This window comes from Melopsittacus undulatus (genome assembly GCF_012275295.1).
Source record: "Melopsittacus undulatus isolate bMelUnd1 chromosome 25 unlocalized genomic scaffold, bMelUnd1.mat.Z SUPER_25_unloc_1, whole genome shotgun sequence".
NCBI classification, from domain to species: Eukaryota; Metazoa; Chordata; class Aves; order Psittaciformes; family Psittaculidae; genus Melopsittacus; species Melopsittacus undulatus.
The window spans coordinates 80,476-340,153 of record NW_022993936.1 but is presented as its reverse complement, the minus strand read 5'-3'; the positions used below and the strand labels follow the sequence as shown (position 1 = coordinate 340,153).

At 58.5% G+C, this 259,678-nt stretch overlaps 14 protein-coding genes and 2 long non-coding RNA genes across 24 annotated transcripts; 7 read left to right on the top strand and 9 right to left on the bottom strand.

Moving 5' to 3' along the window:
• Positions 1-2,983: 2,983 nt before the first annotated feature.
• On the bottom strand, positions 2,984-18,214 carry LOC117438086 (transferrin receptor protein 2-like). The gene is made up of 15 exons (XM_034073495.1): positions 18,091-18,214; positions 14,714-14,906; positions 14,119-14,253; positions 13,668-13,773; positions 13,000-13,122; positions 11,292-11,412; positions 7,838-8,011; positions 6,368-6,487; positions 5,907-5,989; positions 5,362-5,425; positions 4,686-4,753; positions 4,438-4,514; positions 3,961-4,045; positions 3,169-3,227; positions 2,984-2,993 (listed from the first exon to the last, which is right to left on the bottom strand). The coding sequence occupies exons 1-15, from the start codon at positions 18,212-18,214 to the stop codon at positions 2,984-2,986; spliced, it is 1,542 nt and encodes a 513-aa protein (XP_033929386.1).
• Positions 18,215-21,568: 3,354 nt separating this feature from the next.
• EPO (erythropoietin) lies at positions 21,569-30,682 on the bottom strand. Its single transcript, XM_034073494.1, is given in 6 exon segments — positions 21,569-21,707; positions 23,123-23,286; positions 24,516-24,626; positions 24,715-24,811; positions 24,813-24,843; positions 30,664-30,682. Coding segments are annotated over 6 exon segments (561 nt in total).
• A 2,320-nt stretch (positions 30,683-33,002) lies between these two features.
• On the top strand, positions 33,003-56,458 carry ACTL6B (actin like 6B). The gene is made up of 14 exons (XM_034073497.1): positions 33,003-33,037; positions 34,170-34,246; positions 35,344-35,509; positions 36,451-36,551; positions 37,990-38,087; positions 40,878-40,972; positions 41,751-41,857; positions 41,968-42,057; positions 44,922-44,983; positions 46,820-46,934; positions 49,081-49,161; positions 49,816-49,911; positions 51,521-51,607; positions 56,358-56,458. Exons 1-14 carry the CDS (start codon positions 33,013-33,015, stop codon positions 56,436-56,438), a joined length of 1,281 nt encoding a protein of 426 aa, XP_033929388.1. The 5' UTR covers positions 33,003-33,012; the 3' UTR covers positions 56,439-56,458.
• LOC117438089 (uncharacterized) lies at positions 35,085-56,608 on the bottom strand. Its single transcript, XR_004550639.1, has 8 exons — positions 56,585-56,608; positions 49,804-49,890; positions 44,903-44,990; positions 41,736-41,803; positions 37,978-38,061; positions 36,437-36,490; positions 35,306-35,397; positions 35,085-35,106 (listed from the first exon to the last, which is right to left on the bottom strand). It is a non-coding gene; the product is annotated as an uncharacterized lncRNA (long non-coding RNA).
• A 705-nt stretch (positions 56,609-57,313) lies between these two features.
• Positions 57,314-63,857, top strand: MEPCE (methylphosphate capping enzyme). Its single transcript, XM_034073515.1, has 4 exons — positions 57,314-58,872; positions 61,289-61,507; positions 62,980-63,106; positions 63,712-63,857. The coding sequence occupies exons 1-4, from the start codon at positions 57,355-57,357 to the stop codon at positions 63,762-63,764; spliced, it is 1,917 nt and encodes a 638-aa protein (XP_033929406.1). The 5' UTR covers positions 57,314-57,354; the 3' UTR covers positions 63,765-63,857.
• Positions 63,858-68,774: 4,917 nt separating this feature from the next.
• On the top strand, positions 68,775-77,159 carry LOC117438084 (proline-rich protein 2-like). The gene is given in 8 exon segments (XM_034073493.1): positions 68,775-68,820; positions 68,977-69,124; positions 72,490-72,701; positions 73,553-74,114; positions 74,116-74,314; positions 74,394-74,508; positions 75,102-75,240; positions 77,132-77,159. Coding segments are annotated over 8 exon segments (1,449 nt in total).
• A 2,828-nt stretch (positions 77,160-79,987) lies between these two features.
• Positions 79,988-87,921, bottom strand: LRCH4 (leucine rich repeats and calponin homology domain containing 4). The gene is made up of 7 exons (XM_034073492.1): positions 87,605-87,921; positions 86,803-86,914; positions 85,651-85,777; positions 84,056-84,161; positions 80,828-80,964; positions 80,144-80,217; positions 79,988-80,066 (listed from the first exon to the last, which is right to left on the bottom strand). The coding sequence occupies exons 1-7, from the start codon at positions 87,891-87,893 to the stop codon at positions 79,988-79,990; spliced, it is 924 nt and encodes a 307-aa protein (XP_033929383.1). The 5' UTR covers positions 87,894-87,921.
• Positions 87,922-90,082: 2,161 nt separating this feature from the next.
• Positions 90,083-100,692, bottom strand: PCOLCE (procollagen C-endopeptidase enhancer). Its single transcript, XM_034073504.1, is given in 10 exon segments — positions 90,083-90,287; positions 91,326-91,502; positions 92,749-92,894; positions 92,896-93,069; positions 93,697-93,833; positions 95,074-95,175; positions 95,177-95,199; positions 96,445-96,703; positions 98,758-98,866; positions 100,564-100,692. Coding segments are annotated over 10 exon segments (1,359 nt in total). The 5' UTR covers positions 100,650-100,692; the 3' UTR covers positions 90,083-90,141.
• A 1,048-nt stretch (positions 100,693-101,740) lies between these two features.
• On the bottom strand, positions 101,741-140,548 carry KIF1C (kinesin family member 1C). Of its 4 annotated transcripts, XM_034073510.1 has the most exons (22): positions 140,460-140,548; positions 138,026-138,138; positions 134,484-134,560; positions 132,408-132,587; positions 130,372-130,437; positions 128,663-128,844; positions 122,586-122,697; positions 121,650-121,727; positions 121,080-121,145; positions 120,879-120,954; positions 119,916-119,994; positions 116,794-116,942; positions 115,163-115,272; positions 114,345-114,424; positions 112,281-112,356; positions 110,710-110,789; positions 109,348-109,442; positions 107,989-108,072; positions 107,103-107,289; positions 106,653-106,701; positions 105,097-105,795; positions 101,741-102,129 (listed from the first exon to the last, which is right to left on the bottom strand). In XM_034073510.1, the coding sequence occupies exons 2-22, from the start codon at positions 138,129-138,131 to the stop codon at positions 101,764-101,766; spliced, it is 2,997 nt and encodes a 998-aa protein (XP_033929401.1). In that variant the 5' UTR covers positions 138,132-138,138; positions 140,460-140,548; the 3' UTR covers positions 101,741-101,763. The 4 variants fall into 4 exon arrangements, with proteins under 4 accessions (XP_033929401.1, XP_033929402.1, XP_033929403.1 ...); XM_034073513.1 differs by lacking the exons at positions 101,741-102,129; positions 107,103-107,289 and having other exon boundaries at positions 105,622-105,795; XM_034073511.1 differs by lacking the exons at positions 132,408-132,587; positions 134,484-134,560; positions 138,026-138,138; positions 140,460-140,548 and adding an exon at positions 131,371-131,467.
• Positions 140,549-142,023: 1,475 nt separating this feature from the next.
• Positions 142,024-154,296, top strand: SPAG7 (sperm associated antigen 7; the record flags this gene model as incomplete). The annotated part of the gene is made up of 7 exons (XM_034073505.1): positions 142,024-142,161; positions 148,348-148,415; positions 148,957-149,045; positions 149,851-149,935; positions 151,093-151,182; positions 151,914-152,070; positions 154,211-154,296. Coding segments are annotated over exons 1-7 (666 nt in total), but the record flags the coding sequence as incomplete, so codon positions are not given.
• A 3,611-nt stretch (positions 154,297-157,907) lies between these two features.
• On the top strand, positions 157,908-168,212 carry PFN1 (profilin 1). 3 transcript variants are annotated; one of them, XM_034073502.1, is made up of 4 exons: positions 157,909-158,116; positions 162,611-162,751; positions 164,506-164,560; positions 167,943-168,212. In XM_034073502.1, exons 1-4 carry the CDS (start codon positions 157,985-157,987, stop codon positions 168,038-168,040), a joined length of 426 nt encoding a protein of 141 aa, XP_033929393.1. In that variant the 5' UTR covers positions 157,909-157,984; the 3' UTR covers positions 168,041-168,212. The 3 variants fall into 3 exon arrangements, with proteins under 3 accessions (XP_033929394.1, XP_033929393.1, XP_033929392.1); XM_034073503.1 differs by lacking the exons at positions 164,506-164,560; positions 167,943-168,212 and adding an exon at positions 163,144-163,238 and having other exon boundaries at positions 157,908-158,116; XM_034073501.1 differs by lacking the exon at positions 164,506-164,560 and having other exon boundaries at positions 162,611-162,806.
• Positions 168,213-173,352: 5,140 nt separating this feature from the next.
• SLC25A11 (solute carrier family 25 member 11) lies at positions 173,353-192,268 on the top strand. Of its 3 annotated transcripts, none has more exons than XM_034073500.1 (9): positions 173,353-173,529; positions 178,089-178,241; positions 183,318-183,524; positions 185,376-185,466; positions 187,696-187,786; positions 188,291-188,390; positions 189,521-189,572; positions 190,926-191,110; positions 192,231-192,268. In XM_034073500.1, the coding sequence occupies exons 1-8, from the start codon at positions 173,465-173,467 to the stop codon at positions 191,079-191,081; spliced, it is 915 nt and encodes a 304-aa protein (XP_033929391.1). In that variant the 5' UTR covers positions 173,353-173,464; the 3' UTR covers positions 191,082-191,110; positions 192,231-192,268. The 3 variants fall into 3 exon arrangements, with proteins under 3 accessions (XP_033929391.1, XP_033929390.1, XP_033929389.1); XM_034073499.1 differs by lacking the exon at positions 192,231-192,268 and adding an exon at positions 191,564-191,617; XM_034073498.1 differs by lacking the exon at positions 192,231-192,268 and having other exon boundaries at positions 190,926-191,116.
• A 4,040-nt stretch (positions 192,269-196,308) lies between these two features.
• LOC117438082 (proteasome subunit beta type-6) lies at positions 196,309-208,319 on the bottom strand. The gene is made up of 6 exons (XM_034073491.1): positions 208,222-208,319; positions 204,670-204,737; positions 204,460-204,591; positions 202,132-202,261; positions 198,448-198,592; positions 196,309-196,445 (listed from the first exon to the last, which is right to left on the bottom strand). Exons 1-6 carry the CDS (start codon positions 208,267-208,269, stop codon positions 196,309-196,311), a joined length of 660 nt encoding a protein of 219 aa, XP_033929382.1. The 5' UTR covers positions 208,270-208,319.
• Positions 208,320-209,845: 1,526 nt separating this feature from the next.
• Positions 209,846-245,368, top strand: TAF6 (TATA-box binding protein associated factor 6). Its single transcript, XM_034073509.1, has 21 exons — positions 209,846-209,978; positions 210,096-210,203; positions 213,029-213,115; positions 214,024-214,177; positions 215,132-215,188; positions 217,446-217,565; positions 217,849-217,988; positions 219,182-219,259; positions 222,978-223,079; positions 225,372-225,554; positions 226,771-226,845; positions 228,416-228,541; positions 229,135-229,308; positions 230,206-230,400; positions 231,533-231,619; positions 239,215-239,419; positions 240,352-240,526; positions 242,255-242,454; positions 244,446-244,596; positions 244,688-244,870; positions 245,068-245,368. The coding sequence occupies exons 1-21, from the start codon at positions 209,928-209,930 to the stop codon at positions 245,366-245,368; spliced, it is 2,952 nt and encodes a 983-aa protein (XP_033929400.1). The 5' UTR covers positions 209,846-209,927.
• Positions 245,369-245,652: 284 nt separating this feature from the next.
• Positions 245,653-253,102, bottom strand: LOC117438094 (claudin-19-like). Of its 2 annotated transcripts, XM_034073506.1 has the most exons (5): positions 252,873-253,102; positions 251,773-251,893; positions 247,338-247,419; positions 246,423-246,530; positions 245,653-245,782 (listed from the first exon to the last, which is right to left on the bottom strand). In XM_034073506.1, exons 1-5 carry the CDS (start codon positions 253,095-253,097, stop codon positions 245,725-245,727), a joined length of 594 nt encoding a protein of 197 aa, XP_033929397.1. In that variant the 5' UTR covers positions 253,098-253,102; the 3' UTR covers positions 245,653-245,724. The 2 variants fall into 2 exon arrangements, with proteins under 2 accessions (XP_033929397.1, XP_033929398.1); XM_034073507.1 differs by lacking the exon at positions 247,338-247,419.
• Positions 253,103-255,485: 2,383 nt separating this feature from the next.
• Positions 255,486-258,703, bottom strand: LOC117438096 (uncharacterized). The gene is made up of 3 exons (XR_004550640.1): positions 258,625-258,703; positions 258,119-258,224; positions 255,486-255,614 (listed from the first exon to the last, which is right to left on the bottom strand). It is a non-coding gene; the product is annotated as an uncharacterized lncRNA (long non-coding RNA).
• Positions 258,704-259,678: the final 975 nt, after the last annotated feature.

Below are 259,678 nucleotides of genomic sequence, written 5' to 3'. Positions count from 1 at the left end.
TACCCCCATTACCCCATACCCCATGACCCCCATCACCCCCCATTACCACATTACCCCATTACCCCCATTACCCCCATACCCCATTACCCCCATTACCCCATTACCCCAGTACCCCAATGACCCCCCAGTACCCCATTGACCCCCATTACCCCCATTACCCATTACCCCCATTACCCCATTACCCCCATTACCCCCATCACCCCCATACCCCATTACCCCATTACCCCCATTACCCCATTACCCCATTACCCCATTACCCCCATTACCCCCATTACCCCCATTACCCCATCACCCCCATTACCCCATTACCCCATTACCCCCATTACCCCCATTACCCCATTACCCCATTACCCCCATTACCCCCATTACCCCATTACCCCCATTACCCCCATCACCCCCATTACCCCATCTACCCCATTACCCCCATTACCCCCATTACCCCATTACCCCCATTACCCCCATTACCCCCATTACCCCATTACCCCATTACCCCCATTACCCCCATTACCCCATTACCCCCATCACCCCCATTACCCCATTACCCCATTACCCCCATTACCCCCATTACCCCATTACCCCCATCACCCCCATTACCCCATTACCCCCATTACCCCCATTACCCCATTACCCCCATTACCCCATCACCCCCATTACCCCCATTACCCCATTACCCCCATTACCCCCATTACCCCATTACCCCATTACCCCATTACCCCATTACCCCCATTACCCCCATTACCCCATTACCCCCATTACCCCCATTACCCCATTACCCCCATTACCCCATTACCCCCATTACCCCCATCACCCCCATTACCCCATTACCCCATTACCCCCATTACCCCCATTACCCCATTACCCCATTACCCCCATTACCCCATTACCCCCATTACCCCCATCACCCCCATTACCCCATTACCCCATTACCCCCATTACCCCCATTACCCCATTACCCCCATTACCCCATTACCCCCATTACCCCCATTACCCCATTACCCCCATCACCCCCATTACCCCATTACCCCCATTACCCCCATTACCCCATTACCCCATTACCCCCATTACCCCATTACCCCCATTACCCCCATCACCCCCATTACCCCATTACCCCATTACCCCCATTACCCCCATTACCCCATTACCCCCATTACCCCATTACCCCATTACCCCATTACCCCATTACCCCATTACCCCCATTACCCCCATTACCCCATTACCCCCATTACCCCCATTACCCCATTACCCCCATTACCCCATTACCCCCATCACCCCCATTACCCCCATTACCCCCATTACCCCATTACCCCCATTACCCCATTACCCCATTACCCCCATTACCCCATTACCCCCATTACCCCATTACCCCATTACCCCCATTGACCCCATTACCCCATTACCCCCATTACCCCATTACCCCCATTACCCCATTACCCCATTACCCCCATTACCCCATTACCCCATTACCCCCATTACCCCATTACCCCCATTACCCCATTACCCCATTACCCCCATTACCCCATTACCCCCATTACCCCCATTACCCCATTACCCCCATTACCCCCATTACCCCATTACCCCATTACCCCCATTGACCCCATTACCCCATTACCCCCATTACCCCATTACCCCATTACCCCATTACCCCCATTACCCCATTACCCCCATTACCCCATTACCCCATTACCCCCATTACCCCATTACCCCATTACCCCCATTACCCCATTACCCCCATTACCCCATTACCCCATCACCCCCATTACCCCATCACCCCCATTGACCCCATTACCCCATTACCTCCAATGGCCTCATCCTCCTCAGCAGCTCATCCCCCAAGGCCCCAGGGTCCATAGGCAGCCTGGGGTCATGACCCAGGCGCAGCAGGAGCTGAGCCGCCACCGAGGTCACCGCTCGGGTCACTGCCGGCCAACGACCCCGTAACCGGAGCTGGAGCCGCGACACCGAGTCCTCCATGGTACCCAATGCGGAGCGCAGGCGGCCTATGGGGGACTATGGGGGGGATATAGGATATAGGGATGGATGGGGATGGATGGGGATGGATGGGGTGTATGGGGTGTATGGGGTGTATGGGGTGTATGGGGTATGGGGTGTATGGGGTATGGGGTATGGGGTGTATGGGGTATGGGGATGGATGGGGTATGGGGTGTATGGGGTGTATGGGGTATGGGGTGGATGGGGTATGGGGTGTATGGGGTATGGGGTATGGGGTGTATGGGGTGTATGGGGTATGGGATGGATGGGGTATGGGGTGTATGGGGTATGGGGTATGGGGTGTATGGGGTATGGGGTGTATGGGGTATGGGATGGATGGGGTATGGGGTGTATGGGGTGTATGGGGTGTATGGGGTGTATGGGGTGTATGGGGTATGGGGATGGATGGGGTATGGGGTGTATGGGGTGTATGGGGTATGGGGTGGATGGGGTATGGGGTGTATGGGGTATGGGGTATGGGGTGTATGGGGTGTATGGGGTATGGGATGGATGGGGTATGGGGTGTATGGGGTATGGGGTGTATGGGGTATGGGGTGTATGGGGTATGGGATGGATGGGGTATGGGGTGTATGGGGTATGGGGTGTATGGGGTATGGGGATTGCAGCCATGACACCGAGTCCTCCATGGTACCCAATGCGGAGCACAGGCGGCCTATGGGGGACTATGGGGGGGATATAGGATATAGGGATGTATAGGGATGGATGGGGATGTATGGGGTATGGGGTGTATGGGGTATGGGGTGTATGGGGTATGGGGTGTATGGGGTATGGGATGTATGGGGTGTATGTGGTATGGGATGTATGGGGTATGGGGTGTATGGGGTATGGGGTGGATGGGGTATGGGATGGATGGGGTATGGGGTGTATGGGGTGTATGGGGTATGGGGTGTATGGGGTATGGGGTGTATGGGGTATGGGGATTGCAGCCGCGACACCGAGTCCTCCATGGTACCCAATGCGGAGCGCAGGCGGCCTATGGGGGACTATGGGGGGGATATAGGATATGGGGATGTATAGGGATGTATAGGGATGTATGGGGTGTATGGGGTGTATGGGGTATGGGGTATATGGGGTGTATGGGGTATGGGGTGTATGGGGTATGGGGTGTATGGGGTATGGGGTGTATGGGGTATGGGGTGTATGGGGTATGGGGATTGCAGCCGCGACACCGAGTCCTCCATGGTACCCAATGCGGAGCGCAGGCGGCCTATGGGGGACTATGGGACACACAGGGGATATAGGGATGTATGGGGATGGATGGGGATGTATGGGGTATGGGGTGTATGGGGTATAGGGTATGGGATGAATGGGGTATGGGGATAGGGATGGATGGGGTATGGGGATAGGGATGGATGGGGTATGGGGATAGGGATGGATGGGGTATGGGTATAGGGATAGATGGGGTATGGGATGGATGGGGTATAGGGATAGGGATGGATGGGGTATGGGATGGATGGGGTATGGAGGTATAGTGTATGGGGACAGGGATTAAGGGTGTGTAGGGTATTGGGATGTGGATGTACGGGATATAGGACACGGGACACAGTGATATAGGATATGGGACACTGCTCTATGGGATATGGGAGCTGTTCCCATGGGTATGAACATGTTTCTATGGGATACATTCTATGGGATATCCATTCCCATGGATACAGGACATGTTCCATGGGATACAGGACATACTTCTATGGGATATGAACATGTTTCTATAGGATATGGGAGCTGTTTCTATGGGATACAGGAGCCATTCCCATTGGATATAGGATCTGTTTCTATGGGATATGAACACATTCCTATGGGATATAGGATATGGGACATGGTCCTATGGGATCTGTCCCTATGGGATCTGTTCCTATGGGATATGAACACATTCCTATGGGATATAGGATATGGGACATGTCTCTATGGGATGTGTCTCTATAGGGTCCCCACGTGCTGCCCCTCCCCCACCTCCACAAACCCGATCTCCATCGCAGGGACTCCAGCGGCTGCAGTGAATGGGAAGGCTCCACTCTGGGGGGGGAGGGGTCGGATCCTGCCCCGCCCCCAACACAGTCACGTGGGTCCTGACGTCACTGACCCCCTCCCCTCCGTACTGAGGGGGCGTGGTCTCCCCAAGCCCCTCCCCCTCACGCACACGTCACTCTCCCAGCCCCTCCCCTCCGCCCATAGGGGGCGTGGTCTCCCAAGCCCCGCCCCCTTAACCCACACGTCACACTCTCCAAGCCCCGCCCCTCCGCATGGAGGGGGGTGTGGTCTCCCTAAGCCCCGCCCCCTCACGCACACGTCACGATCCAAGCCCCTCCCGTCTGTCAGGAGGGGGCGTGGCCTCCACAAGCCCCGCCCCCTCACGCACACGTCACTCTCCCAACCCCGCCCCCCCACCCATAGGGGGCGTGGCCTTCACAAGCCCCGCCCCTCACGCACACGTCACTCTCCCAGCCCCGCCCCGGCCGGGTCACGTGCTCCAGGAGGCTCTTCCCCCCCTCATTGGGGCTCTCCACCTGCAATGGGGGGGGGGGGGGGGGGGGTGTCAGAGAGGCCCCTCCCCCCCCTCAGGCCCCGCCCCCCTCAGGCCCCGCCCCCCTCAGGCCCCGCCCCCCTCAGGCCCCGCCCCCTCTCAGGCCCCTCCCCTCTCAGGCCCCGCCCCCCCCCCCCCCAGGCCCCTCCCCCACCTGGCTGAGCGCACTCTCAATGAGGGTCACAAGGGTCGGGCTGGTTTTGGCTACCAGGCGGTCAGCACCTGGGGGGGCAATGGGGGTCAGTGGGGGTCAATGGGGTTCAATGGGGATCAATAGGGATCAATGGGGGTCAATAGGGATCAATGGGGTCAATGGGGTCAATGGGGCTCAATGGAGATCAATGGGGATCAATGGGAGTCAATGGGGATTAATGGGGATCAATGGAGATCTGTATGGATCAATGGTGGTCAATGGGGATCAATGGGGTCAATAGGGATCAATGGGATCAATAGGGATCAATGGGGGCCAATAGGGATCAATAGGGTTCAATGGGGATAAATAGGGATCAATGGGCATCAATGGGGATCAATGAGGATCAATAGGGATCAATGGGAGTCAATAGGGATCAATAGGGATCAATGGGGATCAATAGGGATCAATAGGTATCAATAGGGATCAATGGGAGTCAATAGGGATCAATAGGTATCAATAGGGATCAATGGGGGTCAACAGGGATCAGTGGGGATCAATGGGAATCAATGTGGGTCAATGGGGGTCAATGGGGATCACTAGGGATCAATGGGGGTCAATAGGAATCAATAGGGATCAATAGGGGTCAATAGGGATCAATGGGATCAATGGGGATCAATAGTGATCAATAGGGTCTCACCCAGCACCGCCTGGTCCAGGCTGATGTAAGCAGCAGCTTTGGTGTGCAGGAGGTTGGGGTACCCCTGGGGGGGGTCATGGGGGTTACGGGGGGGTCATGGGGGGGGTTATGGGGTGGGGGGGTTATGGGGGGGTTATGGGGTGGGGGGGTCATGGGGGGGTTATGGGGGGGTCATGGGGGGTTATGGGGTGGGGGGGGTCATGGGGGGGTTATGGGGTGAGGGTTATGGGGTGAGGGGGGTTATGGGGGGGTCATGGGGTGGGGGGGCTATGGGGTGGGGGTTATGAGGGGGGTTATGGGGTGGGGGGGGGCTATGGGGTGGGGGTTATGGGGTGGGGGGGTCATGGGGGGGTTATGGGGGGGTTATGGGGGGGGTTATGGGGTGGGGGTTATGGGGGGTTATGGGGTGGGGGGGTCAGGGGGGGGTTATGGGGTGGGGGCGTCATGGGGGGGGTTATAGGGTGGGGGTTATGGGGTGAGGGGGGGTTATGGGTTGGGGGGGTCATGGGGGGGGTCATGGGGGGGGTCATGGGGGGGGGTCTCACCTCGAGCCATTCAGTAGCCCCCAAGTGCCCGAATTCGCCCCCATCCCAACTGACGAAGAGCAGAGAGCGACGGAGCTGGAACCCTGGGGGCAGCCATGGGGTCAATGGGGCAGCCATGGGGTCAATGGGGCAGCCATGGGGTCAATGGGGCACCCATGGGGTGAATGGGGCATGGGGGACACCCATTGGGGTCAATGGGGTACCCATGGGGTCAATGGGGCAGCCATGGGGTGAATGGGGCACATATTGGGGTCAATGGGGCACCCATGGGGTCAATGGGGCACCCATTGGTGTCTATGGGGCATGGGGGCACTCATTGGGGTGAATGGAGCATGGGGGCACCAATTGGGGTCAATGGGGCATGGGGGCAACCATGGGGATCCCAATGGGGGGAACCACCTCAGAGCATCAAGCCCCGCCCATCCCCTCCTTGGCCCCGCCCCCTTGGCCCCGCCCCTCACCGTCCCGTCCAATGGCAGCGAAGAACCGCGCCAGCTCCAGCAGCAGAGCTGTGCCCACCCCTGACGCCGCCGCCCCGGGGCCCAGCGAATCACGTTGCGCCCCCACGATGACGTAACAGTCTGGGGGCGGGGCTACGTCAGCAAAGACACGCCCCCTGCCACAAACCACGCCCCCTCCTCTCTCTATGCAGGCGTGACTCCCATAGCCCGTTTGCCATCGCAGCCCCTTCCCATTGGCTCCGCCCTCTCCGTTGGCCCCGCCCCCTTTAGCTCCGTCCCCTTTAGCCCCGCCCCTCACCGGGCTCCGTTCATCATCCCTTACCATTGGCCACGCCCCCTTTAGCCACGCCCCTCACAGTGCTCCGCCCGCCACTGCAGCCCCTCCCCATTGGCCACTCTCTCGACCACGCCCCCTCCATTGACCCCGCCTTTTTAGCCCCGCCCCCTCCCTTAGCCCCGCCCCTCACCGGCCTCCGTTCCCCACCACACACCTCCCCATTGGCCCCGCCCTCGTCCCCGCCCCCATTGGCTCCGCCCTTTAGCCCCGCCCCCCCATCCCTTAGCCCCGCCCCTCACCGGGCTCTGTTCGCCACTGCACCCCCTCCCCATTGGCCCATTTCATTGGCTCCGCCCCCTTTAGCCCCGCCCCTCTTTAACCCCGCCCCTCACCGGGCTCCACCACCGCTCCTCCTCCCCATTGGCCCCGCCCCCTTTAGCCACGCCCCCTCCTTTAACCCCGCCCCTCATCGGGCTCCGTTCGCCACCGCAACCCCTCCCCATTGGTCACGCCCCCGCTATTGACTCCGCCCCTTTAGCCCCACGCCTCACTTAGCCCCGCCCTCTGAATTGACCCCGCCCCTTTAGCCCCGCCCCTCTTTAACCCCGCCCCTCACCGGGCTCCACCACCGCTCCTCCTCCCCATTGGCCCCGCCCCCTTTAGCCACGCCCCCTCCTTTAACCCCGCCCCTCATCGGGCTCCGTTCACCATCGCACCCCTCCCCATTGGCCCCGCCCTCGGCCCCGCCCCCTCCATTGGCTCCATCCCTTAAGCACCGCCCCCTCCCTTAGCCCCGCCCCTCACCTGGCTCCATTTGCCACTGCAACCCCTCCCCATTGGCCCCTCCCCTTTCATTGGCTCCGCCCCTTTAACCCCACCCCCTTAGCCCCGCCCCCTCTATTAACTCCGCCCCTTGGACCCCGCCTTCTCCCTTAGCCCCGCCCCTCACAGGGCTCCGTTCACCACCCCTCCCCATTGGCCCCGCCCTCGTCCCCGCCCCCTCCATTGGCTCGTCCTTTAAGCCCCGCCCCCTTTTAGTCCCGCCCCCCTTTAGCCCCGCCCCTCATCGGGCTCCGGTCACCACCACACCCTCCCATTGGCCCCTCCCCTTTAATTGGCTCCGCCCCCTTTGGCACCGCCCCATATTGACTCCGCCCCTTTAGCCCCTCCCCTCCCTTAGCCCCGCCCCTCACCGGGCTCCAGCCGCCCCTCGAGGACCCCAAAGACGCTGGTCAGGGTGCCCGGTTCAGTGCCTGCAGCCACACTGAGCCGGAGCCGCCGACCCCCCCCCCTCCTCCGGACGGTACCAAAGACCCCGGAGGGGGGGACCCCCCCAACGCGCAGGCGCACGGGGGCCACCCAGGACCCTGCAATGGGGGGGGGGGGTGAGCACCCCCATAGGACACAATGGGGGTGATGGGGGGGGTTAATGAGCACCCCCATAGGACACAATGGGGGTACCCAGGTTATGGGGGGGGTAATGAGCACCCCCATAGGACACAATGGGGGTACCCAGGTTATGGGGGGGGTAATGAGCACCCCCATAGGACACAATGGGGGTGATGGGGGGGGATTAATGAGCACCCCCATAGGACACAATGGGGGTACCCAGGTTATGGGGGGGGGTCAATGAGCACCCCCATAGGACACAATGGGGGTACCCAGGTTATGGGGGGGGGGTCAATGAGCACCCCCATAGGACACAATGGGGGTACCAGGTTATGGGGGGGGGTTAATGAGCACCCCCATAGGACACAATGGGTGTACCCAGGTTATGGGGGGGTTAATGAGCACCCCCATAGGACACAATGGGGGTACCCAGGTTATGGGGGGGTTAATGAGCACCCCCATAGGACACAATGGGGGTACCCAGGTTATGGGGGGGGTTAATGAGCACCCCATAGGACACAATGGGGGTGATGGGGGGGGGTTAATGAGCACCCCCATAGGACACAATGGGGGTGATGGGGGGGGGGTTAATGAGCACCCCCATAGGACACAATGGGGGTGATGGGGGGGGGTTAATGAGCACCCCATAGGACACAATGGGGGTGATGGGGGGGGGTTAATGAGCACCCCAATAGGACACAATGGGGGTGATGGGGGGGGGGTTAATGAGCACCCCCATAGAACACAATGGGGGGGTCATGAGCACCCCCATAGGACACAATGGGGGTGATGGGGGGGGGGTTAATGAGCACCCCCATAGGATATAATGGGGGTACCCATGTGATGGGGGGGGGTTAATGAGCACCCCCATAGGACACAATGGGGGTGATGGGGGGGGGGGGGGTTAATGAGCACCCCCATAGGACACAATGGGGGTACCCGGGGGGGGGTGTAATGAGCACCCCCCATAGGACACAATGGGGGTGATGGGGGGGGGGGTTAATGAGCACCCCCATAGGACACAATGGGGGTACCCAGGTTATGGGGGGGGGGTTAATGAGCACCCCCATAGGACACAATGGGGGTGATGGGGGGGGGTTAATGAGCACCCCCATAGAACACAATGGGGGTGATGGGGGGATCATGAGCACCCCCATAGGACACAATGGGGGTACCCAGGTTATGGGGGGGGGTTAATGAGCACCCCCATAGGACACAATGGGGGTACCCGAGGGGGGGGTTAATGAGCACCCCCATAGGACACAATGGGGGTACCCGGGGTTAATGAGCACCCCCATAGGACACAATGGGGGTACCCGGGGTTAATGAGCACCCCCATAGGACACAATGGGAGTACCCGAGGGGGGGGTTAATGAGCACCCCCATAGGACACAATGGGGGTACCCAGGTTATGGGGGGGGTAATGAGCACCCCCATAGGACACAATGGGGGTGATGGGGGGGGGGGTTATGAGCACCCCCATAGGACACAATGGGGGTGATGGGGGGGGGTTAATGAGCACCCCCATAGGACACAATGGGGGTACCCAGGTTATGGGGGGGGGTTAATGAGCACCCCCATAGGACACAATGGGGGTGATGGGGGGGGGTTAATGAGCACCCCCATAGGACACAATGGGGGTGATGGGGGTGGGGGTTAATGAGCACCCCCATAGGACACAATGGGGGTGATGGGGGGGTTAATGAGCACCCCTATAGGACACAATGGGGGTGATGGGGGGGGGTTAATGAGCACCCCCATAGGACACAATGGGGGTGATGGGGGGGGGTTAATGATCACCCCCATAGGACACAATGGGGGTGATGGGGGGGGGATCATGAGCACCCCCATAGGACACAATGGGGGTTCCCACGTTATGGGGGGGGTTAATGAGCACCCCCATAGGACACAATGGGGGTACCCGGAGGGGGGTTAATGAGCACCCCCATAGGACACAATGGGGGTGATGGGGGGGGGTTAATGAGCACCCCCATAGGACACAATGGGGGTGATGGGGGGGGTTAATGAGCACCCCCATAGGACACAATGGGGGTACCCGGGGGGGGGGTTAATGAGCACCCCCATAGAACACAATGGGGGTACCCAGGTTATGGGGGGGGGGGTAATGAGCACCCCCATAGGACACAATGGGGGTACCCAGGTTATGGGGGGGGGTTAATGAGCACCCCCATAGGACACAATGGGGGTACCCAGGTTATGGGGGGGGTTAATGAGCACCCCCATAGGACACAATGGGGGTACCCGAAAGGGGGGTTAATGAGCACCCCCATAGGATATAATGGGGGTACCCATGTGATGGGGGGGGGTTAATGAGCTCCCCCATAGGACACAATGGGGGTGATGGGGGGGGGTTAATGAGCACCCCCATAGGACACAATGGGGGTGATGGGGGGGGGTTAATGATCACCCCCATAGGACACAATGGGGGTACCCAGGTTATGGGGGGGCTCTCACCGTAGGAGCTGTGCTGCAGTGTTGGCACTTATGGGGTGCGCAGGGATCGGGGGGACCCCCGGGGGGGGCCCGGGGGGGGCTCGGCCGGTGAAGGAGGGGAACCCACGGCTATAGGGGTCCCCTGACCCCTCCTGCAGCTGGGGGTGGGTCAGAAATGGGGTGACCCCCCCCCCCTGCACCCCAATAGTGTGGATACCCCCATAGACACATAGCAAACCCAAACCCACCCATAGACCCCATTGACACCCAACCCCCCCCAAAATCCTCCCCCCCACTGACCCCCATTGACCCACAGCACCCCCTAACCCCTCCATAGCCCCCATTGACCCCCCATTGACCCCCCCACTGACCCCCAACCCCCCCCATTGACCCCCCAATGAGTCCCCCATTGAGTCCCCCCCATTGACACCCAACACCCCCCATCCCCCCCATTGACCCCCCATTCAGCCCCCCATTGACCCCCAAACCCCCCCATAGCTCCCACTGACCCCCCATTGACCCCCCCATTGACCCCCCCATTGACCCCCCCATTGACCCCCCCCCATTGACACCCCATAGACCCCCCGTTGACCCCCCCATTAACCCCCCATTGATCCCCACATTGACACCCCCATTGACCCCCCATTGATCCCCACATTGACCCCCCATAGACCCCCCGTTGAGCCCCCCATTGACCCCCCCATTCACACCCCATAGACCCCCCGTTGACCCCCCCATTGACCCCCCATTGACCCCCCCACTGACCCCCAACCCCCCCCATTGACCCCCCCCACCCCCCCCCACTCACATGCATGGTCACGGCCGTGTCCCCCCCCAGGCCGGGGTCCCCCCCAGGCCCCACAGTGTCCTGTGGGTCTGGGTACAGCAGCACCCCCAGAGCCCCTGCCCCTGCTGCTGCTGCCACCTGGGGGGGGGCAAGGGGGAGCCCTATAGCATCCTATGGGATCCCCTTATAGGTATCCCTATGGGGTACACCCTTGAGAACACACCCATAGGGACCCCACTATAGGTACCCCTATAGAGACACCCCTATAGGTACCCCATAGTGACTCCCCATAGGTAACCCTATAGGGTCCCCCCATAGGTACCCCCATAGGGACACCCCATAGCACCCCCATAGGCACCCCTATAGGGGCACCCCCATAGGGCTCCCCCCATAGACACCCCCGTAGGTACCCCAATAGGGACACCCCCATAGACTCCCCTATAGTGATCCCCCCATAGACACCCGCATAGACACCCCCATAGCCCCCCCCATGTCACACCCCCATAGGCACCCCATAGGAACCCTCCATAGGGATACTCCCATAGGAACACCCCTATAGGGACACCCCCATAGGGACACCCCCATAGTGACCCCCCATAGGCACCCCCATAGATACCCCTATAGGGCTCCCCCCACAGTGACCCCACAGTGCCCCCACAGTGCCCCCACAGTGCCCCCACAGTGACCCCGCAGTGACCCCACAGTGCCCCCATAGTGCCCCCACAGTGACCCCACAGTGACCCCATAGTGCCCCCACAGTGACCCCACAGTGACCCCCATAGTGCCCCCATAGTGCCCCCATAGTGACCCCACAGTGACCCCACAGTGACCCCATAGTGACCCCCATAGTGCCCCCATAGTGACTCCACAGTGACCCCGCAGTGACCCCGCAGTGACCCCACAGTGCCCCCATAGTGCCCCCACAGTGACCCCACAGTGACCCCATAGTGCCCCCACAGTGACACCAGTGACCCCACAGTGACCCCATAGTGACCCCACAGTGACCCCATAGTGCCCCCATAGTGCCCCCATAGTGACCCCACAGTGACCCCACAGTGACCCCATAGTGACCCCCATAGTGCCCCCATAGTGACTCCACAGTGACCCCGCAGTGACCCCGCAGTGACCCCACAGTGCCCCCATAGTGCCCCCACAGTGACCCCACAGTGACCCCATAGTGCCCCCACAGTGACACCAGTGACCCCACAGTGCCCCCACAGTGACCCCGCAGTGACCCCACAGTGCCCCCACAGTGACCCCACAGTGATCCCACAGTGACCCCATAGTGCCCCCATAGTGACCCCACAGTGACCCCACAGTGCCCCCACAGTGACCCCGCAGTGACCCCGCGGTGACCCCGCAGTGACCCCGCAGTGACCCCACAGTAACCCCACAGTGACCCCACAGTGACCCCACAGTGCCCCCACAGTGACCCCACAATGACCCCACAGTGCCCCCGCAGTGACCCCACAGTGACCCCGCAGTGACCCCGCAGTGACCCCACAGTGACCCCACAGTAACCCCCACAGTGACCCCACAGTGCCCCCACAGTGACCCCACAGTGACCCCACAGTGCCCCCATAGTAACCCCACAGTGACCCCACAGTGACCCCACAGTGACCCCACAGTGCCCCCATAGTAACCCCACATTGACCCCACAGTGACCCCACAGTGACCCCGCAGTGACCCCGCGGTGACCCCGCAGTGACCCCCCCCACGTGACACCTTGCCCGCGGGGTCTCCCCGTCCCGTCCTCAGCAGCAGCAGGTTCCCTCCAATGGAGACTCCCTGAGCCCTGAGCAGCTGCAGGTCCTGGGGGCGGCCATAGTGCCCATAGACCAGCCCACCCTGAGGGTCAGAGGTCACTGGGGTCAGGGGTCAGTGGGGGTTCAGAGGTCAGTGGGGGTTCAGAGGTCAGTGGGGGTTCAGAGGTCAGTGGGGGGTGAGGGGTCACTGGGGGTCAGAGGTAAGTGGTGGGGGACAGGGGTCAGCAGGGTGTGTGTGTGTCAGAGGTCAGGGGTCAGTGGAGGTTCAGAGGGCAGGGGTCAGTGGTGGGGGCAGATGTCAGGGGTCATTGGGGGATCAGAGGAAAGGGGTCAGTGGGGGGTCAGTGGACAAGGTTAGGGGAGAGGGGTCAGTGGGGGGTCAGAGGTCAGGGGTAAGTGGGGTCAGGGGTCAGTGGGTGGGGGATCAGAGGTCAGTGGGGGCTCAGGGGTCAGCAGGGGCTCAGAGGTCAGGTGTCATTGAGGGGGTCAGAGGACAGGGGTCAGTGGGGGATGGGGTTCAGGAGTCAGTGGGTGGTCAGAGGTCAGTGGGGGGGGTCAGAGATCGGACAGGGAGCACGGGGGAGTCAGGGGTCAGTGGGGGGTCAGGGGGTAGGGGTCAGGGGTCACCGTAGCGTTCCCGGACGCGCTCCATGCACAAAAGGCCTCAGGATCCAATCGAAGCCTTTGGAGCTCTCGGCCTTCAGCATCCACCCATTGGAGTGACACTGACCCCCTGAGGGTCACAGGTCAGGGGTCAGAGGTCAGGAACCCAAAACCCCACCAGGACCCCTCCCCATACCACCCCCCATGACCCCTGTGAACTTTGACCTGCTGTGAGCCCGCACCCTTTGACACCCCCCGTGACCTCTGACCCCTTCAGTTCTGTAACCTCATGACCCCTTAGAGCCCCTCCCCTCTTTCCCTCACCCTTTGACCCTGACCCCCCATGACCCCTGACCCCCATGACCCCTGTGACCCCAACCCATAACCCCACCAATAACCCTTGTAACCTCCTCCTGTGACCCCCCCAATGACCTCCACCACCTTTAACCCCCCCGATGCCCTTTGACCCCATTACCGTACGGGGAGGGGGAGGGGCTGTGGGCGGCTCCAGACCCGGTTTAGCCCCGCCCCCTCCATGGCCTCCAGCACTGACCCCGCCAGGCTCCGCCCCCTCTCTGACCCCGCCCCGTGCGGCCCCGCGCTGACCTCCCTGTGGGGTCACAGCGGGGTCACAGCAGGGTCACACTGGGGTCACAGTGTGGTCACACCGGGGTCACACAGGGGTCACACCGGGGTCATGCAAGGGTCACACCAGTCACACCCAGGTCACAACAGGGTCACAATGGGTTCACACCAGGTCACCTCGGGGTCACACCGGGGTCACGGTTGGGTCACATCGGGGTCACACAGGGGTCACACCAGGGTCATGCCAGAGTCACACCGGGTCACAACGGGGTCACATCGGGGTCACAATGGGGTCACAACGGGGTCACATCGGGGTCATATTGGGGTCACGGTTGGGTCACATCAGGGGCACACCAGGGTCACGCCGGGGTCACACAGGGGTCATACAGGGGTCACACCGGGGTCACACTGGGGTCACGGTTGGGTCACATTGGGGTCACACCGGGGTCACAGGTCACAATAGGGGTCAAGGGTCAGGCACTCACCTCACCCAAGCCTCAATGCGCTCGTCCTGCAGGTGTCTCTGCAGCAGCTCCCGCAGCCGGGGCCAAGGGGGCGGAGCCTCAGCGCTGGCCACGCCCCCAAGCCCCTCCCCCTCGGGGGCGGGGCCAGGAGGGGACAGCCCCGCCCACATCCCGGCCCGGCAGGGGGCGTGGCCAAGGGAGGCCACCAGGAGACCTGGGGGGGGGGGGCAGGGGGGGTAATGGGGGATAATGGGATACAATGGGGGCAATGGGGTGCAATGGGATACAATGGGTTGCAATAGGGTTCAATGGGGTACAATGAGGTGCAATGGGATGGAATGGGTTGCAATGGGGTGCAATAGGTTCCAATGGGGGCAATGGGAGCAATGGGATACAATGGGTTGCAATAGGGTTCAATGGGGTACAATGGGGTGCAATGGGATGGAATGGGTTGCAATGGGGTGCAATAGGTTCCAATGGGTGCAGTGGGGTGCAATAGGTTTCAATGGGTGCAGTGGGGTGCAATAGGTTTCAATGGGTGCAGTGGGGTGCAATAGGGTAAAATGGGAGCAATGGGGTGAGGGTGCAATGGGGTGCAATGGGACAAGTGGCATAATGGGGTGCAATGGGATGGAATGGGTTGCAATAGGTTTCAATGGGGTGCAGTGGGGTGCAATGGGTTGCAATAGCATTCAATGGGGGATAATAGGAGCAATGGGGTAAGGATGCAATGGGGTGCAATGGGACAAGGGGCATAATGGGGTGTAATGGGATGGAATGTGGTGCAATAGGTTCCAATGGGTTGCAGTGGGGTGCAATAGGATGCAGTGTGGTGCAATGGGGTGCAATGGGGTGAGGGTGCAATGGGATGCAATGGGACAAGGGGCATAATGGGGTGCAATGGGATGGAATGGGGTGCAATGGGTTGCAATAGGTTCCAATGGGTTGCAATGGGGTGCAATAGGACGCAATGGGTTACAGAGGGGTGAAATAGGATGCAATGGGGTGCAATAGGATTCAGTGGGGTACAGTGGGATGCAATGGGTTGCAGTATAGTTCAATGAGGTACAATGGGGTGCAATGGGATGCAATAGGTTGCAATGGGGTGCAATAGGTTCCAATGGGGTATAGTGGGGTGCAATAGGATGCAGTGGGGTGCAATGGGAGCAATGGGAGCAATGGGGTGAGGGTGCAATGGGAGCAATGGGGTGAGGGTGCAATGGAAGCAATGGGGTGCAATGAGGCAAGGGGCATAATGGGGTGTAATCGGATGGAATGGGGCGCAATAGGTTCCCATGGGGTGCAGTGGGGTGCAATAGGTTCTAGTGGGGTGCAGTGGGGTGCAATAGGATGTAATGGGTTGCAAAAGGGTCAATGGGGTACAATGGGAGCAATGGGGTGAGGATGCAAAGGGGTGTAGTTGGACAAGCGGCATAATGGGGTGCAATGGGATGGAATTGGGTGCAATAGGATGCAGTGGGGTGCAATGGGATACAATGGGTTGCAATAGGGTTCAATGGGGTACAATGGGCTGCAATGGGATGGAATGGGTTGCAATGGGGTGCAATAGGTTGCAATGGGTGCAGTGGGGTGCAATGGGAGCAATGGGAGCAATGGGGTGAGGGTGTAATGGGGTGCAATGGGACAAGGAGCATAATGGGGTGCAATGGGATGGAATGGGGTGCAATGGGGTGCAATAGGTTTCAACAGGGTACAGTGGGGTGCAATAGGTTCCAATGGGGTACAATGGGGTGCAATAGGATGCAATGGGGTGCAATAGGTTCCAATGGGGTGTAGTGGGATGCAATAGGATGCAGTGGGGTGCAATGGGATGCAATGGGTTGCAATAGGGTTCAATGGGGTACAATGGGGTGCAATGGGATGGAATGGGTTGCAATGGGGTGCAATAGGTTCCAATGGGGTGCAGTGGGGTGCAATGGGGTGTAATGGGAGCAATGGGTTGAGGGTGCAATGGGGTGCAATGGGACAAGGAGCATAATGCGGTGTAATGGGATGGAATGGGGTGCAATAGGTTCCAATGGGGTGCAGTGGGGTGCAATGGGTTGCAATAGCGTTCAATGGGGGATAATAGGAGCAATGGGGTAAGGATGCAATGGGGTGCAATGGGACAAGGGGCATAATGGGATGTAATGGGATGGAATGGGGTGCAATCGTTTCCAATGGGGTGCAGTGGGGTGCAATAGGATGCAGTGGGGTGCAGTGGAGTGCAATGGGAGCAATGGGGTGAGGGTGCAATGGCGTCCAATGGGGGTGCAATAGGTTCCAATGGGGTACAGTGGTGTGCAATGGGATGCAATGGGTTGCAATAGGGTTCAGTGGGGTACAGTGGGGTGGAATGGGATGGAATGGGTTGCAATGGGGTGCAATAGGTTCCAATGGGTGCAGTGGGGTGCAATAGGGTAAAATGGGAGCAATGGGGTGAGGGTGAAATGGGGTGCAATGGGACAAGGGGCATAATGGGGTGCAATGGGATGGAATGGGTTGCAATGGGGTGCAATAGGTTCCAATGGGGTACAGTGGGGTGCAATAGGATGCATTGGGGTGCAGTGGGGTGCAATGGGAGCAATGGGATGCAATCGGACAAGGGGCATAATGGGGTGTAATGGGATGGAATGGGGTGCAATAGGTTCCAATGGGGTGCAGTGGGGTGCAATAGGGTTCAATGGGGTGCAGTGGGGTGCAATGGGGTGAGGGTGCAATGGGGTGCAATGGGATAAAGGGAATAATGGAGTGCAATGGGTTGCAATAGGTTCCAATGGGTTGCAATGGGGTACAATAGGTTCCAATGGGGTGCAATAGGATTCAGTGGGGTACAGTGGGATGCAATGGGTTGCAGTATAGTTCAATGAGGTACAATGGGGTGCAATGGGATGGAATAGGTTGCAATGGGGTGCAATAGGTTCCAATGGGGTGCAGTGGGGTGCAATAGGATGCAGTGAATTGCAATAGGATGCAATGGGTTGCAATAGGGTCCAACGGGATACAATGGGGTGCAATAGGATGCAATGGTTTGCAGTGGGGTGCAATAGGATGCAGTGGGTTGCAATAGGGTTCAATGGGGTACAGTGGGGTGCAATAGGATGCAGTGGGTTGCAATAGGATGCAATGGGTTGCAATAGGGTCCAATGGGGTGCAATAGGATGCAATGGTTTGCAGTGGGGTGCAATAGGATGCAATGGGCTGTAATAGGGTTCAATGAGGTACAGTGGGGTGCAATAGGATGCAATGGGCTGTAATAAGGTTCAATGGGGTACAATGGGGTGCAATAAAATGCAATGGGTTACAATAGGGTTCAATGGGGTCCAATGGGGTCCAATAGGGTCCAATAGGGTCCAATGGGGTTCAATGGGGTTCAATGGGGTATAATGGGTCCCTACCTGCCAGGAAGGCAGAGGCAGAGCCCAGCGCCAACGTCACGAGTGGGTGGAGCCTGCGGCGGGGGCGTGGCCGGGGGCGTGGCCAGGGGCGTGGCCTGGGCAGCCTCACGATGGCCGCTCCCATCCCCCCCTCCCCTTCCTCTTCCTCATCCCATTGACGGGCATAGGACACTGCCCCTCCCCCCGGGGGCTGCGATGACGTCACGGGTTACGTCATCACCCCCGGGGGGGGGGGGGGGGAGGGGGGGGGATGGGGGGGTTCCCTTACCCGTCTATGGCAGCAGCGCCTCAGGACCTCCATTGATGTGGGGGGGGGTCTGGGGGGGGGGGGGGGTTGGGTTTGGGGTGAACTTTGACCCCAATCGTTCTCCCCCCCCCCCAACACCCTCCTGGTGCGGCCCCCCCCCCAATATCTACCCCCTTTAATCCCCCTTTGACCCCCCCAAACCCCCTCTTGCCCCCCCCGTATCCCCCCCCCTTAACCCCCATTGACCCCCCAACCCCTCCCTGCCCCCCCATATCTCCCCCCATTAATCCCCCTTTGACCCCCCCAACCCCCTCCTTCCCCCCCCCCCTTGACACCCCTCAAACCCCTCCTCCCCCCCCCACATATCTCCCCCTTTAATCCCCCTTTTAACCCCCCCAACCCCCTCTTGCCCCCCCCATATCCCCCCCTTTAATCTCCCTTTTCCACCCCATTCCCTCCTTCCCCCCATTTGACCCCCCCAACCGCCCCCTGCGCCCCCCATATCCCCCCCATTAATCCCCCATTGACCCCCCCAACCCCCACCTGCCCCCCCATATCCCCCCCCCTTTAACCCCCTTTGACCCCCCCAAACCCCTCCTGCCCTCCCCCATATCCCCCCCCACCCCTTTAACCCCCCATTGACCCCCCCAACCCCCTCCTGCCCCCCCCTTTGACACCCCCCAACCCCCTCCTGGTGCCCCCCGCCATATCCCCCCCCACCCCTTTAACACCTATTGACCCCTCCAACCCCCTCCTGGTGCCCCCCCCCCATATCCCCCCCCTTTAACCCCCCTTTTGCCCCCCCATCCCCCTCCTTCCCCCCCCCCTTTGAGCACCCCAACCCCCTCCTGCCCCCCCCATATCCCCCCCTTTACTCCCCCTTTTGCCCCCCCAACCCCCTCCTTCCCCCCCTTTGACCCCCCCAAAACCCCTCCTGCCCCCCCCCATATCCCCCCCTTTAACCCCCATTGACCCCCCCAAACCCCTCCTGCCCCCCCCCTCCCCATATCCCCCCCCCATTAATGCCTTATTGCCCCCCCCAACCCCCTCCTGGTGCCCCCCCCCCCCCACATATCCCCCCCCACCCCTTTAACCCCCATTGACCCCCCCTGCCCCCCCCCCCCATGCTCACCCCTCAGCGCTCACTCCCGTTCTGCCCCCAGTAGGCGTGAAAAGGGGGCGTGGTCAGGGGTTGGAGGGGGCGTGGTTTGTGTGGGAAGGGGCGTGGCCTCGGGTGGTGTGTGAATGAAGGGGGCGTGGCTTCGTAGGGAAGCGCTGATTGGTTAACCTTGGAGGGGGCGTGGCTTCATAGGGGTGAATGGTTGTACTTGGAGGGGGCGTGGCTTCAGAGGGAAGCGCTGATTGGTTAACCTTGGAGGGGGCGTGGCTTCGCTGCAGGCCCCGCCCCGGCGCCACCGGGTCTGGTTGCACCTTATCTGACCCCGGTCACTGACCACGTGGGGGGGGGGGGGGGGGGGGGATGTGGGGCGTACCAATGGTAATGGGGGGGAACCAAAGACAATGGGGGGTCCCAAAGGCAATGGGGGGGTCCTAAAGGCAATGGGGGTTACCAAAGGCAATGGGGGGTCCCATAGACAATGGGGGGTCCCAAAGACAATGGGGGGATCCCAAAGGCAATGGGGGGTACCAAAGGTAATGGGGGGGGTACCAAAGGCAATGGGGGGGGTACCAAAGGCAATGGGGGGGTCCTAAAGGCAATGGGGGGTACCAAAGGTAATGGGGGGGTCCCAAAGGCAATGGGGGGGTCCCAAAGGTAATGGGGGGTACCAAAGGTAATGGGGGGTTCCCATAGACAATGGGAGGTACCAAAGGCAATGGGAGGTACCAAAGCCAATGGTGGGGGTCCCATAGACAATGGGGGGTCCCAAAGACAATGGGGGGTACCAAAGGCAATGGGGGGGTACTAAAGGCAATGGGGGGGTACCAAAGGTAATGGGGGGGTCCCAAAGGCAATGGGGGGTACCAAAGGCAATAGGGGGGGTACCAAAGACAATGGGGGGTACCAAAGGCAATGGGGGGTACCAAAGGCAATGGGGGGGGGTCCAAAATCAATGGGTTGTACCAAAGACAATGGGGGGGTCCCAAAGGCAATTGGGGGTCCCATAGACAATGGGAGGTACCAAAGACAATGGGGGGGTCCCAAAGGCAATTGGGGGTCCCATAGACAATGGGAGGTACCAAAGGTAATGGGGGGGTCACAAAGGCAATGGGGGTTCCCAAAGGCAATGGGGGGGTACCAAAGGCAATGGGTTGTACCAAAGGTAATGGGGGGTTCCAAAGCCAATGGGGGGGGGGTATCAAAGGCAATGGTGGGTAACAAAGGCAATGGGGGGTACCAAAGGTAATGGGGGGGTCCCATAGACAATGGGAGGTACCAAAGGCAATGGGGGGGTCCCGGGACTCTACCAAAGGCAATGGGGGGGTCCCGGGACTGTACCAAAGGCAATGGGGGGGTCCAGGGGGGGTCCCAGTTGTTCTGAATGAGCCATAAGCACTGAATGAGCTCAGATAAATACAGTGTTAAGTTATGGGTCACACACACACGTCTGGGGGTGCTCAGACATGGCCGCCGAGGGGGCGGGGCCTCCCCTGAGTGACAGCTCCCGGAGCCAATGGGGAGGGAGGGGGCGGGGCTGTCAGTCACCTGCCGGCACGTGCAACGTGCCGGGGGGAGGAGCCATAGGGGATGATGGGGGGGGGGGGATGGGCAACTGCCTATAGGTGATTGGCTGCTGCCGGTCACCCCCCCGATGGTGATTGGCTGCTTTGTCCCACGTTGAAGGGTGATTGGCTGACGTCAGGCATGTGCTGACAGGTGATTGGCTGCTGTCATCACGTGCTGACAGCTGATTGGCTGCTGTCATCACGTGCTGACGAGTGATTGGCTGCAGTCATCACGTGCTGACAGCTGATTGGCTGCCATCAGGCATGTGCTGACAGCTGATTGGCTGCATCAGTCACATGCTGACAGCTGATTGGCTGCCGTCATCACGTGCTGACAGCTGATTGGCTGCCGTCTGCCTCCTCAGTGCCTGATTGGCTGCCATCATCACGTGCTGACAGGTGATTGGCTGCATCAGGCACATGCTGAGAGCTGATTGGCTGCCGTCATCACGTGCTGACAGCTGATTGGCTGCATCAGGCACATGCTGACAGGTGATTGGCTGCCGTCATCACGTGCTGACAGCTGATTGGCTGCCGCCTGCCACCTCAGTGCCTGATTGGCTGCCCACAGGCGTCCATGAGGAAGAGTCTGACCTTGCCATGGAGGAAGCTGCTGTGAACGGCCAAGAGCCTGTCCAGGCTCCGGACCTGCCATTGACGGGGGGGGGGAGGATGTGGGGGGGACCTGGGGGGGGGGAGACAATGGGGTCAGGGATAAACAGGACCCTATGACCCCCCCATAGCATTATATGGACTCTCCCATAACACATGGACCCCCCCCCCTATAGCAGACATGGATGCTCCCATAGCAGACATAGACCCCCCATAGCAGACATGGACCCTCCTATAGCACACATGGACCCCCCCATAGCACACATAGACCCCCCCATAGCAGACATAGACCCCCCATAGCACACATGGACACCCCCATAGCACACATGGACCCTCCCATAGCACACATGGACACCCCCATAGCACACATGGACCCTCCCATAGCAGACATGGACCCTCCCATAGTACACATGGACCCCCCCATAGCAGACATGGATGCTCCCATAGCACACATGGACCCCCCCATAGCAGACATGGACCCCCCATAGCACACATGGACCCCCCCATAGCACACATGGACTCTCCCAAAGCACACATAGACCCCCCCATAGCACACATGGACCCCCCATAGAACACATAGACCCCCCCATAACACACATGGACCCTCCCATAGCACACATGGACCCCCCCATAGCACACATAGACCCCCCCATAGCACACATGGACCCCCCCCCCCTAGGCCCCGCCCCCCCCATATCACACATGGTCTCTCCCTTGGCCCCGCCCCCCATATCACACGTGGTCTCTCCCATAGGCCCCGCCCCCCCATAGCACACATGGACCCCCCCATAGCACACATGGACCCTCCCATAGCACACATAGAGCCCCCCATATCACACATGGTCTCTCCCATAGGCCCCGCCCCCCCATAGCACACATAGACCCCCCCATAGCACACATGGACCCCCCCATAGCCCCGCCCCCCCCATAGCAGATATAGACCCCCCCATAGCACACATAGACCCCTCTATAGCACACATAGACCCCCCTATAGCACACATGGACACCCCCATAGCAGACATGGACCCTCCCATAGCACACATGGACCCCCCCATATCACACATGGTCTCTCCCATAGGCTCCGCCCCCCCATATCACACGTGGTCTCCCACAGGCCCCGCCCCCCATATCACACGTGGTCCCTCCCTTGGCCCCGCCCCCCCACATCACACGTGGTCTCTCCCCTAGGCCCCGCCCCCCCATAGCCCACATAGACCCCCCATAGCACACATGGACCCCCCCATATCACACGTGGTCTCTCCCATAGGCCCCTCCCCCATAGCACACATGGACCCCCCATATCACGTGGTCTCTCCCACAGGCCCCGCCCCCCCATAGCAGATATAGACCCCCCTAGGCCCCGCCCCCCCATATCACGTGGTCCCTCCTTGGCCCCGCCCCCCCCATAGCACACATGGACCCCCCATAGGCCCCGCCCCCCATATCACGTGGTCCCTCCTTGGCCCCGCCCCCCCGCCCCGCACCTGCGCAGTCATGTCCCGCAGCAGGCGCGCCAGGCTGCGCGCGCCGCTGTTGGCGCGCTCCAGCAGGGGGCGCATGCGCGCGTCCGCCGCCAGCAGCTCCCGCGCGCGCGCCGCCGCCGCCGCCAGCGAGGCCACGCCCCCGCGCACGTCACCGGCGCGCGCCGCCGCCTGCCCGGGGGTCACCGCGGGGTCACGGGGGGGGGAGGGGGAGGGGGAGGGGAACCCCCCCCATCAATCCCAGTTTATCCCAGTATATCCCATTGACCCCCATTGATCCCCATTGACCCCCATTGATCCCCATTGACCCCCATTGCTTTCCCAGTTCCACCCATTGACCCCCATTGATCCCCATTGCTTTCCCAGTTCCCCCCCATTGACCCCATTGCTTTCCCCATTGATCCCCATTGCTTCCCAGTTACCCCCATTGACCCCCATTGATTTCCCCAGTCCCCCCCATTGACCCCCATTGCTTTCCCAGTTACCCCCCATTGCTTTCCCAGTTTAACCCATTGACCCCCATTCCTTTCCCAGTTCCTTCCATTGACCCCCATTGCTTTCCCCAGTTCCCCCCATTGCTTTCCCCAGTTCCCCCCATTGACCCCCATTGCTTTCCCAGTTCCCCCCCATTGCTTTCCCAGTTCCCCCCCATTGACCCCCATTGCTTTCCCCATTGACCCCCATTGCTTTCCCAGTTCCCCCCATTGACCCCCATTGCTTTCCCTAGTCCCCCCATTGCTTTCCCCAGTCCCCCCATTGACCCCCATTGCTTTCCCAGTTCCCCCCATTGACCCCCATTGCTTTCCCCAGTCCCCCCATTGACCCCCATTGCTTTCCACAGTTCCCCCCATTGCTTTCCCAGTTTAACCCATTGACCCCAATTGCTTTCCCCATTACCCTCATTTTTCCCCATTTCCTCCATTATTTCCCCTAATTTTCCCATACTTCCCCTATTTGCCCTTTTTTCAGCTATTTTCCCCTATTTCCCCATATTTCCCTATATTTCTCCCTATTTCCTCCCATTTCCTGCTATTTCCATAATTTTCCGCTATTTTTCCCTATTTCCCCTATTTTTCCCTATTTTGCCCCATTTTCCCCCATATTTTCCCCATTTCCCCCTATTTTCCCTATTTCCCCCTATTTTTCCCTATTTCGCCCCATTTTCCCCCATATTTTTCCCCATTTCTCCCTATTTTCCCCATTTCCCCCCATTTTTCCCCTATTTTTCCCCATATCCGCCTTTTTTTCCCTATTTCCCCCCATTTTTTCCCATTTCCCCAATTTTTTCCCCCCATTTTCCACTATTTTTCCCTATTTCCCCATATTTTCCCCCATTTTTCGCTATTTTTCCCTATTTTCCCCTATTTCCCCCCATTTTTCCCTATTTCCCCCTATTTTACCCCATTTCCCCCCATCCCCATCACCTCCAGCCTCGGCCATTCATTGAAGTTCACTCCTGGGTATGGCACAGGCAGCGCCTCGGGCAGCTCACATCGGGGTCCACAACCAACCTGTGGGGGGGGGGGGGGGACATGGACCATACCACCCCCAGCACGGGGGTGTCCCCCCCCCCCCCCATTGCCCCTCCCCCCCCCTCACCAGCGCCTTCTCCATGTCCCGAGCCTCCAGAATGAACCATTCCAACACGCGGGGGTCGCAGAGGGGGGGGGGGCCCCTCGGGGTGCCCCAGGACCCCCAATAGCAGCAGCAGCAGCAGCGACCACAGCCCTGGGGGGGGGGGGGGGGGGGGGGGATCAACCCCATTGTTATGAATGGGCACCCCCCACTTATACCGAGACCCCCCCAAACAGGGACCCCCCCCACCGTGTACATGGGATCTCCCAAACAGCCCCCCCCCCCCATTGCAATGAATGGACCCAACCCTTGGGGTCCCCCCATGTGTGGGTGGTCCCCATACACCCCACACCCATGTCCCCCATTGCTATGAATGAAGCCAAGTTAGGGGTCCCCTCAATGGGTGCCCCCCCCTTGTACCCCCCCCTTGTACCCCCCAAAGCGACCCCCCAAACAATGACCCCCCCCCATATACATGGAACCTCCCATAGAGGCTTAAACCCATTGCAATGAATGAACCCAATTGGGGTCCCTGCACCACGTGGGTGCCCCCCCATTGCCATGAATGAACCCGGCTGCCCCCCCCCATAGGACCCCCCCCACCCCATATCCCCCCCATAGCCATGAATGAACCCAACCTTTGGGGTCCCTGCACCACGTGGGTGCCCCCCCATAGCCATGAATGAACCAAGGTCCCGAGACCCCCCAACCCCCATATCCCCCCCATTGCTATGAATGAACCCGTTTCCCCCCCCCCCCCATAGGACCACCCCCACCCCATATCCCCCCCCATTGCTATGAATGAACCCAATTGGGGTCCCTGCACCACGTGGGTCCCCCCCCATTGCCATGAATGAACCCGACTGCCCCCCCCCTCAGGACCCCCACATCCCCCATTGCTATGAATGAACCCAGACCCCCAGGTGCCCCCCCCCCTCAGGACCCCCCCCACCCCCATATCCCCCCATAGCCATGAATGAACCCGGTTGCCCCCCCCCCCCAGGACCCCCCCAACCCCCACATCCCCCATTGCTGTGAATGAACCCGGTGCGTCCCCCCCCCATAGGACCCACCCCACCCCATATCCCCCCCATAGCCATGAATGAACCAAGGTCCCGAGACCCCCACATCCCCCATTGCTATGAATGAACCCGGCTGCCCCCCCCCCCCATCGGACCCCCCATATCCCCCCCCCTATCCCTGAATGCGCTCACCCGCTCCCCTCCCCCTCCAGGACCCCCCCAAGCCCCATTGCAATGAATGAACCCGGTGTGTCCCCCCCCCCATAGGACCCCCATACCCCCCATTGCTATGAATGAACCCTGCTGCCCCCCCCCCCTGCAGGACCCTCCCCCCCCATATTCCCCCCATAGCCATGAATGAACCCAGACCCCCATATGCCCCCCCCCCCCATAGGACCCCCCCCACCCCATATCCCCCCATAGCCATGAATGAACCCGGTACCCCCCCCCCCCATAGCCATGAATGAACCCAACCTTTGGGGTCCCTGCACCACGTGGGTGCCCCCCCATTGCCATGAATGAACCCGGCTGCCCCCCCCCCCCAGGACCCCCACATCCCCCATTGCAATGAATGAACCCGGTGCCCCCCCCCCCCATAGGACCCCCCCAACCCCATATCCCCCCCATAGCCATGAATGAGCCCAACCCTTGGGGTCCCTGCACCACGTGGGTCCCCCCCCATTGCTATGAATGAACCCAATTGGGGTCCCTGCACCACGTGGGTGCCCCCCCATTGCCATGAATGAGCCAAGGTCCCGAGACCCCCCCGACCCCCATTGCTATGAATGAACCCAGACCCCCAGATGCCCCCCCCCCATAGGACCCCCCCCCACCCCATATCCCCCCATAGGACCCCCCACCCCATAGGACCCCCCCCCTATCCCTGAATGCGCTCACCCGCTGCCCCCATGGCTGCTGCTCATGGCACAGGGGGGGGGTCCCCCCGGCCCCGGTTAATGTTTGATCCGAGGGGCCTCGGGGCCGGAAGATCCCATTGGGGGGGGGTTGGGGGGGGGGAACCGGACGGGAACCCCCCCCCCCCCCCCCCCCCCCAGCGAGGAAAGGGCCGCGCTGGCCCCAGGCACGTCTGCACTGGCCACGGGCCACCGACGGCAACGGGGCCGGCGCCGGGCAGGCTGCGGGGGGGGGGGGGGGGAGGAATGGGGTGGGAATGGGATTGTGGGGATGGGAATGGGATGGGATAGGGATGGGATAGGGTTAGGATGGGGATGGGAATGGGGTTAACATGGGATGGGAATGGGATGGGAATGGGGCTAACATGGGAATGGGATAGGGATGGGAATGGGGCTAACATGGGAATGGGGACAGGGATGGGATATTGGGGAGTGAATGGGAATGGGATTGGGGTTAACATGGGAATGGGGATGGGATAGGGTTAGGATGGGAATGGGATGGAGCAGGGATGGGAATGGGATGGGAATGGGGTTAACATGGGAATGGGAATGGGATTGTGGGAATGGGATTGTGGGGATGGGAATGGGATGGGATAGGGTTAGGATGGGGATGGGAATGGGGTTATGGGGTGCGAATGGGGATGGGGTTAACATGGGAATGGGGACGGGGATGGGAATGGGATAGTGGGAATGGGATAGTGGGGAGTGAATGGGGATGGGATGGGAATGGGATGGGGACACGAGGACGGGGTTAACATGGGGATGGGGATGGGAATGGGAATGGGAAGGGGAATGGGGATATGGGGAGTGAATGGGGATGGGGTTAACATGGGAATGGGGATGGGAATGGGGATGGGATAGTGGGGAGTGAATGGGGATGGAGACAGGGATGGGGACACAGGGATGGGGTTAACATGGGAATGGGGTCACACATAAGGACATGGGGACACCAAGACAGGGATGGGGCCATAGGGATATGGGATGAGATGTGGGCAGACAGGGAATGGGATATGGGATATGGGGTAGGACCCATGTCAGGGAATGGGATATGGGGTAGGATATAGGGTAGGATATAGGGTAGGATATGGGGTAGGATATGGGGTAGGATATAGGGCAGGATATAGAGTAGGATATAGAGTAGGATATAGGGTAGGATATGGGGCAGCATATAGGGTAGGATATAGGGTAGGATATAGGGCAGGATATAGGGTAGGATATAGGGCAGGATATAGGGTAGGATATAGGGTAGGATATAGGGCAGGATATAGGGCATGTTATGGGGTAGGATATAGGGCAGGATATAGGGTAGGATATAGGGTAGGATATAGGGCAGGATATAGGGCAGGTTATGGGGTAGGATATAGGGCAGGATATAGGGTAGGATATAGGGTAGGATATAGGGCAGGATATAGGGCAGGTTATGGGGTAGGATATAGGGTAGGATATGGGGCAGGATATAGGGCAGGATATAGGGCAGGTTATGGGGCAGGCCCCACATCCATAGGCTGTGCATGAGCCCCACACCAGTCCCGGGGTGACCCGAGGACAGTGGCCCCAACCACACACGTGTATACGGGGGGGGGTGTCCATGCCCCCCCCCCCACCGGACGCACCCAAACAATAGGACCCGGGGGGGGGGGGATGGGGGGGGGGGGTGACCCCGGTGGGGACCCCCCGTTATGGGGCAGGGGGGGGAGGGGCAGGGGGGGGGTTGGGGCCATGCCAGGACCCTACGTGCGGATCCGCACAGAGGCTCCGGCCCCAGGCGCCAGAGGGGACAAAGGGCGGCGGGGGGGGCGGGGCCAGGACCCCCCCACACCGGGGGGGCAGTGGTGGCGTCCGGCCCTTCCCATCCCCCCCCATGGTGACGTGGGGGGTTTCCTGCCCCAAAGGTCACCAATGACGCGGAGGAAGTTGGGGGTCCCCCCCCTTGTAGCTAATAGATCCGCCCACCCATAGGCCCCGCCCCCTTTAGGCTCCGCCCACCTCATTGGACTCCGCCCCCTTTAAGCTCCGCCCACTCCGTTAGGCTCCGCCCCCAAAACGTCACCGCTGTCATTGGGTTTATTATGGGGTCCTTGTGTGTGTGCGGCCGAGTCCATTGGAGTCCATTGTGGGGGGGGCACTGAGGATGCTATGGGGTCCTTGGTGCCATGGGGGTGTCCCCATGGGGGTCATTGGTGCCATAGGGGTGTTCTTGGTGCCATGGGGTCCTGGGTGCCATAGGGGGCTCCTTATGTGTGTGTGTGGCAGAGTCCATTCGAGTCCATTGTGGGGGGGGGACTGAGGATGCTATGGGGGTGTCCCCATGGGGGGGTCCTTGTTGCCATGGGGGTGTCCTTGTGTGTGTATGCGGCCGAGTCCATTCGAGTCCATTGTAGGGGGGGCACTGAGGCTTTGGGGTGCCATAGGGGTGTTCCCATGGGGGTCCTTGTTGCCATGGTGTTGTGCCCATGGGGGGGTCCTGGGTGCCATGGGGGTCTCCTCATTGCCATGGGGGGGTCCTTCTTTGTGTGTGCGGACGAGTCCATTGTGGGGGGGGGGGACTGAGGATGCTATGGGGGTGTCCCCATGGGGGTGTCTCCATGAGGTGTCCTTGATGCTATGGGGGTGTCCCCATAGGGGGGGGTCTTCGGTGTTTCCATGGGGTGTCCTCATTGCCATGGGGGTTCCCCATGGGGGGGGTCCTTGATGCCATGGGGGGGTCCTTCTGTGTGTGTGCAGCCAAGTCCATTCGAGTCCATTGTGGGGGGGGGACTGAGGATGCTATGGGGGTGTCCCCATGGGGGTGTCCTTGGTGCTATGGGGTTGCCCATGGGGTCTCCTTGTTGCCTTGGGGATGTCCCCATGGGGGTGTCTCCATAGGGGTGTCCTTGGTACCATGGGGGTGTCCCCATTGGGGGTCTCCTCGTTGCCATGGGGGGTCCCCATGGGGGGGTCCTTCTGTGTGCGGCTGAGTCCATTCGAATCCATTGTGGGGGGGGACACTGAGGGTGCCATGGGGCGGTCCCCATGGGGGGGGTCCTCGGTGCCATGGGGGTGTTCCCATGGGGATGTCCTTGGTGCCATGGGGGTGTCCATGGGGTCTCCTTGTTGCCATAGGGGTGTCCTCATGGGGGGGTCCTTCTGTGTGTGTGCGGCCGAGTCCATTCGAGTCCATTGTAGGAGGGCACTGAGGGTACTATGGGGGTGTCCCCATTGGGGTCCTCGTTGTCATGGGGGTGTCCTCGTTGCCATAGGGGGGTCCTTGTGTCTGTATACGGCCGAGTCCATTGTAGGGGGGAGCACTGAGGATGCTATGGGGTCCTGGGTGCCACGGGGGTGTTTCCATGGGGTCTCCTCGTTGCCATGGGGGGGGTCCTTCTGTGTGTGTGCGGCAGAGTCCATTCGAGTCCATTGTGGGGGGGGGGGGCAATGAGGATGCTATGGGGTCCTTGGTGCTATAGGGATGTCCCCATGGGGGTCTCCTCATTGCCATGGGGGGATCCTTGTGTGTGTGCGGCCGAGTCCATTCGAGTCCATTGTGGGGGGGCACTGAGGGTGCCATGGGAGTGTCCATGGGGGGGTCCTTGTGTGTGTGTGTGGCCGAGTCCATTCGAGTCCATTGTAGGGGGGGACACTGAGGGTGCCATGGGAGTGTCCATGGGGGGGTCCTCGTTGCTATGGGGGTGTCTTCATGGGGGTGTCCTCGGTGCAATGGGGGGTGTCCCCATGGGGGGGTCATTGGTGTCATAGGAGTGTCCCCATGGGGGTGTCCTCGTTGCCATGGGGGTGTCCACATGGAGGGCTCCTTGGTGCCATGGGGGGGTCCTTGTCTGAGTGTGCGGCTGAGTCCATTCGAGTCCATTGTAGGGGGGGCACTGAGGATGCTATGGGGTCCTTGGTGCCATGAGGGGGTCCCCATGGGGGGGTCCTTCTGTGTGTGTGTGGCCGAGTCCATTCGAGTCCATTGGGGGGGGGGCACTGAGGATGCTATGGGGGTGTCCCCATGGGGGTGTCCTCATTGCCATGGGGGTGTCCTTCTGTGTGTATGCAGCCGAGTCCATTCAAGTCCATTGTAGGGGTGTCCCCATTGCCATAGAGATGCCCCCATAGGGTGTCCCCATTGCCATGGGGTCTCCCCCTCACCCCATAACCCCCCTCACGCACACGGCGCCTCCCTACACACCCGTATATGAATAGCCGAGTTATGCCTCCCCCTATGGGCCCCCCCCTCTTCCTCCTCCTCCTCCTCCTCCTTGCTCGGGGGGGGCCCCCCCCGTCTCCGTGGGGCGATGTGGGGCAGAGCCACGGACGAGGTGCTCGCATGGAGCCATAGGGCCCCGTGGGCCGCGGCCTGGAGCTGTAGGGCCAGGTTAATGGTGCGGGGCACGGCCAGGCCCAGCCCATGGAGGCGGAGCTCAGTTGTGGGGCGCCCCATAGCTGAGCCCCCCCCCGCCCCCAATAGACGTTGGCACCGTCGGAGCTGCGCGCGGAAGTCCGTCCGTGACGTCACGAAGACGTCAGCGATGGGGGCGGGGCCGGAGGAGGGGGGAGGGGGGAGGGAGGGGGGGTGGGGGGCGGGGCCACGGCGGCGGCGGCTGCGTGGTGGGGGGGGGGCGGAGATAAGGGGGGGGGAGGGGGGAGCCCCCCCCCCCCCCCCAGCCGGGGGGGATGTGGGTCCTGAGGACATCTATGGGGGGAGATATGGGGTCAGACACGTATAAGGGCCCCATAGACACATACAGGGTCTGGGTGACCCATAAGTAGTGTCCAGACCCATATTCCAGCCCCATAGATACCCCATAACCCCAGTCCTAAGCATCATAGACCCCATAGACACCCCATAGACACCCCCCAGCCCCATAGACACCCCATAGACCCCCCAGCCCCATAGACACCCCATAGATCCCCCCAGCCCCATGGATACCCCATAGATACCCCCAGCCCCATGGATACCCCATAGACCCCCCCAGCCCCATTGATACCCCACAGATCCCCCCAGCCCCATAGACACCCCATAACCCCCCCATAGACGCTCCATAGACCCCTTTAGAGTGCCCCAGCCCTATAGATACCCCATAACCCCCGTCCAAAGCCCCATAGAGCCCCATAGATCCCCACATTCCCCTATAGACACCCATAACCCGTGTCCCAAGCCCCATAGAGCCCCATAGATCCCCATAGAGACCCATAGATACCCATAGAGCCCCATAGATCCCCCCAGGCCACTATAGACACACATAACCCCTGTCCCAAGCCCCATAGGGCCCCATAGATCACCCCAGGCCCCTATAGACACACGTAACCCCTGTCCCAAACCCTATAGATCCCCATAGAGCCCCATAGAGCTGCCCAGGCCCCTATGGACATCCATAACCCCTGTCCCAACCCCATAGATCCCCCCAGGCTCCTATAGAACCCCATAACCCCTGCCCCAAGCCCCATAGAGCCCCATAGATCCCCATAGAGCCCCATAGACCCCCATAGAGCCCCATAGATCCCCCCAGGCCCCTATAGACACCCATAACCCCTGTCCAAAGCCCCATAGGGACCCATAGATCCCCCCAGGCTCCTATAGAACCCCATAACCCCTGCCCCAAACCCCATAGAGCCCCATAGAGCCCCATAGGCCCCCATAGACACCCACAGAGTCCCATAGATCCCCCCAGACCCCTATAGACACCCATAACCCCTGTCCCAAGCCCCATAGAGCCCCATAGATCCCATAGATCCCCATAGATCCCCCCAGGCCCCTATAGACACCCATAACCCCTGTCCCAAGCCCCATAGATCCCCATAGATCCCCATAGCGCCCCATAGAGCCCCATAGATCCCCATAGAGCCCCATAGAGCCCCATAGATCCCCATAGAACCCCATAGAGCCCCATAGAGCCCCATAGATCCCCATAGAACCCCATAGAGCCCCATAGAGCCCCATAGGTCCCCATAGGCCCCTATAGATCCCATAGATACCCACAGACCCCCCCCGCCCTCACCTCACCGCGTCCCGGCCGCCGCTTCACTTCCGCTTCCGGTCTCTTGGCCCCGCCCCCTCCCTCCGGACGCCTTCTCCCATTGGCCGCGCCGCTCTCCACGTGACCACGCTACAGCCTGACAACCACAACCTCCCGTTGCCATAGCGACAACGGCGCATGCGCACTCACCCCTCCCGTATCCATGGCGACCCCTATAGCCCCGCCCCCTCCAACCGGTTGCCATGGAGACCCCCCCCCCCATTCACCATTAAGCATTGTCCTCGGCCGCAGCCAATCACCGCTCGCGGAGCACGCCGGCCGCCCATTGGCCGAGCGCCGCTAACCCCGCCCACCGCGGGCTCCCATTGGCTGCTCACCGCTGGCCCCGCCCACCGCGGCCGCCGGGCGCTGTCCGGTGCTGAAGGCGCCATGAGCGGGGGGGTCTACGGCGGCGGTAGGGGGGGGACAGGGGGCGGGGGGGGCGGGGCCTGGGGAGGGGGCGGGGCCAAGGGGAGGGGGCGTGGTTTAAGGGGGGGAGGGGAGGTTATACGTGTTAACGGATTGGGGGGGGGGGGGGGGTTACCGGTATCACGTGATCCATCCCCCCCGATGAGCGGTTATAGGGGGCGGGGCCTAGGGAGGGGGCGGGGCCAAGGTTTAAGGGGTGGGGGGGCGTCCCCGTGTTAACGGATTGGAGGGGGGGGGTTACCGGTGTCATGTGATCCATCCCCCCCCCCCCCCCCCCCCCCCCATGAGCGGCGATAGGGGGCGTGGCCTAGGGAATGGGCGTGGCTTAGGGGGAGGGGGCGTGGTTTAATGGGGGGGGGTCCCCGTGTTACCGGATTGGGGACGGGGGGTGGGGGGGTTACCGGTGTCACGTGATCCCCCCCATGAGCGGCGGTAGGGGGCGTGGCCTCGGCAGGGGGTGGGGCCAAGAGGGAGGGGGCGTGGTTTAATGGGGGGGGGGTCCCGTGTTACCGGATGGGAGGGAGGGGGTTACCACATGATCACGTGATCCACCCCCCACCCCCCCCATGAGCGGGGGTAGGGGGCGTGGCCTCGGCGGGGGGCGGGGCCAGGAGGGAGGGGGCGTGGTCTAAAGGGGGGGGGGGATTACCGGTGTTACCGGATTGGGGGAGGGGGGGTTACCAGTGTCACGTGATCCATCCCACACCCCCCCAATTGAGCGGCGGTAGGGGGCGTGGCCTAGGCGAGGGGCGGGGCCAAGAGGGAGGGGGCGTGGTTTAATGGGGGGGTCCCGTGATACCTGATGGGGGGGGAGGGGGGGGTTGGGTTACCAGTGTCATGTGATCCATCATCCCCCCCCCCCCCAATAAGCTGCGGTAGAGGGCGTGGCCTAGGGGGCGTGGCCAAGAGGGAGGGGGCGTGGTTTAAAGAGGGGAGGGGGGGTCCCCGTGTTACCCGATGGGGGGGGGGGGGGGGGGGTTACTGGTGTCACGTGATCCATCCCCCCCCCCCATGAGAGGCTGTAAGGGGCGTGGCCTCGGAGGGGGCGTGGTCAAGAGGGAGGGGGCGTGGCCTAAAGGGGTGGGGTGGGTTACCGGTGTCACGTGATCCGTCCCCAGATGAGGTCGGCGCCCTCGTGTTTGACATTGGCTCCTTCTCGGTGCGCGCTGGGTACGCGGGGGAGGACTGCCCCAAGGTGGGTGTGGCCGCGGGGGGGGTCACGTGGGCTGGGGTCACGTGGCGTCGCGGCATCGCAGGACATCACGTGGCATCGTGTGGCATGACGTCATCGCATGGTATCACGTGTCATTATGTGTCATTATATCATCATGTCATCACATGCAATTACATCATCACATGTCATCACATCATCACGTGTCATCGCATGGCATCGCATGTCATCACGTGTCATCGGATGTCATCACATGTACCATCACTGCAGGTCATCACGTGTCATTATGTGTCATTACATCATAGCACGAGCGTCACATGGCATCACATGTCATCACGTGTCATTATGTCATCACATGGCATCACATGTAATCACATGTCATTACGTGATCGCATGGCATCATGGGTCATTAGGTCATCACGTGTCATTGCATCTCATCACATATCATAGTGTGTCATTACATCATCATATGTCATCATGTCATCACACATCATCACACGTCATCATGTGTCATCATGTATCATGTCATGATGTCATCATATGTCATCACATGTCATTACATCATCACATGTCATCACATGTCATCACGTGTCATCATGTGTCATCACGTGTCATTATGTCCTCATATGTCATCACATGTCATTACATCATCACATGTCATCATGTGTCACCACATGTGACCACATGTCCCTCATCACGTGTCATTACCTCATCACGTGACCCCCGTGCCATCATGGCCGCCCCCAGGCTGACTTCCCCACCAGCGTGGGGCTGCTGCCCCCCGAGGATGTCATTACATCATCACATGATCACGTGTCATTACCTCATCACGTGACCCCGTGTCCCTCATCACGTGTCATTACCTCACCACGTGACCCCGTGTCCTCATCACGTGACCCCGTGCCATCATGGCCGCCCCCAGGCTGACTTCCCCACCAGTGTGGGGCTGCTGCCCCCAGAGGATGTCATTACCTCATCATCACGTGTCCTTACCTCATCACGTGACCCTCATCACGTGTCATTACCTCATCACGTGACCACGTGTCCCTCATCACGTGTCATTACCTCATCACGTGTCATTACCTCATCACGTGACCCCGTGCCATCATGGCCGCCCCCAGGCTGACTTCCCCACCAGCGTGGGCCTGCTGCCCCCCGAGGACGTGGGGCTGGAGCTGGACGGGGACAAGGAGCAGAAGGGAGGGAAGGTTTATTACATTGACACCAACGCTCTGCACGTGGCCAGGGAGGGGATGGAGCTCATCTCACCGCTCAAGAACGGCATGAGTCAGTGCGGCACATAGGGCAATGCTATGGGGCTATGGGGCTGGGGGGAGATGCTGTGGGGCTGGGGGGAGACGCTATGGGGATGGGGGGAGATGCTATGGGGCTGGGGGGTACCCGATGGGAGATGCTATGGGGCTATGGGAAGATGCTGTGGGGCTGGGGGGTACACAGTGAGAGATGCTATGGGGCAACGCTATGGGGCTGGGGTTACTCAATGGGAGATGCTATGGGGCTGGGGGGAGATGCTATGGGGCTATGGGGAGATGCTATGGGGCTGGGGGTTAGCCAATGGGAGACACTATGGGGCTATGAGGACACACTATAGGGCTATGGGGACACGCTATGGGGCTATGGGGACACGCTATGGGGCTGGGGGGAGATGCTATGGGGCTGGGGGTTAGCCAATGGGAGATGCTATGGGGCTATGGGGAGACGCTATGGGGCTGGGGGGTACACAATGGGAGATGCTATGGGGCTGGGGGGCGAAGCTATGGGGCTATGGGGAGATGCTATGGGGCTGGGGAGAGATGCTGTGGGGCTATGGGGAGATGCTATGGGGCTATGGGGAGATGCTATGGGGATGGGGGGTACTCAATGGGAGATGCTATAGGGATGGGGGTTAACTGATAGGAGATGCTATGGGGCTGGGGGTTACTCAATGGGAGATGCTATGGGGCTATGGGGCAAAGCTATGGGGCTATGGGGAGATGCTATGGGGCTATGGGGCAAAGCTATGGGGCTATGGGGCAAAGCTATGGGGCTATGGGGAGATGCTATGGGGCTGGGGGGAGACACTATGGGGCTGTGGTTACTCAATGGGAGATGCTATGGGGCTGGGGGTTACTCAATGGGAGATGCTATGGGGCTATGGGGAGATGCTATGGGGCAGCACTCACCCTATGGAGGCCGCTATGGGTCTGGGCTCACCCCACGGCTCCCAGTCGAGGACTGGGATTGTTTCCAGGCCATCCTGGATCACACCTATGGGAAACATGTCAAGTCAGAGCCAGGACTGCACCCGGTGCTCATGTCTGAGGCCCCGGTAGGCACCCAGCCCCCCCCCCCCACGTGACCCATTGGGGACACCCCGACCCCCACGTGACCCATGGGGGTGTCATCCCCCCCCCGTGACCCATCGCGTTCCCCCCACGTGACCCATTGGGATCCCCCTCCCCCCATTGGGGTCCCTCCCTCCCCCGACGTGACACATTGGGGACCCCTCATGTGATCCATCGGGGTCCTCCCCTCCCCCCCACGTGACTCATCGGGGTCCCCCCCACATGACCCATGGGGTTCCCCCCACGTGACCCATTGGAGTCCCTCCCTCCCCCCACGTGTCTCATTGGGATCCCCCCACGTGACCAATTGGGGTCCCCCCATCGCCCACGTGACCCATGGGGGTCCGTCCAACCCCACCCCCACGTGTCCCATTGGGGTCTCCCCATCCCCCCACGTGTCTCATCGGGGTCCCCCCCACGTGACCCATTGATGTCCCCCTCTCCCCACGTGTCCAATTGGGGTCCCCCCACGTGTCCCATTGGGATCCCCCCCTCCCCCCACGTGACCCATCGGGGCCCCCTCACGTGACCCATTGGGGTCCCCCTCTCCCCCCACGTGTCCCATTGGGATCCCCCCTCCCCCCACGTGACCGATCGGGATCCCCCCACGTGACCCATGGTGTCCCCCCCCTCCCCCCACGTGTCCCATGGGGTTCCCCCCTCCCCAGCCCACGTGACCCATCGGGATCCACCCACGTGACCAACTGGGGTCCCCCATCCCCCCACGTGTCCCATTGGGGACCCCCCACGTGACCCATTGATGTTCCTCCCCCCCCCCATTCCCATCGGGGTCCCCCCACGTGACCCATCAAGGTCCCCCCATGTGACCCATTGGGGTCCATCCCTCCCCCCACGTGACCCATATGGGGCCCCCCCACGTGTCCCATCGGGGTCCCCCCCTCCCCCCACGTGTCCCATTGGGGTCTCCCCACGTGACCCATTGGGGTCCCCCCCTCCCCCCACGTGACCCATGGGGTTCCCCCCTCCCTCCCCCCACGTGTCCCTTTCGGGTCCCTCCCCTCCCCCCACGTGACTCATTGGTTTCCCCCCCGTGACCCATGGGGTTCCCCCCACGTGTCCTATCAGGTCCCCCCCTCCCCCCACGTGTCCCATGGGGCTCCCCCCACGTGACCCATCAGGATCCCCCCATGTGACCCATGGGGGTCCCTCCACATGACCCATCGGGGTGTTCCCCCCCTCTCCCCACGTGACCCATTGGGGTCCCCCCACGTGACCCATGGGGGTGTGTCCCCCCCCCCCCACATGTCCCATTGTGGTCCCCATGTGTCCCATTGGGGTCCTCTCACGTGACCCATTGGGGTCCACCCCCATCCCCCCACGTGACCCATTGGGATCCCCCCCATGTGACACATCGGCCCCCCCCCACATGACCCACGCGTGTCACATGACCCGCTCCCGCAGTGGAACACCCGCGCCAAGCGTGAGAAGCTGACGGAGCTGATGTTTGAGCACTACAACATCCCAGCGTTCTTCCTGTGCAAGACAGCGGTCCTGACAGCGTATCCTATAGATACCTATAGACACCTATAGACACCTATACATACACATATACACCTATACACACATACACACATCCCAGCGTTCTTCCTGTGCAAGACAGCGGTCCTGACGGCGTATCCTATAGACACCTATAGACACCATCATATACACCTATACATACACATATACACCTATACACACACACACATCCCAGCGTTCTTCCTGTGCAAGACAGCTGTGCTGACAGCGTATCCTATAGACACCTATAGACACCTATGGGATACAGTCATATACACCTATACATACACATATACACCTATACACACACACACATCCCAGCGTTCTTCCTGTGCAAGACAGCGGTCCTGACGGCGTATCCTATAGACACCTATAGACACCTATAGACACCTATAGACACCTATGGGATACAGCATCATATACACCTATACATACACACACACATCCCAGCGTTCTTCCTGTGCAAGACAGCGGTGCTGACGGCGTATCCTATAGACACCTATAGAGACACCATCATATACACCTATACATACACATATACACCTATACATACACATATACACCTATACATACACACACACATCCCAGCGTTCTTCCTGTGCAAGACAGCGGTCCTGACGGCGTATCCTATAGACACCTATAGACACCTATGGGATACAGTCATATACACCTATACATACACATATACACCTATACACATACACACATCCCAGCGTTCTTCCTGTGCAAGACAGCGGTGCTGACGGCGTATCCTATAGACACCTATAGACACCTATGGGATACAGTCATATACACCTATACATACACATATACACCTATACATACACACACATCCCAGCGTTCTTCCTGTGCAAGACAGCGGTCCTGACGGCGTATCCTATAGACACCTATAGATACAGTCATATACACCTATACATACACATATACACCTATACACATACACACATCCCAGCGTTCTTCCTGTGCAAGACAGCGGTCCTGACGGCGTATCCTATAGACACCTATAGGGACACCATCATACACACCTATACATACACATATACACACATACACACACACACATCCCAGCGTTCTTCCTGTGCAAGACAGCGGTCCTGACGGCGTATCCTATAGACACCTATAGAGACACCATCATATACACCTATACATACACATATACACCTATACACATACACACATCCCAGCGTTCTTCCTGTGCAAGACAGCGGTGCTGACGGCGTATCCTATAGACACCTATAGGGGATACAGTCAGATACACCTATACATACACATATACACCTATACACATACACACATCCCAGCGTTCTTCCTGTGCAAGACAGCTGTGCTCACAGCGTATCCTATAGACACCTATAGGGGATACAGCATCATATACACCTATACATACACATATACACCTATACACACACACACATCCCAGCGTTCTTCCTGTGCAAGACAGCTGTGCTGACGGCGTATCCTATAGACACCTATAGGGGATACAGCATCATATACACCTATACATACACACACACATCCCAGCGTTCTTCCTGTGCAAGACAGCTGTGCTGACAGCGTATCCTATAGACACCTATAGGGGATACAGCATCATATAGACACATATACACACACACACATCCCAGCGTTCTTCCTGTGCAAGACAGCGGTGCTGACAGCGTATCCTGTACTGTGATACAGTCAGACAGCCCATGGGTGACACCATCATACACACCCATGGGTGCTACAGTCAGACAGACACACACACAGCCGTGCTCACCGCGTATCCTACACACACCTGTGATACAGTCAGACAGACAGCCCCATAGGGACACCCATGGGTGCTACAGTCAGACACCCCTCGGCACCCCTGGGTGCTACTGGCACACACCCCTCATAGGGGTACCCATGGGTGCTACTGACACAGCCTCCCCAGCACCCATGGGTGCTACAGTCAGACACCCCCCCATGGGGGTACCCATGGGTGCTACCGGCACACACACCCCCCACACACACATGGGTGCTACAGTCACATCCCCTATTGGGACACCCATGGGTGCTACCAGCACACACACACACCCCCCCACACACATGGGTGCCATTGTCACACACACCCCCCAGCACCCATGGGTGCTACTGACACACACACGCCCCCCGCACACATGGGTGCTACCAGCACACACACCCCAGCACCCATGGGTGACACCTTCACATCCACCATGGGGGCACCCATGGGTGCCACCATCACACTCCCCATTGGTGCTCTATGGGGTGGGTGTTTGGGTGCATGGTTGGGTGCTCTATGGGGTGCTCTGTGGGGTGCCCTGTGGGGTATTTGGGTGCATGGTTGTGTGTTCCATGGGGTGCATGGTTGGGTGCTCTATGGGGTACTCTGGGGTGCCCTATGGGGTGTTTGGGTGCTCTGCGGGGTGCCCTTTGGGGTGTCTGAGCGCTCTATGGGGTGCTCTATGGGGTGTTTCGGTGCATGGTTGGGTGCTCCATGGGGTACATGGTTTGGTTCTCTATGGGGTGTTCTGTGGGATCCCCTATGGGGTGTCTGGGTGCTCTATGGTGTGTTGGGGTGCTCTATGGGGTGCCCTATGGGGTATTTGGGTGCAGTTGGGTGCTCTGTGGGGTGTTTGGGTGCTCTATAGGGTGTCTGGGTGCTCAGTGGGGTGCTCTATGGGGTATTTGGGCACTCTATCAGGCACTCTATGGGGCACTCTATGTGGTGTTCGGGTGCTCTATGGGATGCTCTATGGGGTATTTGGGTTCTCTATGGGTCTCCCCCCCCGTTACCCCCTTGACCCCCCCAGTTTCGCCAACGGCCGCAGTACTGGTCTGGTACTGGACAGTGGAGCCACCCACACCACAGCCATCCCAGTGCATGACGGATACATCCTACAGCAGGGTACGGGGGGGGCGTGGCCTGGGAGAGGGGGCGTGGCCATGGGCGTGGCCAGGGACGGGGGCGTGGCCGGGGGAGAGGGGGCGTGACCAGGGGAGAAGGGGCGTGGCCATGGGAGAGGGGGCGTGACCAGGGGGGTGGCCTGGGGGAGAGGGGGCGTGGTTTCGAGGGAGGGGGCGTGGCCAGGGGGAGAAGGGGCGTGGCCATGGAAGGGGCGTGGCCTCGGGGAGAGGGGGCGTGGTCTAGGGGAGAGGGGGCGTGGCCTCGGGGGAGGGAGTGTGGCCAGGGGAGAGGGGGCGTGGCCAGGGGCGGGGGCGTGGCCGGGGAGGAGGCGTGGCCTCGGGTAGGGGGCGTGGCCAGGGAGGAGGCGTGGCCAGGGGCATGGCAAGGGGGAGGGGGCGTGGCCAATGAGGGGGCGTGGCCTGGGGACAGGGGGGCGTGGCCATGGAAGAGGAGTGGCCAGGGGCAGGGGCGTGACCTGGGGAGAGGGGGCGTGGCCAGGAGGAGCAGACGTAGCCTAGGGGGAGGGGGCGTGGCCATGGACGGGGGCGTGGCCAGGGGGAGAGGGGGCGTGGCCTCGGGGAGGGGGCGTGGCCAGGGGAGATGGGGCGTGGCCTTGGGGGAGGGGGCATGTCCCGGGGAGGGGGGGCGTGGCCTCGGGAAGGGGGCGTGGCCTGGGGGAGAAGGGGCGTGGCCAGGGGAGGGGGCGTGGCCTCGGGGGAGGGGGCGTGTCCAGGGGCGTGTCCAGGGCCGCTCCTCGGCTCACCATTGGCTGCCTTAGGCATCGTCAAGTCCCCATTGGCTGGAGACTTCATCTCTATGCAGTGCCGGGAGCTGTTCCAGGAGATGAACATTGACATCGTCCCCCCCTATATGATAGCAGCCAAGGTAGGGGCGGGGCTAAGGGATGGACACGCCCCCCTTTGGTCGGCAGCCAATCAGGGAGGGGGATGCGCTAAGCCACGCCCCCTCCCTCATTTGCATGGCCCCGCCCACAGGAGGCGGTGCGGGAGGGGGCCCCCCCCAATTGGAAGAAGAAGGAGAAGCTGCCGCAGGTGTCCAAGTCATGGCACAACTTCACCTGCAATGTATGGGGATACCCTATAGATGGGGCCTTATGGGGGTATCCTATAGATGGGGCCTTATTGGGGTATCCTATAGATGGGGCCTTATGGGGGGCCCTATAGATGGGGGGGGTCCCCTATACCTGGGGTCCTTATGGGGATACCCTATAGATGGGGCCTTATGGGGGTACCCTATAGATGGGGCCTTATGGGGGGCCCTATAGATGGGGGGGGTCCCCTATACCTGGGGTTCTTATGGGGGGGTCCTATAGATGGGGTCTTATGGGGGGCCCTATAGATGGGGGGGGCCCCTATACCTGGGGTCCTTATGGTGGGGCCCTATATATGGGGTTCTTATTGGGGTACCCTATAGATGGGGCCTTATGGGGGGCTCTATAGATGGGGGGGGGTCCCCTATACCTGGGGTCCTTATGGGGATACCCTATAGATGGGGCCTTATGGGGGTATCCTATAGATGGGGCCTTATGGGGGGGCCGTATAGATGGGGCCTTATGGGGGGGCCCTATAGATGGGGGGGGGTCCCCTATACCTGGGGTCCTTATGGGGGTACCCTATAGATGGGGCCTTATGGGGCGGACCTATAGATGGGGTCATTATGGGGGGCCCTATAGATGGGGGGGGTCCCCTATACCTGGGGTCCTTATGGGGATACCCTATAGATGGGTCCTTATTGGGGTAACCTATAGATGGGGCCTTATGGGGGTTCCCTATAGATGGGGCATTATGGGGGTACCCTATAGATGGGGCCTTATTGGGGTACCCTATAGATAGGGGGGGTCCCCTATACCTGGGGTCCGTATGGGGGTACCCTATAGATGGGGCCTTATGGGGGTATCCTATAGATGGGGACTTATGGGGGGCCCTATAGATGGGGGGGGTCCCCTATAGCTGGGGTCCTTATGGGGATACCCTATAGATGGGGCCTTATGGGCGGCCCTATAGATGGGGCCTTATTGGGGTCCCGTATAGATGGGTCCTTATGGGGGTACCCTATAGATGGGGCCTTATGGGGGTATCCTATAGATGGGGGGGGTCCCCTATACCTGGGGTCATTATGGGGGTAACCTATAGATGGGGCCTTATGGGGGGCTCTATAGATGGGGGGGGGTCCCCTATACCTGGGGTCATTATGGGGATACCCTATAGATGGGGCCTTATGGGGGGCCCTATAGATGGGGGGGGTCCCCTATAGCTGGGGTCCTTATTGGGATACCCTATAGATGGGGTCATTATGGGGGGGCCCTATAGATGGGGGGGTCCCCTATACCTGCGGTCCTTATGGGGGTACCCTATAGATGGGGCTTTATGGGGGGGCCCTATAGATGGGGGGGGTCCCCTATACCTGGGGTCCTTATGGGGGGGCCCTATAGATGGGTCCTTATGGGGGTCCCCTATACCTGGGGTCCTTATGGGGGTCCCCTATAGATGGGGCTTATTGGGGTATCCTATAGATGGGGCTTTATGGGGGGCCCTATAGATGGGGGGGGGCCCCTATACCTGGGGTCCTTATGGGGGTACCCTATAGATGGGGTCATTATGGGGGGGCCCTATAGCTGGGGGGGTCCCCTATACCTGGGGTCATTATGGGGATACCCTATAGATGGGGCCTTATGGGGCGGACCTATAGATGGGGCCTTATGGGGGGCCCTATAGATGGGGTCTTATTGGGGAACCCTATAGATGGGGTCATTATGGGGGGCCCTATAGATGGGGCCTTATTGGGGTATCCTATAGATGGGGCCTTATGGGGGGCCCTATAGATGGGGGGGGTCCCCTATACCTTGGGTCCTTATGGTGGGGCCCTATAGATGGGGCCTTATGGGGGGCCCTATAGATGGGGGGGGGTCCCCTATACCTGGGGTCCTTATGGGGGGGCCCTATAGATGGGTCATTATTGGGGGTCCCATATACCTGGGTCCTTATTCGGGGGTCCTATAGATGGGGCCTTATTGGGGTACCCTATAGATGGGGCCTTATTGGGGTATCCTATAGATGGGGCCTTATGGGGGGGGCCCTATAGATGGGGGGGGTCCCCTATACCTGGGGTCCTTATGGGGGTACCCTATAGATGGGGGGGGGTCCCCTATACCTGGGGTCCTTATGGGGGTACCCTATAGATGGGTCCTTATGGGGGTCCCCTATACCTGGGTCCTTATTGGGGTCCCATATATATGGGGTCATTATGGGGGTACCCTATAGATGGGGCCTTATGGGGGGGCCCTATAGCTGGGGGGGGGTCCCCTATACCTGGGGTCCTTATGGGGGTACCCTATAGATGGGTCCTTATGGGGGTAGCCTATAGATGGGGCCTTATGGAGGGGCCCTATACATAGGTCCTTATTGGGGTATCCTATAGATGGGTTCTTACTGGGGGGGGCCCTATAGCTGTGTCCTTATTGGGGTTCCCTATACCTGGGTCCTTATTGGGGTCCCCTATAACTGGATCCTTATTGGGGTCTCCTATACCTGGTTCCTTATTGGGGTACCCTATAGATGGGGGTGTCCCCTATACCTGGGTCCTTATTGGGGTCCCCTATAGATGGGTCCTTATTGGGGGGTCCTATAGATGGGTCCTTATGGGGGGTCCCCTATACCTGGGTTGTCCCCTATAACTGGATCCTTATTGGGGTGTCCCATATACCTGAGTCCTTATGGGGGTCCCATATCTGGGTCCTTATTGGGGTCCCCTATAGCTCTGTCCTTATTGGGGGTCCCTATACCTGGTTCCTTATTGGGGGGTCCCATATACCTGGGTCCTTATTGGGGTCCCCTATACATGGTTCCTTATTAGGGGTCCCCTATACCTGTCTCCTTATGGGGTGTCCCCCCCCTGTTCCCTATGCCTCACCCCATATCCTGCCCCATAGGAGGTGATCCAGGACTTCCAAGCCTCAGTACTGCAGGTGTCAGACTCCCCCTATGATGAACAGTGAGTCCTATAGGGCACAATAGGGGGGGTTATAGGGGGGGGGTTTTGGGGTCCCCCCACCCCATAGCCCCCCATTATCACCCTGCCCCCCCCATAGCCCCCCATTATCACCCTGCCCCCCCCCATAGCCCCCCCCCATAGCCCCCCATTATCACCCTGCCCCCATAGCCCCCCATTATCACCCTGCCCCCCCCCATAGCCCCCCATTATTACCCTGCCCCCCCCATAGCCCCCCATTATCACCCTGCCCCCCCCATAGCCCCCCATTATCACCCTGCCCCCCCCCATAGCCCCCCATTATTACCCTGCCCCCCCCCATAGCCCCCCATTATCACCCTGCCCCCCCCCCATAGCCCCCCATTATCACCCTGCCCCCCCCCATAGCCCCCATTATCACCCTGCCCCCCCCCCATAGCCCCCCATTATCACCCTGCCCCCCCCCCATAGCCCCCCATTATCACCCCCCATAGCCCCCATTATCACCCTGCCCCCCCCCATAGCCCCCCATTATCACCCTGCCCCCCCCATAGCCCCCCATTATCACCCTGCCCCCCCCATTATCACCCTGCCCCCCCCATAGCCCCCCCCATAGCCCCCCATTATCACCCTGCCCCCCCCATAGCCCCCCATTATCACCCTGCCCCCCCATAGCCCCCCATTATCACCCTGCCCCCCCCATAGCCCCCCATTATTGCCCTGCCCCCCCCCCTAGCCCCCCATTATCACCCTGCCCCCCCCCATAGCCCCCCATTGTCGCCCTGTCCCCCCCATTATCGCCCTGCCCCCTCCCATAGCCCCCCATTATCGCCCTGCCCCCCCCCCATAGCCCCCCATTATCGCCCTGCCCCCCCCATAGCCCCCCATTATCACCCTGCCCCCCCCCATAGCCCCCCATTATTACCCTGCCCCCCCCATAGCCCCCCATTATTGCCCTGCCCCCACCCATAGCCCCCCATTATCACCCTGCCCCCCCCATTATCACCCTGCCCCCCCCATAGCCCCCCATTATCACCCTGCCCCCCCATAGCCCCCCATTATCACCCTGCCCCCCCCCATAGCCCCCCCCATAGCCCCCCCCATAGCCCCCCATTATCACCCTGCCCCCCCCCATAGCCCCCCATTATCACCCTGCCCCCCCCCATAGCCCCCCATTATCACCCTGCCCCCCCCCATAGCCCCCCATTATCACCCTGCCCCCCCCATAGCCCCCCATTATCACCCCCCATAGCCCCCCATTATCACCCTGCCCCCCCCATTATCACCCTGCCCCCCCCATAGCCCCCCCCATAGCCCCCCATTATCGCCCTGCCCCCCCCCATAGCCCCCCATTATCACCCCCCATAGCCCCCCATTATCACCCTGCCCCCCCCATAGCCCCCCATTATCACCCTGCCCCCCCCATAGCCCCCCATTATTACCCTGCCCCCCCCATAGCCCCCCATTATCACCCTGCCCCCCCCCATAGCCCCCCATTATCACCCTGCCCCCCCCCATTATCACCCTCCCCCCCCCCATAGCCCCCCATTATCACCCTGCCCCCCCCCATAGCCCCCCATTATCACCCTGCCCCCCCCCATAGCCCCCCATTATCCCCCCCCATAGCCCCCCATTATCACCCTGCCCCCCCCATAGCCCCCCCCATAGCCCCCCCCATAGCCCCCCATTATCGCCCTGCCCCCCCCCATAGCCCCCCCCATAGCCCCCCCCATAGCCCCCCCCATAGCCCCCCATTATCACCCTGCCCCCCCCATAGCCCCCCATTATCACCCTGCCCCCCCCCATAGCCCCCCCCCTAGCCCCCCCCATAGCCCCCCATTATCGCCCTGCCCCCCCCAGGGTGGCCGCTCAGATGCCCACAGTTCACTATGAGATGCCCAATGGCTACAACACTGACTATGGGGCAGAGAGACTGAGGATACCTGAGGGGCTGTTTGACCCCTCCAACGTCAAGGTTGGGGGTCAGGGGGTGTGGGGCAGGGGTTGGGGGTCCAAGGGGGTGTGGGGCAGGGGGTGTGGGGCAGGGGGTGTGGGGCAGGGGGTGTGGGGCAGGGGTTGGGGGTCCCAGCCCCACATTGACCCCCCCAATGTAAGGGTTGGGGGTCCAAGGGGGTGTGGGGCAGGGGTTGGGGGTCCCAGCCCCACATAGACCCCCCCAATGTCAAGGTTGGGGGTCAGGGGGGTGTGGGGCAGGGGATGTGGGGCAGGGGGTGTGGGGCAGGGGGTGTGGGGCAGGGGGTGTGGGGCAGGGGGTGTGGGGCAGGGGTTGGGGGTCAAGGGGGTGTGGGGCCGGGGGTGTGGGGCAGGGGTTGGGGGGCAGGGGGTGTGGGGCAGGGGGTGTGGGGCAGGGGGTGTGGGTCCCAGCCCCACATTAAGCCCCTAATGTCAATGTTGGGGGTCCCAGCCCCACATTGACCCCCCCAATGTCAAGGTTGGGGGTCCAAGGGGGTGTGGGGCAGGGGGTGTGGGGCAGGGGTTGGGGGTCCAAGGGGGTGTGGGGGCGGGGGTGTGGGGCAGGGGATGTGGGGCAGGGGGTGTGGGGCAGGGGTTGGGGGGCAGGGGATGTGGGGCAGGGGGTGTGGGGCAGGGGGTGTGGGGCAGGAGATGTGGGGCAGGGGGTGTGGGGCAGGGGATGTGGGGCAGGAGGTGTGGGGCAGGGGTTGGGGGTCCCAGCCCCACATTGACCCCCCTAATGTCAAGGTTGGGGGTCCAAGGGGGTGTGGGGCAGGGGGTGGGGGGCAGGGGGTGTGGGGCAGGGGGATGTGGGGCAGGGGGTGTGGGGCAGGGGGTGTGGGGCAGAGGGTGTGGGGCAGGGGATGTGGGGCAGGGGATGTGGGGCAGGGGGTGTGGGGCAGGGGGTGTGGGGCAGGGGTTGGGGGGCAGGGGGTGTGGGGCAGGGGGTGTGGGGCAGGGGATGTGGGGCAGGGGGTGTGGGGCAGGAGGTGTGGGGCAGAGGGTGTGGGGCAGGGAGTGTGGGGCAGGGGATGTGGGGCAGGGGGTGTGGGGCCCAGCCCCACATTGACCCCATAGCATCAAGGTTGGGGGTCCAGGGGGTGTGGGGCAGGGGGTGTGGGGCAGGGGTTGGGGGTCAGGGGGGTGTGGGGCAGGGGGTGTGGGGCAGGGGATGTGGGGCAGGGGGTGTGGGGCAGGGGATGTGGGGCAGGGGGTGTGGGGCAGGGGATGTGGGGCAGGGGATGTGGGGCAGGGGTTGGGGGGCAGGGGATGTGGGGCAGGGGGTGTGGGGCAGGGGATGTGGGGCAGGAGGTGTGGGGCAGGGGATGTGGGGCAGGGGGTGTGGGGCAGGGGGGTGTGGGGCAGGGGGTGTGGGGCAGGGGGTGTGGGGCAGGGGATGTGGGGCAGGGGTTGGGGGGCAGGAGGTGTGGGGCAGGGGGTGTGGGGCAGGGGGTGTGGGGCAGGGGTTGGGGGTCCAAGGGGGTGTGGGGCAGGGGATGTGGGGCAGGAGGTGTGGGGCAGGGGGTGTGGGGCAGGGGTTGGGGGTCCCAGCCCCACATTGACCCCCCAGTGTTAAGGTTGGGGGTCCAAGGGGATGTGGGGCAGGGGTTGGGGGGCAGGGGGTGTGGGGCAGGGGGTGTGGGGCAGGGTTGGGGGTCTCAGCCCCACATTGACCCCCCTAATGTCAAGGTTGGGGGTCCTGGGGGGGGTGGTTGTGGGGCCCAGCCCCACATTGACCCCCTAATGTCAAGGTTGGGGGTCCAAGGGGGTGTGGGGCAGGGGTTGTGGGTCCCAGCCCCACATTGACCCCCCTAATGTCAAGGTTGGGGATCCAAGGGGGTGTGGGGCAATGGGTTTGGGGCAGGGGTTGGGGGTCCCAGCCCCACATTGAGCCCCCTAATGTCAAGGTTGGGGGTCCAAGGGGATGTGGGGCAGGGGGTGTGGGGCAGGGGTTGTGGGTCCCAGCCCCACATTGACACCCCCAAGGTCAAGGTTGTGGGTCCCAGCCCCACATTGACCCCCCCAATGTAAGGGTTGGGGGTCCAAGGGGATGTGGGGCAGGGGTTGGGGGGCAGGGGGTGTGGGGCAGGGGGTGTGGGGCAGGGGTTGTGGGTCCCAGCCCCACATTGACCCCCCATCACCCCCAGGGTCTATCGGGTAACACGATGCTGGGTGTGGGGCACGTGGTGACCACCAGCATTGGGATGTGTGACATTGACATCAGGCCGGTGAGTGCTATGGGGAGAGGCTATGGGGCAGGATGGGGGTGCAGTGACCCCCCCCCTGCCCCACACATTGTCCTGCCCCACACATTGTGTGTACCCTGCCCCACACATTGTCCTGCCCCACACATTGTCCCTACCCTGCCCCACACATTGTCTATACCCTGCCCCACACATTGTCCATACCCTGCCCCACACATTGTCCGTACCCTGCCCCATAGGGAGCAGCTATGGGGCAGGATGGGGGTGCAGTGACCCCCCCCGCCCCACACATTGTGTGTACCCTGCCCCACACATTGTCCATACCCTGCCCCACACATTGTCCGTACCCTGCCCCACACATTGTCCTGCCCCACACATTGTCCTGCCCCACACATTGTCCTGCCCCACACATTGTCCGTCCCCTGCCCCACACATTGTCCGTACCCTGCCCCACATTGTCCGTCCCCTGCCCCACACATTGTCCTGCCCCACACATTGTCCATACCCTGCCCCACACATTGTCCGTACCCTGCCCCACACATTGTCCGTATCCTGCCCCACACATCGTCCGTACCCTGCCCCACACATTGTCCATACCCTGCCCCACACATTGTCCGTACCCTGCCCCACACATTGTCCGTACCCTGCCCCACACGTTGTCCCTACCCTGCCCCATAGGGTCTCTATGGCAGCGTCATTGTCACCGGGGGGAACACTCTGCTCCAAGGCTTCACCGACCGCCTCAACCGGGAGCTGTCCCAGAAGACGCCTCCAGTGAGGACCATGTGTGGGGCTGGCCCCATAGCTCCCTGTGTGTGGGATCTATGGGGCTGCCCCATAGCTCCCTGTGTGTGGGATCTATGGGGCTGCCCCATAGCCCCCTGTGTGTGGGATCTATGGGGCTGCCCCATAGCCCCCTATGGGTGGGATCTATGGGGCTGCCCCATAGCCCCCTTTGGGTGGGATCTATGGGGCTGCCCCATAGCCCCCTTTGGGTGGGATCTATGGGGCTGGCCCCATAGCTCCCTATGGGTGGGATCTATGGGGCTGCCCCATAGCCCCCTTTGGGTGGGATCTATGGGGCTGCCCCATAGCTCCCTTTGTGTGGGGTCTATGGGGCTGCCCCATAGCCCCCTTTGGGTGGGATCTATGGGGCTGCCCCATAGCCCCCTTTGGGTGGGATCTATGGGGCTGCCCCATAGCCCCCTGTGTGTGGGATCTATGGGGCTGCCCCATAGCCCCCTGTTTGTGGGATCTATGGGGCTGCCCCATAGCCCCCTGTTTGTGGGATCTATGGGGCTGCCCCATAGCCCCCTTTGGGTGGGATCTATGGGGCTCCCCATAGCCCCCGTTGTGTGGGATCTATGGGGCTGCCCCATAGCCCCCTGTGTGTGGGATCTATGGGGCTGCCCCATAGCCCCCTGTGTGTGGGATCTATGGGGCTGCCCCATAGACCCCTGTGTGTGGGATCTATGGGGCTGCCCCATAGACCCCTTTGTGTGGGATCTATGGGGCTGCCCCATAGCCCCCTTTGGGTGGGATCTATGGGGCTGCCCCATAGCCCCCTTTGGGTGGGATCTATGGGGCTGCCCCATAGCCCCCTGGGTGTGGGATCTATGGGGCTGCCCCATAGCCCCCTTTGGGTGGGATCTATGGGGCTGCCCCGTAGCCCCCTTTGGGTGGGATCTATGGGGCTGCCCCATAGCCCCCTGTGTGTGGGATCTATGGGGCTGCCCCATAGCCCCCTGTGTGTGGGATCTACGGGGCTGCCCCATAGCCCCCTGTGTGTGGGATCTATGGGGCTGCCCCATAGCCCCCTTTGGGTGGGATGTATGGGGCTGCCCTATAGCCCCCTTTGTGTGGGATCTATGGGGCTGGCCCCATAGCACCCTGTGTGTGGGATCTATGGGGCTGCCCCATAGCGCCCTGTGGGTGGGATCTATGGGGCTGCCCCATAGCGCCCTGTGGGTGGGATCTATGGGGCTGCCCCATAGCCCCCTTTGGGTGGGATCTATGGGGCTGCCCCATAGCCCCCTATGGGTGGGATCTATGGGGCTGCCCCATAGCCCCCTTTGGGTGGGATCTATGGGGGTGCCCCATAGCCCCCTATGGGTGTGATCTATGGGGCTGCCCCATAGCCCCCTGTGTGTGGGATCTATGGGGCTGGCCCCATAGCTCCCTTTGGGTGGGATCTATGGGGCTGCCCCATAGCCCCCTTTGGGTGGGATCTATGGGGCCGGCCCCATAGCCCCCTGTGTGTGGAATCTATGGGGCTGCCCCATAGCCCCCTTTGGGTGGGATCTATGGGGCCGGCCCCATAGCCCCCTGTGTGTGGAATCTATGGGGCTGCCCCATAGCCTATAACCCCATTCACACCCCATAGAGCATGCGCCTGAAGCTGATCGCCAGCAACAGCACCATGGAGAGACGCTTCAGCCCATGGATTGGGGGCTCCATCCTGGCCTCGCTGGTGGGTGCTATGGGGGGTGTGGGTCCCAGCCCCATAACCTGCCCCAGAACCAACTGCCCCCTGTGGGTCCCAGCCCCATGACCGGACCCATAACCAGCCCCATAACCTGCCCCACAACCAGCCCCATAACCAGCCCCATAACCCATTGTCCCACATAGGGCACATTCCAGCAGAGGGGGTCCCACTGTGGGTCTCAGCTCCATAACCAGCCCCATAATCAACCCCCTTCTGTGGGTCCCAGCCCCATAACCCCCCATTGTTCCCCATAGGGCACATTCCAGCAGTGGGGGGGTCCCACTATGGGTCCCAGCCCCATAACCAGCCCCACAACCAGCCCCATAACCAGCCCCATAACCACCCCCATCTGTGGGTCCCAGCCCCATAACCTGCCCCATAACCTGCCCCATAACCCCCCCCCCGCTGTGTATCCCAGCCCCATAACCGGCCCCATAACCACCCCCCGCTATGGGTCCCAGCCCCATAACCAGCCCCATAACCAGCCCCATAACCACCCCCATCTGTGGGTCCCAGCCCCATAACCACCCCCCCGCTATGGGTCCAGCCCCATAACCAGCCCCATAACCAGGCCCATAACCAGCCCCACAACCAGCCCCATAACCAGCCCCATAACCAAACCCCATCTGTGGGTCCCAGCCCCATAACTTGTCCCATAACCAGCCCCATAAACACCCCCTCGCTATGGGTCCCAGCCCCATAACCAGCCCCATAACCAGCCCCATAACCTGCCCCATAACCCCCCATTGTTCCCCATAGGGCACATTCCAGCAGTGGGGGGGTCCCGCTATGGGTCCCAGCCCCATAACCTGCCCCATAACCTGCCCCATAACCACCCCCATCCGTGGGTCTCAGCCCCATAACCAGCCCCATAACCCCCCATCGTCCCCCCATAGGGCACGTTCTAGCAGGGGGAGGTCCCGCTGTGGGTCCCAGCCCCATAACCTGCCCCATAACCCCCCCATTGTTCCCCATAGGGCACGTTCCAGCAGGGGGGTCCCAGCCCCATAACCAACCCCCTGCTATGGGTCCCAGCCCCATAACCAGCCCCACAACCAGCCCCATAACCAGCCCCACAACCAGCCCCATAACCAGCCCCACAACCAACCCCATAACCAGCCCCATTGTCCCCCATAGGGCACATTCCAGCAGAGGGGGTCCCGCTATGGGTCCCAGCCCCATAACCAGCCCCATAACCTGCCCCATAACCCATTGTCCCCATAGGGCACATTCCAGCAGGGGCGGGGTCCCAGCCCCATAACCAGCCCCATAACCCCCCCCCCTTTGTGTATCCCAGCCCCATAACCAGCCCCATAACCAGCCCCATAACCTGCCCCATAACCTGCCCCATAACCAGCCCCATAACCTGCCCCATAACCACCCCCATCTATGGGTCCCAGCCCCATAACCACCCCCTCGCTATGGGTCCCAGCCCCATAACCTGCCCCACAACCAGCCCCATAACCTGCCCCACAACCAGCCCCATAACCAGCCCCATAACCTGCCCCATAACCAGCCCCATAACCACCCCCTGCTATGGGTCCCAGCCCCATAACCAGCCCCATAACCAGCCCCATAACCAGCCCCATCTATGGGTCCAGCCCCATAACCAGCCCCATAACCAGCCCCACAACCAGCCCCATAACCAGCCCCATAACCAGCCCCATAACCAGCCCCACAACCAGCCCCATAACCAGCCCCATAACCAGCCCCACAACCAGCCCCATAACCAGCCCCATAACCAGCCCCATAACCAGCCCCATAACCACCCCCATCTATGGGTCCAGCCCCATAACCAGCCCCATAACCACCCCCATCTATGGGTCCAGCCCCATAACCTGCCCCATAACCAGCCCCATAACCAGCCCCATAACCAGCCCCATAACCTGCCCCATAACCAGCCCCATAACCACCCCCCCTCTGTGTGTCCCAGCCCCATAACCAGCCCCATAACCAGCCCCATAACCTGCCCCATAACCAGCCCCATAACCAGCCCCATAATCTGCCCCATAACCAGCCCCTTAACCAGCCCCATAACCAGCCCCATAACCAGCCCCACAACCAGCCCCATAACCAGCCCCATAACCAGCCCCTTAACCAGCCCCATAACCAGCCCCATAACCAGCCCCATAACCAGCCCCACAACCAGCCCCATAACCACCCCCCGCTATGGGTCTCAGCCCCATAACCAGCCCCATAACCAGCCCCATAACCAGCCCCATAACCAACCCCTTTCTGTGTATCCCAGCCCCATAACCAGCCCCATCTATGGGTCCAGAACCATAACCAGCCCCATAACCAGCCCCATCTATGGGTCCCAGCCCCATAACCTGCCCCATAACCAGCCCCATAACCACCCCCCGCTATGGGTCTCAGCCCCATAACCTGCCCCATAACCAGCCCCATAACCAGCCCCATAACCAGCCCCACAACCAGCCCCATCTATGGGTCCCAGCCCCATAACCTGCCCCATAACCTGCCCCATAACCAGCCCCATAACCAGCCCCATCTGTGGGTCCCAGCCCCATAACCTGCCCCATAACCTGCCCCATAACCAGCCCCATAACCTGCCCCATAACCAGCCCCATAACCAGCCCCACAACCAGCCCCATCTATGGGTCCCAGCCCCATAACCTGCCCCATAACCTGCCCCATAACCAGCCCCATAACCAGCCCCATAACCAGCCCCATCTGTGGGTCCCAGCCCCATAACCTGCCCCATAACCTGCCCCATAACCAGCCCCATAACCTGCCCCATAACCAGCCCCATAACCAGCCCCACAACCAGCCCCATCTATGGGTCCCAGCCCCATAACCTGCCCCATAACCAGCCCCATAACCTGCCCCATAACCAGCCCCATAACCAGCCCCATAACCAGCCCCATAACCACCCCCATCTATGGGTCCCAGCCCCATAACCAGCCCCACAACCAGCCCCATCTATGGGTCCCAGCCCCACAACCAGCCCCATCTATGGGTCCCGGCCCCATAACCAGCCCCATAACCAGCCCCATAACCAGCCCCATCTATGGGTCCCAGCCCCACAACCAGCCCCATAACCTGCCCCATAACCTGCCCCATAACCAGCCCCATAACCAGCCCCATAACCAGCCCCACAACCAGCCCCACAACCAGCCCCATAACCAGCCCCACAACCAGCCCCATAACCAGCCCCATAACCAGCCCCCGCTATGGGTCCAGCCCCATAACCAGTCCCATAACCAGCCCCATAACCAGTCCCATAACCAGCCCCATAACCGGCCCCCGCTATGGGTCCAGCCCCATAACCAGTCCCATAACCAGCCCCATAACCAGTCCCATAACCAGCCCCATAACCGGCCCCCGCTATGGGTCCAGCCCCATAACCTGCCCCATAACCTGCCCCATAACCAGCCCCATAACCACCCCCATCTATGGGTCCCAGCCCCATAACCAGCCCCATAACCAGCCCCATAACCAGCCCCATCTATGGGTCCAGCCCCATAACCAGCCCCATAACCAGCCCCATAACCACCCCCTCGCTATGGGTCCCAGCCCCATAACCAGCCCCATAACCAGCCCCATAACCAGCCCCATAACCAGCCCCATAACCACCCTCCGCTATGGGTCCCAGCCCCATAACCAGCCCCATAACCACCCCCATCTGTGGGTCCTAGCCCCATAACCAGCCCCACAACCAGCCCCACAACCAGCCCCATAACCAGCCCCACAACCAGCCCCATAACCAGCCCCATAACCAGCCCCATAACCACTCCCCCGCTATGGGTCCAGCCCCATAACCAGCCCCATAACCACCCCCTCGCTATGGGTCCAGCCCCACAACCAGCCCCATCTATGGGTCCAGCCCCATAACCTGCCCCATAACCAGCCCCATAACCAGCCCCATAACCAGCCCCATAACCAGCCCCATCTGTGGGTCCCAGCCCCATAACCAGCCCCATAACCAGCCCCATCTATGGGTCCCAGCCCCATAACCAGCCCCATAACCAGCCCCATAACCAGCCCCATCTATGGGTCCAGCCCCACAACCAGCCCCATAACCAGCTCCATAACCACCCCCCGCTATGGGTCCAGCCCCATAACCAGCCCCACAACCAGCCCCATAACCAGCCCCATAACCTGCCCCATAACCAGCCCCATAACCAGCCCCATAACCTGCCCCATAACCACCCCCATCTATGGGTCCTGCCCCATAACCAGCCCCATAACCTGCCCCATAACCACCCCCATCTATGGGTCCAGCCCCACAACCAGCCCCATAACCAGCCCCATAACCAGCCCCATAACCTGCCCCATAACCAGCCCCATAACCAGCCCCATAACCAGCCCCATCTATGGGTCCCAGCCCCATAACCAGCCCCATAACCAGCCCCATAACCACCCCCCTGCTATGGGTCCAGCCCCATAACCAGCCCCATAACCAGCCCCATCTATGGGTCCCAGCCCCATAACCAGCCCCATAACCAGCCCCATAACCACCCCCCGCTATGGGTCCCAGCCCCATAACCTGCCCCATAACCAGCCCCATAACCTGCCCCATAACCAGCCCCATAACCACCCCCCTGCTATGGGTCCAGCCCCATAACCAGCCCCATAACCAGCCCCATCTATGGGTCCCAGCCCCATAACCAGCCCCATAACCAGCCCCATCTATGGGTCCCAGCCCCATAACCAGCCCCATAACCACCCCCATCTATGGGTCCCAGCCCCATAACCTGCCCCATTGATCCCATAGGGCACATTCCAGCAGATGTGGATCTCGAAGCAGGAGTATGAGGAGGGAGGGAAACAATGTGTGGAGCGCAAGTGCCCCTGACCCCCCATTGACCCCCATTGACCCCCCCTTGACCCCCAATAAACGGCTCCGAGCTCAGATCGAGGCTGTGTGCACACGGGGGGGGGAGGGGTGAACGTTTTGATGACGTCATTTGGGGGTTTTTAACCAAATTGAGGGTTTTTTACCTCAAAAACGCGTCGAGGACAGAGCTCCACCTCAGCGCGTTCCCGCGCGGCGCACTGCGCATGCGCGACTGTGGCACAGGGCGCGCTGCGCATGCGTAAAGCCCCTCCCGTGTGGGCCATGAGGACCCCTCCGCACCCCCCCCATAGGTGTCTATCTCGTGCCTGATCCGATCTCCCGTTATGTGTCCCCGGTTTCCCGTCCCCGTTGGTGCCACCGAAGCCCCTCCCCCCCCCCGGTTGGCACCGGAGCTTCCCCTCCCCCCCCCCGGTCCCCACCGGGGCTTCCCCGTCCCTTCCTCCGCCTTCCGGAGGCCCCATTACTTTTGCGCCATCACTCAGGCACTCACATAGCCACCCCACCTGCCCCAAGCCCCCTCGGGCCTCCGCGCTCTGATTGGCTACACCCCTCAATTGCCCCCCTCCTATTGGCTACGAGCAGCCTCCCCCTCCCTCTCGGTAGGCGTGGCCACGCCAAGCCCCGCCCCTTTGATTCTTCGCCGCCGCTCAGGCACTCACATAGCCACCCCACCTCCGCCAAGCCCCCTCGGGCCTCCGCGCTCTGATTGGCTACACCCCTCGATTGCCTCCCTCCTATTGGCTGCGAGCAGCCTCCCCCTCCCACTCGGTGGGCGTGGCCACGCCAAGCCCCGCCCACCGCCTATATAAACGCCTCCGGGCCGCCGCGCCGCTGCCATCGCGGGCGGGAGGTGGCGGACGCTACAGCTCCGTCCTCGCCGCTCCCCTCATAGGCCCCCCCCCCCTCACCGCGCATGCGCGGAGCCTCCATCGCGCAGCGCGCATGCGCTATGTCCACCGAGCCGCCTGAGGCCTTCCTGGTCCCTCCGCCGCCTGCGGCCTCCTCCGGTACCACCGGAGCCCGACCGGAACCGGAAGAGGAACCGGGGGAAGAACCGGCCGACCCCCCCCGACCCCGGAACGGCTTCCGGTCGTCGGGTGGGGGGGGGGGAGGAGGAAGCCATAAGCGACGGAGCAGCTCCGGTGCTAAGGGCCCGGCCTGGAAGCGGCGGCGGCGGCCGCCGGGCCCCGAGTGTTGTCCGGTGCTCCCGTCCGAGTTCCTGCTCGGGGGCAACATCTTCGACCCGTTGAACCTCAATAGTCTCCTGGACGAGGACGTGAGTCGGGCGTTGAACGCGAGGACCCCGCAGAGTTCCCCGTTACCGGCCCGAGGACGGGACCCGGTGGAGATCCTGGTGCCCAGGGACATCACCGACCCCCTGAGCCTCAATGCGCCCGGGGACGGGCTCCGGTTGGTGAAGGCATCGAGGAGGAGGCATCGGCATCGGGGGCAGCAACGGAACAACACGACCGGTAATACAACCGGTAATACAACCGGTAATACAACCGGTAGCAACGGGGAGACCGGTAATAGCAACGCAACCGGTAACAGCGGGACCGGTAATAACAGTGGGATCGGTAACAACGCGACCGGGAACAACAGCAGGACCGGTAGGAGCAGAGCGACCGGTAACAAGGCAACCGGTAGTAACAGCGCAACCGGTAACAGCGGGACCGGTAAGAACAGAGCAACCGGTAACAACGTGACCGATAATAACAACAGCGGAACCGGTAATAACACAACCGGTAACGGAGGAACCGGTAACGGAGGAACCGGTAACAACAACGGAACCGACGATAACACCACAACCGGCTTCAATGACACCTCCTGCCCGCACACCCCCCCTACAACCACCGCACCCCCATCGTCCTCCGCCTGTCCCGGTACCGGTTCCGCTACCGGTTCCGCTACCGGTAGACACCGTAAACGCCGACGGACTTGCAGCAGGTCAGAGGGGCCTCGTCCGCCCCCCCCGGTCCGGAGACAGGCGCAGCGCTTCCAATACGGCAACTACAGCAAGTACTACGGGTACCGGAACCCCGACTGTGAGGACGGGAGGCTCCGAGCCATGCGGCCCGAGTGGTTCACGGGCAAGGAGGTGTTGGATGTGGGGTGTAACGTGGGGCACCTGACGCTCAGCATCGCCAAGCGCTGGGGACCGGCTCGGGTTGTAGGGCTGGACATTGACGGGGCCTTGATCCGCTCGGCGAGGCAGAATATACGGCACTATATGTCCGAGGAGCTGAGGAATGGGGCGACAAGCGGAGCTACAACCGGAGCTACAACCGGAGGTGGAGGAACAACAGGCGGAGGGGGGAGGAAGGGGTTCCCCGCAGCGCTGCTCGCCAGCCGCGGCCCCATTGCTGCCCCTGTGCTGCCCCCCGATGGGCCTGGGGCGGCTGGCTTCCCGCATAATGTGGTGTTTGTGACGGTGGGTAATGGGGTTGGGGGGGGATGGGGGTAAATGGGGTGTAAATGGGGTTGGGGGGGGTTGTAAAGGGGTTGGGGGTCTGTTTAGGGGGGTTGTGAAGGGGTTGGGGGCAGATGTAAAGGGGTTGGGGTGTTGTAAAGGGATTGGGGGGTGTTTAGGGGGGGTTGTAATGGGGTTGGGGGGGTTGTAGGGGGTTGGGGGGGTGTAAGGGGGTTGGGGGGGTTGTAAAGGGGTTTGGGGGTGTTTGGGGGGGTTGTAAACGGGTTGCAATGGGGTTGGGGGGGATGTAGAGGGGTTGGGGTGTTGTAAAGGGGTTGGGGGTCTCTTTAGGGGGGTTGTAAAGGGGTTGGGGGCAGATGTAAAGGGGTTGGGGTGTTGTAAAGGGATTGGGGGGTGTTTAGGGGGGGGTGTAAAGGGGTTTAGGGGGATGTAAAGGTGTTGGGGGTCTGTTTAGGGGGTTTTTTAATGGGGTTGGGGGGGTTGTAGGGGGTTTGGGGGGTGTAAAGGGGTTCGGGGGGGTTGTAAAGGGGTTGGGAGCCTCTTTAGGGGGGGTGTATAAGGGGTTGGGGGGGTGTAAAGGGGCTGGGGGTCTGTTTAGAGATGGTTGTAAAGGGGTTGGGGGATTGGTAGGGATGTAAAGGGGTTTGGGGGGGGTGTAAAGGGGGTGGGGGGGTTTAGGGGAGGTTGTAAAGGGGTTTGAGGGGTGTTTAGGGGGTTCTAAAGGGGTTGGGGGTCTGTTTAGGGGGGATGTAGAGGGGTTGGGGGGGTGTTTAGGGGGTTTGGAATGGGGTTGGGGACGTTGGGGGGTTCTAAAGGTGTTGGGGGGGATGTAAAGGGGTTGTGGGTCTGTTAAGGGGGGTTGTAAAGGGGCTTCGGGGGGGGATGGGTTGGGGGGGTGTTTAGGGGGGCTTATAATGGGGTTGGGGGGCAATAAGTGGGGTCATTGAGGCCTGTGGGGAAGGTTATATATAGGGAGGCAGTGGGGATTGGGGTTATGTGCACACAAACAGGGTTTTGTGCTGAATCCAATGGATTTTGGTCCAGTTTGATCAGGGTGACACCATTAACCCCATTAACCCCATTGACCCCCTATCTCCCCATAGGGTAACTACATCCCAGAGCACAAGGAGGTGATGGGGATTGGGGTTATGTGCACACAAAGCAGAGTTTTTGGGTTGAATCCAATGGATTTTGGTCCAGTTTGATCAGGGTGACACCATTAACCCCATTGAACACCCCCATTAAACACTCCCATTAACCCCATTACCCCCTTTACCCCATAGGGTAACTCCGTCCCGCAGCACGAGGAGGCCGTGGGGATTGGGGTTATATGGACATAAACAGGGTTTTGGGTTGAATACAATGGTTTTTGGTCCAGTTTGCTCAGGGTTATGGCTTAAAGGGGTTGTGTGTAACCCCATTAACCCCATTAAACACCCCCATTAAACCCCATCTCCCCCTTTACCCCATAGGGTAACTATGTCTTGGAGCATGAGCAGGTGATGGGGATTGGGTTTATGTATGGTTTTTGGGTTGAATCCAATGGATTTTGGTCCAGTTTGATCAGGGTGACACCATTAACCCCATTACCCCCATTACCCCATCACCCCCATTACCCCATTACCCCATTACCCCCATTACCCCCCATTACCCCCATTACCCCATTACCCCCATTGACCCCATTACCCCCATTACCCCCATTACCCCATTACCCCCATTACCCCCATTAACCCCATTACCCCATTACCCCCATTACCCCATTACCCATTACCCCATTACCCCATTACCCCATTACCCCCATTACCCCATTACCCCCATTACCCCATTACCCCCATTAACCCCATTACCCCCATTAACCCCATTACCCCCATTGACCCCATAGGCTAACTACGTCCCCCAGCACGATGAGGCTGTCACCGCCCAGCGCCCTGAGTTCGATGTTGTTCTCTGCCTGTCGCTCACCCCATTACCCCCATTACCCCCATTACCCCCATTACCCCCATTACCCCCATTACCCCCATTACCCCATTACCCCATTACCCCCATTACCCCCATTAACCCCATTACCCCCATAGGCTAACTACGTCCCCCAGCACGAGGAGGCTGTAGCCGCCCAGCGCCCTGAGTTCGATGTTGTTCTCTGCCTGTCGCTCACCCCATTACCCCATTACCCCATTACCCCCATTAACCCCATTACCCCCATTAACCCCATTACCCCATTACCCCCATTACCCCCATTACCCCCATAGGCTAACTACGTCCCCCAGCACGATGAGGCTGTAGCCGCCCAGCGCCCTGAGTTCGATGTTGTTCTCTGCCTGTCGCTCACCCCATTACCCCCATTAAACCCCATTAAACACCCCATTAACCCCATTAAACCCCATTAAACACCCTATTACCCCCATTACCCCCATAGGCTAACTACGTCCCCCAGCACGATGAGGCTGTCACCGCCCAGCGCCCTGAGTTTGATGTTGTTCTCTGCCTGTCCCTGACCAAGTGGGTACAACTGAACTGGGGGGACGAGGGTCTCAAGCGCCTGTTCCGCCGCCTGTACCGACACCTGCGCCCGGGGGGGCTCCTGCTGCTGGAGCCACAGCCATGGGGGTCCTACCGCAAGCGCAAGGGGCTGACGGTGAGCTGTGGGGTCCTATGGGGAGGGGGTCCCATGTGTTCCTATGGGGAGGGGGTTTATATGGGGATGGGGTCCTATGTGTTCCTATGGGGATGGGGTCGTATGTATCCTTATGGGGATGGGGTCCCATGTGTCCCTATACCATAGGGTTTATATGGGGATGGGGTTGTTGGGGGGCTCAGTTTGGTCCATGCATCCCTATGGGGATGGGGTCCTATGTGTCCCTATGGGGAGGGGGTCCCCATGTGTTCCTATGGGGATGGGGTCCCTATGTACCCATGTCCCATAGGGGGGTGTGGGGATGGGTCCCATGTGTCCCTATGGGGATGGGGTCCTATGTGTTCCTATGGGGAGGGGGTCACATGTGTTCCTATGGGGAGGGGGTCACATGTGTTCCTATGGGGATGGGGTCCCTATGTACCCATGTCCCATAGGGGGGTGTGGGGTGTCCTATGTGTTCCTATGGGATTGGGGTCCTATGTGTTCCCATGGGGATGGGGTCCCCATGTGTTCCTATGGGGATGGGGTCCTGTGTGTTCCTATGGGGAGGGGGTCACATGCATCCCTATGGGGATGGGGTCCTATGTGTCCCTATGGGGATGGGGTCCTATGTGTTCCTATGGGGAGGGGGTCACATGTGTTCCTATGGGGATGGGGTCCTATGTGTCCCTATACCATAGGGGGGTGTGGGGATGGGGTCCTATGTGTTCCTATGGGGATGGGGTCCCTATGTACCCATATCCCATAGGGGGGTGTGGGGATGGGGTCCCCAATGCATCCCTATACCGTAGGGTTTATATGGGGATGGGGTCCCATGCGTCCCTATGGGGATGGGGTTGTTGGGGGGCTCAGTTTGGTCCATCCATCCCCACCCCATAGTGTTCATGTGGGTCTGGGTTCATTGCTATGGGGCTGCCATTGACCCACACATCCCACCCCATAGGGGGGTTAGGTTCATTGCTATGGGGCTGACATTGACCCACACATCCCACCCCATAGGGTTCATATGGGTCTGTGTTCATTGCTATGGGGCTGACACTGCCCCACACATCCCATAGGGTTTATATGGGTCTGGGTTCATTGCTATGGGGCTGACACTGCCCCACACATCCCATAGGGTTTATATGGGTCTGGGTTCATTGCTATGGGGCTGACACTGCCCCACACATCCCATAGGGTTTATATGGGTCTGGGTTCATTGCTATGGGGCTGACACTGCCCCACACATCCCATAGGGTTTATATGGGGCTGAGTTAATTGCTATGGGGCTCCCATTGACCCACACATCCCATAGGGTTTATATAGGGCTGGGTTCATTGCTATGGGGCTGACACTGCCCCACACATCCCATAGGGTTTATATGGGTCTGGGTTCATTGCTATGGGGCTCCCATTGACCCACCCCATAGTGTTCATATGGGTCTGGGTTCATTGCTATGGGGCTGACACTGCCCCACACATCCTGCCCCATAGGAAACCACGTTCCGGAACTACCACCGCATCCGCCTGCGCCCGGAGCAGTTCCCGTCCTACCTGACCTCCCCCGAAGTGGGGTTCGACAGCTACGAGCTGCTGGGGACCCCCCAACACGCGGCCAAAGGTGGGGCAAGCTATGGGGCCAGCCCCATAAGTACATCTATGGGGCAGGGCTATGGGGTCAGCCCCATAAGTGCATCTATGGGGCAGGGTTATGGGGTCAGCCCCATAAGTACATCTATGGGGCAGGGCTATGGGGTCAGCCCCATAAGTACATCTATGGGGCAGGGCTATGGGGTCAGCCCCATAAGTACATCTATGGGGCAGGGTTATGGGGTCAGCCCCATAAGTACATCTATGGGGCAGGGTTATGGGGTCAGCCCCGTAAGTACATCTATGGGGCAGGGTTATGGGGTCAGCCCCATAAGTACATCTATGGGGTGCAATGGGGTCAGCCCCATAAGTACATCTATGGGGTGCAATGGGGCCAGCCCCATAAGTACATCTATGGGGTGCAATGGGGTCAGCCCCATAAGTACATCTATGGGGTGCAATGGGGCCAGCCCCATAAGTACATCTATGGGGTTGGGTTATGGGGCACGATGGGGTCAGCCCCATAAGTACATCTATGGGGCAGGGTTATGGGGTCAGCCCCATAAGTGCATCTATGGGGCAGGGTTATGGGGCCAGCCCCATAAGTCCATCCTGACCCCCCCTTTCTCCCCACAGGTTTCCAGCGCCCCATATATCTCTTCCATAAGGGTCAAGGCAATTCCCACTGAGCCCCCCCCATTGACCCACAAGTGTGGGGGGATCCGACGCCACCAACGGGGGGGGGTTTGCCCCTCCCCCCCCCCCCACGAAGATGCCAAATGGGGGAGTCCAACCCCCCCCTCCCCCCCCTCGGATTTGGGCTGTCACAACCCCCCCACCCCCCCCCCCCCCCGCGGGTGTTTGCGGTGGTTTGGTCTGTGCTGGGGGGGGGGATGGGAATAAAGGAGGTGATTGGTCAGTGTGGGGTCACGTGGTTTGGTCCAGTGTTACCTATGGGGGGGGCGGAATATGTCACGTGGTTTGGTCCAGCCCATGTCACCTATGGGTGGGGGGGGGGGATAGGTCACGTGTTTTGGTCCAGCCCATGTCACCTATGGGAGGGGATGTCACGTGACAGTTTCCATGTCGCCATTGAGATGAATGCAACCCCCCCCCCCCCCGCAGCATCACAATGGTACATCCCCGTTACCATAGCGACCCATTGGCGATGACCACTGTGCATGCTCGGAAGCGCAAAGCATTCTGGGACCTGTAGTTCTCATCCTCGGTCCCCATCAATCCCCCCCCCCCAATGGACTCACCCAGAGCTTCAAAACGAGGCTTTATTGTGGGGGGGGGGAGGGGTGTATAGGGGGGGGGGGGGGGGAAGGGGGGGGGGAGGGGCAGGGGGTGACCCCCCCTCAGCCCCCCCCCCACTGCTGCAGCTTCCGGTACATGACGAAGGCAGCTCCGGGGGGGCGGGGGAGGGGCCGGGGGGGGGCGATGGGGGAGGGGGGGGGCAGCCAAGGCTCCTCCTCCCCCCCCCTTGGGGTGGCAATGGTAGGACCCGGAACCTGTGGGGGGGGGGAGGGAGAGACCAATACAGTGATGGGGGGGGGGAATAGGGGGGGATGGGGGTGGAGGGGGGGGGGGTCTCACCTTATGGGGTGTGCTATGGGGCAGAGCCCCCCTCCTGGGCCCCACGGGGGGGGGGCACGGAGAGGCTGATGAGGCCACGATAGAGGCGGTGGGAGGGGGGGACGTTCATGGCTGAGAAATGGGGTGAAAAGAGCAGATTTGGGGTAAAATGGGAACAAAAACAAGCACAAACCAACCCCCACCCCTCCCAAACCCCGCCCCTTTTAAGCCCCTCTCCCACTAAGCCCCTCCCCCTCCAAGCCCCACCCCAAACCCCTCCTCCCGAAGCCCCTCCCCCTTTAAGCCCCTCCCCCTTGAAGCCACGACACCCTCTAAGCCCCTCCAACCCCCAACCCAATCACCTCCCCCTTAAGCCTCTCCCACCCCAAGCCCCTCCCACTTTAAGCCCCACCCCTTCAAACCCCCTCGCCATCTAAGCCTCGCCCCCCTCCAAGCCCCACCCCCAATCTCCTCCCCTTAAGCCCCTCCCATTCCAAGCCCCGCCCCTCTGAGCCCCTCCCCTTCCAAGCCCCTCCCCCTTTAAGCCCCGACCTCCTCTAAGCCCCACTCCCAATCACCCCCCACTTAAGCCCCTCCCATTCCAATCCCCTCCCCTATAAGCCCCTCCCATCACAAGCCCCTCCCTTCTAAGCCCCGCCCCTTTAAGCCCCTCCCCTTCAAGCCCCGCCCCTCACCTTCCCCTTCAAGCTCCGCCTCCAATCCCTCCCCACTTAAGCCCCTCCCCTTTAAGTTCCGCCCCCTCCAAGCCCCTCCCCAATCACCTCCCCCTTAAGCCCCTCCCAATACAAGCCCCGCCCCTCACCTCCTCTCCAAGCCCCTCCCCCTTTAAGCCCCGCCCCCTCACCTCCCCTCCAATCCCAATCCCCTATAAGCCCCTCCCTATTAAGCCCCTCCTATTTAAGCCCCTCCCATCCCAAGCCCCTCCCCCTTTAAGCACCGCTCCCCCTCTAAGCCCCTCCCATTCGGAGCTCCTCCCCTCTAAGCCCCGCCCCTCACCTCCCCCTCCAATCCCCACCCCCAATCCCCTCCCCCTCTTAGCCCCTCCCCCTCCAAGCCCCTCCCATTTGAGCCCCGCCCCTCACCTCCCCCCGCCGCCCCCCCCACCGCGCAGCGCGCAGCGAACGAGGTCCCCAGCAGCTCCGCGCATGCGCGGGGGGCGTCGAACGGCTCCGGCCCCTCCCGCGCATGCGCGGCCGCCCTCATGGAGCTGTTCCGGACGGGGGTCGCCAATGGGCCCCCCCCCCGCTCAGCATCATGGTCCGGTCCGGCCTCCACCACTGCGAACCGCACCTGGGGGGGGGTCACGTGAAGGGGGAGGTCACGTGAAGGGGGAGGTCACGTGAAGGGGGAGGTCACGTGAAGGGGGAGCCCCCCCCCCCCCCCCCCACGTTAAGGGGTCAATGGTACGGTCCGGACCTGCCGGGAGCCCCCATCACGTGACCCCCCCCTCCGTAGGATCCCCTCCGGTAGCGCAGGCTCCGTTGGCTTCATCGCGGCCGTTGGACACGCCCCTTCCGGTCTAAGCCACGCCCCTTTAACGTGCCCTTTCCAATATGGCTGCCTCCAGGAACACGCTATCAAAGATGGCGGCTCCCAGGCGTCACCGTTCCAAGATGGCGGCGGACACGGTCCCTCCTCAAGATGGCGGCGCCCCTGTGACCTTCCCAAGATGGCGGCCGAGGGAGCCCACACCCAAGATGGCGGCCGCTCCACTGCCCCTTCCCAAGATGGCGGCCAACGGAGCCCACACCCAAGATGGCGGCGCTCACAGAGCCACGTGTTCGAATCCCGGCTCCTCCTTTTCATTACCCCTCCCCCCTAATTAGCATTAATTAACATTAGCCCCTCCCCCCTGCAGCGCAACCCGCGCTTTATTTAAAACAGGGGGCGGGGCCTCGGTCACGTGGGGATGTATTGAACCCACCCCCCCTCAGCACCCCATAGACCCCTATGGGCCATCCTATAGCAACTTATAGCACCTTATAGCACCCTATGGCAGCTTATGGCATCCTATGGCACCCTATGGCACCCTATAGCACCTTAAACCACTCTATAGCAACCTATAGCACCCTATGGCACACTATATCACACTATAGCACCCAATGGCACCCTATAGCACCTTATAGCACCCTATAGCAGCACCCTATAGCACCCTATAGCACCCTATAACACCCTATACCACCTTATAGCACCCTATGGCACCCTATGGTACCCTATAGCAGCTTATAGCACCTTATAGCACCCTATAGCACCCTACGGTACCCTATAGCACGCTATAACACCCTATAGCACTCTATAGTACCTTATAGCACCCTATAGCACCTTATAGCACCCTATAGCACCCTATAGTATGTTATAGCACCGTATAGCACCCTATGGCATCCTATAGCACCCTATAGCACTCTATAGTAACTTATAGCACCTTATAGCACCCTATAGTACTCTATAGTACCTTATAGCACCCTATGGCACCCTATAGCACCCTATGGCACTCTATACCACCTTATAGCACCCTATAGCACCCCATTGCCCCCCCCATTCATCCCCTTAAGCCCCGCCCCTTTGCTCCCATGAGGCCACGCCCACATTTCATCATCCTCCAATCCCCATCGAGCCTCCAATGAATGGGAGGGGGCGTGGCCAACACTGACCCCGCCCACTCCGTCTTAGCCCCGCCCCTCACCTGCACCGGTCCCCATAGAACCGGAAGAGGCGGAACCGGAAGTTGAGCATCCGGTCACATGACCGCGGACGCTTCCCCGAGGCCTACAGGAACACGACTGGCCACAACCGGAAGTCCCCCCCTCTTTTATACCGTGACGTACGTGGTGGGCGTGGCCACGCGTTGACGTCACCACGCACACCCCTCACGCCGCGACTCCCCCCCGCCGCCAGGGGGCAGCGCCACTTCCGGCCCTGCGCGCGCCTACCCGGAAGTGCGTCATCACCATGGAGCGGCGGGAGGCGGGAGCGGCCGGTAGGGAGAGGATGGGGGAGGGGGGGGGGGGTCCCGGTGCCCCCCGTGACCCCCGGATGACCCCGGATTGACCCCTGATGACCCCCGGTTGACCCCGGTGTGCGCAGGCGCATAGGCACCACCATGGGCCGACGCCCCCCGTGAGCCCCCCCCGCGTAGGCCTCGTTGTGGGGGTGGGGGTGGGGGGGGGGAGGGGAGGGAGGTTCGGACGCCCCCTCCCCCCCCCCCTGCCCCTCCCCCCTCCGCTGAGGAGACCCCAGAGGAGCCGAGAGGAAGGTAGCGGGAGGGGAGGGAGGGGGAGAGAGGGGGGAGGGGGGATAGAGGGGGGGGATGGAGGGGGGAGGGGAGGGGGATGTGGGGGGGGATAAAGGGGGGAGGGGGAGATAGATGGGGGGGTAAAGGGGGGAGGGGGGGGATGGGGGGGAGGGGATGGAGGTTATAGAGGGGGGGTACAGAGGGGATAGAGGGGGGGATGGGGGGGGATAAAGGGGGGAGGGGGGGATAGAGGGTGGGATAGAGGGGATGGGGGGGAGGGCATGGGGGGGATGGGATAGAGGGGGGGGTTGGGGGGTGTCATAGAGGGGGGGTATAGAGGAGGGGGGAGGGGATGGGGGGATGGGGGGGTATGGGATAGAGGGGGGGGATAGAGGGGAGGGGGGGGGGAGGATAGAGGGGGGGGATGGGGGTAATAGAGATGGGGGATAGAGGGGATAGAGGGGGGGATGGGGGGAGGGGATTGGGGGGGAGGGGGGGGGGGATGGGGGGCTTAGAGGGGGGATGGAGGGGGTAGAGGGGGGCTTATAGATGGGATGGGGGGGGATAGAGAGGGGGGGGATGGGGGGTTGGAGGATGGAGAGGGGGCAGGGGATAGAGAGGGGGGATGGAGGGGGGGATGGGGGGTGATAGAGGAGGGGGATGGAGGTTATAGAGGGGGGGTACAGTGGGGATAGAGGGGGGGCATTGAGGGGATGGGGGGTTAGAAGGGGGAGGGGGGGTTGGAGGGGGGGTAAAGAGGGGATAGAGGGAGGGGATGGGGGGGAGAGGGGGGAATAGAGGGGATGGGGGGATGGGATAAAGAGGGATATGGGGGGGATAGAGGGGGGATGGGAGGTAGAGGGGGGGGATGGAGGGGATGGAGGAGATAGAGGGGATAGAGGAGGGGCATGGGGGTATAGAGGGGGGGATATGGAGGGGATGGGGGGGGAGGGGATAGAGGTGGGATGGGTGTCATAGAGAGGGGGTATAGAGGCTATAGACTGACCCCTCCTACTGTTCCCCCCCCCGCTGTTCCCCCCCCCCTCTGTTCCCCCCCCCGCAGCCATGAGCGCCCCCCCCGCGGTCGGAGCTGGCGGCCGCGGCCGCCGCGTTCCTGCGGCTGGGGGAGGAGCGACCCCCAGCGGCCGTGAGCCTCCTGCAGCGCAAGGGGAGGCAGGAGTGGAGACCCCCCCCCCGCGAGGAGGAGCCCAGGAAGGGGTCGGTGCAGCCCATAATAACCCTCATTGTACCCCATAATAACCCCTATTGCATCCCATGATAACCCCTCCATGCATCCCATAATAATCCCCCATTGTACCCCATAATAATCCCCTTATCCATCCCATAATAACCACCCTTGGACCCCATAATCCCCTTATCCATCCCATAATAACCCCCATTGCAGCCCATAGTAACCACCCTTGCATCCCATAATAACCGCTCCATGCATCCCATAATAACCAACCCTTCGACCCCATAATCCCCTTATCCATCCCATAATAACCCCCCTTGTACCCCATAGTAGCCCCCTCATCCATCCCATAATAACCACCCTTGTACCCCATAATAACCCCCTCATCCATCCCATAATAACCACCCTTGGACCCTATAATCCCCTTATCCATCCCATAATAACCCCCCCTTGCAGCCCATAGTAACCACCATTGCATCCCATAATAACTGCTCCATGCATCCCATAATAACCCTCTATTGTACCCCAGAATAGCCCCTTATCCATCCCATAATAACCACCCTTGGACCCCATAATCCCCTCATCCATCCCATAATAACCAAACCTTGGACCCCATAATAGCCCCCTCATCCATCCCATAATAACCAACCCTTGGACCCCATAATAGCCCCCTCATCCATCCCATAATAACCACCCTTGAACCCCATACCCCCCTTATCCATCCCATAATAACCCCCCCTTGCAGCCCATAATAAGCCCCCCATGCATCCCATAATAATCCCCCATTGTACCCCATAATAGCCCCCTCATCCATCCCATAATAACCAACCCTTGGACCCCATAATGCCCTTATCCATCCCATAATAACCCACCCTTGCAGCCCATAATAGTCCCCTCATCCATCCCATAATAACCCTTCCTTGTACCTCATAATAATCCCCTTATCCATCCCATAATAACCCCCCTTGCAGCCCATAGTAACCACCCTTGCATCCCATAATAACCGCTCCCTGCATCCCATAATAACCAATCCTTGGACCCCATAATAACCCCCATTGCAGCCCATAACCCACTCTTGCATCCCATAATACCCCCTCCATGCATCCCATAATAGCCCCCTCATCCATCCCATAATAACCAACCCTTGGACTCCATAATAGCCCCCTCATCCATCCCATAATAACCAATCCTTGGACCCCATAATCCCCTCATCCATCCCATAATAACCAATCCTTGGACCCCATAATCCCCTCATCCATCCCATAATAACCAACCCTTGGACCCCATAATAGTCCCCTCATCCATCCCATAATAACCCCCCCTTGCAGCCCATAATAGCGCCCTTATCCATCCCATAATAACCAACCCTTGGACCCCATAATAACTCCCATTGCAGCCCATAACGCACTCTTGCATCCCATAATACCCCCTCCATGCATCCCATAATAGCCCCCTCATCCATCCCATAATAACCAACCCTTGGACCCCATAATAGTCCCTTCATCCATCCCATAATAACCTCCCCTTGCAGCCTATAGTAACTCCCCTTGGATCCCATAATAACCGCTCCATGCATCCCACAGTAACCCCTCTTGCATCCCATAATAACCTTGCCTTGCAGCCCATAATAACTCCCCCATGCATCCCATACTAACCGTCCTTGCATCCCATAATAACCCCCCTTGCAGACCATAATAAGTCCCCTTGCAGCCCATAATAACCCCTCTTGCATCCCATAATAACCCCCTCTTACAACCCTTAATCACCCCCATTGCATCCCATAATAACTGCTCCATGCACCCCATAATAACCCCCCTTTGCAGTCCATAATAACCACCCTTGCATCCCATAATAACTGCTCCATGCATCCCATAGTAACCCCTCTTGCACCCCATAGCCCCCCCATGCATCCTATAATAACCCCCCTTGTACCCCATAATAACTCTCCCTTGTACACTATAGTAACCCCCCCTTGTACCCCATAATAATCCCTCCTTGCAGACCATAGTAACCCCTCTTGCACCCCATATAACCCCCCCATGCATCCCATAATAACTCTCCCTTGTATCCCATAGTAGCCCCCCCTCGCACCCCATAATAATCTCTCCTTGTATCCCACAATAACCCCCTTTCTGCACCCCATAACAGGCCCCCATTGCAGCCCTTAATAACCCCCCATCCATCCCATAGTAAGCCCCCCTTGCACCCCATAGTAACTGCCTATTGCACTCCATAGTAACCCCTTCTTGTACCCCATAGTAACCCCCAGTTGCACCCCATAATATCCAACCTTTGCATCCCATAGTAGTCTCCCGTTGCACCCCATAATAACTCCCCCATTGCACCCGATAGTAACCCCCCCTTACACCCCATAATAACCCCCCCATTACACCCCATAATAACCCTCCCATGCACCCCATAATACCCCCCCATTGCACCTCATAATAAACCCCTAATGCACCCCATAATAATCCCTTTTCTCCACCCCATAATAGCACCCCCCTTGCACCACATAATAACCCCCATTGCACCCCATAATAATCCCCCCCATGCACCCCATAACAACCCCCCCTTGCACCCCATAATATCCAACCCTTGCATCCCATAATAGCCTCCCGTTGCACCCCATAGTAACCCCCCCATGGACCCCATAGTAGCCCCCCCCTTGCACCCCATAATAACCCTCCCATGCACCCCATAATAATTCTCTTTCTGCACCCCATAATAGTACTCCTTTGCACCTCATAATAACCCCCTCATGCACCCCATAAGACCCCCCCATTGCACCCCATAGTAACCTCCCCATTGCACCCCATAATAACCCCCCCTTACACCCCATAATAACCCCCCTTACACCCCATAGTAACCCCCCCATGGACCCCATAGTAGCCCCCCCATGCACCCCATAATAACCCCCATTCCACCCCATAACAACCCCCATTCACCCCATAATAACCCCCTTTACACCCCATACCACCCCCCCCATTCACCCCATAATAACCCCCTTTACACCCCATAACAACCCCCCCATTGCACCCCATAATAACCCCCCCTTGCACCCCATAATAACCCCCTAATGCACCCCATAATAACCCCCTTTGTGCACCCCATAATAACCCCCCCCTTACACCCCATAACAACCCCCCCATTGCACCCCATAGTAACCCCCCCATTCACCCCATAATAACCCACCATGCACCCCATAATAACCCCCATTGCACCCCATAATAGTCTCCAATTGCATCCCATAAGCCCCCCATTCACCCCATACCAACCCCCCCATTGCACCCCATAACCCACCCCAGCCCATTGCTTCTAACGCCTGGGCCGGACCCTACCATTACCAGACCGGGGGGGGGTCCGACCCTAACCCCCCTCTGTCCTCCCCCAGCCCTACCAAGGCCCGAGAGGGGGGGGGCTCCCTCCGCCGCCCCCTGCGTGTGGGGTTCCTGACGCTGCCTGCCCCCCAAGAACGGGGTCCCCGTCCCTGCACCCCAGGCATGGCCCCACGCTCCCTGTCCTGCCACGCTGTGGGGCTGCCCCATAGCCCCCGCTCCGGACCCCCCGACGCCCGATGGGAGGCGCCACCGGCCAAGAGGGGGGGTGAGTGGGGGGGTATGGGGGTAATGGGGGTATATGGGGGGTAATGGGGGGTAATGGGGGCAATGGGGGCAATGGGGGTAATGGGGTAATGGGGTTAATGGGGTAATGGGGGTAATGGGGTAATGGGGGTAATGGGGTATGGGGGGCAATGGAGGGGTATTGCGGGGTAATGGGGATCAATGGGGGGTAATGGGGCTCGATGGGGGGTATGGGGGGAAAGGGGGGTAATGGGGGGCAATGGGGGGCAGTGGGGGGTAATGGGGGGTAATGGGGGGTAATGGGGGGCTATGGGGGTAATGGGGGTAATGGGCAATGGGGGTAATGGGGGGTAATGGGGGGCAGTGGGGGGTAATGGGGGGTAATGGGCAATGGGGGTAATGGGGGGCTATGGGGGTAATGGGGGTAATGGGCAATGGGGGTAATGGGGGGTAATGGGGGTAATGGGGGGTAATGGGGGCAATGGGGGGTAATGGGGATCAATGGGGGTAATGGGGGGCAATGGGGGGTAATGGGCAATGGGGGGTAATGGGGGGGTATGGGGGGTTAATGGGGGGGTATGGGGGGTAATGGGGGGCAATGGGGGGGTATGGGGATCAATGGGGGGTAATGGGGATCAATGGGTGGGTATGGGGGGGTAATGGGGGGTAATGGGGGTAATGGGGGGCAATGGGGGGTAATGGGGGTCACTGGGGGGTAATGGGGATCAATGGGGGTAAAGAGGATCAATGGGGGAGTAATGGGGGGTAATGGGGAGCAATGGGGGCCTCAATGGGGGGTAATGGGGCTCTATAGGGGTATATGGGGGGGGGTGATGGGTTCTGACCCCCCCATTACCCCCCATATCAATGCAGGAGCCCCACGTGGGGGCTGCGTGCGTCAGACCCCCCCCCTGAAGCCCTCCCGGAGCCCCCAGACCCGTCTCTCTGCCCCCCCCGCCCCCCCCAGCACCTCGGATGGGGGAGGGGGGGGCCCGGAGGGGGAGGAGCCTGTGTACATAGAGATGGTGGGGGACGCGCGGAGGGGCGTGGCCGGGGGCGTGGCCAAGAGGGGAGCCCCGCCCCCTGCCCCGCCCCCTCCCCCCGAGGAGCCCGAGGCCATCTATGAGGAGATGAGCTGCCCCCTCCCCCCGGCGGAGGACGGAGGCCACGCCCCCTTCGCTCGCCCCGCCCCTTTGCATGGACACGCCCCCTTCGGAGGCCACGCCCCTTTCTCTGGCCACGCCCCCATCCCCCCTCCCTTCCCCAACCTCCTCACGCCCCGCCCCCCGCTGCTGGCCACGCCCCCCGAGGGCTCGCGCCTGCCCCTCCCCCGCCGCGAGGCCCCGCCCCCGGCCCGCGCGCGCAGCCACTCCACGCCCCTCCCGCCCCCGCCCCCCTCCTCCTCCCTCCACCAATCAGCGGCCGGCAGGGAGCGCGGGGGGGCGGGGCTAAGCTCCTTGCCCCTCCCACCGGCCCCGCCCACCGCCGCCGAGGCCCCGCCCCACCCCAAGCGCCCTCCGGCCTATGAGAGCCTGCGAGGGGGCGTGGCCTCGGCTAGCCCCGCCCCCCGCGAGGATGACCCCGCCCCTCGGCGCGCAGGCTCCGCCCCCAACCGGCGTGGGAAGGAACCAGACCGTGAGTGGGGGGGGGGTCAAGGGATGGGGGGGGCGGGGTTAATGGTGGGCGGGGCTGACCTTTGACCTTGTTTCCATAGGGACGGCGGAGCCCCCCCCCCTCGGGGATCCCGGTGCGGGCAGAGGGGTCACGTGGGGGTCGCGGGGGTCACCCCCTCCCCTGCCAGACCTTCCCTGCCTGCGGGAGACTGACAGGTGGGGGCAGGGATATGGGGGGGGGAGGGGGTGGTACCATTAATGGGGGGGGGGGTCTCACATCCCATTGACCTCCTTATATCTGGGGGGGGGGCATGTGGTTGATACCATTAATGGGGGGGGGGTCACATTGCACTGAACCCCCCCCTTTTATCTAAGGGGGGTTGATACCATTAATGGGGGGGGGGTCTGACATCACATTGACCCCCCCTTTTATATGGGGGGGGGGAGGGGGTTGATACCATTAATGGGGGGGGGGGGTCACATCCCACTAACTCCCCCCTCCCCTTTTATGTTGGGGGGGGTGATACCATTAATGGGGGGGGGTCACATCCCATTGACACCCCCCCCTTTTATCTGGGGGGGGGGCACGGGGTTGATACCATTAATGGGTGGGGGGGGTCTCACATCCCACTGACACCCCCCCCCGCTTTTATCTGGGGGGGAGGGGTATGGGGTTGATACCATTAATGGGGGGGGTCACATCCCACTGACCCCCCCCATTTTATATGGGGGGGGAGGGGGTTAATACCATTAATGGTGGGGGGGGATCACATCCCACTGACCCCCCCCCTTTTATCCCCCCCCCACAGACTCCCCCCTCGGTCACCGCTTGGGCCGCTCCGCCTCCACTTCCGGTGTGCGCCACGCGGGGGCCCCCCCCTTCCCTCGCCCCCCCCACCCAGCGGCTGTTCCATCCTCCCTCCCCCCCCCCCCCCCCACCTTGCGGCTGTTCCCCCCTCCGGCCTCCCCCCCCCCATCCGCTGTTCCCCCCTCCTCCCTCCCCCCCCCCCACCCTTCGGCTGTTCCCCCCTCCGGCCTCCCCCCCCCATCGGCTGTTCCCCCCTCCGCCCTCCCCCCCCCATCCTGCGGCTGTTCCCCCCTCCTCCCTCCCCCCCCCCATCGGCTGTTCCCCCCTCCTCCCTCCCCCCCCCACCCTGCGGCTGTTCCCCCCTCCGGCCTCCCCCCCCCCATCGGCTGTTCCCCCCTCCGGCCTCCCCCCCCCCCACCCTTCGGCTGTTCCCCCCTCCGGCCTCCCCCCCCCCCCGCCCCGCGATGGTCGCCTCCAAGAGGTCATCGACCGGAAACGCTGCGTCTGCACCGAGATCAAGGCGCGGGGGGGGCGCGGGGGGGGGGGCGGGGCCAAGCACGACCCCTCCCCCACCCCCCCCGCCTGGCGCGAGGGGAGGACCCCCCCTCCCCCCCCCCCCTCCCCCCACCCCCTCCCCCTCCCCCCCCCGGGACCCCCCCCACCCGCAGACCCCATGCGGTGCTTTGGGACACGGCCATATGACCCCTCCCCCCCCCCCCCATCCCCCAACCCACGTGGGTGCCTGGAGCATCTCTGACCCCTCCCCCACACCCCAAATACCCCCCAATGGGGGGGGGGGGGGGTAAAAAGGGGGGGGATGGGGGCAAAAAGGGGGGGGGGGACACGCGGCTGGGCCGGGTTGGGGGGGGGGGGGGGGGGTATTTATGGTACATTCACCCCCCCCCCGTTAATACAATGGGGGGGGCAGCTGTTAATGGGGGGGGATGTGGGGTGCACCCCCCCCCCCAAAGGGTAAATGGGGTGTCCCATAATAGGAGTCAATGGGGGGGGGATAGAGCACCCCAATAGGGGGTGTAGCCCCCGATGTGGGGGGGTCGACCCCTAACTAAGGGGTATGAACCCCCCCCCATAGGGGGGGTCCAACCCCCCCCAAAGGACTATGGGGTGGGGGGGGCATAAAGGGGGGTAGAGCCCCCCAATAAAGGGGGGGGGGTCACCCCCTAAATGGGGGGGGTGCAGTAACCGCTTTGCATATGTATTTATGGGGGGGTCATTGGGGGGTATTTATGGGGGTGCATCCATTGTGGAGCGGGGGGGGGGGGGGGGCAGCAATGGGGGGGCCGCAGTGCGGCCTTTGGGGGGGGGGATGGGGGGTTTTGGGGTGACCCCCCCCCTCTCAATGGGGGGGTATAGGGGAGGGGGGGATGGGCCCCCCCCCCCCCCCCCTTTGTGCCTCGTTGTGTGCCCCCCCCCCCCCAAACCAGAATTGCCTTTGACCCCATGGGGGGGACCCCGAATTTGGGGGGGGGGATGGGGGGGGGGGGGTCCTTTTGTAACGTGGTTCTGTGCACTATTAAAGGAGATGGACGAGACCATGTGAGGGGATGGGGGGGGGACCCCAAAAGTGACCCCCCCAAAGTGGGACCCCCCCATAAAGGGCTCCTGGGTTGGGGGTGAGGGCGAATTGGGGTGAAAATCACTCAAAATGGGACTTTCTTTACCGTATTTGGGGTGAAAACGTTTAAATTAAGGGGTTTTTATGGGGGGGGGACCCCAAAAATGGTATCGGCCGATCCCAACCCCCCTTAGGGCGATTTGAGGTGAAAACACCCAAAAACGAGCAATTTTGGAGCATTTTGGGGTGAAAACCGATCAATTGGGGGGTTTTCAGCCCCCAAACCTCATCCTCGTGACGATGGTTAAGAAATAGAAGTGAATTTGGGTGAAAATCGCCCAAAATCGGGTTGGTTTGGTCCATTTTGGGCCCGGGGAGGGGGGTGAGGCCTCTCTGAGGGGGGGGCAGCATTGAAGTGAATGGGGTGACCCCCAACCCCCTTCCCCTCCCCCCAGGGTGAGGAATAACACTGAAATTGAGTGAAAATGACCCAAAATGAACCGATTTTGGGGTATTTAACGTTAAAACCTTACCACGGGGGGGCTGAGGGGAGGGAGCTGCCTCAGTGCGCATGCGCGGGAGGAGGGAGGGGCCTACAAGGGGAGCAGTGGGCGGGGTTACGCACCTTACGTCGTCACGTACCTTACGTGGTTGCGTGGTGGGCGGGGCCAAGCGGAAGAGGGCGTGGTTTGTGCCGGGAGGGCAACGGATGCTGATTGGCTGCAGGTGAGGAGGGGGCGGGGCTCTGGATGGGGGCGTGGCCTGGAGGCGTCGCACCCCAATGCGTTATAATGGGGTTTTGGGGTTAAAAACGTGAGTTTTGGGGTGAAAACAACGAATTTGGGGTGAAATCCTCTTATTTTGGGGTTTCAAACCCTTGATTTTGGTGCCATATCCCAATTCTTGCACTAAACACCCTATTTTTGGTGTTAAAACCCATGATTTTGGGTTCAAACCCCTGATTTTGGTGCCATATCCGATTTTTGGGGTGAAAACCCCTGGTTTTGGGTTCAAACTCCTGTTTTTGATGCCACATCCCCAATTCTTGCACCAAACCCCCTATTTTTGGTGATAAAAACCCTGATTTTGGGTCCTGGCAGCTCCTTTGGGCATCAAGCATCCGGGATCACGTTCCTATCACAGACCTATCGCGATATCTTAATATATGCTGCCATTAACAAAGATGGCGGCCGCCGTGCTCCGTACGGCAGCAATGGGGGCCGCCATTAACAAAGATGGCGACCGCCGTATGGCAATGGTTACTGCCCATAACAAAGATGGCGGCGTCCGCTTCACCCCCTCAACCAATCAGCGTCGAGGCCTCGCTGTGGGCGTGGCTTCGCTGACGCACAGAGGGGAGGGGCCAAACTTGGGCTCATCCAACTCCTCCTATGGGGGGGGGGGTTTAATGGGAGGTGTCAATGAGACCTCATATTGGGGGGGGTCAATGCCACTTTTTGGGTACAGAAAGGGCAAAAACGGGTAAAAAGAGCAGCAAATGGGGGGGGATGGGCAGAATTTGCCCCTCCCCCATTAAGAGCAAGGTCTTTCCCCCCCCTCCCCCCCCCCATATTCACACAGAACCTCCATGTTTATTATAATAGATAACAAATATAATTTATTGATACTCTCAATAAAATCTTATTTAAAATAACTCATTAGAATAATTATAATAATTAATTAGCATAATTATAATAATTAATTAGCATAATAACCATTATAATAATTAGCATAATTAAGGGGGGGTGCAATTGAGCCCCCCCCCCCCATCCCTGCCTTAGTTCCCCCCATTAAGGCACATATGGAGCAAGGCAACGAGTATGGGTCTATGGGGGGGGGGTCCCCATAGGTGGGGTCCCATAGTTGGGGGGGGGGGGTCCCCATAGGTGGGGGGGGTCCCCATGTGGGTGCCCCCCCCCTCAGTACCCAAATAGTGCTTGGTACCCAGTATAGACCAGTCCCATAAGGAGGCCATAGAAGAGGGCGAAGCCAACGAGGAGCTCGGGGGGGAGGGGCTGTGCCTGGGGGGGGGGGGGAAATGAGGAGGGGGGGGCAGAACCCATCCCCATACCCATAACACACCCCGGGGGGGGGGGGGGGGGGCAAAAGGGAGGGGCAAAAAGGGGGAGGGGCAAAAAGGGAGGGGCAAAAGGGAGGGGCATAAAGGGGGGGCAAAAGGGGCAAAAAGGGGGGGGCAAAAGGGGGGGCAAGAAGGGGGAGGGGCAAAAAGGGGGAGGGGCAAAAGGGGGAGGGGCAAAAGGGGGGCAAAAAGGGGGGGGCAAAAAGGGGGAGGGGCAAAAAGGGAGGGGCAAAAAGGGGGGGCAAAAAGGGGGAGGGGCAAAAAGGGGGGGCAAAAGGAGGGGCAAAAAGGGGGGGCAAAAGGGGGAGGGGGCAAAAAAGGGGGGGTGGGTAAAAAGGGGGGGGGGTCCCTTTAATCCACCCCCCCCATAATGGGTTTGGGGGGGGCACAAATGGGGACCCCCCCAATGCCTTTACCTGCTGCTTTTGAGCCATGAACTGCCCTTCAATGGGGTCCGGGGGGGCTGTGGGGGGGCAATGGGGTCACAAAGGGGGTGATGGGGGGGGGCAAAAGGGGGGGGGGCAAAAGGGGGGGGGGCATTTGGGGGTTACCATGTCTGGAAGCACGGGGGGGTTTGGATGGAGCCTGTATTGGAGGGGGGGGGTAATTAATGAATATGTTAATGAGGGTTAATTAGCATAATGAGGGGGGGGATGGTACTCACCGGGGGGGGGCTGGGATGGGGGGGGGGGGTCTGGGGGGGCTCTGCAAACTCATCTGTGGACTGAACCATTGCACAAGGGGGGGGAGGTCAGGGTGGGGGGCAACTAATTACCCCCCTATGACCCCAATAACCCCCCCAGCACCCCACTGACCCCCCCCCACCCCATTGCCCCCCTATCACCCCATTGACCCCCCCCACCCCATTGACCCCCCCACCCCATTGACCCCCCCCACCCATTGCCCCCCCATCACCCCATTAACCCCCCCACCCCATTGCCCCCCCCACCCCATTGCCCCCCCATCACCCCATTGACCCCCCCCCCACCCCATTGCCCCCCCCCATAACCCACCTCATTCCCCGACCACCTCTTGCAGCCACTGTCCACACTATGGAACCCGGAGTCCATCCCATTGTGCTGCCGGGGGGGGGGGGTCAGGTCCTCTATGGGGCTGCTATGGGGCAGGGACCAATGAGGACCCCAAACCATGGGGGGGTCAGGTCCTCTATGGGGCTGCTATGGGGCAGGGACCAATGAGGACCCCAAACCATGGGGGGGGGTCAGCTCCTCTATGGGGCTGCTATGGGGCAGGGACCAATGAGGACCCCAAACCATGGGGGGGGGGGGGTCAGGTCCTCTATGGGGCTGCTATGGGGCAGGGACCAATGAGGACCCCAAACCATGGGGGGGGGGGGGGAGGGGTGACCCCAGTTGACCCCATTTACCCTGTGGGGGGAGGGGTCCGGGTGGCAGCAGCCTCAAGGTACTTGAAGATGTGAACTTTGCCCTTTAAGCAGAGCTAAATGGGGGGGGGGTATGGGGTCAGATGGGGGGTCATGGGGGGGTCATGGGGGGGGTTATGGGGTCAGATGGGGGGTCATGGGGGGATTATGGGGGGTCATGGGGGGGTCATGGGGGGGTCATGGGGGGGTTATGGGGTGTGATGGGGAGGTCATGGGGGGGGTTATGGGGTCAGATGGGGGGGTCATGGGGGGATTATGGGGGGTCATGGGGGGGTCATGGGGGGGTTATGGGGTGTGATGGGGGGTCATCGGGGGGTCATGGGGGGGGTTATGGGGTGTGATGGGGGGTCATGGGGGGGTCATGGGGGGTTATGGGGTGTGATGGGGGTATGATGTGGGGGTCATGGGGGGGTCATGGGGGGGTTATGGGGTGTAATGGGGTGTGATGGGGGTATTATGTGGGGGTCATGGGGGGGTCATGGGGGGGTCATGGGGTGTGATGTGGGGTCATGAGGGGGGTCATGAGGGGGGTCATGGGGTGTGATGGGGGGTCATGGGGGGGGTTATGTGGTCTGATGGGAGGGTCATGGGGGGGTCATGGGGGGGTCACGGGGGGGTCATGGGGGGGTCACGTGGGGGTGATGTGTGTGCCCCCCCCTTGCTGACCTGCGCGGGGGGGCTGTGCAGGGGGTTGTGTTGGCTCCTCAGGCTCTGCAGGTGCCTCAGGTGTCGGTAGCAGCAGGGGATGGAACTGACCTGGTTACATGAGAAGTCCAGGAGGACAAGGGGCAGCTGCGACAGCTCTGGGGGCAGAGAGAGGAATGGGGGGGGGACATAGGGATCAATGGGGGTCCTCATAGGGATCAATGGGGTGGGGGGGGCTCCATAGAGATCAATGGGGTGGGGGGGTCACCATAGGGATCAATGGGGTGGGGGGGGCATAGAGAGCAATGGGGGGGGCACCATAGGGATCAATGGGGGGGGGGGGGCACATAGAGATCAATGGGGTGGGGAGATACCCATTGAGATCAATGGGGTGGGGGATTCCTCATAGGGATCAATGCGGGGGGCACATGGGGATCAATGGGGTGGGGGGGCTTCATAGGGATCAATGGGGTGGGGGGGGCTCCATAGGGATCAATGGGGTGGGGGGGGCTCCATAGAGATCAATGGGGTGGGGGGGTCACCATAGGGATCAATGGGGTGGGGATCAATGGGGTGGGGGGTCACCATAGGGATCAATGGGGGGGGGTTCCTCATAGGGATCAATGGGGGGGGGTCACCATAGCGATTAATGGGTGGGGGTGTCACCATAAGGATCAATGGGGTGGGGGGGTCACCATAGAGATCAATGGGGGGGCACATGGGGATCAATGGGGGGGGGCTCCATAGGGATCAATGGGGTGGGGGATTCCTCATAGGGATCAATGCGGGGGGCACATGGGGATCAATGGGGTGGGGGGGGCTTCATAGGGATCAATGGGGTGGGGGGGGCTCCATAGGGATCAATGGGGTGGGGGGGGCTCCATAGAGATCAATGGGGTGGGGGGGTCACCATAGGGATCAATGGGGTGGGGATCAATGGGGTGGGGGGTCACCATAGGGATCAATGGGGGGGGGTTCCTCATAGGGATCAATGGGGGGGGGTCACCATAGCGATTAATGGGGTGGGGGTGTCACCATAAGGATCAATGGGGTGGGGGGGTCACCATAGAGATCAATGGGGGGGCACATGGGGATCAATGGGGGGGGGTCACCACAGGGATCAATGTGGTTGGGGACACATAGAGATCAGTTGGGTGGGGGCGTCACCATAGAGATCAATGGGGTGGGGGGATACCCATAGGGATCAATGGGGTGGGGGGGCACATAGAGATCAATGGGGTGGGGGGGTCACCATAGGGATCAATGGGGTGGGGGGGGGCTCCATAGGGATTAATGGGGGGGGCACTATAGAGATCAATGGGGTGGGGGTCACCATAAGGATCAATGGGGTGGGGGCACATAGAGATCAATGGGGTGGGGGGGCACTCACATATAGATCGATAGGGTGGGGGGGGCTCCATAGAGATCAATGGGGTGGGGGGGTCACCATAGAGAGCAATGGGGGGACACATAGAAATCAATGAGGTGGGGGGGGTTCCTCATAGGGATCAATGGGGGGGGGGCCCATAGAGATTAATGGGGTGGGGGTTCCTCATAGGGATCAATGGGGTGGAGAGTTCTCCATAAAGATCAGTGGGGTGGGGGGATACCCATAAGGATCAATGGGGTGGGGGTCACCATAGGGATCAATGGGGTGGGGGGGTCACCATAGGGATCAATGGGATGGAGAGTTCTCCATAAAGATCAATGGGGTGGGGGGATGGCCATAGAGATCAATGGGGTGGGGGGGTCGCCATAAAGATCAATGGGGTGGGGGGATACCCATTGAGATCAATGGGGGGGGTCACCATAGAGATCAATGGGGTGTGAGGGCTCCATAGAGATCAATAGGGGGGGCACATGGGGATCAATGGGGTGGCTGGGGCTCCATAGGGATCAACGGGGTGGGGTCACCATAGAGATCAATGGGGGGGCATAGGGATCAATGGGGTGGGTGTGTCACCATAGAGATCAATGGGGTGGGGGGATGGCCATAGAGATCAAGGGGGGTGTGTCACCATAAAGATCAATGGGTTGGGGGGGTCACCATAAAGATCAGTGGGATGGGGGGTCACCATAGGGATCAATGGGGGGGGCACATGGGGATCAATGGGGGGGGGCACATGGGGATCAATGGGGGGGGGGGTCACCACAGGGATCAATGTGGTTGGGGACACATAGAGATCAGTGGGGTGGGGAGGGGCACATAGGGATCAATGGGGTGGGGGGGTCACCATAGGGATCAATGGAGTGGGGGGCACATAGAGATCAATGGGGTGGGGAGGTACCCATAGGGATCAATGGGGTGGGGGGGTCACTATAGAGATCAATGGGGGGGGGTTTCCCATAAAGATCAATGGTGTGGGGCTTCCCATAAGGATCAATGGGGTGTGGGGCTCCCCATACAGATCAATGGGGTGGGGGGTTCCACATAAACATCAATGGGATGGAGAGTTCTCCATAAAGATCCAAGGGGTGGGGATCACACAGAAATCAATGGGGTGGGGGAGTACCCATAGAGATCAATGGGGGGGAGCACATAGAGATCAATGGGGTGGGGGCTTCTTCATAGGGATCAATGGGTGGGGGTCACCATAGGGATCAATGGGGTGGGGGGGGCTCCATAGAGATCAATGGGGTGGGGGGGTCACCATAGGGATCAATGGGGTGGCAGGCACATAGGGATCAATCGGTGGGGGAGTCACCATAGAGACCAATGGGGTGGGGGGGTACCCATAGGGACCAGTGTGGTGTGGATCTCCCTATAATGATCAATGGGGTGTGTGGCTCCCCCGTAAGGATCCATGCGATGTGTGGCTCCCCATAGGGATCAATGGGGTGTGTGCCCCCCCATAAGGATCAATGGGGTGTGAAGCTCCCCATAAGAATCAATAGGATGTAGGCCCCCCCATAAGGATCAATGGGATGTGTGCCCCCCCATAGGATCAATGGGGCTCCCCATAAGGATCAATGGGGTGTGTGGCTCCCCATAGGGATCAATGGGGTGTGGAGCTCCCCATAGGATCAATGGGGCTCCCCATAGGGATCCATGGGGTGTGTGCCCCCCCATAAGGATCAATTGGGTGTGGGCCCCCCCATAAGGATCCATGCGATGTGTGCCCCCAATAGGGATCAATGGGGCTCCCCATAAGGATCAATGGGGTGTGTGCCCCCCCATAAGATCAATGGGGCTCCCCATAGAACCCATATGTTGTGTCCCCCCCCATAGCACCCATGTGTCTCACTGACCCATAGGCAGCTCCGTGAGCTGGTTCCTCCGCAGGTTCAGGTCCCTCAGCTCCCGCAGCTGCCCCAGCCCCGATGGCAGCACCCGCAGCACATTACAGCTCACATCCTATGGGGCAATGGGGGGTGATGTGGGTCACACCATGTGGGTCACACCATGGGGGGTGTGTGGGTCACACCATGTGGGTCACACCATGTGGGGTGTGTGGGTCACACCATGTGGGGTGTGTGGGTCACACCATGGGGGGTGTGTGGGTCACACCATGGGGGGTGTGTGGGTCACACCATGGGGGGTGATGTGGGTCACACCATGTGGGGTGTGTGTTGGTCACACCATGGGGGGTGTGTGGGTCACACCATGTGGGTCACACCATGGTGGGTGTGTGGGTCACACCATGGGGGGTGTGTGGGTCACACCATGTGGGGTGTATGGGGGGGTCCTGTGTGGGTCACACCATAGGGTGTATGGGGGGGTCCTGGGGGTGTGTGGGTCACACCATGGGGGGTGATGTGGGTCACACCATGTGGGGTGTGTGGGTCACACCATGTGTGGGGTGATGTGGGTCACACCATGTGTGGGGTGTGTGGGTCACACCATGGGGGGTGTGTGGGTCACACCATGTGGGGTGTGTGGGTCACAGCATGGGGGGTGTGTGGGTCACACCATGTGGGGTGTGTGGGGGGGTCCTGGGGGTGTGTGGGTCACACCATGTGGGGTGTATGGGGGGGTCCTGTGTGGGTCACACCATGTGTGGGGTGTATGGGGGGGTCCTGGGGGTGTGTGGGTCACACCATGTGGGGTGTATGGGTCACACCATGGGGGGTGATGTGGGTCACACCATGTGGGGTGTGTGGGTCACACCATGGGGGGTGTATGGGTCACACCATGTGGGGTGTGTGGGTCACACCATGTGGGGTGTGTGGGGGGGTCCTGGGGGTGTGTGGGTCACACCATGGGGTGTATGGGGGGGTCCTGGGGGTGTGTGGGTCACACCATGTGGGGTGTATGGGGGGGTCCTGGGGGTGATGTGGGTCACACCATGGGGGGTGTGTGGGTCACACCATGGGGTGCATGGGGGGGTCCTGGGGGTGATGTGGGTCACACCATGGGGGGTGTATGGGGGGGTCCTGGGGGTGATGTGGGTCACACCATGTGGGGTGTATGGGGGGGGTCCTGTGTGAGTCACACCATGGGGTGTATGGGGGGGTCCTGGGGGTGTGTGGGTCACACCATGTGTGGGGTGATGTGGGTCACACCATGGGGTGTATGGGGGGGTCCTGGGGGTGTGTGGGTCACACCATGTGGGGTGTATGGGGGGGTCCTGGGGGTGATGTGGGTCACACCATGGGGTGTATGGGGGAGTCCTGGGGGTGTGTGGGTCACACCATGTGGGGTGTATGGGGGAGTCCTGGGGGTGTGTGGGTCACACCATGGGGTGTATGGGGGGGTGTGTGGGTCACACCATGGGGTGTATGGGGGGGTCCTGTGTGGGTCACACCATGGGGTGTATGTGGGTCACACCATGGGGTTTATGGGGGGGTCCTGGGGGTGTGTGGGTCACACCATGTGGGGTGTATGGGGGGTGTTTGGGGCTCACCAGTTGCCGCAGGGTCCCCATAGAGCTGATGGTGTCTGGCAGGTGGGTCAGGCGGTTGGTGCTGGCATTGAGGCTGTGCAGGGGCAGGAGGCAGAGGGAGGGGGGCAGGGAGCTCAGCTGGTTGCGGCTGTATGGGGGGGATGGGGGACAATGGGGTTAATGGGGGTGAATGGGGGTGAATGGGGGGTTATTGGGGGGGTAATAGGGCTGGTTAATGGGGGTTAATGGGGGGTGAATGGGGGTGAATGGGGGGGAATGGGGGGGGAATGGGGGGGGAATGGGGGGAAATGGGGGGGAATGGGGGGAATGGGGGGAATGGGGGGAATGGGGGGAATGGGGGTTAATGGGGGGTGAATGGGGGTTAATGGGGGTTAATGGGGGGTAATGGGGGTAATGGGGTGAATGGGGGTGAATGGGGGGAATGGGGTGAATGGGGGTGAATGGGGGTGAATGGGGGTGAATGGGGGTGAATGGGGGGAATGGGGGGAATGGGGGGAATGGGGGGAATGGGGGGGAATGGGGTGAATGGGGGTGAATGGGGGTGAATGGGGGTGAATGGGGGAATGGGGGGGAATGGGGGGGAATGGGGGGGGGAATGGGGGGGAATGGGGGGGAATGGGGGGGAATGGGGAGGTTAATGGGGGGGTTAATGGGAGTGGTTAATGGGAGTGGTTAATGGGGGGGTTAATGGGGGCTAATGGAGGGGTTAATGGGGGTAATGGGGGTTAATGGGGGGGTTAATTGGGGGGTAATGGGGGTGAATGGGGGTTAATGGGGGTGGATAAAGAGGGTTAATGGGGGTTAATGGGGGGATTAACAGGGGGATTAATGGGGGTTAATGAAGGTTAATGGGGAGGTTAATGGGGAGGTTAATGGGGAGGTTAATGGGGAGGTTAATGGGGAGGTTAATGGGGAGGTTAATGGGGAGGTTAATGGGGGTGGCTAATGGGGGGGTTAATGGGGGGGTTAATGGGGGGGTTAATGGGGGGGTTAATGGGCGAGATTAATAGGATTTAATGGGGGTTTAATGGGGGTTAATAGCGATTAATGAAGAGATTAATAGGGGCTAATGGGGGGGTTAATGGTGGGTTATATGGGGGGGTTAATGGGGTTTAATGGAGATGGGGGGCAGGGGTGGTTGTGGGGCAGGACCTGATGTCCAGGTGTGTCAGGGCCTGCAGGTTGGCTATGGTCGGGGGGATGCTGCGCAGGCAGTTGTGGTGCAGGATCAGCCCCTCCAGAGCCGGCAGCTGACAGGCAGCGGCTGGAACCTCACACAGCAGGTTATGGGATAGGTCTGTGGGATGGGAATGGGATGGGATCAATGGGATGGGGATGGGATGGGGATGGGGATGGGGATGGGGATGGGATGGGGATGGGATGGGGATGGGGATGGGGATGGGATGGGGATGGGATGGGGATGGGATGGGGATGGGATGGGGATGGGGATGGGATGGGGATGGGATGGGGATGGGGATGGGATGGGGATGGGGATGGGATGGGGATGGGATGGGGATGGGATGGGGATGGGATGGGGATGGGATGGGGATGGGATGGGGATGGGATGGGGATGGGGATGGGGATGGGATGGGGATGGGGATGGGATGGGGATGGGATGGGGATGGGATGGGGATGGGATGGGGATGGGATGGGGATGGGATGGGGATGGGATGGGGATGGGAATGGGAAGGGAATGGGAAGGGAACGGGAAGGGAATGGGAATGGGATGGGAATAGGGATGAGGACCCCAGGGGAAGGAACCAGAGCAACCGGCCCACCCGGCCCTGCACCCCCTGGGGCAACCGGAAGCCCCAGAGCGATCCCCGAGGCATGGGCCGGGCCTGGATCATCCCAATGGGTGTATATGGAAACCCCATAGGAACCATAGGGAGGGGGACACAGAGGTTGTAACCGGACCCCCCCCCCCGCCGGTACCGGATGGTTTAGCCCTCACCGGCCTCCGTCGTGTCGCTGAGGTCCCAGCGCTGAGCCACGTCCGAAGGGAAGGAGCGGAGCCGGCGACCGGACAGGACGAGGGTCCCGGAGGCCGCGGCCTCCTCCAGGGCTCGGTCGGTACCGGAGACGGAGACGGAGCCGAAGCCGGAGACGGAGCCGGAGGCTCCGGCTCCGGCTTCGGCTCCGGTTCCGGCTCCACTGGCTCCGGTTCCGGCTCCGGAGGCTCCGGTTCCGGTGTAGGCCGCACTAGGCCCCGGCTCCGGTTGGGCCTGGGCCGCGGCCGCCATGGGCGGAGAGCTCCGCACTCTGCGGCCGCCGCTGCGCGACTGCGGAAGCGGAAGCTGAGGGGCAGGGGAGGTGGAGTCTGAAGGGGGCGGGGCTTGGAGGGAGCCAATGGGAGAGGGGGATTGGGGAGGGGGCGGGGTTTAATGGTAAACATGGGTGTGAGGGGAGGGGGGGTGAGCGGTGGGAGCCAATCAGAGCGTGGGAGGGAGGGGCTTCACTCCACCAATCAGGAGGGAGAAGAGGTGGTCGCCTAGCAACGGACCCCAGTGGCAGCCAATCACGGCGTGGGAGGGGAGGGGCAGCACTCCACCAATCAAGAGGGAGAAGAGGTGGTCGCCTAGCAACGGAACCCCTGTGGCAGCCAATCACAGCGTGGGAGGGGAGGGGCATTGCTCATCCAATCAAATGGGAGAAGAGGTGGTCGCCTAGCAACTGACCCCCGTGGCAGCCAATCACAGCGTGGGAGGAGAGGGGTGGGGCATCAATCCACCAATCAGGAGGGAGACTAGGTGGTCGCCTAGCAACGGACCCCTGGTGGCAGCCAATCACAGCGTGGGAGGGGAGGGGCTTCATTCCACCAATCAAGAGGGAGAATAGGTGGTCGCATAGCAACGGGCTCCTGGTCGCAGCCAATCACAGCGTGGAAGGGGAGGGGCTGATGACCGGTGGTAGCCAATCAGAGCGTGGGAGGGGAGGGGCATCAATCCACCAATCAAGAGGAAGAAGACATGGTTGCCTAGCAACGGAAGCCCGGTGGTAGCCAATCACAGCGGGGAAGGGGAGGGGCTGGTGACTGGTGGCAGCCAATCACGGCGTTGGATGGGAGGGGCTTCACTCCACCAATCAAGAGGGACGAGAGGTGGTCGCCTAGCAACGGAAGCCCGGTGGTAGCCAATCACAGCGGGGAAGGGGAGGGGCTGGTGATTGGTGGTAGCCAATCACAACCTGGGAGGGGAGGGGCTTCAATCCACCAATCAGGAGGGAGAATAGGTGGTCCCCTAGCAACGGACCCCCTCTGGCAGCCAATCACAGAGTGGAAGGGGAGGGGCTGATGGCCGGTGGCAGCCAATCACAACCTGGGTGGGGAGGGGCTTCATTCCACCAATCAAGAAGGACAGGAGTTGGTCGCCTAGCAACGGACCCCCGGTGGCAGCCAATCACAGCGTGCAAGGGGAGGGGCTGACGACCGATGGCAGCCAATCACTGCGTGAGAGGGGAGGGGCTTCATTCCACCAATCAGGAGGGAGAAGAGCTGGTCGCCTAGCAACGAAGGCAAAGGAATAGGAGGGGGCGGGACCAACGCATGTGATTGGTGGGCAATCGGCCAATCACGTTGTGAGAGGCGCAGGAAGGCGGGGCCGAGATGCCACCTCCTTTGTGATTGGCTACTTCTGGGCAAGCCCCGCCTCCTATAGACCACGCCCCTTTCCCACTGTGTCCCCGCCCCCTTCCCTCAATAGGACCCCATCAATGGGAGGCCACGCCTCCACCCACTAGCCCCGCCCCCTTGGCCGCTCTTAAAGGGGCCGCTCCCATTAAACCCAATGGAGGGGGGGGGACGGACCCGTCCATGTGGCACCGGGGGGGGGTCAGAGGGTGTGTGTGCACCTTTAATGGCATGAATGGGGGGGGGGGGGATGGACTGTTCCATGTGCCATAGGGACGGGGGGGGTCAGAGGCTGTGTGTGCACCTTTAATGGCATGAATGGGGGGGGGGGATGGACTGTTCCATGTGCCATAGGGACGGGGGGGGGGTCAGAGGTTGTGTGTGCCTCTTTAATGGCATGAATGGAGGGGGGGGGAACGGACTGTTCCATGTGCCATAGGGACGGGGGGGGTCAGAGGCTGTGTGTGCACCTTTAATGGCATGAATGGGGGGGGGGAACGGACTGTTCCATGTGCCATAGGGACGGGGGGGGTCAGAGGCTGTGTGTGCACCTTTAATGGCATGAATGGGGGGGGGGAACGGACTGTTCCATGTGCCATAGGGACGGGGGGGGGTCAGAGGTTGTGTGTGCACCTTTAATGGCATGAATGGGGGGGGGATGGACTGTTCCATGTGCCATAGGGACGGGGGGGGTCAGGGTCTGTGTGCGCACCTTTAATGGCATGAATGGGGGGGGGGGAACGGACTGTTCCATGTGCCATAGGGACGGGGGGGGGGGTCAGAGGTTGTGTGTGCACCTTTAATGGCATGAATGGGGGGGGGGGGAACGGACTGTTCCATGTGCCATAGGGACGGGGGGGGGGTCAGGCTCGGCCCCTGCACCCCCTCTTGCTGAGGTTGGTCAGGACCTGGAGCTGCTGTTGGGGCCGGAATGGGACCACGAAGGCATCGGGGGGGAGCAGAGCCCCTCCCCCCTCCCCCATACGGCCCATTAGGATGTAACTGGAGCCTGGAAGAGAGGGGGGGGGGTCAGAATGGGGGGGGGGCGGGGGGGGTGGATGGGGGAGGGGTCAGGATGGGGGAGGGGTCAGAATGGGGAGGGGTCAGGATGGGATGGGGGAGGGGTCAGGGTGGGGATGGGGGAGGTGTCAGGAGGGGGATGGGGGAGGGGTCAGGATGGGGGAGGGGTCAGGATGGGGGAGTGGTCAGGATGGGGGAGGGGTCAGGATGGGATGGGGGAGGGGTCAGGATGGGGATGGGGGAGGGGTCAGGATGGGGATGGGGGAGGGGTCAGGAGGGGCATGGGGGAGGGGTCAGGATGGGGATGGGGGAGGGGTCAGGATGGGGGAGGAGTCAGGATGGGATGGGGGAGGGGTCAGGATGGGGGAGGGGTCAGGATGGGATGGGGGAGGGGTCAGGGTCAGGATGGGGGAGGGGTCAGGAGGGGGATGGGGGAGGGGTCAGGAGGGGGATGGGGGAGGGGTCAGGAGGGGGATGGGGGAGGGGTCAGGATGGGGAGGGGGAGGGGTCAGGATGGGGGAGGGGTCAGGAGGGGGATGGGGGAGGGGTCAGGATGGGGATGGGGAAGGGGTCAGGATGGGGGAAGGGTCAGGAGGGGGATGGGGGAGGGGTCAGGATGGGGGAGGGGTCAGGATGGGGGAGGGGTCAGGATGGGGGAGGGGTCAGGATGGGGGATGGGGGAGGGGTCAGGATGGGATGGGGGAGGGGTCAGGATGCGGATGGGGGAGGGGTCAGGATGGGGGAGGGGTCAGGATGGGATGGGGGAGGGGTCAGGATGGGGATGGGGGAGGGGTCAAGATGGGGATGGGGGAGGGGTCAGGATGGGGGAGGGGTCAGGAGGGGAGGTCAGGATGGGGATGGGGGAGGGGTCAGGATGGGGGAGGGGTCAGGATGGGATGGGGGAGGGGTCAGGATGGGGGAGGGGTCAGGATGGGGGAGGGGTCAGGATGGGGGAGGGGTCAGGATGGGGGAGGGGTCAGGATGGGGTTATGGGGGTCACGTGTCCCCCCCCATGCCCCTCCCCCACCTTTCTTGAGGCTGGGGCAGAGCCTGCAGGGCAGGAGCATGCGCATTGAGGTCCCTTTGGACGGGGGGGGCACCCCCAGAGCCCCCCCCCCTTTATAGAGGCCCAGGATGGAGATGAGGACCCAGCCTTGGTCCGGGGGGGGGCCCCGAGTGAGGGACTTCACTGTGCCCGTCAGCACTGCAGGCACACACAGAGACACCTATTAGCTCAGTGGGGGGGGGCAGCCACATAGACCACACTTGGGGGTCACCCCATAGGCATCCATAGGTGCCCCCATAGGGGTCCCCATAGGCATCCATAGGGGTCCCCCCATCGCTTTCCATATGGGTCCCCCCCATAGGCATCCATAGGCGTCCCCCCCATAGGCACCCATAGGGGTCTCCCCATCACCCCCCATAGGGGTCCCTCCCATAGGCATCCATAGGGGTCCCCCCATCGCCCCCCTAGGGGTCCCCCCCATAGGCATCCATAGGGGTCTCCATGGGCATCCATAGGGGTCCCCCCTTAAGCATCCATAAGGGTCTCCCCCATAGGCCTCCATGGGGGTCCCCCCATAGCCCCCCATGTGGGTCCCCCCCATAGGCATCTATAGCGGTCCCCCCATCGCCCCCTATAGGGTTCCCCCATTGCCCCCCATAGGCCCCATAGGGGTCCCCCCATCACCCCCCATATGGGTCACTCCCATAGGCCCCATAGGGCCCGCCCCATCACCCCCCATAGGGGTCCCCCCATAGGCATCCATAGGGGTCCCCCATAGCCCCCCATGTGGGTCCCCCCCATAGGCATCCATAGGGGTCCACCCATAGCCCCCCATATGGGTCCCCCCATAGGCATCCATAGGGGTGCCCCCACAGACATCCATAGGGGTCCCCATAGGCATCCATAGGGGTCCTCCCATAGCCCCCCATGTGGGTCCCCCCCATACGCATCCATAGGGGTCCCCATAGACCTCCATAGGAGACCCCCATCGCCCCCCATAGGTGTCCCCTTCCGCCCCCCATATGGGTCCCCCCATAGGCCCCCATACGGGTCCCCCCATAGGCCCCCATACGGGTCCCCCCCATTGCCCCCCATAGTGTCCCCCCCATAGGCCTTCATAGGGGTCCCCCTATCGTCCCCCATAGGGGTCCCCCATAGGCATCCATAGGGGCCCCCCCCCATAGGCCCCATAGGGCTCCCCCATCACCCCCCATAGGGCCCCCCCCATCACCCCCCATAGTGGTCCCCCCCATAGGCCCCATAGGGCCCCCTCCATCGTCCCCCATAGGGGTCCCCCATAGGGGTCCCCCCCATAGGCCTTCATAGGGGTCCCCCCATAGGCATCCATAAGTGTCCCCATCGCCCCCCATAGGGGTCCCCATATGCCCCCACAGGCCCCCCCATAGGCCCCATAGTGTCCCCCCCACCCTATAGGGTCACTCACCGAAGTCGCTGGCACAGAAGCTGCTCTGCAGCGACCCCGTGCGGCGGCAGCGCTCGGGGCAGGCAATGGGGCTGGTACCCTCTATAGGGCCAGTGCCCCCTATAGGGCCAGTGCCCTCTATGGGGCCGGGGGTCGCTATGGGGCCAGGGGTCGCTATGGGGGCCGGGGGTCGCTATGGGGCCGGGGGTCACTATGGGGCCGGGGGTCGCTATGGGGCCGGGGGGGCTCCGATGGACATAGGAAGCAGTGAATCCATCAGCTGTGACACTGAGATCAGACACGAACTGGACAAGGAGCTCAGGACCTGAGGAGATAATGGGGCTGGGGGGGAGGGGGGGTTAGGGGGGGGTTAGGATGGGGTCAGGATGGAGGTGGGGGGGTGAGGAGGGGGATGGGGGGGTCAGGATGGGGGATGGAGGGGTCAGGAAGGGGTCAAGAAGGGGTCAGGATGGGGATGGGGGGGTCAGGATGGGGGTGGGGGGGTCAGGAGGGGGATATGGGAGCAGGATAGGGTCAGGATGGGGTCAGGTGGGGTCAGGATGGGGTCAGGGGGGGTCAGGACGGGGTCAGGATGGGGGATGGAGGGGTCAGGAGGGGTCGGGACAGGGTCAGGACAGGGTCAGATTGGGTCAGCACGGGGTCAGGAAGGGGTCAGGAAGGGGTTAGGATGGGGTCAGGACGGGGTCAGGAATGGGTCAGGACGGGGTCAGTATGGGTTCAGGATGGGGATGGGGGGGTCAGAAAGGGGTCATGGTGGGGTCACGTTGGGGTCAGGAAGGGGTCAGGATGAGGTCAGGACGGGTTCAGGTTTGGGTCAGGATGGGGTCAGGATGAGGTCAGGATGAGGTCAGGAAGGGGCCAGGACGGGGTCAGGACGGGGTCAGGATAGGGTCAGGATGAGGTCAGTTTGGGGTCAGTTTGGGGTCAGTTTGGGGTCAGGGGTCTCACCCAGGGGTCTCCTCCCCACAGAACCTGCCCACCCTGCGGGTGGCATCAGATCGACCCCCATCAAACACAGACACGTGATCATATCTGCAGTGAGCATCCGGCTCCACATCCAGCTTCCTGAAGCTCAGCTCCACCACCTGCACCCCCCCATTGACACCCACAGTGGTACAGCCCATAGAGACCCATTGACACACATAGATCCCATTGACACACATAGATCCCATTGACACCCATAGATCCCATTGACACACATAGAGACCCATTGACACACATAGATCCCATTGACACACATAGAGCCCTATTGACACCCATAGCTCCACATCCAGCTTCCCGAAGCTGAGCTCCACCACCTGCACCCCCCCATTGACAATGGTACAGCCCATAGAGACCCATAGACACACATAGAGCCCATTGACACACATAGATCCCCATTGACACACATAGATCCCCATTGACACACATAGATCCCATTGACACCCATAGATCCCATTGACACCCATAGATCCCATTGACACACATAGATCCCATTGACACACATAGATCCCATTGACACACATAGCTCCACATCCAGCTTCCTGAAGCTCAGCTCCACCACCTGCACCCCCCCATGGACACCCACAGTGGTACAGCCCATAGAGACCCATTGACATCCATAGAGCCCATTGACACACATAGAGCCCCATTGACACCCATAGCACCACATTGACACCCATTGCCTCCCATTGACACCCATAGCCCCCATTAACCCCGTAGCCCCCCCTAGCCCTCATTGACACCCATACACCCCCATTAACCCCATAGCCCCCACTGACACCCATTGCTTCCCATTAACCCCATAGCCCCCCATTAACCCCATACCCCCCCATTAACCCCATAGCTCCCCATTAACCCCATACCCCCCATTAACCCCATAGCCCCCCATTAACCCCATACCCCCCCAATAACCCCTTAGCCCCCATTGACACCCATTGCCTCCTATTGACACCCATAGCCCCCCATTAACCCCATAGCTCCCCATTGACACCCATTGCCTACCATTGACACCCATAGCCCCCCATTAACCCCATAGCTCCCCATTGACACCCATTGCCTACCATTGACACCCATAGCCCCCCATTAAACCCATAGCTCCCCATTAACCCCCACAGCTCCCCATTAACCCCATACCCCCCCATTAACCCCATAGCTCCCCATTAACTCCCGTAGCCCCCCATTAACCCCATAGCTCCCCATTAACTCCCGTAGCCCCCCATAAACCCCATAGCCCCCATTAACCCCATAGCCCCCATTAACCCCATACCCCCCCATTAACCCCATAGCCTCCCATTAACCCCATAGCCCCCATTGACCCCCATCACCCCCCCCCGCCATACTGACCTTGCCGGGGGGGGCCCGGATGTACCACGTGCAGCTGACCCCGGGGGGGTAATTGTGCTCAGGCCAATTGGGGGAGCTCAGGGTCCCCTGGGGCTGCTCCAGGACCCCCCCCACACAACTGATGCTCTATGGGAGGAACCATATGGGGTTGGGGGGGGACAAACCACATCCCATCCCCCCCCCTTTATCCCACACTGGGACACCCAACCCCCCCCCCCCCAATGATTCCTTATGGGGGGGGGTACAAACCACATCCGATCCCCCCCCCATTTACCCTGCAATGAGACCCCCCAAACCCCCCCCCTCATTGATTATCTATGGGGGGGAACCATTGCTCCCCATTACCCCCATTACCCCCATTACCCCCATTACCCCATCACCCCCATTACCCCCATTACCCCATTACCCCATTACCCCATCACCCCCATTACCCCCATTACCCCCATTACCCCCATTACCCCATTACCCCATCACCCCCATCACCCCCATTACCCCCATTACCCCATTACCCCCATTACCCCATTACCCCATTACCCCATCACCCCCATTACCCCCATTACCCCATTACCCCATTACCCCATTACCCCCATTACCCCATTACCCCCATTACCCCATTACCCCCATTACCCCCATTACCCCATTACCCCCATTACCCCCATTACCCCCATTACCCCCATTACCCCATTACCCCATTACCCCCATTACCCCATTACCCCCATTACCCCATTACCCCATTACCCCCATTACCCCCATCACCCCCATTGACCCCATTACCCCCATTACCCCATTACCCCCATTACCCCATTACCCCCATTACCCCATTACCCCCATTACCCCCATTACCCCATTACCCCCATTACCCCCATCACCCCCATTACCCCCATTACCCCATTACCCCATTACCCCATTACCCCCATTACCCCATTACCCCCATTACCCCCATTACCCCATTACCCCCATTACCCCATTACCCCCATTACCCCCATTAACCCCATTACCCCCCATTACCCCATTACCCCCATTACCCCCATCACCCCATTACCCCCATTACCCCATTACCCCATTACCCCATTACCCCCATTACCCCCATTACCCCATTACCCCCATTACCCCATTACCCCCATTACCCCCATTAACCCCATTAACCCCATTACCCCCATTACCCCATTACCCCCATTACCCCCATCACCCCCATTACCCCCATTACCCCATTACCCCATTACCCCATTACCCCCATTACCCCATTACCCCCATTACCCCCATTACCCCATTACCCCCATTACCCCCATTACCCCATTACCCCCATTACCCCATTACCCCCATTACCCCCATTAACCCCATTAACCCCATTACCCCATACCCCATCATTACCATGCCCCACAGCAGGTCCTGCACTGTACCAGGCCAGAAACCCCCTCCCATTGGTGGCCCCATCGCTCTCCATCCGCACCAGTATCCGGTTACTGGGAGCCCGGAGGGGGCCGGGCCGGAAGGTACCACAGTACCGGCCCAGCAGGGGGGGGTCCGGGCCCGACCCCCCCCACACTGACACCACATCGAACCGGCAGCGGAGGTCAGGCTCAAGGTCAAAGACACGGAAGGAGAGGGATGCTGATTGGTTCTCGGGGACCTATGGGGTCAATGGGGTCAATGGGGTAATGGGGTAATGGGGGTAATGGGGTAATGGGGGTAATGGGGGTAATGGGGTAATGGGGGTAATGGGGTAATGGGGTAATGGGGTAATGGGGGTAATGGGGGTAATGGGGGTAATGGGGTAATGGGGGTAATGGGGGTAATGGGGTAATGGGGGTAATGGGGGTAATGGGGGTAATGGGGGTAATGGTTGTAATGGGGGTGATGGGGGTAATGGGGGTAATGGGGTAATGGGGTAATGGGGGTAATGGGGGTAATGGGGTAATGGGGGTAATGGGGGTAATGGGGGTAATGGGGTTAATGGGGTAATGGGGTAATGGGGGTAATGGGGGTAATGGGGTAATGGGGTAATGGGGGTAATGGGGGTAATGGGGTAATGGGGTAATGGGGTAATGGGGTAATGGGGGTAATGGGGTAATGGGGTAATGGGGTAATGGGGTAATGGGGTAATGGGGGTAATGGGGGTAATGGTTGTAATGGGGGTGATGGGGTAATGGGGGTAATGGGGGTAATGGGGTAATGGGGGTAATGGGGGTAATGGGGTAATGGGGTAATGGGGTAATGGGGGGTAATGGGGGTAATGGGGGTAATGGGGTAATGGGGGTAATGGGGGTAATGGGGTAATGGGGTAATGGGGGGTAATGGGGGTAATGGGGTAATGGGGTAATGGGGTAATGGGGTAATGGGGGTAATGGGGTAATGGGGTAATGGGGTAATGGGTTAATGGGGTAATGGGGGTAATGGGGGTAATGGTTGTAATGGGGGTGATGGGGTAATGGGGGTAATGGGGGTAATGGGGTAATGGGGTAATGGGGGTAATGGGGTAATGGGGTAATGGGGTAATGGGGGTAATGGGGGTAATGGGGGTAATGGGGTAATGGGGGTAATGGGGGTGATGGGGTAATGGGGGTGATGGGGGTGATGGGGTAATGGGGGTACCGGTGTTACCGGTGTTACTGGTGTTACTGGTGTTACTGGTGTTACTGGTGTCACTGGTGTCACTGGTGTCACTGGTGTTACTGGTGTTACTGGTGTTACTGGTGTTACTGGTTGTACTGGTGTTACTGGTTATACTGGTGTTACTGGTGTTACTGGTGTTACTGGTGTTACTGGTTATACTGGTGTTACTGGTGTTACTGGGGTTACTGGTGTTACTGGTTGTACTGGTGTTACTGGTGTCACTGGTGTTACTGGTTATACTGGTGTTACTGGTGTTACTGGTTGTACTGGTGTTACTGGTGTTACTGGTTGTACTGGTGTTACTGGTGTTACTGGTGTTACTGGTTATACTGGTGTGTTACTGGTGTTACTGGTGTTACTGGTGTGTTACTGGTGTTACTGGTTATACTGGTGTTACTGGTGTTACTGGTGTCACTGGTGTTACTGGTGTTACTGGTGTTACTGGTGTTACTGGTGTTACTGGTGTCACTGGTGTTACTGGTTATACTGGTGTTACTGGTGTTACTGGTGTTACTGGTTGTACTGGTGTTACTGGTGTTACTAGTGTTACTGGTTGTACTGGTGTTACTGGTGTTACTGGTGTTACTGGTGTTACTGGTGTTACTGGTTGTACTGGTGTTACCGGTGTTACCGGTGTTACTGGTGTTACTGGTGTTACTGGTGTCACTGGTGTTACTGGTGTTACTGGTGTTACTGGTGTTACTGGTGTTACTGGTGTTACTGGTGTTACTGGTGTCACTAGCTGGTGTTACTGGTGTTACTGGTTGTACTGGTGTTACTGGTGTTACTGGTGTTACTGGTGTTACTGGTGTTACTGGTTATACTGGTGTTACTGGTGTTACTGGTGTTACTGGTTGTACTGGTGTTACTGGTGTTACTGGTGTCACTAACTGGTGTTACTGGTGTGTTACTGGTGTTACTGGTGTTACTGGTGTTACTGGTGTTACTGGTGTTACTGGTGTTACTGGTGTGTTACTGGTGTTACTGGTGTTACTGGTTGTACTGGTGTTACTGGTGTTACTGGTGTTACTGGTGTTACTGGTGTTACTGGTGTTACTGGTCTGTCCTTACCGTGATGCTCCAGGTGCAGTTGGTGTTTGGGGGGTAGGGTCTGGGGAAACCTTCGCTGGCCACGTAACCGGATTCACCTCTGAGCTCCCCCCCGCACGGGAACACGGGTCTGGGGGGACCGGGGACTGGTTAATGGGGGGGTAACTGGTTACCAGTTAATGAGGGGGGTAACCTGTAAATGGTTAACGGGGGGGGGGAACCGGTTAACGGGGGGATGGGGAGGGATGAGGGGGGTAACCAGTTACCGGTTAATGGGGGGGGTAACTGGTTACCGGTTAACAGGGGGGGGAACTGGTTACTGGTTAACGGGGGGGTAACTGGTTAATGGTTAATGGGCGGGGTAACCGGTTACCGGTTAACGGGGGGGGGGAACCGGTTAACGGGGGGACTGGGAGGGATGGGGATGGGGTAACTGGTTACCGGTTAATGGAGGGGGTAACCGGATACCGGGGGGGGTAACTGGTTAACGGGGGGGGGGTAACCGGTTACTGGGATGACAGGGAGGGATGGGGATGGGGTAACCGGTTACCGGTTAACGGGGGGGGGAACCAGCTACCGGGGGGGGTAACTGGTTAACCGGGGGGGGGTAACCGGTTACTGGGATGATGGGGAGGGATGGGGTAACCGGTTAACGGGGGGGGGGGGGGGGGGGTAACTGGTTACCGGTTAACGGGGGGGGTAACCAGTTACTGGGTGGGGGAGGGATGGGGATGGGGTAACCGGTTACTGGTTAACGGGGGGGATAACTGGTTACCAGTTAATGAGGGGGGTAACTGGTTACCGGGGGGGGGGGTAACCAGTTAATGAGGGGGATGGGGAGGGATGGGGATGGGGTAACCGGTTACTGGGGAGCAATGGGGTAACTGGTTACCGGTTAACGGGGTGGGGTAACCGGTTACCGGTTAACGGGGGGGGGGGTAACTGGTTAACGGGGGGGCACGGGGAGGGATGGGGATGGGGTAACCGGTTACCGGAGGGATGGGGGGGGGGGGTAACCAGTTACCAGGGGTAAGGGGGAGTCCCCGTTATGGGGGTAACCAGTTACCGGATGGATGGGGATGGGGTAACCGGTTACTGGGATAAGGGGGGTTCCCATTATGGGGTATCCGGTTACCGGTGGGTCCCGTTATGGGGTATCCGGTTACCGGTGGGTCCCGTTATGGGGTATCCGGTTACCGGACGGTTCCGTTATGGGGTATCCGGTTACCGGGGGGGTCCCGTTATGGGGTAACCGGTTACCAGACGGTCCCGTTATGGGGTATCCGGTACCGGGGGGGTCCCGTTATGGGGTAACCGGTTACCAGACGGTCCCGTTATGGGGTATCCGGTTACCGGGGGTCCCGTTATGGGGTTACCGGTTACCGGAGGTCCCGTTATGGGGTATCCGGTTACCGGGGGTCCCGTTATGGGGTATCCGGTTACCGGATGGTCCCGTTATGGGGTTACCGGTTACCGGGGGGGGTCCCGTTATGGGGTTACCGGTTACCGGGGGGGGTCCCGTTATGGGGTATCCGGTTACCGGGGGGGTCCCGTTATGGGGTATCCGGTTACCGGACGGTCCCGTTATGGGGTATCCGGTTACCGTGGGGGTCCCATTATGGGGTATCCGGTTACCGGGGGGGGTCCCGTTATGGGGTATCCGGTTACCAGGGGTCCCGTTATGGGGTATCCGGTTACCGGGGGGGGTCCCGTTTTGGGGTATCCGGTTACCGGTAGGGTCCCGTTATGGGGTATCCGGTTACCGGAGGGTCCCGTTATGGGGTATCCGGTTACCGGGGGGGGTCCCGTTATGGGGTATCCCATTACCTGGTGCCGTTGGGGGTCGGGTTCTGCCCCATTGCCCCCCATAGGCCGCTGAGCAGCAACGGGAGCAGCACCGGGACCGGCCCCATGGCGGCGAATGGGGACCGGAGAGAGGCCACGGGGGCAAAAGGGGCGGGGACAACGGAGGACACGCCCACAATGGGCGGGGGGTGAATGGGGGCGTGGGAAAGGGGGCGGGGCTTAGCTTCCTATTCACTTTAATGGGAAGGGGGCGGAGCTTCGGTGCCCTATTCACTTTAATGGAGAAGGGGGCGGGGCTTCGCTGCCCTATTCACTTTAATGGGAAGGGGGCGGAGCTTCGGTGCCCTATTCACTTTAATGGGAAGGGGGCGGGGCTTCGGTGCCCTATTCACTTTAATGGGAAGGGGGCGGGGCTTCGCTCTCTATTCACTTTAATGGAAAGGGGGCGGGGCTTCAACAAGCCACGTTCACCTCTACGTCCTCAATGGCGAAGGAGGCGTGGCCACGAGGGGGCGGAGTTAACTCAAGCCACGCCCCCTTTAATGTCATATAAGGGAGAAAAGGATGCAGTCTTCCCCCCCCAAAGTGGGCGGAGCTTGGGGGGGGGGGGGGGCCGAGCTTCGAGGGGGGTGTCATCAAGCCACGCCCCCTTTAATGCCATATAAGGGAGAAAGGAGGGGGATTTACCTCCCCCCCTCCCCAAGGGGGCGGAGCCTCCGGGGGGCGTGGATCTCGACGGGGGTGGGTGTCATCAAGCTACGCCCCCTTTGACGCCATATAAGGGAGAAAGGGGTGGGGTCTTCCTCCTCCCCCCCACCAAGGGGGCGGAGCCTCAGGAGGGGGCGTGGCTACCGGGGTGTGTGTCCTCAAGCCACGCCCCCATTGATTGCCATATAAGGGAGAAAGGGGTGGGCTCTTCCTCCCCCCACCCACAAAGTGGGTGGAGCCGGGGGGGGGGGGGTCAGCAAACCACGCCCCCTTTAATGCCATATAAGGGAGAAGGGATCTTCCTCCCCCCCCCCCCTCCAAGTGGGCGGAGCCTCGGGGGGGCGTGGCCATCGTGTGGCTCTCTACTGGGGGGGTCATTAATGAGCTTTACCTCTTTAATTAAGGGTCACCCTTTAATGAGCGGCTCCCCCATTGGCTCCGCCCCCTTTAGCCCCTCCCACCCCATTGGCTCCGCCCCCCATAGGCCCCGCCCCCTTTTGGCCCCGCCCCCCTTTAAGCATGGGGACCCCGTGACTTGATGTCCGGCGCCGATCGCCTCCTGCGCATGCGCGGGGGGGTCCTCCAGCCTAGGGGGCGCCCGTCGGTCGGAGGAGGGGGCGTGGCCTCGGCGGCGATGGGCGTGGCCTCGGTGAATGGGGGCGTGGTCACGTCGGTGGGCGTGGTCACGTCGGGGGGCGTGGCCCGGTGCTGGGGGTGGCTCTTGAATGGGAAGCGCAGGGGGGCGGGGCCTTGGAGGGGGCGGGGCCTCAGGCTGCGCAGGCGCCCTCGGCGGATGGAGGGGTCACGTGGGGTGAGCGGGGACAGGCGAGGGGGGGGCGGGGAGGGGGCGGGGTCAGCGTCGGTGTCGTCATCATCGGCCTGTGGGGGCAATGGGAGGTTAGGGGTCACTGTGGGGCAGGATATGGGGCACAGAGGGGCTATGGGGTGTGGGGCAGCTTTTGGTCAGCCCATGGGGCACAGGTTGGTTATGGGGCACTGTGGGTCCAGCCGTGGGGCACAGGGGGGTTATGGGGTGCGGGGGCTGTGGGTCTGGCCATGGGGTGCTGTGGGTCAGGATATGGGGCACAGGTTGGTTATGGGTCACTGTGGGGCAGGATGTGGGGCACAGGGGGGTTATGGGGCAGAGGTTGGTTATGGGGCACAGTGGGTCAGGCTATGGGTCGCTATGGGTCACGCCATGGGGCACAGGTTGGTTATGGGTCGCTATGGGTCAGGTCATGGGGTGCTGTGGGGCACAGGGGGGCTATGGGGTGTGGGGCAGCTGTGGGATGCTGTGGGTCTGGCCATGGGGAACAGGGGGGTTATGGGGCACAGGTTGGTTATGGGGCACAGGGGGTTATGGGTCGCTGTGGGTCAGGTTATGGGTCACTATGGGTCTGTCCGTGGGGCACAGGTTGGTTATGGGGTACTGTGGGTCAGGATGTGGGTCAGGATGTGGGGCACTGGGGGGCTATGGGGCACTGTGGGTCCAGGCGTGGGGCACAGGGTGGTTATGGGTCACTGTGGGGCAGGATGTGGGGCAGGATGTGGGGCAGAGGGGGCTTATGGGGTGCGGGATCTGTGGGGCAGGCTATGGGGCACAGGTTGGTTATGGGGCACAGGTTGGTTATGGGGTGCTGTGGGTCAGGATGTGGGGTACATGGGGGTTATGGGGTGCGGGATCTGTGGGTCAGGATGTGGGGCACAGGTTGGTTATGGGGTACATGGGGGTTATGGGGTGCGGGATCTGTGGGTCAGGTTATGGGGCACTGGGTGGTTATGGGGCACAGGGAGGTTATGGGGTGCTGTGGGTCAGAATGTGGGGCGCTATGGGTCTGTCCATGGGTTGCTGTGGGTCCATCTGTGGGGCACAGGGTGGTTATGGGTCGCTGTGGGTCAGGCTATAGGGCACAGGTTGGTTATGGGTCGATGTGGGGCACAGAGGGGTAATGGGGTGCAGGATCTGTGGGTCAGGTTATGGGGCACAGGGGGGTTATGGGGTGTGGGTCTGGCCATGGGGCACAGGTTGGTTATGGGTCACAGGTTGGTTATGAGGCACAGGTTGGTTATGGGTCGCTCTGGATCAGGCTATGGGTCACAGGTTGGTTATGGGTCTCTGTGGGTCAGTCTATGGGTCTCTATGGGTCAGTCTATGGGTCTCTATGGGTCTCTATGCGTCTCTATGGGTCAGTCTATGGGTCTCTATGGGTCAGTCTATGGGTCGCTATGGGTCAGTCTATGGGTCTCTGTGGGTCAGTCTATGGGTCTCTATGGGTCAGTCTATGGGTCGCTATGGGTCAGTCTATGGGTCTCTGTGGGTCAGTCTATGGGTCTCTATGGGTCTCTGTGGGTCAGGTTATGGGTCTCTATGGGTCAGTCTATGGGTCGCTATGGGTCAGTCTATGGGTCTCTATGGGTCTCTATGGGTCAGGTTATGGGTCTCTATGGGTCAGTCTATGGGTCGCTATGGGTCAGTCTATGGGTCTCTATGGGTCAGTCTATGGGTCTCTATGGGTCAGTCTATGGGTCTCTGTGGGTCAGTCTATGGGTCGAGGTGGGTCAGGTTATGGGGCACAGGTTGGTTATGGATCTCTGTGGGTCTCTATGGGTCGCTATGGGTCAGTCTATGGGTCTCTATGTGTCTCTATGTGTCTCTATGGGTCTCTATGGGTCTCTATGTGTCTCTATGGTCTCTATGTGTCTCTATGTGTCTCTATGTGTCTCTATGTGTCTCTATGTGTCTCTATGTGTCTCTATGTGTCTCTATGGTCTCTATGTGTCTCTATGGTCTCTATGGGTCTCTATGTGTCTCTATGGTCTCTATGTGTCTCTATGTGTCTCGATGGGTCTCTATGGGTCTCTATGTGTCTCTATGGGTGTCTATGTGTCTCTATGGTCTCTATGTGTCTCTATGGGTCTCTATGGGTCTCTATGTGTCTCTGTGTCTCTATGGGTCTCTATGGGTCTCTATGTGTCTCTATGGGTGTCTATGTGTCTCTATGGTCTCTATGTGTCTCTATGTGTCTCTATGGTCTCTATGTGTCTCTATGTGTCTCTATGGTCTCTATGTGTCTCTATGTGTCTCTATGTGTCTCTATGGTCTCTATGTGTCTCTATGTGTCTCTATGGTCTCTATGTGTCTCTATGTGTCTCTATGTGTCTCTATGTGTCTCTATGGTCTCTATGTGTCTCTATGTGTCTCTATGGTCTCTATGTGTCTCTATGTGTCTCTATGTGTCTCTATGGTCTCTATGTGTCTCTATGTGTCTCTATGGTCTCTATGGGTCTCTATGTGTCTCTATGTGTCTCTATGTGTCTCTATGGTCTCTATGGGTCTCTATGTGTCTCTATGTGTCTCTATGTGTCTCTATGGTCTCTATGTGTCTCTATGTGTCTCTATGGGTCTCTATGTGTCTCTATGTGTCTCTATGTGTCTCTATGTGTCTCTATGTGTCTCTATGTGTCTCTATGTATCTCTATGTGTCTCTATGTGTCTCTATGTGTCTCTATGGGTCTCTATGTGTCTCTATGTGTCTCTATGTGTCTCTATGTGTCTCTATGTGTCTCTATGTGTCTCTATGTGTCTCTATGGTCTCTATGTGTCTCTATGTGTCTCTATGGTCTCTATGGGTCTCTATGTGTCTCTATGTGTCTCTATGTGTCTCTATGGTCTCTATGGGTCTCTATGTGTCTCTATGTGTCTCTATGTGTCTCTATGGTCTCTATGTGTCTCTATGTGTCTCTATGTGTCTCTATGTGTCTCTATGGTCTCTATGTGTCTCTATGTGTCTCTATGTGTCTCTATGTGTCTCTATGTGTCTCTATGGGTCTCTATGGGTCACTCACCATATGGGGCAGGGCTCTCTCCATGCGCCCCACTCTCTCCCTCAGCTGCTGCAGCTGCTGCTCCTCTGACCTGCTCTGGCGCCTGACGTCCCATAGCAGCCCCGTGAGCCGCTGCAGGTGAGCGCGGAGGCCTGCTACCTGTGTACCGGTCACACCAGTAACACCAGTACCAGTAACACCAGTGACACTGGTACCAGTTACACCAGTAACACCAGTAACACCAGGAACACCAGGAACACCAGTAACAATGGTACTGGTAACACCAGTACCAGTAACACCAGTAACACCAGTACCGGTAGCACCATTAACACCAGTAACACCAGTAACACTAGTAATACTAGTAACACCGATACCACTGATACCACCAGTACCACCAGTAAACCCAGTAACACCAGTACCACTGGTACCACCAGTAACATGAGTAACACCAGTACCACCAGTACCACTGGCAACACTAGTACCACCAGTACCAACACTGGCACCGGTATAACCAGTACCACTGACACCACCGGTACCACCAGTAACACCGGTACTGGTGCCACCAGTAACACCAGTACCACCAGTACCGGTACTGGTACCATCCTCGGGGTGCCCCCGGCTCCGGGGGGGGTCAGGGGTCACCGCTCGGCGCTGTGGGATCTGGTACACCCGGAGGGGCTCCCGGCGCCTCCCGGAGCGACGGGGGGAGGGGGGGATGGGCTGGGGGGGACAGAGACAGTGAGGACCCCATAGGCTATATCCTATATATACATGTATCCCATATCCATATCCTATAGCCATATATCCCATACACTATATCCCATATTCTTATATCCCATATCACACATCCCATATCCTATATCCCATATCACACATCCTACATCCGTACCCTATATCTATATATCCATATATCCCATACCCTATATCCCATATTCATATATCCCATATCACACATCCCATATCCTATATCCCATATCCCATATCACACATCCTACATCCATACTCTATATCCATATATCCATATATCCCATACCCTATATCCCACATCACACATCCCGTATCATATATCCCACATCCCATATCCTGTATCTCATATCCCATACCCCATATCCCACATATGTCATATTCCACATTCTATATCCCATGCTCTATATTCCATATTCACACATCCCATATCCCATATCACACATCCCATATCCTATATCCCATATCCAATATCACACATCCCATATTCTATTTCCCACCTCCCATATCTTATATCCCATATCCCACATCACACATTCCATATCCTATATCCCACATCCCATATCTTATACACCATATCCCATAACCTGTATCTCGTACTGCATATCCCATATCTGATATGCCATACCCCATATCCCACATCCTATATGTCATATTCCACATTCTATATCCCATACCCTATATCCCATATTCACAAATCCCAGACCCCACATTACACATCCCATATCTCATATACCATACCCCATATCCCACACCTCATATTCCACATCCTATATCCCATACCCCATATCCCATATTCTCATATCCCATATCCCATATCCCACCTCCCTCACCTCTCTCTGCTCCTCAGCTGCCTCCTGCCGGTTCTCGGGGTCCTGCAGCCTGTGGGGAACATACATGGGGTGACCCCCACATAGCCCCATTACCCCATTAACCCCATTAACCCCATTACCCCATCACCCCCATTACCCCCATTACCCCATTACCCCCATCATCCCCATTACCCCCATTACCCCCATTAACCCCATTACCCCCATTAACCCCATTACCCCCATTACCCCATTACCCCCATTACCCCCATTACCCCCATTAACCCCATTACCCCCATTACCCCCATTACCCCATTAACCCCATTACCCCCATTAACCCCATTAACCCCACTGACCCCACTGACCCCATTGACCCCATTGACCCCATTACCCCATTACCCCCATTACCCCATTGACCCCATTGACCCCATTGACCCCATTGACCCCATTGACCCCATTGACCCCATATCTCACCCCGTTCCCCCCCCCGGTCGCACATCAATCCCCTGTAGCTCCAGTAGCTCCCGTTGGGCCTGGCTCCAGTCTGGGGGGTCCTCGGGAGGGGTCACGGGGGGGTCACGGGGCTGACCCCGCAGGCGCCTGACCTGCTCCGGGTGTGTGAACCGGAACACGTGGGACTGACCCAGCACCAGGCGGCTCCCTGGGGGTAATGGGGTCAATGGGGTTAATGGGGGTAATGGGGGTAATGGGGTAATGGGGTAATGGGGTAATGGGGTAATGAGGAATATGGGGGTAATGGGGGTGATGGGGGTAATGGGGGTAATGGGGGTAATGGGGTAATGGGGTAATGGGGGTAATGGGGTAATGGGGGTAATGGGGGTAATGGGGGTAATGGGGTAATGGGGTAATGGGGTAATGGGGTAATGGGGGTAATGGGGGTAATGGGGTAATGGGGTAATGGGGGTAATGGGGGTAATGGGGGTAATGGGGTAATGGGGGTAATGGGGTAATGGGGGTAATGGGGGTAATGGGGTAATGGGGGTAATGGGGGTAATGGGGTAATGGGGTTAATGGGGGTAATGGGGTAATGGGGGTAATGGGGGTAATGGGGTTAATGGGGTAATGGGGATAATGGGGTTAATGGGGGTAATGGGGGTAATGGGGTAATGGGGGTAATGGGGGTAATGGGGTAATGGAGGTAATGGGGGGGTGCGGATTTGGGGTCACTTGCATGGATCTGGGTGGGTTTTGGGTTGTTTTTTGGGTGGTTTTGGGGTATTTTGGGGTGTTTTGGGGTGTTTTCGGGTTGTTTTGGGGTGTTTTTGGGGTGTTTTTGGGGTGTTTTAAGGTGTTTTTTGGGTGTTTTTGGGGTGTTTTTGGGGTGTTTTGGGGTCCCTACCCGACTGTAGCTCCAGCGGCTCCGTCACCCGCTGCCCATTGACATAGACCTCAGCTCCCTCACACGGCTCCAGTGTCACCACCACTGATGGGGATGGGGGGACACAAATGGGGTTCAGGGCACTGAGAATGGGGGACCCCAAAACCACCCCAAACCCCCTTAAATCCACCCCAAGTACCCCCAAAACACCCCCAAAACCACCTCAAAACCACCCGAAAACACACCAAAACCCCCCCAAATCACCGCTAAAACACCCCAAAATGCCCCAAATTCACCCCAGACACCCCAAAATCCACCCTAACCCCCCTAAATCCACCCCAACCCCCCCAAATCCACCCCAAACTACCCCAAAACCACTAAACCACCCCAAAACCACCCCAATGCCCCCTAAAACACCCCAAAACCACCACTAAACCACCCCAAAACCAGCCCAAAACACCCCAAATCCACTCCAAAACCAACCCAAAACCACCAGAAACCCCCCAAAACCACCCCAAGTCACCCCTAAAACACCCCAAAACCACCCCAAAACACCCCCAAATACACCCCCAAAACACCCCAAACACCACCCCTAAAACACCCCCAAAACACCCCAAAACCACCACAAACCCCCCCAAAACACCCCAAATCACCCTTAAAACACCCCAAAACCCCCCCCCACCCCCCCAAATCCACCCTAACACCCCCAAATCCACTCCAACCCCCCCAAATCGACCCCAAACCCCCCAAAACCACCCCAAATCACCCCAAAACACCCCAAATCACCCCTAAAACACCCCAAAACACCCCAAAAACCACCCCCAAAACACCCCCAAAACACCCCAAAACACCCCAAAACCACCCAAAATCACCCCAAAAACACCCCAAAAGACCCCAAATCACCCTTAAAACACCCCAAAACCCCCCCCCCAAATCCACCCCAACACCCCCAAATCCACACCAAATCCAACCCAAAACCACCCCCAAACACCCCAAATCACCCCTAAAACACCCCAAATCCACCCCAAACCCCCCCAAATCGACCCCAAATCCACCCCAAACCCCCTTAAATCCACCCCAAACCCCCCCAAATCCAACCCAAATACCCCCAAATCCACCTCAAAACCACCCCATAACACACCAAAACCACCCCAAAACACCCCAAAAGACCCCAAATCACCCCTAAAACAACCCAAAACCACCCCCAAAATACCCCAAAACCCCCCCAAATCCACCCATCCCCCCCAAAACCCCATATCCCCCATACCCCCCATACCTTGGGGTGGCTACAGCACCTGCTCCCATAGCAGCATTGGGGGGGCACAGAGAGGGGTTATGGGGTGCAAAGGGGTTTGGGGTACCCCAAAAGGGGGGTCCTACCTTCCCCTATAGGGCCGGGCTGGCTGCGGAACAGGCAATGCTGATCCTCTATATGGGGTCCTGAGAGCTTAATGTCCACGTCCACGCGACCCACTCTATGGGGTGGGGAAGGAGTTGGGGTCCTATAGGGTTTGGGGTCCCTATAGGGGTTGGGGTCCCTATAGGGTTTGGGGTCTCTATAGGGTTTGGGGTCCCTATAGGGTTTGGGGTCCATATAGGGGTCTGGGGTCCCCATAGGGGTTTGGGGTACCTATAGGGTTTGGGGTCCCTATAGGGTTTGGGGTACCTATAGGGGTTTGGGGTCTCTATAGGGTTTGGGGTCTCTATAGGGTCTGGGGTACCTATAGGGTTTGGGGGCTCTATAGGGTTTGGGGTCCCTATAATGTTTTGGGGTCTCTATAGGGTTAGGGGTCCCTGTAGGGGTCTGGGGTCCCTATAGGGTTTGGGGTCCCTATAGGGTCTGGGGTACCTATCAGGTTTGGGGTCGCTATAGGGGTTTGCAGTCCCTATAAGGGTCTGGGGTCCCTATAGGGGTTTGGGGTCCCCATAGGGTTTGGGGTCCCATAGGTGTCTGGGGTCCCTATAAGGCTTGGGGTCCCTATAGGGTTTGGGGTCTCTATAGGGCTTGGGGTACCTATAGGGTTTGGGGTCTCTATAGGGGTTTGGGGGCTCTATAGGGTTTGGGGTCCCTATAGGGGTTTGGGGGCCCTATAGGGTTTGGGGTCCCCATAGGGTTTGGGGTCTCTATAGGGTTTGGGGTCCCTATAGGGTTTGGGGTCTCTATAGGGTTTGGGGTACCTATAGGGTTTGGGGTCCCCATAGGGGCTTGGGGGTCCTATAGGGGTTTGGGGTCTCTATAGGGCTTTGGAGTATCTATAGGGCTTGGGGTCCCTATAGGGGTTTGGGGTCCCCATAGGGTTTGGGGTCCCCATAGGGGTCTGGGGTCCCTATAGGGTTTGGAGTCCCTATAGGGTTTGGGATCCCTATAGGGGTTTGGTGTCCCCATAGGGGATTGGGGTCCCCATAGGGGTTTGGGGTCCCTATAGGGCTTGGGGTCCCTATAGTGTTTGGGGTCCCTATAGGGTTTGGGGTCTCTATAGGGGTTTGGGATCCCTATAGGGTTTTGGTGTCCCTATAGGGTTTTGGGGTCCCCATAGGGGTTTGGGGTCCCTATAGGGTTTGGGGTCCCTATAGGGGTTTGCAGTCCCTATAAGGGTCTGGGGTCCCTATAGGTTTTGGGGTCCCCATAGGGGTTTGGGATTCCCATAGGGGTTTGGGGTCCCTATAGAGCTTAGGGTCCCTATAGAGCTTAGGGTCTCTATAGGGTTTCGGATCCCTATAGGGTTTGGGGTTCCCACTCACCTGGTGACCCCATCCTTGATGTGGTACAGGAGACACTCGGACATCAGTGGGTCCTCATTGAGGTTCACCAAGTGTGGGGTCTGTATAGGGGGGGACACCCCATAAGTGAGCACTTGGGGGTCACAATGGGGGTGTCCCCATAGGGGGGGGGAACCCCATAAGTGAGCACTTGGGGGTCACAATGGGGGTGTCCCCATAGAGGGGGGGGACACCCCATAAGTGAGCACTTGGGGGTCACAATGGGGCTGTCCCCATAGGGGGGGGGGACCCCATAAGTGAGCACTTGGGGGTCACAATGGGGGTGTCCCCATGGGGGGGGGAACCCCATAAGTGAGCACTTGGGGGTCACAATGGGGGTGTCCCCATGGGGGGGGGGACCCCATAAGTGAGCACTTGGGGGTCACGGGGGGGGTGTCCCCATAGAGGGGGGGACCCCATAAGTGAGCACTTGGGGGTCACAATGGGGGTGTCCCCATAGAGGGGGGAACCCCATAAGTGAGCACTTGGGGGTCACAATGGGGGTGTCCCCATAGAGGGGGGGGAACCCCATAAGTGAGCACTTGGGGGTCACAATGGGGGTGTCCCCATAGAGGGGGGGAACCCCATAAGTGAGCACTTGGGGGTCACAATGGGGGTGTCCCCATAGGGGGGGGACCCCATAAGTGAGCACTTGGGGGTCACAATGGGGGTGTCCCCATAGAGGGGGGGGACCCCATAAGTGAGCACTTGGGGGTCACAATGGGGGTGTCCCCATAGACGGGGGGGGACCCCATAAGTGAGCACTTGGGGGTCACAATGGGGGTGTCCCCATAGGGGGGGGAACCCCATAAGTGAGCACTTGGGGGTCACAATGGGGGTGTCCCCATAGGGGGGGACCCCATAAGTGAGCACTTGGGGGTCACGGGGGGGGGTGTCCCCATAGAGGGGGGGAACCCCATAAGTGAGCACTTGGGGGTCACAATGGGGGTGTCCCCATAGAGGGGGGGTGCCCCATAAGTGAGCACTTGGGGGTCACAATGGGGGTGTCCCCATAGAGGTTGGGGAACCCCATAAGTGAGCACTTGGGGGTCACAATGGGGGTGTCCCCATAGAGGGGGGGGAACCCCATAAGTGAGCACTTGGGGGTCACGGGGGGGGTGTCCCCATAGAGGGGAACCCCATAAGTGAGCACTTGGGGGTCACAATGGGGGTGTCCCCATGGGGGGGGACCCCATAAGTGAGCACTTGGGGGTCACAATGGGGGTGTCCCCATAGAGGGGGGGGAACCCCATAAGTGAGCACTTGGGGGTCACGGGGGGGGTGTCCCCATGGGGGCGGACCCCATAAGTGAGCACTTGGGGGTCACAATGGGGGTGTCCCCATAGAGGGGGGGGAACCCCATAAGTGAGCACTTGGGGGTCACAATGGGGGTGTCCCCATAGGGGGGGAACCCCATAAGTGAGCACTTGGGGGTCACAATAGGGGTGACCCCATAGAGGGGGGGGGACCCCATAAGTGAGCACTTGGGGGTCACAATGGGGGTGTCCCCATAGGGGGGGGGTTTTGGGGGTGTCCCCCCCCCATGGACTCACCTTTTTGGGGGTGAAGACCCCCATGGTGCCCCCGTCCTCACGTAGAGCGACCCCCATCTCGGACAGCAGAGCCTCCCTATGGGTAATGGGGTAATGGGGTAATGGGGTAATGGAGTAATGGGGTAATGGGGGTAATGGGGGTAATGGGGGTAATGGGGTAATGGGGGTAATGGGGGTAATGGGGGTAATGGGGGTAATGGGGGTAATGGGGTAATGGGGGTAATGGGGGTAATGGGGGTAATGGGGTAATGGGGTAATGGGGGTAATGGGGGTGATGGGGTAATGGGGGTAATGGGGGTAATGGGGGTAATGGGGGTAATGGGGGTAATGGGGTAATGGGGGTAATGGGGGTGATGGGGTAATGGGGGTGATGGGGGTGATGGGGTAATGGGGGTAATGGGGTAATGGGGTAATGGGGTGATGGGGTAATGGGGTAATGGGGTAATGGGGTAATGGGGGTAATGGGGTGATGGGGGTAATGGGGGTAATGGGGTAATGGGGGTAATGGGGGTAATGGGGTGATGGGGTAATGGGGGTAATGGGGGTAATGGGGGTAATGGGGGTGATGGGGTAATGGGGGTAATGGGGGTAATGGGGTAATGGGGGTAATGGGGGTGATGGGGTAATGGGGGTAATGGGGTAATGGGGGTAATGGGGGTAATGGGGTGATGGGGTAATGGGGGTAATGGGGGTAATGGGGGTAATGGGGGTGATGGGGTAATGGGGGTAATGGGGGTAATGGGGTAATGGGGGTAATGGGGTAATGGGGGTAATGGGGTAATGGGGTAATGGGGGTAATGGGGTAATGGGGTAATGGGGATGATGGGGGGCAGTGTAGGGGGGATTGGGGGTCCCATGGGGTGGATTTGGGATGCAATTGATGGGGTTAGGGGTGTTTTTGGGGGTGTTCTGGTGTGGTTTTGGGGTGTTTTTGGGGTGATTAGGGGTATTTTAGGGGTGATTTGGGGGGTTTAAGGATGATTTGGGGTGTTTTGGGGGTTATTTAGGGTGTTTTAGGGGTGTTTTTTGGGTTTTTTTTGGGCTGTTTTGGGTGTTTTGGGGTGATTTGGGGTGTTTTACGGCTGTTTTGTGGTGTTTTAGGAATGATTTGGTGTGGTTTTGGGGTGTTTTGTGGTGTTTTTGGGGTGTTTTGGGGGGTTTTAGGTGTGATTTTGGGTGTTTTAGGGGTGCTTTTGAGCTGTTTTAGGGTGTTCTTGCATGTTTTAGTGGTATTTTGGGGTGTTTAAGGGCTGATTTTGGGTGTTTTTGGGGTGTTTCACAGTGATTTTTGGTGTTTTCAGTGTGTTTGGGCTGTTTAGGTGTGTTTTTGGGCTGTTTTGGGCTGGTTTAGGTGTGTTTTAGGTGTGTTTTGTGGTGTTTTAGGGCTGTTGAGGGGTGATTTGGTATGTTTTCAGTGTGTTTTTAGGTGATTTTGGCTGTTTTCGGGTGTTTTTGGGCTGTTTTGGGCTGTTTTCAGGTGTTTTCGGGTGTTTTAGGGCTGTTTTGGGGTGGTTTTGGGCTGTTTTTGGGTGTTTTGGGGCTGTTTTTCAGGTGTTTTTGGGCTGTTTTGGGCTGACTTTGGGTGTTTTGGGATGTTTTTGGGCTGTTTTCAGGTGTTTTCGGGTGTTTTGGGCTGTTTTCGGTGTGTTTTCGGGTGTTTTTGGCCTGTTTTCAGGTGTTTTTGGGCTGTTTGGGGGTGTTTTTTTGGGCTGTTTTCAGGTGTTTTTGGGCTGTTTTCAGGTGTTTTTGGGCTGTTTTCAGGTGTTTTCAGGTGTTTTCAGGTGTTTTTGGGCTGTTTTCAGGTGTTTTTGGGCTGTTTTGGGCTGTTTTCAGGTGTTTTTGGGCTGTTTTCGGGTGTTTTTGGGCTGTTTTCAGGTGTTTTCAGGTGTTTTTGGGCTGTTTTCAGGTGTTTTTGGGTGTTTTCAGGTGTTTTTGGGCCGTTTTCAGGTGTTTTTGGGCCGTTTTCAGGTGTTTTTTGGGGTGTTTTCAGGTGTTTTTGGGCTGTTTTTGGGGTGTTTTTTGCTGTTTTCAGGTGTTTTCAGGTGTTTTCAGGTGTTTTCCCACCTCTCCATCCTCAGAGCCTCCGTCCGCTGCAGTTTCTGCTCCCAGGTCTCATTCAGCTCTGCCATGATCCTCTCGGACTCCTGGGGGGACCCACAATGGGAACGGGTTTGGGGTCAGTTTGGGTCATTTTGGGTTCTTTTGGGGTGATTTTGGGTGTGTTTGGGGTGATTTTTGGGTTATTTTGGGGTGATATTGGGTTGTTTTGGGTTGATTTTGGGTCATTTTGGGTTATTTTCGGGTGATTTTGGGTTATTTTGGGGTGATTTTGGGGTATTTTGGGTTATTTTGGAATGATTTTGGGTTATTTTGGGTGATTTTGGATCCTTCTGGGGTGATTTTGGGTGTTTTTGGCGTGATTTTGGGTTATTTTGGGGTGATTTCAGGTGTTTTGGGGTGATTTTGGGGCATTTTGGGTGATTTTGCGTCATTTTGGGGTGATTTTGGATGTTTTTGGGGTGATTTTGGCGTCATTTTGGGTTATTTTGGGTCATTTGGGGGTGATTTTGGGTCATTTTGGGGTGATTTTCGGTGTTTTCGGGTGATTTTGGGTCTTTTTGGGTTGTTTGGGGTTATTTTGGGGCGTTTTGGGTTATTTTGGGTGATTTTGGGTGATTCTGGGGTGATTTTGGGTCATTTTGGGGTGATTGTGGGTTATTTTGGGGTGATTTCGGGTGTTTTGGGGTGATTTTGGGGCATTTTGCGCCATTTTGGGTGATTTGGGGTCATTTTCTGGCGATTTTGGGTGATTTCGGGTGTTTTGGGGTGTTTTTGGGGTGGTTTTGGGTGATTTTGGGGTGATTTCGTGTGTTTCCCATCACCTGCAGCCTCTCCATTGCCTCCGCAGCACTGAGGGGGGGCAGCAGCTCCGTGGCCCCATTGACGGCAGTGGGAGGGGGGGGCTCGGCAGGGGGGGGGTCATTGGGCGGCTCTGGGGGGGGGAAATGGGGGTTAAAGGGGGGGGGCAGAACCCCCCCGGTGACCCCAAAACCCCCCCTCTGTGCCCCCCCACCCCCCCCCCAATGCCCCCCCCTTGATACCCCACCCTGTGCCCCCCAACCCCCCCCCTTCGTACCCCCCAACTCCCCCCACAGTACCCCCCACATTCCCACAAACCCCCCCCCAATGCCCCCCCCATTGGTACCCCCCGAAGCCCCTCCCCCCCCAATGCCTCCCCCCCCCGATACCCCCAACCCCCACCCCCCAAAACCCTCACCCCCCGGACCCCCCCCCTTTAGTACCCCCAAACCCCCCCCTGGTGCCCCCCCGACCCCCCTCCCGATGGCCCCAAATCCCCCCCCAAAACCCTCCCCCCCCGATGCCCCCCCAGTGCCCCCCAAATCCCCCCCCCCCCGGTGACCCCAAACCCCCCCCTTGGTACCCCCCAACCCCCCCCATGGCCCCAAAACCCCCCCCAAACCCACCCCCCCAATGGCCCAAACCCCCCTCCCTACTGCTCCCCTTTGTGCCCCCCCCAACCCCCACCCTTGGTACCCCCCAAGCCCCACCCCCCCCGGTGCCCTCCCCCATTGGTACCCCCCGAAGCCCCTCCCCCCCCCATGCCTCCCCCCCCAAGCCCCCCAACCCCCCCCCCCAAAACCCTCCCCCCCCGGGCCCCCCCCCTTTGGTACACCCCAAACCTCCCCCCCGATGCCCCCAACCCACCCCCAAACTCCTCCGCCCCCAATACCCCCCCCCTTGGTACCCCCCAAACTCCTCCCGCCCCCAAACCCCTCCCCTAGGTACCCCCCAAGACCCTCCCCCTGGTGCCCTCCCCCCCCCCTTTTGTACCCCCCAAGCCCCTCTTCCCACCCCCCCCATTGGTACCCCCCAAGCCCCACCCCCCCCGTGCCCCCCAACCCCCCTTCTTGTGCCCCCCCACCCCCCCCATGGCCCCAAACCCCCCCCAACCCCTCCCCCCCGATTACCCCCCCAGTGCCCCCCAAATCCTCCCCCCAATACCCCCCAACCCCCCCCATTGATACCCCCCAAACCCCCCCCCAAACCCCTCCCCCCCCCGATGCCCCCAAATCCCCCCCCCCGGTGACCCCAAACCCCTCCTTGGTACCCCCCAACCCCCCCCAATGCCCCAAACCCCCCTCCCAACCCCCCCCTTTGGTCCCCCCCCAAACCCCCCCTTTGTGCCCCCCCAACCCCCCCCCCCCAAACCCCCCCCCCTTTTGTACCCCCCAAGCCCCGCCCCCCTACCCCCCCCATTGGTCCCCTCAAGCCCCACCCCCCCATGGTGCCCCCCCCCTTGGTACCCCCCAACCCCCCACCAATGCCCCCCAAACCCCCCCCTTGGTACCCCCTAAACCCCCCCCGATGCCCCCCCCCCCCCAGTGCCCCCCAACCCCCCCCCCCAAACCCCTCCCCCAAACTCCTCCCCCCCCCAACCCCCCCCCCATTGGTCCCCCCCAAGCCCCTCCCCCCGTTTCCCCCCCCCCCTCACCATGGTCTGGCCCGGCGAGCGGCGGCGCATGCGCACGCAGCAGTTCCCGCAGCCGCGCCACCTCCCTCCGCAGCTCCCGGATCAGCCTCGCGTTGGGGTCCTCGTTCACCACCGCGTGACACCGGATGTGACGTGTGCGGTCCGCGTACCTGCGGGGGGGGGGGGGAGGGAGAGGGAACAGCCGAGGGAGGGACAGGGAATGAGCGTAAATGGACCCAAAATAGCACAAAACGGACCCAAAAAACAGGCCAAAACCAGCAAAAAACAGCCAAAAAGAGCCCAAAACAGCAAAAAACAGCCCAAAATACCCCAAAATAGCACAAAACGGACCCAAAATAACACTAAAAGAGGCCAAAATACCCTAAAACAGACCCAAAAGAGCCCCAAAACTGCCCAAAACAGTACAGAACAGCCCAAAACAGCCACAAAACGGCCAAAACAGCCCCGAAAAAGCCCCAAAATAGCCCAAAACCAACCCAAAACTGCCCAAAATAGCCCAAAAGAGCCAAAACCAGCCCTAAACCAGCCCAAAACAGCACAAAACAACACAAAACAGCCCCAAAACAGCCCAAAATACCCCAAAACGGACCCAAACTACCCCAAAATAGCGCAAAACAGCCCAAAACGGGCCCAAAATAACCCTAAAACAGACCCAAAACAGACCCAAAATAGCCCAAAACAGACCCAAAACAGACCCAAAAACAGACCCAAAACAGCCCTAAACAGCCCTAAACAGCCCAAAATCAGCCCCGAAACAGCCCAAAACAGCCCAAAATAACCCTAAACCAGCCAAAAAAAGCCCCAAATACCCCAAAATAGCCCAAAACAGCCCAAAACTGACCCAAAATAACCCTAAAACCAGCCCCAAAATAGCCCAAAACAGACCCAAAACAGCCACAAAATAGCCCAAACCAGACCCAAAACAGCCCTAAACAGCCCAAAACAGACCCAAAATCAGCCCCAAAACAGCCCAAAATAGCCCAAATTAACCCTAAAACAGCCAAAAAAAGGCCCAAATACCCCAAAATAGCCCAAAACAGCCCAAAACGGACCCAAAATAACACTAAAAGAGCCCCAAAACAGACCCAAAACAGCCACAAAATAGCCCAAAACAGACCCAAAACAACCCAAAATACCCTAAAACAGCCCCAAAACTGCCCTAAATCAGCCCTAAAACAGCCCAAAACAGCCCCAAAACAACCCTAAAACAACCCTAAAACAGCCAAAAAAGCCCAAAATACCCCAAAATAGCCCAAAACAGCCCCAAAATAACCCTAAAACAGCCCCAAAACTGCCCCAGACGGCCCCAAAACAGCCCCAAAACAGCCCAAAACAGCCCTAAATACCCCAAAACACCCCTAAAACACAATATCAGCCCCTAAAACCCCTAGGACACTTTAAAACACACCCAAAACACCCAAAACCACCCCAAAAATACCCCCCAAACAGCCCTACATACCCGCAGACCCCGAACACATCCCTAAACACCCCCAAACCAGTATGTAACACCCCAAACCAGTATGTAACACCCCAAAACCAGTATGTAACACCCCAAACCAGTATGTAACACCCCAAAACCAGTATGTAACACCCCAAACCAGTATGTAACACCCCAAAACCAGTATATAACACCCCCAAACCAGTATGTAACACCCCAAACCAGTATGTAACACCCCCAAACCAGTATGTAACACCCCAAAACCAGTATGTAACACCCAAAACCAGTATGTAACACCCCCAAACCAGTATGTAACACCCCATAACCAGTATGTAACACCCCAAAACCAGTATGTAACACCCCAAACCAGTATGTAACACCCCAAAACCAGTATGTAACACCCCAAAACCAGTATATAACACCCCCAAAACCAGTATGTAACACCCCAAAACCAGTATGTAACACCCCCAAAACCAGTATGTAACACCCCAAAACCAGTATGTAACACCCCCAAAACCAGTATGTAACACCCCAAAACCAGTATATAACACCCCAAAACCAGTATGTAACACCCCAAACCAGTATGTAACACCCCAAACCAGTATGTAACACCCCCAAACCAGTATGTAACACCCCAAAACCAGTATGTAACACCCCAAACCAGTATGTAACACCCCAAAACCAGTATGTAACACCCCCAAACCAGTATGTAACACCCCAAACCAGTATGTAACACCCCAAAACCAGTATAAAACACCCCAAAACCAGTATGTAACACCCCAAACCAGTATGTAACACCCCAAAACCAGTATGTAACACCCCCAAAACCAGTATGTAACACCCCCAAAACCAGTATGTAACACCCCAAAACCAGTATGTAACACCCCCAAACCAGTATGTAACACCCCAAAACCAGTATGTAACACCCCAAAACCAGTATATAACACCCCAAACCAGTATGTAACACCCCAAAACCAGTATGTAACACCCCAAACCAGTATGTAACACTCCAAAACCAGTATGTAACACCCCAAAACCAGTATGTAACACCCCAAACCAGTATGTAACACTCCAAAACCAGTATGTAACACCCCAAAACCAGCATGTAACACCCCAAAACCAGTATGTAACACCCAAAACCAGTATGTAACACCCCAAAACCAGTATATAACACCCCAAAACCAGTATGTAACACCCAAAACCAGTATGTAACACCCCAAACCAGTATGTAACACCCCCAAACCAGTATGTAACACCCCCAAACCAGTATGTAACACCCCAAAACCAGTATATAACACCCCAAAACCAGTATGTAACACCCCAAAACCAGTATGTAACACCCAAAACCAGTATGTAACACCCCCAAACCAGTATGTAACACCCCAAAACCAGTATGTAACACCCCAAACCAGTATGTAACACCCCAAACCAGTATGTAACACCCCCAAACCAGTATGTAACACCCCAAAACCAGTATGTAACACCCCAAAACCAGTATGTAACACCCCAAACCAGTATATAACACCCCAAACCAGTATGTAACACCCCCAAACCAGTATATAACACCCCAAAACCAGTATGTAACACCCCCAAACCAGTATGTAACACCCCAAAACCAGTATGTAACACCCCAAACCAGTATGTAACACCCCAAACCAGTATGTAACACCCCAACCCCACTCACCTTAGGGTGCTCAGGGTCTCCTCATAGTTGATATCAGCAGGACTCAGTGCAGCAATCATAGCAGTGCGGGAATTGCCTCCTATGGGGCAATAAGGACCCCCCCATATGTTAAATACCCCCATTAAATACCCCCCCCAACACCTTAAATACCCCCAACACCTTAAATACCCCCCCTAACACCTTAAATACCCCCAACACCTTAAATACCCCCCCAACACCATAAATACCCCCCCAAACACCTTAAATACCCCCAACACCTTAAATACCCCCTCAACACCTTAAATACCCCCCAACACCTTAAATACCCCTCAACACCTTAAATACCCCCCCAACACCTTAAATACCCCCAACACCTTAAATACCCCCCAACACCTTAAATACCCCCAACACCTTAAATACCCCCCAACACCTTAAATACACCACCCAACACCTTAAATACCCCCCAACACCTTAAATACCCCTCCCAACACCTTAAATACCCCCCAACACCTTAAATACCCCCCCATACATTAAATACCCCCCAAACACCTTAAATACCCCAACACCTTAAATACCCCCCCCAACACCTTAAATACCCCCAACACCTTAAATACCCCCCAACACCTTAAATACCCCCCAAACCTTAAATACCCCCCAACACCTTAAATACCCCCCCAAAACCCTAAATACCCCCCCAACACCTTAAATACCCCCCAACACCTTAAATACCCCCCCAACACCTTAAATACCCCCAACACCTTAACTACCCCCCAACACCTTAAATACCCCCAACACCTTAAATACCCCCCAAATACCTTAAATACCCCCAACACCTTAAATACCCCCCCATACATTAAATACCCCCCTCAACACCTTAAATACCCCCCAAACCTTAAATACCCCCCAACACCTTAAATACCCCCCAACACCTTAAATACCCCCCAACACCTTAAATACCCCCCCAACACCTTAACTACCCCTCACCCAGGTTCTCCTTCAGTAGCCAGGTCAACACCGAGTCCCTATATGGGATGAAATCCGGTTTCTTCCTCTTGTTTTGCTATGGGATAAAGCAATGGGATTGAAAAGGGTGTTCCTATAAGTGGGGGTGTTGTGGGGCTGACGGGGGTACCCCCATTGAGTACAATGGGGGGATATGGGGGTACCCCCCCCCCCCAAACTCACCGCCTCGGCCAGGGCAGAGATGACTTTACCCAATGTGGTCAGGGACTTGTTGATGTTGGCCCCTTCCTGTTGGGGTGTATGGGGTAGGTTTGGGGGTACATGGGGGGTATATGGGGGGTACATGGGGGGTACATAGGGGGGTATATGGGGGGTACATGGGGGGTACATAGGGGGGTATATGGGGGGTACATAGGGGGGTACATAGGGGGGTACATGGGGGGGTACATAGGGGGGTACATAGGGGGGTACATGGGGGGGTATATAGGGGGGTACATGGGGGGTACATAGGGGGGTACATAGGGGGGTACATGGGGGGTACATGGGGGGTACATAGGGGGGTACATGGGGGGTACATAGGGGGGTACATAGGGGGGTACATAGGGGGGTATATGGGGGGTACATAGGGGGGTACATAGGGGGGTACATGGGGGGTACATAGGGGGGTACATGGGGGGTACATAGGGGGGTATATGGGGGGTACATAGGGGGGTACATAGGGGGGTACATGGGGGGTACATAGGGGGGTACATGGGGGGTACCCCCCCATTGACACCCCCCCTATGGTGTCACCTTGAGGCGCAGCCCTGAGGTCCCAGCGTGGTCGGCTCGTTCGCTGCCTGCAAGGTCCACCAGGCTGATGCGGCTGACCTGGGGATGGGGTAATGGGGGGTTTGGGGGGTATTTTGGGGTGTAGTTGGGGTATTTGGGGTGTAGTTGGGGGTATTTAGGGGTATTTGGGGGTATTTTGGGGTGTAGTTGGGGGTATTTGGGGTTCTGTTTGGGTGTAATTTGGGCTGGATTTTGGGGTGGATTTGGGGGTATTTTGGGGTGTAGTTGGGGGTATTTGGGGGGGGTGTAGTTGGGGTATTTGGGGTGTAGTTGGGGGTATTTTGGGGTGTAGTTGGGGTATTTTGGGTGTAGTTGGGGGTGTTTGGGGTGTATTTGGGGTATTTTGGTGTGTAGTTGGGGGTACTTTGGGTGTATTTGGGGGTATTTGGGTGTAGTTGGGGGTATTTGGGGTGTATTTATGGGTATTTTGGGTGTATTTAGGGGTATTTTGGGTGTAGTTGGGGGTATTTTGGGTTCTGTTTGGGTGTACTATGGAGTGTATTGGTGTGTATTTGGGGTGTGCTTTGGGGCACATTGTTGCCTGTTTGGGGTGTGTTTTGGGGGTCATTGGTGCCTGTTCTGGCTGTGTTTTGGCTGTGTTTTGGGGCTTATTGGTGCCTGTTTGGGGTATGTTTTAGCTGTGTTTTGGGGCGCATTGGTCCCTGTTTGGGGTGTGTTTCGCCTGTGTTCTGCCTGTGTTTCGGCTGTGTTTTGGGGTTCATTGGTGCCTGTTCTGGCTGTGTTTTGGGGTGCATTGGTCCCTGTTCCAGCTGTGTTCTAGCTGTGTTTTGGCTGTGTTCTGGCTGTGTTTTGGGGTTCATTGGTGCCTGTTCTGCCTGTGTTTCGGCTGTGTTTCGGCTGTATTTCAGTGTTCATTGCTGCCTGTCTGTCACTCACCTTCTCACTGCACAACTGGCTGAGCGGATCCCTCCTCCTCTGGCTCAGCACTATGCTCAGCACCGCATGGGACCGGCTACTGGATGCATTCATGGCCGTGGCCGCCACCGTACTGGGACCATACCAATACAACGGGGGGGGGTTAATGGGTCCATATGGGGGTTAACTGGTCCATATGGGGGGGTTAACTGGTCCATATGGGGGGTTAACTGGTCCATATGGGGGGGTTAACTGGTCCATATGGGGGGTTAACTGGTCCATATGGGGGGTTAACTGGTCCATATGGGGGGTTAATGGATCCATATGGGGGGGGGTTAACTGGTCCATATGGGGGGGTTAATGGATCCATATGGGTGGTTAACTGGTCCATATGGGGGGGTTAACTGGTCCATATGGGGGGTTAACTGGTCCATATGGGGGGGTTAACTGGTCCATATGGGGGGGTTAACTGGTCCATATGGGGGGTTAACTGGTCCATATGGGGGGGGGTTAATGGGTCCCTATGGGGGGTTAACTGGTCCATATGGGGGGGGGGTTAACTGGTCCATGGGGGGGGGGTTAACTGGTCCATATGGGGGGGTTAACTGGTCCATATTGGGGGGGGGGGTTAATGGGTCCATATGGGAGGGTTAACTGGTCCATATGGGGGTGTTAACTGGTCCATATGGGGGGGGTTAACTGGTCCATATGGGGGGGGTTAACTGGTCCATATGGGGGGGTTAACTGGTCCATATGGGGGGGGGTTAACTGGTCCATATGGGGGGGGGTTAACTGGTCCATATGGGGGGGGGGGTTAACTGATCCATATGGTGGGTTAACTGGTCCATATGGGGGGTTAACTGGTCCATATGGGGGGGTTAATGGATCCATATGGGGGGGTTAACTGGTCCATATGGGGGGGGTTAATGGGTCCATATGGGGGGGGTTAACTGGTCCATAGGGGGGGGGGGGTTAACTGGTCCATATGGGGGGTTAACTGGTCCATATGGGGGGTTAACTGGTCCATACTGGGGGGTTAACTGGGCCATATGGGGGGTTAACTGGTCCATATGGGGGGTTAATGGGTCCATATGGGTGGGTTAACTGGTCCATATGGGGGGTTAACTGGTCCATATAGGGGGGGTTAACTGGTCCATATGGGGGGGTTAATGGGTCCATATGGGGGGGTTAAGTGGTCCATATGGGGGGGTTAACTGGTCCATATGGGGGGGTTAACTGGTCCATATGGGGGGGTTAATGGGTCTATATGGGGGGTTAACTGTTCCATATGGGGGGGGGGTTAACTGGTCCATATGGGGGGTTAATGGGTCCATATGGGGGGGTTAAGTGGTCCATATGGGGGGGTTAACTGGTCCATATGGGGGGGGTTAACTGGTCCATATGGGGGGGGTTAATGGGTCCATATGGGGGGGTTAACTGGTCCATATGGGGGGTTAACTGGTCCATATGGGGGGGGTTAACTGGTCTATATGGGGGGTTAACTGGTCCATATGGGGGGTTAACTGGTCCATACTGGGGGGTTAACTGGTCCATATGGGGGGGGTTAATGGATCCATATGGGGGGGTTAACTGGTCCATATTGGGGGGGGTTAACTGGTCCATATGGGGGGGTTAACTGGTCCATATGGGGGGTTAACTGGTCCATATGGGGGGGGGGTTAACTGGTCCATATGGGGGGGTTAACTGGTCCATATGGGGGGTTAACTGGTCCATATGGGGGGGTTAACTGGTCCATATGGGGGGGGTTAACTGGTCCATATGGGGGGGGTTAACTGGTCCATATGGGGGGGTTAACTGGTCCATATGGGGGGGTTAACTGGTCCATATGGGGGGGTTAACTGGTCCATATGAGGGGGTTAACTGGTCCATATGGGGGGTTAACTGGTCCACATGGGGGGGTTAACTGGTCCATATGGGGGGTTAACTGGTCCATACTGGGGGGGTTAACTGGTCCATATAGGGGGGGTTAACTGGTCCATATGGGGGGGGGGTTAACTGGTCCATATGGGGGGTTAACTGGTCCATACTGGGGGGGTTAACTGGTCCATATGGGGGGTTAACTGGTCCATATGGGGGGTTAACTAGTCCATACTGGGGGGGGTTAACTGGTCCATATGGGGGGTTAACTGGTCCATATGGGGGGGTTAACTGGTCCATATGGGGGGGGGTTAACTGGTCCATATGGGGGGTTAACTGGTCCATATGGGGGGTTAACTGGTCCATATGGGGGGGGTTAATGGGTCCATATGGGGGGGTTAACTGGTCCATATGGGGGGTTAACTAGTCCATATGGGGGGGTTAACTGGTCCATGAGGGGGGGTTAACTGGTCCATATGGGGGGGTTAACTGGTCCATATGGGGGGGGGTTAATGGGTCCATATGGGGGGGTTAACTGGTCCATATGGGGGGTTAACTGGTCCATATGGGGGGGTTAACTGGTCCATATGGGGGGGTTAACTGGTCCATAGGGGGGGGTTAATGGGTCCATATGGGGGGGTTAACTGGTCCATATGGGGGGTTAACTGGTCCATACTGGGGGGGTTAACTGGTCCATATGGGGGGGTTAACTGGTCCATATGGGGGGGTTAACTGGTCCATATGGGGGGGGTTAACTGGTCCATATGGGGGGTTAACTGGTCCATATGGGGAGGGGGTTAACTGGTCCATATGGGGAGGGGGTTAACTGGTCCATATGGGGGGGGTTAACTGGTCCATATGGGGGGGTTAATGGGTCCATATTGGGGGGGGTTAATGGGTCCATATGGGGGGGTTAACTGGTCCATATGGGGGAGTTAACTGGTCCATATGGGGGGTTTAACTGGTCCATACTGGGGGGTTAACTGGTCCATATGGGGGGTTAACTGGTCCATATGGGGGGTTAACTGGTCCATACTGGGGGGTTAACTGGTCCATATGGGGGTTAACTGGTCCATATGGGGGGTTAACTGGTCCATATGGGGGGGTTAACTGGTCCATATGGGGGGGGTTAACTGGTCCATATGGGGGGTTAACTGGTCTATATGGGGGGTTAACTGGTCCATATGGGGGGGTTAACTGGTCCATATGGGGGGGGGGTTAATGGGTCCATATGGGGGGGTTAAGTGGTCCATATGGGGGTTAACTGGTCCATATGGGGGGTGTTAACTGGTCCATATGGGGGGGGTTAATGGGTCCATATGGGGGGTTAACTGGTCCATATGGGAGGGTTAATGGGTCCATATGGTGGGGTTAACTGGTCCATGGGGGGGGGGGTTAACTGGTCCATGGGGGGGGTTAACTGGTCCATATGGGGGGGGTTAACTGGTCCATATGGGGGGGTTAATGGATCCATATGGGGGGGTTAACTGGTCCATATGGGGGGTTAATGGGTCCATATGGGGGGGTTAATGGGTCCATATGGGGGGGTTAACTGGTCCATATGGGGGGGGTTAACTGGTCCATATGGGGGAGTTAACTGGTCCATACTGGGGGGTTAACTGGTCCATATGGGGGGGGGTTAACTGGTCCATATGGGGGGGTTAACTGGTCCATATGGGGGGGTTAACTGGTCCATATGGGGGGTTAACTGGTCCATATGGGGGGGGGTTAACTGGTCCATATGGGGGGTTAACTGGTCCATATGGGGGGGTTAACTGGTCCATACGGGGGGGTTAACTGGTCCATATGGGGGGGGGTTAACTGGTCCATATGGGGGGGTTAACTGGTCCATATGGGGGGGTTAACTGGTCCATATGGGGGGTTAACTGGTCCATATGGGGGGGGGTTAACTGGTCCATATGGGGGGTTAACTGGTCCATATGGGGGGGTTAACTGGTCCATACGGGGGGGTTAACTGGTCCATATGGGGGGTTAACTGGTCCATATGGGGGGGTTAATGGGTCCATATGGGGGGGTTAATGGATCCATATGTGGGGTTAACTGGTCCATATGGGGGGGGGTTAATGGGTCCATATGGGGGGTTAACTGGTCCATATGGGGGGGTTAATGGGTCCATATGTGGGGTTAACTGGTCCATATGGGGGGGTTAACTGGTCCATATGGGGGGTTAACTGGTCCATATGGGGGGGGTTATTGGGTCCATATGGGGGGGTTAACTGGTCCATATGGGGGGTTAACTGGTCCATATGGGGGGTTAACTGGTCCATATGGGGGGGGTTAACTGGTCCATATGGGGAGGTTAACTGGTCCATATGGGGGGTTAACTGGTCCATGGGGGGGGGTTAACTGGTCCATATGTGGGTGTTAATGGGTCCATATGGGGGGTTAACTGGTCCATACTGGGGGGGTTAACTGGTCCATGGGGGGGGGTTAACTGGTCCATATGGGGGGGTTAATGGGTCCATATGGGGGGTTAACTGGTCCATATGGGGGGTTAACTGGTCCATATGGGGGGGGTTAACTGGTCCATATGGGGGGTTAATGGGTCCATATGGGGGGTTAACTGGTCCATATAGGGGGGGGTTAATGGGTCCATATGGGGGGTTAACTGGTCCATATGGGGGGAGTTAACTGGTCCATATGGGGGGGTTAATGGATCCATATGGGGGGTTAACTGGTCCATATGGGGGGTTAATGGGTCCATATGGGGGGGGTTAACTGGTCCATATGGGGGGGGGGGTTAATGGGTCCATATGGGGGGGTTAACTGGTCCATATGGGGGGGGTTAACTGGTCCATATGGGGGGTTAACTGGTCCATATGGGGGGGGGGTAATGGGTCCATATGGGGGGTTAATGGATCCATATGGGGGGTTAACTGGTCCATATGGGGGGGTTAATGGATCCATATGGGGGGGTTAACTGGTCCATATGGGGGGGTTAACTGGTCTATATGGGGGGGTTAATGGAACCATATGGGGGGTTAACTGGTCCATATGGGGGGTTAACTGGTCCATATGGGGGGGGGGTTAACTGGTCCATATGGGGGGGTTAACTGGTCCATATGGGGGGTTAACTGGTCCATATGGGGTGGTTAATGGGTCCATATGGGGGGGTTAACTGGTCCATATGGGGGGGTTAACTGGGCCATATGGGGGGGGTTAACTGGTCCATATGGGGGGGTTAACTGGGCCATATGGGGGGAGTTAACTGGTCTATATGGGGGGTTAACTGGTCCATATGGGGGGGGGTTAACTGGTCCATATGGGGGGGTTAACTGGTCTATATGGGGGGGTTAACTGGTCCATATGGGGGGTTAACTGGTCCATATGGGGGGGGGGGGTTAATGGGTCCATATGGGGGGTTAACTGGTCCATATGGGGGGGTAATGGGTCCATATGGGGGGTTAACTGGTCCATATGGGAGGGTTAATGGGTCCATATGGGGGGGTTAACTGGTCCATATTGGGGCGTTAATGGGTCCATATGGGGGGGTTAATGGGTCCATATGGGGGGTTAACTGGTCCATATTGGGGGTTAGCTGGTCCATATGGGGGGGTTAATGGGTCCATATGGGGGGGTTAACTGGTCCATATGGCGGGTTAACTGGTCCATATGGGGGGGTTAACTGGTCCATATGGGGGGGTTAACTGGTCCATATGGGGGGGGTTAACTGGTCCATATGGGGGGATTAACTGGTCCATATGGGGGGTTAACTGGTCCATATGGGGGGGTTAATGGGTCCATATGGGGGGGTTAACTGGTCCATATGGGGGGTTAACTGGTCCATATGGGGGGGTTAATGGGTCCATATGGGGAGTTAACTGGTCCATATGGGGGGGTTAATGGGTCCATATGGGGGGGTTAACTGGTCCATATGGGGGGGGTTAACTGGTCCATATGGGGTGTTAACTGGTCCATATGGGAGGGGTTAACTGGTCCATATGGGGGGGTTAACTGGTCCATATTGGGGGGTTAACTGGTCCATATGGGGGAGTTAACTGGTCCATATGGGGGGGGGTTAACTGGTCCATATGGGGGGGGTTAACTGGTCCATATGGGGGGGGTTAACTGGTCCATATGGGGGGTTAACTGGTCCATATGGGGGGTTAACTGGTCCATACTGGGGGGGTTAACTGGTCTATATGGGGGGTTAACTGGTCCATACTGGGGGGGGGGGTGTCCCCCTCCCCCCCCCTCACCGAGCCTTGTTGCCGCTGTCCAATAGCTCGGCGATGTCGCCGAGTGACGTCACAGCCAATCGCGATAGGTCTTGTACGTAGGGCCCCAGCAGGGGGTGCTCGCGCACGCGCAGTCCCCCCCCCCGGCCCCTAGGGGTCAGCAGGTCACGGACGCGCTCGCAATAGATCTCCATGTAACTGACCTGGGGGGGGTCAAATGGGGTCAACCAATGGGGGGGGGGGGGATGGGGGACACCAAAGGTCATAATGGGGGGGGGGTCAAATGGGGTCAACCAATGGGGGGGGGGGGATGGGGGACACCAAAGGTCATAATGGGGGGGGGGTCAAATGGGGTCAACCAATGGGGGGGGGGGGGGATACCAATTGGGGGGGGGGGGGCAAGATGGGGTAACCCAATGGGGGAGGGGGGGGGTCAAATGGGGGACACCAAAGGTCATAATGGGGGGGGGATGGGGTAAACCAATGGGGGGGGGACACCAATGGGGGGGGGGGTTAAATGGGGTAACCCAATGGGGGGGAATGGGGTAAACCAATGGGGGGGGGGGAAAATGGGGGACACCAAAGCTCCTAATGGGGGGGGCAAAATGGGGACCCTAAGCCCTCAATGGAGGGGGGTCAAATGGGGTACCCCAAAACCCATAATGGGGGGGCAAAATGGGGTACCCCAATGCCCTCAATGGGGGGGGCCCCAGACGGGGTACCCCAATTGGGGGGGCAAGATGGGGTACATCAATGGGGGGAGGGCAAGATGGGGGACCCTAAAGCCGTCAATGGGGGGGGGCAAAATGGGGTACACCAATGGGGGGGGAAATGGGATAACCCAATGGGGGGGGGAATGGGGGACCCCAAAGCTCATAATGGGGGGGGGAAATGGGGCAGCCCAATGGGGGGGGGAAATGGGGTACTCTAATGGGGGGGGGGCAAATGGGGTAAGCCAATGGGGGGGGGGAAATGGGGCAGCCCAATGGGGGGGAATGGGGGACACCAATGGGGGGGAAATGGGGGACACCAAAGCTCATAATGGGGTACCCCAAAGCCCTTAATGGGGGGGGGGAAATGGGGTACACCAATGAGGGGGGGGCAAGATGGGGTCCTCCAAAGCCCTTAATGGGAGGGGCAAAATGGGGTAACCCAATGGGGGGGGCAAATGGGGGACACCAATGGGTGGGGAATGGGGTAAACCAATGGGGGGGGGGGGTCAAATGGGGTCCCCCAAAGCTCCTAATGGGGTACCCGAAAGCCCTCAATGGGGGGGGGGGAAATGGGGCAGCCCAATGGGGGTCAAATGGGGTAAACCAATGGGGGGGGGAATGGGGGACACCAGAGCTTCCAATGGGGGGAGGGGGAAGATGGGATACCCCAAAGCCCTTAATGGTGGGGGGCAAAATGGGGTAACCTAATGGGGGGGGGGAAATGGGGGACACCAATGGGGGGGGGGTCAAATGGGGGACCCCAAAGCTCATAATGGGGGGGGGCAAAATGGGGTAAACCAATGGGGGGGGGGGGGGGGCAAGATAGGATACCCCAAAGCCCTTAATGGGGGGGGCAAGATGGGGTAACCCAATGGGGGGGGTCAAGATGGGGGACCCCAAAGCCCCCAATGGGGGAGGCAAAAGAGGCAGCCCAATGGGGGGGGAATGGGGTAAACCAATGGGGGGGGGTCTATAACATATAGGGGACCCCCAACCACCCCATAGGGTCTCACTCACCTCCACCGAGAAGGACACCTCAGAGGATCCTTCCTTTGCCACACGGGCGAAGAGATCCTCACACAGCTGTGGGGGGAGGGATGGGGGGTCCTGAACCCCAAACACACCCATAGACCCCATAGCTGCCCCATAGCTGCCCCATAGCTGCCCCATAGCTGCCCCATAGACCCCATAGCTGCCCCATAGCTGCCCCATAGACCCCATAGCTGCCCCATAGACCCCATAGCTGCCCCATAGACCCCATAGCTGCCCCATAGCTGCCCCATAGCACCTGTGGGATGAGCCCCATAGCTGCCCCATAGCACCTGTGGGATGAGGCCTCGCTGTCCTGGCTCCGCTGTCCCCATCATGGTGTAGGATTTGCCAGCCCCAGTCTGCCCATAGCTGCCCCATAGCTGCCCCATAGCTGCCCCATAGCTGCCCCATAGCTGCCCAATAGACCCCATAGCTGCCCCATACACCCCATAACCACCCCACAGCCCCCATAGCCCCCATAGCCCCCATAGACCCCATAGCCCCCATAGACCCTATAGACCCTATAGACACCATAGACCCCATAGCCGCCCCATAGCTGCCCCCATAGACCCCATAGCCGCCCCCTAACCCCCATAGACCCCATAGCACCCATAGCCCCATAGCCCCCATAGACCCCATAGACCCCATAGCACCCATAGCCCCCATAGCCCCATAGCCCCCATAGACCCCATAGACCCCATAGCCCCCATAGCACCCATAGCCCCCATAGCCCCATAGACCCCATAGCCCCATAGACGCCATAGACCCCACAGCCCCCATAGACCCCACAGACCCCATAGCCGCCCCCATAGACCCCATAACCCCCCCATAGACCCCATAGACCCTATAGACCCCATAGCCCCCATAGCTGCCCCATAGCCCCCATAGCTGCCCCATAGCTGCCCCATAGCCCCATAGCCCCCATAGCCGCTCCCATAGACCCCATAGCTGCCCCATAGCTGCCCCATAGCTGCCCCATAGCACCTGTGGGATGAGGCCTCGCTGTCCTGGCTCCGCTGTCCCCATCATGGTGTAGGATTTGCCGGCCCCAGTCTGCCCATAGCTGCCCCATAGCTGCCCCATAGCCCCCACAGCTGCCCCATAGCTGCCCCATAGACCCCATAGCTGCCCCATAGACCCCATAGCTGCCCCATAGCTGCCCCATAGCACCTGTGGGATGAGCCCCATAGCTGCCCCATAGCCCCATAGCTGCCCCATAGCCACCCCATAGACCCCATAGCTGCCCCATAGCCGCCCCATAGACCCCATAGCTGCCCCATAGCTGCCCCATAGCACCTGTGGGATGAGGCCTCGCTGTCCTGGCTCCGCTGTCCCCATCATGGTGTAGGATTTGCCAGCCCCAGTCTGCCCATAGCTGCCCCATAGCTGCCATAGCTGCCCCATAGCCCCATAGACCCCATAGAACCCATAGACCCCATAGACCCCATAGCCGCTCCCATAGACCCCATAGCTGCCCTATAGACCCATAAGCCCCCCATAGACCCCATAGCTGCCCCATAGCTGCCCCATAGCCCCCATAGCTGCCCCATAGCTGCCCCATAGCTGCCCCATAGCTGCCCCATAGCACCTGTGGGATGAGCCCCATAGCTGCCCCATAGCCCCCATAGCTGCCCCATAGCCCCATAGCTGCCCCATAGACCCCATAGACCCCATAGCTGCCCCATAGCTGCCCCATAGCTGCCCCATAGTTGCTCCATAGCTGCCCCATAGCCCCCATAGACCCCATAGCCCCCATAGACCCCATAGCTGCCCCATAGCCCCATAGCACCTGTGGGATGAGCCCCATAGCTGCCCCATAGCTGCCCCATAGCTGCCCCATAGCTGCCCCATAGCCCCATAGCACCTGTGGGATGAGGCCTCGCTGTCCTGGCTCCGCTGTCCCCATCATGGTGTAGGACTTGCCAGCCCCAGTCTGCCCATAGCTGCCCCATAGCTGCCCCATAGACCCCATAGCTGCCCCATAGCTGCCCCATAGCTGCCCCATAGCTGCCCCATAGCACCTGTGGGATGAGGCCTCGCTGTCCTGGCTCTGCTGTCCCCATCATGGTGTAGGACTTGCCAGCCCCAGTCTGCCCATAGGCCAGGACACAGACGTTGTAGCCATGGAAAGCCTGGAGCAGGAGCTCAGCTCCGATGGACTCGTACACCCGGAGCTGGGAGGCGAAGTGGGGGTCGGACTCCTGGGGGGGGAGGGGAAACAGACCCAAAACAGGGTGAAATAGACCCAAAACAGCGTTAAAATGGGGTGAAATTGACCCAAAACAGGGTGAAATTGACCCAAAACAGGGTGAAAATGGGGTAAAATAGACCCAAAACACGGTTAAAATGGGATAAAATAGACCCAAAACAGGGTGAAAATGGGGTGAATAGACCCAAAACAGGGTTAAAATGGGGTGAATAGACCCAAAACAGGGTGAAATTGACCCAAAACAGGGTGAAAATGGGGTGAAATAGACCCAAAACAGGGTGAAATTGACCCAAAACAGGGTGAAATTGACCCAAAACAGCGTTAAAATGGGGTGAAATAGACCCAAAACAGCGTTAAAATGGGGTAAAATAGACCCAAAACAGGGTGAAATTGACCCAAAACAGCGTTAAAATGGGGTGAAATAGACCCAAAACAGTGTTAAAATGGGGTGAAATATAGACCCAAAACAGGGTGAAATAGACCCAAAACAGGGTTAAAATGGGGTGAAATAGACCCAAAACAGGGTGAAATTGACCCAAAACAGGGTGAAAATGGGGTGAAATTGACCCAAAACAGCATTAAAATGGGGTGAAATAGACCCAAAACAGGGTGAAATAGACCCAAAACAGGGTGAAAATGGGGTGAAATAGACCCAAAACAGTGTTAAAATGGGGTGAAATAGACCCAAAACAGGGTTAAATTGGGGTGAAATAGACCCAAAACAGGGTGAAATAGACCCAAAACAGGGTTAAAATGGGGTGAAATTGACCCAAAACAGGGTGAAAATGGGTGAAATTGACCCAAAACAGGGTTAAAATGGGGTGAAATTGACCCAAAACAGGGTGAAAATGGGTGAAATTGACCCAAAACAGGGTTAAAATGGGTGAAATTGACCCAAAACAGCACTAAAACAGGGTCAAAACAGCCCCAAAACAGCACCAAAACAGCCCCATTTTACCCCAAACCAGCCCCAAACCAGCCCCAAACAGCCCCAAACCAGCCCCGTTTTACCCCAAACCAGCCCCAAACCAGCCCCAAACCAGCCCTGTTTTACCCCAAACCAGCCCTAAAACAGCCCTGTTTTACCCCAAACCAGCCCCAAACCAGCCCCAAACCAGCCCCGTTTTACCCCAAACCAGCCCCAAACCAGCCCCGTTTTACCCCAAACCAGCCCCAAACCAGCCCCAAACCAGCCCCAAACCAGCCCCAAACCAGCCCCAAACCAGCCCCGTTTTACCCCAAACCAGCCCCAAACCAGCCCTGTTTGACCCCAAACCAGCCCCAAACCAGCCCCAAACCAGCCCCGTTTTACCCCAAACCAGCCCCAAACCAGCCCCAAAACGGCCCCAAACCAGCCCCAAACCAGCCCCAAACCAGCCCTGTTTTACCCCAAACCAGCCCCAAACCAGCCCCAAACCAGCCCTGTTTTACCCCAAACCAGCCCCAAACCAGCCCCAAACCAGCCCCAAACCAGCCCCGTTTTACCCCAAACCAGCCCCAAACCAGCCCTGTTTTACCCCAAACCAGCCCCAAACCAGCCCCAAACAGCCCCAAAGCAGCCCCAAACCAGCCCCAAACCAGCCCCAAACCAGCCCCAAACCAGCCCCAAACAGCCCCAAACCAGCCCCAAACCAGCCCCGTTTTACCCCAAACCAGCCCCGTTTTACCCCAAACCAGCCCCGTTTTACCCCAAACCAGCCCCAAACAGCCCCAAAGCAGCCCCAAAGCAGCCCCAAACCAGCCCCAAACCAGCCCCAAACCAGCCCCAAACCAGCCCCATTTTACCCCAAAGCAGCCCCAAACCGGCCCCAAACCAGCCCTGTTTTACCCCAAACCAGCCCCAAACCAGCCCCAAAACGGCCCCATTTTACCCCAAACCAGTACCCACCGATGTGTGGGACCAGAAGGAGTGGTCGAAGGTGAAGCTCTTGGTGCTGTCATTGGGGAGCTTGGGGTTGGTGATGCCTGGGGGGGGATATGGGGTGAGGGGAAGGGGGGATGAGGGTACATGGGGATATGGGATATGGGGATATGGGATATGGGGATATGGGATATGGGGATATGGGATATGGGGATGTGGGATATGGGGATATGGGATATGGGGATATGGGATATGAGATATGGGGATATGGGATATGGGGATATGGGATATGGGGATATGGGATATGGGGATATGGGATATGGGGATATGGGATATGGGGATGTGGGATATGGGGATATGGGATATGGGGATATGGGGATATGGGATATGGGGATATGGGATATGGGGATATGGGATATGAGATATGGGGATATGGGATATGGGGATGTGGGATATGGGATATGGGGATATGGGATATGGGGATGTGGGATATGGGGATATGGGATATGGGGATATGGGGATATGGGATATGGGATATGGGGATGTGGGATATGGGATATGGGGATATGGGATATGGGGATGTGGGATATGGGGATATGGGATATGGGATATGGGGTAAGGGGATGGGGGTATGGGGGGCACATGGGGTTATGGGACATGGGGATGTGGGGATGGGGATATGGAGGGGATATGGGGGTATGGGAAATGGGGATATGGGATATGGGGATGTGGGATATGGGGATGTGGGGATATGGGATATGGGGTGAGGGGATGGGGGTATGGGGAGGACATAGGGATGTGGGGATATGGGGGAAACATGGGGTAAGGGGGTGGGGGTATGGGGGGACATGGGGTTATAGGATATGAGGATATAGGATATGGGGGGGACATAGGGATATGGGGATGTGGGATATGGGGATGTGGGATATGGGGATGTGGGGATATGGAAGGACATGGGTATGTGGGGATATGGGGGGATATGGGGATATAGGACATGGGGATATGGGACATGGGGATGTGGGGATATGAGGGGGACATGGGGATATGGGACATTGGGATGTGGGGATATGGGGATATGGGGGTGACATGGGGATATGGGACATGGGATAAGGGGATGGGGATATGTGGGGTACACAGGGATATGGGGGACATTGGGATGTGGGATATGGGGATATGGGACATGGGGACATGGGATATGGGGATATGGGGGGGACATGGGGATATGGGACATGGGGATATGGGACATGGGGATATGGGATATGGGGATATGGGGGGGACATGGGGTAAGGGGATAGGGTTATGGAGGTACACAAGGATATGGGGGGGACATTGGGATATAGGACGTGGGGATGTGGGGATATGGGATATGGGGGGGACATTGGGATGTGGATATGGGATATGGGGGCACACATGTGTACGGGACACGGGGGGGTCACACGAGGACACGGGGGGGTCACAGTGATCCCGGTTGGTCACATGTCCCCCGTTCCCCTCCCCCCCCTTGTTGTGATCCCAGTGCTATCTTTAGCATGGAGGCAGCTGCTGATCCAGGCTGGGGGCCAAGGAATGGGATGGGAATGGGATGGGAATGGGAATGGGATGGGATGGGAATGGGGATGGGGATGGGATGGGAATGGGAATGGGGATGGGAATGGGAATGGGATGGGATGGGAATGGGGATGGGGATGGGATGGGAATGGGAATGGGGATGGGAATGGGAATGGGAATGGGGATGGGAATGGGATGGGATGGGGATGGGGATGGGATGGGGATGGGATGGGATGGGATGGGAATGGGAATGGGAATGGGGATGGGGATGGGAATGGGGATGGGAATGGGGATGGGGATGGGGATGGGAATGGGGATGGGGATGGGGATGGGAATGGGATGGGAATGGGGATGGGAATGGGGATGGGAATGGGAATGGGGATGGGGATGGGAATGGGAATGGGAATGGGGATGGGGATGGGGATGGGAATGGGGATGGGAATGGGGATGGGATGGGGATGGGAATGGGATGGGGATGGGATGGGAATGGGAATGGGGATGGGGATGGGAATGGGGATGGGAATGGGAATGGGGATGGGAATGGGGATGGGGATGGGGATGGGAATGGGAATGGGGATGGGGATGGGATGGGAATGGGAATGGGGATGGGAATGGGAATGGGATGGGATGGGGATGGGAATGGGAATGGGGATGGGAATGGGAATGGGATGGGGATGGGGATGGGGATGGGGATGGGATGGGGATGGGAATGGGATGGGGATGGGATGGGAATGGGATGGGGATGGGGATGGGGATGGGGATGGGGATGGGATGGGGATGGGAATGGGGATGGGGATGGGGATGGGAATGGGATGGGGATGGGGATGGGGATGGGGATGGGAATGGGGATGGAATGGGGATGGGATGGGGATGGGGATGGGAATGGGAATGGGATGGGATGGGAATGGGAATGGGAATGGGGATGGGAATGGGAATGGGAATGGGAATGGGAATGGGAATGGGAATGGTGATGGGAATGGGAATGGGAATGGGGATGGGAATGGGATGGGAATGGGAATGGGAATGGGGATGGGGATGGGAATGGGAATGGGATGGGAATGGGGATGGGAATGGGGATGGGGATGGGGATGGGGATGGGGATGGGGATGGGATGGGGATGGGGATGGGGATGGGGATGGGATGGGGATGGGGATGGGGATGGGGATGGGGATGGGGATGGGAATGGGAATGGGAATGGGAATGGGGATGGGGATGGGGATGGGATGGGATGGGATGGGATGGGGATGGGGATGGGATGGGGATGGGAATGGGAATGGGGATGGGGATGGGATGGGGATGGGGATGGGAATGGGAATGGGATGGGGATGGGGATGGGGATGGGAATGGGGATGGGATGGGATGGGATGGGATGGGATGGGGATGGGGATGGGAATGGGGATGGGAATGGGATGGGGATGGGGATGGGAATGGGAATGGGGATGGGAATGGGGATGGGGATGGGGATGGGGATGGGGATGGGGATGGGATGGGGATGGGAATGGGAATGGGGATGGGAATGGGAATGGGAATGGGGATGGGGATGGGGATGGGGATGGGATGGGGATGGGGATGGGGATGGGATGGGGATGGGAATGGGGATGGGAATGGGGATGGGGATGGGGATGGGATGGGGATGGGGATGGGGATGGGGATGGGAATGGGATGGGGATGGGAATGGGAATGGGAATGGGGATGGGGATGGGGATGGGAATGGGAATGGGAATGGGAATGGGAATGGGGATGGGAATGGGAATGGGATGGGGATGGGAATGGGGATGGGGATGGGAATGGGAATGGGGATGGGGGGGAATGGGGGGGAATGGGAATGGGGATGGGGATGGGAATGGGGATGGGAATGGGGGGGAATGGGAATGGGAGGGAATGGGAATGGGAATGGGTAATGGGAGAGAATGGGGGGGAATGGGGTGGGAATGGGAATGGGAGGGAATGGTTGGGAATGGGGGGGAATGGTTGGGAATGGGGTGTGTGGGAATGGGGGGATGGGATTGGGTGTCACTCACAGGTGGTGTTCCCACACATCTGCACCACACACTTGGACTGTTGTTGTGTCTCGCGGGTGTTGAAGGGACGGACACGGACGGCAACAGTCACTGAGGCGCCTGACATGGTCACCCTGGGATACAGGGATACAGGGATATGGGATATGGGATATAGGGATACAGGGATACAGGATACAGGGATACAGGATACAGGGATACAGGATACAGGATACAGGATACAGGATACAGGATACAGGATACAGGGATACAGGGATACAGGATACAGGGATACAGGATACAGGATACAGGGATACAGGATACAGGATACAGGATACAGGATACAGGATACAGGATACAGGATACAGGGATACAGGGATACAGGATACAGGATACAGGGATACAGGATACAGGATACAGGATACAGGATACAGGGATACAGGATACAGGATACAGGATACAGGATACAGGATACAGGGATACAGGATACAGGATACAGGGATACAGGATACAAGGATACAGGGATACAGGATACAGGATACAGGGATACAGGATACAGGATACAGGATACAGGATACAGGGATACAGGGATACAGGATACAGGGATACAGGATACAGGATACAGGATACAGGATACAGGGATACAGGATACAGGATACAGGGATACAGGATACAGGGATACAGGGATACAGGATACAGGGATACAGGATACAGGATACAGGGATACAGGATACAGGATACAGGATACAGGGATACAGGGATACAGGATACAGGGATACAGGATACAGGATACAGGATACAGGATACAGGGATACAGGATACAGGGATACAGGATACAGGATACAGGGATACAGGATACAGGATACAGGATACAGGGATACAGGGATACAGGATACAGGATACAGGATACAGGATACAGGATACAGGGATACAGGGATACAGGATACAGGATACAGGGATACAGGGATACAGGATACAGGGATACAGGATACAGGGATACAGGATACAGGGATACAGGATACAGGATACAGGATACAGGATACAGGGATACAGGATACAGGATACAGGATACAGGATACAGGATACAGGGATACAGGATACAGGATACAGGATACAGGATACAGGGATACAGGATACAGGATACAGGGATACAGGGATACAGGATACAGGATACAGGATACAGGATACAGGATACAGGATACAGGGATACAGGGATACAGGGATACAGGATACAGGATACAGGATACAGGATACAGGATACAGGGATACAGGATACAGGATACAGGGATACAGGATACAGGATACAGGATACAGGATACAGGGATATAGGGACACAAGGATACAGGGATACACACATGGACACATGGATCCCATCCGGATCCATGTATCCAACCCCCCCCACCTTTACCCTATAACTAACCCTATAAATAACCCTATAAATAACCCTGGCGTGAGGCCGGGACATGGGACGAGCTGGAAACGGGAATTCCGCCCCCCCCATAGGGTCTATGGGGTGCAATGGGAGGCAATGGGTGTCAATGGGGGGCAATGGGGGCAATGGGGGGCAATGGGGGGCAATGGGGGCAATGGGGGGCAATGGGGGTAATGGGGGGCAATGGGGGCAATGGGGGGCAATGGGGGCAATGGGGGCAATGGGAGGCAATGGGGGCAATGGGGGCAATGGGGGGCAATGGGAGGCAATGGGTGTCAATGGGGGGCAATGGGTGTCAATGGGAGGCAATGGGGGCAATGGGGGCAATGGGGGGCAATGGGGGGCAATGGGGGGCAATGGTGCCAATGGGGGGCAATGGGGGGCAATGAGGGGCAATGGGGGCAATGGGGATCAATGGGGGGCAATGGGGGGCAATGGGGGCAATGGGGGGCAATGAGGGGCAATGGGGGCAATGGGGATCAATGGGGGGCAATGGGGGGCAATGGGGGGCAATGGGAGGCAATGGGGATCAATGGGGGGCAATGGGAGGCAATGGGGGGCAATGGAAGGCAATGGGGGCAATGGGAGGTAATGGGGCGCAATGGGGGGCAATGGGGGGCAATGGGGGCAATGGGGATCAATGGGTGTCAATGGGGGTCAATGGGGGGCAATGGGGGCAATGGGGGGCAATGGGGGGCAATGGGGGTCAATGGGGATCAATGGGGGCAATGGGGGCAATGGGGGGCAATGGGGGCAATGGGGGACAATGGGGGGCAATGGGGGGCAATGGGGGTCAATGGTGGCAATGGGAGGCAATGGGGGGCAATGGGAGGCAATGGGGGTCAATGGGGGGCAATGGGGGGTAATGGGTGTCAATGGGGCGCAATGGGGGTCAATGGGGGTCAATGGGGATCAATGGGGTTCAATGGGGTCCGAGGGATGGGGCCGGGCCCAAAGTGGGGTTCGGGACCCCCAAACCCAGACCCATGGATCCCATTGGAGCCCAGTTATGGGGCAGACACTGACCTGTCCTATGGGGCCGCATGTCCCTGCCCCACAGGGGGTGATCCGGGTCCTAATCCGGGTCCTAATCCGGGTCCTAATCCGGGTCCTGAGCCTGAGCTTGATCCGGGTCCTGATCCCGGCCCATAGGATAAGGCATAGTCCAGGCCAGGCCTGGGGGCGGGGCTTGGAGGAGGGGGCGTGGCCTGAGGGAGGGGGCGGGGCCGAGAGGCCGTGACGTAAGGGGGGGGGGGGAGGGAGTGGGGACGGCCCTGAAGTTTTACATCAGTTTTTCCTTATTTTCCTGTTTTTCCCTCATTTTCCATCAATTTTCCCTAATTTTCAATCACTTTTACCTCATTTTTACTGTTTTTCCCTCATTTCCCATCATTTTTCCCTCATTTTCCATCAATTTTCTCTCAGTTTTCCCTCAGTTTTCCTTCATTTTCCATCACTTTTCCCTTATTTTCCTTGTTTTTCCCTCATTTTTACCTCATTTTCCCTCATTTTTCCACATTTTCCATCACTTTTCCCTCAGTTTTCCTGTTTTTTCTTCAATTTTCCCTCATTTTCCCCTCATTTTCCATCACTTTCCCCTCAGTTTTCCCTCACTTTTCCCTTATTTTCCTTGTTTTTCCCTCATTTTTCCCTCATTTTCCATCATTTTCCCTCATTTTTCCCGTTTTCCTCTCAGTTTCCCCTCATTTTTCCACATTTTCCATCATTTTCCCTCAATTTTCCATCACTTTTCCCTCAGTTTTCCTGTTTTCCCCTCATTTATCCCTCATTTTCCATCAATTTTCCCTCATTTTCAATCACTTTTACCTCATTTCCCGTTTTCCTCTCAGTTTTCCCTCATTTTTCCACATTTTCCGTCACTTTTCCCTCATTTTCCTTCACTTTTCCTTGATATCTCCTCTTTTTCCCTCACTTTCCTGTCAGTTTTCATCATTTTTCCCTCATTTTACCCTCAATTTCCCACATTTTCCATCACTTTTCCCTCAGTTTTCCTGTTTTTCCCTCAGTTTTCCCTCATTTTTCCCTCATTTTCCATCATTTTCCCTCATTTTTCCCGTTTTCCTCTCAGTCTTCCCTCATTTTTCCACATTTTTCCTCAGTTTTCCCTCATTTTCCTTCATTTTCCCTCATTTTCCATCAATTTTCCCTCAGTTTTCCTGTTTTTCCTTCATTTTCCATCATTTTTCCCTCATTTTACGTCACTTTTCCCTCAATTTTTCCTCATTTTCCTTCGCTTTTCCCTCATTTTTCCCCTTTTCCTCTCAGTTTTCCCTCAATTTTCCCTCATTTTCCATTACTTTTCCCTCATTTTCCCTCATTTTCCATCACTTTTCCCTCATTATTCCCGTTTACTCCTCACTTTTCCCTCACGTTTCCACTCCTGTAACCGGTAACTCCTAGAACCGGATCCACTCCCATCCGGAGGCTCCGTCCCCTTTAATCCCCCCCCCTCCCCTCCGCGCCCTTATAAAGACCAAGCCCCGCCCCCCTCTGCGTACGCGCTGACGCAATCCCTCCGGCCCCGCCCCCGCTGCGTACGTGCTGACGCAATCCCCAGGCCCCTCCCCACGCAGCGTACGTGCTGACGCCATCCCGCAGGCCCCGCCCCGTCCCAAGATGGCGGATCTGGACCTGCTCGGGTCCATCCTCAGCTCCATGGAGAGGCCTCCGGCGGCGGCGGATGCGGAAGCCAGGAGGAGGGCAAAGGGTAACCGGAAACCGGAACCGGAAATGGGGGGGGGGGTGGTACCGGAAAAGGGGGAGGGAACCGGTAACCGGAGGAGGGCAAAGGGTAACCGGAAACCGGAACCGGAAACGGGGGGTGGTACCGGAAACGGTGGGGGTACCGGTAACCGGAGGAGGGCAAAGGGTAACCGGAACCGGAAACGGGGGAACCGGAAACGGGGGGAGGGGAACCGGTAACCGGGGTAACCGGAGGAGGGCAAAGGGTAACCGGAACCGGAAACCGGAACCGCAGGGAGGGGAACCGGAAACCGGGAGGGGTATCGGTAACCGGAGGAGGGCAAAGGGTAACCGGAAACCGGAACCGGAAACGGGGGAACCGGAAACCGGGGGGAGGGGAACCGGTAACCGGGGTAACCGGAGGAGGGCAAAGGGTAACCGGAAACCGGAACCGGAAACCGGAACGGGGGGGGGGGAGGGGAACCGGTAACCGGGGTAACCGGAGGAGGGCAAAGGGTAACCGGAAACCGGAACCGGCAACCGGGGGGGGGAGGGAACCGGTAACCGGAGGAGGGCAAAGGGTAACCGGAAACCGGAACCGGAAATGGGGGGTGGTACCGGAAACCGAGGGTGGGAACCGGTAAGCAGGAGGAGGAGGGCAAAGGGTAACCGGAAACCGGAACCGGGGGGGGGGTGTAACCGGAAACAGGGGGGGTACCGGTAACCGGGGAGGGCAAAGGGTAACCGGAAACCGGAACCGGGGGGGGGCACCCGGGGGGGGGGGGGGGCTGGAGCGCTCTGATTGGTCAGAGTGAGCCGCTCCTGGCCACGCCCCCTCTGAGTCTGATTGGCTGCTGTGTGTCACTGGCCACGCCCCCACCTCTGGTCTGTGGACGCCATGAGGCTCTGCAGGCCACGCCCCCTCGTGATCTGATTGGCTGAGCGGGCTCATTGGCCACACCCCCCGCGCTGTGACTGACACGTGACTCCGCCCACTGCCTTTATTATAAGGCTTTATTATAGGGTTGGGGTAACCCCCATTGACCCTATGGACCTGCCCTATAGCAATGGGGCCCTATGGGGGGGTCTGAGCCCCATAGTGTGGGTCACTTGTGGGTCTGAGCCCCATTGTTGGGGGTCACTTGTGGGTCTGAGCCCCATTGTTGGGGGTCACTTGTGGGTCTGAGCCCCATAGTGTGGGTCACTTGTGGGTCTGAGCCCCATAGTGTGGGTCACTTGTGGGTCTGAGCCCCATTGTTGTGGGTCACTTGTGGGTCTGAGCCCCATTGTTGGGGTCACTTGTGGGCCTGAGCCCCATTGTGTGGGTCTGAGCCCCATAGTGTGGGTCACTTGTGGGTCTGAGCCCCATTGTGTGGGTCACTTGTGGGTCTGGGCCCCATAGTGTGGGTCACTTGTGGGTCTGAGCCCCATTGTGTGGGTCACTTGTGGGTCTGAGCCCCATTGTTGGGGTCACTTGTGGGTCTGAGCCCCATTGTGTGGGTCACTTGTGGGTCTGAGCCCCATTGTTGGGGGTCACTTGTGGGTCTGAGCCCCATTGTTGGGGGGTCACTTGTGGGTCTGAGCCCCATTGTTGTGGGTCTGAGCCCCATTGTTGGGGTCACTTGTGGGTCTGAGCCCCATTGTGTGGGTCACTTGTGGGTCTGAGCCCCATTGTTGGGGGTCACTTGTGGGTCTGAGCCCCATAGTGTGGGTCACTTGTGGGTCTGAGCCCCATTGTTGGGGGTCACTTGTGGGTCTGAGCTCCATTGTTGGGGGTCACTTATGGGTCTGAGCCCCATTGTTGGGGGTCACTTGTGGGTCTGAGCCCCATTGTGTGGGTCACTTGTGGGTCTGAGCTCCATTGTGTGGGTCACTTGTGGGTCTGAGCCCCATTGTGTGGGTCACTTGTGGGTCTGAGCCCCATTGTTGGGGTCACTTGTGGGTCTGAGCCCCATTGTTGGGGGTCACTTGTGGGTCTGAGCCCTAACTTGTGGGTCTGAGCCCCATAGTGTGGGTCACTTGTGGGTCTGAGCCCCATTGTGGGGGTCACTTGTGGGTCTGAGCCCCATAGTGTGGGTCACTTGTGGGTCTGAGCCCCATAGTGTGGGTCACTTGTGGGTCTGAGCCCCATTGTGTGGGTCACTTGTGGGTCTGAGCCCCATAGTGTGGGTCACTTGTGGGTCTGAGCCCCATAGTGTGGGTCACTTGTGGGTCTGAGCCCCATTGTTGGGGTCACTTGTGGGTCTGAGCCCCATTGTTGGGGTCACTTGTGGGTCTGAGCCCCATAGTGTGGGTCACTTATGGGTCTGAGCCCCATTGTATGGGTCACTTGTGGGTCTGAGCCCCATAGTGTGGGTCACTTGTGGGTCTGAGCCCCATTGTTGGGGTCACTTGTGGGTCTGAGCCCCATTGTTGGGGTCACTTGTGGGTCTGAGCCCCATAGTGTGGGTCACTTATGGGTCTGAGCCCCATTGTATGGGTCACTTGTGGGTCTGAGCCCCATAGTGTGGGTCACTTGTGGGTCTGAGCCCCATTGTTGGGGGTCACTTGTGGGTCTGAGCCCCATTGTTGGGGTCACTTGTGGGTCTGAGCCCCATAGTGTGGGTCACTTGTGGGTCTGAGCCCCATTGTTGGGGGTCACTTGTGGGTCTGAGCCCCATTTTGTTGGTCACTTGTGGGTCTGAGCCCCATTGTTGGGGGTCACTTGTGGGTCTCAGCCCCATTGTTGGGGGTCACTTGTGGGTCTGAGCTCTATTGTGTGGGTCACTTGTGGGTCTGAGCCCCATTGTGTGGGTCACTTGTGGGTCTGAGCCCCATTGTGTGGGTCACTTGTGGGTCTGAGCCCCATTGTGTGGGTCACTTGTGGGTCTGAGCCCCATTGTTGGGGGTCACTTATGGGTCTGAGCCCCATTGTTGGGGTCACTTGTGGGTCTGAGCCCCATTGTGTGGGTCACTTGTGGGTCTGAGCCCCATAGTTGGGGGTCACTTGTGGGTCTGAGCCCCATTGTGTGGGTCACTTGTGGGTCTGCGCCCCATTGTTGGGGGTCACTTGTGGGTCTGAGCCCCATAGTGTGGGTCACTTGTGGGTCTGAGCCCCATAGTGTGGGTCACTTGTGGGTCTGAGCCCCATTGTGTGGGTCACTTGTGGGTCTGAGCCCCATTGTGTGGGTCACTTGTGGGTCTGAGCCCCATAGTGTGGGTCACTTGTGGGTCTGAGCCCCATTGTTGGGGGTCACTTGTGGGTCTGAGCCCTCACTTGTGGTTCTGAGCCCCATTGTTGGGGGTCACTTGTGGGTCTGAGCCCCATAGTGTGGGTCACTTGTGGGTCTGAGCCCCATTGTTGGGGGTCACTTGTGGGTCTGAGCCCCATTGTGTGGGTCACTTGTGGGTCTGAGCCCCATTGTTGGGGGTCACTTGTGGGTCTGAGCCCCATTGTGTGGGTCACTTGTGGGTCTGAGCCCCATTGTTGGGGGTCACTTGTGGGTCTGAGCCCCATTGTGTGGGTCACTTGTGGGTCTGAGCCCCATTGTGTGGGTCACTTGTGGGTCTGAGCCCCATTGTTGGGGTCACTTGTGGGTCTGAGCCCCATAGTGTGGGTCTGAGCCCCATTGTTGGGAGTCACTTGTGGGTCTGAGCCCCATTGTGTGGGTCACTTGTGGGTCTGAGCCCCATAGTGTGGGTCTGAGCCCCATTGTTGGGGGTCACTTGTGGGTCTGAGCCCCATTGTGTGGGTCACTTGTGGGTCTGAGCCCTCACTTGTGGGTCTGAGCCCCATTGTGTGGGTCACTTATGGGTCTGAGCCCCATTGATGGGGGTCACTTGTGGGTCTGAGCCCCATAGTGTGGGTCACTTGTGGGTCTGAGCCCCATTGTTGGGGGTCACTTGTGGGTCTGAGCCCCATAGTGTGGGTCACTTGTGGGTCTGAGCCCCATAGTGTGGGTCACTTGTGGGTCTGAGCCCCATTGTTGGGGGTCACTTGTGGGTCTGAGCCCCATTGTGTGGGTCACTTGTGGGTCTGAGCCCCATTGTTGGGGTCACTTGTGGGTCTGAGCCCCATTGTGTGGGTCACTTGTGGGTCTGAGCCCCATTGTTGGGGGTCACTTGTGGGTCTGAGCCCCATTGTGTGGGTCTGAGCCCCATTGTGTGGGTCACTTGTGGGTCTGAGCCCCATTGTGTGGGTCACTTGTGGGTCTGAGCCCCATTGTTGGGGTCAGTTGTGGGTCTGAGCCCCATTGTTGGGGTCACTTATGGGTCTGAGCCCCATAGTGTGGGTCACTTGTGGGTCTGAGCCCCATAGTGTGGGTCACTTGTGGGTCTGAGCCCCATTGTGTGGGTCACTTGTGGGTCTGAGCCCCATTGTGGGGGTCACTTGTGGGTCTGAGCCCCATTGTGTGGGTCACTTGTGGGTCTGAGCCCCATAGCGTGGGTCACTTGTGGGTCTGAGCCCCATAGTGTGGGTCACTTGTGGGTCTGAGCCCCATAGTGTGGGTCACTTGTGGGTCTGAGCCCCATTGTGTGGGTCACTTGTGGGTCTGAGCCCTATTGTGTGGGTCTGAGCCCCATTGTTGGGGTCACTTATGGGTCTGAGCCCCATTGTGTGGGTCACTTGTGGGTCTGAGCCCCATAGTGTGGGTCACTTGTGGGTCTGAGCCCCATTGTGTGGGTCACTTGTGGGTCTGAGCCCCATTGTTGGGGGTCACTTGTGGGTCTGAGCCCCATTGTGTGGGTCACTTATGGGTCTGAGCCCCATTGTGTGGGTCACTTATGGGTCTGAGCCCCATTGTGTGGGTCACTTGTGGGTCTGAGCCCCATTGTGGGGGTCACTTGTGGGTCTGAGCCCCATTGTGTGGGTCACTTGTGGGTCTGAGCCCCATTGTGTGGGTCACTTGTGGGTCTGAGCCCCATTGTGTGGGTCTGAGCCCCATTGTTGGGGGTCACTTGTGGGTCTGAGCCCCATTGTGTGGGTCACTTATGGGTCTGAGCCCCATTGTTGGGGTCACTTGTGGGTCTGAGCCCCATTGTTGGGGTCACTTGTGGGTCTGAGCCCCATTGTGTGGGTCACTTGTGGGTCTGAGCCCCATAGTGTGGGTCACTTGTGGGTCTCAGCCCCATTGTTGGGGTTCACTTATGGGTCTGAGCCCCATTGTTGGGGGTCACTTGTGGGTCTGAGCCCTCACTTGTGTGTCTGAGCCCCATTGTGTGGGTCACTTGTGGGTCTGAGCCCCATTGTGTGGGTCACTTGTGGGTCTGAGCCCCATTGTGTGGGTCACTTGTGGGTCTGAGCCCCATAGTTGGGGGTCACTTGTGGGTCTGAGCCCCATAGTGTGGGTCACTTGTGGGTCTGAGCCCCATTGTTGGGGTCACTTGTGGGTCTGAGCCCCATTGTGTGGGTCACTTGTGGGTCTGAGCCCCATTGTGTGGGTCACTTGTGGGTCTGAGCCCCATTGTTGGGGTCACTTGTGGGTCTGAGCCCCATAGTGTGGGTCACTTGTGGGTCTGAGCCCCATAGTGTGGGTCACTTGTGGGTCTGAGCCCCATTGTTGTGGGTCACTTGTGGGTCTGAGCCCCATTGTTGGGGTCACTTGTGGGTCTGAGCCCTCACTTGTGGGTCTGAGCCCCATTGTTGGGGGTCACTTGTGGGTCTGAGCCCCATAGTGTGGGTCACTTGTGGGTCTGAGCCCCATAGTGTGGGTCACTTGTGGGTCTGAGCCCCATAGTGTGGGTCTGAGCCCCATTGTTGGGGGTCACTTATGGGTCTGAGCCCCATTGTGTGGGTCTGAGCCCCATTGTTGGGGGTCACTTGTGGGTCTGAGCCCCATTGTGTGGGTCACTTGTGGGTCTGAGCCTTCACTTATGGGTCTGAGCCCCATTGTTGGGGGTCACTTGTGGGTCTGAGCCCCATTGTTGGGGGTCACTTGTGGGTCTGAGCCCCATTGTTGGGGTCACTTGTGGGTCTGAGCCCCATTGTGTGGGTCACTTGTGGGTCTGAGCCTTCACTTATGGGTCTGAGCCCCATTGTGGGGTCACTTGTGGGTCTGAGCCCCATTGTTGTGGTCACTTGTGGGTCTGAGCCCCATTGTGGGGTCACTTGTGGGTCTGAGCCCCATTGTTGGGGGTCACTTGTGGGTCTGAGCCCCATAGTGTGGGTCACTTGTGGGTCTGAGCCCCATAGTGTGGGTCACTTGTGGGTCTCAGCCCCATATCCCCCTAGAGGAAGCCGCTCGCATGAAGAAGCTGCAGGAACAGGACAAGAGGCAGAAAGTGGAGTTCAGGAAGAGGGTATGTGGGGCTGGGGGGGGGGTTGGGGTCACTTGTGGGGCTGGGGGGGGGGTGGGGTCACTTGTGGGGCGGGGGGGGGGGGGGGTCACTTGGGGGGCTGGGGGGGGGTTGGGGTCACTTGTGGGGCTGGGGGGGGGTTGGGGTCACTTGTGGGGCTGGGGGGGGGGGTTGGGGTCACTTGTGGGGCTGGGGGGGGGTTGGGGTCACTTGTGGGGCTGGGGGGGGTTGGGGTCACTTGTGGGGCTGGGGGGGGTTGGGGTCACTTGTGGGGCTGGGGGGGGGGTGGGGTCACTTGTGGGGCTGGGGGGGGGTTGGGGTCACTTGTGGGGCTGGGGGGGGGGTTGGGGTCACTTGTGGGGCTGGGGGGGGGTTGGGGTCACTTGTGGGGCTGGGGGCGGTTGGGGTCACTTGTGGGGCTGGGGGGGGGTTGGGGTCACTTGTGGGGCTGGGGGGGGTTGGGGTCACTTGTGGGGCTGGGGGGGGGGGGGTTGGGGTCACTTGTGGGGCTGGAGCCCCCCTCACTTGTGGGGCTGCCCCATAGATGGAGCAGGAGGTGTCCCAGTTCATCCAGGCCACTGGGGAGCCCAGACGCAGGTTCCAGCCTATGAGCAAGATAGAGAGGAGCATCTTGTAAGGGGGAGATGTGGGGCACAGTGGGGGGATATGGGGGGCACAATGGGGGCATATGGGGGGGGATATGGGGAGATGTGGGGCACTATGGGGTATGGGGGGACAATGGGGGCATATGGGGGGGACACAATGGGGGTATGTGGGGCACAATGGGGGGGGCAATGGGGAGATGTGGGGCACTATGGGGGGGGGCACAATGGGGGGGGCACAATGGGGGTATATGGGGGGGACAATGGGGAGATGTGGGGCACAATGGGGGTATATAGGGGGCAGAATGGGGGGGACAATGGGGGCATATGTGGGGCACAATGGGAGCATATGGGGGGGGCAATGGGGAGATGTGGGGCACAATGCGGGCATATGGGGCACAATGGGGACATGGGGGGGCACAATGGGGAGATGTGGGGCACAATGGGGGCATATGGGGCACAATGGGGGAGACAATGGGGATATGTGGGGCACAATGGGGAGATATGGGGCACAATGGGGGCATATGGGGGGCACAATGGGGGCATATGGGGCACAATGGGGATATGGGGGGGGACAATGGGGGCATATGGGGGGGAGGCAATGGGGAGATGTGGGGCACAATGGGGGCATATGGGGATATGGGGGGACAATGGGGATATGGGGGGGGCACAATGGGGATATGGGGCTATGGGGGGGCACAATGGGGAGGACAATGGGGGCATATGGGGGGGGACATGGGGAGATGTGGGTCACAGTGGGGATATGGGGGGGACAATGGGGCTATGGGGGTGATGGGAGGCAGTCAGGTGACCTGGATGCTGTCACGTGACCCCAGGCACGACGTGGCAGAGGTCGCAGGTCTCACGTCCTTCTCCTTCGGGGACGATGAGGAGAACAGATACGTCATGGTGTTCAAGAAGGTCAGGGGGCGGGGCTGACCCCGGGAGGGGCGGGGCTTGATCTCAGGGGGGGCGTGGTCTGTACGTGAGGGGGCGTGGTTTCACCCAGGGGGCGGAGCTTCACGCATGGGGGTGGGGTTTATCCAAAGGGGATATGGTTGCCACACAAGGGGGCGTGGTTTGCAATGAAGGGGGCGTGGTCTCCCAAGGGGGCGTGGCTTTTTCCTAAGGGGACATGGGTTTACCCCAAGGGGGCGTGGTTTCGCAAGGGGGCGTGGTCTCCATAAGGGGACATGGTTTCCCCATAAGGGGCATGGTTTTTTCACAAGGGGGCGTGGCTTACTCATAAGGGGCGTGGTCCTACCAAGGGGGCGTGGTTTGTCGGGGGGCGTGGTCCCCCCATGGGTGGGGTGTGGTTTCCCATCTAAGGGGGCGTGGTCTGCCCTAAGAGGCGTGTCTTCATCTAAAGGGGCGTGGTCATTCCAAGGGGCGTGGCTTCCCAAAGGGGGCGTGGATCTCCCCATAAGGGGCGTGGTTTTCCTAATAGGGCGTGTTCTTCCCAAGGGGACATTGTCTCCTTTGAGGGGGCGTGGTTTTCCCTCAAGGGGGCGTGGTTTAGCCATAAGGGGGCGTGGTCTCCTCAAGGGGGGGGTGGTTTCCCCCATAAGGGGCGTGGTCTCCCCAATGGGGGGGGCATGGTTACCCCATAAGGGACATAATTCCCCCAAGGGGGCGTGGTTTCCCATAAGGGGCGTGGTTTGTCCATTAGGTGGGCGTGGTTCCCCAAGGGGGCGTGTCTTCCCAAAGGGGGCGTGGTTTCTCCATGAGGGCGTGGCTCCCATAAGGGGGCGTGGCTTTCCCGTAAGGGGCGTGGTCTCCCCATAAGGGGCGTGGTTTTACCTCAAGGGGGCGGGGTTTATCCATAAGGGGGCGTGGTCTAAGGGGGGGCGTGGTTTCCCCCAATGGAACATGGTTTCCCCATAAGGGGAGTGGTTCCCCCAATGGGGGCGTGGTTTACATAAGGGGGCGTGGTCTCCCCATAGGAGACCATGTTCCACCAATGGGGTGGCATGGTTTCCTCCAAAGGGGGCGTGGTCCCCCAATAGGGGCGTGGTCTCCGCAAGGGGGCGTGGTTTCACCCCAAGGGGGCGTGGCTAACCCTCCCCTCCCCCCCCCAGGAGTTCGCCCCCTCGGACGAGGAGCTCGAGGCCTACAGGAGGGGGGAGGAGTGGGACCCGGCACGGGCTGAGGAGAGGAGGAGACTGAGGGTGGGAGGGGCTTGGGAATGGGCGGGGCTTATGGGGTGGGAGGGGCTTGGGGGGAGGGGCTAATGAGTGGGGGCGGGGCTTGGGGTGGGAGGGGCTAGAGGGGTAGGAGAGGCTTATGGGTGGGAGGAGCTTGGGAGATGGGAGGGGCTTGTGGTGGGCGGGGCTTAGGGTGGGAGGGGCTTGGGGGTGAAAGGGTATGGGGGAGGGAGGGGCTTATGGGTGGGCAGTGGTTAGAGGGTGGGAGGGGCATAAGGGGTTGGGATTGGCTTAAGGGGTGGGAGGGGCTTATGGGATGGGCGGGGCTTAGGAGGTGGGAGGGGCTTGTGGCTGGGAGGGGTTATGGGGGTGGGAGGGGCTTAATGTGGGAGGGGTTTAGGGGTGGGAGGGACTTATAGGGTGGGAGGGGCTTAGGGGGTAAGGCGGACTGAGAGTGGGCGGGGCTTTGGGTGGGCGGGGCTTGGGGTGGGAGGGGCTTATGGTTGGGAGGTACTTAGGTGGTGGGAGGGGCTTAGAGGAGGGATGGGCTTGGAGTGGGAGGGGCTTAGGGGTTAGGCGGGGATTGGGGTGGGAGTGCCTTAGGAAGTGGGAGGGGCTTAGGGGGTGGGAGGGGCTTAATTATGGGCGGGGCCTATGTGGTGGGAGGGGCTTATGGGTGGGAGGGGCCAATAGGAGGTGCTCAAAGGGGCGTGGCTTAAACACCCCCCCCCCCATCTCTGCCCCCCGTCCAATAGGAGCTCGCGGCCCAGCAGGAGGAGGAGGAGCCTGACCTTGGCCCCGCCCCCCCGGGCCCCCCCAGCGACTACAAGGACAAATACAGGCACCTGATTGGCTGCGAGGCTGCCAAAGCCGCCGCCCGCACCATGGAGGCCAATAAGGCTTATGGATGTGGTGAGGGGCGGGGCCAGCGCTGGCCAATGGGAGCGAGGGGGGCGGGGCCAGAGCTGGCCAATGGGAGCGCAGGGGGCGGGGCCAGCGCTGGCTAATGGGAGCGCAGGGGGCGGGGCCAGCGCTGGCCAATGGGAGCGCAGGGGGCGGGGCTTGGGGGTCCCTTATATGGGTTATTGGGGGTGCCCTATGGGGGTCTATGGGGTCCCCTATATGGGATATGGGTGTAAGTGGGATGCCCTATGGGGGGTCCCAATTGGGGGGGGTTATGGGGGGGCTATGGGGTCCCCTATATGGGGTATGGGTGTAAGTGGGGTGACCTATAGGGGGTCCCTATGGGGGGGCTATGGGGTCCCCTATATGGGATATGGGTGTAAGTGGGGTGCCCTATAGGGGGTCCCAATTGGGGGGCTATGGGGGGGCTATGGGGTCTAATATAAGGGGTTTGGGGGCAATGGGGTCTCCTATATGGGGCAATGGGTTCCGCTATGGGGGGGCTATGGGGTCCTCTATATGGGCTATGGGTGTAAGTGGGGTGCCATATGGGGGGTCCCTATGGGGGGCTATGGGGTCCCCTATATGGGATATGGGTGTAAGTGGGGTGCCCTATGGGGGGCCTATGGGGTCCCCTATATGGGATATGGGTGTAAGTGGGGTGCCCTATGGGGGGCTATGGGGGGGCTATGGGGTCCCCTATATGGGATATGGGTGTAAGTGGGGTGCTCTATAGGGGGTCCCTATTGGGGGCTATGGGGGGCTATGGGGTCCAATATAAGGGGGTTGGGGGCACTGGGGTCTCCCATATGGGGCACTGGGTTCCGCTATGGGGGGAGCTGTGGGGCACTGGGGACCCCTTAATGGGGTCTGGGGGGTACAAGGGTCCCAGTAAGGGGAACTGGGAGGTGTGGGGGGCACTGGAACCATGGGGGGCACACAGAGAATGGGGATATAGGATGGGGCCATTGGGGTTCCCTATGGGGGTGTGGGGATGGGGGTCCCCAATAGCCTTCTATGGGGATGTGGGTCCCCATAGCTCCCTATGAGGATGTGGGTCCCCAGAGCCCCTATGGGGGCTGGGGATCCCCATAGCCTCCTATGGGGGTGTGGGTCCCCATAGCTCCCTATGGGGATGTGGGGCTGGGGATCCCCATAGCCCCCTATAGGGATGTAGGTCCCATAGCCCTTATGGGGATGGGGGTCTCCATAGCCCCCTATGGGGATGTGGGTCCCATAGTCCCCTATGGGGGGTGTGTCCCCATAGCCCCCTATGGGGATGTGGGGCTGCCCTATGGGGCGCTATGGGGCTGCCCTATAGGGCGCTATGGGGTGCCCTATAGGGTGCTATGGGGCTGCCCTATGGGGTTCTATGGGGCTGCCCTATGGGGTGCTATGGGGCTGCCCTATAGGGTGCTATGGGGCTGCCCTATGGGGCGCTATGGGGCTGCCCTATGGGATGCTATGGGGTGCGCTATGGGGGATGTGGGGCTGCCCTATGGGGATGTGGGTCCCATAGCCCCCTATGGGGATGTGGGGCTGCCCTATAGGGATGTGGGCCCCATAGCCCCCTATGGGTATGTGGGTCCCATACCCCCTATGGGGTTCTATGGGCTGCTCTATGGGGCGCTATGGGCTGCCCTATGGGGTGCTATGGGGTGCCCTATAGGGTGCTATGGGGTGCGCTATGGGGTGCTATGGGGCTGCCCTATAGGGTGCTATGGGGTGCTATGGGGATCTATGGGGCTGCTTTATGGGGTGCTATGGGGTGCCCTATGGGGTGCTATGGGGCTGCCCTATGGGGGATGTGGGGCTGCCCTATAGGGTGCTCTATGGGGTGCCCTATGGTGTTCTATGGGGCGCTATGGGATTCTATGGGGCTGCCTTATAGGGTGCTATGGGGCTGCCCTATGGGGCGCTATGGGGCTGCCTCTAGGGTGCTATGGGGTGCTCTATGGGGATGTGGGGCAGCCCTATGGGGAGCTATGGGGCAGCCCTATAGGGATGTGGGTCCCCATAGCTCCCTATGGGGGATGTGGGTCCCATAGCCCCCTATGGGGCTTGGGATCCTCAAAGCCCCCTATAGGGCGCTATGGGGCAGCCCTATAGGTTGCTATGGGTCTCACTATGTGTCCTGCCCCTCCCCCAGTGCCCGTGGCCAACAAGAGGGACACTCGCTCCATTGAGGAAGCCATGAACGAGATCAGGGCCAAGAAGAGGCTGCGGAGGGGGGAGGGGGAGGGGGGGGGGGCGGGGGGGGCCCCCCTGTGAGGGGGGAGGGGTTAAAGGTCACGTGTGTGCGTCCCCCCCCCCCCCCGTTGTGGGGTGAGCCCAATAATAGTGAATGGGGTTTGGGCTGTTCCATTGTGGTTAATGGGGGGGGGGGGGGGATGATCCTATGGGGCACATATGGGATGTACCATGTGGGGCAGGGGGGTTCCTATGGGGCACATAGGGGGTTCTATGGGGCACAGAGGGGGTTCCTATGGGGCACATAGGGGATGTACCATGTGGGACAGGGGGTCCTATGGGGCACATAGGGGATGTACTATGTGGGGCAGGGGGTTCTATGGGGCACATAGGGGGATGTACCATGTGGGGCAGGGAGGTCCTATGGGGCATATGGGGGGTTCCTATGGGGCACATAGGGGGTTCCTATGGGGCACATAGGGGGTTCCTATGGGGCACATAGGGGATGTACCATGTGGGGCAGGGGGTTCCTATGGGGCACATAGGGGATGTACCATGTGGGGCAGGGGGGGTCATATGGGGCACATAGGGGGTTCCTATGGGGCACATATGGGATGTACCATGTGGGGCAGGGGGGTCCTATAGGGCACATACGGGGTTCCTATGGGACACATATGGGGTTCCTATGGGGCACATGGGATGTACCATGTGGGATAGGGGGGGTCCTATGGGGCACATGGGATGTACCATGTGGGGCAGGGGGGTTCCTATGGGGCACATAGGGGATGTACCATGTGGGGCAGGGGGTTCCTATGGGGCACATAGGGGGATCCTATGGGGCACATAGGGGATGTACCATGTGGGGCAGGGGGGGTTCTATGGGGCACATATAAGGTTCCTATGGGGCACATAGGGGATGTACCATGTGGGGCAGGGGGGTTCCTATGGGGCACATAGGGGGTTCCTATGGGGCACATATAGGGATGTACCATGTGGGGCAGGGGGGTTCCTATGGGGCACATAGGGGATGTACCATGTGGGGCAGGGGGTTCCTATGGGGCCCATAGGGGGTTCTATGGGGCACATAGGGGAATGTACCATGTGGGGCAGGGGGGTTCCTATGGGGCACATAGGGGGTTCCTATAGGGCACATAAGGGGATGTACCATGTGGGGCAGGGGGTTCCTATGGGGCACATGAGGGGTTTCTATGGGGCACATGGGATGTACCATGTGGGGCAGGGGGTTCCTATGGGGCACATAGGGGGTTCCTATGGGGCACATACCGGATGTACCATGTGGGGCAGGGGGTTCCTATGGGGCACATACCGGATGTACCATGTGGGGCAGGGGGTTCCTATGGGGCACATATAAGGTTCCTATGGGGCACATATGGGGTTCTATGAGGCACATAGGGGGTTCCTATGGGGCACATAGGGGGATGTACCATGTGGGACATGGGGGTTCCTAAGGGGCACATAGGGGGTTCCTATAGGGCACATACGGGATGTACCATGTGGGGCAGGGGGTTCCTATGGGGCACATGGGATGTACCATGTGGGACAGGGGGGTTCCTATGGGGCACATATAAGGTTCCTATGGGGCACATGGGGGATGTACCATGTGGGGGAGGGGGGGTCCTATAGGGCACATAGGGGGTTCCTATGGGGCACATATGGGGTTCTATGGGGCACATAGGGGGATGTACCATGTGGGGCAGGGGGTTCCTATGGGGCACATGGGATGTACCATGTGGGGCAGGGGGTTTCCTATGGGGCACAAAGGGGGTTCTATGGGGCACATAGGGGGTTCCTATGGGGCACATATGGGATGTACCATGTGGGGCAGGGGGGGTTCAGCTCTATGGGGCACATGGGGGGGGTCTCCCCCATTGTGCCCTATGGGGGGGGATCGATCCCATAGAGCCCTATGGGGAGAGCTCAGCCCCATAGGGCCCCATGGAGGGGGAGGGGCTGCGGCTCTGACCACTTCCCCCCATAGGAAAAGGGATGGGGGAGGGGCAGGAAGTGAAACCGCCGCCCCTCCCCCACCGCGAGACACAGACCCACATCCTGCCCCATAGACCTGCCCCATAGACCTGCCCCATAGACCCACATCCAGCCCCATAGACCAGCCCCATAGACCCACATCCAGCCCCATAGACCCACATCCTGCCCCATAGACCTGCCCCATAGACCCACATTCAGCCCCATAGACCTGCCCCATAGACCAGCCCCATAGACCCACATTCAGCCCCATAGACCCACATCCAGCCCCATAGACCTGCCCCATAGACCTGCCCCATAGACCCACATTGAGCCCCATAGACCTGCCCCATAGACCCACATCCAGCCCCATAGACCTGCCCCATAGACCAGCCCCATAGACCCACATTCAGCCCCATAGACCCACATCCAGCCCCATAGACCCACATTGAGCCCCATAGACCCACATCCTGCCCCATAGACCTGCCCCATAGACCCACATCCTGCCCCATAGACCTGCCCCATAGACCCACATCCAGCCCCATAGACCCACATCCAGCCCCATAGACCAGCCCCATAGACCCATATGCAGCCCCATAGACCAGCCCCATAGACCCATATCCAGCCCCATAGACCAGCCCCATAGACCAGCCCCATTGACCCAAATCCAGCCCCATAGACCTGCCCCATAGACCCACATCCAGCCCCATAGACCAGCCCCATAGACCCACATCCAGCCCCATAGACCAGCCCCATAGACCCACATCCAGCCCCATAGACCAGCCCCATAGACCCGCCCCATAGACCCACATCCAGCCCCATAGACCAGCCCCATAGCCCTGCCCCATAGACCTGCCCCATAGACCCACATCCAGCCCCATAGACCCACATTCAGCCCCATAGACCTGCCCCATAGACCAGCCCCATAGACCCACATTCAGCCCCATAGACCCACATCCAGCCCCATAGACCCACATTCAGCCCCATAGATCCGCCCCATAGACCCACATCCATCCCCATAGACCTGCCCCATAGACCCACATTCAGCCCCATAGACCTGCCCCATAGACCCACATCCAGCCCCATAGACCCACATCCAGCCCCATAGACCCACATTCAGCCCCATAGACCTGCCCTATAAACCCACATTCAGCCCCATAGACCCACATTCAGCCCCATAGACCTGCCCCATAGACCCACATCCAGCCCCATAGACCCACATTCAGCCCCATAGACCCACATTCAGCCCCATAGACCCGCCCCATAGACCCACATCCAGCCCCATAGACCTGCCCCATAGACCCACATCCTGCCCCATAGACCTGCCCCATAGACCCACATTCAGCCCCATATCCCCCCCCACAATAGGTTCATTCAGGGTGTGGTAGCTGCGGTCACATGACCTGAGCTCTCGCGATAACACCGCCGCGCTCCCCCCCTCCCTTTCCCTATTGGCCCCTCCCCTTCCCCAAGCCCCGCCCCCTTTAAGCCCCTCCCATTGACTCCGCCCCCATTGGCCCCGCCCCCTCTTGGCCCCGCCCCCCATTGGCCCCGCCCCCTCCAGGCCCCGCCCCCTCTCTCCCCTATGAAAGCCGCCGCGCGCTCCCCTCTCTCCCCGCTCCTCCACCCCTCCCCCCGCGCATGCGCACCGCTCCCCCCCATTAGCCCCTCCCACCTCCTTAAGCCACGCCCCCTCCTCCCTCAAGCCCCGCCCCTTACGTACGTACGTACCGGTCACGCCGCCGCCGCCATGAGCGGGTGGGCCCCGTACGTGGACACGTTGCTGGCGGACGGCACGTGCCAGGACGCAGCTATCGTCGGTTATCGCGATACTCCCGCGGTCTGGGCCGCGGCCCCCGGCAAGACCTTCGCCAACATCACGGTAACGGGGCCGGTATCGCGATACTTGGGGGGGGGGGGGGGGAATGGGACCTCCCCCATTGACCCCCATTAACCCCCTAAATGGAACCTTCCTCCCCCCCATTAACCCCCTAAATGGAACCTTCCCTCCCCCCCATAACCCCCCTAAATGGAACCTTCCCTCCCCCCCATAACCCCCCTAAATGGAACCTTCCCCCCCCCATTAACCCCCTAAATGGAACCTTCCCCCCCCCCCATTAACCCCCTAAATGGAACCTTCCCCTCCCCCCATTAACCCCCTAAATGGAACCTCCCTCCCCCCCATTAACACCCTCAATGGAACCTTCCCCCCCCCATTAACCCCCTAAATGGAACCTTCCCCCCCCCCCCCCCATTAACCCCCTAAATGGAACCTTCCCCTCCCCCCCATTAACACCCTAAATGGAACCTTCCCCCCCCCCCATTAACCCCCTAAATGGAACCTTCCCCCCCATTAACCCCCTAAATGGAACCTTCCCCCCCCATATAGTACCTCAGGCTCCGCCCCCTTCCCCCCGTTGGCCCCGCCCCTTTCCGGTTGGCTCCGCCCCCTCCCCCTTGGCCCCGCCCCCTTCCCCATTGGCCCCGCCCACCTTGGAGGGGGAGGGACATAAAAGGCAGAAGAACGCGGGAGATGCCAACGTGGAGGGGACACGCCCATGAGGAAGTGGGGGGGGGAGGGGACTAAAGAGCCTCCCTGGCCCTATAGGGTTGTATGGGGACCCTATGGACACCCCTATATGGGGTGATGGTATCGTCCGGGGGTCCATAGGGTCCTAAAGAGCCCCCTCCCCATAGGGTTATAGGGGATGGGAAGGGAGGACCCCTATGGACACCCCTCTATGGGGTGATGGTATCGGCCAGGGGTCTATAGGGTCTTAAAGAGCCCCCTTCCCCATAGGGTTATAGGGGATGGGAAGGGAGGACCCCTATGGACACCCCTCTATGGGGTGATGGTATCATCCAGGGGTCTATAGGGTCCTATACACCCCCCCCGGACCTATAGGGTTGTATGGGGGGACCCCTATGGACATCCCTATGTGGGTTAATGGTATCGTCCAGGGGTCCATAGGGTCCTAAAGCAGTTCCCCATAGGGTTATAGGGGATGGGAAGGGGGGGACCCCTATGGACACCCCTCTATGGGGTAATGGGATGAGCCAGGAGTCCGCATGGTCCTAAAGAGCCCCCCGGCCCTATAGGGTTATAGGGGGGACCCCTATGGACACCCCTCTATAGGGTGATGGTATCGTCCAGGGGGTCCATAGGGTCCTATACACCCCCCCGGACCTATAGGGTTGTATGGTGGGACCCCTATGGACACCCCTCTATGGGGTAATGGTATCATCCAGGGGTCCATAGGATCCTAAAGAGCCCCCCTCCCCATAGGGTTGTAGGGGGATGGGAAAGGGGGACCCCTATGGACACCCCTCTATGCGGTAATGGGATGAGCCAGGAGTCTGCATGGTCCTAAAGACCCCACCCGACCGTATAGGGTTATAGGGGGCCCCTATGGACACCCCTGTGTGGGGGAATGGTATAACCCAGGGGTCCGCATGGTCCTGAAGCAGTTCCCCATAGGGTTATAGGGGATGGGAAGGGAGGACCCCTATGGACACCCCTCTATGGGGTAATGGAATGAGCCAGGAGTCCACATGGTCCTAAAGACCCCCCCGGCCCTATAGGGTTATAGGGAAGACCCCTATGGACAACCCTATATATGGTAATGGGATGAGCCAGGGGTCCGCATGGTCCTAAAGAGCCCCCCCTCCCATAGGGTTATAGGGGATGGGAAGGGAGGACCCCTATGGACACCCCTCTATGGGGGAATGGGATGAGCCAGGGGTCCATAGGGTCCTAAAGACCCCCCCGACCACATAGGGTTGTAGGGAGGGACCCCTATGTACACCCCTCTATAGGGTAATGGTATCGTCCAGGGGTCCGCATGGTCCTAAAGACCCCCCCCCTCCGGCCCTATAGGGTTATAAGGAGGACCCCTATGGACACCCCTATATAGGGTAATGGGATGAGCCAGGGGTCCATAGGGTCCTGAAGCAGTCCCCCTCCCATAGGGTTATAGGGGATGGGAAGGGAGGACCCCTATGGACACCCCTCTGTGGGGTAATGGTATCGTCCAGGGGTCCATAGGGTCCTATACACCCCCCCCGGCCCTATAGGGTTATATGGGGACCCCTATGGACACCCCTATATGGGGTAATGGTATCATCCAGGGGTCCGCATGGTCCTAAAGACCCCCCCGACCACATATGGTTATAGGGAGGACCCCTATGGACACCCCTCTATAGGGCAATGGGATGAGCCAGGAGTCCACATGGTCCTAAAGACCTCCCCCGACCCCATAGGGTTATAGGGCATGGGAAAGGGGGGGACCCCTATGGACACCCCTCTATGGGGTAATGGTATAACCCAGTGGTCCGCATGGTCCTGAAGCAGTTCCCCATAGGGTTGTAGGGGACCCCTATGGACACCCCTCTATGGGGTAATGGGATAACCCAGGAGTCCATAGGGTCCTGAAGCACTCCCCCAGTAATGGGTTTATGGGCGGTTATGGGGGCTGGGAGTGGGGGGACCCCTATGGACACCCCTCTATAGGGTAATGGTATCATCCAGGGCTCCATAGGGTCCTAAAGCCCCCCCCCATTAAATAGTCCTATACCTGCCCTGCCTTGGACATGGGGGGGTCCCAAACCCCCTTCCCATGCAGTATATAGGGGACACTATAGACCCCCCTATATCCCTCAATGGTATGACCCACACTTCCCATGGGGTGTGGGGGGAGACCCCATTGCCCCCCCCCCCCCCCCCATTGCCTATTGGTATGGTCCATGTGTCCACAGGGTCCTAAAGCCCCCCCTGTAACGGCTATAGGATGGGGTATCCCCTATCCCCCCCCCCCATGTTACCCTATGGGACCCCCCCATTGGTGGGGGGGGGGAGGGGGGGGAGGAGACCCCATGGAAAGGGTGAAAATGAGGCGAAAAAGGAGGATTTTGGTGCAAAAGGAAGTAAAAATGTGCGGAATGTGCCACTTCCCTGTGGGGGAGGGGAGGCCAATGGGGCTTCCTGTGGGGGAGGGGAAGCTCAACCCCCCCCTCCCCCTCCCCCTCCCCCCCCCCATTTCCGGGTCCCCGGATGGTTTAACCCCCCCCCGGATGTGGGGGAGGGGGAGGAAGTGGGGGGGGGGAGGGGAAGGTTCCATATAGGGGGTTAATGGGGGAGGGGAAGGTTCCATTTAGGGGGTTAATGGGGGGGGAGGGGGAGGTTCCATTTAGGGGGTTAATGGGGGGGGAGGGGGAGGTTCCATTTAGGGGGTTAATGGGGGAGGGGAAGGTTCCATTTAGGGGGTTAATGGGGGGGGGAAGGTTCCATTTAGGGGGTTAATGGGGGAGGGGGAGGTTCCATTTAGGGGGTTAATGGGGGGGGAAGGTTCCATTTAGGGGGTTAATGGGGGGGGGGGAAGGTTCCATTTAGGGGGTTAATGGGGGGGAAGGTTCCATTTAGGAGGTTAATGGGGGGGGGGAGGTTCCATTTAGGGGGTTAATGGGGGGGGGGGAAGGTTCCATTTAGGAGGTTAATGGGGGGGGGGAGGTTCCATTTAGAGGGTTAATGGGGGGGAGGGGGAGGTTCCATTTAGGGGGTTAATGGGGGGGGGGAAGGTTCCATTTAGGGGGTTAATGGGGGGGAAGGTTCCATTTAGGGGGTTAATGGGGGGGAAGGTTCCATTTAGGGGGTTAATGGGGGGGAAGGTTCCATTGAGGGGGTTAATGGGGGGTGTCCATGGGGGGGTTATGGGGTGATCCATGGGAGGGTTATGGGGTGATCCATGGGGAGGGGTTATGGGATGATGTGGGGCCCATGGGGGGTGGTTATGGGGTGATCCAATGGGGGCCCATGGAGTGACCCAAGTGTCCATGGGGGGGGGGGGGGGGGGGGGTTCAGGTTCATGTACCCTGGCCCCCCCCATAGCTCACTGTGGGGGCTCTGGGATGACCCATTGCTGTCCATGGGGGGGGGTCAGGTTCATGTACCCCCCATAGGTTACTATGGGGTTCTCTGGGCTGACCCATTGCTGTCCATGGGGGGGGGTCTAGGTTCATGTTCCCAGTCTCCCCCATAGGTTACTATTGGGGGGTTCTGGGCTGATCCATTGCTGTCCATGGGGGAGCTATCTAGGTGTATATACCCAGTCCCCCCCATAGGTTACTATGGGGTTCTCTGGACTGACCCATTCCTGTCTATGGGGGGGTCAGGTTCATGTACCCAGTCTCTCCCATAGGTTACTATGGGTGGTTCAGGACTCCATTGTTGTCTATGGGGGCTCTGGACTGATCCATTGCTGTCCATGGGGGTGGGTCAGGTTGATGTCCCCCCCATAGCTCTCTATGGGTGGTTCAGGACTCCATTGTTGTCTATGGGGGCTCTGGACTGATCCATTGCTCTCTATGGGGGTGTCCATAGGCAGCCGAGGTGCAGGCGCTGGTGAGCCCCGAGCGAGGCCCCCTGCTGGTGTCAGGCCTCACCCTGGGGGGGTTGCGCTGTTCCGTCATCCGGGACTCGCTGCTGGTGGAGGGGGAGCACAGCATGGACCTGCGCAGCAAGGGGGGGGCTCCTGGAACAGCCACCGTCAACATCACTGCCGCCATCACCAACAAGAGTGAGTCATATAGAGACATATAGAGACCTATAGAGCCCTATGGGAGCCCTGTCACCCTATAGCACCCCATAGTACCCTATAGGAGACCCGTTACCCCATAGAGCCCTATGGGACCATCCTCACCCCATAGAGACCTATAGTGCCCTATAGGAGCCCCATTACCCCATAGAGACCTATAGTGCCCTATAGGAGCCCCGTCACCCCATAGCACCCTATGGGAGCCCCATTGCCCCATAGCACCCCATAGAGCCCTATAGGAGCCCCCTGACCCCATAGCACCCCATAGTACCCTATAGGAGCCCCGTCACCCCATAGAGCCCTATAGGAGCACAGCAAGGGGGGGGCTCCTGGAACAGCCACCGTCAACATCACTGCTGCCATCACCAACAAGAGTGAGTCATATAGAGACATATAGAACCCTATGGGAGCCCCCTGACCCCATAGCACCCTATAGGAGCCCTGTCACCCCATAGAGACCTATGGGAGCCACATTACCCCATAGCACCCCATAGTACCCTATAGAAGCCCCATTACCCCATAGCACCCCATAGTACCCTATAGGAGCCCCCTCACCCCTCAGCATCCCATAGTGCCCTATAGGAGCCCCATTACCCCATAGTGCCCTATAGGAGCCACATTACCCCATAGCACCCCATAGTACCCTATAGGAGCCCCCTCACCCCTTAGCACCCCATAGTGCCCTATAGGAGCCACATTACACCATAGCACCCCTATGGGAGCCCCATCACCCCATAGAGCCCTATGGGAGCACAGCAAGGGGGGGGCTCCTGGAACAGCCACCGTCAACATCACTGCTGCCATCACCAACAAGAGTGAGTCATGTATAGTATCCTATGGGAGACCTATAGAGACCTATAGAACCCTATGGGAGCCCCTTCACCCCATAGAGATCTATGGGAGCATCCTCATCCTATAGAGACCTATGGGAGCCACATTACCCCATAAAGTCTTATGGGAGCCCTGTCACCCTATGGGAGCCCAATCACCCCATAGAGCCCTTATGGGAGCCACATTACACCATAGAGCCCCTATAGGAGCCCTGTCACCCTATAGTATCCTATGGGAGCCCCTGACCTGATAGAGCCCTATGGGAGCCACATTACCCCATAGAGCCCTATGGCAGCCCCATCACCCCATAGCAACCCTATAGGAGCCCCGTCACCCCATAGAGCCCCTATGGGAGCCCCCGCACTCTATGGGAGCCTAATCACCTCATAGAGCCCTATAGGAGCCCTATTACATCATAGAGCCCCTATAGGAGCCACATTGCCCCATAGTGCCCTATAGGAGCCCCATTACCACATAGCACCCTATGGGAGCCCCCTCACACCATAGCGCCCCATAGTACCCTATGGGAGCCACATTACCCCATAGAGACCTATGGGACCATCCTCACCCCATAGTACCCTATAGGAGCCCCGTCACCCCATAGCACCCGATGGGAGCCCCCTAACCCCATAGCACCCCATAGTGCCCTATAGGAGCCCCATTACCCCATAGCACCCCATAGTGCCCTATAGGAGCCCCATTACCCCTTAGCACCCCATAGTGCCCTATAGGAGCCACATTACCCCATAGCACCCCATAGTACCCTATAGGAGCCCCCTCACCCCTTAGCACCCCATAGTGCCCTATAGGAGCCACATTAACCCATAGAGCCCTATGGGAGCACAGCAAGGGGGGGGCTCCTGGAACAGCCACCGTCAACATCACTGCCGCCATCACCAACAAGAGTGAGTCATATAGAGACATATAGAGACCTATAGCATCCTATGGGAGCCCTATTACACCATAGTGCCCTATAGGAGCCCCATTACCCCATAGAGACCTATAGTACTCTATAGGAGCCCCATTACCCCATAGAGACCTATAGTACTCTATAGGAGCCCCATTACCCCATAGAGACCTATAGTGCCCTATAGGAGCCCCATTACCCCATAGAGACCTATAGTGCCCTATAGGAGCCCCATTACCCCATAGAGACCTATAGTGCCCTATAGGAGCCCCATTACCCCATAGAGACCTATAGTGCCCTATAGGAGCCCCATTACCCCATAGAGACCTATAGTGCCCTATGGGAGCCCTATTACCCCATAGAGACCTATAGTGCCCTATAGGAGCCCCATTACCCCATAGAGACCTATGGGAGCCCCATTGCCCCATAGCACCCCATAGAGCCCTATGGGAGCCCCCTGACCCCATAGAGACCTATGGGAGCATCCTCACCCCATAGAGATCTATGGGAGCCACATTACCCCATAGTGCCCTATAGGAGCCACATTACCCCATAGAACCCTATGGGAGCCCCCTGACCCCATAGCACCCCATAGTGCCCTATAGGAGCCCCCTTACCACATAGCGCCCCATAGTGCCCTATAGGAGCCCCATTACACCATAGCACCCTATAGGATCTTGCTGTTCCCGGGTTGTGTCCCTATGTGACCCCCCCTTCACCTCATGTCACCCTGTGCATCCCTATAGGACCCTATGGGATCCCTATTGTGACCCTATGGGACCCCTATAGGACCCTATGGGATCCCTATTGTGACCCTATGAGACCCCTATTGTGACCCTATGGGACCCCTATTGTGACCCTATAGGACCCCTATTGTGACCCTATGAGACCCCTATTGTGACCCTATGGGACCCCTATAGTGACCCTATGGGACCCTATTGTGACCCTATGGGACCCCCTCCTGTCCCCCCTCCCCCCCTTATGTGCCCCTATGGAACCTCCCATCCCCCCCCTTTGCCCCCTATGGACTGCCCCATAGCCCCCAATGCAACCCCATAGCCCCCAATGTAACCCCATAGCCCCAATGTAACCCCATAGCCCCCAATGTAACCCCATAGCCCCATAGCCCCCAATGCAACCCCATAGCCCCCAATGTAACCCCATAGCCCCCAATGCAACCCCATAGCCCCCAATGTAACCCCATAGCCCCATAGCCCCCAATGTAACCCCATAGCCCCCAATGCAACCCCATAGCCCCCAATGCAACCCCATAGCCCCCAATGCAACCCCATAGCCCCCAATGTAACCCCATAGCCCCCAATGTAACCCCATAGCCCCATAGCCCCCAATGCAACCCCATAGCCCCATAGCCCCCAATGCAACCCCATAGCCCCCAATGTAGCCCCATAGCCCCCAATGTAGCCCCATAGCCCCCAATGTAACCCCATAGCCCCCAATGTAACCCCATAGCCCCCAATGTAACCCCATAGCCCCCAATGTAACCCCATAGCCCCCAATGTAACCCCATAGCCCCAATGTAACCCCATAGCCCCCAATGCAGCCCCATAGCCTCTCTATCCCCTCCTGACCCCCAAGTGCCCCATAACCTCCACCCCCCCCTATATCCTCTATACTTGGGGGTCTCTCAACCCTATGGGGGGGGGGATATGTGGGGCTGGCTATGGGGGGGGGATATGTGGGGCTGGCTATGGGGGGGGGGGGAATATGTGGGGCTGGCTATAGGGGATGGCATATATGGGGCTGTCTATGGGGTGGGATATATGGGGCCGGCTATGGGGGGGATGGGATATATGGGGCCGTCTATGGGGGAGGGATATGTGGGGCTGTCTATGGGGGGGGGGATATATGGGGCCGTCTATAGGGTGGGATATATGGGGCCGTCTATGGGGGGGATATGTGGGGCTGTCTATGGGGGGGGGGGATATATGGGGCTGTCTATGGGGGGATGGGATATGTGGGGCCGGCTATGGGGCAGCCCCACTGATCCCCCCCCATATCCTCTACACTTGGGGGTCTCTCACCCCTATGGGGGGGGGGAGGATATGTGGGGCCGTCTATGGGGGGGATGGGATATGTGGGGCTGGCTATGGGGGGATGGGATATATGGGGCCATCTATGGGGTGGGATATATGGGTCCGTCTATGGGGGGGGGATATATGGGGCCGGCTATGGGGGGGGGATATGTGGGGCTGGCTATGGGGGGTGGGATATATGGGGCTGGCTATAGGGGATGGGATATATGGGTCCGTCTATGGGGGGGGGATATATGGGGCTGGCTATAGGGGATGGGATATATGGGGCCGTCTATGGGGGGGGGATATATGGGGCTGGCTATGGGGTGGGATATATGGGGCTGGCTATGGGGATGGGATATATGGGGCTGGCTATGGGGGGATGGGATATGTGGGGCCGTCTATGGGGGGGGGATATGTGGGGCCGTCTATGGGGTGGGATATGTGGGGGGGTGGATATATGGGTCAGTCTATGGGGGGGGGGGATATGTGGGGCTGGCTATGGGGGATGGGATATGTGGGGCTGGCTATGGGGGGATGGGATATGTGGGGCTGTCTATGGGGGGATGGGATATATGGGGCCGGCTATGGGGATGGAATATGTGGGGCCGTCTATAGGGGGTGGATATGTGGGGCCGTCTATAGGGGGGGATATGTGGGGCCGTCTATGGGGGGGATATATGGGGCTGTCTATGGGGGAGGGGATATATGGGGCTGTCTATGGGGGGATGGGGTATGTGGGGCTGTCTATGGGGGGATGGGATATGTGGGTCTGTCTATGGGGAGGGGATATATGGGGCTGTCTATGGGGGGATGGGATATGTGGGGCTGGCTATGGGGGGGGGGGATATATGGGGCCATCTATAGGGAGGGGATATATGGGGCCGGCTATAGGGGGGATATATGGGGCTGGCTATGGGGATGGGATATATGGGGCCGTCTATGGGGGGGATATGTGGGGCTGGCTATGGGGGGGGGATATGTGGGTCCGTCTATGGGGTGGGATATATGGGGCCATCTATGGGGGATGGGGTATATGGGGCCGGCTATGGGGGGTGGATATATGGGGCCGTCTATGGGGCAGCCCCACTGATTCCCCCCCCCCCCTCCCCTAATTCCCTATATACTGTGGGGTCTCTCAGCCCTATGTAGGGGGGGGTTATATGGGGCTGGCTATGGGGTGGATATGTGGGGGGTGGGATATATGGGGCAGTCTATGGGGGGGGGGGATATGTGGGGCTGGCTATAGGGGATGGGATATATGGGTCCGTCTATGGGGCCGTCTATAGGGGGGGTATATATGGGTCAGTCTATGGGGCAGCCCCACTGACCCCTCCCCCCCCCCAGCCATAGTCTTGGCCATGGGCAAGGAGGGTGTCCATGGAGGCTGCGTCAACAAGAAGTGCTATGACCTGGCCAATCACCTGCGGCGCTCCCAGTACTGACCTCTGACCCCCACGTGACCCCTCTGCCCCACAAGTGACCCCTCTGCCCCACAAGTGACCCCTCCCCCCCCCGGGACCACCAGGACCTATGGGACCGAATCCAGCCCCATTGCTTTGTATTACACACACCCAACCCCCCCCCGCTGCGGGCAGCAATAAAGCCTCGTGGGGAGATGGTGTGGGGCTGATGTGGGGCTGATGTGGGGCAGGGCTATGGGGCAGGGTGTGGGGTGGGATGTGTGGGGCAGGGCTGGGGGGTAGGATGTGTGTGTGGGGCTGGATGTGGGGCTGGGCTATGGGGTGGGATGTGTGGGGCTGGATGTGTGGGGCTGGATGTGGGGCAGGATGTGGGGCAGGGATGTGGGGTGGGATGTGTGGGGCTGGATGTGTGGGGCTGATGTGTGGGGTGGGATGTGTGGGGCTGATGTGTGGGGTGGGATGTGTGGGGCTGATGTGGGGCTGATGTGGGGCAGGGCTGGGGGGTGGGGAGCTGATGTGGGGCTGATGTGGGGCAGGGCTATGGGGTGGGATGTGTGGGGCAGGATGTGGGGCTGGATGTGTGGGGCTGATGTGGGGCTGATGTGGGGCTGGATGTGGGGTGGGATGTGTGGGGCTGGATGTGGGGCACAATGTGTGGGGCAGGGCTGTGGGGGGGCTGCTATGGGGCAGTATGTGTGGGGTAGGATGTGTGGGGCAGGATGTGTGGGGTGGGATGTGTGGGGCTGGATGTGGGGCAGGGCTATGGGGCTGGATGTGTGGGGTAGGATGTGTGGGGTGGGATGTGTGGGGCTGGATGTGTGGGGCAGGGCTGTGGGGTGGGGGGCTGATGTGGGGTGGGATGTGGGGCTGGATGTGTGGGGCTGGATGTGTGGGGCAGGATGTGTGGGGCTGGATGTGTGGGGCTGGATGTGTGGGGCTGGATGTGTGGGGTGGGATGTGGGGCTGGGCTATGGGGTGGGATGTGTGGGGCAGGGCTATGGGGTGGGGAGCTGATGTGGGGCAGGATGTGTGGGGTAGGATGTGTGGGGCTGGATGTGGGGCAGGATGTGTGGGGCTGGATGTGTGGGGCTGGATGTGGGGTGGGATGTGTGGGGCTGGATGTGTGGGGCAGGGCTGGGGGGTGGGATGTGTGGGGCTGGATGTGTGGGGCAGGATGTGTGGGGCTGGATGTGGGGCAGGGCTATGGGGTGGGGAGCTGCTATGGGGCAGGATGTGTGGGGCTGGGCTATGGGGTGGGATGTGTGGGGCTGGATGTGTGGGGCAGGATGTGTGGGGCAGGGCTGGGGGGGGGAGCTGCTGTGGGGCAGGATGTGTGGGGCTGGATGTGGGGCAGGGCTATGGGGTGGGGAGCTGCTATGGGGCAGGATGTGTGGGGTGGGGAGCTGCTATGGGGCAGGATGTGTGGGGCTGGGCTATGGGGTGGGATGTGTGGGGCTGGATGTGTGGGGCAGGATGTGTGGGGCAGGGCTGGGGGGGGGGGCTGCTGTGGGGCAGGATGTGTGGGGCTGGATGTGGGGCAGGGCTATGGGGTGGGGAGCCGCTGTGGGGTAGGATGTGTGGGGCTGGATGTGGGGCAGGGCTATGGGGCGGGATGTGTGGGGCAAGATGTGTGGGGCGGGATGTGTGGGGCAAGATGTGTGGGGTGGGATGTGTGGGGCAGGGCTGGGGGGTAGGAGGTGTGGGGCTGGATGTGTGGGGCTGGATGTGTGGGGCTGATGTGGGGCAGGGCTATGGGGTGGGATGTGTGGGGCTGGATGTGTGGGGCAGGGTGTGTGGGGTGGGATGTGTGGGGCTGGATGTGGGGCAGGGCTATGGGGTGGGATGTGTGGGGCAGGGCTGGGGGGTAGGAGGTGTGGGGCAGGGCTATGGGGTGGGATGTGTGGGGTGGGATGTGTGGGGCAGGATGTGTGGGGTGGGATGTGTGGGGTGGGATGTGTGGGGTGGGATGTGTGGGGCAGGGCTTGCGGGGTGGGGAGCGGCTGTGGGGCAGGATGTGTGGGGTGGGGAGTTGATGTGGGGCTGGATGTGTGGGGCAGGGCTGTGGGGTAGGAGGTGTGGGGCACAATGTGTGGGGCAGGGCTGTGGGTTAGATGTATGGGGCAGGGCTATGGGGTGAGGAGCGGCCGGGTCCAAGGTGCTTCACCACACCCGGGGGGTGCAAAGTCCGCTATGGGGCAGGGCTGCAGCCTCCCAACCCCCCCCAGCTGCATGAGGCCCTTGTTGGGGGGGGGATGGACACTTATGGGGCTGCCCCACTGCGCTATGGGGCAGGAAGTGTGGGGGGGGGATGGACACTTATGGGGCTGCCCCACTGCGCTATGGGGCAGGAAGTGGGATGGACACTTATGGGGCTGCCCCACAGCGCTATGGGGCAGGAAGTGGGGGGGGGGATGGACACTTATGGGGCTGCCCCACTGCGCTATGGGGCAGGAAGTGGGATGGACACTTATGGGGCTGCCCCACTGCGCTATGGGGCAGGAAGTGTGTGTGTGTGGGGGGATGGACACTTATGGGGCTGCCCCACTGCGCTATGGGGCAGGAAGTGGGATGGACACTTATGGGGCTGCCCCACTGCGCTATGGGGCAGGAAGTGGGGGGGGATGGACACTTATGGGGCTGCCCCACTGCGCTATGGGGCAGGAAGTGGGGGGGGATGTGGGGCAGGCCCCATAGCTCAGGCCGGTTATGGGGCGGAAGCGGCTCCGGCTCCGCTGAGGCCTTATAAGGGCAATGAGAAGGACGAGACGTTTCCTTCCCCCCCCCTCTGCTATGGGGCGGATGTGGGGGAGGGGCTGGAACGGGGGTGTGGGGCTGACATGGGGGTGCTATGGGGCTGGGGGGGGGGAGCTGTGGGGGTGGCACTTATGGGGCTGGAGCTTATGGGGCTGGGGGGGGGGGGGAGCTGTGGGGCTGCTATGGGGCTGGCTGCACTTATGGGGCTGGCTCTTATGGGGCTGGGACTTATGGGGCTGGCTGCACTTATGGGGCTGACACTTATGGGGCTGGCACTTATGGGGCTGACACTTACGGGGCTAACACTTATGGGGCTGACACTTATGGGGCTGGCACTTATGGGGCTAACACTTATGGGGCTGACACTTATGGGGCTGGCACTTATGGGGCTGACACTTACGGGGCTGACACTTATGGGGCTGACACTTATGGGGCTAGACACACTTATGGGGCTGGCACTTATGGGGCTAGCCACAGTTATGGGGCTGGCACTTATGGGGCTGACACACTTATGGGGCTGGCCGCACTTATGGGGCTGACACTTATGGAGCTGACACTTATGGGGCTGACACTTATGGGGCTGGCACTTATGGGGCTGGCACTTATGGGGCTGACACTTATGGGGCTGGCACTTATGGGGCTGTCACTTATGGGGCTAACACTTATGGAGCTGGCACTTATGGGGCTGGCGCTTATGGGGCTAGACACACTTACGGGGCTGACACTTATGGGGCTAGACACATACGGGGCTAGACACACTTATGGGGCTGACACTTATGGAGCTGGCACTTATGGGGCTAACACTTATGGGGCTAACACTTATGGGGCTGACACTTATGGGGCTAACACTTATGGGGCTGGCACTTATGGGGCTGGCACTTATGGGGCTGGCGCTTATGGGGCTGGCACTTATGGAGCTGGCACTTATGGGGCTGACACTTATGGGGCTGGCTGCACTTATGGGGCTGGCGCTTATGGGGCTGACACTTATGGGGCTGACACTTATGGGGCTGGCACTTATGGGGCTAACACTTATGGGGCTGGCACTTATGGGGCTAGACACACTTATGGGGCTGGCTGCACTTATGGGGCTAACACTTATGGGGCTCACACTTATGGGGCTGACACTTATGGAGCTGACACTTATGGGCTGGCACTTATGGGGCTGACACTTATGGGGCTAGACACACTTATGGGGCTAGACACACTTATGGGGCTGGCACTTATGGGGCTAGACACACTTATGGGGCTGGCGCTTATGGGGCTGACACTTATGGGGCTGACACTTATGGGGCTGGTGCTTATGGGGCTGGCACTTATGGGGCTGACACTTATGGGGCTGGCACTTATGGGGCTAACACATACGGGGCTAACACTTATGGGGCTGACACTTATGGGGCTGACACTTATGGGGCTGGCACTTATGGGGCTGACACATATGGGGCTGACACTTATGGGGCTGACACATATGGGGCTGACACTTATGGGGCTGGGGGAGCTATGGGGCCATGGGGGACGGATGTGGGAGGAAGGGCCTGGAAACGGAGCTGTGGGGCCGAGTGGGGTGAGATATGGGGCTGACACTTATGGGGCTGACACTTATGGGGCTAACACTTATGGGGCTGACACTTATGGGGCTGACACATATGGGGCTGACACTTATGGGGCTGGGGTTGCTGCGTGTGGGGCCCATGGGGGGCGGATGTGGGAGGAAGGGCTTGAACCGGAGCTGTGGGGCCGGGTGGGGTGGGCTATGGGGCTGGCGCTTATGGGGCTGGCTGCACTTATGGGGCTAACACTTATGGGGCTAACACACTTATGGGGCTGACACTTATGGGGCTGGCGCTTATGGGGCTGACACTTATGGGGCTGACACTTATGGGGCTAGACACACTTATGGGGCTGGCACTTATGGGGCTGACACTTATGGGGCTAGACACACTTATGGGGCTGACACTTATGGGGCTAGACACACTTATGGGGCTGACACTTATGGGGCTGACACGGGGCTAGACACACTTATGGGGCTGGGTGGGGTGAGCTATGGGGGTGGCACTTATGGGGCTAGACACTTATGGGGCTAGACACACTTATGGGGCTGACACTTATGGGGCTGACACTTATGGGGCTGACACTTATGGGGCTGACACTTATGGGGCTGACACTTATGGGTCTGGGGTTGCTGTGTGGGGCCCATGCAGCCGCTGTCCCCATTATAACCATTACCTTCCCCCTCCGCTCCTACCGCGACCGCAGCCTGAAGCCGACTGCCTCCAACATGGCGCCCGCGGGGGGTCCCCGGCAGCCGATGGGCGGAGCCTCCTGAGGCACCAACCAATCCGCGCAGCGCAAACCTCGCGCCTAAACCCCTCCCACCAATGAGCGGCGGGGGGCGGGGCTAGTCCCTCAGCGAGGCCACGCCCCCTCTCCCCTCAGCGAGGCCACGCCCCCTCCCCTCACGTAAGCCACGCCCACAACGCAAGCCACGCCCCCTAGGACTAAACCACGCCCCCATAGGGGTAAACCACACCCCCCTCCGTAGCCCCGCCCCCTCGCTGCGCGCAGCCGCGCGGCGCATGCGCACTGCCGCCTCCCCCCTCCCCTTACCGGAGTCACCTTGGGGCACGGCCCCCTCCGGTACCGGAACCGGCACCGGAACCGGCCCCGGAACAGCCCCGCCCACTTCCGGTCATGGCGGCCGACAGGCCCAAGAGCTCTCCCAAGTGGGTCAAGTTCCTGTTCGGAGGCCTCGCAGGGTGAGTGACCCCCTCCCCCCCCCCCCGGGGCCTTAAAGGGGCCACAGCCCGGACCCCCCAACTGGGACCCTTATAGCGGCCTTAAACCCGACCACCCCATTGCCCACTTTAAGGGGCCTCAAACCCAAGTCCCCCGGTGCCCCCTTAAAGCGGCTCTAAAGGGGCCTTACCCCGAGCCCCCCCCTTAAAGGGGCCTGAACCCCCTACCCCCCCCGCGGCCTTAAAGGGGCCATACCCCGAACCCCCCAACTGGGCCCCTTAAAGCGGCTTTAATCCCGACCCCCCCCATTGCCCACTTTAAGGGGCCTCAAACCCAACACCCCCAGTGCCCCCTTATAGGGGCCTTAAAGGGGCCACAGCCCAGACCCCCCAACTGGGCCCCTTAAAGCGGCATTAACCCCGACACCCCCCCATTGCCCACTTTAAGGGGCCTCAAACCCAAGTCCCCCGGTGCCCCCTTAAAGCGGCTTTAACCTCGACCCCCCCCCCCCCCCATTGCCCCTTTAAGGGGCTTGAACCCCCAACCCCCCGTGTCTACCCCGGTGCCCCTTAAAGGGGTCATACCCTGATCCCCACAACTGGGGCCCTTAAAGCGGCATCAAACCCGACCCCTCCCCCCCCCCCCCATTGCCCCCTTTAAGGGACCTCAAACCCAAGCCCCTAGGTGCCCCCTTAAAGCGGCCTTAACCCGAACCCCCCCCATTGCCCCCTTAAAGGGGTCTTAAAGGGGCCTTACCCCGAGCCCCCCCCCCCCTTAAAGCGGCTTTAACTCCGACCCCCATCATTGCCCCCTTAAAGCGGCCTTACCTCAACCCCGACCCCTCCATTGCCCCCTTAAAGGGGCCTTACCCCCAACCCCCCCACCGGTGCCCCCTTTAAGGGGCCTTACCCCGAACCCCCAGTGCCCCTTTAAAGCGGCCTTAAAGGGGCATTACCCCGAACCCCCCCCTCTTAAAGGGGCCTTAACCCCATCCCTTTCGGTGCCCCCTTAAAGGGGACTTACCTCAACCCCGGACCCCCCCTAGTGCCCCCTTAAAGGGGCTTGAACCCCAACCCCCCCCTTAAAGCGGCCTTAACCCCGACGCCCCCATTGCCCCCTTTAAGGGGCCTTAACTCCGACCACCCCCCCAGTGCCCCCAAACCCCATTCAAGGACCCCCAAAAACCCATAGGACCCCATTGAGAGCCCCAAATCCCATTTAATTCACCCCAAAACCCATTCAATTCACCCCAAACCCACCTAAGACCCCCCCTAAACCCCTTCAGACCCCCCAAGTGCCCCCAAACCCCATTCAAGGACCCCCAAAAACCCATAGGACCCCATTGAGACCCCAAATCTCCCTCAATTCACCCCAAAACCCATTCAAGGACCCCCAAATCCTCCTCAATTAACCCCAAACCCCCATAGTACCCCATAGGACCCCATTAAGACCCCCCCATAGTGACCCCATAGTGACCCCATAAGACCCCATAGGACCCCATTAAGATCCCATAGGACCCCATAGGACCCCCTAGGACCCCATTTGACCCCATTTGACCCCATTATGACCCCATAGGACCCCATAGTGACCCCATAGTGACCCCATTGTGACCCCAAACCCCCATAGGACCCCATAGGACCCCATTGTGACCCCATAGGAACCCATTTGACCCCATAGGACCCCATTAAGACCCCAAACCCCATTCAAGGACCCCCCAAACCCCCATAGGACCCCAGAAGACCCCATATGACCCCATTAAGACCCCATAGTGACCCCATATGACCCCATAGGACCCCATTTGACCCCATAGTGACCCCATAGTTACCCCATAGGCCCCCATAGGACCCCATTAAGACCCCATAGTGACCCCATTTGACCCCATTAAGACCCCATAGGACCCTATAGGACCCCATAGGACCCCATTGTGATCCCATTTGACCCCATAGGACCCCATAGTGACCCCATTTGACCCCATTAAGACCCCATAGGACCCTATAGGACCCCATAGGACCCCATTGTGATCCCATTTGACCCCATAGGACCCCATTAAGCCCCCTCCATAGGACCCCATTAAGACCCTCCCATAGGACCCCATTAAGACCACATAGGACCCCATTGAGAGCCCCAAACCCCCATAGGACCCCTTTATGACCCCATTTGACCCCATTTGACCCCATTAAGACCCCATTAAGACCCCATAGGACCCCATAGGACCCCATAGGACCCCATTAAGTACCCATAGGACCCCATAGGCCCCCATAGGACCCCATAGGACCCCATTATGACCCCATTATGACCCCATTGTGACCCCATTTGACCCCATAGGACCCCATTAAGACCCCCCCATAGGACCCCATTGAGACCCCCAAATCCCCCTCAATTCACCCCGTAGGACCTCATAGGACCCCATAGTGACCCCATAGGACCCCATAGGACCCCATAGTGACCCCATTAAGACCCCATTAAGACCCCATAGGACCCCATTGTGACCCCTTTTGACCCCATTTGACCCCATTAAGACCCCATAGGACCCCATGTGACCCCATAGTGACTGCATTGTGACCCCATAGGACCCCATTGTGACCCCATAGTGACCCCATAGGACCCCATAGACCCCTATATCCCCCCCATATCCCCCCCATAGGCCCCCATAGGACCCCATAATGACCCCATAGGACCCCATTAAGACCCCATAGTGACCCCATTGAGACCCCAAACCCCCATAGGACCCCATTTGACCCCATTATGACCCCATTTGACCCCATATGACCCCATTAAGACCCCATTATGACCCCATAGGACCCCATAGTGACCCCATTATGACCCCATTGTGACCCCATAGGACCCCATTAAGACCCCATTAAGACCCCATAGGCCCCCATAGCACTCCATAGAACCCCGTAGGACCCCATTATGACCCCATAGTGACCCCATTAGGACCACATAGGACCCCATTATGACCCCATTATGACCCCATTTGACCCCATTATGACCCCATAATGACCCCATTATGACCCCATTAAGACCCCATAGGACCCCATAGTGACCCCATAGGACCCCGTTAAGACCCCATTGTGACCCCATAAGACCCCATTAAGTCCCCATTTGACCCCATAGTGACCCCATAGGCCCCCATAAGACCCCATAGACACCCCATAGGCCCCCATAGGACCCCATTAAGACCCCATTTGACCCCATTATGACCCCATATGACCCCATAGGACCCCATTATGACCCCATTTGACCCCATTAAGACCCCATTATGACCCCATTATGACCCCATATGACCCCATTGGACCCCATAGGACCCCATAGGACCCCATAGTGACCCCATAGGACCCCATTAAGACTCCATAATGACCCCATAGGACCCCATTAAGACCCCATAGGACCCCATTTGACCCCATAGTGACCCCATAGGACCCCATAGTGACCCTATTATGACCCCATTTAACCCCATAGGACCCCATAGGACCCCATAGTGACCCCATAGTGACCCCATAGTGACCCCATATGACTCCATTAAGACCCCATTTGACCCCATAGGACCCCATTAAGACCCCATTAAGACCCCATATTGACCCCATTTGACCCCATTAAGACCCTATAGGACCCCATAGGACCCCATTGTGACCCCATTTGACCCCATTAAGACCCCATAGGACCCCATAGGACCCCATTGTTATCCCATTTGACCCCATAGGACCCCATTAAGTCCCCTCCATAGGACCCCATTAAGACCCCCCCATAGGACCCCATTAAGCCCCCTCCATAGGACCCCATTGAGAGCCCCAAACCCCCATATGACCCCATAGGACCCCATTATGACCCCATCTGACCCCATCTGACCCCATATGACCCCATTATGACCCCATCTGACCCCATCTGACCCCATGGCAGCATGGGGGCCACCGTGTTCGTGCAGCCTCTGGACCTGGTCCCTAACCCAAATCCCCCTCAATTCACCCCAAGCCCCCATAGGACCCCATTATGACCCCATAGGACCCCATTAAGACCCCATTAAGACCCCATAGGACCCCATTAAGACCCCATAGGACCCTATTAAGACCCCATTAAGACCCCGTAAGACCCCATTAAGACCCCATTAAGGCCCCATATGACCCCATAGGACCCCATAGGCCCCCATAGGCCCCCATCGGACCCCATTAAGACCCCATAGGCCCCCACTAAGACCCCATTAAGACCCCATAGGACCCCATTGTGACCCCATTTGACCCCATTTGACCCCATTAAGACCCCATTTGACCCCATAGGACCCCATTAAGCCCCCATTAAGACCCCATAGGACCCCATAGGCTCCCATAGGACCCCATTAAGACCCCATTAAGACCCCATAGGCCCCCATATGACCCCATATGACCCCATTTGACCCCATTTGACCCCATTAAGACCCCATAGGACCCCATTGAGACCCCCAAATCCCCCTCAATTCACCCCATAGGACCCCATTAAAACCCCATAGGCCCCCATTATGACCCCATATGACCCCATTTGACCCCATTATGACCCCATTTGACCCCATATGACCCCATCTGACCCCATTATGACCCCATGGCAGCATGGGGGCCACGGTGTTCGTGCAGCCTCTGGACCTGGTCAAGAACCGGATGCAGCTGAGTGGGGAAGGGGCCAAAGGTCGCGAGTACAGAACCAGTCTCCATGCACTGGGCTCCATCCTGCGCCAGGAGGGGCTCAGGGGCATCTACACTGGGTAGGGAGCCCAAGAATGGGGGTTTGGGGCCCAAAAATGGGGTTTTGGGGGCCAAAAATGGGGTTGGGGACCCAAAAATGGGTTTTTTACACCCAAAAATGGGTTCGGGACACCCAAAAATGGGTTCGGGGTGCCCGAAAATGGGTATAGGGCATCAAAAATGGGGTCTGGGAACCCAAAAATGGGGTTTTGGTGCCCGGAAATGGGTATAGGGCATCAAAAATGGGTTCGGGGCGCCCAAAAATGGGCTCGGGGTATCAAAAATGGGGTTTTTGGGGCCCAAAAATGGGTTTAGGGCATGAAAAATAGGTTTTTTGTACCGAAAAATGGGTATAGGGCAGTAAAAATGGGTTTGGGGGCATCAAAAATGGGTTCAGAACACCCAAAAATGGGTTTTTTGCACCCAAAAATGGGTCTGGGGCATCAAAAATGGGGTTTTTTCACCAAAAAACGGGGTTTTGCACCCAAAAATGGGTATAGGGCATCAAAAATGGGTTCAGAACACCCAAAAATGGGGTTAGGGACCCAAAAATGGGTTTTTTCCACCCAAAAATGGGTCTGGGGCATGAAAAATGAGTTTAGGGCATCAAAAATGGGGTGACCCCATAGTGACCCCATAGGACCCCATAGTGACCCCATAGTGACCCCATAGGATCCATGGGGACCCTATGGGGTCACTGTGCCCAGCCATGCACTGGGCTCCATCCTGCGCCAGGAGGGGTCAGGGGCATCTACACTGGGTAAGGACCCTAAAAACACCTAAATGGGGGTTTTGGGGGTCAGAAATGGGGTTTTGGAGCCCAAAAATGGGTTTGGGGCGGCCGGAAATGGGTATAGGACATCAAAAATGGGTTCAGAACACCCAAAAATGGGTATAGGGCACTGAAAATGGGGTTGGGGGACCCAAAAATGGGTTTTTTGCACCCAAAAATGGGTATAGAGCATCAAAAATGGGGTTGGGGGCATCAAAAATGGGATTTTTGTACCGAAAAATGGGTTTGGGGCATGAAAAATGGGTTCAGAACACCCGAAAATGGGTTCGGGGTGGCCGGAAATGGGTTTGGGGCATAAAAAATGGGGTTTTGGGGCCCAAAAATGGGTTCAAAACACCCAAAAATGGGTTTGGGGTGCCCGAAAATGGGGTTGGGGACCCAAAAATGGGGTTTTTCCACCCAAAAATGGGTATAGGGCATCAAAAATGGGGTTTTTGTACCGAAAAATGGGTTTAGGGCATCAAAATGGGGTCAGAACACCCAAAAATGGGTTCGGGGCGCTCAGAAATGGGTATAGGGCAGCAAAAATGGGGTTTGGGGACCCAAAAATGGGCTCAGGACACCCAAAAATGGGTTTAGGGCAGCAAAAATGGGGTTTTGGGGGTCGGAAATGGGGTTGGGGACCCAAAAAATGGGGTTTTTGCACCCAAAAATGGGTCTGGGGCATCAAAAATGGGTTCAGAACACCCAAAAATGGGTTCAGGGCACACGAAAATGGGTATAGGGCATCGAAAATGGGGTTGGAGACCCAAAAATGGGTTTTTTTGCACCCAAAAATGGGTTTGGGGCACTCAGAAATGGGTTTAGGGCATCAAAAATGGGTCTGGGGGACCCAAAAATGGGTTTTTTCCACCCAAAAAATGGGTTTAGGGCATTGAAAATGGGGTTGGGGACCCAAAAATGGGGTTTTTCCACCCAAAAATGGGTATAGGGCATCAAAAATGGGTTTCGGGCACCTGAAAATGGGTATAGGGCATCAAAAATGGGGTTTTGGGGCCCAAAAATGGGTTCAAAACACCCAAAAATGGGTTCAGGGTGGCTGGAAATGGGTTTGGGGCATCAAAAATGGGGTTTTGGGGCCGAAAAATGGGTTCAAAGACCCAAAAATGGGTTCGGGGCGCTCAGAAATGGGTATAGGGCAGCAAAAATGGGGGTTTGGGGGTCGGAAATGGGGGTTGGGGACCCAAAAGTGGGTTTTTTCCACCCAAAAATGGGTCTGGGGCACCAAAAATGGGGGTTTGAGGCCCGAAAATGGGTATAGGGCATCAAAAAATGGGTTTAGGGCATCAAAAATGGGGTTTTTGGGGCCCGAAAATGGGTTTGGGGCAGCCGGAAATGGGGTTGGGGACCCAAAAATGGTTTTTTTCCACCCAAAAATGGGTTTAGGGCATCAAAAATGGGGTGACCCCATAGTGACCCCATAGGACCCCATAGTGACCCCATAGTGACCCCATGACCCCATAGGACCCCATAGTGACCCCATAGTGACCCTATAGTGACCCCATGACCCCATAGGGGTCACTGTGCCCAGCCATGCACTGGGCTCCATCCTGTGCCAGGAGGGGTCAGGGACATCTACACTGGGGATGGACCCAAAAACACACGGAAATGGGGTTTGGGGGCCCGAAAATGGGTTCAAAACACCCAAAAATGGGTTCAGGGTGCCCGAAAATGGGGTTGGGGACCCAAAAATGGGGTTTTTCCACCCAAAAATGGGTTCAGGGCACCTGAAAATGGGTATAGGGCAGCAAAAATGGGGTTTTGGGGCCCAAAAATGGGGTTTTGGGGGTCGGAAATGGGGTTGGGGACCCAAAAATGGGGTTTTTGCACCCAAAATTGGGTATAGGGCATCAAAAATGGGGTTTTGGGGCTCAGAAATGGGGTCGGGGGGGACGGAAATGGGTATAGGGCATCAAAAATGGGTCCAGAACACCCAAAAATGGGTTCGGGGCACCTGAAAATGGGTTTAGGGCATCAAAAAATGGGGGTTTGGGGGTCGGAAATGGGGGTTGGGAACCCAAAAATGGGTTTTTTCCACCCAAAAATGGGTATAGGGCATCAAAAATGGGTTCAGAACACCCGAAAATGGGTTCAGGGTGGCCGGAAATGGGTTTGGGGCATAAAAAATGGGGTTTTGGGGGTCAGAAATGGGTTCAAAACACCCAAAAATGGGTTCGGGGTGCCCAAAAATGGGGTTGGGGACCCAAAAATGGGTTTTTTGCACTCAAAAATGGGTTCGGGGCGGCTGGAAATGGGTATAGGGCATCAAAAATGGGGTTTTGGGGCCCGAAAATGGGCTCAGGACCCCCAAAAATGGGTTCGGGGTGGCCAGAAATGGGTATAGGGCAGCAAAAATGGGTTCAGAACACCCAAAAATGGGTTTTTTCCACCCAAAAATGGGTCTGGGGCATGAAAAATGGGTTTAGGGCATCAAAAATGGGGTGACCCCATAGTGACCCCATAGTGACCCCATAGGACCCCATAGGACCCCATAGTGACCCCATAGGATCCATGGGGACCCTATGGGGTCACTGTGCCCAGCCATGCACTGGGCTCCATCCTGCGCCAGGAGGGGTCAGGGGCATCTACACTGGGGATGGACCCCAAAAACACATGGAAATGGGGTTTTGGGGACCCAAAAATGGGCTCAGGACACCCAAAAATGGGTTCTGGGCACCCAGAAATGGGTTTAGGGCATCAAAAATGGGGTTTGGGGTGCCCGAAAATGGGGTTGGGGACCCAAAAATGGGTCTTTTGCACCCAAAAATGGGTTTAGGGCATGAAAAATGGGGTTTTTGGGGCCCGAAAATGGGGTTTTGGTGCCCGAAAATGGGTATAGGGCATCAAAAATGGGTTCAGAACACCCAAAAATGGGTTTTTTGCACCCAAAAATGGGTCTGGAGCATGAAAGATGGGTTTAGGGCATCAAAAATGGGGTTTTGGGGGTCGGAAATGGGGTTTGGGGACCCAAAAATGGGCTCAGGACACCTAAAAATGGGTTCAGGGCACACGGAAATGGGTTTAGGGCATCAAAAATGGGGTTGGGGACCCAAAAATGGGTTTTTTGCACCCAAAAATGGGTTCGGGGCGCTCAGAAATGGGTTTAGGGCATCAAAAATGGGGTTTTGGGGCCCAAAAATGGGTTTTTTGCACCCAAAAATGGGTTCAGGGCACTCAGAAATGGGTTTAGGGCATCAAAAATGGGGGTTTTGTACTGAAAAATGGGTTGGGGGCATCAAAAATGGGTTTTGGGTCAGTTTTGGGGTTTTGGGTCAGTTTTTGGGGTTTTGGGTCAGTTTTGGTGCTGCTGAAGGGGAGGGGGGAGGATGGGAGATGATGGAGGTGGATGAAGATGATGATGATGATGGATGAGGGATGGATGATGGATGAAGATCATAATGGGAGATGATGATGAAGAGGATGATGATGTTTGATGGAGATGATGATGATGATGAATGAGATGATAATGGGCAATGATGGAGATGATGGATGGTGATGATGGATGAAGATGATGATGATGATGAATGAGGGATGGATGATGGATAAAGATGATTATGTTGTGATGGATGAAGATGATGATGATGGATAAAGATTATGATGATGATGAAGATGATGGATGACGATGACGTTGAAGATGATGATGGATGGAGATGATGATGATGGATAAAGATGAGGATAATGATGAAGATAATGGATGTTGATGATGGATGAAGATGATGATGATGATGAATGATGGATAAAGAAGATGATGATGATGGATGAAGATGATAATGGGCAATGATGATGAAGATGATGGATGACAATGATGTTGAAGTTGATGGTGGATGGAGATGATAATGGGTGATGAAGATGAAGACAATGGATGATGATGTTGGATGAGGATGATGATGATTAAAGTTTATGATGATGATGATGATGTTGAAGATGATGATGAATGAGTGATGGATGATGGATGAGGATGATAATGGGTGATGATGATGATGCTGTTGGATGATGATGAAGATGATGATGATGAAGATGAAGATGATGATGATGATGAAGGTTATGATAATTATGATGATGAAGATGATGATATTGGATGAAGATGATGATGATGATGATGATGATGATGATGGATGATGATGGATGGATGATTGATGATGGATGATGATGATGATGATGATGGATGGATGATTGATGATGATGATGATGATGTATAATGATGATGATGATGAAGATGATAATGGATGACAGTGATGATGATGATGAAGGTTATGATGGATGATGATGACGTCACTGATGACATCACCCCCTCCCCCCCCAGCCTATCCGCAGGTCTCCTCCGCCAGGCCACCTACACGACCACCCGTCTGGGTGTGTACAGTGTGGGGCTGGAGCTGCTGGGGGGGCCTGACGGGAGCCCCCCCCCGTTCCTGGCCAAGGCAGCCGTGGGCATGAGCGCCGGAGCCGCAGGCGCCTTCGTGGGCACCCCTGCCGAGGTGGCGCTCATCCGCATGACCGCGGACGGCAGGTGCGCGAGGACCCACAGGGACCCATTGATCCCTATTGATACCCATAGAGACCCATTGACTTCCATTGAGACCCATTGAGACCCATTGACTTCCATTGAGACCCATTGACTTCCATTGATACCCATTGATACCCATTGACTTCCATTGAGACCCATTGAGACCCATTGATCCCCATTGAGACCCATTGAGACCCATTGATACCCATTGACATCCATTGATACCCATTGAGACCCATTGACTTCCATTGAGACACATTGAGACCCATTGACTTCCATTGATCCCCATTGAGACCCATTGATACCCATTGAGACCCATTGATACCCATTGAGACCCATTGAGACCCATTGATACCCATTGAGACCCATTGACTTCCATTGAGACCCATTGAGACCCATTGAGACCCATTGACTTCCATTGAGACCCATTGAGACCCATTGACTTCCATTGAGACCCATTGACTTCCATTGATCCCCATTGAGACCCATTGATCCCCATTGATTCCATTGAGTCCCATTGACTTCCATTGACTTCCATTGATCCCCATTGAGCCCCATTGATCCCCATTGAGACCCATTGACTTCCATTGACTTCTATTGACTTCCATTGAGCCCCATTGATCCCCATTGACTTCCATTGAGACCCATTGATACCCATTGACTCCCATTGAATTCCATTGATCTCCATTGAGCCCCACTGGGGGTCCTGATCTATGGGGCACCCCTGCTGAGGTGGCTCTGACCCGCATGACTGCGGATGGCAGGTGCGCGAGGACCCAGAGGGACCCATTGACTGCCATTGACTTCCATTGATCCCCATTGAGCCCCATTGAGACCCATTGATACCCATTGAGACCCATTGAGACCTATTGACTTCCATTGAGACCCATTGAGACCCATTGATACCCATTGAGACCCATTGAGACCCATTGACTTCCATTGAGACCCATTGACTTCCATTGAGACCCATTGAGACCCATTGATACCCACTGAGACCCATTGAGACCCATTGATACCCATTGACTTCCATTGACTTCCATTGATCTCCATTGAGCCCCACTGGGGGTACTGATCTATGGGGCACCCCTGCCGAGGTGGCTCTGACCCGCATGACTGCGGATGGCAGGTGCGCGAGGACCCATTGAGACACATAGAGACACATTGAGACCCATTGAGCCCCATTGAGCCCCATAGAGACTCATTGACTTCCATTGATTTCCATTGACTTCCATTGAGCCCCATTGACTTCCGTTGACTTCCATTGACTTCCATTGAGCCCCATTGACTTCCATTGATCCCCATTGATCCCCACTGGGGGTCCTGATCTATGGGGCACCCCCACAGAGGTGGCTCTGATCCGCATGACCGCGGACGGCAGGTGGGGAAGGACCCATAGGGACCTATGGGGCTGATCTATGGGGCAGACCCATAGAGAGCCATTGATACCCATTGACTTCCATTGACTTCCATTGATCCCCATTGACTTCCATTGACCCCCATTGACCCCCATTGATCCCCATTGACTCCCATTGATCCCCATTGATCCCCATTGATCCCCATTGATCCCCATTGATCCCCATTGACTCCCATTCATCCCCATTGATCCCCATTGATCCCATTGATCCCCATTGACTTCCATTGATCCCCATTGATCCCCATTGATCCCCATTGACCCCCATTGATCCCCATTGATCCCATTGACCCCCATTGATCCCCATTGACCCCCATTGATCCCCATTGATCCCCACTGATCCCCATTGACCCCCATTGATCCCATTGATCCCCATTGATCCCATTGATCCCCATTGATCCCATTGATCCCCATTGATCCCCATTGACCCCCATTGTCTCCAGGCTGCCCCCTGGTGAGCGCCGCGGGTACCGCAACGTGTTCGATGCCCTCGTGCGGATGGTGCGAGAGGAGGGACCCACAACCCTATGGAGGGTGAGACCCATAGAGACCTATAGAGACCTATAGGGACCATAGAGACACATAGAGACCCATAGGGACCCATAGAGACACATAGAGACCCATAGAGACACATAGAGACACATAGAGACCCATAGAGACCATAGAGACACAGAGACACATAGAGACACATAGAGACACATAGAGACCCATAGAGACACATAGAGACACATAGAGACCCATAGAGACACATAGGGACACATAGAGACACACAGAGACCATAGAGACACATAGAGACCATAGAGACACATAGAGACCATAGAGACCCATAGAGACCCATAGAGACAGATAGAGACACATAGAGACACATAGAGACACATAGAGACCCATAGAGACACATAGAGACACATAGAGACACATAGAGACACATAGAGACACATAGAGACCATAGAGACACATAGAGACACATAGCCCCTCTTGTCCCCTCCAGGGCTGCATCCCCACCATAGCCCCATAGGGTCCCATAGCAACCCATAGAGACCCATAGATCCCCATAGAGACCCATAGAGACCCATAGGGACCCATAGAGACCCATAGAGACCCATAGAGACCCATAGAGCCCCATAGAGACCCATAGGGACCCATAGAGACCCATAGAGACCCATAGAGACACATAGACCCCCATAGAGACCCCATAGCGACCCATAGATGCCCATTGCCCCCCATGTCCCCCCAGGGTGCATCCCCACCATGGCCCCATAGAGACCCATAGACACCCATAGAGCCCCATAGATCCCCATAAGGCCCCATAGAGCCCCATAGAGATCCATAGAGACCCATAGAGCCCCATAGAGACCCATATAGACCCATAGAGCCCCATAGAAACCCCATAGCCCCCCATGTCCCCCCAGGGCTGCATCCCCACCATGGCCCCATAGAGACCCATAGAGACCCATAGACACCCATAGAGAGCCATAGAGACCCATAGAGACCCATAGAGCCCCATAGAGACCCATAGAGCCCCATAGAGCCCCATAGATCCCCATAAGGCCCCATAGACACCCATAGAGCCCCATAGAGCCGCATAGATCCCCGTAGAGCCCCATAGGGACCCATAGAGACCCCATAGAGCCCCATGGAGACCCATAGAGCCCCATAGAGACACATAGAGCCCCATAGGGCCCCATAGAGCCCCATAGGGGCCCATAGAGCCCCATAGGGACCCATAGCCCCCCATGTCCCCCCAGGGCTGCATCCCCACCATGGCCCCATAGCCCCCCATAGAGCCCCATAGCGCCCCATAGATCCCCATAGAGCCCCATAGAGACCCATAGAGCCCCATAGATCCCCATAAGGCCCCATAGAGACCCATAGAGACCCCATAGATCCCCATAGAGCCCCATAGAGACCCATAGCCCCCCATAGACACCCATAGAGCCCCATAGATCCCCATAGATCCCCATAAGGCCCCATAGAGCCCCATAGAGACCCATAGAGCCCCATAGATCCCCATAAGGCCCCATAGAGCCCCATAGAGACCCATAGAGCCCCATAGCGCCCCATAGAGCCCCATAGAGCCCCATAGATCCCCATAGCGACCCATAGAGCCCCATAGAGCCCCATAGATCCCCATAGCGACCCATAGAGCCCCATAGAGCCCCATAGATCCCCATAGAGACCCATAGGGCCCCATAGATCCCCATAAGGCCCCATAGATCCCCATAGCCCCCCATGTCCCCCCCAGGGCTGCATCCCCACCATGGCCCTATAGAGCCCCATAGAGACCCCATAGAGACCCCATAGAGACCTATAGAGACCCATAGAGCCCCATAGATCCCCATAGACACCCCATAGACACCCATAGAGACCCATAGAGACCCATAGAGCCCCATAGATCCCCATTGCCCCCCATGTCCCCCCCAGGGCTGCATCCCCACCATGGCCCTATAGAGACCCATAGAGCCCCATAGAGACCCATAGAGGCCCATAGACACCCATAGAGCCCCATAGAGACCCATAGAGCCCCATAGATCCCCATAGAGCCCCATAGGGACCCATAGAGACCCATAGAGACCCATAGAGGCCCATAGATCCCCATAGAGACCCATTGCCCCCCATGTCCCCCCAGGGCTGCATCCCCACCATGGCCCCATAGAGCCCCATAGAGACCCCATAGAGCCCCATAGAGCCCCATAGGGACCCATAGAGCCCCATAGAGCCCCATAGAGCCCCATAGATGCCCATTGCCCCCTATGTCCCCCCCAGGGCTGCATCCCAACCATGGCTAGAGCTGTTGTGGTCAATGCTGCCCAACTGGCCTCATACTCCCAATCCAAACAGTTCCTGTTGGACTCGGGTGAGTTATGGGGCAGGGCTATGGGGCAGGGCTATGGGGCAGGGCTATGGGGCAGGGCTATGGGGCAGGGCTATGGGGCTGGGTGCTATGGGGCAGGGTGCTATGGGGCAGGGCTATGGGGCCGGGCGCTATGGGGCTGGGCTATGGGGCAGGGGGCTATGGGGCAGAGCGCTATGGGGCTGGGTGCTATGGGGCAGGGCTATGGGGCTGGGTGCTATGGGGCAGGTGCTATGGGGCAGGGTGCTATGGGGCTGGGTGCTATGGGGCTGGGCTATGGGGCAGAGCGCTATGGGGCAGGGCTATGGAGAGGGCGCTATGGGGCTGCCCCATAGATGCTGAGCGCTATGGGTCAGGGCGCTATGGGGCCGGGCGCTATGGGGCTGCGCCATAGATGCTGAGCGCTATGGGGCTGGGCTCTATGGGGCAGGGTGCTATGGGGCAGGGCTATGGGGCCGGGCGCTATGGGGCTGCCCCATAGATGCTGAGCGCTATGGGGCGTCCCAGGCCGCTTCCAGGATGACATCTTGTGCCACTTCAGCGCCAGTATGATCAGTGGACTGGTGACCACAGCAGCCTCCATGCCCGTGGACATCGTCAAGACCCGGTGGGCATCTATGGGGCAGCCCCATAGCGTCTGTGGGGCTGGTTATGGGGCAGCCCCATAGTGTCTATGGGGCTGGTTATGGGGCAGCCCCATAGCATCAATGGGTCTGGTTATGGGGTGTCCCTATTGTGTCAATGGGGGGTCTGGTTATGGGGCAGACCCATAGCGTCTATGGGTCTGGTTATGGGGCAGGCCCATAGAGTGAATGGGGGGGTCTGGTTATGGGGTGTCCCCTTTGTGTCAATGGGGGGGTCTGGTTATGGGGCAGCCCCATAGCGTGAATGGGGGGTCTGGTTATGGGGCAGCCCCATAGCGTGAATGGGGGGTCTGGTTATGGGGCAGCCCCATAGCGTCTGTGGGTCTGGTTATGGGGCAGCCCCATAGCGTCTGTGGGTCTGGTTATGGGGCAGCCCCATAGAGTGAATGGGGGGTCTGGTTATGGGGCAGCCCCATAGCGTGAATGGGTCTGGTTATGGGGCAGCCCCATAGTGTCTATGGGTCTGGTTATGGGGCAGCCCCATAGCGTCTATGGGTCTGGTTATGGGGTGTCCCCATTGTGTCAATGGGGGGGGGGTCTGGTTATGGGGCAGCCCCATAGCATGAATGGGGGGTCTGGTTAAGGGTGTCCCCATTGTGTCAATGGGGGGGTCTGGTTATGGGGCAGCCCCATAGCGTCAATGGGGGGGGGTATGGTTATGGGGTGTCCCCTTTGTGTTAATGGGGGGGGTCTGGTTATGGGGCAGACCCATAGAGTGAATGGGGGGTCTGGTTATGGGGTGTCCCCATTGTTTTAATGGGGGGGGTCTGGTTATGGGGTGTCCCCATAGTGTGAATGGGGGGGTCTGGTTATGGAGCAGCCCCATAGAGTGAATGGGTCTGGTTATGGGGCAGCCCCATAGAGTGAATGGGGGATGTGGTTATGGGGTGTCCCCATTGTGTCAATGGGGGGGGTCTGGTTATGGGGCAGCCCCATAGCATCAATGGGTCTGGTTATGGGGTGTCCCTATTGTGTCAATGGGGGGTCTGGTTATGGGGCAGCCCCATAGCGTGAATGGGGGGTCTGGTTATGGGGTGTCCCCATTGTGTCAATGTGGGTCTCACTTTGGGGTCCCCCCATTGCCCCATAACAGCATCCAGAACATGCGCACCATTGATGGGAAGCCTGAGTACCGTGGGGCACTGGTGAGTTATGGGGCACCCCCCATTGATGCAGCCCCATAGACCCACATGGGGGTCTGCCTGCCCCACATCCAGCCCCACATCCTGCCCCACATCCTGCCCCACATCCTGCCCCACATCCTGCCCCACATCTCTCCCCACATCCTGCCCCACATCTCTCCCCACATCCTGCCCCACATCCTGCCCCACATCCTGCCCCACATCCTGCCCCACATCCAGCCCCACATCCTGCCCCACATCCCAGCCCCACATCCTGCCCCACATCCAGCCCCACATCCAGCCCCACATCCTGCCCCACATCCTGCCCCACATCCCAGCCCCACATCCTGCCCCACATCCTGCCCCACATCCAGCCCCACATCCAGCCCCACATCCTGCCCCACATCCAGCCCCACATCCTGCCCCACATCCAGCCCCACATCCAGCCCCACATTCTGCCCCACATCCTGCCCCACATCCAGCCCCACATCCTGCCCCACATCCTGCCCCACATCCAGCCCCACATCCTGCCCCACATCCCAGCCCCACATCCTGCCCCACATCCTGCCCCACATCCAGCCCCACATCCTGCCCCACATCCCAGCCCCACATCCTGCCCCACATCCTGCCCCACATCCTGCCCCACATCCAGCCCCACATCCTGCCCCACATCCCAGCCCCACATCCCAGCCCCACATCTGTCCCACATCCCAGCCCCACATCCAGCCCCACATCCTGCCCCACATCCTGCCCCACATCCAGCCCCACATCCAGCCCCACATTCTGCCCCACATCCTGCCCCACATCCAGCCCCACATCCTGCCCCACATCCTGCCCCACATCCAGCCCCACATCCTGCCCCACATCCCAGCCCCACATCCCAGCCCCACATCTGTCCCACATCCCAGCCCCACATCCAGCCCCACATCCCAGCCCCACATCCTGCCCCACATCCAGCCCCACATCCTGCCCCACATCCAGCCCCACATCCTGCCCCACATCCTGCCCCACATCCTGCCCCACATCCCACCCCACATCCTGCCCCATATCTCTGCCCCACATCCTGCCCCACATCCAGCCCCACATCCCAGCCCCACATCCTGCCCCACATCCTGCCCCACATCCAGCCCCACATCCTGCCCCACATCCAGCCCCACATCCAGCCCCACATCCTGCCCCACATCCTGCCCCACATCCAGCCCCACATCCTGCCCCACATCCCAGCCCCACATCCTGCCCCACATCCAGCCCCACATCCAGCCCCACATCCAGCCCCACATCCAGCCCCACATCCTGCCCCACATCCTGCCCCACATCCTGCCCCACATCCAGCCCCACATCCAGCCCCACATCCTGCCCCACATCTCTGCCCCATAGGATGTGCTGCTGAAGGTCATCCGCTATGAGGGTTTCTTCAGCCTCTGGAAGGGCTTCACCCCATACTATGCTCGTCTCGGGCCCCACACGGTTCTCACCTTCATCTTCCTCGAGCAGATGAACAAGTGGTACCAGCGCCTGGTGCTCAATGGCTGACCCATGGAATCTATGGGGCAGCCCCATAGGGACAGTGCTGATAACCCCCCCCATATGATCCACACCCTATGGTTCTATGGGGCAGCCCTATAGAGACAGTGCCAACTGGCTCCCCCAATGATCCACCCCCTATGGGTCTATGGGGCTGCCCCATAGCTCACCACCTGACCCATAGAATCTATGGGGCAGCCTCATAGAGACAGTGTTGACTGCCCCCCTGTGATCCAGCCCCATAGATCTGTGGGGCTGCCCCATAGCTCTGTACCAGCGCCTGGTGCTCAGCGCCTGACCCATAGAATCTATGGGGCAGACCCATAGAGACACTGCTGACCCACGGAATCTATGGGGTAGCCCCATAGAGACACTGCTGACCCCTGGAATCTATGGGGCAGCCCCATAGAGACAGTGATGACCCATGGAATCTATGGGGCAGCCCCATAGAGACACTGCTGACTCATGGAATCTATGGGGCAGCCCCATAGAGACACTGCTGACCCATGGAATCTATGGGGCAGACCCATAGAGACACTGCTGACCCATGGAATCTATGGGGCAGCCCCATAGAGACACTGCTGACCCATGGAATCTATGGGGCAGCCCCATAGAGACACTGCTGACCCATGGAATCTATGGGGCAGCCCCATAGAGACAGTGATGGCGGTTCCCCCCTATGAGCCAGCCCCTATGGTTCTATGGGGCAGCCCCATAGAGACACTGATGACCCATGGAATCTATGGGGCTGCCCCATAGAGACACTGCTGACAGCCCATGGAGCAGCCCTATAGATCTGTGGGGCTGCCCCATAGCTCTGTACCAGTGCCTGCTGCTCAGCGCCTGACCCATAGAATCTATGGGGCAACCCCATAGAGACACTGCTGACCCATGGAATCTATGGGGCAGCCCCATAGAGACAGTGATGGCGGCCCCCCCCCCCCATGGGGCAGCCCCATAGCTCTGTGGGGCTGCCCCATAGCAGTGCCTGGTGCTCAATGTCTGACCCACGGAATCTATGGGGCAGACCCATAGAGACACTGCTGACCCATGGAATCTATGGGGCTGACCCATAGAGACACTGCTGACCCATGGAATCTATGGGGCAGCCCCATAGAGACACTGCTGACCCATGGAATCTATGGGGCTGACCCATAGAGACACTGCTGACCCATGGAATCTATGGGGCAGCCCCATAGGGACACTGCTGACCCATAGAATCTATGGGGCAGACCCATAGAGACAGTGCTGACCCATGGAATCTATGGGGCAGCCCCATAGAGACAGTGATGGCACCCCCCCAATGAGCCAGCCCTATAGATCTGTGGGGCAGCCCCATAGAGACAGTGCTGACAACCCCCCTGTGACCTACCCCCTGTGGTTCTATGGGGCTGCCCCATAGAGACACTGCTGACTGCCCCCCCCAATGATGAACCCCTATGGAGCAGCCCCATAGAGACACTGCTGACCCATAGAATCTATGGGGCAGCCCCATAGAGACACTGCTGACCCATGGAATCTATGGGGCAGCCCCATAGAGACACTGCTGACCCATGGAATCTATGGGGCAGACCCATAGAGACACTGCTGACAACCCTCCTATGATGAACCCCTATGGAGCAGCCCCATAGCTCTGTACCAGTGCCTGGTGCTCAGCACCTGACCCATGGAATCTATGGGGCAGCCCCATAGAGACACTGCTGACCCATGGAATCTATGGGGCTGACCCATAGAGACACTGCTGACCCATGGAATCTATGGGGCAGCCCCATAGAGACACTGCTGACCCATGGAATCTATGGGGCAGCCCCATAGAGACACTGCTGACCCATGGAATCTATGGGGCAGCCCCATAGAGACACTGCTGACAACCCCCCCTATGAGCCAGCCCCATGGGGCTGCCCTATAGATCTGTGGGGCTGCCCCATAGCTCAGCGCCTGACCCATGGAATCTATGGGGCTGACCCATAGAGACAGTGATGGCGGCCCCCCCCCCCCCCATGGGGCAGCCCATAGCTCTGTGGGGCTGCCCCATAGAGACAGTGCTGACTGACCCCCCAATGAGCCAGCCCCTATGGTTCTATGGGGCTGCCCCATAGAGACACTGCTGACTGCCCCCCCCTATGACCCACCACCATGGGGCTGCCCCATAGCTCTGTACCAGCGCCTGGTGCTCAGCGCCTGACCCATGGAATCTATGGGGCAGCCCCATAGAGACAGTGCTGACTGCCCCCCCCAATGAGCCAGCCCCATATAGTTCTATGGGGCTGCCCCATAGAGACACTGCTGACAGCCCCCAATGATCCAGCCCCATAGCTCTGTGGGGCTGCCCCATAGCTCAGTGTGTGGGGGGCTCCGTGTCTCTATGTGTCTCTATGTGTCTCTATGTGTCTCTATGGGTCTCTATGGTCTCTATGGGTCTCTATGTGTCTCTATAGGTCTCTATGGGGTCTCTATATGTCTCTATGGTCTCTATGGGTCTCTATAGGTCTCTATGGGTCACTGGTCCCTATGGGGACCCATAAAGTGCATCATGGACGGATCCATTGTCATTGCTGTGGGGGGGGGGGTATGGGGGGGGGGTATGGAGTGGGCGTGGCTTAGCGCTGTCACGTGGTGAGGGAGGAGTGGAGTGGGCGTGGCTTAGCGCTGTCACGTGGTGAGGGAGGAGTGGAGGGGGCGTGGCTTTGCGGTGTCACGTGGTGCGGGAACACGTGTCATGTGATGAAGGACAAAGGTTCCTGTATTGGGTTCACAGCCCAAATTACCCCAAAATAGCCCCAAATTCACCCAAAATGCGACTTTTCTACCCAAAATTGCCCCTTTTTACCCCATAAATGTGTTCCTCCACCTTAAAAATGCACTTTTCTGTCTAAAACAGCTCTTTTTGCCCCAAAACCCCCCAATTCCAGCCCCAAAATCGCCCTTTTTTCACGTCAAAACAGCTTCATTCCAGCCCCAAAACAGCACAAAATGAGCCCAAAATAGCCCCAAATTCACCCAAAATACCCCAATATAGCCCCAAATTCACCCAAAATAGCCCCAAATACCCCAAACAACCCAAAAATAGCCATAAATAGCCCCGAATCACCCCAAAATAACCCAAAATAGCCCGAAATGACCCCAAAATAGCCCCAAATTCACCCAAAATAGCCCTAAATTCACCCAAAATAACCCCAAAACAGCCCCAAATCATCCCAAAATAGCCCCAAATACCCCAAAATAGCTGCAAAACCAACCCAAAATCGCCCTTTTTCACCCAAAATAGCCCCAAATTCACCCAAAATTACCCCAAATTCACCCAAAATAACCCCAAAATAGCCCCAATTTCACCCAAAATCGCCTTTTTCGCCCCAAAACAGCTTTATTGCTCCGGCCGGTTCCATCTCACCCCGGGGGGGGGTTCGGGGGCTGTTCTCCCCCCGCTCAGCTCATGGCCCCTCCCTCCCCCCCCTCCAGCTCCGCCCCCGATAGGACCCAAATACCCCAAAATAGCCCCAAATTCACCCAAAATGCGGCTTTTCTACCCAAAATTGCCCCTTTTTACCCCTTAAACGCGTTTCGACCCCCCTTAAAAATGCACTTTTCTGTCTAAAACAGCTCTTTTTGCCCCAAAACCCCCCAATTCCAGCCCCAAAATCGCCCTTTTTCACCCCAAAACAGCTTCATTCCCAAGCCCAAAATTCCATTCTATAGCCCTAAATCACCCAAAATGCGGCTTTTCCACCCAAAATTGTCCGGTTTTAACCTTTAAATGCTTCATTCCAGCCCCAAAATCGCCTTTTTCACCCCAAAACAGCTTCATTCCAGCCCCAAAACAGCACAAAATGAGCCCAAAATAGCCTCAAATCACACCAAAATAGACCCAATACCTCAAAATAGCCCAAATTCACCCAAAATACCCCAAAATAGCCCCAAATTCACCCAAAATGCGGCTTTTCCACCCAAAATCGCTTCATTCCAGCCCCAAAATCGCTTTTTCAGCCCCAAAACAGCACAAAATGAGCCCAAAATAGCCCCAAATTACCCCAAAATAGCCCGAAATTCACCCAAAAATAGGCCAAATACCCCAAAATACCCCAAATTAGCCCAAATTCACCCAAAATGCGTCTTTTTCACCCCAAAACAGCTTTATTCCCCCGGCCGGTTCCATCTCACCCCGGGGGGGGGTTGGGGGTTGGTGTCTCCCCCCGCTCAGCTCATGGCCCCTCCCTCCCCCCCCCGGCAGCTGCGGCCCCGATAGTGCCCAAATACCCCAAAATAGCCCCAAATTCACCCAAAATAGCCCAAAATTCACCCAAAATAGCCCAAATTTACCCAAAATTGCCGGTTTTTACCCCTTAAATACGTTCCCCCCCCTTAAAAATGCCGTTTTCTGTCTAAAACAGCTCTTTTCCACCCAAAACCTCCCAATCGCAGCTCCAAAATCGCCCTTTTTCACCCCAAAACAGCACAAAATGAGCCCAAAATAGCCCCAAATTCACCCAAAATAACCCGAAAATAGTCCCAAATTCACCCAAAATTGTCCGGTTTTACCCCATAAATGTGTTCCCCCACCTTAAAAATGCACTTTTCTGTCCAAAACAGCACTTTTCACCCCAATTCCAGTCCCAAAATCGCCCTTTTTCACCCCAAAACAGCTTCATTCCAGCCCCAAAACAGCTTTATTCCCCCGGCCGGTTCCATCTCACCCCGGGGGGGGGTTTGTGTCTCGTGTCTCCCCCCGCTCAGCTCATGGCCCCTCCCTCCCCCCCCGCCAGCTCCGCCCCCGATAGGACCCAAATACCCCAAAATAGCCCCAAATTCACCCAAAATGCGGCTTTTCCACCCAAACCCCCCCAATTCAAACCCCAAAATCGCCCCTTTTCACCCCAAAACAGCACAAAATGAGCCCAAAATAGCCCCAAATTACCCCAAAATAGCCTGAAATCATCCAAAAATAGCCCCAAATACCCCAAAATAGCCCAAAATTCACCCCAAATACCCCAAAATAGCGCCAAATTCACCGAAAATAACCCCAAAATAGCCAAAAATAGCTGCAAAACCAACCCAAAATCGCCCCTTTTCACCCAAAATACTCCAAAATACCCCCAAATTCACCCAAAATCGCCCTTTTTCACCCCAAAATAGCCCGAAATTCACCCAAAATACGTCTTTTTCACCCCAAAACAGCTTTATTGTTCCGGCCGGTTCCATCTCACCCCGGGGGGGGTTTGTGTCTCGTGTCTCCCCCCGCTCAGCTCATGGCCCCTCCCTCCCCCCCCTCCAGCTCCGCCCCCGTTAGAACCTTCCTCTCGACGCCCTCGGCTGTTACCGTTGCCAGTCTCACCACCCCCCCGCTGGAGCCGTCCCGGGACATGGCGAGAGCCAGAGCTGCGGGGGGAGGGGAGGGGGGAGGGAACAGCCGCGGGGAGACATAGAGCGGACACAGAGAGAGACAAAGTGAGCCCAAAATGAGGCCAAAATGAGCCCAAAATAGCCCAAAATTCACCCAAAATAGCCACAAATTCACCCAAAATAGCCCAAAATGAGCCCAAAATAGCCCCAAAATAGCCCAAATTAACCCAAAATACCCTAAAATAGCCCAAATTCACCCAAAATAGCCCGAAATGACCCCAAAATAGCCCCAAATTCACCCAAAATAGCCCAAATTCACCCAAAATAACCCCAAAATAGCCCCAAATTCACCCAAAATATCCCAAAATAGCCCCAAATTCACCCAAAATAACCCAAAATCACCCAAAATGAGCCCAAAATAGCCCAAAATAGCCCAAATTCACCCAAAATAGCCCAAAATAGCCCCAAATTCACCCAAAATAGCCCAAATTCACCCAAAATAACCCCAAAATAGCCCCAAATCACCCCAAAATAGCCCAAAATGAGCCCAAAATACCCCAAATGACCCCAAAATAGCCCAAATTCACCCAAAATAGCCCCAAATCCACCCAAAATAACCCCAAAATAGCCCCAAATGACCCCAGAAAAGCCCCAGATCACCCCCAAACAGCCCCAAATACCCCATAATAGCATTAAATAGCCCCAAACAGTCCCAAAATAGCCCCAAATCACCCCAAAATAGTGTTAAACAGCACAAAATAGCCCCAAAATGACCCAAATAGCCCCAAATACCCCAAAGAGCCCTAAATCACCCCAAAATGAGCCCAGAATAGCCCCAGATCACCCCAAAATAGCCTTAAATAGCCCTGAATCACCCCAAAAGAGCCCCACATGACCCCACATGACCCAATGACCCACATGACCCCCACATGACTCACATGCCCCCCAATGACCCCCATGCTCCCCCCATGACCCACATGACCCAAATGCCCCCACATGACCCCAGAACAGCCCCACATGACCCACATAACCCCACATGACCCCCCCATGACCCCAAGCCAGCCCCATATGACCCCAAATGGTGCCACATGACCCCCACATGACCAACATGACCCCAAAACAGCCCCACATGACCCCCCATGCCCCACATGACCCCCATAACCCAGATGACCACCATATGACCCCAAAAGACCCCACATGACCCATACGACTCCCCATGAGCCCCCCATGACCCCATGACCCCCACACGACCCCCCCATGACCCCCACGACCACCATGACCCCTATGACCCCCCCATGACCCCATGTGATCCCTGACCCCCCCATGACCCCCACGACCCCCATATGACCCCTATGAGCCCCCCACGACCCTCACATGACCTTCCCATGACCCCATATGACCCCCACATGTCCCCCATGACCCCAAACCACCCCAAATGACCCATGACCCCCCCACGACCCCAATGACCCCCCACGACCCCCAATGACCCCCCACGACCCTAGATGACCCCAGATGCCCCCTGACCCCTGCCGACAAGCTCAGTGCACTGCTCTCCATAACCCCCATATGACCCCCCCACGACCCCCAAATGACACCCCCATGACCCCACACGACCCCTCCATGCCCCCCACATGACCCCCCACAACCCCCAATGACCCCCCCACGACCCCAGACGACCCCCGATGCCCCCTGACCCCTGGCGATGAGCTCGGTGCACTGCTCTCCATGACCCCCCATGACCCCCCCACGACCCCTATGACCCACACACGACCCCCCCACGACCCCACATGACCCCATATGACCCCCCCACGACCCTCAATGACCCCCCATGACCCCCCACGACCCCCAATGACCCCCCCAAGACCCCACATGACCCCCCCCATGACCCCACATGACCCCCCCCGACCCCTGCCCCACCCCTTGTAACCAGCCCCCACATGACCCACATGACCCCCCAATGACTCCCCCCCACATGACCCCTCCATGAACCCCCCACGACCCCCCAATGACCCCGCCATGACCCCATATGCCCCCTGACCCCTGGCGACGAGCTGTGTGCACTCCTCCCTGCTGAGTCCAGGTCTGAAGGAGGCATCAACAAACCCATAAACATAGGAACTGCCTGAGCCTCCGATGGCCAAAGGCTGGGGGTGGAGGAGACCTCCCAGCGGCACCGCGTACACCTGGGGGGCAGGATATGGGTCTCTATGGGGCAGCTATGGGGCAGCTATGGGGCAGCTATGGGGCAGCTATGGGGTGATGTGGGGTGGCTATGGGGGATATGGGGCCCATAGACATAGGAACTGCCTGAGCCTCCTATGGCCAAGGGCTGGGGGTGGAGGAGACCCCCGAGGGGCACAGCATAGACCTGGGGGGGAGGGGAGGTGTGGGGCAGAGCAGCTATGGGGCAGCTATGGGGCAGGTGTGGGGTGATGTGGGGTGGCTATGGGGGATATGGGGCCCATAGACATAGGAGCTGCCTGAGCCTCCGATGGCCAAAGGCTGGGGGTGGAGGAGACCTCCCAGGGGAACAGTGTACACCTGTGGGGAGATGTGGGGCAGCTATGGGGCAGGTGTGGGGCAGCTATGGGTCTCTATGGGGCAGGTGTGGGTCTCTATGGGGTGGCTATGGGGCAGCTATGGGGCAGGTGTGGGGCAGGTGTGGGGGATATGGGGCCCATAGACATAGGAGCTGCCTGAGCCTCCGATGGCCAAGGGCTGGGGGTGCAGGAGACCTCCGAGGGGAACTGCATAGACCTGGGGGGCAGGATATGGGGTGATGTGGGGCAGGTGTGGGGCAGCTATGGGGCTGGTGTGGGTCTCTATGGGGCAGGTGTGGGTCTCTATGGGGACGCTATGGGGCAGCTATGGGGCAGGTGTGGGGCAGGTGTGGGGTGGCTATGGGGGATATGGGGCCCATAGACATAGGAGCTGCCTGAGCCTCCGATGGCCAAAGGCTGGGGGTGGAGGAGACCTCCAAGGGGCACCGCATACACCTATGGGGCAGGATATGGGGTGATGTGGGGCAGGTGTGGGGCAGCTATGGGTCTCTATGGGGCAGCTATGGGGCTGCTATGGGGCAGCTATGGGTCTCTATGGGGTGGATATGAGGCAGGTGTGGGTCTCTATGGGTCTCTATGGGGCAGGTGTGGGTCTCTATGGGGCAGCTATGGGTCTCTATGGGGCAGATGTGGGGTGGATATGGGGATGCTATGGAGTGGCTATAGGGCAGGTGTGGGGTGGGTATGGGGTGGGTATGGGTCTCTATGGGTCTCTATGGGTCTCTATGGGTCTCTATGGGGGATATGGGGCCCATAGACATAGGAACTGCCTGAGCCTCCTATGGCCAAGGGCTGGGGGTGGAGGAGACCTCCCAGCGGCACAGCATAGACCTATGGGGCAGGATATGGGTCTCTATGGGGCAGCTATGGGGCAGGTGTGGGGCAGGTGTGGGTCTCTATGGGGCAGATGTGGGGTGGATATGGGGACGCTATGGGGTGGCTATAGGGCAGGTGTGGGGTGGGTATGGGGTGGGTATGGGTCTCTATGGGTCTCTATGTGTCTCTATGGGTCTCTATGTGTCTCTATGTGTCTCTATGTGTCTCTATGGGTCTCTATGGGTCTCTATGGGTCTCTATGGGGGATATGGGGCCCATAGACATAGGAGCTGCCTGAGCCTCTGATGGCCAAGGGCTGGGGGTGCAGGAGACCTCCCAGCGGCACCGCGTACACCTGGGGGGCAGCCATGGGGCAGCTATGGGGCAGCTATGGGGCAGGTGTGGGGCAGGTGTGGGTCTCTATGGGGCAGCCATGGGGCAGCTGTGGGGCAGGTGTGGGGCAGCTATGGGGCAGCTGTGGGTCTCTATGGGGCAGGTGTGGGGTGAATATGGGGTGGGTATGGGTCTCTATGCGGTGGATGTGGAGTGGATATGGGGACACTATGGGGTGGATATGGGGCGGGTGTGGGGCACAGCCAGAACCCTTCGCTGCAGCAGCCCCCCCAGCAGCACCACGTACACCTGCGGCACACAGCAGCTATGGGGTGGATGTGGGGAGATGTGGGGCTGGGATACGGGGTTATAGGGTTGGGATGTAGAGTTATGGGGCTGGGATTTGGGGTTATGGGGCTAGAATAGGTTGATGTGGGGCTGCGATAGGGGGTTATGGGGCTGGGTTAAGTATAGGTAGATGTGGGGCTCAGATATGGGGTTGTGGGGCTAGGATGAACAGTTATGGGGCTGGGATAGGTCAATGTGGGGCTGGGATATGAGATTATGGGGCCAGGATAAGTTGATGTGGGGCTGGGATAGGGGGTTATGGGGCTGGGACATGGAGTTATGGGGCTGAGATATGGGGCTATAGGGCAAAGATAGAGAATTATAGGGTTGGCATATGGAGTTATGGGGCTGGGATATGAGGTTGTGGGTCTAGGATTGGGACTTATGGGGCTGGAATATAGGGTTATAGGCCTGAGATAGGTAGATGTGGGGCTGGGGAGTTATGGGGCTGGGATAGGTAGATAAAGGCTGGGAAGGAGAACTGTGGGGCTAGGATATAGGGCTATGGGGCTGGAATACATTGATGTGGGGCTAACATAGGAGTTGTGGGGCTGGGTTATGGGGTTGGGATGGAGAGATATGGGGCTAGGATAAGTTGTGTGGGGCTGGGGAGTTATGGGGCTGGGATATGGGGCTATGGGGCTGGGATACATTGATGTGGGGCTGGGTTATGGGGCTGGGATATGTGGTTATAGGGCTGGGATATGGGGTCATGGGGCTGGGATATGAGGTTATGGGGCTGGGACATAGGGCTATGGCGCTAGGATAGGTAGATGTAGGGCTGGGAAGGAGAATTGTGGGGCTAGGATATAGGGATATGGAACTGGGATATGGGTTATGGGGCTGGGATGGGGAGTTATAGGCCTGGGATATATAAATGTGGGGCTGGGAAGGGGAGTTGGGGGCTAGGATATGGGGCTGAGATAGGTTGATGTGGGTCTGGGATTGGGAGTTATGGGGCTGGGATAGTTTGATGTGGGGCTGGGGAGGGGAACTGTGGGGCTGGGATATGGGGCTGGGATATGTAGATGTGGGGCTGGGATATGGGGTTATGGGTCTGGGAGTGGGAGTTATGGGGCTGAGATAGGGAATTAAGGGGTTGGGATATGGAGCTATGGGGCTGAGATATGGGGTTATAGAGCTGAGATAGGAAATTATAGAGTTGAGATATGGGGTTATGGGATTAGGACATAGGGTTATGGAGCTGTAATATGTAGATGTGGGGCTGGGTTATGGAGCTGGGATATAGGATTATAGGGCTGAGATAGGGAGATGTGGGGCTGGGAAGCTGAGTTATGGGGCTGGGATACATTGATGTGGGGCTAAGATAGGTTAATGTGGGGCTCGAGAGAGGAATTGTGGGGCTGGGTTATGGGGCTGGGGAGTTGTGGGGCTGGGATATGGGGTTATGGGGCTGGGACATGGAGCTATGGGGCTGAGATGAGGTTATAGGATTGGGATATGAGGTTGTGGGGCTGGGATACATTGATGTGGGGCTAAGGTTGATGTGGGGCTGGGTTATGGGGCTGGGATATGTACATGTGGGGCCGGGATATGAGGTTATGGGGCTGGGATATGGGGCTGGGATGTTATAGTGGGATCTATGGGGATCTATGGGGATCTATGGGTCAGTGCCCCCATTCCCGCTCCGGCTCCAGCCTCACCTGCCCCCCTCTCCGTGGGTCCCATCCAGCCACGATGATCCCAGCGCTCAGCTCCTCGCGGTAGCGATAACAGCTCTGCTGGAACAGGCGCGCGGCCGTGCGGACCCTGGGGGGCTCCTGCAGCTCCACGCTATGGGGCAGAGCAGCCCTCAGACCCATAGCGGCCCCATAGCTGCCCCATAGCACCTGTCAGACCCATAGCGGCCCCATAGCAACCTCTGCCCCATAGCTGCCCCATAGCTGCCCCATAGCAACCTCTGCCCCATAGCTGCCCCATAGCTGCCCCATAGCACCCGTCAGACCCATAGCGGCCCCATAGCTGCCCCATAGCGGCCCCATAGCAACCTCTGCCCCATAGCGGCCGTGCGGACCCTGGGGGGCTCCTGCAGCTCCACGCTATGGGGCAGAGCAGCCGTCAGACCCATAGCTGCCCCATAGCTGCCCCATAGCACCCGTCAGACCCATAGCGGCCCCATAGCAACCTCTGCCCCATAGCTGCCCCATAGCAACCTCTGCCCCATAGCTGCCCCATAGCTGCCCCATAGCGGCCCCATAGCAACCTCTGCCCCATAGCGGCCGTGCGGACCCTGGGGGGCTCCTGCAGCTCCACGCTATGGGGCAGAGCTCCCGTCAGACCCATAACCAACCGTGCCCCATAGCGGCCCCATAGCAACCTCTGCCCCATAGCGGCCCCATAACACCCGTCAGACCCATAGCGGCCCCATAGCAACCTCTGCCCCATAGCGGCCCCATAGCGGCCCCATAGCAACCTCTGCCCCATAGCACCCGTCAGACCCATAGCGGCCCCATAGCGGCCCCATAGCACCCGTTAGACCCATAGCGGCCCCATAGCAACCTCTGCCCCATAGCGGCCGTGCGGACCCTGGGGGGCTCCTGCAGCTCCACGCTATGGGGCAGAGCAGCCCTCAGACCCATAGCGGCCCCATAGCTGCCCCATAGCGGCCCCATAGCGGCCCCATAGCAACCTCTGACCCATAGCGGCCCCATAGTAACCTCTGCCCCATAGCATCCGTCAGACCCATAGCTGCCCCATAGCAACCTCTGCCCCATAGCAACCTCTGCCCCATAGCACCCGTCAGACCCATAGCGACCCCATAGCAACCTCTGCCCCATAGCGGCCCCATAGCAACCTCTGCCCCATAGCGGCCCCATAGCAACCTGTGCCCCATAGCGGCCCCATAGCACCCGTCAGACCCATAGCGGCCCCATAGCAACCTCTGCCCCATAGCACCCGTCAGACCCATAGTGACCCCATAGCAACCTCTGCCCCATAGCAACCTCTGCCCCATAGCGGCCGTGCGGACCCTGGGGGGCTCCTGCAGCTCCACGCTATGGGGCAGAGCAGCCGTCAGACCCATAGCGGCCCCATAGCTGCCCCATAGCAACCTCTGCCCCATAGCGGCCCCATAGCAACCTCTGCCCCATAGCTGCCCCATAGCGGCCCCATAGCAACCTCTGCCCCATAGCTGCCCCATAGCGGCCCCATAGCAACCTCTGCCCCATAACAACCTTTACGTCATGGCAATCTCTGCAACATAGCGCCCCACACATGCCTATGGAAGGCCAACTGCCCTATAGTGCCCCATAGCAATCTCCACCCCATAAAAACTTTTACCCCATAGCAATCTCTGCCCCATAACAACCACTGCCCCATAGCACCCCATAGCGCCCCACATGTGCCTATGGAAGGCCAGCTGCCCCATAGCCCCCCATAACGCCCCATAGCACCCTTTGCCCCATAGCAACCTCCACCCCATAGCCCCCATAGCCCCATAGCCCCATAGCCCCATAGCCCCCATAGCCCCATAGCCCCCATAGCCCCATAGCTGCCCCATAGCCGCCCCATATCACCCCATAGCTGCCCCATATCACCCCATAGCTGCCTCATATCACCCCATATCTGCCCCATATCACCCCATAGCTGCCCCATAGCTGCCCCATAGCTGCCCCATATCACCCCATATCTGCCCCATATCACCCCATAGCTGCCCCATAGCTGCCCCATAGCTGCCCCATATCACCCCATAGCTGCCCCATATCTGCCCCACACCTGCCCCACACCTGCCCCATAGCTGCCCCATATCACCCCATAGCTGCCCCATATCACCCCACACCTGCCCCACAGCTGCCCCATAGCAGCCCCATACTCACCTATGGAACGCCAGCTGATAGGCCACAGCCTCGGCCACGGCCTGTGTGTCTGCCCCATAGCGCCCCATAGCCTCCATAGCTGCCCCATATCACCCCATAGCCCCCATAGCTGCCCCATATCACCCCATAGGTGCCCCATAGCAGCCCCACAGGTACCTATGGAACGCCAGCTGATAGGCCACAGCCTCGGCCACGGCCTGTGTGTCAGCTGCGGAGCCCGAGCGGCAGCAGAAGATCCGGTCGTGGATGGGGGTCAGCTTGTCCGTCACCCGATTGGCTACGTACGACCTGTGCGCGGTGACGTCATCAGTGACGTCATCACGTCGACGTCGGTGACGTCATCCAAGATGGCCGCCCCCAGCTCACCCCGTGGTCGTGCGCGAGTCGGCCCCGATGACGACGCCGCCGTCGAACTCGGCCGCCATGATGGTTGTCTGGGGGGGGGAGGGGGGAGAGGAGGGGCTGACCCATAAGTGACTCATAGAGACACATAAGTGACCCATAAGTGACCCATTCAGACCCATAACTGCCCCATAAGTGTGCTCCCAGCCCCATAAGTGCCCCATTTGACCCCATAACTTCCCCATTCAGCCCCATAACTGCCCCCAAAGAGGCTCTTTCAGCCCCACAGCTGCCCCATAGAGGCCCATAACTGCCTCCCAGCCCCATAACTTACCAATTCAGCCCTATAACTGCCCCATTCAGCCCCATAACCACCTCAATCAGCCCCATAACTGCCCCATAAGTGTGCTCCCAGCCCCATAAGTGCCCCATTCAGCCCCATAACTTCCCTATTCAGGCCCATAAGTGCCCAGTCCAGCCCCATAACTGCCCCATTCAGACCCATAACTGCCCCCTCTGGCCCCATAACTGCCCCATTCAGTCCCATAACTCCCCCATTCAGACCCATAACTGCCTCATTCAGACCCATAACTGTGCCCCCAGACCCATAACTGCCCCATAAGTGTGCTCCCAGACCCATAACTGCCCCATTCAGCCCCATAACTGCCCCATTCAGCCCCATAACTGCCCCATTCAGACCCATAAGTGCCCCATTCAGACCCATAACTTCCCCATTCAGACCCATAACTGCCCCATTCAGACCCATAACTGCCCCATTCAGACCCATAACTGCCCCATTCAGACCCATAACTGCCCCATTCGGACCCATAACTGCCCCATTCAGACCCATAACTGTCCCATTCAGACCCATAACTGCCCATTCAGACCCATAACTGCCCCATTCAGTCCCATAAGTGCCCCATTCAGACCCATAAGTGCCCCATTCAGACCCATAAGTGCCCCATTCAGACCCATAAGTGCCCCATTCAGACCCATAAGTGCCCCATTCAGACCCATAACTGCCCCATTCAGACCCATAACTGCCCCATTCAGACCCATAACTGCCCCATTCAGACCCATAACTGCCCCATTCGGACCCATAACTGCCCCATTCGGACCCATAACTGCCCATTCAGACCCATAACTGCCCCATTCAGTCCCATAACTGCCCCATTCAGCCCCATAAGTGCCCCATTCAGACCCATAACTGCCCCATTCAGACCCATAAGTGCCCCATTCAGACCCATAACTGCCCCATTCAGTCCCATAACTGCCCCATTCAGCCCCATAAGTGCCCCATTCAGACCCATAACTGCCCCATTCAGCCCCATAAGTGCCCCATTCAGACCCATAAGTGCCCCATTCAGACCCATAAGTGCCCCATTCAGACCCATAAGTGCCCCATTCAGACCCATAACTGCCCCATTCAGACCCATAACTGCCCCATTCAGACCCATAAATGCCCCATTCAGACCCATAAGTGACCCATTCAGACCCATAAGTGCCCCATTCAGACCCATAAGTGCCCCATTCAGACCCATAAGTGCCCCATTCAGACCCATAAGTGCCCCATTCAGACCCATAACTGCCCCATTCAGACCCATAACTGCCCCATTCAGACCCATAACTGCCCCATTCGGACCCATAACTGCCCCATTCAGACCCATAACTGCCCATTCAGACCCATAACTGCCCCATTCAGTCCCATAACTGCCCCATTCAGCCCCATAAGTGCCCCATTCAGACCCATAACTGCCCCATTCAGACCCATAAGTGCCCCATTCAGACCCATAAGTGCCCCATTCAGACCCATAACTGCCCCATTCAGACCCATAACTGCCCCATTCAGCCCCATAAGTGCCCCATTCAGACCCATAAGTGCCCCATTCAGACCCATAAGTGCCCCATTCAGACCCATAACTGCCCCATTCAGACCCATAACTGCCCCATTCAGACCCATAAATGCCCCATTCAGACCCATAAGTGACCCATTCAGACCCATAAGTGCCCCATTCAGACCCATAACTGCCCCATTCAGACCCATAAGTGCCCCATTCAGACCCATAAGTGCCCCATTCAGACCCATAACTGCCCCATTCAGACCCATAACTGCCCCATTCAGACCCATAACTGCCCCATTCAGACCCATAAATGCCCCATTCAGACCCATAAGTGACCCATTCAGACCCATAAGTGCCCCATTCAGTCCCATAACTGCCCCATTCAGTCCCATAACTGCCCCATTCAGACCCATAACTTCCCCATTCAGACCCATAACTGCCCCATTCAGTCCCATAACTGCCCCATTCAGTCCTATAACTGCCCCATTCAGACCCATAACTTCCCTATTCAGGCCCATAACTGAGCCCCCAGACCCATAACTACCACATAACTATGCCCCTAGCCCCTTAACTGCCCCATAAGTGTGCTTCCAGCCCCATAAGTGCCCCATTCAGACCCATAAGTGCCCCATTCAGACCCATAACTGCCCCATTCAGACCCATAACTACCCCCAAAGGAGCTCTTGCTGCCCCACAGAGCCCCATAACTGCCTCCCAGCCCCATAACTTCCCTATTCAGGCCCATAACTGTGCCCCCAGACCCCTAACTGCCCCATTCAGACCAATAACTGCCCCGTCCAACCCCATAACTGCCCCATTCAGACCCATAAGTGCCCCATAACCAGACTACTCTCCCCCAAAAGGGCCCCCAAAGGGTCTCTTTCAGCCCCATTCAGCCCCATAACTGTGCCCACAGCCCCATAACTGCCCCATAACTGCCCCATTCACGCCCATAACATCCCCCAGCCCTATAATAGCCCCATTCAGATCCATAATTACCCAATTCAGTCATGTAATTACCCCATCCAGCCCCATAACTGCCCCCAAAGGGGCTCTTTAAGCCCCAGAACTGCCCCATTGAGAGCCATAACTGCCCCCCAGCCCCATAATTGCCCCATTCAAATCCATAACTGCCCCATTCAGCCCCATAACTGCCCCATAGCTGCCCCATATCACCCCATAGCTGCCCCATAGCCCAACCCCAAAGTGCCCCCAAAGGGTCTCTTTCAGCCCCATAAGTGTGCCCACAGCCCCATAACTGCCCCATCCAACTCCATAACTGTGCTTGCAGCCCCATAACTACCCCAAAGGGTCTCTTTCAGCCCCACAGAGCCCCATAACTGCCCCCAGCCCCATAATTGCCCTATTCAGATCCATAATTACCCCATCCAACCCCATAACTACCTCCCAGCCCCATAACTTCCCCATTGACATCCATAATTACCCTATTCAGTCGCGTAATCACCCCATTAAGCCCCATAACGGCCCCGTTGAGCCCCATGGCCACCCCACAGCCCCCATATCCGCCCCATAGCCTCCATATCCACCCCATTGAGCCCCATGGCCACCCCATAGCCCCCGTATCTGCCCCATAGCTGCCCCATTGACCCCCATTGATCCCCATTGATCCCCATTGATCCCCATTGACCCCCATTGACCCCCATTGACCCCCATTGACCCCCATTGACCCCCACTGACCCCCATTGACCCCCCATCCCCTCCCCCCTCCGCTCACTCCAGTGCTCAGCGGATCCTCGACCCACGGCTGCACCACGGCCGCCATCTTCCTCCGCGCTTTACGGCACCGCGCTTTGCGACACGCGTGTGACTAGGGCGATTTACCGCAGTGACGCGAGGCGGCCGCGCCTCGCTTTACGGCAGCGGGGCCATAGGGATTCACGCTATGGGGGTGTCGCGCTTTACGACAGTGTGGTCATAGTGATTCACGCTATGGGGATGTCGCGCTTTACGGCAGCGGGGCACATAGTGATTCACACTATGGGGATGTCGTGCTTTACGACAGTGTGGCTCATAGCGGTTCACGCCAATGGGATGTCTCGCTTTACGGCAGCGTGGCTCATAGAGATACACGCTATGGGGATGTCGCGCTTTACGGCAGTGTGGCTATTGCTTAGAGGACACCTCGCTTTACGGCAGCGTGGCCAATGCTGGTTCACGTTAAGGGGCTGTCGCGCTTTACGACAGTGTGGCACATAGTGATTCACGACAAGTTTAAGTCGCGCTTTACGGCAGTGTGGCTCATGGTTATTCACGACAAGGAGGTGTCGCGCTTTACGGCAGCGTGGCTCAGCGATTCATGCTATGGGGATGTCGTGCTTTACGACAGTGTGGCTCTTGCTTAGAGGATGCCTCGCTTTACGGCAGCGTGGCTAATGCTGGTTCACGTTAAGGGGATGTGTCGCTTTACGGCAGCGTGGCTCATAGCGATTCACGCCAAGGGGATGACACGCTTTACGGCAGTGTCGCTAACGGTGTTTAACGCTAAGGGGATGTCGCGCTTTACGGCAGTGTGGCACATAGCGGTTCGCACCAAGGGGCTGTTGCGCTTTACGACAGTGTGGCTCATAGTCTTTCACGTCAAGGTGATGTCGCGCTTTACGGCAGCGTGGCTCATACTGTCACCCTAAGGGGATGTCTCACTTTACGGCAGTGTGGCAGTCAGGTCCTGACAGGGCGATAGTGCTCACCCCTCATTGGTTCCTCCCCGCCCCCCCCACCTCCTCTTCCCCCCATATCACGACAGTTCATTACGACAGTTCCCTTCCGATGTACGGCAATGGCGTCAATGGGGCTGAGGGAGGGGGGAAGGGTCAACGGTCACGTTACCCGTTCAGGACCTGAGGCTGAGGCGGAGACAAGATGGCGGCTGCGGTGAGAGAACGGAGCGGGGGGGGGGAGGGGAAACCGGAAGAGGAAGAGCAGGAAGAGGAACCGGAACCGGAAGCTGCGGAACCAGAAGCACCGGAACTGGAACCTTCGGAACAGGAACCGCAGTAACCGGAACCGGAAGCACCGGAACCGGAACCATAGATGAAGGCCTCGGAGGAGCGCCGCGGCCGCGCGGCCGCCGCTCTGTCCCCGCAGTAACCGGAACCACAGTGACCGGAACCGGAGGCTCCTGAACCGGAACCGGAAGTGCTGTAACCGGAACCATAGATGAAGCCGTCGGAGGACCGCCGCGGCCGCTCGGCCGCCGCTCTGTCCCCACAATAACCGGAACCGGAACCACAGTAACCGGAAGCTCCAGGACCGGAACCGGAACCACAGTAACCGGAACCGGAAGTACAGTAACCGGAACCACACTAACCGGAACCGGAAGTGCTGTAACCGGAACCATAGATGAAGCCGTCGGAGGAGCGCCGGGGCCGCTCGGCCGCCGCTCTGTCCCCGGAACCACAGTAACCGGAACCGGAACCATAGATGAAGGCCTCGGAGGACCGCCGGGGCCGCGCGGCCGCCGCTCTGTCCCCGCAGTAACCGGAACCACATTAACCGGAACCGGAACCGGAAGCACAGTAACCGGAACCGGAACCATAGATGAAGGCCTCGGAGGAGCGCCGCGGCCGCTTGGCCGCCGCTCTGTCCCCAGACTCGGTCCAGGCCATGGCTGAGGCCTCAGGACTCGCTCAGGTTCCGGCTCCGACTCTGCAGCTGCTGGCGGAGGAGGCGAGTGTCAGACTGAGGAGCATTGCGCAGGTCAGGAACGGACCAATGTGAGCAGGGGGGGGGCTATGGGCTATGGGGGCTATGGGGCAATGGGGGCTATGGGGGGGTATAGGGGCTATGGGGAACGGACCATTGTGCGGGGGGGTGAGGGGTGTGGGGCACGGACCCCATTGGGTGCGGAGGAGGCGAGTGTGAGACTGAGGAGCATAGCGCAGGTGCGGACGGGACCAATGGGGACGGGGGGGGGATAGGGGGGTGCTATGGGGGTGCTATGGGGTATGGACCCCATTGGCATCCGTTATGTGTGGGAATGGGGGTTCCCTCTTTGTGACCCCCACTCTGTACCCAATGGGTGGCAATGGGGGCTCCCCTCCCCACCCCCCATCTCCCCATAGAATGCACTCAAGTTCATGCCCATTAGGTGTCAATGAGGGGTCCCCTCTCTGCCCCCCATCCCCATTGGGTCACAATGGGGGGGTCCCCTCTATGTGACCCCCCCATCCCCATTGAGTTGCAATGGGGGGACCCCCTCTTTGGGTCATGTGGGTTGGGGGGAGGAATGGGGGGCTATGGGGCACAAACCCCATTAGGAGCCAGTGTGTGTGGGGCTGGACTGGGAATGGGGGGTCCCCTCTTTGTTGCCCCCCATCCCCATTGAGTTTCAATGTGGGTCCCCCCCACCCCCCATCTCCCCATTGACTTCCATTGTGTCCCCCCCTGCCCCACATCTCCCCATTGACTTCCATTGTGTCCCCCCTGCCCCCCATCTCCCCATTGACTTCCATTGTGTCCCCCCCTGCCCCACATCTCCCCATTGACTTCCATTGTGTCCCCCCCTGCCCCACATCTCCCCATTGACTTCCATTGTGTCCCCCCCACATCTCCCCATTGACTTCCATTGTGTCCCCCCCTGCCCCACATCTCCCCATTGACTTCCATTGTGTCCCCCCCCCCCATCTCCCCATTGACTTCCATTGTGTCCCCCTGCCCCACATCTCCCCATTGACTTCCATTGTGTCCCCCCCTGCCCCACATCTCCCCATTGACTTCCATTGTGTCCCCCCCTGCCCCACATCTCCCCATTGACTTCCATTGTGTCCCCCCCTGCCCCACATCTCCCCATTGACTTCCATTGTGTCCCCCCCTGCCCCACATCTCCCCATTGACTTCCATTGTGTCCCCCCCTGCCCCACATCTCCCCATTGACTTCCATTGTGTCCCCCCCTGCCCCACATCTCCCCATTGACTTCCATTGTGTCCCCCCCTGCCCCACATCTCCCCATTGACTTCCATTGTGTCCCCCCTGCCCCACATCTCCCCATTGACTTCCATTGTGTCCCCCCTGCCCCACATCTCCCCATTGACTTCCATTGTGTCCCCCCTGCCCCACATCTCCCCATTGACTTCCATTGTGTCCCCCCCTGCCCCACATCTCCCCATTGACTTCCATTGTGTCCCCCCCCGCCCCACATCTCCCCATTGACTTCCATTGTGTCCCCCCCACATCTCCCCATTGACTTCCATTGTGTCCCCCCCTGCCCCACATCTCCCCATTGACTTCCATTGTGTCCCCCTGCCCCACATCTCCCCATTGACTTCCATTGTGTCCCCCTGCCCCACATCTCCCCATTGACTTCCATTGTGTCCCCCCCTGCCCCACATCTCCCCATTGACTTCCATTGTGTGTCCCCCTGCCCCACATCTCCCCATTGACTTCCATTGTGTCCCCCTGCCCCACATCTCCCCATTGACTTCCATTGTGTCCCCCCCTGCCCCCCATCTCCCCATTGACTTCCATTGTGTCCCCCACATCTCCCCATTGACTTCCATTGTGTCCCCCCCTGCCCCACATCTCCCCATTGACTTCCATTGTGTCCCCCTGCCCCACATCTCCCCATTGACTTCCATTGTGTCCCCCCCTGCCCCACATCTCCCCATTGACTTCCATTGTGTCCCCCCCTGCCCCACATCTCCCCATTGACTTCCATTGTGTCCCCCCCTGCCCCACATCTCCCCATTGACTTCCATTGTGTCCCCCCCCTGCCCCCCATCTCCCCATTGACTTCCATTGTGTCCCCCCCCCCATCTCCCCATTGACTTCCATTGTGTCCCCCCCTGCCCCACATCTCCCCATTGACTTCCATTGTGTCCCCCTGCCCCACATCCCCATTGACTTCCATTGTGTCCCCCCTGACCCCACATCTCCCCATTGACTTCCATTGTGTCCCCCCCCCATCTCCCCATTGACTTCCATTGTGTCCCCCTGCCCCACATCTCCCCATTGACTTCCATTGTGTCCCCCCCTGCCCCACATCTCCCCATTGACTTCCATTGTGTCCCCCTGCCCCACATCTCCCCATTGACTTCCATTGTGTCCCCCCCTGCCCCACATCTCCCCATTGACTTCCATTGTGTCCCCCCCTGCCCCACATCTCCCCATTGACTTCCATTGTGTCCCCCTGCCCCACATCTCCCCATTGACTTCCATTGTGTCCCCCCCTGCCCCACATCTCCCCATTGACTTCCATTGTGTCCCCCTGCCCCACATCTCCCCATTGACTTCCATTGTGTCCCCCCCTGCCCCACATCTCCACATTGACTTCCATTGTGTCCCCCTGCCCCACATCTCCCCATTGACTTCCATTGTGTCCCCCTGCCCCACATCTCCCCATTGACTTCCATTGTGTCCCCCTGCCCCACATCTCCCCATTGACTTCCATTGTGTCCCCCCTGCCCCACATCTCCCCATTGACTTCCATTGTGTCCCCCCCTGCCCCACATCTCCCCATTGACTTCCATTGTGTCCCCCTGCCCCCCATCTCCCCATTGACTTCCATTGTGTCCCCCCCCCATAGGATGCCCTCAAGTTCATGCACATGGGCAAGCGCCGGCGCCTGACCCCAGGGGATGTGGACCTGGCCCTGAAGCTCAAGAACGTGGAGGTGACCCCATAACCCCCCCCCATGTATGGCAATGGTTGAGTCCATCCCCCCCCCCCGTGTATGGCAATGGTTGAGTCCATCCCCCCCCCACCCGTGTATGGCAATGGTTGAGTCCATGGTGCCCCCCCCCATACATGGCAATGGTTGAGTCCTTCCCCCCCCCCCGTGTATGGCAATGGTTCAGTCCATCCCCCCCCCCCCGTGTATGGCAATGGTTGAGTCCATGGTGCCCCATAACCCCCCCCATACATGGCAATGGTTCAGTCCATCCCCCCCATACATGACAATGGTTCAGTCCATCCCCCCCATACATGACAATGGTTCAGTCCATCCCCCCCCATACATGGCAATGGTTGAGTCCATGGTGCCCCCCCCCCGTGTATGGCAATGGTTGAGTCCATCCCCCCCGTGCATGGCAATGGTTCAGTCCATAGTGTGCCTCTCTCATTGGTGTCCTATAACCCCCCCATACATGACAATGGTTTAGTGTCCCTCCCCCATACATGGCAATGGTTGAGTCCATGGTAGTCCATGGTGCCCCTCTCATTGGTGCCCCCATAACCCCCCCCATATGGCAATGGTTGAGTCCATGGTGTTTCTCTCATTGGTGCCCCATAACTTCCCCATACCTGACAGTGGTTGAGTCTATTCTCCCCATACATGAGAATGGTTCAGTCCATGGTGCCCCCCCGTGTATGTTAATGGTTCATCCTCCCCCATACACGTTAATGGTTCCTCCCCCCCCCCCGTGTATGTTAATGGTCTCTCCCCTCCCCCCCCAGCCCCTGTACGGGTTCCATGCGCAGGAGTTTGTTCCCCCCATACCCGTTAATGGTCTCTCCCATCCCCCAGCCCCTGTACGGGTCCCTCCCCCCCCATACCCGTTAATGGTCTCTCCCCTCCCCCAGCCCCTGTACGGGTTCCAGGCGCAGGAGTTTGTTCCATTCCGCTTTGCCAGCGGGGGGGGCCGAGAGCTTCACTTCTATGAGGAGCGGGAGGTGGAGCTCAGTGACGTCATCAACACGCCCCTCCCCCGCGTGCCGCTCGACGTCTGTGTCAAAGGTCAGCTCCGGGGGTCAGGTTGGGGTGAATTGGGCTGATTTTGGGTCATTTTGGGCTGATTTTGGCTCATTTGGGGCTGATTTTGGTTCATTTTGGGCTGATTTTGGCTCATTTTGGGCTGATTTTGGTTCATTTTGGGCTGATTTTGGTTCATTTTGGGCTGATTTGAGCTGATTTCAGTTGAATTTGGTTCATTTTGGGCTGATTTTGGCTCATTTTGGGCTGATTTTGGCTGATTTCAGTTGATTTTGGGATATTTGGGGCTGATTTTGGGGTCATTTGGGGGTGATTTGAGCTGATTTGAGTTCATTTTGGGGTGAATTCAGCTGATTTTGGGTTTTGGGGTGAATTGGGCTGATTTTGGGGTCATTTGGGCTGATTTTGAGGTGATTTGAGGTGACTTTGGGGTGATTTGGGGGTGATTTGGGCTCATTTTGGGCTGATTTTGGGGTCATTTGCGATGATTCTGGGGTGATTTGAGCTGATTTTGGGGCAGTTTGAGTTGATTTTGGGGTGGTTTGTGGTGATTTTGGGCTGATTTGGAGTGATTTGGGCAGATTTTTTTGGGTGATTTCAGCTGATTTTGGCTAATTTTGGGGTGATTTTGGGGTAGTTTGAGCTGATTTCACCTGATTTTGTGGTGATTTCAGCTGATTTGAGCTGATTTTGGGGTGGTTTAGACTGATTTTGGGCTGATTTTGGCTCATTTTGGGCTGATTTGAGCTGATTTCGGATTGATTTTGGGGTGATATGGGCTGATTTTGGGTTAGATTGGGATGATTAGGGCTCATTTTGGGGTGATTTGAGCTGATTTTGGCTGATTTTGGGGTAGTTTTGCCTGATTTGGGACTGATCTGGGCTGATTTTGGGTGATTTTAGCTGATTTTAGGTGATTTTGGCTCATTTTGGGCTGATTTCAGCTGATTTTGGTGCATTTCTCCTCCCCTCCCCCAGCTCACTGGCTCAGCATTGAGGGCGTCCAACCTTCCATCCCTGAGAACCCCCCCCCAGGTGCGTGACCCCTGACCCCTAACCCCCTATGGGGTCACCCCTGCCCCATAACTTCCTATGGGGTCACCCTGCCCCATAACCCCCTATGGGGTCCCCCCTGCCCCATAGCCCCCTCTGCCCCATAGCCCCCTGTGCCCCATAGCCCCTCTGTGCCCCATAGCCCCATTGTTGCCCCATAGCCCCCTGTGCCCCATAGCCCCATTGCTGCCCCATAGCCCCATTGCTGCCCCATAGCCCCATTGTTGCCCCATAGCCCCTCTGTGCCCCATAGCCCCATTGTTGCCCCATAGCCCCTCTGTGCCCCATAGCCCCTCTGTGCCCCATAGCCCCTCTGTGCCCCATAGCCCCATTGTTGCCCCATAGCCCCCTGTGCCCCATAGCCCCTCTGTGCCCCATAGCCCCATTGTCGCCCCATAGCCCCCTGTGCCCCATAGCCCCATTGCTGCCCCATAGCCCCCTGTGCCCCATAGCCCCCTGTGCCCCATAGCCCCCTGTGCCCCATAGCCCCCTGTGCCCCATAGCCCCTCTGTGCCCCATAGCCCCTCTGTGCCCCATAGCCCCTCTGTGCCCCATAGCCCCCTGTGCCCCATAGCCCCATTGTTGCCCCATAGCCCTCTGTGCCCCATAGCCCCATTGTTGCCCCATAGCCCCATTGTTGCCCCATAGCCCCATTGCTGCCCCATAGCCCCCTGTGCCCCATAGCCCCCTGTGCCCCATAGCCCCTCTGTGCCCCATAGCCCCATTGCTGCCCCATAGCCCCCTGTGCCCCATAGCCCCCTGTGCCCCATAGCCCCATTGTCACCCCATAGCCCCCTGTGCCCCATAGCCCCCATTGTTGCCCCATAGCCCCATTGTTGCCCCATAGCCCCCTGTGCCCCATAGCCCCCTGTGACCCATAGCCCCCATTGTTGCCCCATAGCCCCATTGTTGCCCCATAGCCCCCCTGTGCCCCATAGCCCCATTGCTGCCCCATAGCCCCATTGTTGCCCCATAGCCCCATTGTCACCCCATAGCCCCTGTGTGCCCCATAGCCCCCTGTGCCCCATAGCCCCCTGTGCCCCATAGCCCCATTGTTGCCCCATAGCCCCCCTGTGCCCCATAGCCTCCCTGTGCCCCATAGCCCCATTGTTACCCCATAGCCCCATTGTTGCCCCATAGCCCCCTGTGCCCCATAGCCCCATTGCTGCCCCATAGCCCCCTGTGCCCCATAGCCCCCTGTGCCCCATAGCCCCATTGCTGCCCCATAGCCCCATTGTTGCCCCATAGCCCCCTGTGCCCCATAGCCCCATTGCTGCCCCATAGCCCCATTGTTGCCCCATAGCCCCCTGTGCCCCATAGCCCCATTGTTGCCCCATAGCCCCCTGTGCCCCATAGCCCCATTGCTGCCCCATAGCCCCCTGTGCCCCATAGCCCCCCTGTGCCCCATAGCCCCCTGTGCCCCATAGCCCCATTGTGGCCCCATAGCCCCATTGTTGCCCCATAGCCCCCTGTGCCCCATAGCCCCATTGTTGCCCCATAGCCCCTCTGTGCCCCATAGCCCCTCTGTGCCCCATAGCCCCCTGTGCCCCATAGCCCCATTGTTGCCCCATAGCCCCCTGTGCCCCATAGCCCCCTGTGCCCCATAGCCCCATTGTTGCCCCATAGCCCCTCTGTGCCCCATAGCCCCCTGTGCCCCATAGCCCCATTGCTGCCCCATAGCCCCATTGCTGCCCCATAGCCCCATTGCTGCCCCATAGCCCCCTGTGCCCCATAGCCCCATTGCTGCCCCATAGCCCCATTGCTGCCCCATAGCCCCCTGTGCCCCATAGCCCCATTGCTGCCCCATAGCCCCATTGTTGCCCCATAGCCCCCTGTGCCCCATAGCCCCCCTGTGCCCCATAGCCCCCTGTGCCCCATAGCCCCATTGTTGCCCCATAGCCCCCTGTGCCCCATAGCCCCTCTGTGCCCCATAGCCCCATTGTTGCCCCATAGCCCCATTGCTGCCCCATAGCCCCCTGTGCCCCATAGCCCCCTGTGCCCCATAGCCCCATTGTTGCCCCATAGCCCCCTGTGCCCCATAGCCCCTCTGTGCCCCATAGCCCCATTGTTGCCCCATAGCCCCATTGCTGCCCCATAGCCCCCTGTGCCCCATAGCCCCCTGTGCCCCATAGCCCCATTGTTGCCCCATAGCCCCCTGTGCCCCATAGCCCCTCTGTGCCCCATAGCCCCCTGTGCCCCATAGCCCCCTGTGCCCCATAGCCCCATTGCTGCCCCATAGCCCCCAAGGAGCAGCAGAAGGCAGAGGCCACTGAGCCCCTCAAGTCAACCAAACCAGGGCAGGAGGAGGACGGGACCCTAAAGGGCAAAGGGCAAAGTGGGGCCAACGTGGATGGCAAAGGTGAGTCTATGGGGTGGGTATGGGGATCTATGGGGCTCTATGGGGCTCTATGGGTTTTTATGGTCTCTATGGTCTCTATGGTCTCTATGGGTCTCTATGTGTCTCTATGTGTCTCTATGTGTCTCTATGTGTCTCTATGTGTCTCTATGGTCTCTATGGTCTCTATGTGTCTCTATGTGTCTCTATGTGTCTCTATGGGTCTCTATGTGTCTCTATGTGTCTCTATGTGTCTCTATGTGTCTCTATGGGTCTCTATGTGTCTCTATGGTCTCTATGGGTGCAGGTAAGGACAAGAAGTCTCTGCTGGAGCCTCCCCCCTTGCGCCTCAGGCCTCGCAGTGTCCATGAGCTGTCGGTTGAGCAGCAGCTTTACTACAAGGAGATCACTGAGGCCTGTGTGGGGTCGTGTGAGGCCAAGAGAGCCGTGAGTGACCCATATGTGGGGGGGGGGTGATGTGGGGCAGGCTATGGGGAAGATATGGGGTGGATGTGGGGTAGATATGGGGCTGCTATGGGGTGGCTATGGGGGGGTATGGAGGGGGATATGGGGGGGTATGGGGGGGGTGTGGGGCAGGCTATGGGGCAGATATGGGGCAGCTATGGGGCAGCTATGGGGCACTATGGGGAGGCTATGGGGGCATATGGGGGGCATATGGGATATGGGGCGGGTTTGGGGGGGGATATGGGGGGGTATGGGGTGGCTATGGGGTGCTATGTATGAGCTATAGGGGGGATATGGGGAGGGTATGGGGTGGCTATGGGGCAGCTATTGGGTGCTATGGGAGGATATGGGGGGCTATGGGGGGGTATGGAGGGGGATATGGGGGGTGGTATGGGGGGGATGTGGGGCAGGCTATGGGGCAGCTATGGGGCAGCTATGGGTCAGATATGGGGGGTATGGGGGGTATGGGGGGGGTATGGAGGGGGATGTGGGGCAGGCTATGTGGCAGCCTATGGGGCAGCTATGGGGGGGGTATGGGGGGGTTATGGGGCAGCTATGGGGGGGGTATGGGGGGGTATGGGGTGGATATGGGGGGGATATGGGGAGGGTATGGGGGGGCTATGGGGTGATATAAGGGCGATATGGGGGGGATATTGGGGGGGTATGGGGGGATATGGGGGGGTATGAAGCATATGGGGCGACTATGAGGGGGCTATGGACATGCTATAGGGTGAATATGGGGGGTATATGGGGGTGCTATGGGGGGGATATGGGTGTGTATGGGGCAGGCTATAGGGTAGCTATGTGTTGGCTATGGGGGGGATATGGGCAGGGATATGGGGGTGCTATGGGGGGGTCTATGGGGGGTTATGGGTGGCTATGGAGGGGGTATGGGGTGGCTATGGGGCAGCTATGGGGTTCTATGGGGGGGATATGGGGGGCGATGGGGGGGTATGCGAGGGGTATGGGGGGATTATGGGGGGATATAAGGGGGACTATGGGGAGGGATATGGGGGATATGGGGGGGGTATGGAGGTGCTATAGGGGTTATGGGGGGGGCTATGAGGGGGTATGTGGTTGCTATGGGGGGAGCCTATGGGAGGGATATGGGGGTGTATGGGTGTCTATGGGGGTGCTATGGGTCACACTGATCCCCATTGCTCCCTATGGCACAGGAGGCTCTCCAGAGCATTGCCACTGACCCAGGACTGTACCAGATGCTGCCAAGGTTCAGCACCTTCATATCCGAGGGGGTGAGATCCATGTGACACCAGTAACACCAGTAACACACCAGTAACACCAGTAACACCAGTAACACACCAGTAACACCAGTAACACACCAGTAACACCAGTAACACACCAGTAACACACCAGTAACACACCAGTAACACCAGTAACACACCAGTAACACCAGTAACACCAGTAACACACCAGTAACACACCAGTAACACCAGTAACACACCAGTAACACCAGTAACACCAGTAACACCAGTAACACCAGTAACACACCAGTAACACACCAGTAACACCAGTAACACACCAGTAACACCAGTAACACACCAGTAACACCAGTAACACCAGTAACACCAGTAACACACCAGTAACACCAGTAACACACCAGTAACACCAGTAACACCAGTAACACCAGTAACACCAGTAACACACCAGTAACACCAGTAACACACCAGTAACACCAGTAACACCAGTAACACACCAGTAACACACCAGTAACACCAGTAACACCAGTGACACACCAGTAACACACCAGTAACACCAGTAACACCAGTAACACACCAGTAACACCAGTAACACACCAGTAACACCAGTAACACCAGTAACACACCAGTAACACACCAGTAACACCAGTAACACACCAGTAACACCAGTAACACACCAGTAACACCAGTAACACCAGTAACACACCAGTAACACACCAGTAACACCAGTAACACCAGTGACACACCAGTAACACACCAGTAACACCAGTAACACCAGTAACACACCAGTAACACCAGTAACACACCAGTAACACCAGTAACACCAGTAACACACCAGTAACACACCAGTAACACCAGTAACACCAGTAACACACCAGTAACACACCAGTAACACCAGTAACACCAGTAACACCAGTAACACACCAGTAACACCAGTAACACACCAGTAACACCAGTAACACCAGTAACACCAGTAACACACCAGTAACACACCAGTAACACACCAGTAACACCAGTAACACACCAGTAACACAGCAGTAACACACCAGTAACACCAGTAACACACCAGTAACACACCAGTAACACACCAGTAACACACCAGTAACACACCAGTAACACCAGTAACACCAGGAACACCAGTAACACCAGGAATACACCAGTAACACACCAGTAACACCAGTAACACACCAGTAACACACCAGTAACACACCAGTAACACCAGTAACACCAGTAACACACCAGTAACACCAGTAACACACCAGTAACACCAGTAACACCAGTAACACCAGTAACACACCAGTAACACCAGTAACACACCAGTAACACCAGTAACACCAGTAACACACCAGTAACACCAGTATAACCAGTAACACCAGTAACACCAGTAACACACCAGTAACACCAGTAACACACCAGTAACACACCAGTAACACACCAGTAACACCAGTAACACCAGTAACACCAGTAACACACCAGTAACACCAGTAACACACCAGTAACACCAGTAACACCAGTAACACCAGTAACACACCAGTAACACACCAGTAACACCAGTGACACCAGTAACACCAGTAACACACCAGTAACACCAGTAACACCAGTAACACACCAGTAACACACCAGTAACACCAGTAACACCAGTTAGTGACACCAGTAACACCAGTAACACACCAGTAACACCAGTAACACACCAGTAACACACCAGTAACACCAGTAACACCAGTAACACCAGTAACACCAGTAACACCAGTAACACACCAGTAACACACCAGTAACACCAGTAACACACCAGTAACACCAGTAACACCAGTAACACACCAGTAACACCAGTAACACACCAGTAACACCAGTAACACCAGTAACACCAGTAACACACCAGTAACACCAGTAACACCAGTAACACCAGTAACACACCAGTAACACCAGTAACACACCAGTAACACCAGTAACACCAGTAACACACCAGTAACACACCAGTAACACACCAGTAACACACCAGTAACACCAGTAACACACCAGTAACACCAGTAACACACCAGTAACACCAGTAACACCAGTATAACCAGTACAACCAGTAACACCAGTAACACCAGTAACACCAGTAACACCAGTAACACCAGTAACACACCAGTAACACCAGTAACACACCAGTAACACCAGTAACACCAGTAACACCAGTAACACACCAGTAACACACCAGTAACACACCAGTAACACACCAGTAACACCAGTAACACCAGTAACACACCAGTAACACCAGTAACACCAGTAACACACCAGTAACACACCAGTAACACACCAGTAACACACCAGTAACACCAGTAACACCAGTAACACCAGTAACACACCAGTAACACCAGTAACACCAGTAACACCAGTAACACACCAGTAACACCAGTAACACACCAGTAACACCAGTAACACCAGTAACACACCAGTAACACACCAGTAACACACCAGTAACACACCAGTAACACCAGTAACACACCAGTAACACCAGTAACACACCAGTAACACCAGTAACACCAGTATAACCAGTACAACCAGTAACACCAGTAACACCAGTAACACCAGTAACACCAGTAACACCAGTAACACACCAGTAACACCAGTAACACACCAGTAACACCAGTAACACCAGTAACACCAGTAACACACCAGTAACACACCAGTAACACACCAGTAACACACCAGTAACACCAGTAACACACCACTAACACACCAGTAACACCAGTAACACCAGTAACACACCAGTAACACACCAGTAACACACCAGTAACACACCAGTAACACCAGTAACACCAGTAACACCAGTAACACACCAGTAACACACCAGTAACACACCAGTAACACCAGTAACACACCAGTAACACAGCAGTAACACACCAGTAACACCAGTAACACACCAGTAACACACCAGTAACACACCAGTAACACACCAGTAACACACCAGTAACACCAGTAACACCAGGAACACCAGTAACACCAGGAATACACCAGTAACACACCAGTAACACCAGTATCATCCAGTAACACCAGTTAGTGACACCAGTAACACCAATAACACACCAGTAACACACCAGTAACACCAGTATCATCCAGTAACACCAGTTAGTGACACCAGTAACACCAGTAACACACCAGTAACACACCAGTAACACCAGTATCATCCAGTAACACCAGTTAGTGACACCAGTAACACCAATAACACACCAGTAACACCAGTAACACATCAGTGACACCAGTTAGTGACACCAGTAACACCAGTTAGTGACACCAGTAACACCAGTTAGTGACACCAGTAACACCAGTAACACCAGTTAGTGACACCAGTAACACCAGTAACACCAGTTAGTGACACCGGTAACACCAGTAAAACCAGTAACACCAATAACAACTATAATACCAGTGATACCAGTAACACCAGTAGTTAGTGACCCCAGTAACACCAGGATTAGGGTGACACCAGTAACACCAGTGACACCAGTTAGTGACACCAGTAACACCAGTAACACACCAGTAACACCAGTTAGTGACACCAGTAACACCAGTAACACTAGTAGTTAGTGACACTAGGATTAGGGTGACACCTGTAACACCAGTATCACCAGTATCACCAGTGACACCAATGACACGAGGGTTAGGGTGACACCAGTATCACCAGTAACAGCAGTTAGTGACACCAGTAACACCAGTAATACCAGTTAGTGATACCAGTGACACCAGTATCACCAGTAACCCCAGTTCCCCCCAGGTACGTGTCAATGTGGTGCAGAACAACCTGGCTCTGCTCATCTACCTCATGCGGATGGTGAAGGCTCTGATGGACAATCCCACCTTGTACCTGGAGAAATACGTGAGTGCTCCTGCATCCCATAATAGCCCATCCATCCATCCCATAATAGCCCATCCCCTGCATCCCATTCCTGCATCCCATAATATCCCATTCCTGCATCCCATCATATCCCATCATATCCCATCATATCCCATCCCCTGCATCCTATAATATCCCATCATATCCCATCCCCTGCATCCCATAATATCCCATCATATCCCATCCCCTGCATCCCATAATATCCCATCATATCCCATCCCCTGCATCCCATAATAGCCCATCATATCCCATCCCTGCATCCCATAATATCCCATTCCTGCATCCCATAATATCCCATTCCTGCATTCCATAATATCCCATTCCTGCATCCCATAATATCCCATCATATCCCATCCCATAATATCCCATTCCTGCATCCCATAATATCCCATCATATCCCATCCCATAATATCCCATCCCTGCATCCCATAATATCCCATCATATCCCATTCCATTCCCTGCATCCCATTCCTGCATCCCATAATAGCCCATCATATCCCATTCCCTGCATCCCATAATATCCCATCCCCTGCATCCCATCATATCCCATCCCTGCATCCCATAATATCCCATTTCTGCATCCCATCATATCCCATCATATCCCATCCCTGCATCCCATAATATCCCATCCATCCATCCCATCATATCCCATTCCTGCATCCCATAATATCCCATTCCTGCATCCCATAATATCCCATCATATACAATTCCTGCATCCCATAATATCCCATCCCATCCATCCCATCCCATCACCATGGTACCTGTATCCCTGGTACCCATGTTACTGTACCCATGGTTACCGGTTGCTATGGTACCCATCACCATGGTACCCATGGTTGCTATGGTTACCGGTTGCCATGGCAGCTGCACGAGCTGGTGCCCTCGGTGCTCACCTGCATCGTCAGCCGCCAGCTGTGTCTGTGCATCCCATCCCTGTATCCCATAATATCCCATCCCATCCCATCCCTGTATCCCTGGTACCCATCACCATGGTACCTGTATCTATGGTTACCTGTATCCATGGTACCCATGGTTGCTATGGTTACCGGTACCCATGGTTACCATGGTAACCGTTGCCATGGCAGCTGCACGAGCTGGTGCCCTCGGTGCTCACCTGCATCGTCAGCCGCCAGCTGTGTCTGTGCATCCCATCCCTGCATCCCATAATATCCCATCCATCCCATCCCTGTACCCATGGTTACCTGTATCCCTGGTTGCTATGGTAACCGTTGCTATGGTAACCGTTGCCACGGCAGCTGCACGAGCTGGTGCCCTCGGTGCTCACCTGCATCGTCAGCTGCCAGCTGTGTCTGTGCATCCCATCCCTGCATCCCATAATATCCCATCCATCCCATCCCTGTATCCCTGGTACCCATGGTTACCGGTTGCTATGGTACCCATGGTTACCGGTACCCATGGTTACCATGGTAACCGTTGCCATGGCAGCTGCACGAGCTGGTGCCCTCGGTGCTCACCTGCATTGTCAGCCGCCAGCTGTGTCTGTGCATCCCATCCCTGTATCCCATAATATCCCATCCCATCCCTGGTACCCATCACCATGGTACCTGTATCTATGGTTACCTGTATCCCTGGTACCCATGGTTACCTGTATCCCTGGTTACCGGTTGCTATGGTACCCATGGTTACCATGGTAACCGTTGCCACGGCAGCTGCACGAGCTGGTGCCCTCGGTGCTGACCTGCATCGTCAGCCGCCAGCTGTGTCTGTGCATCCCTGTACCCATGGTTACCTGTATCCATGGTTGCTATGGTAACCGTTGCCATGGTAACCGTTGCCACGGCAGCTGCACGAGCTGGTGCCCTCGGTGCTCACCTGCATCGTCAGCCGCCAGCTGTGTCTGTGCATCCCATCCCTGTATCCCATAATATCCCATCCATCCCATCCCATCCCTGTATCCCTGGTACCCATGGTTACCTGTATCCATGGTTGCTATGGTAACCGTTGCTATGGTTACTGTATCCATGGCAGCTGCACGAGCTGGTGCCCTCGGTGCTCACCTGCATCGTCAGCTGCCAGCTGTGTCTGTGCATCCCTGGTACCCATGGTTACCTGTATCTATGGTACCCATGGTTGCTATGGTTACCGGTACCCATGGTTGCTATGGTAACCGTTGCCATGGCAGCTGCACGAGCTGGTGCCCTCGGTGCTCACCTGCATCGTCAGCCGCCAGCTGTGTCTGTGCATCCCATCCCTGGTACCCATGGTTACCGGTTGCTATGGTAACCGTTGCTATGGTAACCGTTGCCATGGCAGCTGCACGAGCTGGTGCCCTCGGTGCTCACCTGCATCGTCAGCCGCCAGCTGTGTCTCCGTCCGGACGTTGACAACCATTGGGCCCTCAGGGACTTTGCTGCTCGGCTCATTGCTCAGCTCTGCAAGAACTTCAGCACCTGCACCAACAACCTGCAGAGCAGGATCAGCAAGACCTTCACCAAGGTGGGGGGGGGGGATGGGGGGCAGGATGTGGGGCAGGCGCTATGGGGCGGGCACCATGAGGTGATGTGGGGCACTCACTGTGGGGTGATGTGGGGCAGGTGCTATGGGGCAGGTAATGTGGGGTGATGTGGGGTGCTCACCATGGGGTGATGTGGGGCACAGACTATGGGGTGCTCACCATGAGCCACTCACTATGGGGTGATGTGGGGTGCTATGGTGCACTCACTATGGGGCGCTCACCATGGGGTGATGTGGGGCAGGCGATGTGGGGCACAATGTGGGGCACACACTATGGGGCACTATGGGGTGCTCACTATGGGGCACTTGCTATGGGGCGCTATGGGACACCCACTGTGCAGCACTCACCATGGGGCGCTGTCGGGTGCTGTGGGGCTCACACTATGGGGTGATATGGAGCAGGTGCTATGGGGCGATGTGGGGCACACACCATGGGGTGATGTGGGGCAGGTGATGTGGGGCACTATGTGGGGCACACACTATGGCACACTATGGGGCAGGTGCTATGGGGCAGGTGCTATGGGGTGTTGTGGGGCACACGCCATAGGCTGATGTGGGGCGGGTGCTATGGGGCGATGTGGGGCACATGCCATGGGGTGATGTGGGGCACTATGGGGCAGGTGCTATGGGATGCTTGCCATGGGACACACACCACAGGGCACTGTGGGATGCTCGCCATGGGGCACTGCAGGGCTCCATGGGGCACCATTGGGTGCTGTGGGGCACTCACCATGGGGCACTCACCATGGGGCACTCACCATGGGGTGTTCACCATGGGGCACTGTGAGGTGCTCACTGTGGGGTGCTATGGGGCACTCACCATGGGGTGCTTGCCATGGGGTGCTATGGGGCACTCGCTATGGGACACTCACTATGGGGCACTCACTATGGGGCACTCACCATGGGGCACTATGGGGCACTCACTATGGGGCACTCACTATGGGGCACTATGGGGTGCTCACCATAGGATGCTATGGGGCACTCACTATGGGGCACTATGGGGTGCCATGGGGCACCATTGGGTGCTATGGGGCACTCGCTATGGGGCACTCACTATAGGGCACTATGGGGTGCTCACCATTGGGTGCTATGTGGCACTCGCTATGGGCACTATGGGGATCCATGGGGCACCATTGGGTGCTATGGGGCACTCGCTATGGGGCAGGATGTGGGTCTGAACCTTCTCTCTCTGCCCTAGAGCTGGGTGGACGACAAGACCCCCTGGACCACTCGCTATGGGTCCATTGCAGGCCTGGCTGAGCTGGGGCATGATGTGAGTGAGGCTGCCCCACACTGACCCACATTGACCCACATGGACCCACATAGACCCACATTGACCCACATTGACCCACATGGACCCACATGGACCCACATTGACCCACATAGACCCACATTGACCCACATAGACCCACATTGACCCACATTGACCCACATAGACCCACATAGACCCACATTGACCCACATAGACCCACATTGACCCACATTGACCCACATGGACCCACATGGACCCACATTGACCCACATAGACCCACATTGACCCACATAGACCCACATTGACCCACATTGACCCACATAGACCCACATAGACCCACATTGACCCACATAGACCCACATTGACCCACACTGACCCACACTGACCCACATAGACCCACATAGACCCACATTGACCCACATTGACCCACATTGACCCACATTGACCCACACTGACCCACACTGACCCACATAGACCCACATTGACCCACATAGACCCACATTGACCCACATTGACCCACACTGACCCACATTGACCCACACTGACCCACACTGACCCACACTGACCCACATAGACCCACATTGACCCACATAGACCCACATTGACCCACATTGACCCACATTGACCCACATTGACCCACACTGACCCACACTGACCCACATAGACCCACATTGACCCACATAGACCCACATTGACCCACATTGACCCACACTGACCCACATTGACCCACATAGACCCACATTGACCCACACTGACCCACATAGACCCACATTGACCCACATTGACCCACACTGACCCACATAGACCCACATTGACCCACATGGACCCACATGGACCCATATGGACCCACATTGACCCACATTGACCCACATTGACCCACACTGACCCACATTGACCCACACTGACCCACATTGACCCACACTGACCCACACTGACCCACATGGACCCACATTGACCCACATAGACCCACATTGACCCACACTGACCCACATTGACCCACATTGACCCACACTGACCCACATTGACCCACACTGACCCACACTGACCCACATTGACCCACATTGACCCACACTGACCCACACTGACCCACACGGACCCACATGGACCCACATTGACCCACATTGCCCCCATGTCCCCACATGTCCCCATTGCCCCATTACCCCATTACCCCCATTACCCCCCATTGCCCCCCAAGTCCCCATTGCCCCACATTGCCCCACATGTCCCATCGCCCCCCATGTCCCATTGCCCCATATGTCCCCATTGCCCCCCAAGTCCCCCTTGTCCCCCATTACCTCCATTACCCCCATTGCCCCCATGTCCCCATTGCCCCACATTACCCCACATGTCCCCCTTGTCCCCATCACCCCCCACATCCCCATTGCCCCATTACACCCCTTGCCCCCCAAGTCCCTATTGCCCCACATGTCCCCATCACCCCCCACATCCCCATTGTCCCCATTACCTCCCATGTCCCCACATGTCCCCATTACCCCCAAGTCCCTATCACCCTATATATCTCCATTACCCCCATTACCCCCTCTGCCCCACACCTGCCCCCCATCTCCCCCCATCTCCCCCCACCCCCCAGGTGATCAAGACCCTGATCCTGCCTCGGCTGCCGGTGGAGGGTGAGAGGCTCAGGACCATCCTGGAGGGTCCAGTGCTCAGCACCATAGACAAGATAGGGGCTGACCACGTCCAGACCCTGCTGCTGGTGAGATGTGGGGCTGGGACCCACACATGTGGGGCTGGGGGTGCTATGGGGCTGGAGGTGCTATGGGGCTGGGGGTGCTATGGGGCTGGGGGTGCTATGGGGCTGGGGGTACTTGTGGGGCTGGGACCCACAGATGTGGGGCTGGGGGTGCTATGGGGCTGGGGGTGCTATGGGGCTGGGACCCACAGCTGTGGGGCTGGGGGTGCTATGGGGCTGGGGGTGCTATGGGGCTGGGGACCCACAGCGCTGTGGGGCTGGGGGTGCTATGGGGCTGGGGACACTTGTGGGGCTGGGGGTGCTATGGGGCTGGGGGTGCTATGGGGCTGGGGGTGCTATGGGGCTGGGGGCACTTGTGGGGCTGAGAAACTGCACCCTATGGGGCTGGGAACCCACAGCGCTGTGGTGCTGGGGTTACCTGAGGGGCTGGGGGCACTTATGGGGCTGGGACCCATAGTGCTATGGGGCTGGTAGCTGTGCCCTATGGGGCTGGGAACCCACAGTGCTATGGGGCTGGGTTCACTTATGGGGCTGGGTTCACTTATGGGTCCGGGGTCACTTATGGGTCTGGCTTCACTTATGGGTCTGCCCCACAGAAACACTGTGCCCCAGTCCTGGCCAAGCTTCGCTCCCCCCCAGACGTCCCTGACTCCTATAGGGCAGAGTTTGGGTATCTGGGGCCTCTGCTCTGCTCCCATGTGGGGAAGGCAAGAGCACAGGCAGCACTGGCAGCACAGCAGGTCAACAGGACAACGCTCACTATAACACAGGTGCCTATGGGGCAGCTATGGGGCAGGTGTGGGTCTCTATGGGGCAGCTATGGGGTGGCTATGGGGCAGCTATGGGTCTCTATGGGGCGGCTATGGGGCTATGGGAGTGCTATGGGGTGGGTTATGGGGGGGCTATGGGAAGGCAAGAGCACAGGCAGCACTGGCAGCACAGCAGGTCAACAGGACAACACTGACCATCACACAGGTGCCTATGGGGCAGCTATGGGGCAGCTATAGGGTGCTATGGGATGGCTATGGGATGGCTATGGGATGGCTATGGGGTGGCTATGGGGCAGGTTATGGGGTGGGTATAGGGCTATGGGAAGGCAAGAGCACAGGCAGCGCTGGCAGCACAGCAGGTGAACAGGACAACGCTCACTATAACACAGGTGCCTATGGGGCAGCTATGGGGCAGCTATGGGGCTATGGGAGTGCTATGGGGCAGCTATGGGGCAGCTATGGGGCAGGTTATGGGGTAGGTTATGGGGTGGGTATGGGGCTATGGGAAGGCAAGAGCACAGGCAGCGCTGGCAGCACAGCAGGTGAACAGGACAACACTGACCATCACACAGGTGCCTATGGGGCAGCTATGGGGCAGCTATGGGGCAGTTATAGAGCAGCTATGGGGCAGCTATGGTGATCTATGGGGCAGTTATAGAGCAGCTATGGGGCATCTATGGGGCAGTTATAGAGCAGCTATGGGGCAGCTATGGGTTTCTATGGTGATCTATGGGGCAGCTATGGGGTCCTATGGGGCAGTTATAGAGCAGCTATGGGGCAGCTATGGGTCTCTATGGGTCTCTATGGGTCTCTATGGGGCTCTATGGGTCTCTATGGGGCTCTATATGTCTCTATGTGTGTCTCTGACCACGCCCCCTCCCCTGGCCCCGCCCCCAGCCCCGCCCCACGCTGACGCTGTCCCAGCCTCCCCCCTCCGCTCCGGGTGCCCCTCCCCCCCCCCGCCCCCCCCCCGCCCTGCTCAAGGTCCCAGGAGCCATTGCGGTGCCGGTGGGGGGAGGGGCCAGGGGAGCGACCCCTCAGGCCCCGCCCCCCCCCAAGTTCATCGTCATGGGAACGGGAGCCGGGCAACAGGTGAGGGTATTATGGGATGGGGGGGGGGGAGGGGGGTGATATGGGATGTATGGGGGGTGGGGGTATTATGGGATGGAGGGGGGGGTGATATGGGGGGGGTTATTATGGGATGGGGGGTAATATGGGGGGGTTATTATGGGATGGATAGGGGGTATTATGGGATGGAGGGGAGGGGGGGGGTGATATGGGGGGGTTATTATGGGATGTATGGGGGGTAATATGGGGTGGGGGGGGTATGGGGTGGGGGGGGTGTAATATGGGGGGGTATTATGGGATGGTTGGGGGGGTATGGGATGTATGGGGTATTATGGGATGGAGGGGGGGGTAGGGGATGGGGGGGTAATATGGGGGGGTTATGGGATGTATGGGGGGTATTATGGGATGGATGAGGTTATTATGGGGGGTATGGGATGGAGGGGGGGGGTTATGGGGTGGGAGGGGTATTATGGGATGTATGGGGGGTAATATGGGGTGGGGGTATTATGGGATGGAGGGGGGGTAATATAGTATGGGGGAGGGGATTATGGGATGGGAGTATTATGGGATGTATGGGGGGTGTGTTATGGGATGGGGGGGTTATGGGTTGTATGGGGGTATTATGGGATATGGGGGTATTATGGGATGGATGGGGTTATGGGGGGGTTATTATGGGATGGATGAGGACGTATTATGGGATGGAGGTATTATGGGATGGGGGTTTATTATGGGATGGAGGGGGGGTATGGGATGGGGGTATTATGGGATGTATGGGGGGGTATGGGTTTTATGGGGGTATTATGGGGGGTTATTATGGGATGGGGGTATTATGGGATGTATGGGGGGTGGGGGGTATTATGGGATGGAGGGGGGTGTTATGGGATGGAGGGGGGTTATAATGGGATGGAGGTATTATGGGATGGAGGGGAGGGGGTATGGGATGGGGGGGTAATATGGGGGGGGTATTATGGGATGAATTGGGGGGGTATGGGTTGTATGGGGGTATTATGGGATGGATGGGGTTATTATGGGATGGAGGGGGTATTATGAGATGGATGGAGGGGTTATGGGATGGGAGTATTATGGGATGGAGGGGGGGTATTATGGGATGTATGGATATTATGGGATGTATGGTTACTATGGGCTGTCCCCCCAGGTTCTGTCCTTCAGCTCCAGCCCCTCCCCCACCTCCCCCTCCCCCTCCAGCACCACAGCCCCCAGCCCCCTCCAGAAGTACATTGTGGTCTCCCTGCCCCCCCCCGGGGACCCCAAACCTGCCCCTCCCCCCCCCCAGCCCTCCCCCCCTCCCCCACCCCGGGCAGAGGGGGGGGGCAGCCCCCAGGGGGCAGCGGGGGAGGGGCAGTGAGGAGCTATGGGGCTCTATAGGGCTCTATGGGGCGATATGGGGCTCTATGGGGTCTCTATGGGGTCTCTGTGGGGCACTATGGGGTGCTATGCTGCTCTATGGGGCACTATGGGGCGCTATGGGGGTGCTATGGGGCTCTATGGGGTCTCTATGGGGCTCTATGGGGTGCTATGGGGGTGATATGGGGCACTATGGGGTCTCTATGGGGCTCTATGGGGTTCTATGGGGGTGCTATGGGGCGCTATGGGGTGCTATGGGGCTCTATGGGGTGCTATGGGGTGCTATGGGGCTCTATGGGGTGCTATGGGGGTGCTATGGGGCTCTATGGGGCTCTATGGGTTGCTATGGGGCTCTATGGGGTGCTATGGGGTGCTATGGGGTCTCTGGGGTGCTATGGGGGCTATGGGTCTCTATGGGTCTCTATGGGGCGCTATGGGGCATTATGGGAGCTATGGGGCTCTATGGGGCGAGGGGGGGTAATGGACCCCAATGTAACCCAATGCACTTCAATAAACACCAATGTACCCCAATGCACCCCAATGTACACAGACTGGGGACTATGGGGTGCTATGGGGGTGCTATGGGGCTCTATGGGGTTCTATAGGGCTCTATGGGTCTCTATGGGGTGCTATGGGGCTCTATGGGGTCTCTATGGGGCTCTATGGGGCGATATGGGGGTGCTCTGGGGCTCTATGGGGTACTATGGGGTGCTATGGGGGTGCTATGGGGCTCTATGGGGTGCTATGGGGTCTCTATGGGGCACTATGGCGTCTCTATTGGGCACTATGGGGTCTCTATGGGGCACTATGGGGTCTCTATGGGGCGCTATGGGGTGCTATGGGGCTCTATGGGGTCTCTATGGGGCGCTATGGGGTGCTATGGGGCTCTATGGGGCTCTATGGGGCAGGGGGGGTAATGGACCCCAATGTAACCCAATGCACCCCAATAAACACCAATGTAACCCAATGAGCCCCAATGTACATGGATGGGGGGACCCCAAACCTGCCCCTCCCCCCCCGCAGCCCTCCCCCCCTCCCCCACCCAGGGCAGAGGGGGGGGGCAGCCCCCAGGGGGCAGCGGGGGAGGGGCAGTGAGGAGCTATGGGGCTCTATAGGGCTCTATGGGGTCTCTATGGGGCGGTATGGGGCTCTATGGGGCTCTATGGGGTGCTATGGGGCTCTATGGGGTGCTATGGGGCTCTATGGGGTCTCTATGGGGCGCTATGGGGCGCTATGGGGCTCTATGGGGTGCTATGGGGCTCTATGGGGCTCTATGGGGGGCTATGGGGCTCTATGGGGTCTCTATGGGGTCTATGGGGGTGTCTATGGGGCGCTATGGGGCTCTATGGGGCAGTATGGGGTGCTATGGGGCTCTATGGGGTGCTATGGGGCTCTATGGGGCGCTATGGGTGCTATGGGGGTGCTATGGGGCGCTATGGGGTATTATGGGGCGCTATGGGGTGGGGGGGGTAATGTATCCCAATGTACCCCAATGTATCCCACTAAACACCAATGGACCCCAATGTACCCCAATGGACCCCAATGTACCGCAATGTACCCCCTATGTACCCCAATGTACCCCAATGTACCCCCTATGTACCCCAATGTACCCCAATGTACCCAATATACCCCAATGTACCCCCAATATACCCCAATGTACTTCAGTGTACCCCAATGTACCCCAATATACCCCAATGTACCCCAATGTGCCCCAATGTACCCCAATATACCCCAATGTACACCAGTGTACCCCAATAAACACCAGTATACCCCAATATACCCCAATGTGCCCCAATATACCCCAATGTACCCCAATGTACCCCCATGTACCCCAATATACCCCAATGTGCCCCAATATACCCCAATGCACCCCAATGTACCCCAATATACCCCAATATACCCCAATATACCCCAATGTACCCCAATGCACCCCAATATACCCCAATGTACCCCAATAAACCCCAATGCACCCCAATGTACCCCAATGTACCCCAATATACCCCAATATACCCCAATGCACCCCAATATACCCCAATGTACCCCAATTTACACCAGTGTACCCCAGTATACATGTACTGGGGGGTCCCCAGTGTACCCCAATGTACCCCAATGTACCTCTATGTACCCCAATGTACCCCAATGTACCCCAGTATACCCCAATAAACACATACTGGTGCCCCCAGTACCCCATCCAATAACCTCCCAGTCCCTCCCAGTCCCTCCCAGTCCTTTCCCAACCTCTCCCCTTTACTCACCATTTACACAAGACCCCCCATGGGACCCCAAGGGGGGGGGGGGGGGGGGGGGGGGGCGGATCCGAGCCCTATATAACCCCCGGTCCCATTCCCCATAACTGCCCCATAACTGCCCCTATTGCCCCATAACTGTCCCATAACTGCCCCTATTGCCCCATAACTGTCCCATAACTGCCCCTATTGCCCCATAACTGTCCCATAACTGCCCCATAAGTGGCCCCATAAGTGCCCCCATAGCCCCATAACTGCCCCTATTGCCCCATAACTGCCCCATAACTGCCCCTATTGCCCCAGAAGTGGCCCCATAAGTGGCCCTGTCGCCCCATAACTGCCCCTAGTGCCCCATAACTGCCCCATAACTGCCCCATAAGTGCCCCCATAGCCCCATAAGTGGCCCCATAAGTGCCCCATAAGTGCCCCCATAGCCCCATAACTGCCCCATAACTGTCCCCATAAGTGGCCCCATAAGTGCCCCTATTGCCCCATAACTGCCCCATAAGTGGCCCCATAAGTGCCCCCATAGCCCCATAAGTGCCCCTATTGCCCCATAACTGCCCCATAAGTGCCCCCATAGCCCCATAACTGCCCCATAACTGCCCCATAACTGCCCCATAAGTGGCCCTATTGCCCCATAAGTGGCCCCACAAGTGCCCCCATAGCCCCATAAGTGCCCCTCGATGCCCCTTCGCTTCGCCCCATTGCGGACCCCATTGCAGCGCAGGCTGCAGACGCTGGCAGTGCTGCAGTGGGTCTGCTCCTTCCTGCTGCTGGGTGAGAACAACCCCCCCCATAGGGAATGGTACAGCCCATAGGGGGTAATGGGGCTGATGCATGGGGGGGGTGGGGAATGGTCCATAGGGGGGTTATGGGGGGTAATGGGGACTGATCCATAGGGGGTAATGGGGATTGATCCATATGGGGTTTGGGGTAATGGGGACTGCTCCATATGGGATTTATGGGGGGGTAATGGGACTGATCCATAGGGGGTAATGGGGGATGATCCATATGGGGTTTATGGGGGGTAATGGGATTGATCCATGGGGGGGATGGGGAGTGATCCATAGGGGGTTTATGGGGGTAATGGGGACTGCTCCATATGGAGTTTATGGGGGGGAATGGGGACTGCTCCATATGAGGTATGGGGGTAATGGGGAATGATCCATATAGGGTATTGGGGAATGATCCATAGGGGGTAATGGGGGATGATCCATATGGGGTTTATGGGGGGGGCAATGGGGATAGATCCATAGGGGGTAATGGGGATTGATCCATATGGGGTTTAGGGGGGGGGGGTAATGGGGATTGATCCATAGGGGGGAATGGGGGATGGTCCATATGGGGTTTATGGGGGGGAATGGGATTGATCCATAGGGGGTTTATGGGGGGAAATGAGGATTGATCCATAGGGGGTAATGGGGACTGGTCCATGTGGGGTTTATGGGGGGTAATGGGGATTGATCCATATGGGGTAATGGGGAATGATCCATATGGGGTTTATGGGGGTAATGGGATTGATCCATAGGGGGTAATGGGGAATGATCCATAGGGGGTAATGGGGATTGATCCATAGGGGGTTTATGGGGGGTAATGGGATTGATCCATAGGGGGGAATGGTCCATAGGGGGTTAATGGGGGTAATGGGGAATGATCCATATGGGGTTTATGGGGGGGTAATGGGATTGATCCATAGGGGGGAATGGGGATTGATCCATATGGGGTTTGGGGGTAATGGGGACTGCTCCATATGGGGCAATGGGGAATGATCCATATGGGGTTTATGGGGGGGAGGGGGTAATGGGCATTGATCCATAGGGGGTAATGGGGAATGATCCATATGGGGTTTATGGGGGGGAGGGGGTAATGGGCATTGATCCATAGGGGGTAATGGGGACTGCTCCATATGGGGTTTGGGGTAATGGGATTGCTCCATAGAGGGTAATGGGGAATGATCCATAGGGGGTTTATGGGGGGGAATGGGATTGATCCATAGGGGGGAATGGGGAATGATGCATAGGGGGTAATGATCCATATGGGGTATATGGGGGGGTAATGGGGATTGATCCATAGGGGGGAATGGGGAATGATCCATAGGGGGTTTATGGGGGGAATGGGGATTGATCCATAGGGGGGAATGGGGGATGATCCATAGGGGGTAATGGGGATTGATCTATATGGGGTTTATGGGGGGGGGGGGGGGGGGTAATGGGGATTGATCCATATGGGGTTTATGGGGGTAATGGGATTGATCCATAGGGGGCAATGGGACTGATCCATATGGGGTAATGGGGACTGATCCATATGGGGTTTATGGGGGGGTTGTTAATATAATTCCATAGGCAATAATAAACACTTGGGGGGGGAGGGGGTGAATCCCATATATCCCCTATAGTTATCCCTATACACACCCATAGGGGGGTGCTTAGTGCTCCCATCCCCCCCCATCGTATGTAACGCGCATGCGGCTCCCCCCCCCCCCCCATTGCAATGGTCCAGCCCAGCTGTGCCTGCTGCTGTTCGCGCATGCGCTGTCCGGCCCCCTCCGTGGCCCCGCCCTCCTCTATGGGGCGTGGCTATGGGCGGATCGCCACACCCCCCGGCGCGGGGGGCGCCCGTGCGCATGCGTCAGGTCATGGGCAATATGGCGTCACTTCCGGGACTACTTCCCACTGTCGGTGAGTGTGGGGGGGCCTCAAGGGGGTTAGGTGTCTATGGGAGTGCCGGTGTTGGGTCCTATGGGGCGGGGCCTTGGGGGGGGGTGTCAATGGCTTTAGCTGCCCAAGGCATTGCCTGTCTTGGGTCCTAGGGAGAGTGTGGGGTACTCAATGGGTTTAGGTGCCCAAGGCATTGCCGGTGTAGGGTCCTCAATGGGTTTAGGTGTCTATGGGAGTGCCTGTGTTGGGTCCTAGGAAGGGTTTGGGGTCCTCAATGGGTTTAGGTGTCTATGGGAGTGCCGGTGTTGGGTCCTAGGGAGGGGGTGAGGTCCTCAATGGGTTTAGGTGCCCATGGCATTGCCTGTCTAACTGCGGGGGTCCTAGGGGGGTGTGTGGGGGTCCTCAATGGGTTTAGGTGTCTATGGGAGTGCCTGTCTTGCGGGGGGGGGGCCTTGGGAGGGTGTGGGGTCCTCATTGGGTTTAGGTGCCCACGGCATTGCCGGTCTTGCTGCCGGACGGTCCTGAATGGGTTTAGGTGTCTATGGCATTGCCTGTCTAACTGCGGGGGTCCCGGGGGGGGGGGGTGTCCTCAATGGGTTTAGGTGCCCAAGCCATTGCCGGTCTTGGGTTTTAGGGAGGATGTGGGTCCTCAATAGGTTTAGGTGCCCACGGCATTGCCGTCCTTGAGTCCTTGGGAGGGTGTGAGGTCCTCAATGGGTTTAGTTGCACATGGCATTGCCGGTCTGGGGTCCTAGGGAGGAGATGTGGTCCTCAATGGGGGTCCTATGGAGGGTGTGGGGTACTCAATGGGTTTAGGTGTCGATGGCATTGCCGGTCTTGATGTGGGGGGGGGCCTCAATGGGTTAGGTGTCTATGGAATTGCCGGTCGGGTCCTAGGAAGGGTTTGGGGTCCTCAATGGGGGTCCTATGGAGGGTGTGGGGTTCTCAATGGGTTTAGGTGCCCATAGCATTGCCGGTCTTGGGTCCTATGGGGTGGGGCCTGGGGGGGCCTCAAGGGGTTTAGGTGTCTATGGCATTGCCGGTGGGGGTCCTAGGCAGAGTATGGGGTCCTCAATGGGTTTAGGTGTCCAAGGCATTGCCTGTCTTGCTGCGGGGCGGTCCTCAATGGGTTTAGGTGTCTATGGCAGTGCCGCTCTGGGGTCCTAGGAAGGGTTTGGGGTCCTCAATGGGGGTCCTTGGAGGGTGTGGGGTCCTCAAAGGGTTTAGGTGTCTATGGAATTGCCGGTATTGCTGCGGGGGGGTCCTAGGGGTGGTGTGGGGTTCTCAATGGGTTTAGGTGCACATGGCATTGCCAGTCTTGGGTCCTAGGGAGGGTATGGGGTCCTCAATGGGTTTAGGTGTCTATGGCATTGCCGGTCTTGATGTGGGGAGGGCCTTGGGAGGGTGTGGGGTCCTCAATGTGTTTAGGTGCCCGTTGCATTGCCGGTGTAGGGTCCTCAAGGGGTTTAGGTGTCTATGGGAGTGCCGGTGTTGGGTCCTATGGGGCGGGGCCTTGGGGGGGTCCTCAATGGGTTTAGATGTCTATGGCATTGCCGGTGTTGTGGGGGTCCTAGGGAGGGTGTGGGGTCTTCAATGGGTTTAGCTGCCCGTGGCAGTGCCGGTGTTGCTGCGGGGGGAGGAGCCGTGGGAGGGTGTGGGGTCCTCACAGGGTTTAGGTGCCTATGGCAATGCCGGTCTGGTCCTAGGGAGGGGGTGGGGTCTTCAATGGTTTTAGCTGCCCATGGCATTGCCGGCCTTGCAGCGGGTGGGGCCCTCAATAGATTTAGGTGCCCAACGCATTGCTGGTGTTGGGTCCTAGGAAAGGTCTGGGATCCTCAATGGTGGGCCTATGGAGGGCGTGGGGTCCTCAATTGGTTTAGCTGCCCAAGGCATTGCCTGTCTTGGGTCCTAGGGAGAGTGCGGGCTCCTCAACGGGTTTAGGTGCCCAAGAAGAGTGTGGGGTCCTCAGTGTGTGGTCCTCAATGGCTTTAGCTGCCCTCACCATTGCCTGTTCCCCCCCAACAGCTCCGGAGGGGGGGTCCTAGGGAGTGTGTGGGGTCCTCAATGGCTATAGCTGCCCATGTCATTGCCTGTCCCCCCCCCAGCTCCGCCGCACGGCGCCGCTGGAGCCCTCAGGCAATTACATCATGTGCCTCCATCCCCACGGGGTCCTCAATGGGGGTCCTATAGATTGTGTGGGGTCCTCAATGGCTTTAGCTGCCTTTGGCATTGCCGGTCTTGGTTCCTAGGAAGGGTTTCGGATCCTCAATGTGGGTCGTAAGGAAGGTGTGGGGGTCCTCAATTGGTTTAGCTGCCCAAGGCATTGCCTGTCTTGTGTCCTAGGGACAGTGTGGGGTCCTCAATGGGTTTAGGTGCCCAAGAAGGGTGTGGGGTCCTCAATGTGTGGTACTCAATGGCTTTAGCTGCCCTCAGCATTGCCTGTCCCCCCCCCGCAGCTCCGGTATTGGGTCCTAGGAAGGGCTTGAGGTCCTCAATGAGGGTCCTAGGAAGGGTTTGGGGTCCTCAATGGCTATAGCTGCCCATGTCATTGCCTGTCCCCCCCTCAGCTCCGCCGCACGGCGCCGCTGGAGCCCTCAGGCAATTACATCATGTGCCTCCATCCCCACGGGGTCCTCTCGGTCTCGGCCTTCGGGAACTTCGCCATTGACGCTTCCGGCTTCGGGGTCCTCTTCCCAGGGCTCCGGGTCTGGCTCCTGACGCTGCCTGCTTGGTTCCGAGTGCCCCTGCTGCGGGAGTACCTGCTGGCCGGGGGTGGGCACGACAGGGGCAGCTATGGGCGCTTGGGGGGCCATTGATACCCATTGATACCCATTGGGGTCCATTGAGGTCCCATTGCACCCATTGACACCAATTGGGGTCCCACTGACACCCATTGATACCCATTGACCCCATTGACACCCACTGACCCCACTGATACCCATTGACACCTATTGACACCCATCGCAGTCCCATTGACGGCCCATTGACACCCACTGGGGGCCCACTGACACACATTGGGGTCCCATTGCCCCCCATTCTGGTTCCATTTGCCTCTCATTGGGGTCCCATTGACACCCATTGGGGTCCTATTGACACCATTGAGGTCCCATTGCAACCACTGTGATCCCATTGCCCCCATTGGGGTCCCACTGCCCCTCATTGGGTCTCATTGCCCCCCATTAAGGTCCCATTGAGGTCCCATTGTCGTTTATTGGGGTCCCATTGGGGTCTCATTGTCCCCCATTGTGGTCCTATTACCCCCATTGCCCCCCCCTTGACCCCCATTGCCCCCCATTACCCCCATTGACCCCCATGACCCCCATTGCCCCCCATTGACCCCATGACCCCCATTGACCCCATGACCCCCATTGCCCCCCATTAACCCCATTGCCCCCCATTGACCCCCTTTGACCCGCATTACCCCCATTGACCCCATTGACCCCCATTTACCCCCATTGACTTCCATTGATCCCCATTGACCCCCATCGACCCCATGACCCCCATTGTCCCCCATTGACCCCCATTGACCCCATGACCCCCATTGACCCCATTGACCCCCATTGCCCCCCATGACCCCCATTGACCCCATTGACCCCCATGACCCCCATTGCCCCCATGACCCCCCATGACCCCCATGACCCCCCATGACCCCCCTTGACCCCATGACCCCCCCCTTGACCCCATGACCCCCCATTGACCCCCAGGTCTGGTCTCCTCCGACCGCCGCAGTCTGGACTACCTCCTGAGCCGTCCCGGGGGGGGTCACGTGGCCGCCATCGTGGTGGGCGGGGCCCCGGAGGCGCTGGAGGCGGAGCCAGGAGCTCTGCGCATGCGCATCAGGCACCGCACGGGCTTCGTGCGCTGCGCACTGCACCACGGGTGGGCGGGGCCTGGGGGTGGGCGGGGCCAGGGGGTGGGCGGGGCTAAGGGGTGGGCGGGGCCAGGGTGTGGGCGGGGCTAAGGGGTGGGCGGAGTTAGGGGGTGGGCGGGGCTAAGGGGTGGGCGGAGTCAGGGGGTGGGCGGGGCTAAGGGGGAGCGGGGCTGGGGTGGGAGAGACCATTGGCAATGGGGGGGTATGGGAATGGGTTATCCCATTGGCACTAATGGGGGGGTGTTTATGGCACTGGGTTATCCCATTCGAGCCATTGGGGGGGGGGGTGTTTATGGCACTGGGTTATCCCATTGGCCCCATTGAGGGGTGTTTATGGCACTGGGTTATCCCATTGCCCCCATTGAGGGGGTGTTTATGGCACTGGGTTATCCCATTGGCCCCATTGAGGGGGTGTTTATGGCACTGGGTTATCCCATTCGAGCCATTGGGGGGGGGGTGTTTATGGCTCTGGGTTATCCCATTGGCCCCATTGAGGGGTGTTTATGGCACTGGGTTATCCCATTGCCCCCATTGAGGGGGTGTTTATGGCACTGGGTTATCCCATTGGCCCCATTGAGGGGGTGTTTATGGCACTGGGTTATCCCATTGGAACCATTGAGGGGGGGGGGTGTTTATGGCACTGGGTTATCCCATTGGCCCCATTAGGTGGTGTTTATGGCACTGGGTTATCCCATTGGCCCCATTGAGGGGGGTGTTTATGGCACTGGGTTATCCCATTGGCCCCATTGAGGGGGGAGTTTATGGTACTGGGTTATCCCATTGGTCCCATTGAGGGGGGGGGTGTTTATGGCTCTGGGTTATCCCATTGGCACTAATGGGGAGGGGGGTGTTTATGGCACTGGGTTATCCCATTGGCCCCATTGAGGGGGGGGTGTTTATGGCACTGGGTTATCCCATTGGCCCCATTGAGGGGGGGGTGTTTATGGCACTGGGTTATCCCATTGGCCCCATTGAGGGGGGGGTGTTTATGGCACTGGGTTATCCCATTGGCCCCATTGAGGGGTGTTTATGGCACTGGGTTATCCCATTGGCCCCATTGAGGGGGGGGTGTTTATGGCACATGGGTTATCCCATTGGCACTAATGGGGAGGGGGGTGTTTATGGCACTGGGTTATCCCATTGGCTCCATTGAGGGGGGGGGTGTTTATGGCACTGGGTTATCCCATTGGCCCCATTGAGGGGGGTGTTTATGGCACATGGGTTATCCCATTGGCCCCATTGGGGGGGGGGGGGGTGTTTATGGCACTGGGTTATCCCATTGGAACCATTGAGGGGGTGTTTATGGCACTGGGTTATCCCATTGGCCCCATTGAGGGGGGGGGGGTGTTTATGGCACATGGGTTATCCCATTGGCCCCATTGAGGGGGTGTTTATGGCACTGGGTTATCCCATTGGCCCCATTGAGTGGGGGGGTGTTTATGGCTATGGGTTATCCCATTGGCCCCATTGAGGGGGGGGTGTTTATGGCTATGGGTTATCCCATTGGCCCCATTGAGGGGGGGGTGTTTATGGCTATGGGTTATCCCATTGGCCCCATTGAGTGGGGGGGTGTTTATGGCTATGGGTTATCCCATTGGCCCCATTGAGGGGGGGGTGTTTATGGCACTGGGTTATCCCATTGGCCCCATTGGGGGGGGTGTTTATGGCACATGGGTTATACCATTACCACAAGGGGGGGGGTTGATCTCGGCTGTTCCCCCCTCCCCCCCCCCCAGAGCCTCATTGGTTCCCGTGTTCTCCTTCGGGGAGAATGAGCTGTTCCATCAGCGCCGCCCCCCCCCCGGCTCCGCTCTGCGCATGCTCCAGGAGCGCGTTCTGCGCATGCTCGGACTCGCCCTCCCCCTGTTCCACGCACGTGGTGTGTTCCAGTACGACCTGGGGCTCCTCCCCTTCCGCAGGGCCGTGTGCAGCGTGGGTGAGACCATTGTGGATGGAGGGGGGGTTAGGGTCCCTTAGGGTCCCTATTGGGTTGAATGGGACGGGTCCATGTGGAGAAGGGGGGGGGGACCCCATTGATAACAAACCCAATGGGGTTGAATTGGAAGGTTCCATGTGCCCAAGGGGGGGAGAGGTGTGTGAATGGGGGAGGGGCACCCCAATGACCCCCACCCAATGGGGTTGAATGGGAAGGTTCCATATGGAGAAGGGGGGGTGTGTGTGAATTGGGGGGGGGGGGGCACCCCAATGATCCCCTCACCCAATGGGGTTGAATGGGAAGGTTCCATGTGCCCAATGGAGGGGGGGGGGTCCTGGCTCATTGCCCCCTATGGGGCTTCTCCCCTTCCGGAGGGTCGTGTGCAGCGTGGGTGAGACCATTGTGGATGGGGGGGGGGAGGGTTGAATGAGGGGGGCACCCCATTAATCTCCACCCAATAGGGTTGAATGGGTCGGGTCCATATGGAGAAGGGGGGGGGGGGGCACCCTAATGATCCCACCCAATGGGGTTGAATTGGAAGGTTCCATGTGGGGGGGGGGGGGGGAAACCCCAGTGATCCCACCCCCAGTGGGGTTGAATGGGAAGGTTCCATGTGCCCAAGGGGGGGGGTGTGTGTGTGAATGGGGGGGGGGAGGGGAACCCAATGACCCCCAACCAATGGGGTTGAATGGGAAGGTTCCATGTGCCCAAGGGGCTGGGGGTGGCCGCAATGATCCCCTCTCTCAATGGGGTTGAATGGGATGGGTCCATATGCCTAAGGGGGGGGGGGGGCACCCCAATGACCCCCACCCCATGGGGTTAAATGGGAAGGTTCCATATGGAGAAGGGGGGGAGTCACCCCAATGACCCCCACACTCAATGGGGTTGAATGGGGCGGTTCCATGTGCCCAAGGGGGGGGCACCCCAATGATCCCCACCCAATGGGGCTGAATGGGAAGGTTCCATGTGTCCAATGGGGGGGCGGCCGTGTGTGAATGGGAGGTGGGGCACCCCATTCATTTATCCCCACTCTCAATAGGGTTGAATGGGGCAGTTCCATGTGGAGAAGGGGGGGGGGGGGTCACCCCAATAACCCTCAACCAATGGGTTTGAATGGGGCTGTTCCATGTGCCCCACGGAGGGAGGGGTGTTTGTGTGTGTGAATGGGGGGGTGTCACCCCAATAACCCCCACTCTCAATGGTGTTAAATGGGTCAGTACCATGTCCCCCCGGGAGGGTTGTTGCTGTTCTCTCACCCCCCTCCCTCCTCAGTGGGGCGTGTGCAGTGTGGGTGAGACCATTGCAGACGGGGGGGGGGGGAACAACCCCAATGATTCCACCCCCAATGGGGTTGAATGGGAAGGTTCCATGTAGAGAAGGGGGGGGGAGACCCCAATGATCCCTACTCTCAATAGGGTTGAATGGGGCAGTTCCATGTGCAGAAGGGGGGGTGTCACCTCAATGATCCCCACCCTATAGGGTTGGATGGGAAGGTTCCATGTGCCCAATGAAGGGGGGGGTATGTGTGTGAATGGGGGGAGGGGGGAACCCAATAACCCCGACCCCATAGGGTTGAATGGGGCTGTTCCATGTGCCCAAGGGGGGGGTGTGTGTGTGAATGGGGGGAGGGGGGAACCCAATAACCCTGACCCCATAGGTTTGAATGGGTCTGTTCCATGTCCCCCACAGAGGGGGGGGTCTCACCATTCTCTGACCCCCCCCCCCGTGTGTCTCCATCCTCAGTGGGGCATGTGCAGTGTGGGTGAGACCATTGCGGTTTGGGGGGGGAATCACCCCGTTAACCCCCATCCAATGGGGTTGAATGGGACTGTTCCATGTGCCCAATGATGGTGGGGGTGTGTGTGTGTGTGAATGGGGGGGGGGGTGGTCACCCCAATAACCCCCACTCTCAATGGTGTTCAATGGGTCAGTACCATGTCCCCCCCGGGGGGTGTTGCAGCTGTTCCCTCACCCCCCCCCTCCCCCCGCAGTGGGTCGGCCGCTGCAGCTCCCGCGGGTTCCCAACCCCCCCCCCGAGGCTGTTTCCTTGTGGCACATCCGGTACCTGAGGAGGCTGCAGGAGCTGTTCGAGAGGCACAAGGAGGAGTTTGGGATCCCCAAGGAGAGACACCTGCACTTCCTGTGACGTCATCAGCACTTCCTGTGACGTCATCACTGCTGCCGGTGACGTCATCGCCTCAGCTTCCTGTGACGTCATCACTTCCTGTGACAGCATCGGCACTTCCGGTGACGTCATCACTTCCTGTGACAGCATCGGCACTTCCGGTGACGTCATCACATCAGCTTCATGTGACGTCACCACTGCTTCCTGTGACGTCATCACTGCCGATGATGTCATCATCACTTCTGGTGACGTCCTCAATGCCTGTGACCCCCAGCAGCACCTCAGCTTCCTGTGACGTCATCATCACTTCCTGTGACGTCATCAGCGCTTCCTGTCACTCCCAAACGGCACCTCCGTTTCATGTGACGTCATTGTCACTTCAGGTGACGTCATCACTGCTGCCGGTGACGTCATCAGCACTTCCTGCGACCCCCGAGCAGCACCTCAGCTTCCTGTGACGTCACCACTGCTTCCGGTGACATCATCAGAGCTTCCTGTGACGTCATCATCACTTTCGATGACGTCATCATCACTTTCTGTGACATCACCACTGCTTCCTGCGATGACATCACATCAGCTTCCTGTGACGTCACCACCTCAGCTTCATGTGATGTCATCACTGCTGCTTGTGACGTCATCATCGCTTCCGGTGACATCATCAGCACGTCCAGTGACATCATTACAGAGTCATGTGACGTCATCAGAGCCAACAATGACGTCATCATCACATCCTCGGGTGACCCCTCCCCCACAGCACTGGAACTTCCAGTGCCCCCATCCCCCCAATAAACATCTGAGCTTCCTGTGACGTCATCACTGCGTCAGGTGACGTCATCATCACTTCCTGTGATGTCATCACAGCTTCCAATGACCCCTCCCCCACAGCACTTCAGCTTCCGGTGACGTCATCAGCACTAACGGTGACCCCTCCCCCAATAAACATTTGAGCTTCTGATGACGTCATCCCGGCTTCCGGTGCCCCTCCCCCCCACTTCCGGTTCCCCTCCCCCCCCCAATAACCGTCTCCATTGCAGGTTCATGGGGGTTGGGCCCCAGTTTACAGTGGGGGAGGGGGAGGGGTCAATGGAGGGGGGAGGGGCGTCGTGTTGGGGGCGGGGCTTGACCCCGGCGTGACCCCCGTGACGTCACACGTAGGCGTTCCTCACGTACTTGTCCCCCAGGCTGGCGGCTGGGGAAGGGGAGCTGGGGGGGGGGGGAGGGGGTCACGTGATCAGCGTAACCCCTCCCCCCGCCCCTCTCCAGGGTGGGGAATGGAGGGGGGAGGGGAGGGCTGTGATCACGTGACCAGTGTCCCCCCTCCCCCCCCATTCCCCACCCTGGAGAGGTGCGGGAGGGGGGGGAGGGCAGAGGGGGAGGGGCGATGGGGGAGGGGGAAGGTGGTATCAATCACGTGACCAGCACCCCCCCCCCCCTACCCCACCCCTCTCTAGGGTGGGGAATGGGAGGGAGGAGGGGGAGGGGCGGAAGGGGGGGTGGGGGTGTCATGTGACCAGCGACCCCCTCCCCCCAATGGTGGGGAATGGAGGGGGGGGGAGGGGCGATTGGGGGGAGGGGGAGGGGCGGAGAGGGGGGAAAGGGGGAGGGGCAGAGGGGAGGGTGGTGTCACATGACCAGTGCCCCCCTCCCCCCCACCCCCGTGTGTGGAATGGGAGGGGGAGGGGCAGAGTGGGGAGAGGGAGGAGGGGCGGAGGGGGTGTGGTGGTGTCATGTGACCAGCGCCCCCCTCCCCTCCCATAGTGGGGAATGGAAAGGGGGGGGGGAGGGGCGGAGAGGAAGGGGGAGAGGGGGGCGGGGCCATGGGGAGGAGGGGGCGTGGCCTCACCCTCGGCTCCGTGGGGGGTCCCTGGCAAACGCCATGACCAAAGCTCCGCCCACCGCAGCCATGGCCCCGCCCCCTCCTGCCTGCAGCACACCCGGACCCGGCTCGAAGCTGGGGGGGGGGGGGGGGGTCAGGACCCATAGAGACCATAGAGACATATAGAGCCCCATAGCACCCCATAGACACCCCATAACCTGCCCCATAGCACCCCATAGACACCCCATAACCTGCCCCATAGCACCCCATAGACACCCCATAACCTGCCCCATAGCACCCCATAGACCCCCCATAGCCCCCCTGCCCCATAGCACCCCATAGACCCCCCCATACCCCCCCTGCCCCATAGCACCCCATAGACACCCCATAGGCCCCCTGCCCCATAGCACCCCATAGACCCCCCATAGCCCCCGCTGCCCCATAGCACCCCATAGACACCCCATAGCCCCCCCTGCCCCATAGCACCCCATAGACCCCCCATAACCTGCCCCATAGCCACCCCATAGCACCCTATAGCTGCCCCATAGCTGCCCCACACCTGCCCCATAGCATCCCATAGACCCCCCATAGCCCCCCCTGCCCCATAGCACCCCATAGACACCCCATAGACCCCCCATACCTCCCCTGCCCCATAGCACCCCATAGACCCCCCATAGCCCCCCTGCCCCATAGCACCCCATAGACACCCCATAGCCCCCCTGCCCCATAGCACCCCATAGACACCCCATAGACCCCCCATAGCCCCCCCTGCCCCATAGCGCCCCATAGCCCCCCCTGCCCCATAGACCCCCCATAGCCCCCCCTGCCCCATAGCGCCCCATAGCCCCCCCTGCCCCATAGACCCCCCATAGCCCCCCCTGCCCCATAGCACCCCATAGACCCCCCATAGCCCCCCCTGCCCCATAGCCCCCCCTGCCCCACCGAACTCCAGCATGTTGGGGGTCAAAGAACTCCTGGCTAATGGCGACCGCGAACCAAACAGCAGCAGCCAATGAGAGCAGCCCTATGGGACCCATAGAGACCCATAGCGGGACCCATAGAGACCCATAGCGGGACCCATAGAGACCCATAGCGGGACCCATAGAGACCCATAGAAACCCATAATGACACCTTGAGGCACATACACACATCACACCCTATGGCAACCCCATAGCGGACTCATCACACCCCTCACCCTATAGCAACACACATCACAGCCCCATAGCCACCCCATAGCAGCCCCATAATCACCGCATAGCACTCCATAGCACCTGATAGCCACTCCATAACAGGCCCACAGCCAACCCATTGCCCCATAGCCACCCCATAGTCACCCCATAGCACCCCATAACCACCCCATAGAACCCCATAACTACCCCATAGCAGCCCCACAGCCAACCCATTGCCCCATAACCACCCCATAGCACCCCATAGCAGCCCCACAACCACCCCATAGAACCCCATAACCACCCCATAACCACCCCATAGCAGCCCATAGCACCCATAGCACCCCATAACCACCCCATAGCACCCCCATAGCAGCCCCACAACCACACCATAGCAGCCCATAACCACCCCATAGCAGCCCATAGCCCCATAGCCCCATAGCCCCATAGCCCCCATAGCAGCCCCATAGCCCCATAGCCCCCATAGCCCCATAGCCCCCATAGCCCCCATAGCCCCATAGCCCCATAGCCCCCATAGCCCCATAGCCCCCATAGCCCCATAGAGCCCCATAGCCCCATAACCCCCATAGCCCCATAGCCCCATAGCCCCATAGCCCCATAGCCCCCATAGCCCCATAGCCCCATAGCCCCATAGCCCCATAGCCCCCATAGCCCCCATAACCCCATAGCCCCCATATCCCCATAGCCCCATAGCCCCCATAGCCCCATAGCCCCATAGCCCCATAGCCCCATACCCCCCATAGCCCCATAGCCCCATATCCCCATATCCCCATAGCCCCCATAGCCCCATAGCCCCCATAGCCCCATAGCCCCATAGCCCCCATAGCCCCATATCCCCATAGCCCCATAGCCCCCATAGCCCCATAGCCCCATACCCCCCATATCCCCATAACCCCCATATCCCCATAGCCCCATACCCCCCATATCCCCATAGCCCCATAGCCCCCATAGCCCCCATAGCCCCATAGCCCCATAGCCCCATAGCCCCATACCCCCGATAGCCCCATAGCCCCATACCCCCCATATCCCCATAACCCCCATATCCCCATAGCCCCATACCCCCCATATCCCCATATCCCCATAGCCCCATACCCCCCATATCCCCATAACCCCATAGCCCCCATAGCCCCCATAGCCCCATATCCCCATAGCCCCATAGCCCCATAGCCCCCATAGCCCCATAGAGCCCCATAGCCCCCATAGCCCCATATCCCCATAGCCCCCATAGCCCCCATAGCCCCATATCCCCATATCCCCATAGCCCCCATAGCCCCCATAGCCCCCATAGCCCCATATCCCCATATCCCCATAGCCCCCATAGCCCCATAGCCCCATAGCCCCCATAGCCCCATAGCCCCATAGAGCCCCATAGAGCCCCATAGAGCCCATAGCCCCCATAGCCCCATAGAGCCCCATAGAGCCCCATAGCCCCCAGAGCCCCCATCGCCCCCATAGCCCCATAGCCCCCATAGCCCCCATAGCCCCCATAGCCCCATAGCCCCATAGCCCCATAGCCCCCATAGCCCCATAGCCCCATAGCCCCCATAGCCCCATAGCCCCATAGAGCCCCATAGAGCCCCATAGCCCCCATAGCCCCATAGAGCCCCATAGAGCCCCATAGCCCCATAGCCCCATAGCCCCCATAGCCCCATAGCCCCATAGAGCCCCATAGAGCCCCATAGCCCCCATAGCCCCATAGAGCCCCATAGAGCCCCATAGCCCCCATAGCCCCATAGAGCCCCATAGAGCCCCATAGCCCCCATAGCCCCCATAGCCCCATAGCCCCATAGCCCCCATAGCCCCCAAAGCCCCCATAGCCCCATATCCCCATATCCCCATAGCCCCCATAGCCCCATAGCCCCATAGCCCCCATAGCCCCATAGCCCCATAGCCCCCATAGCCCCCATAGCCCCATAGCCCCATAGCCCCATACCCCCCATATCCCCATAACCCCCATATCCCCATAGCCCCATACCCCCCATATCCCCATAGCCCCATAGCCCCCATAGCCCCCATAGCCCCATAGCCCCATAGCCCCATAGCCCCATACCCCCGATAGCCCCATAGCCCCATACCCCCCATATCCCCATAACCCCCATATCCCCATAGCCCCATACCCCCCATATCCCCATATCCCCATAGCCCCATACCCCCCATATCCCCATAACCCCATAGCCCCCATAGCCCCCATAGCCCCATATCCCCATAGCCCCATAGCCCCATAGCCCCCATAGCCCCATAGAGCCCCATAGCCCCCATAGCCCCATATCCCCATAGCCCCCATAGCCCCCATAGCCCCATATCCCCATATCCCCATAGCCCCCATAGCCCCCATAGCCCCCATAGCCCCATATCCCCATATCCCCATAGCCCCCATAGCCCCATAGCCCCATAGCCCCCATAGCCCCATAGCCCCATAGAGCCCCATAGAGCCCCATAGAGCCCCATAGCCCCCATAGCCCCATAGAGCCCCATAGAGCCCCATAGCCCCCATAGCCCCCATAGCCCCCATAGCCCCATAGCCCCCATAGCCCCCATAGCCCCCATAGCCCCATATCCCCATATCCCCATAGCCCCCATAGCCCCATAGCCCCATAGCCCCCATAGCCCCATAGCCCCATAGAGCCCCATAGAGCCCCATAGCCCCCATAGCCCCATAGAGCCCCATAGAGCCCCATAGCCCCATAGCCCCATAGCCCCCATAGCCCCATAGCCCCATAGAGCCCCATAGAGCCCCATAGCCCCCATAGCCCCATAGAGCCCCATAGAGCCCCATAGCCCCCATAGCCCCATAGAGCCCCATAGAGCCCCATAGCCCCCATAGCCCCCATAGCCCCATAGCCCCATAGCCCCCATAGCCCCCATAGCCCCCATAGCCCCATATCCCCATATCCCCATAGCCCCCATAGCCCCATAGCCCCATAGCCCCCATAGCCCCATAGCCCCATAGCCCCCATAGCCCCCATAGCCCCATAGCCCCATAGCCCCATAGCCCCCATAGCCCCCATAGCCCCCATAGCCCCATAGCCCCATAGCCCCATAGCCCCCATAGCCCCCATAGCCCCATAGCCCCATAGCCCCATAGCCCCCATAGCCCCATAGCCCCATAGCCCCATAGCCCCCACAGCCCCATAGAGCCCCATAGCCCCATAGCCCATAGCCCCATAGCCCCCATAGCCCCATAGCCCCCATAGCCCCATAGCCCCATAGCCCCATAGCCCCATAGCCCCCACAGCCCCATAGAGCCCCATAGCCCCCATAGCCCCATAGCCCCATAGACCCATAGCCCCCATAGCCCCATACCCCATAGCCCCATAGCCCCCATAGCCCCATAGCCCCATACCCCCCATAGCCCCATATCCCCATACCCCCATAGCCCCATAGCCCCATAGCCCCATAGCCCCCATAGCCCCATAGCCCCATAGAGCCCCATAGAGCCCCATAGCCCCATAGAGCCCCATAGAGCCCCATAGAGCCCCATAGCCCCATAGAGCCCCATAGAGCCCCATAGCCCCATAGCCCCATAGAGCCCCATAGCCCCATAGCCCCCATAGAGCCCCATAGAGCCCCATAGCCCCATAGAGCCCCATAGAGCCCCATAGCCCCATAGCCCCATAGAGCCCCATAGCCCCATAGCCCCCATAGAGCCCCATAGCCCCCATAGAGCCCCATAGCCCCATAGAGCCCCATAGAGCCCCATAGCCCCATAGAGCCCCATAGCCCCATAGAGCCCCATAGAGCCCCATAGAGCCCCATAGCCCCATAGAGCCCCATAGCCCCATAGAGCCCCATAGAGCCCCATAGCCCCATAGCCCCCATAGAGCCCCATAGAGCCCCATAGCCCCATAGAGCCCCATAGAGCCCCATAGCCCCATAGCCCCATAGAGCCCCATAGCCCCATAGCCCCCATAGAGCCCCATAGAGCCCCATAGCCCCATAGAGCCCCATAGAGCCCCATAGCCTCATAGCCCCATAGAGCCCCATAGCCCCATAGCCCCCATAGAGCCCCATAGCCCCCATAGAGCCCCATAGCCCCATAGAGCCCCATAGAGCCCCATAGCCCCATAGAGCCCCATAGCCCCATAGAGCCCCATAGAGCCCCATAGAGCCCCATAGCCCCATAGAGCCCCATAGCCCCATAGAGCCCCATAGAGCCCCATAGCCCCATAGCCCCCATAGAGCCCCATTACCAGCCAGCAGCACTATGGCGCCCCCTGCAGTCCGGGATGACCTTCGGGCCCCTGGGACCCCCCCGAGGATCAGACCAGGAACAGCCACAAGGGAGGAGACAACAGCCAGAGCCCGAGAGCCCTGCAGGTAACCTGGGAGGGGTCATGACCCCACAGACCATAATAGTCACACCCCATAGAGCCCATAGAGCCCATAGACACCATAGACACCATAGACACCATAGACACCATAGACCCCATACACCCCATACACCCCACAGACCCCATAGCCCCATATCCCCCATAGCCCCCATAGCCCCATAGACCCCATAGACCCCATAGCCCCCATAGCCCCATAACCCCCATAACCCCCATAGCCCCCATAGCCCCCATAGCCCCCATAGCCCCATAGCCCCCATAGACCCCCATAGCCCCATAGCCCCCATAGACCCCATAGACCCCATAGACCCCATAGGCCCCATAGACAACATAGACCCCATAGACCCCATAGACACCATAGACACCATAGACCCCATAGACCCCATAGACCCCATAAACCCCATAGACACCATAGACCCCATAGACCCCATAGCCCCCATAGCCCCATAGCCCCATAGCCCCATAGCCCCCATACACCCCATAGACCCCATAGCCCCATAGCCCCCATAGCCCCCATAGCCCCCATAGCCCCATAGCCCCTTAGCCCCCATAGCTGCCCCATAGCCCCTACCAAGCAGTGTGATGAGGGACACAAGGGGCACACAGGAGCTGACCCCACTGGCGTCGGTGGCACAGTCGCCCCATAGACCCCATAGACCCCATAGCCCCATAGCCCCCATAGCCCCATACACCCCATAGACCCCATAGCCCCCATAGCCCCATAGCCCCCATAGCCCCATACACCCCATAGCCCCCATAGCCCCATACACCCCATAGCCCCCATAGCCCCATAGCTGCCCCATAGATCCCCTGCCCCACACCCTGCCCCATAGACCCCATACACCCCAAACACCCCATAGACCCCGTAGCCCCATACCCTGCCCCACACCTGCCCCACAGCTGCCCCATAGCTGCCCCATAGCTGCCCCATAGCTGCCCCATAGCTGCCCCATAGCCCCTACCAGGCAGTGTGATGAGGGACACGAGGGGCACACAGGAGCTGACCCCACTGGCGTCGGTGACGCAGTCGCCCCATAGGCCGCGGGTGATGGTGACCGAGGCCACGGCCGTCGCCTGCCCCCCCCCAGGCCCCACACGCTATGGGGCAGGGAGGCCACGAGCAGGGCCCAGCCCAGGGCGGCCAGAGCCAGCCCCACACATACACCCCAGCCCTGGGGGGGGGGCATGGGGGTAATGGGGGGGGAAGGGGGGTGCTATGGGGCTATGGGGCTATGGGGCTATAGGGCAGGCTATGGGGCAGGCTATGGGGCAGGGTATGGGTGCTATGGGGCAGGTTATGGGGCAGGCTATGGGTGCTATGGGGCTATGGGGCAGGTTATGGGGCACTGCTATGGGGCAGGGTATGGGTGATATGGGTCAGGATATGGGGGCTATGGGGGCTATGGGGCTATGGGGCAGGTTATGGGTGTTATGGGTCAGGCTATGGGGCAGGGTATGGGTGCTATAGGGCAGGCTATGGGTGCTATGGGGCTCTGCTATGGGGCAGTGTATGGGGGCTATGGGGCAGGTTATGGGTGCTATGGGGAAGGCTATGGGTGCTATGGGGCTATGGGTGCTATGGGGCTATGGGTGCTATGGGGCTATGGGAGCTATGGGGCAGGTTATCGGTGCTATGGGGTGGGATATGGGTCAGGCTATGGGGCAGGCTGTGGGTTCTGTGTGCACTGTGGGGTGTGGACAAGATAAAGGTTGGGGTGGGGGAGGGGAGGACACCCCCACCCCCCCCATGGCCCCTCCCCCCCCCCATCAGGAAGGAACCCCCTCCCCTCCCCCCCCCTTGGCACCGGCAGCCCCTTCCTGTTGACGCCAATGGGGCAGGGATGGGATGTGGGGCTGGATGTGGGGCAGGATGTGGGGCAGGATGTGGGGCAGGATGTGGGGCTGGATGTGGGGCTGGGATGTGGGGCAGGGATGTGGGGCAGGGATGGGATGTGGGGCTGGGATGGGATGTGGGGCTGGGATGTGGGGCTGGATGTGGGGCAGGATGTGGGGCAGGGATGTGGGGCAGGGGATGTGGGGCAGGGATGGGATGTGGGGCTGGGATGTGGGGCTGGATGTGGGGCTGGATGTGGGGCTGGGATGTGGGGCAGGGATGGGATGTGGGGCAGGGATGGGATGTGGGGCAGGGATGTGGGGCAGGGATGTGGGGCAGGGATGTGGGGCAGGATGTGGGGCAGGATGTGGGGCTGGGATGTGGGGCAGGGATGTGGGGCAGGATGTGGGGCTGGGATGTGGGGCTGGGATGTGGGGCAGGATGTGGGGCAGGATGTGGGGCTGGGATAGGTCTATGGGGCAGGGATATTGCTATGGGTCCTCTATGGGGCCTGGGTGCTGCCATAGGGCCCAATGGCCTCAGTGGGGCACAGACACTGCTATGGGGTGCAGGCACATGGGTCCCATACATGGTTCTCTATGGGGCTGTGGGTGCTATGGGGGCTCTATGGGGCTTGCATTCCTATGGGGGCCTGACTCTGCTATGGGGCAGAGATAACTGGGCTCCCTATGGGGAGCAACCTGAGCGGTCACCGCTATGGGGCAGGCTATGGGTGCTATGGGTGCTATGGGGCAGGCTATGGGTGCTATGGGTCACTGCTATGGGGCAGGCTATGGGTGCTATGGGTCACTGCTATGGGTGCTATGGGTGCTGTGGGGCAGGCTATGGGTGCTATGGGTGCTGTGGGGCAGGCTATGGGTGCTATAGGTCACTGCTATGGGGCAGGCTATGGGTGCTATGGGTCACTGCTATGGGTGCTATGGGTGCTGTGGGGCAGGCTATGGGTGCTATGGGTGCTGTGGGGCAGGCTATGGGTTCTATGGGGCAGACTATGGGTGCTATGGGTCACCGCTATAGGGCAGACTATGGGTGCTATAGGTCACTGCTATGGGTCAGGCTATGGTTGCTATGGGTGCTATGGGTCACCACTATGGGGCAGGGTATGAGTGCTATAGGTCAGTGCTATGGGGCAGGCTATGGGTGCTATGGGGCAGACTATGGGTGCTATAGGTCACAGCTATGGGGCAGACTATGGGTGCTATGGGTCACTGCTATGGGTCAGGCTATAGGTACTATGGGGCAGGCTATGGGTGCTATGGGTCACCACTATGGGGCAGGCTATAGGTGCTCTGGGTGCTATGGGGCAGGCTATAGATGCTATGGGGCAGGCTATGGGTGCTATAGGTCACAGCTATGGGTCAGGCTATGGATGCTATGGGTCCTATGGGGCAGGCTATGGGTTCTATAGGTTCTATGTGTCTCAGCCTCCCCCCCCTCCCCCCTCCTCCTGTGTGGGGGAGGGGCCGGAAGGGCGGAGGGGGGAGGGGCTTCCTGCCACGCGCGGTGCACCTGCGGGTGGGGGCGGGGGCCGGAAATGGGCGTGGTCAGAAAGGGGCGTGTCCGGAAGTGGGCGTGGCTCCCATTGACCCCGCCCCCTTGAGGTCACGTGGGGTCAAAGCGAACCCGAGGCTGTTTATTTACACCGGGAGGGGGGGAGGGGGGAGGAGCCGATGACGTCACCGCGCGGGGGGTGGAGTCACGTGGTGCTGACGTCACCGCGCGCGGGGGGGAGGGGTCACGTGGTGCTGACGTCAGTGCCGCGCGCGGGAGATGGCCAATCCCAGCAGCCCGGCCAGGCCGGCCACGCCCAAGGCCACGCCCCCAACAATGGCGGCGCCCAGGAGCCCGTCTGTGGGGGGGTGGGAGAGGTCACAGGGGTCAGAGGTCATCAATGGGGCAATAGGGGTCTCTATATGTGTCTATAGGTCTCTATGGGTCTCTATAGGTGTCTATAGGTCTCTATAGGTCAGTATGTGTCTCTATGGGTCTCGCTATGGGTCTCTATAGTCTTCCTATAGGTCTCTATGGGTCTCGCTATGGGTCTCTATGGGTCTCACTATGGGTCTCTATGGGTCTCGCTATGGGTCTCTATAGTCTTGCTATAGGTCTCTATGGGTCTCACTATGGGTCTCTATGGGTCTCGCTATGGGTCTCTATGGGTCTCGCTATAGGTCTCTATGGGTCTCGCTATAGGTCTCTATGGGTCTCACTATAGGTCTCTATGGGTCTCACTATGGGTCTCTATGGGTCTCGCTATAGGTCTCTATGGGTCTCACTATAGGTCTCTATGGTCTCACTATGGGTCTCTATGGGTCTCGCTATAGGTCTCTATGGGTCTCGCTATGGGTCTCTATGGGTCTCACTATGGGTCTCTATGGGTCTCGCTATAGGTCTCTATGGGTCTCGCTATGGGTCTCTATGGGTCTCGCTATGGGTCTCTATGGGTCTCGCTATAGGTCTCTATGGGTCTCGCTATGGGTCTCTATGGGTCTCGCTATAGGTCTCTATGTGTCTCTATGTGTCTCTATGTGTCTCTATGTGTCTCTATGGGTCTCTATGTGTCTCTATGGGTCTCTATGGGTCTCTATGGTCTCTATGGGTCTCTATGGGTCTCTATGTGTCTCTATGTGTCTCTATGTGTCTCTATGTGTCTCTATGGGTCTCTATGTGTCTCTATGGTCTCTATGTGTCTCTATGTGTCTCTATGTGTCTCTATGTGTCTCTATGTGTCTCTATGGGTCTCGCTATGGGTCTCTATGTGTCTCTATGTGTCTCTATGGGTCTCTATGTGTCTCTATGGTCTCTATGGGTCTCTATGTGTCTCTATGTGTCTCTATGTGTCTCTATGTGTCTCTATGGGTCTCTATGTGTCTCTATGGGTCTCTATGGGTCTCTATGGTCTCTATGGGTCTCTATGGGTCTCTATGTGTCTCTATGTGTCTCTATGTGTCTCTATGTGTCTCTATGTGTCTCTATGGTCTCTATGTGTCTCTATGTGTCTCTATGTGTCTCTATGTGTCTCTATGTGTCTCTATGGTCTCTATGTGTCTCTATGTGTCTCTATGTGTCTCTATGTGTCTCTATGGTCTCTATGTGTCTCTATGGGTCTCTATGTGTCTCTATGGTCTCTATGGGTCTCTATGTGTCTCTATGGGTCTCTATGTGTCTCTATGGGTCTCTATGTGTCTCTATGGGTCTCTATGGGTCTCTATGGTCTCTATGGGTCTCTATGGGTCTCTATGTGTCTCTATGGGTCTCTATGTGTCTCTATGTGTCTCTATGGGTCTCTATGTGTCTCTATGTGTCTCTATGGTCTCTATGTGTCTCTATGTGTCTCTATGTGTCTCTATGGTCTCTATGTGTCTCTATGGGTCTCTATGTGTCTCTATGTGTCTCTATGTGTCTCTATGGTCTCTATGTGTCTCTATGTGTCTCTATGGGTCTCTATGGGTCTCTATGGTCTCTATGTGTCTCTATGGGTCTCTATGTGTCTCTATGGGTCTCTATGTGTCTCTATGTGTCTCTATGTGTCTCTATGTGTCTCTATGTGTCTCTATGGGTCTCTATGTGTCTCTATGTGTCTCTATGTGTCTCTATGGGTCTCTATGTGTCTCTATGGTCTCTATGTGTCTCTATGTGTCTCTATGGTCTCTATGTGTCTCTATGTGTCTCTATGGGTCTCTATGTGTCTCTATGGTCTCTATGTGTCTCTATGTGTCTCTATGGTCTCTATGTGTCTCTATGTGTCTCTATGGTCTCTATGTGTCTCTATGTGTCTCTATGGTCTCTATGTGTCTCTATGTGTCTCTATGTGTCTCTATGTGTCTCTATGTGTCTCTATGGGTCTCTATGTGTCTCTATGTGTCTCTATGTGTCTCTATGGGTCTCTATGTGTCTCTATGGTCTCTATGTGTCTCTATGTGTCTCTATGGTCTCTATGTGTCTCTATGTGTCTCTATGTGTCTCTATGTGTCTCTATGGTCTCTATGTGTCTCTATGTGTCTCTATGGGTCTCTATGTGTCTCTATGGTCTCTATGTGTCTCTATGTGTCTCTATGTGTCTCTATGTGTCTCTATGTGTCTCTATGTGTCTCTATGGTCTCTATGTGTCTCTATGGTCTCTATGTGTCTCTATGTGTCTCTATGTGTCTCTATGTGTCTCTATGGTCTCTATGTGTCTCTATGTGTCTCTATGGGTCTCTATGTGTCTCTATGTGTCTCTATGGGTCTCTATGTGTCTCTATGGGTCTCTATGTGTCTCTATGTGTCTCTATGTGTCTCTATGTGTCTCTATGTGTCTCTATGGGTCTCTATGTGTCTCTATGGGTCTCTATGTGTCTCTATGGGTCTCACCCCTCCTCATGCTCTCCTGGATCCTCTGTCTCAGCCTCAGTCCTTGTGTGTTCTGGGGCTCAGCCCCCAAGAGCCTCTCGACATGTTCCAGAGCTCGTTCATACTCCTGCAGTGAGACCCAGACCCAGAACTGTGACCTATGACCCCATATCCCATAATACCCATACCCCATACCCCATATCCCATATCCCATACCCCATACCCCATACCCCATATCCCATATCCCATACCCCATACCCCATATCCCATATCCCATACCCCATACCCCATATCCCATATCCCATATCCCATACCCCATACCCCATATCCCATATCCCATATCCCATACCCCATACCCCATATCCCATATCCCATACCCCATACCCCATATCCCATACCCCATATCCCATACCCCATACCCCATATCCCATATCCCATACCCCATATCCCATATCCCATATCCCATACCCCATATACCATATCCCATACCCCATACCCCATACATCCCATAATACCCCATATGTCACCTTCAGCCTATAGTTGCCTAGGGCCATATAGAAGATATAATCTCTCTGCTCCTCTCGTGTCCCCTTGGGCAGCAGCTCTGGGATGGGGATAGGGGGAGTGTGGGTCAGGCCCTGCCCCATAGAGACACATAGAGACCCATAGAGACCCATAGAGACACATAGAGACACATAGAGACACATAGAGACCCATAGAGACCCATAGAGACACATAGAGACCCATAGAGACCCATAGAGACCCATAGAGACCCATAGAGACCCATAGAGACACATAGAGACCATAGAGACCCATAGAGACACATAGAGACCCATAGAGTCACATAGAGACACATAGAGACCCATAGAGACCCATAGAGACCCATAGAGACACATAGAGACCCATAGCGGACACATAGAGGCCCATAGCAGACCCATAGAGCCCCATAGCGCCCCAGAGGGGACCCATAGCACCCCCCATTGCCCCACAGCGTCCCATAGCGGACCCACAGTGGATCCACAGTGCCCCACAGTGCCCAACAGCGCCCCATAGCGCCCCATAGCAGACCCACAGCGCCCCATAGCACCCAATAGCAGACCCACAGTGCCCCATAGCACCCAATAGCAGACCCACAGCTCTCCATAGTGCCCCATAGCAGACCCTCAGCAGACCCACAGCGGACCCACAATGCCCCATAGCGCCCCATAGTGGACCCACAGGGCCCCACAGCGGAACCACAGTGGACCCACATCACCCCACAGCGCCCCAGTGCAACCCACAGCGCCCCATAGCAGACACACAGCGGACCCATAGCGAACCCACATCACCCCACAGCAGACCCATAACACCCCCCAGCACCTCACAGAGCCCCACAATAGACCCACAGCTGACCCATAGCTGACCCACAGACCCCATAGTGCCCCATAGAGCATCCCATGGCCCCATAGCACGCCATAGCAGACCCACATTGCCCCATAGCACCCCACAGCACACCAAGCTGACCCACAGCTGACCCACAGCACCCCATAGTGCCCCATAGAGCATCCCATGGCCCCATAGCGCCCCATAGCTGACCCACAT

Coding starts and splice junctions, on each gene's coding strand:
- LOC117438086 (XM_034073495.1), bottom strand. CDS start 18,214: ATGGGAGCGGCCATCGTGAGGCTGCCCAGGCCACGCCCCTGGCCACGC. Junction 13,123..13,667: donor GCGCGTCCGGGAACGCTACG/GTGACCCCTGAC, acceptor TCTGACCCTCAG/GGTGGGCTGGTCTATGGGCA. Junction 4,046..4,437: donor CGGGGCTGGGAGAGTGACGT/GTGCGTGAGGGG, acceptor GGGGCGGGGCAG/GATCCGACCCCTCCCCCCCC.
- PFN1 (XM_034073502.1), top strand. CDS start 157,985: ATGAGCGGGTGGGCCCCGTACGTGGACACGTTGCTGGCGGACGGCACG. Junction 162,752..164,505: donor GCATGGACCTGCGCAGCAAG/GGGGGGGCTCCT, acceptor GAGCACAGCAAG/GGGGGGGCTCCTGGAACAGC. Junction 164,561..167,942: donor TGCCGCCATCACCAACAAGA/GTGAGTCATATA, acceptor CCCCCCCCCCAG/CCATAGTCTTGGCCATGGGC.
- TAF6 (XM_034073509.1), top strand. CDS start 209,928: ATGAAGGCCTCGGAGGACCGCCGGGGCCGCGCGGCCGCCGCTCTGTCC. Junction 225,555..226,770: donor TCAGCAAGACCTTCACCAAG/GTGGGGGGGGGG, acceptor TCTCTGCCCTAG/AGCTGGGTGGACGACAAGAC. Junction 244,597..244,687: donor GAGAGACACCTGCACTTCCT/GTGACGTCATCA, acceptor TTCCTGTGACAG/CATCGGCACTTCCGGTGACG.
- MEPCE (XM_034073515.1), top strand. CDS start 57,355: ATGCGCGGAGCCTCCATCGCGCAGCGCGCATGCGCTATGTCCACCGAG. Junction 58,873..61,288: donor ATAATGTGGTGTTTGTGACG/GTGGGTAATGGG, acceptor TTACCCCCATAG/GCTAACTACGTCCCCCAGCA. Junction 63,107..63,711: donor CCCCCAACACGCGGCCAAAG/GTGGGGCAAGCT, acceptor TTCTCCCCACAG/GTTTCCAGCGCCCCATATAT.
- KIF1C (XM_034073510.1), bottom strand. CDS start 138,131: ATGTCAGGCGCCTCAGTGACTGTTGCCGTCCGTGTCCGTCCCTTCAAC. Junction 128,845..130,371: donor AGGTGTCCTTCTCGGTGGAG/GTGAGTGAGACC, acceptor GACCCCCCCCAG/GTCAGTTACATGGAGATCTA. Junction 120,955..121,079: donor TCTCTGCCCTGGCCGAGGCG/GTGAGTTTGGGG, acceptor TTTATCCCATAG/CAAAACAAGAGGAAGAAACC.
- ACTL6B (XM_034073497.1), top strand. CDS start 33,013: ATGAGCGGGGGGGTCTACGGCGGCG. Junction 33,038..34,169: donor CGGGGGGGTCTACGGCGGCG/GTAGGGGGGGGA, acceptor ATCCGTCCCCAG/ATGAGGTCGGCGCCCTCGTG. Junction 46,935..49,080: donor TTGACCCCTCCAACGTCAAG/GTTGGGGGTCAG, acceptor CATCACCCCCAG/GGTCTATCGGGTAACACGAT.
- SLC25A11 (XM_034073500.1), top strand. CDS start 173,465: ATGGCGGCCGACAGGCCCAAGAGCTCTCCCAAGTGGGTCAAGTTCCTG. Junction 183,525..185,375: donor CGCATGACCGCGGACGGCAG/GTGCGCGAGGAC, acceptor CATTGTCTCCAG/GCTGCCCCCTGGTGAGCGCC. Junction 188,391..189,520: donor GTGGACATCGTCAAGACCCG/GTGGGCATCTAT, acceptor GCCCCATAACAG/CATCCAGAACATGCGCACCA.
- LRCH4 (XM_034073492.1), bottom strand. CDS start 87,893: ATGGCGGCCGCGGCCCAGGCCCAACCGGAGCCGGGGCCTAGTGCGGCC. Junction 84,162..85,650: donor TGGGGACCCTGCGGCAACTG/GTGAGCCCCAAA, acceptor ATTGCCCCATAG/GATGTGAGCTGTAATGTGCT. Junction 80,965..84,055: donor GCTCACGGAGCTGCCTATGG/GTCAGTGAGACA, acceptor CTCTGCCCCCAG/AGCTGTCGCAGCTGCCCCTT.
- LOC117438082 (XM_034073491.1), bottom strand. CDS start 208,269: ATGGCGGCCGTGGTGCAGCCGTGGGTCGAGGATCCGCTGAGCACTGGA. Junction 204,738..208,221: donor AGGATCCGCTGAGCACTGGA/GTGAGCGGAGGG, acceptor TCCCCCCCCCAG/ACAACCATCATGGCGGCCGA. Junction 198,593..202,131: donor ACCCACGGAGAGGGGGGCAG/GTGAGGCTGGAG, acceptor CCTGCCCCCCAG/GTGTACGCGGTGCCGCTGGG.
- LOC117438094 (XM_034073506.1), bottom strand. CDS start 253,097: ATGCCCCCCCCCCAGGGCTGGGGTGTATGTGTGGGGCTGGCTCTGGCC. Junction 247,420..251,772: donor CGCCATAGTGCTGCTGGCTG/GTAATGGGGCTC, acceptor TGGGTCCCATAG/GGCTGCTCTCATTGGCTGCT. Junction 246,531..247,337: donor CCCCAACATGCTGGAGTTCG/GTGGGGCAGGGG, acceptor CCCCCCCCCCAG/CTTCGAGCCGGGTCCGGGTG.